This window comes from Gigantopelta aegis, chromosome 6 (genome assembly GCF_016097555.1).
Source record: "Gigantopelta aegis isolate Gae_Host chromosome 6, Gae_host_genome, whole genome shotgun sequence".
In the NCBI taxonomy this organism is placed as follows: Eukaryota; Metazoa; Mollusca; class Gastropoda; order Neomphalida; family Peltospiridae; genus Gigantopelta; species Gigantopelta aegis.
Window position 1 is genome coordinate 92,957,752 of NC_054704.1, and position 282,897 is coordinate 93,240,648.

Here is a 282,897-nt window from a genome sequence, read left to right on the forward strand (position 1 = left end):
ATATTTGGCAGCGGTAAACTCGTTAACTAGGTCTAGCGCTGAAACATACACAGAAACGTCACAAAATAAAGTCTTGTGATTAAAATTTGACCAGTCAAGATTTTATATATACACACACACACAGACACACACACACACACACACACACACACACACACACACACACACACACACACACACACACACATATATATATATATATATATATATATATATACACACACACACACACACACACACACACACACACACATATACATACATTTTTATGTGACCTAAATTAGTGAGTACAGTTAAAGTCGAGGAATGGCGCGCAACATTAAGAAATTTAATATTCTATTCTAAGCATTAAATATATATTTTTAAATGTACCCTTGCATCTTTAAAATAATAATACCCTTCCGTAAATACATCTACCTGCACAATTCTACAAAACAAAAAACGAGACGGCCACTTTAAATATTAAGCCATGTTCGAAGTTTTACGTTACCGGGTAACTTTAAGACACACGAATACGTATATGTGGACGAACACACGACATTAATATAACAAGAAAATCGTTCGACAAACACAAAGCGAACCATTTATCGGCAACAACATTATGTTATCGTACAACAGAAGAATGCTGTTCTTAATCTTGGAAAGCATATATTTGGTGTTAATGCTATCCGATACAGACCGGCCTGGGCTATCTATTTGTGTTTGCGTCTTTTCATCTGAGTGTAGAGGAATGCTTTTTAAACACACCCACCCACCCATACACCGAACATTGTTTAGTGTGCAGCTACAGAAAATAGCACACGAGTGGTCGTTATATACCATTCAGTTCAAAACGAATCTAATGAGCGAAAACGAGTTGGATATGTCTTCAAACAGCGAGATCGGAATGTAACACATCTGAATATAGTACCGTATTACATATATAGCTATGAAATATATAGATCTATAGAAACCATAAAAGTTATATTCTGTGAAAACCCATATTTTCACTGTAAAAAAAAGTCATATTTTCACAGAATTTAACTTTCGCAATTCCCGAAAATATGTCTTTTCGCACATCATTCGTTGATATAAAAATTGCATTTGAAAAAATAAACAAATATGAAATAGCCAGTATCATATAGTATATAATATAATCCCAACAACTACTTTTAAAACAAATATTAAGACATCTGATCAAAATAAAATACATGTATTTACGGTTTTTGATTGAACAATTAACTTATGCGCATCATCATAGCAATCAGTATCATTTATGTTAATTTCAGCTTGCTCTTAATGTGCGCGTAAAACCCTATGACCTGACGTGACCTGTTTCATTACATAGGCTACTTCTGACAACAGGTATTTTAACGCAGCTTCCTGCCCCCTCCCCCCCCCCCCTTCCCCATTCTTCGCTAGTTACAACCCTGACGATCTAGTCTGTCTGTCCGTCTGTCTGTCGTCTTTATTCAGTACTAATATGGGAGATACCTAACAACCAGTGATAAAACAATGACTAGGGTGTCGTTAAACATTCCGTTTTCCCCATCCCAACCAGTGTCTCACGGCTGGTATGTCAAAGGCTGTGTTATGTGCTATCCTGTCTGTGGTCATTCTGACGCGTCTTCAAAGGAAACCAGCTTCTTTTTCTTATTTTGTTTTTCATTAATAGCAAGTGATCTTTCGCATATGTATTTTCCACCAACTGTTTGGCATCCAATAGCCGATGATTAATTAATCAATGTTCTCTAGTGGTGTCGTACAACAAAACACATTTTAACTGTCTAAACATTCCTTTCCTTTTATTTATTCTTCCGTAAAGTTATGTTTAGTACTAATCATGTGTTTACAGATGTTTACAGTTAAACTTAAAGTAACATGCTTCAGCACTGAATGCAATAAATACCTTGATGCCTAAAGTCGATGTTGCATATTACTGAACGTCGGTACCACCCAAAGACTTGCATTGCGTTCGCCTTACAGACGGGGATAGACAAACAAGACGTGTGCACTAATTGCTAGGAATGTGGTTCGCTGGCATGTGTGGCGGGGGAAACGCACAGAATACGCCCATGTCGTCATTGCATGAAAACTAAACGTGTAAACGTCATAATCCTGTGTCGTCCAGTGTCGATGATAGCGCTGATATGTATCTCGGTGGTTGAGTGTTACGCCTGAGATGTGAAGAGTCGTAGGATCGATTCCTCAAAACAGAACATTCCCGTTATCAGAGTTTCGTGTCTTTTCATACCAACATACATGTATATAGCACCTGCATGTCCTGTTTTGTCTGTGGGATTCGGAAGGTGTATAACATACACACCGAAACATAACCAGGGAGGCAGCTTTCGACTCTCATGTCCAGTTCGCTTTTAAAACTGTCTAAGACTCCATAGTAAGCTCCATTTCTCCATCTCCAAAAGAAAGAGTTAATTTGTTTTGTTATTTGAAATAATAGAAGACGGTAGTGGCGGCGGAAACCAGTAAATATTTGGGATGACTTCTGTGGGCAACGCCGGCAGGGCTGGAAAAAGTAGCGTTGTATACAGCAGGTCCGTAGCATGGTGGACATTATTGGGGGGGGGGGGGGGGTGCAATTGAACGAGCGCCGAAGGCGCGCGTTATTATTAATTGTTTGTTGTTTTTTTTTTGGGGGGGGGGGGGGGGGGGGGTCGTGTCCGGGGACAAGATTCAAAGGCTATTTGCCTGTTGCTGTAACTCTCGCCGTTAATCTCGATCCGTTAGTCTCGCTACAACTTTTACATTCAGTTGAGATGTAAAGGTTATAAAAAAAAAAAAAAACCAGCCAAACTTATTTGGGGGCGAGTCCACCTGCCCTCCCCCCCCCCTGCTACGGACCTGTACAGCAGTACGTCCCCATCTCCACCCCCTAAACAATTGTAGATGAGATAACGTGAAATTCCATTGCGTGCATTCTTTAAAAGTAAGGGGGCGAGACGTAGCCTAGTGGTAAAGCGCTCGCTTGGTGCGCGGTCGGTTTGGGATCGATCCCCGTTAATGGGTCCATTGGGCTATTTCTCGCTCCAGCCAGTGCACCACGACTGGTATATCAAAGGCCGTGGTGTGTGTTATCCTGTCTATGGGATGGTGCATATAAAAGATCCCTTGCTGCTAGTCGAAAAAGAGTAGCCCATGAAGTGGCGGCTGCGGGTTTCCTCTCTCAATATCTGTGTGGTCCTTAACCATATGTCCGACGCCATATAACCGTAAATAAAATGTGCTGAGTGCGTCATTAAATAAAACATTTCCTTCCTTCTTTAAGTAAAATTCGTCATGTAACTAAAATATGTAAATATAATACTTTTTAAATGCATCTTTCACCAAATATAATTTTTGTATTCGTCTACTGACTGTGTGTGTCTCTTCTTTTTCACTTTAGCATTCAATTACGTATTACCGGCCTCGGTGGCGTCGTGATTAGGCCATCGGTTTACAGGCTGGTAGGTACTGGGTTCAGATCCCAGTCGAGGCATGGGATTTTTAATCCAGATACCGACTCCAAACCCTGAGTGAGTGCTCCGCAAGGCTCAGTGGGTAGATGTAAACCACTTGCACCGACCAGTGATCCATAACTGGTTCAACAAAGGCCATGGTTTGTGCTATCCTGCCTGTGTTAATGTGAAAATGATCCGAAATTGTGTCGTTTTAAGCACAGAAAAAAAAAAACCCACCAACGTAATTAGACAAAATAGTTCCGCAGTGCGGAGTCTCATTTTATTCAATTACAGCGAACAAGGAGGTCGACTTGTAAAATGGCTATCTCGTTTCACTCTCGTTAAATCTCGTTAGACGATGATCTCAAATGATTGAGTAGTCTACGTGCAGAACACGCAACGTTACATCGCTTCCTACTTTATTCGCCGTGATCGCAAATAATGGCGGAAGAAGACAAAAGTGAATGGTACCACTTTTTGAATCTGGCGGACGTGTCGTTTGTTTTCAGTCTGCACAGAATAAATTTGAACTGGATTTATTTTTTATAAAGAAGAAAAAAAAACCCCGATGACGATCACTGCAACAAGTTTATTCATAATTCTAGAAAGTTTAATATGCGACATAATTAATTAATTTATTTATTTAATAAACGTTTTGTTTGTTTGTTTTTGTTGGTTTTGTTTCTTTAAATAGTTTTTGGGTTGGGGATTTTTACAAATTAAATAACCTGGTCTTCATTTTAGAATGAGATTATTCTACAAGAATTTTACCTATTCGGAAATTAACAAACCAAAAATATTAAAGATTTTTTTTTTTTTAATATTTAATTTGTTTTCTGTAACATATCTTCTTTAACATAACCATAAAAAGTACCTATAAAAACCCCATCTAGTATACATAATTGATTAGTATTAGTAACCCATAAAAGAGTATGGACAGTACATCCTGGGCGAGCTGTTAAGACACTTGTTAAACACCCAATATTAAATCATTGATACAACATGACAAAATAAATAAATAAATATATATATATATATATATATATATATATATATATATATATATATATATACCTCGAGTTGCTCTCTCTCTCTCTCTCTCTCTCTCTCTCTCTCTCTCGTCTCTCTCTCTCTCTCTCTCTCTCTCGATCTCTCGCTCTCTCTCTCTCTCTCTCTTCCTCTCCCTCTGGTCTCTCTCTCTCTCTCTCCTCCTCTCCTCCCTCCCTCCCCCCTCTCCCTCCTCTCTCTCTCTCTCTCTCTCTCTCTCTCTCTCTCTCTCTCTCTCTCTCTCTCTCTCTCTCTCTCTCTCTGCTGAGGTTGTGTTAAAAACGTATTCCTTTCTTATCTATTATGATGTATCTATATAGTTGATAACTGTAGTGGCCAAAATCAATACTCGTAACCTAAATTTCGACTTAAGGAAGCGGTTTGTGGTAATTACTGCAGTCTACGATCTTAACAGACAAAACCCTGACATACAGGCATTACCAAAATCCAACTGTCACGTCCAGATTAGAAATTAGGAGACTTTTCAAGCACATAATGAAAACATTAAATTGTAATTTAAAAACTACTTCATGTTAATACCTCATCGCCAACATCGAGTTCATCGCCAAAGTGTGTTTCATATTTTGACATACATTTTTTGTTGTAAGTGTAACAATGTAAATTAAAGATTGACCCGACAATCCTTTGTAGTCTAATCTCGTCTCATCACACTACAACATATTTTACTAAAATGCAAAATACAAGCACACTGACAGTTTTAATAAACTCTTGTGTTGTTGCTGTCAACTTTTTTGTCAGTGGTGTTCATACAAAGAATTGAACAGAAACTTTATTCAGCTATAACACGTTCAGTGTTACGTGCGATGTGGTTAATAAACAATGTGGAAGCAAATATACTGTTAATGAGTAGACGTATAATACCATCAAACATACAAATAAATAAATAAATTTACGACAGATAAATGTTTTTAAACATATCATTAATCAACTTGATAAATGTTCACAGTGATCTGATAATATACTTATACCATAATCGAACATACAAGTAAGTAATTTTACGACAGATAAATGCATTTTGTACTATTACAAACGTTAGGATAACGAGAAGTACGCTGGATATGTATGGATATAGGAATCGAGGTAAATGATATCATCGCCACCCTAGTATTGATGTTGTCTTCTTTTATTACACCTTTTTGTAATAGTTTTGTCGAAAAACAATCAACAAAATGTAAAAGGTTACGTGCACATAATATTTATATTTTTATTCCATAAAATATTATTTCTTTAAGTGCCAAACCTTTCATACTGACAGGTATTGCTTGACGAGTGAGAGGATGATATGAGTTTTTCATGTAGGTAAAGCCTTTCTGTACATATATACACACAGAGACAGACAGACATACTTTATTACTTTAAAAGGATTTTGTCTTACATCGACAGAGCACATGGGATTTATATAAAACAGACAAAATACTCGCAACATATAAACAAATAGATGCAAATAGTTGAAAATACATAAATAAATGTAGTTTTGATTAATTAAATAATAATATAATTTAAGGACAGTTACACTATATCACAGGATATGTTTTAAGAAGGAAGGAAGGGAATGTTTTATTTAACGACACACTCAGCACATTTTATTTACGGTTATATGGCGTCAGACATATGGTTAAGGATCACACTAAGAAGAAAGGAAGTTAATCACTAAAAAGCAGTAACAATAGTTGAAACACTATACGTTATTGTTTCTTTAAAATACTGGTAATGAAAGGTAAACATTATTTAAGAAACCCGTTGGTTCTTACTTTGGGAACATTAAATCTCCAACCAGAAGCTATATCAATATATTCCTTTTTTTAAAAACGTGATGGGTCATTTAAAATTTTCCTTGCATATTTTAAGACTCGGTTTTTTGCTGTGTGTTGTTGTTGTTGTTTTTTTGTTTGTTTTTTGTAGAGTGGTAAAACTTCCAAGAGGGCATCGTGCAGTTTTTTTGACAGGGATCCGAACTATCATTAGATGGAAAAGGTTAAAGTGTTTTGAATACAACTTTGATGAAACAGTAATAAGATGGTGAAGTCAACGTTAAAAAATTTTTACACTTAAAATAGATACTTTGTTGGCATTTGCTGCATATGGTATTACTTTTGGCAGAATAGCTTAACTTAGAGTCAATAATAGAGCCGAGATATTTATACTCTTTTACGACTTCAAAGGCTTCATCGGTGATATATACAGGCAGTAATTCCGTATTTGATTCGGAAATCAATAATCATTTCTTTTGTTTTTGTGGTGCTCAATAACTGATAGTTTTCGGTGCACCAATTAGTGTAGAGGCCAATATCAGATCTTTACGAATCTTTTGGTTTGGTAGACAAGCAGAGTACAGCATCATCGGCGATCTTGACAGTTAAAGAGTTACAGCAATCAACGCATGGCAGGACAACTTATTTTTAGTACAAGGAAGGAAATGTTTTATTTAACGACGCACTCAACACGTTATATGGCGTCGGACATATGGTTAAGGACACACATATATTGAGAGATGAAACCCGCTGTCGCTACTTCATGGGTTACTCTTTTCGAGTAGCAGCAAGGGATCTTTTATATGCACCATCCAGCAGACAGGATAACACATACCACGTAGAACACAATGTTTTACCGAATGCGAGTGCGAGTGCGAATAATTTTTACATGCTCATATACCACTAGAGTTTCGAGCATGACCGTCCCGGGGCCTGTCTCTGAATAGCCAGTGACTTGCTCCGGGACAGAACAAAATTAAGGGGATAATTTTGAAATTTACATCCAAAAATTAAATAGTGGGCCTTTAAAATTTTGATGCGCATATCCAATTAATATAATTAATAAAGACAATTCTACTCATTAAATTTGGTCGCTAGATTAGATCGGGCGGTCAAAAAGAAATTAGATAGATAGATAGATAACACGCCTGATTTGGGATGGGGGCAGGGGGGGTGAAAATGGACAGAATTTTGAAAATAGCTATTAGTAAAAGAAATTAGTAGGATTAAAATTAGAAAGAAAAAAGTTACAAGCCAAAAATAATTGAATTGACTGCTCGGCCGAATATTTATATAATTTGGAGCATTTTAGAAGGACAGTCCAAAAATAAATAAGAGAAAGAAGAGAGGATCGGACTATATAATATATATATATTTTTTTTTTTAAAGAAGTAATTTCGACATAAAATTTTGAACGAAGGTCTAAAAGTTTATTAAAGTCTGATCTATATGGTCCAGGCCAGGGGGGGGGGGGGGGGGGGGGGGGGGGGGGTAAGGGGGGGGGGGTAAGTTTTAGGTGGACGGAATTTGGAAAACAAATTTAGTAGTTAGGTCAAAGACCGAAGACCAAAATGTGCTACGAAAATTTAAGTCCAAACAATTAAATTAGAGTGCTCGACCGAAAAGGTTTTAAGGTGATTTGAGTACCGTCTATAGACAAACCTCAGTGCCACTGAACAGGGTTCAATTTTTTTTTCTAATGCGCAATTTTGTAAGCCTAGTTTTGCACGTAAATGCAAATCTACGATTAAACTACAATTCTTATTACTATTAACAGTACAACAAACTATTTTACAATACACATATATTTAATTTTCCTTTGTCCTTAAAATGCTTCTTCTTCCGTTATGATGTAAGTTTCTGCATGAAATAGATGTCAAACACTCGTAAACGTATGACAGGTATAAATGCTAGTGGCAGACGTAAACTTACGATGTTTTGTGAAACTGGCTCCAGAACAGATCAGAAAAGTTTAGTTACATTTCGGCCGTTCAACAACGGCATATGAGAAAAATACAAAAATTAATAATACACAATGTTTTACCGAATGCTCATATACCACTAGAGTTTCGAGCATGTCCGTTCCGGGGCCTGTCTCTGGATAGCCAGTGACTTGCTCCGGGACAGAACAAAATTAAGGGGATAATTTTGAAATTGACATCCAAAAATTAAATAGTGGGCCTTTAAAATTTTGATGTGCATCTGTAATTAATATAATTAATAAAGACAATTCTACTCATTAAATTTGGTCGCTAGATTAGATCGGGCGGTCAAAAAGAAATTAGATAGATAGAAAGATAACACGCCTGATTTGGGATGGGGGGAGGGGGGTTGAAAATGGACATAATTTTGAAAATAGCAATTAGTAAAAGAAATTAGTAGGATTAAAATTTCTGCATGAAATAGATGTCAAACACTCGTAAACGTATGACAGGTATAAATGCTAGTGGCAGACGTAAACTTACGATGTTTTGTGAAACTGGCTCCAGAACAGATCAGAAAAGTTTAGTTACACTTCGGCCGTTCAACAACGGCATATGAGAACAATACAAAAATTAATAATACACATGTACCAAGATGATTTAGATAAAAGTTATCTATATATTAAAATCATATCAAAGTATAACAATATACTATATTCATGGTATAAGCTGGACAACAAAACCGACCAGTCTGGTAACAAATGTGGTAAGAAAATCTTGACCCAAGTGCCAGTTTTATTTAACAAATGTGCAGACAAAATAAACCGACCTATAAACATCCGATTTTCGAATTAGCTTGAAACATATTCGTTGAGGGAACTTTAATTTGCATTTTGGCCAACCTGGGGTTAATACTGAATATAAATAAAGTTTGACATTATAAAACATTTTGTAGACATTGGTCAAATATTAGAATAAATATATTTATTGAATACTTGTAGTATTTTGCTCTAAGAATGTATTTATAACCACAGGCGTTTAAAAACATTAACAATAATATTTATATAAGATTTTTTTTTGTTTAATTTACTTATGCGAATAAATAATGGAATTGGTCTCCAATTTAATTGATATCACATTAAGAACATAATTTATCTTTCCAGGGGATATAATTCCCGCGCAGTTTCAATCTGCAAATATTGGCATGATTTTCTACACTTCATAACGGTAGTCCATAACCTGATTTGGGATAACGCAATCATTACATTTTTTTTCTAATTAATTATTTGGAAAATTCATACATTTTGTCTCTTGAGGACAGCAATATGCCATTGCACCAGGTTTGTACATATTGATCTTGTTGTCTACATTTAATTTATGTGTTTTGTGTGACGCCAATTTAGTGAAATAAACGTCCGTGATGTACAAACATCAGTCATGCCTAAGCCATACACCCCCGCACAGAATCGCAATCGGAGACAGAAATACTCGACGGTAAAATTCCGTTTGTGGAGCACTATAACGAAGGTCGTCCCATAATACTAATAATTCCCAGCCCACGCAGAAAGTAATTATACCAGAAGCGTGGGAGGAAACTGCTTTGATAAGCCTATGGTGTTAGCAGCGACACGTCAAACAGTTGAAGACTCCGAGGAATTCTTGCACAATGGATCTTTGAACGTTTCGTTATAAAGGAATTTTAATTTTCATATATATACCGCATGACAGTTCGCGTCTAAGTTAATTTTTTCTCCAAAATGACAATTAATATGATTTGTTTTAACAGTGTTTTTAATTTGGTAATATTATTTTAATGTAAATTCATTTAAATAAACAAATGGAAGAAGATATATTATTTGTGGTGACAAACCAGGCGGCTGTGATTCGGAAATCGTTGGAATATATACACGTCTGTGCTGGATGTTGACAAACATTTTTTTTATTCATTCCTGGACAAAACAAAAGGATGAAGTGGAAAATTCTGTACTATTATTCTCTGCCAGATCTATGCATGTTTTAAAATAGTGCTTGTTTAAACAGATGGAATTTTACCTGATGTTTGACAGTTAATTGAAGCCAAGTAAATCCAATAGCTGGACTAAATAGTATCAATAACGTGGCTGGACTATATAATATGATAATAACATCGCCGGACTGTATAATATGAATAATAACATCGCCGGACTGTATAATATGAATAATAACATCGCTGGACAGTATAATATGAATAATAACATCGCTGGACAGTATAATATGAATAATAACATCGCTGGACAGTATAATATGAATAATAACATCGCCGGACAGTATAATATGAATAATAACATCGCTGGACAGTATAATATGAATAATAACATCGCCGGACTGTATAATATGAATAATAACATCGCTGGACAGTATAATATGAATAATAACATCGCTGGACTATAAAACATGAATGATAACAAATACAGAATATATATATAATAATAATAAATGGCAGTTTGTACTGAAATGTTTATTTAATTATATCACTGCAGAATAATATGGAGATACCTGGGATGAATTGACATTAAATGTGTGTGAATTGACGCTAAATACATGCATATTGACACTGAATGTGTGTATACTCTAAATAACAGCTTACGAAAAGTTGTTTTCGAAGGAAAGTATGTAGATAATCACTCTCGGGAATACTTTTAATAATTGCACCAAAACTCACCTAGTTTCTTCCGACATCACAAGAGCAAGGACAAGGGAATAATTTAACGACTCGGATTATAGTTCGTGTTTCTGTGTCCACGTGTTTAAGGGACATACCCTAGTTTTTAAACACTACGGCATATTTTTGACTATTATAGCCGTTTTTGATAACAGAAATCATACTTTACTTAGATTTTATGGTTTAGATGATAGTTTCCGTACATTCGAAATATTTTTGGTCATCCTGGTGTTTTAAATATCACAAAATGCATTTCTCGTATTTTTAAAAACGCACGTGCGTCTGACAAGTAACAGTTATGGAGTCGAGTTTTAGTCTATTTTCAGAGGGTATTTCACCATTTCAAAGTCACAGACTCATGTCTCACTCAGTGGTAACTTTATCCAAATGTGTTACAGGTTTATAGATTAACTCAACTTAGTGTTCATTTTCACGGGTTTGAACTAGGGTCTGTCCCTTTAATATCATAGAATATGTTAGTCCGATCAATCCGCCGTCAAACTGAATTTGAAATTTGAAATTCAATTTAACGGCAGGTGTTTGGGACAAAGAACATTTCAGAAATTAAAATGTGCAATTATCCCCTCCCCTTTTCGTCTGTTCAGGGAAGAACAGTAAAAACATACGTTTCTGGCGCACAGACATTCCGAAGGAAGATATTCCACGGGTTTCTTTTCTCACCGTGGCGTTGCTTAATACGTTTCTTTTCTTTCCTTAACACTGATTTTTGTTTTACTTTTCATAACTACATTTTAACATTTATTTACGCCATGTTGGCTCTATCTTTGTACGTGAATTTTAAAGCTATATTTGAGAGTACTATCGGTTAAAAGGAAAGGTTGAAGAGTCAAATTAGCCAAATGCTAATTTTCATACAACGTGGCTAAAAAATTACCGTGGTATTTGGCTTATAAAATTTTATTTGAATTAGCCATCTTTAAATTATTTTCACGGAAATACAAGATCATTTGTGAAAATCGGCTAAACCAAAATTATTTCCAGTATGATCCCCGCACACCACTGTATAATATTACTTTCTTACACACCCGTTGGTGAGAACACCATGCGTTATTTTTGATAACGCATAGTTGTTTACACACGTACGTGTGTTAACAATTTCAAGACATACGACTGGCTGCTCCAGTTCACCAATGACATGCGTCCAATAAATAAAACAGCACGGTGAAAATCGATTACACTGTGACGTATAGTTAACCTGATAATCATGGGTCTGTGAGGCGTACGTCAGCTAAAAGTACAACGGCTGTAAATAACTTTTAGTCGAAAAAGATGTTATAATTGGCTTAAAACCAGGGGGAGGGGATGAGGACATGTAAGAAATAGAATAATACATTCGTGTCCGTTAGATACCATTTATCTCACAACTTGTTGTTTTAAAACGTATCAAACTCGTTTTCGCTCGTTAGATACATTTTAAAACAACTCGTTGGTGAGATAAATGGTATCTAACAGCCACTCGTGTATTATTCTCTATATATAGATGTTCCAGATCTATTGCAAACGTTCATTTTGTTTTATAAATTCGTGCAGTAAAACTTTGAACTTAATTATACGAAACTGCTAAAAACAAAAAAACAACACTGTACCAGAAAACAAAACAAACATGAAATTAATCTAATGTAGTTCGTGTCATGGGCATCAGCAAGCCACGTGGCCAGGTAACTTAATCAACGTCGTCACATGCTAAGAATTAGCGCTGTTCGAGGGAATGGTATGAAAACATCAACATCCATTACTGTTGTTTATTTTGTCTAGCGCACGGACAAACAGGTAGAGGTACCGCAGCGTAAGTGGAAACCGTCGATTGTCTTTCCCACCACGGCGTGGTGATAATTGACTGGTCTTAGGTGGATGCATAACGACCCACGTCTCACATGCAGGGAACCGGTTATGGGATCGACTAGACTGGTAATGAGGGGTCTTTTCACATGCAGTGTGAACAGCATGCATGCTGATTTTGTATAAACTGGTTGTGTAAGGTTGCAGTGAACACGTTTAAAAGGCTTTTACCTCTACGTAATACCTCGTTTCGTGGTATCTAAATACTGTGTGCATGGGGCACTTTAATAATGTTTTAATACAGTTCGGTCGTGACAAAGGGAATAGTCAGGCGGCCCGTTTTCTTTTAATGATTAGGTGGGCAAACATTAATGATGTCAGTGCATTTTAATTCCAAGATCCGTGTCATGATACATTTAGTTACATTATGTTAGGAAATTAAATTACTAACTTTCACTGACCATTTCACCGACTTACGCAGGCGCGGATCCAGGATAGTTTAACAGAGGGGGCCCAACACCTGTTGTTGTTTTTCAAAATAGAATTTAAAGGTCCTTGGCAGGTGGACGGGATACGTTTCCTTTTTTTGTGTATTCTGTAAATAGGGGATGGGCCCCTTGGGCCCCCGCCTGAATCTGCGCCTGTTACGTTTTGTAAAACTGCAATTAAAAATCCTTAATAATAAACTCTGCGTCTCGACATAATTAAAGTGTTTTCGGTAACTTGATACACTGGTAAAATGAGATTATAACTTTAAATAGTCCATATCTTTTATAAGGAAAAACATTTCTTCTTTTTTAAATCCCAAAATTTGAATTAGCGTTCAGATGAGGAGTGATTAAATAATGGAACATCTTTCTGCATGTCTTCATTGGACAAATGGAAGTATGTTGACTGACAGAAATTACATCTGACAGGATGCGAACGGAAACCATCGCCGAACCAGAGGCGGCGAACGTAGACAAATGGACCAAGAAATTGGCGTAACGAAGAACGTGCTAAAAAGATATATTAAAATCACGCTGAGAGCTAAGTGACAAGTCGTTGACGGATAGCAGGCTATTGTAATAGATGCAATCATTAATATCCGGCCCAGGAATGCAGGACAAACTCTCGGCCAGAACATTAAGTATAGGAGACGCCTTAACCAGACGATAATGTACGCGAAGCCAGACGTTTTACCGAAATTCTTCCGAAAGACGTGACCAGCAGGGCAGATGAGTAGTTTGCAAATCGGTACACAGCGATTCGTTTTCGGTGGCATTGTTGTTAATAATAAAATATTAAAAGAGTATTATTACCAATATCGATAACTGAAAATAGCAAGACATTGATTTTGTTAATAAGTCGATGTACTATTACGGTAAGTAGCGAACAACACACTAATTCGAGCGCTACACGGAAATTGCCGAAGTCATATTTACCAATAAATCGGATGAACGGAAATTACCGACGTCTGTTGGACAGCATTTTTTTTTTTTTTTTTTAGATCTTTGCCGACTTTAATGTAAATGTTATTTGACAACTTTTAGCAATGTGCACACTCTTTACGCTTTTGTGCGCATCTGATAATCTGACTTATAACTGGTCAAATCTTTGGTGTGCACATTAGAAGGAAAGAAGATTTCAATAATAGTTATATGACATCGGACATATATCACACAGATAATGTGCTACTATTTTCAATTAGCAGTAATGGATCTGTTAAATGTACCATCTCACAGAAAAGACCGTACATACTACGGTTTATGTTAAACCATTCGTGGAGTACTGTTTGGAACGAGAAATAGCCTAATGCGACCACTGACGGAGGTCTATCCTAGACCGACTGCGAATCAAACGAGTACTTCCCCACTAGGTTACGTCCCGCCTTGTTATGGATATTAGAAGTCATACATGGAGCATGATTTGTCTGAATCCGTTCAGACACCTTGAGAAACAAAACACGACTGCAAAAATACCCTCATTTCATTTCATGAACTAAACTGCGACATGCTTGTGTGGAGTCTGACAGTGAAGGAAGACAGGCAGACAGACAGACAGACAGACATACAGACAGACAGACAGAGAGAGACAGAGAAACAGAGACAGCAGGCGAAAAAAACCTTGCTAATTTTTTTACTGAGGTTGGGATCACCAACAGACAGAGAGAGAGAGAGAGAGAGAGAGAGAGAGAGAGAGAGAGAGAGAGAGAGAGAGAGAGAGAGAGAGAGATGGGCTTCAAAAGAAAGAAAGAACTGCTGTATAAGAAAAGAAAATAGACCCCCCATCCCCAAATATCCCCAATTTATAACGGAATTATGTGTAGTTGTAGTTAACATGTAGTTAACGTTGGGAATTTTGTTTTAAAACATATCAGTTTACGTAAAAAAAATCATAAAACATGTATTAAAGTGTTTTATCAGTTTTAACGATTTTATTTCTTATCTCTATATGATATTTATGCTATATTGTCTGATAGATGATGACTAAGCAATGAATATAGAGGATTCGTCACGAGTATTTTTTAATATGGAAAATATCAACCGAGTTTATGTTAAAAAGAACAAATAACTAGACGAGGTTGATATTTTACATATTAAAACACACGAGTAGCGAATTCTATTTATCCTATAACACTTCTAAAATAACATTTTAATTAAATTTTTAGTAATTCACAGAATCAAAGTCGCCTTCATCGGTAATATGACGTCATCACAATTAGCACAAATTAGTCACGCATTTTAACTAAAGCTTTGAAAACGTTACGCTTAGGTACACAGGACTTGTTGGCTTGTAAGCAAATGACCCATCCACAGCAACACATTACCTAGAGACCTTGCACATTTGCATACCATTATTAACCGGGTTAATACACTAAAATTGTCACATGAGTTTATGACATGGATATCATGGGTAAGTTATAGGATAAATGATTCTACTATTGTTACAGTTTCATATGGAGTTTATGTTCTCCTGGACAGAAGAAAATGATTTGATTGAGGACATGGGGAACTCCTTTAATATTGAATAAGTATGAAATGGATAATGGGCTTTGACCCACATTATAATAGATGTACATCATAACAGTAATGGTACATGTATTAAATATTATAGAACTTGAATGTATGCCATGGTTGTATATATGCAAAATCGATGTACCGCATTGAAGCTAAATAAATACTTTTGTAGTTGTAGTTGTATTGTTGATGAAATTGTGAACCCCATACAATAAAGTCTTAACTAGAAAAAAAATCTTATTTCCTCCGTGTGAAAATGTCATAATGCTAGAATAAGACTATCAACTGTCACAACGAAGTTGGCCATCTCTATGATTGTGTTGTAATTTTCCCAACTCCCAACTTACGATGGGTGCGCTCAGATTAACAAGTAATCGGTCGTAGTAGTTGAATACGACGACAATCGAGTTGTAAGCGCTCAGATTTACAAGTAATCGGTCGTAGTAGTTGAATACGACGAGAATCGAGTTGTAAGCGCTCAGATTAACAAGTAATCGATCGTAGTAGTTGAATACGACGAGAATCGAGTTGTAAGCGCTCAGATTTACAAGTAATCGATCGTAGTAGTTGAATACGACGAGAATCGAGTTGTAAGCGCTCAGGGCCCAATTCCACAAACCATCTCGTAAACCTAGTTTTGCACGTAAATGTAAATTTACGACTAAAAAACAATTCTTATTACTATCATAGTACAACAAATATAGTTTTAAGTACACATATTTCGTTTTCTTTTTGTCATTAAAATTCTCAATTTTCCGTAATTATGTTACAAATGCCAGGTATGACTGCTAGTCGCAGACGTAAACTTACGATGTTTAGTGAAATTGGGCCCTGACTAGCAACTGGACAGTCGTAGAAGTGGAGAGATCGGCGAGTTGGCCAACTTCGTCGTGACAGTTGGTAGTCTAACACTAGCATAACATGCTATGTTATTAAGCGTTGTAGCGCATCCTGGACAATAACCTTATTGGTATTAAAGCTCGTGACAATTAAAACTATTTCACTGGGGACATATACCTTATAGTAAACGGTAACTCGGTCACTATCCTCTACATGCGACTATGATAGATGGTCCTGGCGTGGGGGTAGACTTATTTGATACAAATCTCTGTGTATAAGACCAGTGAATGATAACCGAATGGAGTCAGACATCCCTCTTTGAAGTGTATTTTTAACGTATTGCTAATGGTGTAAGTTGTTAGATTAGGTGTAGCGCGTGGCGGAGGTGTGCTGCTGGGGTGGGTACTGGCCAGATATCAGTGCATTAGTAGTACTGTTGGTACATGTTCCAGGACATGTGGCTCCTGGATCTCCAGATAATCTGCAGATTCGCGCGCACTCGGAGCATCTGGCAGACGAGTTTCAGTAGTCTTTATCTTCCCAACCGTTTTGATATATGCCGCCATTTTTTTATTTATGTTTTATTCAGGAGGAAGAAGAAGTATGGCATATTCCAGTGCAAGTTTATTATTCTTTTTTTTTAAACCACAAAAAAACTAAACATTTTTCAAGTCCATTCCATAACCTGGCAGACGATTTTCAGTATTCCCGAAAAGTATTAATATTATTAATTTTATCGATTGCTTATCACACCTCTCATAAAAAAGAAAAAAAAGAACATAGTATTTTATTGTATGGCAAGTGAATTTGATTTTGATAATTTTTATCTTCTTGATACATGAATAGTATTGATTCTTAATTTAAAAAAGAAAGAAAATCGTGTCGCTATCCAAAAAGTTTTAAATTAGAACATCTTTCAATCAAAATGAATAATGTTAACAGTTAACATTTTCATATCTTATCATAATCTTTATAATATTAATGCTACATTGTCTAAACGACGATTATTGAGCATTACATAGGATACTAAACACGATACAATTTTGTATAGACATTTATGTCAGTCGGGAGTGGCAGTCCTCTTATAGAATGAAGCATCTGTGGCCTATTTATCAAAACACCGTGTATTTACGTTCACGGTTAACCGTGTAACACATGTGGTACGTTTACGTTTTGGAATCTATTTCAAGGAGAAAATTATGACATTTCAAAAGACAGATCACGGAAAGTACGAAAGAAAATGATTTATGTGTATTTCGAAGTACTGTTCGTACTAATAGTCCGGGAGCCCAGAGAGGTTTAATTAGCACTGCGAGTACAAAAGGTCCGAGGCCTGGAATATGTAGGTGTGGGCTGTGGGACCCCCAAACGGCCATTCTTAAGTGTCATCTCCTGTACCAATCCGAGGGGCCGCCCCTCAAAATACCCCAAATTTTAAGTTTAATTAGCATGGTTGAGTACACCAATCACACCTACACCAAAATGTTCTCTGTTGATGTACTAATTAAGATCCACCATTCTTAAGTGTTGGCTCCTGTACTTAGTCCACTTAAGAACGCCCCTAATTAGCACTAATTAGAAGTTTAATTAGCATGGTTGAGTACATCAACGAAACTGATGCCAAAATATTCTTTAGGGTACCCTGACTAGGATCAGTGATTCTTAAGTGTCAAAACCTGTACCGAATCCACTTAAGAACGGGTCAAAGGTCACAATCCACCCAATTTCAGGTTTAATTAGCACGATCGAGTACATCAACGAAACTAACGTTAAAATTTTCTCTGTTGATGTACAAATTAAGATCCTCCACCATTCTTAAGTGTCAACTCCTGTACTTAATCCACTTAAGACTGCTACTAATTAGCGCTAATTAGAAGATTAATTAGCATGACTGAGTACATCAACGAAACTGATGCCAAAATATTCCTTAGGGTACCCCCACTAAGGATCAATGATTTTTAAATATCAACCCCTGTACTGAATTCACTTAAGGTCAAAGGTAACAATTTGCCCAATATTAGGTTTATCAAAACTAGGCTAGCGATGTTTTGTAAAGCGTGGTGTGTTACGACTTTATCAAAACTAGGCTAGCGATTTTTTGTGAAGCGTGGTGTGTTACGACTTTATGAAAACTAGGCTAGCGATGTTTTGTGAAGCGTGGTGTGTTACGACTTTATCACAACTTCCCTTGGACTCTGTCTTTTTGTGCAGAAATACGAGTTTGATTAAGCTAATAGTTTTGTTGTTAACATCGATCGAATTTCTATATTTAAAAACAATTGTTTATTTACTGATTTCCAAATATGACTTACTCTGTAGAGAGTTCATGATTTTCTTTCCGCTTTATAATAAACAAACAGAAACGAATTTTAATGCATTTAAAAAAAAAAAAAAACATAAGAAGAAAAAAACTGATTTATCATAGGTTTTTAAGTTTTTACTTTGCTAGGCTCTATTCATAACACATATATTATCCGCGGTAAGTTCTGAACAATACATTTATATTTTACAATCCAAAATTAGAAAAGAATTGAATATTCTAGAATGAAAAAAAAAAGATATAACAAAATTTAAATTTTTATTACAGTTGATAACAAATTCCACAATAAAGTTCTACTAGCCTGGCAAAGGCCGCAGTATTTTATAAATATGAATGCTTAGAGAAAATAAAAAAGAGATGAGAAAGATAAAACAAACCACAAACAAGCAAACAACATTTTCAACAAGTGACGTATTTATCGACTACTCGGGCCTGTCTTTTAACGTCTCCTGCTATCGGGCTATCTATTGAATGCTCTTGTTTGTAAAAGCTGCACCCGGCGTGTGATTAGATAAAACACACACACACCTATTGGGTATACGACTTAATGACCGTCAAAAACACTCGATTCGTTGTCCAACTGGGTAATAAAAGGAGCAACATGGAGGGTTTCACACACTCGGGGTGATATAGTAGCCATTGTCGTATGACTGCGCTTGTTGCTCTTCTATGCAAATGTCACCGCATGTTGTAACCTTGTTGTATATTGGCTATTATAAACGGTGGCGGGCACTGGCTGTTTGTAAACAAACCGTATCACCAATGCTCGTAACTGAAGCCTGTTCAGGAGGGCGAGCGAGAGATAGCGGACGTTCGCTAGATTGCTTTTGGCTCCTAACAATAGATGATAAATATAATGTGATAAAAGACTATGGTACCAGTCAAATTGTTCGCGAACGCTCGGCCTCCTGAACACATATCTGATTTGGGGAAGGCATAGCCCATTGGTATAGCGCTCGCTTGATGCTCCACAATTGGAGTAACAATGTAGTGTAGTGCATATAAAAGATCCCACACTGCGAATCGAAAAGAACAGACCCTAGCGTGGCGACAATGTGTACTCTCTCATTATCTGTATGGTCCTTAACTAAGCAAAGTATTCTCGACGCCAAATAATGGTAATGTGTTGAGAGTGTCTTTAAACGAAACATACCATCTTTCCTTCGCCATTAGCCTGATGCATGTTGAGAAGGGCGACCTAGACTAGTCTCTGGCCCGAGATAGCGGGTTCAGTAAGATGTAGTGTTGTCCAGATCTGAGACACACCATCTTCGATATCGTTAACTTTAAATGGGGGACCTATCTGTGGGTGTCCAGTGGAATCTACATCAGTCGGTAGAGCGCTCTTCTGAGGTGCTTGGAGTCCTGAGATCGAATCACATCAGTTGACTCATTCTTTCACTGGGCTTTTGCCTCTGTTCCAAACAGTGACCCACGACTGATATATCAAAGCCGTGGTATGTGCTGTTCTGTCTGTGGGATGGTGCATATAAAGGATCCCTTGAGATTATGGAAAAAAATTGCTAAGTACCAACTATTATCAAATGTTTGACATTCAATAGCCGATGATTAATTAATCAGTGTGCTCTAGTGGTGTAAAACAAAACACATTTTAACTTTGTTTCCAACGGAAATGCACAAAACCAAATTATATAATGTTATTTTAAGGCTGGTGGGTGTAAAAAAAAACCCACCTCATCCCCATATAAAAAGCTCTACTTCTACATAATCATGATGAATACTCTGCGACATCTTTCATGTCATAAACATACGTTTTATTCACCCAGTAAACTTGCTTAACGTCCAAAACACAACCTTTTTAAAACACGTTATGGAAATTTCCCTAAGGTGCGAAGACGCGTGTTCAAGCAAGGCAGTAAACAGTCAAACAGGACATTTACTCGAGAAACTGTAACCGGAAGTGAATAGCGGAACATCGTAGCTCTCTGTTGATTGTCGAGAAAGGCGGGTCGCGACGTTGTTAACGTAGACTGTCACGATATATTAGACGGCGAATGTTGTTTGTTGGTGGTAATTATGAGACGTATGACATGCTTGGCAACAACGTACACGTATATATCTACACTCCGATGTGCCGGCTGCCTACTGTACACAGTTACATTACTATTTGTTGGCACAGCTCAAGAAATAAAAGAGCATCGCAAGACGATGCAGAAATAATATACCTATAGATGTCAGTTCTGGGTCAGAGAGATAAACAGACACGCACATGGGCTGATAGATGAACGGACGGACAGACGTAGAATGATAGGCGATAATGATGACGATGACGATTATACCAACGACAACGATGACGTCGGCGATGGTGTTGGTTCTGATGAATGTGATGGTGATGATAATGACAACGATGGTGATGGGATGGTGGTTGAAGTTGGTGAATGTGATGATAATGATGATGACGACGAAGATGATGGTTGTTGTGGTGATGATGATCATGTGATAATACTAGTAATAGTTTTGATGATGGTGATGATGACGATGACGATGATGGTGATGATGATGACGGTGATAATAATGCTGATGATGACGACGGCGATGATGGTTGTTGTGGTGGTGGTGGTGATGATGATGGTGATGATAATGGTTTTGATGATGGTGATTATGACGATAGTGATGATAGTGATGACGGTGGTGATGATGATGATGATGATGATGATGATAACGGTATTTATACTATTTCCGTGCTTACATCCAACTGTGTTTCAAGCCAAATGTAGTGGACATGCGACTAGACTGTATTTCTACTCAGAACTGAAGTTAAAGGTTATTTTATAGGTCATCGGTAAGGGATACTTTAAAACACACTTTAATGTACTATTATAACATGGCAGCACATACCACGACCTTTATCATCGATAGAGCACTAGTTTGTGTCTATGGCTTGCATTTCCCGGATTTTTTTTTTATTATTTTTTTTGGTGTTGCTGTTGTTGAACTAATCGATGTGCAATATGGAATGATGTCATACGTAAGTTGGATACGAACCCATTACCTGCGAGACTTCAACCGGATCACGTGTCACCTGAGGACCGTGGACTAGAGTTCGTTGGGTGTTAATTATGTACGCTGGTTCGAGGACTGACAGTTCGCGTTGAGTTCAAACGTCCCAGACCTTTGAAAGGAGGTGTCACAGCGCAACAGATGGCGCGTCAGAGGTATCAATACGCTAATCATAGAGCACAACGCCTCGCAGACGGCTGAGATTTGACAAATGGCTGTTTGATCAACAGGCCGGGCTTAACACTGACGAAGTGATATTTAAATCGGTCTAATATTTGCATTAATTCAGTGAACGCAGAATAGGTATATTATTATGTTCGAGAGATAGTCACCGGAGTGCCTTTCAGAGTGCTTCCGGTCGACGATTAATTAATCAAAGCGTTGGTTTCTGAGTAGGTTTTACGTCTGCACAGAACTGGATATATGTATTAGTTTTTGGTATATAGCTGGCAGGCTTGTGTTACACATCTGCGGTCAACAGTAGCGGATATAACGACTTGTATGGATAAAGTATTATTACGATGCATGCGTGTGTGTGTTTACTGATAGAGGTGTGAATATCGATATATTGTATGAATGTCGAGTTTGTCTAGTACATACAGATGTAAACGCACTGGGTTGTATCTCATACTGTTGTTGGGTCTTGAACCTATGGTACGGATTTGTCCACAGTTCTTAGACCACCAAGATAACTATTAAGCCACCGAGACATTCTTAATTATAACGAATACACCCATTAGATATACTCCACGACATTAATTTAAAAAAGGGTGGGCCGTACCCAGTGGTAAAGCGCTCGCTTGATGCACGGTCGGTTTAGGATAGATCCCCGTCGGTGGGCCCATTGGGCTATTTATACCAGTGCACCACGACTGGTATATCAAAGACCGTGGTAAGTGTTATCCTGTCTGGGATGGTGCATATAAAAGATTTCTTTCTGCTAATGGAAAAATGTAGCGGGTTTCCTCTAAGACTATATGTAAAAATTACCAAATGTCTGACATCCAATAGTCGATGATTAATAAATCAATGTGCTCCAGTGGTGTCGTTAAACAAAAACATTTTACTTTAATTTTAAAATGTGCGTTATGACACTCCTTACTATATGTACCTTTCTCCCGTCAAAGACGAACTGTTCTGAGAAAACCTTTGTTTAATCTAGGCTAGGCGTTTGCTTTAAATGTCATTTAATAATTTCGATGTCTTAAAGGGACAATCCAGAGTTTGCAGCAATTTTTAAGATGTTATCGACTGAGACTTTTTAACGATCGTAATTACATATCAAATATATTTTTCTGCATAATATATTTGTGGCTACATATTAAACATGTTTCTGATCGTTCTAATATTTGTACTAGGTTAAATGTAATTTTATTTCCTAATATATATATATATATATATATATATATATATATATATTTGTACATACGAAATTATTTGAAGACAAAATCCAGTTTTGGCTTCTTACACATATTAAGACGACCAGAAATACATTGAATATACAGACACTGATATTCTAAACAAGAAAATATATTTAATATGTAAGTTTAATCGTAGAAAATTTTTATTAGTTGGAAACATCTTACAATGCAGCAAACTCAGGATGTCCCTTTTAAAAAAAAAATGCTACAACTGACTTTAAAATTGTAATTTGAGGGCAGTGGTATATTTACATTGTCTCCGGGAACACATGATGCTGTCACAATGTGAATTGAGACTCGCTTAGCAGAGAGGTACAGTGTGAATAGGTGTGAAAATATTAACAGTTAGACGTATAATAGTGTCATAATGCCGATCTATTTAGATATTATCTACATTGATCGGCAAAAAAGCAAGTAGGAAGAAGAAGGAAATGTTTTATTTAACGATGCACGCAACACATTTTATTTTACGGTTATATGGAAGAAGAAGGAAATGATTTATTTAACGACGCACTCAACACATTTTATTTTACGGTTATATGGCGTCAGACATATGGTTAAGGACCACACATATATTGAGAGAGGAAACCCGTTGTCGCCACTTCATGGGCTAATCTTTTCGATTAGCAGCAAGGGATCTTTATTTGCACCATCCCACAGACAGGGTAGTACATACCACAACCTTTGATATACCAGTCATGGTGCACTGGCTGGAACGAGACATAGCCCAATGGGCCCACCGACGGGGATCGATCCCAGACCGACCGCGCATCGAGCTAGTAAAGTCCTGGTCATCAGGTTGATCATTGGTCTTCCATTATTTCGACTGGATGTCGCAGTCAATGTACGTTTACACGAAAATGCACGAAGATTGATTTCCCGTATAAATATCGATCCGGGCAATGTTTTGACGGCATATTCTATTATATTTTCATTGGACATGAAGGGAAGGGGTATGTAGGAAATTAATTTTTGTCGTCTGTTTAAGTCAACATCTACAAAAAATATGTTTTTGATGAAATGTAAAGCGGCTTTAATGCCGTATCTAATCTAAACTAAATGAGTGAAGTGACAGTAAAGAAAAAGACAACGAGAACTCAGTGACCTCAACAAAAAGGGAATTTCTAAATTAAATGATCACTTTAGTTCGTATTTCCCATCTTACCCCTTTCCACTGGTCACTAAACTGGGCTGGTATATAAATATCTTTACTGTGCCTTCCTGTGGGCGCCCATGAACATATTATTGAGTTCTGCACTTGTTAGTCTCACATAGTCGTCGGGTACAGGGTAGAGGGGTTGGGGAGGCATAGTCACTGGCCCAAAGTTTGAAGATATTCCATTTCCTCAGTGGAAAATAAAATTAATACAGCTCTCCCCAACCCTGCCCCTAGTTGCTGAGAGAGACAGAGAGAGAGAGAGAGAGAGAGAGAGAGAGAGAGAGAGAGAGAGAGAGAGAGAGAGAGAGAGAGAGAGAGAGAGAGAGAGAGAGAGAGAGAGAGAGAGAGAGAGAGAGAGAGAGAGAGAGAGAGAGAGAGAGAGAGAGAGAGGGGGAGAGGGAGGGGGGGGGAGGGGGAGACGAAAGCAAACAAAAACCCCACAAAACAAAACAAAAAACCCACAGAAGTGTGTGTTTCACACCTACTAAGGTTTTGATAACCCGTTGAAATGTTATATTCGCTATCTAGTACTACTACCTCTACTACTACCTACCTCAAAGCGAAGATTTCCGACAGGTGCCTGAGCGTAGGGAATTCCGAGATATTTCTCAACCTCTTCTTTGTTGTATACTCGCTCCACAAATCCCCGCACTCGGCCGTATTTCGTCTTTCTGTCAACGGAATATCCCCTGGAATGGTGATGGCGCACACACGTGGAATTCGTAATAACCACACACAGGACGCACACGTGCAGTAAAGTCCTCGCGGGCAGATCCATCGTTTCGTTGTTTGGTTCGCTGACAGAAAAAACCCCGACTAACTCTCCGAAATGAGATAAAGTATGGCAAATAGCGGACGAAAAGAAAAACTTGTTACCTTAATGAAAAGACGCAGTATGAGGGTATTTGGAGCATTATTTTTGGATCGACCCCAAAACACCAGTCTTACATCTTATATCATATGTGTCCGATATTTCCTAACAACAATTTCGTGCCACTTGAATTAACAGTAACATCCTAGAAAGTTTGTTTTCTTTTTGTTTTGTCTTGTTATTTGAATCAAAAGCTTATCGCATCCTTTTTATTTTAATTTTAGTTTCTTAAAAAAAAATTCTTACAGAAATAAAAAGTCTATACGATTTCAGTTGACCACGATAACATAGATACTAATAGTAAAACGGTTTGCCGGTAAGTATGTATAAAAACAATACCGTCTTGGAGGTATTATCCGATAGTATCCATAACCCCGAGGGCGGAGTCAGAGGTACAGTGGGCGGGGCGTATATCACATGGCGCGACGAACGCAGATTCGAACCTCCATGAATGAAGAGCGAAACAAGTTTGCGTTCCGAGTGAGTAAACTTTGATCCGCACGGTGAGTGGTTCCGCGCTGGGGTCGCTGTCGGCGGTCACGTGAATCGGAGTTGACGGCGTCTGGCGGCTAATGATATATCGTGTAGCGGCAACCTATTGCAAACACACCTGGACTCACAACCACGGTTATAGTGTCGAAATCTGTTACACGTGCTCACAGATATTATTATACAAAATAAATGTTAAAATCTGCTATTAATGACACCTGTAAACCGTTATTTTGAGGTCTGTATAAACACAACCGTTCTTATTATCAACTAGAATGTCACTGACAGTTTATCTGTTCAAACTAGAGAATTATTACGTCGTAAATCAATTTGTTTTCATCACATCTCTTTTAATTCCTTTTTATTATGAACTATATTTCATTATCCAGTCAGTCAGTCAGTCAGTCAATCTATCAGTCAGTCAATCTGTCAGTCAGTCAGTCTGTATGTCTGTCTGTCTGCCTGTCTGCTTGTCTGTCTACCTGCCTGCATGCCTGCCTGTCTGCATGCCTGTCTGTCTGTCACTCACTCACTCACTCACTCACTCACTCACTCACTCACAGACTCACTCACAAATACATATCTTTGTAAATCATGATTTTACGTAGCATTCTTTTCTTGTATCTCTTCTAATCCTTACAATTAAAAACAAGTTTCATGCATTCATTCATTCAGTCATTCATTCATTCATTCATTCATTCATTTTTATTCATTCTCATTCATTCATTCATTTATTCATATTAAACCGAACGACCACTTCGGTAACCAGTCGAAATAGTTTGCAAATGTTTAGTGAAAAACGTCTGGCTGAACGTAGGTCCGATTCCTATTTACCACCACCACCACCCACCCCCACCCCACCCCCACCCCCCTCCGCAACTAATTAGTTTACTTTTGGTACGACCCTGAAATAAATTACATCATAAAGAATTTATGTCATTTTCTTTTTACATGTTCAGTGGCAAATCTTAACGGAGATTATTTCAATCTAATCAGGTCGTTAAATGTATTAACACTTTCAAGTTTACACAAAGAAATTTATACGACCCGAACCCCCGATGGGATGTGCCATAGGGCGTACTTAATAAAATCCAGGATTTACAAAGTACTCTCCCTTTAATAGTGTACCGCGAATCTCTATGATAAGTTAGTCTGTTAGTTGTAACTAAATTAAAATGAATGGATACCCAAGGCCAACTGTTTTCAGCAGCTATAACAACAACGACAACAAAAATAATCGGTACTTGAAACACAAAACAAAAAATAAGAGGCAAAATAGCGAAAGGATTTTTAAAACAGACACAAAGAATGAAAAGCAGCCCAAGGCAAAATGATACTTCTTTAGTGTCCTTATCTTTTCTCGGTGTTTAATCATGTAATCCCCATAGAGCTTAGTCACTTTCATCTGTTTAATTAGTTATAACACATACATGTAGGTTTTATTTATTATGATCTGGAACCAACGTCAATATAGCACGTAAGGAAAATGAGTGTTTGATTAATGATACTTGTCCTCACTACATAGACGCATGAGATAGGGAGTGGGATTTCAAGGCGGTTATCCTCTTCACGAAAGTTAAAAAGTTAAAGTTTGTTTTGCTTAACGATACCACTAGATAACATTTGATAATTTTGACATACTGTCGTAGAGAGAAAACCCGCTACATTTGTTCCATTAGTAGCAAGGGATCTTTTATATGCACTATTCCAGACAGGATAGCACATACCATGGCCTCTGTTATACCAGTCGTGGTGCACTGGCTGGAATGAGAAATAGTCCAATGTGCCTACCGACGGGAATCAATCCCAAACCGACCGTACATCAGGCGAGCGCTTTACCACTGGGCTACGCCCCCCCCCCCCCCCCCCCCACACACACACAAGATTAACAGTGATAAAAGTTTTCGGAATTTAATAGGAATTCTCGAGTTTTAATTGCCGTACAGAGCTTCTGGTTTTTCTGCTATTTGTTTGTGTTATGTGTCCGAAACTTACGATATGATTTCGGTGATACTTTGTATGCATTTTGAATGGAAAAAAAAAGACAGAAATGTTTTATTTAACGACGCACTTAACACATTTTATTTACGGTTATATGGCGTCAGACATATGGTTAAGGACCACACAGAGTTTGAGAGGAAACCCGCTGTCGCCACTACATGGGCTGCTCTTTCCGACTAGCAGTAAGGGATCTTTTATTTGCGCTTCCCACAGGCAGGATAGCACAAGCCATGGCCTTTGTTGAACAAGTTATGAATCACAGGTCGGTGCAAGTGGTTTACACCTACCCATTGAGCCTTGCGGAGCACTCACTCAGGGTTTGGAGTCGGTATCTAGATTAAAAATCCCATGCCTCGACTGGGATCCGAACCCAGTACCTACCAGCCTGTAGACCGATGGCCTAACCATGACGCCACCGAGGCCGGTTGCATTCTGAATGAATGGATGCCGTCCTTTAGACCATTGTGCAACCCTACCCCTAGGGCCAATATCTATCCAACCACCAATATTAAAATGTCTGAGTTTTGTGGTCTCTTCAACTGGATAGGCGAATACGCATATACCACACCAATCCTGGCAATTAACCACGGCAATTGGCCATGCCTTGGAGATTGCCGCGGTGGTTTCAATTTTCAACGGCATTTATTTTGTCGTAAAACGTTTAATTTTCTATATCACTTTTTGTCATCGGTTATTTGGTGGGTTTTTTTTTTTTTTAAATACTGACAAATAAAGATGCTCAGAAATGAGTTTTCAGGGCAATTTAGTGTTGTGTATTGTGGATGATGAACGTAAAAAAGAGGTTACTTCAGACGGGTGGGGGTGAGGGTGATTGCGTGACCTCTGTGTTACCCTTTGGTCAAGTGCCGGGCAGAAGGCCTCAGATTACAGTTATCTTCCCATTTGGTTGTCCGGAAAATCCGGAAATTTGTCGGCGCAAATAGTCTACTGTTTGACTGTGATTATTTCATGGCAGACAGCTATGAAGTGGCAACTATTTGACTGAAGTGACAGGGGAGAGCATGTTGTTTGTAAACATGTGTAACTTGTTGACATTGAAGACTTGTTTGTGGTAATTCCGGCCCATGCAAAAGTAGTGCTTTTTGTGTAAAATGGGTGTACTCCGGCCTGGTTTAGAGGATGTGTTTGTTTAAACTAATATGCTGGGAGAAAGAGCTGGACAACAGGGGTTGTCCTTTTCAGGGTATGTGTCCGCCAAGCAGGCAAAGGTACATACAAAAATCCACGGGCCTGCTGATATTAATAAAAATGTTATAGCCTCTAAGGCTATATAGAAACATATAGCGAAATAAATTGTGGCAGAATAATCCATAATGCATATTCAGTGGTCATTACTACAAACATCCTTCCAATCAAGAAATACTACACAGGTCTCCAAGACACTGGCACATGATTACACTTGTTAACAGCTCTCACTGGAAACTGAAAAATATGGTGCAAGTACCTCTTGGTAGGATTTATATTGGCATTTTGTGCCAAAATCTTCATTTTCAAAGTTGTCGTTAAAAAAAACATATTATGGTGTATATCTAAGTAACATATGTAGGGCATATTCATATTAATATGTATTTATAGGGGCTGTTTTGCCTTTTACCAAGTGGCTACATGTCTAATACAGTAAATGAAGTAAATTCAGTAATTATAGCAGGTCAAAATTTCTAATTTCATGTCTAATTTCCCCTCAAATTAGTGTATAAAAATTTGCTGCAAATGGCCCCAATTTTGTGACTTTAACCATCCCTCTGACACATTTCTAATAAGTCACCATATCTTTAATAAGCCTCCAATTATTATATCTAAAATGCAAAATTTTACAGATACAGATTTAAGTTTAATATTTCATTAAACATGAAGTAAATCTAATGAATGATTTTGTTTTCTTTAAATATTTCAAAATCTTTTCAAGACATCACTGTGTAGAAAAAATAGCTGTTTATTGTATGAAAAAAATCAAACATTTGATAAAGTTATTACATTTTGAAGATGGTGTCCCTCAAGTTTCCATTGCTAAAATTGGCCATGACAAGGCACTGTGGTAGGTGTTTTAACACAGCCTCTATATACTCTAATTTTAAAGGTGACATCTCGATACTTACTGAGCATTGCTTTAATATGTATATCATTGGAATGCATTACTGTGGGCCCGTTTTTAGGGGAAAAATGGACTGATAGGCCTCAGATTACAGTTATCTTCCCAATTTATACGCGCAAGTAGTCTGCTGTTTGACTGTGATTATTTCATGGCAGACAGCTATGAAGTGGCAACTATTTGACTGAAGTGACACGGGAGAGCATGTAGTTTGCAAACATGTGTAACTTGTTGACATTGAAGACTTGTTTGTGGTAATTCCGGCCCATGCAAAAGTAGTGCTTTTTGTGTAAAATGGGTGTACTCCGGCCTGTTTTAGAGGGTGTGTTTGTTTAAACCAATATGCTGGGAGAAACAGCTGGACAACAGGGGTTATCCTTTTCAGGGTATGTGTCCACCAGGCAGGCAAAAGTATATACAAAAATCCACGGGCCTGCTGATATTAATAAAAATGTTATAGCCACTAAGGCTATATAGAAACATATAGCGAAATTAATTGTGGTCTGAGGCTAGAAGTCGTATGAGTTACTCAAGGGTAAGTAACTCTATTAAACTATTCCAATCTCCCAACAGCCAATCGTCAATAATTATTACAAACAAGATGACACCGTAAACGCCCAGAGAAGCGCTTTTGTAGCGTTCAAGCAATAGCGACTGGACAGATTAATGTCTGGATGATTGAGTTAAGATGATGCCAAGTGTACTCTGCCAGGATGTTGCAAAGCAAGGCCTGTTTATTGTGGCAACAGTGGACTTACGCAGACGAGAGATAAAGTCGTCAGCTATAAAGATGGATGGACCATGAAATGGTCGTCTGTTAATGACTGGTTGATTATGTTGGCGATATATAAATACAGTACTGTTACAACCACTTACCCCCCCCCCCCCCCCCCCGTCATGGACATAACTCTCTGACGAAGTCAGAGGTTGTGCCCGCGACAGACGTGTTTGAACAGTTCTCTGATGGAAGCATGCCAAAAATTACCCACACCCACAACCACTTGCCGATTACCGATCTAGCTGGAGTAGACGTATGTAGGTTAGTACATAGTAGGTTCGATCCCACTCGGAGCGAGTTTCAACGGCTCGGTGGATAGATGAAGTCTTCTCTCTCACTAACCACTAGCAACTAACAATTAGCCCACTGACCCGAACAGACAGCACAGATAGCTGAGAGTGTGTGCTCCAAGGCCTTAACTACATACGCAAGTAATTTAAATAGCACCCTCACCCATGGTGGGGGGTTGTCCAAAGGCATCCCGTGGACCTACACACACTGCCCTTTTTAATGACTTGCCAGTGCTCTACAACTGGTGTAACAAAGGCCGTGGTATGTATTATCCTGTCTGTTGGATGGTGCATATAAAAGCTCCCTTACTGCTAATCGAAAAGAGTAGCCCATGAAGTGACGACAGCGGGTTTCCTCTATATATATAGACGCCATATAACCGTAAATAAAATGTGTTGCGTGCGTCGTTAAATAAAACATTTCCTTTCCTTCCTTTTTAATGACTTTGTTGTTTTTGTTTTTTACGTTCATCTTTCACAACATACAACACTATTAATTGCCCTAGAAACGTGACCCTGAGTATCTTTATTTCAAAATTTTAGGGGATCACTTAAACATCTCGTTCCCTTTGGGAGCTCGACACATTTGCCTTGGGCAAAATCAACCTTGTCCTTTTTAGAAATGTGTGACCTCCCCCCCTCCTACACACACCCACCCATCCCCACCCCAACACACACACACACACACACACACACACACACCACCACCACCACCACCACCACCACCACCATCTACCCCGTTTACAAAATCCTGGATCTGCCATTGAGGAGCTTCCAGCATCAAAATTAATGATTGAAACAAACAAAAAGTTAAAGTTTGTTTTGTTTAACAGCACCACTAGAGCACATTGATTTATTAATCATCGGATGTCAAACATTTGGTAATTTTAACATATAGTCTTAGAGAGGAAACCCGCTACATTGTTTTCATTAGTAGCAAGGGATCCTTTATATGCACCATTCCACAGACAGGATAGCACATACCACGGCCTTTGATATACCAGTCATGGTGCACTAGTTGGAACGAGAGATAGCCCAGTGGGCCCGCCGACGGGGATCGATCCGAGACCGACCGTGTATCAAGCGAGGCTTTAATACTGGGCTACGTCCCGCCCCCTGATTGTCATTTTGAGTTATTACAAATACCAGGATGAATAATGCGTGACTGAATGATGAACATATTATACACTGCTTCGAAACTTTAATTTAAAATAATCAACAGAAGTCGCATCGCGTCAACAGACCTATAGTTGTAACGGCATCATACGTGTGGGGTTGATGTGCACTTTAAATGTAGTGTTTGGGTCATGTGGTTCCAGATAATTGATGCATCAATATATCTGTAACATAAAAACACTACAACTGTGATGAAATATCGACTTGTTCCGGTATATCTTGACATCTATGGATTTTTATAAAGACGGAACCAGAGATCTTGCCAAAACATATACTTGACCTGAATTAAATTAGACTAGAAAGATTTTTACAGCTGGGTACATGTCAATAGAGGTAGATAAGTATTATTGTACTTGAATATGAGGGTAACAGTAGAAAAAAGTTTATGTTTGTTTTGTTTAACGACACCACTAGAGCACATTGATCATCGACTATTGGATGTCAAACATTTCGTAATTCTGACACGTAGTCATCAGAGGAAACCCGCTACATTTGTCCCTTAGCAGCAAGGGATCTTTTATATGCACCATCCCACAGACAGGATAGCACCGCCGACGGCCTTTGACCAGTTTTGGTGTACTGGTTGGGAAAACCCCTAATCAGTTGCCCCTGCACGTGCTGTAACCTCACCGTGGTGCAGGGGTGTAACATTTTCTTTGAGAATGGCCAATACAGCTCAAAATTGAAGTTTTGAGTAAAATTCAGTATCCGTAAAATTCTGTGATATTTGTGTTTTTGCACAGTTCTTTACACTGTTCTTTACACTGTTTTTGTTTAAACCTTGAATTTTTATATTGATGTTGCTCATCACTTTATTTATTTGCATTACCATAGTTTGACACCCAATAGCCGATGTATTTTTCGTGCTGGGGTGTCGTTAAACATTCATTCATTCATTCATTCATTCATTCATTCATTCCCTAATCAGTTGAATAGATCCACCGAGGTGGTTCGATCCTGCGACGCACCAACTGAACCGATTGAGCTAAATCCCGCCCCGTAACTGTAGAAATACCAGTAGTAACCGTAATAACATTACATGTGGCAGTGGTGATGTAGTAATTGGTTGTTGTGGTATTAAATGTAGTAAAAGTAAAGGTAGTAGTAATCGTTATAAAAGTAACGGTGGTAATCGTGTCAAAAACAAATAATGAATGGATTACTGTTTATTGACATCCCAGCATCAGCTATTGTTTGTTTATTTCAAAGGTATCTATAGGGAAATCAAAGTAGTAACAATAAAATAGTATTAATAGTAACAAAAGTAATAGTAGTAAAGTAGCAAAAGCAGTAGTGATAGTAGTAGTAGTAGTAGTAGCAGCAGCACCAGTAGTAGTAATAGTAGTAGTAGTAGCACCAGTAGTAGTAATAGTAGTAGTAGTAGCACCAGTAGTAGTAGTAGTACTAGTAGTAGTAATAGTAGCACCAGTAGTAGTAGTAGTAGTAGTAGTAGCACCAGTAGTAGTAGTAGTACTAGTAGTAGTAATAGTAGTAGTAGTAGCACCAGTAGTAGTAATAGTAGTAGTAGTAGCACCAGTAGTAGTAATAGTAGTAGTAGTAGCACCAGTAGTAGTAGTAGTAGTACTAGTAGTAGTAATAGTAGCACCAGTAGTAGTAGTAGTAGTAGTAGCACTAGTAGTAGTAATAGTAGTAGTAGCACCAGTAGTAGTAGTAATAGTAGTAGTAGCAGCAGCAGCAGCAGTAGTAGTAGTAATAGTAGTAGTAGTAGTAGCACCAGTAGTAGTAGTAGTAGTAGTAGCACCAGTAGTAGTAGTAGTAGTAGTAGTAGTAGTAGTAGCACCAGTAGTAGTAGTAGTAGTAGCACCAGTAGTAGTAGTAATAGTAGTAGTAGTAGTAGTAGTAGTAGTAGTAGTAGTAACACCAGTAGTAGTAGTAATAGTAGTAGTAGCACCAGTAGTAGTAGTAATAGTAGTAGTAGAACCAGTAGTAGTAGTAGTAGTAGTAGTAGTAGCAGCAGCAGCAGCAGCAGCAGTAGTAGTAGTAGTAGCACCAGTAGTAGTAGTAATAATAATAGTAGTAGTAGCACCAGTAGTAGTAGTAATAGTAGTAGTAGCACCAGTAGTAGTAGTAGTAGTAGTAGTAGCAGCAGCAGCAGCAGTAGTAGTAGTAGCAGCAGTAGTAGTGGTAGTAGCAGTAGTAATAGTAGTAGCAGTAGTAATAGTAGTAGTAGCAGCAGTAGTAGTAGTAGTAGTAGCAGCAGCAGCAGCAGTAGTAGTAGTAGCAGCAGTAGTAGTAGTAGTAGCAGTAGTAATAGTAGTAGTAGCAGCAGTAGTAGTAGCAGCAGTAGTAGTAATAGCAGTAGCAGCAGCAGCAGCAGTAGTAGTAGTAGCAGCAGTAGTAATAGTAGCAGCAGTAGTAGTAGTAGCAGCAGTCGTAGTAACAGTAGTAATAGTAGTAGTAGTAGTAGTAGTAGTAACAGTAGTAGTAGTAGTAGCAGCAGCAGCGGCAGCAGTAGTAGTAGTAGTAGTAGCAGTAGCAGTAGCCGTAGTAGCAGTAGTAGTAGTAGTAGTAGCAACAGCAGCAGTAGTAGTAGTAGCAGTAGTAGTAGCAACAGTAGTAGTAGTAGTAGTAGTAGTAGTAGTAGTAGCAACAGTAGTAGTAGTAGTAGTAGCACCAGCAGTAGTAGTAATAGTAGTAGTAGAACCAGTAGTAGTAGTAGTAGTAGTAGTAGCAGCAGCAGCAGCAGCAGTAGTAGTAGTAGTAGTAGTAGTAGTAGCAGTAGCAGTAGCCGTAGTAGCAGTAGTAGTAGTAGTAGTAGCACCAGCAGTAGTAGTAATAGTAGTAGTAGAACCAGTAGTAGTAGTAGTAGTAGTAGTAGTAGCAGCAGCAGCAGCAGCAGCGGCAGCAGTAGTAGTAGTAGTAGTAGTAGCAGTAGCAGTAGCCGTAGTAGCAGTAGTAGTAGTAGTAGTAGCAACAGCAGCAGTAGTAGTAGTAGCAGTAGTAGTAGTAGTAGTAGCAACAGTAGTAGTAGTAGTAGTAGCACCAGCAGTAGTAGTAATAGTAGTAGTAGTAGTAGTAGTAGTAGCAGCAGCAGCAGCAGCACCAGTAGTAGTAGTAGTAGTAGCACCAGTAGTAGTAGTAATAATAATAGTAGTAGTAGCACCAGTAGTAGTAGTAGTAATAGTAGTAGTAGCACCAGTAGTAGTAGTAGTAATAGTAGTAGTAGTAGTAGTAATAGTAGTAGTAGCACCAGTAGTAGTAGTAGTAGAACCAGTAGTAGTAGTAATAGTAGTAGCAGCAGCAGCAGCAGCACCAGTAGCAGTAGTAGTAGTAGCACCAGTAGTAGTAGTAATAATAATAGTAGTAGTAGCACCAGTAGTAGTAGTAGTAATAGTAGTAGTAGCACCAGTAGTAGTAGTAGTAATAGTAGTAGTAGTAGTAGTAATAGTAGTAGTAGTAGTAGTAATAGTAGTAGTAGTAGTAGTAATAGTAGTAGTAGTAATAGTAGTAGTAGCACCAGTAGTAGTAGTAGTAATAGTAGTAGTAGTAGTAGTAATAGTAGTAGTAGTAGTAGTAATAGTAGTAGTAGTAATAGTAGTAGTAGCACCAGTAGTAGTAGTAGTAATAGTAGTAGTAGTAGTAGTAATAGTAGTAGTAGTAGTAGTAATAGTAGTAGTAGCACCAGTAGTAGTAGTAGTAATAGTAGTAGTAGTAGTAGTAATAGTAGTAGTAGTAGTAGTAATAGTAGTAGTAGTAGTAGTAATAGTAGTAGTAGTAATAGTAGTAGTAGCACCAGTAGTAGTAGTAGTAATAGTAGTAGTAGTAGTAGTAATAGTAGTAGTAGTAGTAGTAATAGTAGTAGTAGTAATAGTAGTAGTAGCACCAGTAGTAGTAGTAGTAATAGTAGTAGTAGTAGTAGTAATAGTAGTAGTAATAGTAGTAGTAGCACCAGTAGTAGTAGTAGTAGTAGCACCAGTAGTAGTAGTAGTAATAGTAGTAGTAGTAGCACCAGTAGTAGTAGTAGTAGTAGCAGTAGTAGTAGTAGTAATAGTAGTAGTAGCACCAGTAGTAATAGTAGTAGTAGCAGCAGTAGTAGTAATAGCAGTAGCAGCAGCAGCAGCAGTAGTAGTAGTAGCAGCAGTAGTAGTAGTAGCAGCAGTCGTAGTAACAGTAGTAATAGTAGTAGTAGTAGTAGTAGCAGCAGTAGTAGTAGTAGTAACAGTAGTAGTAGTAGTAGTAGTAGCAGCAGCAGCGGCAGCAGTAGTAGTAGTAGTAGTAGTATCAGTAGCAGTAGCCGTAGTAGCAGTAGTAGTAGTAGTAGCAACAGCAGCAGTAGTAGTAGTAGCAGTAGTAGTAGTAGTAGTAGCAGCAGTAGTAGTAGTAGTAGTAGTAGTAGTGGTGGTGGTGGTGGTGGTGGATGTGGTGGCTTCGGTGGTGTAGTGGTTATGCCATTTGACTTCATGCTGGTAGATACTGGGTTCGTATCCCACCTGAGGCAATGGGGGATTTTTCATGCCAGTACTGGCTCCAACCCAGAGTGAGTGCATCGCTAGGTTCAATGGGTAGGTGTAAGATCACATACACAAAGTTTCACCCACTTCACGGGTGCGATTATGGGTGTGTCTCTCGAGTGTATGACCCCACATGGCTGATGATTATCCGGCATGCACTGCAGGTTCCGTGTACCCCGGGCTCGGGTGATACCGAGATAGCTCAACTGACAGCAAGCGTGGAGAACGGCCTTGTCAAGTAGTCCCATACCGAAATGGAAATACTGCAACTATTCATCTCATCATCATCCAAAAAAAGAAGTCTTTGTCTCTGTGTTAAATGTTTGTGGCGTTTTAAAAACACACACCTACTACTACTACTACTACTACTACTACTACTACTACACTACTACTACTACTACTACTACACTACTACTACTACTACTACTACTACTACTACTACTACTACTACTACACTACTACTACTACTACTACTACTACTACTACTACACTACTCCTACTACTACTACTACTACTACTACTACTACTACTACTACTACCATAACTACTACTACTACTACTATTACTGTTACTACTACTATCACTACTACTATTACTACTACTACTACTACTACTACTACTACTCCTACTCCTAATACTCCTATTATTATTATTATTATTATTATCCCCATCGTAGCTATTGATATAGTTTTTCTAAAAATAAGAAATTAGAGATGAAACACAGAATCCAAATTGTACTGAATCCTTATAATATATGCACTCGGTGTTTTGGACAAAGACCTACTTACCTAGTGCTGGATGCCAGCCTCTTTAGATCCTGGGGGTAGTGAGGTGAGCTTCTTTAGATCCTGGGGATAGTGAGGTGAGCTTCTTTAGATCCTGGGGGTAGCGATGTGAGCCTCTTTAGATCCTGGGGGTAGCGATGTACGTGCTTCTGAACCTAATTATCTGCGGGCTGTATGTTAATTAACCACATTAATTTAGACATGACTCACGTACGACAATTAACCTACACTGGGAGCACGAAAGGTTCAAGAAAGAGTTTTCCTTATTAATTACTGGGTGTACTAGTTATTGTGGCAATGGGTCAATTATGGCAAACACAAGACTGAAGGTAACTGTTGAAAGGTGAAAGATTAATATTTCTAGGTGGTTTGAAATAACGAGAGATCCTAGAATACGGTATTATAGGTAAATTTCAGTCCTGTTACAAACTGGCTGATTTTAGACATTGACTGTAACATATTTTGTATATATTTTAAATATTCGTGTCCTTACCTGAATTTGGTTTGTCCAATGGTTGAGAAGCATTTTATTTGGTTAAATCTTGATGCTTCATAACTCATCGGGTAGCTCTACAGCACCTGGACGTAGAAGTCATAGCAAAACGTGTTGCCATAGCGATGAGGCCATTTACAAAGTCCTTCCAGGCTTCTGAACGTTGTAGCTGTACACGAAACCTGTGGTTCATGGAAGAACAGGCAATAAATGAAGCTATATATATGTATATATATTTACATATACTTTGTTCTGAATGTCTATATTCTTAATACTTTAATATATTTGCAGTCGCCGAAATTGTAATAATGTAACTAGGAGAGTTGTATAATTTGTGCCCAATCCTTTATATGTATACATGTATATGCTAAATATACATATATATATAATCAAATAACCGAGGCCCACGGCAACTGGAATTCGGAGCGATAACGGAGAGTACATAATTTACAATTGCTTCGAAAGAAGAAGCTATAATCTAGAGTCTGGTTCTCATTAAATATGTAGGTCACCGCGGATCATCACAGATCGATGCCAGTTTTAATGACATCATAGACATATAGCCTGTGATGGATCGAAAACGTTGACATGTATAAGTGCAGATTTTATGGGAACGAGACTCAAAAACACTCAAAAACATAGACGCCATTCTCCAATACATATGCACAGTCACGTCCAAAGATCAAGGGTGTCTTAAGGAATTTTTTAAAGCATCAAAACTGAATGCATTTGCGCTGCACTCGCCGCAACTACTACGATATCTGAAGGAAAAACAAATCGTAGTAACATCATAGTATTTCTGCAAACAGATTGATCTGCGACTATTTATAGAAGACCGGTGAACTTTAAACGGGCTGGCTGAAGACGCAGACGTGTTCGAATGTTACCAAATTGATCGTCTGCGTAGCTTGAACGTCTCAATCGGCGGGTTTCTCATTGTCGGGAGACGCTGACCTTTGCTTGGCGGCCCGACACACCCCGGGGGACTTGCTGTTGCGTGCAGCCACTGATTTGAGGAGACGATATTTCGGAATCACCCCTTTAACACCACATGCTCGTCTTCCCTCTTTGGGGAAAACACAAGCCGGTAGTTGGTTTGCTGGAAGAAATATTCATCTCAGAGATAAATGCTTGAAATACGAAAGGTTCCAGGATCGACCCCCTTATGATAAACCAATGAGTTTCAAAAGGAATTTACAATGATTGTCGTATATGCTATCCTATTGAAAATTCTTAACTTTCTTCCATTCCAACCAATAGGATCATGAAAGATTATAGTATGTACTATCCTGTCTTGGGAAATGGCATACATGTATATCTTTATCGTAGCTTCGGCGCGTTTCTTACAGTTGACTCATACTCTAAAGATTGTTACCCGTCTAGACCAGTGCCCCACAACTGGTACATCAAAGGCCATGGTATGTGTTGCCCTCTCTGTGGGAAAGTACATAAATTATAAAAGATCTCTTGCTTTTAATGGGGGAAAGTGTAGCGGGTTTTCTGTAATACAGTCTAGTAGATTAGGTAAAAATCGTTTAAAATGTGAAAAAAAGTGATTTTTTATTATTGGTACAATTTGTAATACTCTTTCATATAAATACAGGACATACGCTATCCAACCATAAATTGCGGTCACCATCTTGGTTTTCAAAATGGCCACCATCGGAAAACTAATTTTCCAGTTTCTTTGCTCCCAGGAAACATAAATACTTGGTTTTAGTTGCTAATTCCATGTTTTTTCAACAGAACTGACTAAAATACCCTACTTTTACTTGTATGTCAAACTTAAACATGACTTTAATGAAAGAGAATTAAAAACTGTACCAGTATGTAAATTTTCACACTTTTTTCACATTTTGAGATAAGTTACTAGACTAATATGCTAGAATTAACAAATAAATTGGTGTGCTCTAATGGAGTCGTTAAACAAACAGAAAACAAATAAAATATGCGTTACATACTAGTTTATTAAGTCAGGTTTCCATATTTGTAACACTTTGGCACCTGGAGACGGGTCTATCCAACGCAGGTCGTCTACGACTGTGTTACTAAAATGATAGGGCGAGACGTAGCCCAGTGGTAAAGCGTCCGCTTGATGCGCGGTCGGTATAGGATCGATCCCCGTCGGTGGACCCATTGGGCTATTTCTCGTTCCAGCCAGTGCTCCACAACTGGTGTAACAATGACTGTGGTATGTACTATCCTGTCTGTGGGATGGTGCATATAAAAGATCCTTTGCTGCTAATCGAAAAGAGTAGCCCATGAAGTGGCGACAGCGGGTTTCCTCTCACAATACCTGTGTGGTCCTTAACCATATGTCTGACGTCATACAACCGTAAATAAAATGTATTGAGTGCGTGGTTAAATAAAACATTTCCTTTCTTCCTTCCTTCTAAAATGATCTTTGATCTATGTTATTCTGCGTCGGTCGGCGACGTGTTACAGGCTGAATGGAAACCAGGATTTATGTTTGCCACTCTACTGATGGAATATAGTCTATGTGACTGTACGGACATACTCTTTTGTCATACTCTCGATCAGGTGTCACAATTACCACACCATGGCTGGACTATATTTGTCTGTAATTGCCAGGGTGATACGTCACATAATCCGCGACCGAGATGCACCGGGCAAGAGTCCATCTCGAGTCATGATAATTATTTTACATGAGTCTTCAAGGTGCCTAGTGCGGGTTTCTTCTTTTTTCTTCTTCTTCTTTTTTTTTTTTTTGACATCCAATACCCAGTGATTAATAAATCAATGTGCTATAGTGGTGTCGTTAAACAAAACAAACTCTTCTTCTTCTTTTTCTTCCTCATTTCTTCTTCTTCTTCTTCTTCTTCTTCTGCGTTCAAGCTATACAGTTGATCATGATTTTGTTTGGAGTCTTGCGTTGAAAAATACTTCTTTGGTGTCCCAAAGCTTGTTAACCAGACTGTGTTACTACATTCGATTAGTGCCGTCTGTTTGTTTAAAATATGAAATGCAAATTTCATGTATATATGATTTTTAAAAAGCGGAGCGGGATATTAAAGGAGGCATCGCGTTATGTGTTGGCTGGAATATAATATTATTATACACCTGGAGACAATTTCACAAAACATCTTAAGTTTACGTAGATGCGACTAGCAGCCATACCGGTCATACGTTTACACGTGTTTGGCATATATTTCATGCAGAAACTTCCATCATTACTTTGGATGAAGCATTTTATTGACAAATGAAATTTAAATATGTATACTTCAAACTATATTTATTTAAGAATTGACCGCAATTATTTTTTGGTTCATGCAAGTATGAACCGAAAAAACTATTTGCACACTGTATGATCCCGCGTAGGGGGTCATACAAAAGTGTGCACATCGTTTTTTCGGTTCGTACTTGCATGAACCAAAAAATAATTGCGGTCAAATCTTATAATTAAATTTATATGCATACTTTAACAATACATAACTGAATTTATTTTGTTTAGCTTTAAATATGCCTGTAGTATTGTTTGCGTAAACTTCATTGATACTTATGTCGCGTAAGAATGCGAACGTTCATTCACTATTATTTGAATCAGGTGATTTTTTTTGTAAATTACGTCATTTCCTCTAGCTGCTGTGCATTTTTACGGATCATTTAGTTAGGCATATATTGGAAGGAATTGTCCTATTCGTGTTTAGTTTATATTTTGTGAAAGTGAATGAAGGGAACGTGTCTAACATTTATGCTGTCGGTGGAACCGTTTAATTTTCGCCAACAGCTGTTGAACATCGCTTACAAGTAAGTTACAGGCGTGAAGTTTCCTACATGATTTCTTTGGCCAACGACTGGGTCTCATGTCATGATTAGCGAAGAGGTGGGGTTTTTTTTTTTTTTTTTTTTTTTTAATCATTGCGTTTAGATCCATATGTCTACTCTGGTATAACATTTTCCATTAATTTATAGTATACATTTTTTGTAGCTTTCACGTGTGTTTTCTTTAAAATATCTAAATATGATTGCCAGAATAATCCGGCTTGTTGCACTAAAGTAGTGCGAGTCGGGGGGGGGGGGGGGGGGGGGGTAGTAGGTGTGGCTTAATTTCTTGGGGTTCATCGAGATATGAACGAAAAAAAAGCACCTTTGGACCAATCAGATTGCCGTAAAGTGTATAGACGCAAAGAAAATTTAATTACACATGTATTGCACTTTTAACAATAATAAGAACTGTGTTAGTCGTAGATTTACGTTTATGTGCAAAACAAGGCTTATAATGTTTTGTGAAACTGGGCCCTGAGTAAGAAATTCTGTTGTTAGGGCACAGTTGGTCGCCAAAAGTAGGGCCAGGACGTAGTCGCCCGTCTCGAAATCAGACCCTGTTTATATCATTTACTCGTCGATGTTGTGTCCAGTATCAAGTGTAGGTTTACAAATTGCTTCATTAGGTACCAGACGATATGACATCGATACACTTGCACGTCTACTTACATATCGACTAAACAGCATTGATTACTGCTAATATACGCGGAGAATCGCCAGATCATGATGTCCAAAATACAGGCCGTACTTAATGTATTATTAGGCCTATATTCCGGTGATGCTGCCATTGTGTTTTGCGAAAGGTATACACAAATAATTTGGATCATCACATCGTATTCGGAACACTTCGACTAATAACGGACTCTCCGTCATTTACCTTTGTGTGTATGAAGCCTAATCTATAATATAACAGGGGCGAGACGTAGCCCAGTGGTAAAGCGCTCGCCCATTTGGGCTATTTCTCACTCCAGCCGTGGTATGTGCCATCCGGTCTATGGGATGATGCATATAAAAGATCCGTTGCTACTAATGATTTTTTTTTTAGCGGGTTTCCTCTCTAAGATTATATGTTAAAATTACCAAATGTTTAACATCCAATAGCCGATGATTAATAAATCAATGTGCTTTAATGGTGTCGTTAAACGAAACAAACTTTACTATAATATAATATGAAAGCCCCTTTTAACTGTTTCCTATCATTCTGATCGCTTCTCGCCTTTGATCTGCACTGTCGACTGCCTTATTTGTACTTATTTGATGCCCATTCGCAAGGATCTATTTGCGCTTAAGTCCAGTCGACTAGCATACACATATTGAGCTAAATATACAAAGATGAATAACATAAATACAACCGTGATGGATGCCGCCATCTTTGTTACGTTACACGAACGTGGCAGTATATACGGCGGCCATGCATTTAGCCTTGACAATGAAGGAAATGTTTTATTTAACGACGCACTCAACACATTTTATTTACGGTTATGTGGCACCGGACCTCGATAATGAGGTCGGCAATCATATTTTTGGGAAAGCTCAGTGTGAAGTCATCACACCCCATCTAAAGTTCCTCGTACATAGCACGGTTGACATCTAGTAATATATATTAGTTCTGTATATTAGTTTTGTTAGCCAGACGTTTGCGTTACACATAGTATATACGTATCGCCATGAAAATGAGATTTACATATCACAGATTGTTTTTTTACGAAGAGGGTCAGTGGGACATAGATGTCGAAAACAGGTGGGGCTAGACTAGATCGAATACAGGTGGGGCTAGACTAGATCGAATACAGGTGGGGCTAGACTAGATCGAAAACAGGTGGGGCTAGACTAGATCGAAAACAGGTAGGGCTAGACTAGATCGAATACTTCTATCGTTATATGTTTAGTTTTTCAATAGGGCCCGAACCACTGCCTCCAACTCTGAAGATAATGCATTGCCCCGTTGAAGATCAAATTCATATATAGCATCCCACCTCCAAGCCTTGTCATCCACGGTGCACTGGATGAGGATACGCCCTTGGATACCCGTTGGATCGGCAGAAGATATAAAACGTGTTTATCAAAAGTTGGATTTCGTACTTTAGCGAAAAACGTGACCGTTGGTTCGAAGTGGTCAATCTGCGTTGCAGAATCCGTATCATTATTATCAATTAACCTTGTGGAATCTTGAAAACAACATCACACATAGAACATAATGTCGATAACCTGACCGACGTGTCTGTGTTTACTGTCAAACACGACGCTGTCTGTTCGTCTACACGCGTCTACACACCGTCTGGGTTCATCACGGCGGTAAATTACGTCTGTGACGTAATCCATTGAAAGAGAGGTGAAAAAAAAAAAATTCCAACAAGTTATATTCCAGCGGTTTAAAGTGTCGAGTAAATCTCGTTTTTTCTAACACCAGGTGTCTCACCCCGCTCTTTGATGTGTGCCATTGATATTAACCGAGTCTGCTAGAATTACACAACGACAACCATATGTGTTTTCAAAAATTAGAAACTCTAATCGCTCTCGATATCTAATCCATTAATCAATTCAAACATAAAACATAAAAATGAAATGTTCTGCAACAGGTCACACAAATGGGGTTACGCATTTATTTAATATACCTGTGTATTATTACTATCTTGTTATAAACGAATTAGGTTATAGTCAAAAAAATATCTATGGGCAAGGAAATCGTTGAGTTATACAAAATATATTTTATAACCAGAGGTTATACTCATCAACCAACGCACACGAACACGGGATGTAGCCAAGTGGTAAAGCGCTTGTCGAAGCGCGGTAAGTCTAAGATCGATCCCCGTCGGTGGGCCCATTGAACTATTTCTCGTTTCAGCCAGTGCACCACAACCGGTTTATCAAAGGCCGTGATATGTGTTATTCTGTTTGTGGGATGGCGCCTATAAAAGATCCCTTGCTACTAATGGCGGGTAGAGGTCTAAAATTAACGATTCACTAATATCAAAACCTATATTAGCTCGGCCATTTACCTTTCGACCGACCGTTCAAAATGGCGCCAAATTCCCTCAATCAAAATTGCGCACCCTTTTTTCTTTGGCATTTAACTCAATCTAATTTAAATTAGCTCCACAATTACATGTGGATCTAACACCAGCCAGTTGGAGCTCAAGTCCACCAATCAAAACCTTACTTGCAGAATCCTGCCAGTGATTTAAAACTAACAACACTGCGTAGTCCCCAATGTCCAAGTAACATTTTCTCTGTAAATAATAATTTAAATATTGACCAATCACACTTCGCCTTTTATAACGTTATTTGGGAGCATACAAATTCTAAAAATATTGGGCGAGTCTATTTTAGTGGCTGCAGTACAGCGAACCATACCAATACGTACGGGGTGGGTTATCAGTCTTCAATTTTACATTAAAAATTATTTATTTATTTATAAAAACTCCCAACTAAATCAGTCTTCAGTTTTACATTACAAATTATTTATTTTATAAAATAAAACATGTTTTAAGGCATTCGTAATTCACACGAAACATGTCGTATACCCTCAGGATAATTCGGAATGTTTTCAAATTATTTTTAAATCACTGGCAGGATTCTGCAAGTAAGGTTTTGATTGGTGGACATGAGCTCCAACTGGCTGGTATTAGATCCACATGTAATTGTGGAGCTAATTTTAATTAGATTGGCATTTAACTGCTCCATTCAAATTCCATAGCACCACCACCACCCCCATCCGCCTGCTACCGACTTGATCGGGCTGCTGGTACTCCCTTGCACCTGCCAGTGCAGGCGGTCCCTCCTCTCCCCTCCCCCAACCTTTCCTGTCATGGACGGAGGAGCCGGCCAAGGTCGGCTCTTGTGCCCACGACAGGCGTGCGCTACAACGGCTTGTTCTGAATGTGCACGTAAAACCCTATGACATGACAATGGCGGGTTTCCTGTCTATTACTATATGTCAAGATTACCAAGTGCTTGACATCCAATAGCCGATGATTAATAAATCAATGTGCTCTAGTGGTGTCTTAACAAAACAATGTTTAACATTACACATACATATTGACAAAAACACAGAGGAACACATAAACATAAACGTAAACACACGCACGCACGCACACACATTGACACATATACATGTATATAAACATACACACGTATACAAATACAAAACTGCGCACATATTGAAACATACACACATACATACATATACATAAACACACTGACACACACCTACACACCCCTACATGTATACATATACAAATGCACACATAATAATGCATATATACACATACACATGATAAACGTACACAAATACACATATACATAATAATGTATTATATATATATATATATATATATATACTCTTAAAAAAAAGAAACGCAAAAGGGTACAAATGGGTTATAACTCCGATTTTATGTTTCCTACCGGTTCATGCTTTGTGAATATAAGGTCATTGCATGTCCCAAACACATTCCCACGGTTACATTCGATAAAACGCAGCTACTGTACAATAAAGTTCCAAAATGTGAATATTCGCAAAAACGCAACCACGTGCAAACCATGTCACCACTGCACGTGCGTTGTCTGCACGTGCAACATGAACACCGACAGTATAAAAGTGCAGGGTGTTCGCTTGCCTGGCCTCTGTATCTGGCCGACAGTTGACAATCCAGGACATGCCACGTCTCAGTGAACCGCAGAGAAACAATGCCATCGGCCGACTAGACGCAGGCGAATCCAGAACGGCCGTTGCCAGGGCATTCCATGTGTCCCAAAGCACCATCTCCAGACTGTGGGACCGTTACCAGCAACATGGATCAACACGTGACCTCCCTAGATCCGGTCGACCACGGGTCACTACCCCCGGGCAGGACCGCTACATCCGGGTACGCCACCTTCGGGAACGATTGACTACTGCCACCTCCACAGCCGCAGCAATACCAGGTTTGCGCAGGATATCCGACCAGACCGTACGGAACCGCCTACGTGAGGTAGGAATTCGTGCCAGACGTCCAGTTCGAGGTGTCATCTTAACACCACAACACCATCGACTCCGACTGCAGTGGTGCCAGATTCATCGACAATGGCCTCAACTGCGATGGAGACAGGTGTGGTTCAGTGACGAGGCCCGATTTCTGCTCCGACGTCATGATAGAAGATGTCGCGTGTATAGGCGTCGTGGTGAACGTTATGCGGCAAACTGCGTGCAGGAAGTGGACAGATTCGGCGGGGGTAGTGTCATGGTGTGGGCAGCCATCTCACACACTGGCAGAACTGACCTGGTCCACGTGCAGGGCAACCTGAATGCACAGGGCTACATTGACCAGATCCTCCGGCCACACATCGTTCCAGTTATGGCCAACGCCAACGCAGTGTTCCAACATGACAACGCCAGGCCTCACACAGCACGTCTCACAACGGCTTTCCTACAGAACAACAACATTAATGTCCTTCCTTGGCCATCGATATTACCGGATTTGAACCCAATTGAGAATCTATGGGACGAGTTGGACCGACGCCTCCGACAGCGACAACCACAGCCCCAGACCCTGCCCGAGCTGGCAGCAGCCGTGCAGGCCGAGTGGGCCACCATCCCCCGGGACGTCATCCGTACTCTGGTTGCTTCAATGGGCAGGCGGTGCCAGGCAGTTGTCAACACACGCGGAGGCCACACCCGGTATTGACTCCAGATGACCTTGACCTTGGTGGTGTGTCCTATCACTTACTCACAATGGACTAGAGTGAATTGTGAACAATCCTGCAACATTTGGTAATTATCGGACTCACCATTCAATAATTAAATCAATTCTCCAAATGTTACGACAATGTGGTTTTGCGTTTCTTCACTCGCTCATTCAGTTGAAGGGATCGTAAAAACTGGGACAAATCCAAACTACTTACGAACTTAGTGATAGTCAATAATCTTACCTATCTATTAGAATCGTTTAAGTTGTGACTTGCGATCATGATAGTAATAAAAGAGTTGTCTCCCATTATATCAGTCATTTCGCCACAAGTTATTTTGATAAAACGTGACGTGACTGAACCTTTTTTGGATGTAAGCACGTTAATAAAGTCAAAAGAAAAGAAAGGTAAATCGTGGTGTACTTCGTAATTCTGTGATGATTTGCTTTCCGTAATAAAAACGAATTAGGTCTGATATACCAAAATACCGTAATTTGTGCTAGACTGTCTATGAAAAAACGGCGTATAAAATATGTCTTGGAGCCAATACAAAAAAGGTGTCCATGTGATGTCAGAGGTTGTTTGGGTTTTTTACCCAACAGGCAATAGAAATTATTTATTTATTAAGTGTGATGATTACATATGACCAGCCAATGCACTGCAATATTTTAATATATTGGCCGAAATTGTACCTCTGAAAAAGAAAGCGCAAGAGATATTTTCAAGTTATTCCAAAATAAAAAAGCATCATAGAAACTGTGTTTTAGTGATTCATGAGTGCATGCAATGACTTTGTCAACACGTCCCTTCGACTCTGTATTGTGTAACGATACGGCCTTGACCACGATAACTGTTTTGTCGTTCACATTTATTGACTTCTAAGATGGAAAATAGACAAATAAATTAGGTGGATTTATTTTTACTACACCGCTCTTCTTGGATCTCCTGGATCCGTCACCAAATAAAACATATTCAAAAACATATCTCATAACTCTTTATTACTAATAGACAAATTATGAAATTAAAATACAAATTCTTTATTTTCTAGTCAAAATGCCTTCAAATATTCATTTGTAACACATATACTACAATAAAAACGGTAACATGTGACAAACACTAGGACAGTTATGAATGTACAATAATTATAAATGTATACATGTAGCACATTTGCGTTTCATAGCATTATGATATATTTTATGCTTATTAATATTTTTATAGGCGTCGGAAGATGTCGGCAACTGTTTGGGGGTGGAGAAAAACGTGAGTAGGCAGTTATTAAATGTGAGGTCAAGTACACACACTCACACACACGCACGCACGCACGCGCGCACACATACAAACACACACACACACACATACATACACATAATTGTTATAGTACAATTTAGAGTGTTATAATCAACTCTAATCATAATAAAATAATTTATCATGAAACCATGCTTCCTATTGACCTGATAACCCCTACCTGATAATTCAAAGTGTTATAATGTCATTAGGAAGTGTTATCATGCAACCATGCTTCCTATTGACCTGATAACCCCTACCTGATCATTCGAAGTGTTATAATGTCATTAGGAAGTGTTATCATGAAACCATGCTTCCTATTGACCTGATAACCCCTACCTGATCATTCAAAGTGTTATAATGTCACTAGGAACTGTTATCGTGTCACTAAGGAATGAACTGTGTGCATGACAAATGTTTGCTCAATTTCCAGGTAGATCGTTTTCTCATTTTTCAAACATCCATTTACAGCAATAATTGTTGAAATAAATATAACATTTACACTTCCTGTAACATCAAATTACCTCTTCTTTTTCAATTCTCCATTCGGAACTAGCCAGCGTTTTTAATTAAACATTTTGAAACAAAAACGCAAGTAGCTTCCTGCAAAGAATGCTTACATTGGGACCAGCGTCTGACGTCACAGTCACTAGCAGCCAGTGATATAGATATTCAGGTCACACATAAACTTGAGTTTATTTTCACAGAAAAAGGTACAGAAATTGTAATGTAACACAACAGACTTTGAAATATAGTCAAAGTATCTTATTTAAAATTTGAAAACACATAACTTTTAGGCTGGCTATGTCATCCCATGATGCTTTTGGGCACCTGCTATTGTCCCATTTTCGGAAGTAGTTTCTACACGATAAAACTAATAGTTTCTATACCACTTTTGACTGAAACGTATTACAAAAATATAACTTGAAAGTGGTTGCATGACAAAACAAATATCAGATTGCTACGTTATAACCTGATATTCTATATTTCTACAAACATAGATAATTATGAGACCTATATACTTGTGAACTGTAATAGTTAAAAATAATATTCATTCAAATCCATATTTCGATTGCCTTTCAACTGGGACGAGTGGGGGAGGGGGAGGCTGCCTTTAGAGTTCCACCCCAACCACCCGTCTCCGACGCCTATGATGTTCACAAGTTACTCCGAATATCGGAAATCACTAGATACGCATGTTGTGGGATTTATTAATGATGGATGATTTTTAAAGTCACAGTGTCTCATCTCCATCTTATAACACTTTTTAATATACAAAATACTGTGTTCATAAAAAATAGCACAGTAAAGACCTATTTATGGTAATATGTCGTAAATATTATTGTCGTAAACATGGATAACCGTGTGACTTCCGCTTTTAGATACAACGCCATGTTTTGTAATACATTCTTACATAAACCATAGTGGGGCAGACAACAGCAGTGTTGTGGTGAAATCGTGCAAATGGTCAAACAAGCATCGAAGTTAACACAGTGATTACCATTGGCATGCTTAACAGTAGACAAAATGCACATAATAAAGTGCATGACATGGCAGAAACAAGATGTGATCCCACGAGTTGAAAATCAGCCGGTACTTTGGACGAATCACCCCTTCTGTATGAGACGACGATGCTGAACACAGTATTCCATAAGGCACATATGATTTTAGTACTATCGCAATTCAAGGTCATAAGACGTCACAACTTTTTTTCTTATAGTGAACGACACAGCCTATTAAAGCAATGACTAAGACGAAAAGAAACCCGGTGAGGGCTATAAACACCCAAGCTATAGTCCCGACCATTGGCTCATCGGAACTCTGGCCGATTCGTATCCTTGGTAACAGAGAGTTCCAAAAATGCACCTGTTTAGCCCGTGGTCTGGAACCAATGGCCACTGTGGCGCTTCCGTTGTACCCAGATATTTTCACATAAAGTTGATCTTCCCCGGAAAATCGAGGAATGGGCTCTGCAGGGATTGACGAAAATGAAGGTTTGCTGTAAAAGAGAGAATATAGTATGAGTTTGGAAATACACCCACAGTGTTGTGGATTCAGTACTCTAATATCCACATAAGTATGGGAATGAGACGGGGGGTGGGGGGTGGGGGGGGGGGGTTAAGGGAGTGAAGTTAATTTCATAATCTCGTGAAATTCAATTTAAAAAAAAAAACATTACCAGGATTCGACCCTACTGCATTTATTTATATTTGACAGCCCACGACCGTACGTAACCACCCGGCCAAACAGGTCTTCAACAAAAATGGAAACCCAATTAACCGTAGTTAAGAAAGCCCGCTGGCAGACACTTGGTTCGAAAAAAAGTTTGTTTTATTTAACGATACCACTAGAGCACATTGATTAATTAACCATTGGCTACTGGATATCAAACATTTGGTAATTCTGACTCATAGTCAACAGAGGAAACCCGCTACATTTTCCCAATGCAGAAAGGGATCTTTTATATGCATTTTCCTTGGTTCGAAACTAATGTAACAATTTGTATTAATATAAGAAATATTTTAATTGCAAGATAGTCTTCAGACGCTCAATGCAACCTCACCTCTAGTGCTGATAAATATCGACCTCAGTACCGTATAGTATCATATAACAGTGTGCAATACATTTATTATATTATGTGGACTTTGGACGTCCGTGGAAAGAGTATGCAACCATTAGTATTTAATAATAATAAAAATGTCCAAGTTGCTAGCAAACTAGTTAACTCAAAAATCGACATCGAGACCGTAAAATCGGGGATGGATAACTGATAAAAACTATCGATATGCATAAAGAACTTTTTAAGCGTGACAGAATTGTCTCCCTTTAGTTAAATGATCCAGTTCAGAGATATTTAGTAAAGGGAGGAAACTCTGTATCGCTTGTTTACTGGTGGTTACTGTGAAGTTTATGGTGGGGTGGGGTGGAGCTTGGGTAATTATAACAATTAATAACTAACAACCAACATACATTTAGTGAAACTGTTATGGTAACAAATGACGGTTTCATCATAACCAGTTTTTCAGTTCAGTTTCCAGATTAAATATTTTTTGCGGTTTTCTTTTTCTCATGTTTACCCAGTTTTAACAAAGTTGCTCCACATTTCGATGAACACACGGCTCACTTCCCGATCTTCGTTCGAGTAGTTGTACAGAGGGTGTCCGGAAAACGGACAGCCAAACAGGTAAAACTGATCACGACCGTGTGGCACACCTGAAATAGTTAATAGGTACTAAATAAGTTACCTGTAATTACTTTAAAATATGTAATGCCATTGATTTTTGTTCTTTTGAAAAACTAACCATGCTGGGGGTTTTGAAATATGTCATAGATAAATAACGATGGAGTGATTATTATTTTAAATAATACACTTCAGAGAGAGTTTTTCCATTAACAGCAAGGAATTCTTTTTAAGAAGTTTATAATAATTGTGTGTTTAAAATAATATGTAAGATAGTATTTCTGTTTCTAACACTAACAACGAAAACCCAGCCCTCCCCCCCCCCACCCCCACCCCCAACAAAATAACAAAAACAAATAAAGAAACAAACAGACATATAAAGCAACAATAAAGGAACATAACCACTACCCCCCCCCCCCCCCAAAAAAAAAAAAAAAAAAAAGAAAGAAAAGAAACACAACAACAAACAACAACCTCCAAACAACAAAACATTACGTTAAAAACACACACCGCATGGAAACATTGTGTTCAACTACAACTGATTTCAAAGCGATAATATATTAAGATTAGAATAAGACGTATGACGACGTCCGCACACTAACCTAGCCATTTGGGCGGCGGTGACAAGGGCGAGTGGTACTCGAAACTGTAGAAGTAGATGTCTCTGTTCCGGCGAGCTAACCGACTGGCCACGTCCACAGCCGGGCCCACGAACGTCGAGTCGCCCACAATCTGAAACAGAACAGTTAGAAATGGGTCATTCTTAATCTTACGCGGGCAGATACTGAAAACAAGAGGCGCACGAACGTCGAGTCACCCACAATCTGAAACAGAACAGTTAGAAATGGGTCATTCTTAATCTTACGCGGGCAGATACTGAAAACAAGAGGCGCACGAACGTCGAGTCACCCATAATCTGAAACAGAACAGTTAGAAATAGGTCATTCTTAATCTTACGCGGGCGGATACTGAAAACAAGAGGCCCACGAACGTCGAGTCACCCACAATCTGAAACAGAACAGTTCTTAATCTTACGCGGGCGGATACTGAAAACAAGAGGCCCACGAACGTCGAGTCACCCACAGTCTGAAACAGAACAGTTAGAAATAGGTCATTCTTAATCTTACGCGAGCGGATACTGAAAACAAGAGGCCCACGAACGTCGAGTCACCCACAATCTGAAACAGAACAGTTAGAAATAGGTCATTCTTAATCTTACGCGGGCAGATACTGAAAACAAGAGGCCCACGAACGTCGAGTCACCCACAATCTGAAACAGAACAGTTAGAAATAGGTCATTCTTAATCTTACGCGGGCAGATACTGAAAACAAGAGGCCCACGAACGTCGAGTCAACCACAATCTGAAACAGAACAGTTAGAAATAGGTCATTCTTAATCTTACGCGGGCAGATACTGAAAACAAGAGGCCCACGAACGTCGAGTCACCCACAATCTGAAACAGAACAGTTAGAAATAGGTCATTCTTAATCTTACGCGAGCGGATACTGAAAACAAGAGGCCCACGAACGTCGAGTCACCCACAATCTGAAACAGAACAGTTAGAAATAGGTCATTCTTAATCTTATGTGGGCGGATACTGAAAACAAGAGGCCCATTGAAAGTGAACCATACCAATGATGCTTTATCGCAGATGGTCATTTTGGTGACCGTTAATTTGACATTCACATAGCAAAAGAACAAGAAGTTTGTTTTGTTTAACGACACCACTAGAGCACACTGATTTATTAATCATCGGCTATTGGATGTCAAACATATGGTCATTTTGACACAGTCATAAAAATGAAATCCGCTACATTTTTCCATTAGTAGCAAGGGATCTTTTATATGCACCATCCCACAGACATGATAGAACATACCACGGCCTTTGGTATACCAGTCGTGGTGCACTGGCTAGAGCGAGAAATAGCCCAATAGGCTCACCGACGTGGATCGACCCTAGACCGACCGCGCATTAAGCGAGCGTTTTCCCCATGGGCTACGTCCCGCCCTCCAAACGAACAAATGAAGATGTGCTTACGTATGTATTGTAACCCAAACCAAGAAATCGTCAACTTTTAACAGCATATCTCTCTTGATATTTTGTGAATTCTAAAATCACCTGTGACATAATGAGGGAATCAATGATAATGTAAACTGGTGATGGTCAATCATCAGAGGATCATTTGTAACAGTGGTTGCAATCTACACGGTGGAACTTGAGAATAATTTCAAAATCTCTCAGCTAATCACAGGCCAGGTCAGCCCTATCAGTAAATCGGAAGACTGGGCAGCCCTATCAGTAAATCAGAGGACTGGGCAGCCCTATCAGTAAATCAGAGGACTGGGTAGCCCTGTCAGTAAATCAGAGGACTGGGCAGCCTTATCAGTAAATTAGAGGCCTGGGCAACCCTATCAGTAAATCAGAGGCCTGGGCGGCTATCGTGGATTTCGAATCAGTCCGAAGAGTTACAAAACTTGGTCGGAGACATGCGAGGATCATTTGGACCACGTTTGGTTGGAACCTGCATGGTGGAACTTAAAAGAATTCGAAAATATGTCAGTCAATCAGAGGCTAAGGTTCCCCATCTTGGATTTCAAAATGGCCCCCAAAATAACAACATTTTGTCCGAGCCACGAAAGTATTACTTGAAGAACTTGAGAAGTGGAAACTGTCTTGGATTTCGAAAATGTAAAAAGTTGACGGATGACGGACGCCGCGCCATAGCATAAGTGTCTATAGTCCTTCGGGTCAGGTGAGCTAAAAATGCAGAATGTACGCACCCCTATTTGAACAGACATTTTATACCAGTGTCTTCTGATGATGTATGCGTAAAAAATGTATGGTCATAAGACTAGAGGTCGTGTGGTTTGCCTATTAAATACATAATGCTTAAGCGCACTAAGCATTTTGCACCCCTTTAATGTTCGAATTTCTGTATTCGAAGCTGACATAACAAAATAACTGGGACAAGAAATAGGATGATACGGTTTAGAACAACCGGGAAGGATGGTCACGTGGAGCTTTACACTACTAGAGCTGTCCTCAAACGCATGCGCCCCTCACCCCCACCCTCAATCCCGACCACTCTTATCTGGTTGTGAGAAATGACAGAGACGTCGTCTATACTCACCTCCGACAGCCCGATGATGTTGGCCGTTATGTTAGTAGGATCTGACCAAGGACTGTATTCGTGCACGACTAATTCTGAAATTGTAAACAGAACTTAAAATCAAAGTAATGGTTCTTCAACGACTCTTCGACATGTTGTCAGGACCGTTGAAGAAGGGGGGCTGGATCACGCATCCTAGCACCGCGTATACCTTATTTGACTTATACTAGGACCAGACTATCAACTGCCACGACGGAGTTGGCCAATTTGACAGTTGTGTTGTAATTTCCTCCACGGGTGCGCTCAGGTTAACAACTAATCGGTCGAAGGATTTGTATACAACGAGAATCGAGCAGTAAGAGCGATCAGACTAGCAACTGGACAGTCGTAGAAGTCGAGAGATCGGCGAGTTGGCCAACTCAGTCGTGACATTTGGTAGTCTGAGAATATCATTACACAATCACAGAAAACCTGATGCGAAGAAGAGGGCTAGGTCACACACCTCAATATTTTCTCTCACTCCTAAACCTTATTTGACTTATACAGTGATAGAAAGGCTAACGTAAAATGTTACCACAATGAACCTAAGGACATTTACCCTGTGCGGTGTTTTTGACGCGGCGCGGGCGCGATGCGTTCTCGCTTACCAAAAACCGCGCCGCACATATGGAAACACTGTTATCGTTAACAGCAGAATCGATTTTTGACGCGTCCGTTTTCCACTTTCTAAGCCCGCCCTTCGCCAAATAAGGAAAACGACTCTATGAATATTAATCAGGACTAAAAAACATTACGACGGAAACAGTTTGTGTTAAATAGATTGCATGTCGCTAGCTGATTCACCGGTAAAGTATATATATATTTTACAGAGACTTAAACGTTTACCGCTATCATCACCGAAAACAACACACATGTACGGCTGTTGATCTATCGGAACTATCGGATGCAGAGGCGGATCTAGGGGAAGGGGGGGGGGGCAGGGGCCGACCCCTCCCCTAAATTTTGCGATAGTTATAATCTTATTATATATTAATTTTCTTCTTTTTTTTACGATCCACCTCCAAACCTCCCCCAAAGTTCCCTTAGCATTTCACCTCATGTCACTGCCCCCACCCCCTAAATGGATTTTCTGGATCCGCCACTGGGATGTCTACCAAAACATCAAAAGTGGGCAATACCAATGAATATTACTCGTAAGTTTATGCTGTAACTGTAACTAACAAACAAAGTTAAAGTTTGTTTTATTTAACGACTCTACTAGGCAACATTCATTTATTAATTAATCATCGGCTATCGGATGTCAAACATTTGTAATTTTGACATAGTATAATACTAGAGAGAAAACCCGCTACATTTTTGCTAAGTAGCAAGGGATCTTTTATATGCACTATCCCACAGACAGGATAGCACATATCACGGCCTTTGGTATACTAGGCGTGGTGCACTGTCTGGAACAAGAAATGGCCCGTTGGGGCCATCGATGGGGATCGATCCTAGACCGACAGCGCATCAAGCGAGCGCTTTACCACTGGCTTCAGCTATCAAAACAAAAAGTGCGGTCTATTGTGTATCTCCTAGTACTAAACCTATTGCTGATATTGCACCTTTAATGACCGTGGTGATGCCTGGCCCTACGGTGGCCACGCGACTAATTGCATGACTGGCGGCTTTCAACACGCATTTCCGTTTACACATCAAAGTGAATGAATTCTAGCTACAAGTGAATAATGAATAACGAGCTGCTTGTTTTCATTAATGTGTATTATCTACGACGTGAGCAAAGAGCCGAGGTGGACAACCAGAGAGACAGACAGACAGATAGAGACAGAGTGAGACGGGGGGGGGGGGGGAGATACAGACAGACAGACAGAGAGAGAGACAGAGTGAAACAGAGAGAGAGAGAGAGAGAGAGAGAGAGAGAGAGAGAGAGAGAGAGAGAGAGAGAGGCCGACACAGAGATGGTTCGGTTAAAGAGCATTCTTTTCTTTTTTTAAGAATGACTCGATAGCCGAGGGCGTATTGCGGCATTTCTGCTGCAAGGTGCGGGCGATTCAGTGCCACTGGTTTAGTCCCAGCAATGACACGAGACCGTTTGTGAGGTCAGAAAGGATTTAACAATCTCCTGCGCCAATACGTTAATATCTACGTATTTAATTGTCAAACCCGAATATAGATATTCATACATCCATATATACATAATATACAAGCATTGATGCATTCATACATTTATCTATACATACATACACATACATTCATACATGAATGCATGCATGCCTACATACTAGCACTAAATTAGAGGCAGCCCACTGCCGCCACGCAATGGGCCACCCTTCTCGATTAATTAGCAGCAAAGGATATTCCATGTGCTGCATCCTACAAACAGGACAGTGCATACCACGGCCTTTGTTACACCAGCTGTGAAGCACTGGTTGTAACGAGAAATAGCCCAATGGGTCCACCGACGGGGATCGATCCTGGGCCTACCGCGCAACAGGCGAACGCGTTACCACTGGGTTAGGTCACGTCCCTTGTGAAAACAAAACACATACCACTGAGCTCTCGACTGTTTTTCGCTTCAGATGCTGGCGGAGTAAACGATCTTGCAAACATCGAAGTTAACTTAAAGTAGTTCATTTTGTTAACCACCAGCTCGGCTGAAAAACAAAATCAATGCGTGAACAAGCGGCTACAAAACAACCATAGTACTGCATGACCCACTGCGAAATGATGCTTACTTCACTGTTCCCACACTGACTCACCTCCGCTAGTTATTTCAGACTAGTACGTCCCTAAATGTAAAGGCGACGCCACACGATACGAGTACATTGTACGAGAGTAGCCGACTGTGAGCACGGGCGTTTGGGTCCTGGTTGGAGTTTATAATTTGAAGGAACTGTTTTATATAACGACACACTTAAAACTTTTTATTTACGGCTATATGATGTCGACATATAATTAAGGACCACACATATATTGATAGAGGAAACCCGCTGTCGCCACTTCATGGGCTACTCTTATCGATTAGCAGCAAGGGGTCTTTTATGTGCACCATCCCACATACAGGATAGTACATACTACGGTTTTTGTTACATCAGCTGTGGAGTACTGGCTGGAACGAGAAATAGCTCAGTGGGTCCACCGACGAGGATCGATCCTAGACCGACCGCGCATCAAGCGAACGCTTTATTACTAGGTTACATCCCGCCCCACGCTGAATTGTGTGCTGTCGCTATACGTGAAGTATTAGATGGTCAGAAAGGATGTGACAAGACAAACATAACAATTTCATTGAGTGTTATGTAATCGGTTATTTTCCTTCCAGGCACTCGTATTGTGTGGCGCCGGCTTAAATATTCTAGTGTGTCGTTAAAGAAACATTATTTTAAGATGGCTTTCTTGGAAGACGCTGATTAAAAATATGCTGACGTCTGCGAACGTTAGCGTTGCTCGATGTCACTGAACGCAGAACAGGTGTCGCTATGTAATTGACCTAAAAGAAAAATCACGTTCGTTGTGCCAGCAGGCAGCGAAATTACCAGTTACACTTTTTACGAAACCGGGAAGTAATGACTTGAAATAATACGAGTTGGTGTTCAATTGGATGGCAATATTGATCCGGGCCATCGTTAATTTGAGACTGTCTCGGACCGGAGATGAATAATAACGAGTACTAGGCATGACCTGCTTCCAAAACCACCGCTGGTTAGTGCAAACCGAAAGAGAGAGTACTTTTTAACATGGCTCTATACCACTAGGGTTTCAGGCATTGCAAACCGAAAGAGAGAGTACTTTTTAACATGGCTCTATACCACTAGGGTTTCAGGCATTGTAAACCGAAAGAGAGAGTACTTTTTAACATGGCTCTATACCACTAGGGTTTCAGGCATTGCAAACCGAAAGAGAGAGTACTTTTTAACATGGCTCTATACCACTAGGGTTTCAGGCATTGTAAACCGAAAGAGAGAGTACTTTTTAACATGGCTCTATACCACTAGGGTTTCAGGCATTGCAAACCGAAAGAGAGAGTACTTTTTAACATGGCTCTATACCACTAGGGTTTCAGGCATTGCAAACCGAAAGAGAGAGTACTTTTTAACATGGCTCTATACCACTAGGGTTTCAGGCATTGTAAACCGAAACACGACAAACTGAACAATGTAGTCGAGTATAGGAATCGAAAGGAATGTTTATTTTAATATTTAACGACACTTCAGCACATTGTAAACTACGGTTGTTACATTTTGGCTATTTTAGAAAACGTATGGACATAAATTCGGGTAAAAACGATAGAGATATTCGGACAACATGAGATAGCCTGAAACGTTTTCACCATGTATTCCCATGATAATTCTACTCACAATATTAGTTGTAATTTTTGTAATAATGCGCAGTGGTTCGTAATGCAATCCTACATACCACGGTCTTTGACCAGACGTGGTACATTGGTTGGAACGAAAAAAATACCCCAATCATTTGAACGGATCCACTGAAGCGGTTCGATCCTGCGACGAAAGCACCTCAAACGAGCGCTCAACCAACTGAGCTAAATCCCGCCCTAACTACAATGAATTCAAGCGTATGAGTCTGCCTTTTTTTTTTTTTTGCCTATTATAAAATAAATTTAAATTTATCTATTTACTTCGTCTTCAACAGAATGCGTGGCAATGTGCATTGTCAGTGAAAGTAAAGTTTGTTTTATTTAACGACGCCACTAGAGCACATTGATTTTTTATCTTATTATCGGCTATTGGACGTCAAACATATGGTCATTCTGACACTGTTTTTTTAGAGGAAACCCGCTGTTGCCACATAGGCTACTCTTTTACGACAGGCAGCAAGGGATCTTTTATTTGCGCTTCCCACAGGCAGGATCACTGGTCGGTGCAAGTGGTTTACATCTACCCACTGAGCCCACTCAGGGTTTGGAGTCGGTATCTGGATTAAAAATCCCATGCCTCGACTGGGATCCGAACCGTAGACCGATGGCCTAACCACGACGCCATCGAGACCGGTGCATTTCCAGTGAAGCACAAACTCCATTACAATTTGTGTGCAGCATGTACAACATACAGGAATTGATTTGCATTTTGCATTTGAAGAATTTATAAATATTACATATTATGACAATACAAAACATATATAAGATTACTAAATTTTAATAATACTATGTACTCACTGAACAAACAGTAGAATACGGTTAAATATCACAACAAGGATTTAATTGTAAAAAACGAAATCCGTTATATTAGATCTAAACCTAAATCATCTATAAGATTAGAAATTTTTTCATGTACACAATGAAAACCCAGTAGGAAAAATATCACACATAACGAGATCACGAATGAGTGATATTTTCTTAGTGGAAAAAAATATGAAAACATATTTTCACCTATGAAACTGTTTGTACAGATGCCCAAAGGCGATAATTTAATGCACTTTTCTAAGAACTGTAAAGCAGTGTACATAATTTTGTTAGAAACATGTCACATTTGGAAATATAAATTAGATCAGGCTGCTTATAAAACTTTTAGAGTCTAGACTCGAGACTCTAATAGAGTCTGAGACACTAATGTCATGACAAGACCACAAAAATTGTATGCGTGTGACGTCATAAAACATTGAGTGGACTCTAAACGTTTTATAAGCACGGGCCCAGGTATCTTAACAATTATAACGAACGATCTTAAATACCTGCTCATTGAAATATATATAGTTTGCAAAATATCTTTAAAAATATATATATATATTTTTTTTTAATCGATTACAGGTAGTTAGAATTTCATAACAGGTGCATTATTATAGTTACAAATGATTTCTCCCGCTATTTTCCGGTCTATTCTTACCCGTTAGTGACCCTTCATCTCTAGTGAGGCCTGTCATGTATGATTCTCCGTTCAGATCGGACTCTTGTATCAAGTTTTCCGGGGTGTCGCTTAGAAATACGTTGTCGATCACCGGCGCATGATTGAACATACCAGCAGCAAACTGAAAACCAACAATTAAAACATTTTAAATGTTGGCTTCTGATTTTAAAAGAAGGGAAACACCGTCGGAGTCATGGTCATGGTGGGTATTAGGGATTGTGTGGGCAGGTTTCTTGGAGAAGGAGAGAGAGAGAGAGAGAGAGAGAGAGAGAGAGAGAGAGAGAGAGAGAGAGAGAGAGAGAGAGAGAGGGAGAGAGAGAAAATAGAGAGGGAGAGAGAGAGAAAAAATAGAAAGAATGAGAGAGACAGAGGGAGAGAGAAAAAATAGAAAGAATGAGAGAGAGAGAAAGAGAGAGAGAGGGAGAGAGAGAGAAGGTGGATAGAAAGAGAGACACAGGGCGACACACACACATACACACACAGATAATGAGAGAGACTGTTTTGTTTAATGACACCACTGGAGCACATTGATATATTAATCATCGGCTGTTGGATGTCAAGTATTTGTTAATTCTGACAGCACATACTACAGCAGCGTTTGATTACCAATTGTGGGATACTGGTTGGAATGGGGGAAAAACACAATCAAAGAATGGGTCCACCGATGGGATTTGATCCTTCGACCCTAGCACCACAGGTGAGCGGTCTACCGACTGACCTAGATTCCGCCCCTCACTAAAGTTTATGACATATATAGGGAAAACAACAAATAAAGGTGCTATCTCAAAAAGTTAAAGTTTGTTTTGTTTAACGATATCACTAGAGCACATTGATTAATAAGGCATCGGCTATTGGATGTCAAACATTTGGTCATTATGACTCATAGTCATCAGAGAAAACCCGCCACATTTTTCCATTAGCAGAAAAGGATCTTTTATATGAACTTTCCCACAGACAGCGAAGCACATATCACGGCCTTTGACCAGACAGGATAGCACATACCACGGCCTTTGATATACCAGTTGTGGTGCACTAATTTTTTTAGTTGGAACTAGTAAAACCCAATCACTTGAATGGATCTTGCAACGCAAGCACCTCGGGCGAGAGCTCAACCGACTGAGCTAAATCCCGCCCTATGCCGTCATAAAGTTGCATAATGGAAAGTTTGTTTTGTTTAACGAATCCACTAGAGCACTATTAATCACTGGCTGTTGGATGTCAAACATTTGGTAATTTTGACATACAGTCTTAGAAAGGAAACCAGCTATATTTTTCCATTAGTAGCAAGGGATCTTGTTTAATCACCACTTTAAACTATTTACAACAGCACTATCCTTGGTGTGACCAGCGTTTATTCAGCAGCTAATTAACAATACATACATTAGTCGTTAATTAACACATGTTAATTAACGTTCACCATTTTTACAAACTGCTACAATACCTTTATTAACCTCGCTCTAAAAACCCAGAGATAAACCTCAGCAAAATCTGGGCCAAAGACTGGAAAAAGCGATAGGTTTGTATTAAGTTTGTTTGCACCTGACCATTAAACAACCTGTGTACCTAACTGTTTAATAATCCCTATTGCTTCTCATCACCTTAAGTATTATGTTACAAGCAATACAATTTGGTTAGCCGAGTTGCTGTGCTGAACGCTTTTCTTAGAATGATCACATCCCAGATGTCCCAGCACTATAACTGCCAGCTCTCCCTTTGTCTGCAGTTATCTCTCATCACCTGCCCCGGAATTGGTCACTGGCGAAGTCAGAGGCTAAATCCGAGGTGGGCGTGCCTGAACCTCTGTGGATATGGGCACGTAAATAGAGGTCCCATCCCATATCTCTCATCACCCACCGATACCGTTACAGTGAAGTGTAAACATTTAGTTCTAGCTTCACTAAGTGCCGCCAGAATTATCATTTATATGCACCATCCCACAGGCAGGATAGCACATACCATGGCCTTTGATATACTAGTCGTGGTGCACTGGCTGGAACGAGAAATAGCCCAATGGTCTCACCGACGGGGATCGATCCCAAACCGACCGCGCATCGAGCGAATGCTTTACCACAGGGCTACGTCCTGCCCCATGCATAGTGAAGACTGTAGGTTATGCATGCTTCATATTAACCAGAATTATGCCCTCGGCCGAGTCGAGTACCAAGCACAGCTTTTTGGAAGTTTCACTTCACAGAAGGGTAAAATACTGCCACGATTGTGACGATAAGACGGATTGTCGTCTAATTCCACGCTGATCCCATAGCTGTCTGGATGATAACAGGAAAAACCGCGAACATGGCCAGACGATTCACTTCGATCAGCGAAAGTTAAACGATTGCTTAGATTTGATTTATTAAATGTGATGTCGCATACCTTTAGCAGACACTTGTGCAAAGAGTGCATGTTGAGGGTCGACCCCCCCCCCCCCCCCCCCTACACACACACACATACATACACACATACACACGCACACATACCCTCCAAGAAAAAATCCTTTTGGGAGCTCGGTTCATTTGCCTTAGGTAAAATCAATCTTGACTTTTTGAGAATTTTGTGATGCCCCCTTTTACAAAATCCTAGATCCGCCCTTGAGTGTTCTGCATGCAGTACTCTAACAATGTACAATTTGCTGCACATGCACCTGGCTGCAAGTGATGCAATCTTGACAACATTATCCTTCCGTCCGTCCATCCATCTGTCCGTCCGTTTGTCTTAAAATATTAAAAACACACACACAACAAAAAAACATAACCGAGCTGTATGTATGAGTGTACCTCACCTGATACTGTTCTAAGGCGATGTTCTCCCAGTAAATGGTTTTCAGACACTGCTTGACCCGCCCCATGTCCGTGGTGTGAGGACAGTCGAGCTGGGAGGAGAAACGCGCGGTGGGTGACGCCAGGGTCCGGGGAGGGCGGACGAGCGCCCAGAACGCAGTGGGGGAACCACTTTGCATAATGGCGTAACGAAATGTACCTGCAATTAAAGACATTTTAAAATTAAGGTAATAATTATTTAAAAAACGAACAAACAAACAAAAAACACTCAGTGATAAATGGTTGGAACGAAAATGCTTGCTTGTTAGATGTTTACCCTGGTTCTATAAGAGGTCAAATATATGGTAATGATCACTCTGGATATGCTAGGAATAGATTTTTAAATTATCAGCCATATTTATTGTTGCCAGTAGAGCACATTGATTTCTTAATCAGCTATTGGATGTAAAATATTTGGTCATTCTGATATATTGTCTTAAAGAAAACCCGTTACATTTTTCTATTAAAGTAAGAGATTTGTTTTTAATTTACATACCACGGCTTTTGATATCAAAGTCGTGGGAAACTGGTTGGAAGTGGACAACTCTATCAGAGAATGCGGCCGTCTTAGGGATTCGATCCTTCGACCCAAGCATCCCAGGTAAGCGGTCTACAAACTGAGCCAGATCTCACCCTTATTATTTAGATCTCACCCTTATTATTTGCGTTCTGTATGGTACGGAGAGAACCATTCAAGGGTGCTAGTGACAAAATATATGTATCAGTAGTCCTAATGAAACAGTTTACAACTAATCAATTGTGTTAGAACCCACCCACTTCCAAATACCACATACACTAGAGTACTAAAACCCTGCCCATTTTCTAGTACCACATACACTACAGTATTATAACCAACCCCTTTTTAGTAGCACATATACGACGGTATTATAAACCTGCCTCTTTTTAGTAGCACATACACTACAGTACTATAAACCCGCTTCTTTTAGTAGCACATTTTCGACAGTACTATAAACCCGCCTCTTTTTTGTAGCACATACACTACAGTACTATAAACCCGCCTCTTTTAGTAGCACATACACTAGAGTACTATAATCCCGCCCCTTCCTAGTAGCACATACACTACAGTACTATAAACCCGCCCTCTTCTTAGTAGCGCATACACTACAGTACTATAAACCCGCCCTCTTCCTAGTAGCGCATACACTACAGTACTATAAACCCGCCCCTTCTTAGTAGCGCATACACTACATTACTATAAACCCGCCCTCTTCCTAGTAGCGCATACACCACAGTACTATAAACCCGCCCTCTTCCTAGTAGCGCATACACCACAGTACTATAAACCCGCCCCCTTCTTAGTAGCTCATACACTACAGTACTATAAACCCGCCCTCTTCCTAGTAGCGCATACACTACAGTACTATAAACCCGCCCCCTTCTTAGTAGCGCATACACTACAGTACTATAAACCCGCCCTCTTCCTAGTAGCGCATACACTACAGTACTATAAACCCGCCCCCTTCTTAGTAGCGCATACACTACAGTACTATAAACCCGCCCCCTTCTTAGTAGCGCATACACTACAGTACTATAAACCCGCCCTCTTCCTAGTAGCGCATACACTACAGTACTATAAACCCGCCCTCTTCCTAGTAGCGCATACACTACAGTACTATAAACCCGCCCCCTTCCTAGTAGCGCATACACTACAGTACTATAAACCCGCCCCCTTCCTAGTAGCGCATACACTACATTACTATAAACCCGCCCCCTTCTTAGTAGCGCATACACTACAGTACTATAAACCCGCCCTCTTCCTAGTAGCGCATACACTACAGTACTATAAACCCGCCCCCTTCTTAGTAGCGCATACACTACAGTACTATAAACCCGCCCTCTTCCTAGTAGCGCATACACTACAGTACTATAAACCCGCCCTCTTCCTAGTAGCGCATACACTACAGTACTATAAACCCGCCCCCTTCTTAGTAGCGCATACACTACAGTACTATAAACCCGCCCCTTCTTAGTAGCGCATACACCACAGTACTATAAACCCGCCCTCTTCTTAGTAGCGCATACACTACAGTACTATAAACCCGTCACAGGTGTGTGCAGGAATTTTAGTCAGTGATTCTAGACTATAGCGAATGAAGATTATAGGGAGGTCTATTCATGCTGGGAAATGTATTGAAAAACAAGAAGAATATTTGCTTGAAACCTCAGAACTTCCCCTCCCCGCCCCCGGGCATAAGCACCTGCGTGCCCTTGTTAGTACAACATACTCTACAGTATTTACCTTTTGATTTAGGTGATATTATGTGAAAGCCGACGTCACCACCACCAGCACTGTGACCTTCAACTGTGACCTTGGAAGGATCACCGCCAAAGAAATGAATGTTCTTCTGCACCCAGTGTAAAGCAAAACTTTGATCAAAGAGACCATAGTTTCCCGGAAAATCAGAATTTCCTCCGTTTAGAAACCCTGAACAAAGAAAACTGGATTAATAAAAGCAAACAGAAATTATTGAATAAAGAAACCCCAGCACGTTGTTTAACCGGTGACATTTATTTTAAACCAAGATATTGCCAACCTTTGTGTACTCCGATTATTGATTTACACAAAATGTTAAAGGTTGTTCGACACCCAATAACCGATACCGTTTGTGCTGGGATGTCGTTAAACAGTCATTTAGTCATCTATTCATCCAAACGGTTAAAGTTAATGTTTTTGTGTTTGTTTAATGACACCACTAGAGAACGTTGATTTATTAATCACCAGCTATTGGATGTCAAAGATTTGGTAATTCTTAGTCTTAGAGACAACCCGCTACATGTGTTCCATTAATAGCAAGGGGCCATTTATATGCACTTTCCCAGTCAGGACAGCACATACCACGACATTTGATATACCAGTCGTGGGGCATTGGTTCGGACAGGAAAAATCCTGTCAGAGAATGGATCAAATGAGGTGGTTCGATCCTGTGAAACACGGACCTCAGACAAATGCTCTACCAACTAAGCTAGGAACTTGAAGTAGTTTTGGCTTTCAAACTGGCATCCTATACTGGCTCTCACCCAGAGCAACTATTCGAAAAGCAAGGACTATACCGTTGATCTTTCTCTCACTAACCACTAACAACTAACCGTTAACTCATTAACCGGTACAGACAGCCCAAATAGCTGAGGTGTGTACCTATGACAACGTGCTTAATTGGATATAAGCGCAAAAAATCAATTTAGAGAATAAACTAAAATCGAAAACCTTTCAAATACCCTTAATTGACTAATTTTGTTAGTCCGAAGCACGGCAAGCAAATTAAAATGAACTGATACCTCTGATATCTGTTGTAATATTATAAATCCCGGAACCAAATTAATGTTAATTTTTCATGCCTACTTCGGTATGGAATTGAACAGAACTCATAAAACAGCTATTGCATGACTCACCAAACGGGCCGAGTCTGTAGTTGAACGTAACCACGATGATGTTGCCCATCACAGCTAGGACGTCTCCGTGAAACATCGCCGCCATCCCCACCTCGTTAGATCCCCCGTGCACGTGCACCAGCACCGCCATGTCGCTGACGTTGTCGCCGCCTGTCTTGAACGATAAAAAAACCCACATATTTGTTATAGCCGTTAATTCGAGGCTGATATAGTAAATTCGGGCCTAATATAGCCGTTAATTTGGGGCTGATATAACATTTAATTCGGGGCTGATACAACCGTTAATTCGGGCATAATATAGCCGTTAAATCGAGGCTGATATGGCCGTTAATTCGGGGCTGATCTAGCAGTTAATTCCGGCCTAATATAGCCGATAATTCGGGGCCGATATCGCCGTTAATTTGGTGATAATATAGCCGTTAATTCGGTGCTGATATAGTCGTTTATTCGGGGATGATATAGCCGTTAATTCGGGGCTGATATAGCAGTTAATTCGGGCCTAAAAGAGCCGTTAATTCGGGGCTAATATAGCCAGGTCAGGTCAGGTCATAGGGTTTTACGTGCACATTCAGAACAAGCTGTTGTAGCGCACGCCTGTCGTGGGCACAAGAGCCAGCCTTGGCCGGCTCATCCGTCCATGACAGGAAAGGTGGGGGAGGGGAGAGGAGGGACCGCCTGCACTGGCAGGTGCAAGGGAGCACCAGCAGCCCGATCGAATCGGTAGCAGGCGGGTTGGGGTGGTGGTGGTGCTAAGGAATTTTGAATGGAGCATTTAATGCCAAAGAGAAAGGGGTGCGCAATTTTGATTGAGGAAATTTGGCGCAATTTTTAACGGTCGGTCGAAAGGTAAATGGCCGAGCTAATATAGGTTTTGATATTAGTGAATCGAGAGTAGCTCGTTAGAATATAGCCGTTAATTCAGGGCTGATATAGCCGTTGATATAGCCGTTTATTCGGGGCTGATATAGCCATTTATTCGAGGCTGATATAACCGTTAAATCGGGGATGATATAGCCGTTTATTTTAGGCTGATATAGCCGTTTATTCGGGGCTGATATAGCCGTTAATTCGGGGCTGGTATAGCCGTTAATTCAGGGCTGTTGGGCAAAGGGCAAGGGTGGGAGGTCGATTTTTTCTTCCGCGTTTTAAAAATGAGAGAAAAAATCGATAAAGAGTGATAATGTCCCAGAATGAAGAAGAAATATTGAATTTCTGAAATGAATTAGTTGTCCTTCACGTTTTAATGTTGGTAGGAGGCCCCTGCATTTGTGTGTGTGTGTGTGTGTGTGTGTGTGTGTGTGGTTATCCTGTCCGGTGTTGTCTTGTCCTGTCCTGTCCTGTCCTGTCCTGTCTTGTCTTGTCCTGTCCTGTCCGTCCTGTCTTGTCGTGTCCTGTCCGTCCTGTCTGTCCTGTCCTGTCCTGTCCTGTCCTGTCCTGTCCTGTCCGTCCTGTCTTGTCTTGTCTTGTCTTGTCTTGTCCTGTCCTGTCCTGTCCTGTTTTGTCCTGTCCTGTCCTGTCCTGTCCTGTCCTGTCCTGTCCTGTCTTGTCTTGTCTTGTCCTGTCCTGTCCTGTCCTGTCCTGTCCGTCCTGTCTTGTCGTGTCTTGTCGTGTCCTGTCCTGTCCGTCCTGTCCTGTCCTGTCCTGTCCGTCCTGTCCTGTCCTGTCCTGTCCTGTCCTGTAATGTCTTGTCCTGTCCTGTCCGTCCTGTCTTGTCTTGTCCTGTCCTGCCCGTCCTGTCCTGTCCTGTCCTGTCTTGCTTGTGTTTTGTTTTGGGGGATTGTGGATTTTGTAGTTGTTTTTGTTGTTTTTTTGTTTTTGTTGTTATTTGTGTTGTTTCAGTAGTGTATTATACACAATATTCTGTAATAAAAGTATATTTTGCTTGGCACAACATAACGTAATCATGTTTAATAACAAACTTGTCTAACCAAATATCCCTGATGCCAAAGTAACAATAATTATATCTTTTAAAAGAGACCAGCTTTAATGGTTCCATTGTCTGTAACCGCAGAGTCCACTAAAACCCAATTACTGGGCTTTCTCGTATACGCACTAGTTGAAACGTCGTCTGCCGCCGTAAATCTCGTCTGCTGTTAATTTGGCCAGACGAACACAGCAATTATTCCAGTGATGTACTAGGGGAGCACGCGAGCAGACGACGAATTGCTATTAGCGCAGTTACTTTTTATCAGGAAGTATATCCGTCATTCTTCTTTTTACCCACAATGCGTTATTTTAAGCACTACTGTCGTTCTAATTAAGGGGGGAAATGGTTATTACTCGTCTAAGTCAATGTAGCACTGAGTGAGTACTAACAGTAAGGGTTGAGAACTGCGCATACAGATTTGATTTCTATGAGGGTTTTCTTCTTAGACTTTTTAAAGATACAATCTCGCCTCTTCATTATAAATTTACTATTGTAAAATACAAACACATAACACCTACTGACTACAGTTTTAATAAACTGGTGCGTTATTGTTGTCAACGCTGTTTACATCTCCTCATACATATCGTCAACTGTCTTGACATAAACCACAAACATCTGTCGCCATCTTTTTTATTACTTCTTCAGCTACGTTGACATATGCGCATACACCGATACGAATCTGGATACGCACACGGCAAAAATCGCCAATTACCTATTTTAATCGAGGTGTTACATACATATATGTCCGGATACGGATATGGCATCCGGATACAGGCTCGATTTATTTTGATAGCTCCATGTAGTGACTGAAATTGTATCCGCACGCCAAATAATACACCGGAAGTTGACCAAAATAGCTTCCCATGCTACATGCTAATTTCGTTAGGAAAGACCACAGAGCTGAGTTCAGCCAGACTGAGCAGAACGTTGTCCGCTAGACTGGTTTGTGCGCTTCTGGCCACAGACCACAATTAATTACGCTATATGTTTCTATATAGCGTTAGTGGCTATAACATTTTTTATTAATATCAGCAGGCCCATGGATTTTTTTATGTACCTTTGCCTGCATGAGGAAACATACCCTGAAAAGGACAACCCCTGTTGTCCAGCTCTTTCTCCCAGGATATTGGTTTAAACAAACACACCCACTAAACCTGGTCGGAGTACACCCATTTTACACCAAAAAAACCCCACTACTTTTTCATGGGCCAGAATTACCACAAACAAATCTTCAATGTCAACAAATTACACGTTTACAAACTACATGCTCTCCCCTGTCAACTTCAGTCAAATAGTTGCCACTTCAAAGCTGTCTGTCTGAATCACAGTCAAACATCAGACTACTTGCGCGGATAAATTTCCGAATAACTGTGATCTGAGGCCACGTTATAACGAATGACCTCTTCTAGTACCAGTCAAATTAGTTCGCAAACGTTAGCGAAAAACATCGAAGCCTAGATTTGCACGTAATCGTAAATCTACGACTAAACCACAATTCTTCTTACTATTATAGTACAATAAATATAGTTAGCAATATACATATTTCATTTTCTTTTGTCTTTGTGCTTCATCTTCCGTAATGTTGTAATTTTGTACGTGAAATAGACGCCAAATACGTGTAAAATCACGACCGGTATAACTGCTAGTAGCAGACGTAAACTTACGATGTTTAGTGAAATGGACCCCTGGGGCCTAATTCACAAAAGTCTCGCAACTTTGCGATCTCGCAGTGCAATACTAAAAGACTTGCAAAGAGGATGCTTTGTTGTCTAGCTGAGCCTAAGAGACTTTTGTGAATAAGGCCCCTGATCCCTATACTATCCGTTTTTAGGGGAACCTAGATTTCCGCTTCTCGGTATTAAAATGGAGAGTTCACAACTGAGTTTTTCGTGTGACGTAGATAGTGATTATTATCCAAAACGATGTCGAAGAACTGCGTCGGACTGTAACTAAGATTGTTTATCTTAAATAGTTAAATAATGTGCTTAAAAAGGTTTCTGAACAAATGTACTGTTACGATTCGTTCAGCTGTTATTGAATGCCATTGTTGCTGTTGCTGGTTCTGCTGCTGTTGCTGCTGTTGCTGCCGCTGTTGCTGTTGTTGCTGTTGTTGATGTTACTGTTGCTGTTGTTGCTGCTGTTGCTGCTGCTGCTGCTATGTATTTTGTTTTTACTTATTTTGTGTTTATGTCTAACATAGGTTCGCGCACGCTGTTCTAGGCACACCCTTTAGCTGCCTAAACATCCGCCAAGGACATTTGCTATTGATAATGGGTTATAGTCTGAGCTCCAGATTCTGTAGGAGGTAAACAAAAAACCTTTAACCTACATCATTTGGCCCCCTTAATTTCTGGGTATTTTATGATGCGTATACCATTGCCCTTTGGAAATCAGGACGCTGCACTAAAATTTAACCCTACGAAGGTTTTCATTTCCGGTCAAATCCAAGATGGCTGCTAAAATGATCAAATTCTATAAATATTATACTTTTTTGTCTCACGCCACTACTAATTGTAATAAAAATAGCCTTAAACGATTATTTTTAACATATTCCCCAAATAATAAAAGATGAAGAACATGATGGAAATTTATTTTATATAAATTAATAATAGACAACACCAGAAACCTATGCATTTTTCTTCATATTTTCTTTGTCAATATTAAATAAAAATTTACATTAGAAAAATAATTATTGTTCCTCATACAATAATGACATTGTTTTACTATTACATAGCTTTTAGGATTTCCTGGTCAAAATCTAGGTTGGCATTGTCAGATTAAAGAATTAATGTAATGTTGCTAACATCACTAATTCTGAACCGATTTCATCACAAATAGTCTTAAACTGTTTGCTGTAGATGATTTATTTAAAATATGGGTTTGTTTTCAATTTATTTTCAATACCAAATAAACATCAAAAAGGCAAATAACTGTATTGCCGTATACTATCACTTTTAAAGCTGAAAATAATATTTAAAAAGTGACAAACAAAAAAGCTAAACAAAAATCCCAGTATACACACACACACACACACACTAATAATGTATTCATTAAAAACAACCAGAATCAATCACATAAACATATCACTGCATGAAAAACTGTAACTCGGTAATAAACAAATGCCACAGCAATTTATAGATGATCCTGTCTCAAACCACACTTATTCAAAAGAATTATCATCTTCATAGATTGTTTTGTTTTTTTGTGCCCGTGTACATGTATGCAGCTCACATTTACAACAACAAATAATGTCACATGGAATATTTGTCTTCTCACATGAACAGTTTCTTATGCATTGGCGTTTACAGTTACAGAACAAATTGCTCATCAGATTGGAAGGCATCGGACTTTGCAACACCACCAGTGGTCGGACTCCAGATGATACCGATATCGATCCAAATTTAAAGGGATCTGGGATTGTAGGTTTGGGCTGCATGGCTTTTACCCAGATGTATGTTTGCAAGGTAACTCGAATGATGTGCTGACGACAGGCGTCGTCTGTTGACGGTAGAAGTTTGATGTCTGTTTTTTCTGGCATAAGGATGTCTTTTTGAAGTAAACCTCTGTCATTATGTGTTTTATAAATGCGACAGTGTTTTACTGATCATTGATCAAAATTTGTGTTCACTGTCATTTACTTTTGGTTGATGCCCAACAGTCGATGTGTTTTGCGTTTCGCAGTGCCGTTAAGCATTCATTCGCTGTCATTGCCAATGTCAGCAAATGTTAGGTAATCGAGATTGCAGCTTTAATAATCTATAAATATGGATATGAAGAGTGTAGATAATAGCAGCTGAATACCCAGCAGACGATACTTAGTGCTGACACGTTTTCCTGTATTAACATCATCGCTTATCGAGGCTCTTGAACACCAGGTCGATAATAATATCGATAACACTGGAGCCAGAAGCATTGTAGCTTAAACAACGCGATAATTAATATCAAAGAACTTGGAAACGACACCTGTTTACACCATGACGGGAGATTTCTAAATAGCATAAAATAATACGTGATTATTTCGATACTTGATATAAAACGAAAAACTCACACAGTATCATCTACAGTGAGTGTGTAAGAAATTCATTTTATACTTCCTTTAGTGAGAATCTCGTGCTCTATTTATGATATTACTGACTTAAAGACACACTATTGTCTGCTCCTAGATGAGAGCAACCCGGTCGTCACAGCCATACAAATGATACATCCATTGAAATAAAAAATAATGTGACGTATAAGTTAATACTGAAACAATCTGATTAAAATTAGCTCTACTGGTCTACCAGTAGATCTAACAGCATTGCGTGGACTCCCATGTCCAGGTGACATTTCATCTATAAATAACAATTTAAATATCGATCAATTACACTTCGCCTTTTATAGCGTTATTCGGGAGCATACAAATTCTAAAAATATCGGGCGAGACTATTTATGCAATAGGCGAACTTGAAAGTGCAGTAATAAACTCTGGATTGTATATTAGTATAAACAGATTTTATGGCTATACCATCACGTGGTTTATTATTTTTTTAAACCAATTTTATATAAAATTTTATATTGAAATTAGTTTCCGGCATACTTCGTAATTCACCCGAATCATTTCGTATACCCTCGGCATAGGCTTAATCCCGAATGTTTTCAAATTCTTTTCAAATCACTGACATGATTTTGCAAGTAAGGTTTTGACTGGTCGAATGAAAGGTCAATAGGACATGAACTTCAACGGGGTGCTGTTAGATCCACCTGTAATGTAATTAACCAGTGGAGCTAATTTTAATTTGATTAATACTAAAACTGATTGGTCTGTGACACATAAAAAAAAAAAATTCAAGCGCAAACGCCTTAAATAAGTTTTAGTTGGAAAAGAAGTTTAAATACACCTTATTTAGATACCATTTATCGTGCAACTCGTTGTTTAAGAACGTATAATTAAATTTCCTTTAGATTCGTTACAATATAACGTCATCCCATTGGTCCAGATGTAGCAATGGGAGTTTGTTCTTTTCTTGATGAATGTAATAGTTACGTCATCAGGGAACGTCATATCTGATGACGTCATTTTATATGGCCAAGTTGTCTTATTGAGTGTTATTGTTTATGGACCCAAAATAATTCAAAATAAATTATGAACTTTTAGTGTTATTATTAGCAAATTTGATTCAAATGTAATTATAAGTATTGTCTGTTATTTCTTTTACGTTCATCTGGGTATGAACAATAAAAATGATACGCAAAGTTATGTGAGAACGGCTTCGCCGATTTATACACTTTGCGGATGATTTTTGTTTGTTTTGTTCATACCCCGATGAACGTAAAAGAAAAACCAGACAATTCTTAAATGCAACTCCCTGCAGTGCGTTAGATACAGTTTAAAGCAGCCTGTTGGAATATTAGAGGTATCTAACGTCCACTTACATAATATTCTCTATAGTGTAACATGTCCGCATAACTACAACAATATGGATGAAAGTTAAGTTAGTTTTGTTTAATGACCTCACTAGGGCACACTGATGTATTAATCATCATGTCAAACAATTGGTAATTCTAACACGTACTCTTCAGAGGAAACCCGCTAATATACTGTTTTCATTAGTAGCGAGGGATCTTTTATACGCACTTTCATACATACAGGGCAGCACATACCACATACCTTTGATATACCAGTCGTGATGTATTGCTTATTTCTCGTTCCAGCCAGTGCACCACGACTGGTGTATCAAAAACCGTGGTATGTGCTATTCTGTCTGTGGTATGGTGTATATAGAAGATCCCTTGCTACTAACTGAAAAATGTAGCGGGTTTCCTCTCTAAGACTATATGTCGGAATGTTTGACATCCAACTACTGGTTTGTGCTGGGGTATCATTAAACATCTAATCTAGATGCTAACACTCACTATTTGACTGAATTGTACACTTTTGGTTAAAATTATGAAACTTGGTACATAGATTCCTTGACCCATTACTAACAATCTTAGATATGGCCCGTGGAGGCCAGGGAGGATCTACAATTAATGCCCCAACTCCTTTTAGTGGAGAGGCTAACAAAAACGTCTGCACTTTTGGTTAAAATCATGAAACTTGACACACATATACCTTGACCCATTTGTTCTGTGAAAAGTAAATTGTTCCATAGAAACTGCATTCACGAGCAGTGGTAAATGAAATCAGCAAAGCATCTCGTATGATATTATCCCACTACATATTACAATTCTTAATTTAGGTTAATCTACGCTGTGACTACACTATCCTATATTCCAAGGAAACTTTGCAGTAACTAGAACATAATGATAACAAAGCAAAAAGCTTGTAAGACTCAATAAATGTTTCAGCTTTTTCCCTTAATATCTTGTCTCCATATCCTGTCAATTTTATAAATATTCATCTAGTGATATTTTGAATGATGTAATTGCTACATTCCTTGCCTCTAAAAAAGGTGCACCTATATTGGTACTAACATAGGTCTTTGCTCTGTAATATGGCCACTTTGATGTACCTTGAAAGGTGGTGCCTATTAAAAATGGAAAAATACATCAATGGGTAACAGGTTTAAAAAATAGTATGGTGCCTTTGTCCAAAATGTCCACATTATTATCACATCTGGACCTAAGCTGCCTGCTTATTATCCTTAATTATCCTCAGAAACGGATAAAAGGATCCATGTTGGGATAACTTATTTTTGATGCAAAAAAATAAATAATAATTAACACAGTCTCCACACAACTAATGTCCCCTACCCTAAAATCTGCTCTTGCATCCACAGTTATATAGATTTGATGTAGCATTAATATTATTAATACTCACTGAAAAAGATTTGAACAAGTAATAGGCCTATATGTAAGCTATTATATTTAGTAACAAGAACGTCCTCCATGGGGGGAGGGGTCATTTTTGTTATCCTCCCCCAGTCACCAGTGGGTACTGTTGATTGTAATGCGTCATGGTATCTACAGCATGGGTCAAGTCGCATGATTTTTGTTATCCTCCCCCAGTCACCAGTGGGTACTGTTGATTGTAATGCATCATGGTATCTACAGTATGGGTCAAGTCGCATGATTTTGGTTATCCTCCCACAGTCACCAGTGGGTACTGTTGATTGTAATGCGTCATGGTATCTACAGTATGGGTCAAGTCGCATGATTTTGGTTATCCTCCCCCAGTCACCAGTGGGTACTGTTGATTGTAATGCGTCATGGTATCTACAGTATGGGTCAAGTCGCATGATTTTGGTTATCCTCCCACAGTCACCAGTGGGTACTGTTGATTGTAATGCGTCATGGTATCTACAGTATGGGTCAAGTCGCATGATTTTTGTTATCCTCCCCCAGTCACCAGTGGGTACTGTTGATTGTAATGCGTCATGGTATCTACAGTATGGGTCAAGTCGCATGATTTTTGTTATCCTCCCACAGTCACCAGTGGGTACTGTTGATTGTAATGCGTCATGGTATCTACAGTATGGGTCAAGTCGCATGATTTTTGTTATCCTCCCACAGTCACCAGTGGGTACTGTTGATTGTAATGCGTCATGGTATCTACAGTATGGGTCAAGTCGCATGATTTTTGTTATCCTCCCACAGTCACCAGTGGGTACTGTTGATTGTAATGCGTCATGGTATCTACAGTATGGGTCAAGTCGCATGATTTTTGTTATCCTCCCACAGTCACCAGTGGGTACTGTTGATTGTAATGCGTCATGGTATCTACAGCATGGGTCAAGTCGCATGATCTATATTTGGTGTGCATGTTACATATTACTACTCCATGACACAGAAATACAAATCGATCCACACCAAAATATTGCTCAAAATATTGCAACCCCCATCCACAATCTGAACCTTCATTCATCTCATCTAGTGGCGGGACGTAGCCCAGTGGTAAAGCGTTCGCCGGTGGACCCATTGGGCTATTTCTCGCTTCAGCTAGTGCACCACGACTGGTATATTAAAGGCCGTGGTATGTGCTATCCTGTCTGCGGGATGGTGCATATAAAAGATCGCTTGCTGCTAATCGAAAAGAGTAGCCCATTAAGTGGCGATAAATAAAACATTTCCTTCCTTCATCTTATCTATTCACAATTACATTTAAAATTGATATTGCATTAACATTGGGTGAGAACTATGCATTTCAATGTGGATAATGGTAACTTATTAAGAATTCCCTACATGGAAAGGGGTGGGGACATTTGTAGATCCTCCCTGGCCACCATGGCGCATTGTTGACTTGGGTCCATATCTGAAAATGCTTGTAATGGGTCAAATTATATGTGTGCAAAGTTTCATGCTTTTAACCAAAACTGGGGGCATTTGTAGATCCTCCCTGACCACCAGGGGGCACTGCTGACTTGGGTCCATATCTGAAAATGCTTGTAATGGGTCAAAGTGCATGTGTACCAAGTTTCATGCTTTTAACCAAAAGTGCACAATTTTTTATTTGTTAGCCGCCCCACTAAACAGCCCATGATTAATAAATCAATGTGCTATATAGTGGAGTCATTAAACAAAAGAAACTTTTAACTTTTGATGTACTGGGTGTGACGAGAAAACAAAATCAGAGAATGGGTCCACCGAGGGGGTTCGATCCTGCGACAGTGCGACTGAGGCTAAGACAGTTATCAGACCCACCTTAGGTACGTAGATGTTCATGTAGAGGCAGTCCTCGTCGTTGTGGTCGAAACCCGGCACGTGCATGCGGATGTACGACCACTGGGCGCCGGACTGTGGACACGCAGGGGGCAGCACCGTCGTGTTCAGAACGCCCATCCATGGCGACGGGTCACGGGGGTTCTGAAATTAATCAATCAATCAATCAATGCATGATGGATGGATGGATGGATGGATGGTTGGTTGGATAGATAGATGGTTGGTTGAATAGATGGATGGAAGGATGAATCAATCAGTGAATGTATGTATAAATGAATGTATGAATGAATGAATGAATGAATGAATGAATGAATAAATGAATTAATTAATGTTTGGGTTTTGTGTGGTTTTGGATGGATGAACGAACGGACACCACCCAGCAGGTAAATGAATTAATGGATAATACGCGTTTAACTATTACTCCGCTACCGTCTACCTCCACCAGTCCAACCGGGGGAGACTATATTTTCATCTCCGTCCTTCTGTCTGTATGTCTGTCCACCTCCACCAGTCCAACCGGGGGAGACTATATTTTCATCTCCGTCCTTCTGTCTGTATGTCTGTCCACCTCCACCAGTCCAACCGGGGGAGACTATATTTTCATCTCCGTCCTTCTGTCTGTATGTCTGTCCACCTCCACCAGTCCAACCGGGGGAGACTATATTTTCATCTCCGTCCTTCTGTCTGTATGTCTGTCCACCTCCACCAGTCCAACCGGGGAGACTATATTTTCATCTCCGTCCTTCTGTCTGTATGTCTGTCCACCTCCACCAGTCCAACCGGGGGAGACTATATTTTCATCTCCGTCCTTCTGTCTGTATGTCTGTCCACCTCCACCAGTCCAACCGGGGGAGACTATATTTTCATCTCCGTCCTTCTGTCTGTATGTCTGTCCACCTCCACCAGTCCAACCGGGGGAGACTATATTTTCATCTCCGTCCTTCTGTCTGTATGTCTGTCCACCTCCACCAGTCCAACCGGGGGAGACTATATTTTCATCTCCGTCCTTCTGTCTGTATGTCTGTCCACCTCCACCAGTCCAACCGGGGGAGACTATATTTTCATCTCCGTCCTTCTGTCTGTATGTCTGTCCGTCTGTTCAACATATAATATTCCGGATGGTTTTTTTTCACAATTCCTCGATAGATTCAGCTGAAATGTTTTGAGTGATCAAGTTTGACTTTCATGGCAATTTATCCATTTTTCACAGAGTTGTGGCCCTGGAACTTTGGAGATATGAAAATTTGTGTTTTGTTTGTTTGCAATACCTGAAGACACTGAGATGAAATGTTGTATATAGCTTTATCATGTACTGTCACAGCTCAAATTTAACTTTCATTGCAATTTACCAATTTTTTTACAGAGTTATGGCTCTTGAATTTAGGAGATACAAAAATTTATTGGGCCCTGTAGGGAACATGTATTGCTTTAACAGTACTCTCAAAAAGCTTGTTAACTTATTAAACATAATACTGTTCAAGTGTATGTGCACAAACTACGTTGTTATCGGAAATGTTTTAGTGAGGCGTGAAATTGATAATGACGTTACGGTGTGACGGTATCGCGTGTTTCATTGCACGTGCAGTTTGTGCATGACCTGTAAACAGTACCTAATAAACTGATATACATAGGGTCAAACAAGGTTAAACTGATAACATGTTTTTCTAAATTAACCATGTTTTGTTCATTAATAATGTTCGATATGGGTTATCCGGTATGGGTGGTTTTTTCTCGGCTCAATCTCACAATCATTATCTACGCATCATTTACTCTGAACGAGGGGCGGGATTTAGCTTAGTCGGATGAGTGCTTGCGACGCAGGATTGATGGTGCATATAAAACATTCCTTAAAGGGACATTCCTCAGTTTGCTGCACATTTTAAGATGTTATCGACTAACAGAGACTTTTTAACGATTGTAATTACATATCAAATATAATTTTCTGCATAAAATATTAGTGGCTGTATATCAAACGTGTTTCTGATCGTTCTAATATTTGTACTAGGTTAAATTTAATTTTATTTCCTAACATGTGTTTTTTTTCGTACGTACGAAATTATTTAAAGAGGAAATCCAGTTTGGGCTTTTTACAAATATTAAGACAACCAGAAACACATTGAATAAACAAACACTGATATTCTAAACAAGAAAATATATTTAATATGTAAGTTTAATCGTAGAAATATTTTATTAGTCGGAAACATCTTACAATGCAGAAAACTCAGGAATGTCCCTTTAAGTCTAATGGGAAAATGGAGAGAGAGAGAGAGAGAGAGAGAGAGAGAGAGAGAGAGAGAGAGAGAGAGAGAGAGAGAGAGAGAGAGAGAGAGAGGTCAAGGCATTTACAATATAGGTAATGATCAATTCCAGTTTCTTTTGTCTATTGTTTCACAGAGCCAAGATGAGTCATTTGAGACATGCTTAAAATGTCTCTAAATGTTTTTAGTTTCTAATCTTCTCATCAGTGTCTTTCATATTTGGTATGTTCAGCAAATGTCTTATAGCACCACCATTACTATCATGACCACTACATATAGTCTTAGAGACGAAACCAGCTACATTTTTCCATTAGTAGCAAGGGATCTTTTATATGCATCATCCCACAGGAAGGATAGCACATACCACAGCCTTTGATACACCAGTCGTGGTGCACTGGCTGGAACGAGAAATAGCCCAATGGACCCACCAACAGGGATCGATCCCAGACCGACCGCGCATCAAGCGAGCGCTGTACCACTGGGCTACATCCCGCCATGAAGTAGGATCAAAGTCTTGACTATAATGTTTCCTGAAACATTCATCTCTTTTCTACAAGAGGCAGGATATAGCTCAGTCGATTGAGTGCTCGCTGTAGGTGCTTGCGTCGCATGATCGATCCACCTCGGTGGATCCATTCCACTGATTGGGTTATTTATCGTTCCAACCAGTGCAACACAACTGGTCTAATGCCGTGGTATGTGTTTTCCTGTCTGTGGGAAAGTGCATATAAAAGATGCCGTGCTACTAATGGAAAAAAAAATCGCAACGCAACCATGTCCGACAGTATGACCTAAGTAGGTCACTGAAGCTTTCACGAATTCACATTTACCCAGGTTCACAGTCACGTTAGCTTTCTGTAGGCGACTGAATATTTGTTGTAAACCGGTTAAATGTTCATCCCAAGTGTCGGTGGCTAACACCACATCGTCCAGATACACACTGACGTTTTCTAAGTCTGATAACACCTGGTTCATCATCCTTTGAAAGGCAGCAGGGGCAGTCTTCAAACCAAACGGCATCATTCGAAATTTGAAGAGGCCGTCAGGTGTGATTATCGCCAGAATGTCCTTAGCTTTCTCCGTTAACGGAATGGCATAAAATCCCTTCAATAGGTCCAATTTGGTGATGTATTGAGCGTGTCCAACTCGGTCGATGCAATCGTCAAGGCGGGGTAGAGGGTAGGCATCTGCCTTGATGAGTTGATTCACACGGCGTAGGTCAGCACACACCCGAAAACTGTTATCTCCCTTTTGAATTACTATAACAGGTGATGCCCACTGACTGTTTGATGGTTCCAGAATGTCGTGTTTCAACATGTAATCTATCTCCTTTTTCAGTGCCGCACGTTTTACAGGGTTTATCCGATAGGCATGCTGTCGAATCGGTGTAGCGTTGGGTTCCAAGCGCACATCCTGGATTAAGGTATTGGTAACCGTTGGAAAGTCCTGACAAATGGAAACATTGTTTTGTATCAACGTAGTCAGCTTTGCTCGCTGGGGGCTGTCAAGGTGCTGTAGATAAGAACTCAAGTCTGCTAGAATCTGGCTGTTGGTTAATTTGATCTCTGCAGTCTTGACGTCATCACAGGAAATTGAGTGACTCTCAGTCTGGACAGGTAACACTGGAACTATCGGCAGTCTGTCAAAATAACCTTTTAGCAAATTGATGTGACAATACCTAACCCTATAAGGAGTGTTTATCACATACCCTGTCTCATTAACCCGTTTGTGCACAACATAGGGACCGAAATACCTGTTCTGCAATGAACCCCGTTTAATGGGAAGATACCGCAGCACCTTATCCCCTGGTTTAAATTCCCGACTCTTAGCCTTCCTATCAAACACTGATTTTATTTTGCTCTGGGCATAGCTCAGATGTTTCCTAGCTAGTTCGGTCGCCTGCCACAACCTATCTCTAACTCTTCCTACATAAATCAGCAGGTTTTCGGCATTATCCTTGTCTAACCAAATATCTTTTACCAATTTGAGAGGGCCTCGGGCTGAATGCCCATAGACCAACTCAAATGGGGTGAATCCTAAAGATTCTTGCTTTGCATCCCGTGCTGCGAACAACACAAAAGGGATTAACTGGTCCCAGTCAGTACCATTGTCGAAACAATGGCAGCGGAACATACTTTTCATGCTCTTGTGGAAACGTTCTATTGCGCCCTGGCTCTCAGGGTGGAATGCAGCAGAACGAATCTGTCGTATATCTAAAATAGACAGTACTTGCTGGATCAACTTGCTCATGAAGTTTGTACCCTGGTCGCTTTGAATTTCACCTGGTAAACCCGTATACGTGAAGTATTTAAGCAGTGCACTAGCTAAAACAGATGCAGTAATCTTCCTTAAGGGAATCGCCTCTGGGAAAACGCGTAGTTAAGCACATAATTGTTAATAAGAATTGGTTGCCTGAACGCGTTTTCGGTAATGGCCCCACGACATCTATCAATACTTTTGAAAAGGCTTCCCCAACTATGGGAACCTTCTGCAGGGGATAGGGAGGAATTAGCTGATTTGGTTTCCCCACAATCTGACACACATGACATGACATACAATGCTTACTGACATCTGCAAACATTCCCTTTCAATAAAACTCTGAGGCAAGTTTACTATGAGTCTTATTCCGCCCTAAGTGGCCAGCAAACACGTCCTCATGTGCTAACAATAACAGTGACGGACGGTACTTAGAGGGCACCACAATTCTACATCTTGTCACACATTCCTCACTATCAGGCACAACCTTCTCCACACTCTTATTCATTAATACTCCCTTGTCCATATAATAACCTGACATCTGATCCTCCATCTCACCCTCAGTTAACAATGTAGTGCGAGCTGCCAACAAATTTGGATCAGCCCCCTGCTCTAGGATTAACTCTTGTCTATTACAAGGTAAGTCCCCTCTATCAAACACAAATGGTTCATTTCCCCTCTGCGGGAGGTCAACAGGTTCCACCACATTTAGTTCCTCAGTTGACTTATCTACCATTTTACCGATAACCTCATCCACTCCAATTTCATGGCTCACACACGTATCAGACAAATCACAATTGTCTCGTGCTACCCTTCCGGCCATAGCCCTAGTCATTACACACGCAGGATAACTAATCTCATCAACCTCACACTCTTCTATGGGTAAAGGGCTGTCTTCAATTAACAACTGGTCACCTTGCGGCTGGCAACACTGACTAGACAAATCGTTACCCAACAAAACTCCTATGTTTTCAAAAGGCAAGTCCTTCACAACACCCATAACGACTGGTCCCGTCACAAACTTCGAACACAAGAAAACGTTATGTAACCAAGTCTGTATCTGAATTTTCAATACCAGCTAAACAATCTGACGTTATAAGAGACTGGCTACACTCTGTATCCCGATAGATTGATATTGCCTTAGGACTCAACTCTTGTTTCACATCACAAACCATACCAGTGGACACATACGGGTTTACTTTCTCTGCCATGGGACTAACCATTAACTCTCTCGCTAACGTAGCTGACCTCACTAAACCGACCACTTGCGCATTATCGCGTTTCCTTTTAAAACAGTCCCCGTCAAGATGGTTATCCTTTTTACAGTAACTGCAATGTGGACGGAAAGTTCGTGAATTGGCTGATAATGCAGGTTTATCCTTACTTTGCCCACCAGGTGCATTCCTTGCCTGACTAGCTGACCAACTAGATGACTCTCCCCGATAGTTACTTTCCCGGGAAAAACCTGGCTGAAATTTCTTCTTATCACCCTGTTGTATAGAGCTACCCTGTCCTGCCTGAGCTTTGTGTATTAACACGTAATCATCTGCCGCTATGCCTGCCTCCTCTATTTTTTTGATATCACGATCCTCTAAATGAATACGTAAGCTAACTGGTAATCCATTTTTAATGTCCTGTAAGATCAACAATTCCCGTAACTTGGTATATGACCCTACCTGATGAGAAACCACCCATTTATCAAACATCCCTGCTTTCTTAGCCACAAACTCACTATAAGACTGACCCTGCGTTTTTCTCAACTCGCTATACCGTAAACGATAATCCTCAGGTCGTAACCCATAAGCCCTCAACACTGCAGACTTAACTAGGTCGTACTGACTTGCTCGCTCATCACTCATTGAATTATAAGCTACGCTAGCCTTCCCCTTAAACTTAGACACGGCTAACAATGTCCACTTAGAATGCGGCCAACTTAGCTGCTTAGCGGCCCGTTCAAAAAGTTGGAAGAACATATCTACCTCCTGGTCGTCAAATACAGGCACTGATCTATAAGCCTCCGACATGTTAAACCCATTTCCTGCCTCCCGTCTAACTTCTTCAGTATTCAACTTTAACTCATGTTCCACTTTTAATTTTGCTAACTGGAATTCTCTATCCCTATCTCTCTCTTCTCTCTCTCTCTATCTTCTTTCTCTCTCTCTCTCTCTCTCTCTCTCTCTCTCTCTCTCTCTCTCTCTCTCTCTCTCTCTCTCTCTCTCTCTCTCTCTCTCTCTCTCTCTCTCTCTTCCTCTCTTCTCTATCTCTATCTTCTTTTTCTCTATCCCTCTCTTCCCTTTCTCTCTCTCTATATTTTTCTCTCTCCCTCTCTCTCTCTCCCTCTCTCTCTCTCTCTCTCTCTCTCTCTCTCTCTCTCTCTCTCTCTCTCTCTCTCTCTCTCTCTCTCTCTCTCTCTCTCTCTCTCTATCTATCTAATGCACGTTCTTCTCTTTCGTACTCAAGCTTTTTAAAAGCTAACTGTTGTTCCATACTCAACTCATTTATTTCTATCTCTGGAACAGTCTCACTTTCTTCCATAACAGGACTATCACCAAAAACTTCCTGGATAATAATTGTCCTTATATCTCCTAATGTTTTAGCTGATGTTAAATCAATTTCTCGCTCACTCGCGATTTCAACTAATTCGGCCTTACGCGCTCGCTTAATCTCCACTACACTGAGCGTAGGCCTATCCAGCAAATTCTTATCCATGTTTACGTATGACACACTTATTATTTTATTTTTTCTAGTGAACAACGTTGCTACTTCTAGTTAATTTGTAAAAATAATTTATAAAGCCCCCATTTACAAACAATACTTTTTAAATATGCATGTCCCGTTTCAGATCCAGGACGAACAACCCAATTTTTACTCCTGTCACGGGGATCCTATAATACCCGTAACTGAATAAAATACGATTATCCAAATATCTCTCCTAACTGTATATCTATTAGATCCCTTTGTATCGGGCAGTCCAATACCCGAGTGGCTCGGCTCTAGGTAAGAGATAAGATCTTATATAAATATGTATAAGATATAGCACGTTTAGTTCACTAGAAAACACAACAAAACACAATACACTTTGGAATCTGTATTAACTTTAACGCTGACAAATGTACTTACCGCAGTAGTTAATTAGCAACAACAATATAATAACAACCCAGAGCTAAACACTTAATTAGTTCATCTCTAGGTGTCTAGTTTACACAATATTCGAATCACTTCACCGTGACACAACACCCACACGTGTTATAATTGAGAAACGCTGCAAGGGAAACTTAATTAATAAAGGAATTACAACTCTATTCCTAACTGGTTAATTTTTAATTAACCTTTAACTACTCATTCAGTAACCTTGTAATACAGAATTAATACCGGTACATATCACCATAAAGACAATAACCTACAGTGTACCTAGGTCCTCTAGGATGACCGGCTAGCTTTAATATTTTAGAACAGTGAAGCCTACAATTTACTTCGTCAGATTACCGGAAACACTGTCTAAATAATATTGGTATAATACAGTATTAAAATATTTAAAGTCACATCAATCACATCAAGGTTATACAACAGAGCAGAAATATATATTTACCAAGTCCGGACTGAACTTATATAGTTCGTTCAGTGGACGACGTCCGTTCCCCTGCAGCCTTCCAATGTTTCTCCCCGATATATTTAAAATCCTATCTATTTATTCAAAAATCTCAGAGACAGCGAATATCGCCTGGGGGCACAACGCGGTACCTCACCTATCATGTGATAGTTCCACAACTCCCAGGGACGGTATTTCTTCTTAGATGGCCAGACTTACTGTCGCCTAGTTCGCCAGAAATACCCCGGTCGTAAACCGCACTACCGGAGTTATTACGTAACTACTGGCCACGTGGCCTCCACCCCTGGTCTAAGTGTGTATTAGGGGGTACGGTCGCGCGGAGGTATTACGTAACCAAGCTGCACACGGCCCTCTAAAACAATTAACAACGCCTTAGGCGAAAAGATAAGAGCATGTTCCGTCACAGTGGGTTGCAGGATCGACTCTTTGAACTCGAGGGAGGGGGGGGGGGGTGTCTCATCCCAACCAGTACCCGACAACTGGTATATCAAATGTCGTGATATACCTGCATTTTGGGAAGGGATAGCTTGCGTTGCAGGAGAGGGTTTCTCTTTGACAGTCTTAGAGAGGAAACCCGCAATATTGTTTTCCATTAGTAGCAAGGGATCTTTTATATGCACTTTCCCACAGACAGGAAAGCACATACCACGGCCTTTCACCAGTTGTGGTGCATTGGTTAGAACGAACAAAAATCCAATCAGTTGAATGGATCCAGCGACGTGGTTTGATCCTGCGACGCAAGGACCAACCCCTCTCTCTCCCTGTCTCTCTGTCTTTCTCTCTGCCTCTGTCTGTCTGTCTCTGTCTCTCTGTCTCTCTCTCTCTCTCTCTCTCTCTCTCTCTCTCTCTCTCTCTCTCTCTCTCTCTCTCTCTCTCTCTCTCTTCTCTGTGTCTCTATGTCTGTCTGTCTCTGTCTGTCTGTCTCTGTCTGTCTGTCTGCGTGTGTCTCTCTATCATTCTCTCTCTCTCTCTCTCTCTCTCTCTCTCTGTCTGCCTCTCTCTGTGTCTCTGTCTGTCTATCTGTCTCTCTTTCTCTCTCTTTCTCTGTGTCTCTATGTATGTCTTTCTCTGTCTGTCTGTCTGTCTGTCTGTCTCTCTCTCTCTCTCTCTCTCTCTCTCTCTCTCTCTCTCTCTCTCTCTCTCTCTCTCTCTCTCTCTCTCTCTCTCTCTCTCTCTCTCTTTCTGTGTGTGTGTGTATGTGTGTCCCAGCCATGTATAGAATGAGTCATATGTTAATTACTCAACAATCGTAATTACTCAACAGTCCTAAAGTATCGTTAAAAAAAAACAGTATTTTCTTTCAGTGGAGTATTGATTAATACTCAAACACAAAACAAGTTTAGCTATTTGGCAAATGTGCTCTAATAAAAACACACAGACACAGGATATAACTGATGCATCATCTGTCATTATGAGTAACAGGATATAACTGATGCATCATCTGTCATTATGAGTAACAGGATTTGTTCAGTACCTAATAAAATGTGTAATTGTCACATAATTGGATGTAGCTTAAAGTACAGTGCAGTGGTCCCAAATTGCTAAACCCTTGTTGTCTTTGTATTTTAATATGATTTAAGTGCAAATGTAATTTTATTTTAGATTGACTGGGTCCGCACATTATTATAGGTTTCAACCCAGACTGAGTGTTAATGGCGTATATGCTATGTCATTTCTCAAACGTTTCTCTCAGTGATCAATATCCTCTGTAACGGACTAAGTGAAAACCCAAATAGTTGATATATATCTCAGGCACGGCGGAGAAGAGGGTGGGTGGGGTTCTAGCCCCCTCAATAATTCTGAATCAAAAATATTAATGGTAGTAAATCTTAAGGCAGAGATGAATTTTACTTGTAGAATGCACGAAATTGCATTTCAGAATATCTATTTTTCCAAATGTTACGGGGAAGCATACCCCCAAAACTGTCAGATACTTTGCTTTGCGCCCTCGATCTCAGTCAGCCCCCTCCCTCCCTCCCCCTAATGTGTACTTTCGTCTGCCGTGCCTGTGCCCAGGAGAGTACAAATATGGACTTTTAATTGAATATAAGCATGGAAATACATGCACAAACAAAACACCAATGTTAACATTGTTTATTAATACTGTTAGTAGCAATTATTATTAATCAAGAGCATATATTTTCATTCTTTTATTAAAATTAATCTACGAATATATAGAGAATAATACATCCGTGTCTAACGAGCGAAAGCGAGTTTGATACATTTTTAAACAACGAGTTGTGAGATAAACGGTATCTAACGGACACCAATGTATTATTCTATTTCTTACATATCCTCAAAAACCAGGTTTTAAGCAAATTTTAAAACATCTTTTTCGACTGAAAGTTATTTTCAACCGTTGCACTAGTAGCTGGCTTACGCGTCACCGACTCACGAATGTCAGGTTAACTATACGTCACAGTCAAATCAATTTCCATCGTGTAGGTTTTTCATTGGTTGACATTCAAGTGTCTGTGACGCGCGTCAGCTACAAGTATAACGGCTGTAAATACCTTTTAGTCGAAAAAGATGTTAAACTTTGTTTAAAACCTTGTTTTTGAGGATATGTAAGAAATAGAATAATACATTGGTGTCCGTTAGATAACATTTATCTCACAACTCGTTGTTTCAAACTCTCTTTCGCTCGTTAGATACATTTTAAAACAACTCGTGAGATAAATGGTATCTAACGGCCACTCATGTATTATTCTCTGTTTAATGTCATAATGTAATAAATGATGATGGTTACAAGAATATAAATATTATAAGATTGGACATAATGAAGTTAAAGTTGTTAATCTATACTTATACACTTTTATGATCAACAAATGCAAAGCGATCTGTCTACCTACACTTTTCATTTGCCTAACTGAAACAAAATATATACCCAGATTTCTCTACAAATGCACATAACAAAATTGAATGAAAATCGGATAAACGAAAGAGAATCTTAAAGGGACATTCCTGAGTTTGCTGCAATTTTTAAGATGTTATCGACTAACAGAGACTTTTTAACGATTGTAATTACATATCAAATATATTTCCCTGCATAAAATATTAGTGGCTGTATATTAAACGTGTTTCTGATCGTTCTAATATTTGTACTAGGTTAAATTTCATTTTATTTCCTAAAATGTATTTTTTTCGTACGTACGAAATTATTTGAAGACAAAATTCAGTTTGGTCTTCTTACAAATATTAAGACAACCAGAAACACATTGAATGTACAGACATTGATATTCTAAAGAACAAAATATATTTAATATTTAAGTTTATTCGTAGAAATATTTTATCAGTCGGAAACATCTTACAATGCAGCAAACTCGGGAATGTCCCTTTAAACAATTTAAAACAATTTCTTTCTACTTTTTACATTTGCATTCCAAGCAACTTATATATCGTCTATTGTAGTAAGAATTCCAATTATATGTTATTGTCGAGACTGGTCGGGTCAGCATTTTAAGCCCTACTTGTCTGTCTATGATAATCACAACAGTCCATCAAGTAGCTGGGTACTTGTATAATCATGATTTCAGAATGTTATCAATGTAGAACATTACTACTAATATTTTTTTGTTTGTTAAAGTTTAGTTTTGTTATCAATAGATGATTTAAGACTAATTATGTTTGCTTAAGTATTACTTTCCATGTGGATCAATCTGCTTTAAAATATTTTAAAGTTTCGTTGTTTTGGGGGGTTTTTTTGTTATCAGTTGATGATGTAAGGCTAATTATTTTTACTTAAAGGGAAAGTCCCAATGGTATTACTTCCCATGTAGATCATCAAAAACAAGACAAGCAACAACATCTTAAAGGGACATTCCTGAGTTTGCTGCACTTTTTAAGATGTTATAGACTAACAGAGACTTTTTAACGATTGTAATTACATATCAAATATATTTTTCTGCATAAAATGTTAGTGGCTGTATATTAAACGTGTTTCTGATCGTTCTAATATTTGTACTAGGTTAAATTTCATTTTATTTCCAATATCTAGTTCGGGCTTCTTACACATATTAAGATTACCAGAAACGCATTGAATATACAGACAATGATATTCTAAACAAGAAAATATATTTAATATGTAAGTTTAATCGTAGAAATAGTTTATTAGTCGGAAACATCTTACAATGCAGCAAACTCAGGAATGTTCCTTTAATGTCATTCAATCAATGGCAATTCTCACCTCGAACCTGAGATGGCCGGTCGGGGCAGCCGCGTAGGGGATTCCCAGAAAGCGCTCGACTGTCGAGTTGTTCTCCAGAACGCTGTGCACGTATCCTCTGATCTTTCCGAACACCGTCTCACGAACTGTGAATTCCTGGGGATCACACGTCACAATGGTTCCTGTCAGTGCCACACAGACAGTCCAGCTGACAACAGAATGTGGAAGCATTTCCCTGTCGGACGTGGCTTCAATTTGGCAACTGCTTGCGACTTGCCATTATTATCATCTGCTAGCCGCGCGAAGATGGAACTGTCTCGTGCGGTGACCGCCCGCCCGCCTTTAGCAGACGACCGTTCAGTTCGGAGGCAAGGATGAAACGATAGATTAATTCCATCAGATAGTAGGCGAGAATTGTGACCCAGTTGGGACTAATGGATTTTGGTTGAGGGTATTTTATTGTTTATGTTTGAAAGGACATCGGTGATAACGAGATAGTGGGGCTATTTGATTACAATGTTTTCAAAGCATAGAGTAATTAATTTAGTTAAAGGCACGTTATGACGCTTTTTCCCCACATTTTGTTTCTGGGGATAGAAAGGAGTCCAGAACCAGGCATCGATATTAACATGACATCTTGGTGGTTGTAATACCCCGAAATATAATTTCAATTACAATACGTGCGTAGGGCCTACATCTGAGAAGTAAAGGTTGTTGAGCTAAGATTTTAGTCTATTTTAGAGGGTATTTCCCCCTTACAACGCCACAGACTCTCGTTTCTCGCCATTTCAACTTTATCCAGATGTGTTACAGGTTTGTAGATTAACCAAACTTAGTGTCCATTTTCAAATGGAGGTTCCTAGATACTGGGTTCGCACCCCAGAATGTTTCAACGACTCAATGTGGGAGTTTGAGGTCACTTTACGGACGTCTCTTTCACTAGCCATTGTAAGCATTAAACCACATTTCTGAACAGATAGTCAAGATAGCCGATATTTGTGCCCAGTGAATAATGCTTAAACCTTAATTGGATATATAAGTACGAAAATTAAATTAAAATGGACATGAAATGAAAACCTTTAAAATAGCGGGAAATATCTTAAACATTTCTATGTTGTTCTTTAGATACCAGGAAATTGTGTTTGAGGCTACTCGAAAACTGGGTGTAACCCCCCCCCCCCCCCCCCCCCCCCCCCCCCCCCGAGAGAGAGAGAGAGAGAGAGAGAGAGAGAGATCGTTCCGACCGGCTTGATAAACTTGAGCTTCCACAAATTCATGTTTTCATTATTATCAGTTTATATCGTTATATCGGCTGTCAGTGCTCTTTAAAACAACTCACCATTCTTCATAATTCAAGCTTCCTTTTTTTTTTTTTACATAAAAATAATAGAGAACTTGAAGTTGTCCATTTCTTCTTTAAAATACAATATATACTCAATGACAGAATCATTGTTTGAAAATATTATAATATATATAATTATATATTTATAAATATTTTCCCGCAGATTTTAATGTCTAAATCGATGTCTCTGTTAAGGGGACTCTATTTATAGACAAGGGCCGGGACGTAGCCCAGTGGTACAGCGTTCGCTCGATGCGCGGTCGGTGTGGGATCGATCCCCGTCGGTGGACCCATTGGGCTATTTCTCGTCCCAGCCAGTGTACCACGACTGGTATATAAAGGCCGTGGTATGTACTACCCTGTCTGTGGGATGGTGCATATAAAAGATCCCTTGCTGTTAATCGGAAAGAGTAGTCCATGAAGTGGCGACAGCGGGTTTCCTCTCCCTTTGTGGTCATTAACCTTATGTCTGACGCCATATAACCGTAAATAAAATGTGTTGAGTGCGTCGTTAAATAAAACATGTCTTTTTTTTTCTTCTATTTATAGACCAATTCGAGCAATTGCATATAACCTACCGCTGACACAGTCTACAAATGTAGGAGTCAAACTATTTTCTAATTCCAGGTGTGTATGCAGGAATTATAGCAGGCAGTGTAATGTAGACTGTGACGACCGAACTTTATAGGAGCGTCGAGTGATGCTCTCCTGGAAAATACATTGAGAAAAAAGAACATTTGTTTGAGAAGGCATGGATTTCAACCCCAAAAACACTCCTCTGCACACGCGCCCAATTTTGAAATGAAAAAAAAAAACGCAAACGTAAATTGATGGCTGTTTGTTGTCGGGGTTATTTATGTGAATGGTTGAGATCACTTTGAGTTATTGATAGCTACTCTCGACGTGTTTCAATTCCGTGGGTCCTGCTCTTGTTTAAAAAGTAAGTATTTTTCCTTGTTCGTGTACTTAACTTATCTCACGATCGCACGTGGTTAATTTGACTTCAAAATTGCTCCATGAAGGAGATGCAGTTAAAACAAATACAGCCAATTGTTTCAAGGGGCTGTCGTGTTCTCCAAAGCCATTCAATAATTCACGAATTACCTGTTTCCTCAGTGAAACAATTCAATAATATAGAGTGGTTAAGCCATCGGACTACAGGCTGGTAGGTACTGGGTTCGGATCCCAGTATAGGCATGAAATTTTTAATCCAGATACCGACTCCAAACCCTGAGTGAGTGCTCCGCAAGGCTTAATGGGTAGGTGTAAACCACCAACCAGTGATCCATAACTGGTTCAACAAAGGCCATGGTTTGTGCTGTCCTGCCTGTGGGAAGCGCAAATAAAAGATTCCTTGCTGCCTGTCGAAAAAAGAGTAGCCTATGTGGCGACAGCGGGTTTCCTCTTAAAACCAGTGTCAAAATGACCATATGTTTGACGTGCAATAGCCGATGATAAGATAAAAAAATCAATGTGCTATAGTGGCGTCGTTAAATAAAACAAACTTTACTTTTCATTATTTGTTCACATTTTGTTAGTCAGTTTTGAAGATTAGCCTTAGCATGGAATGCACATTGATTGCAGCCTTTGAAATATTCACATTACAAACATTCAACTATATTATCTCTATACGTACCTACATAGGATAAAACTATACATTTTCTGTTTTATTAGCTAGTCAGTTTCATCTTTACTTGTGACACGATAATCCATGGTTACCTAGGATACTGCAAATGCACAATACTGTAAATGGCAAGATATATATTACAGAAACATTTATTAATGTGTTTGTCACAGCACCCACACAAGTTGAGCAACTGCCTGTGGTGCACGTAGATAAGAGCCTTTTAAACCATATTTTTCCATCTGTCGTTTTCTATGGTATGTGCTATTGTGACTGTTTTTACCCTTTACCAATAGGAGACTGGATCTCCGAGTGTGTGGCTTCACGGTCCAATAATTAATGGCAAATTTTCAGCTTCAGTGTTCCTAGATTAAAATGGCCCTAGTTCAGTTCATTAACTGTGCTGCATACGACACCAGTAGAGCACATTGATTATTTAATCATCGGCTATTGGATGTCAAACATTTGGTAATTCTGACACGTAGTCATCAGAGGAAACCCACTACATTTTTCCATTAGCAGCAAGGAATATTTTATATGCACTTTCCCATAGACAGAAAAGGACATACCATGACCTTTGACCAGTTGTGGTGCACTGGATGGAACGAGAAAAAAAAAATCAATTTAACGTGCTCGTTCATAGCAAACTATTGTAGCGCACGCCTGTTTTGGGCGCCAGGTCTGGTGTTGGCCAGTTATGGCAGGAGGAGAATGAGCAGTGGGTAGCCAGGATTGTATATTGGGGGTTATTACACTGGGGGGATGGGGGTGGGGGTGGAGGAGGGGTTTGCTGTGTTATGGGTCGACAGGCAAATATAAAAGGTGGTGCGGGGGGAAAAAGAGGTGTCCTTGGGTGCATTGCACTCTCCCATGCCACCTTCCAGACTACGCAAATGGCAATGAGAACAAACTATCATTCTGCTGTAAGAATGTGGGTCAAATATAGCTTTCCCAAGTGCTAAGACGTCAGACTTTGTTTTATGCGAGACAGCAATGTTTAGAGTGACACTAATCTGGTATTATCAATAGTCTTTGATGTCCGATTTGACTTGGTCATTACTGACAAACCTTTTACTACGCGTCTGAGCTTTCAACATTGTATCACGCGACATATATTGTGAGCCGAACATATTCGTTCAAGTAAGTGCACTACGACTGGTATATTAAAGACCGTAGTATGTGCTATCCTGTCTGTGGAATAGTGCATATAAAAGATCCCTTGCTACTAATGGAACAATGTCGCTTAAGACTGATTGTCTGGTTGTGTCGTTAAATAAAACAAATATCTTTTGTTCTGTTTCTTGGTCGAAAATACAGAACCATTGTTTTAGCAATATGTTGTCGATGAATATTGCAATTGCAGGATAACCAGCTACGACGAATATATCGCGAATGCCCTTTAAGTTTGTAGTTATCCCAAGGGCATAGAATGAGGGAGGTCGGGAGATCGTACGAACCTTACCGCTGAGGCTAAAAGTGATTTACCGGTGCAATATTAGTCTTTTCATATCGGTGTCCAGGTAAAATGTGGACAAAGGGGCCCGCTAGGTTCTTATCTCTCTCCCCCCCCCCCCCCCCCCCCCCCCCCCCACTACACTAAGGTTCAGACCGTGCGGTTGTTAAGCAAGGTGTCGTTAACAGCAGGTTCCACTGTAGTCCATTAGTATTCCGAGTGATTAGTCGTCTCTGTCGGAGGAAACAATCTCTTACTGCTAATGGGAAACTGTAGAAAGCGTCCTCAGAAGACTGTCTCAGAATTACGAAATGTTCGACATCCATTAGCCAGCGATCTAATGGTGTCGTTAGACACAACGAGCTATAGGATCAGTGTTTGTTTTGTTTAACGACACCACTAGAAAATCATCTGCTATTGGATGTCAAACAGTTGGTAATTCTGACTCGTAGTCATCAGAGGAAACCCGCTACATTTTTTCATTAGCAGCAAGGGATCTTTTATATGCACTTTCCCACAGAGAGGAAAGCACATGCCATGGGCTTTGACCAGTTGTAGGGGTGGGACGTAACCCAGTGATACAGCGCCAGCTCGATGCGCGGTCGGTGTGGGATCAATCCCCGTCAGTGGGACCATTGGGCTATTTCTCGTTCCAGCCAGTGTACAACGACCGGTATATGAAAGGCCGTGGTATGTACTACCCTGTCTGTGGGATGGTGCATGTTGCCCATGAAGTGGTGACAACGGGTTTCCTCTCTCAATATCTGTGTGGTTCTTAACCATATGTCTGACGCCATGTAACGTCGTTAAATAAAAATAAACATTCTTTGACCAGTTGTGGTACAGTGGTTGAAACGAGAGAAAAACCCCAATCAGTTCAATGGGTCCACCGAGGTGCTTTGGTGCGTCACATCAGGCGAGAACTCAACCGATTGAGCTAAATCTCCCTTCCCCCCCCCCCCCCCCCTCCCATTTCACCTACTAGGTCAAGGTTTGTGGAGTGTACTTGAAAGGGGTGGGAGTGGGGATTACTATCAGTGCGATGGCACGAGGAATGGTAACTTGAGGACCCAAAGGGCTTAAACTTGGTACGGTGTGTTCTGGGGGCATGCTCCCTCGAGAAAAAGTTTTAATTTTAGGTGTTCAAATAAAAGATTTTTTAGTTTTCTGAGCACAACAACAGGGTAAAATGTGGTGGGCATGGCATCCACCCCCACCAGATCCGCGGCTCTTGTGGGTAAAGAAAAAGGAAAGAAAAAGAATATCTGTTTAAACCACGGCTATCAGATGTCTAACATAATGGATATTGCTATACTTAATCTAGAAGGGCGGGACGTAACTCAATGGTAAAGCGCTTGCCTGGTGTACGATCGGTCTAGGATCGATCCCTGTCGGTGAGCCCATTGGGCTATTTCTCGTTCCAGCCAGTGCACCACGACTGGTATATCAAAGGCTATCCTGTCTGTGGGATGGTGCATATAAAAAGACCCCTCGCTACTAATGAAAACATGTAGCGCGTTTCCTCTCAGACTATATGTCAGAATGATCAAATGTTTGAAATCTAATAGCTGATTAGTAATAAATCAATGTGCTCTATTGGTGTCGTTAAACAAAACAAACTTTATACTTGGATCTAGAAGGTACTCACACTGTCCATAAGTAATGTTATGGGAAGATAGGCAAATATAGAAGGTGGTGGTGGGGGGAGAGGTATGATTTGGGGGAGGGCTATATCCCCCCGCCTCCCGGGTATACCAGTGACTAGAAATGTTGTTTAGGGAATATCCTTATGATACATGTACATTCAAATCTGTATCGTTTTCTTTTGCCTTATGGGGTTTTGTGGCGGAATTTTTTTTTTTTTTTTTTTTATCTTCAGTTATTGTCCCCAGATATGACTAAGTGTGAAGCTGTGTTTTGGGTGGATTAATTGCTTGCTACAGTTCATATGGCTGATTAATTTGATAAGTGGGCTGGTGAGAGGTACGGTAACAGGACACGTGGTGATTGGTTTCTATATAAAAAAATATATATATATATACTCAACGAAATTAATTTAGAGCCAGTAGATATTTTCTTCCGTTGTAAGGTGTCGATGTTGTGACATGTTCTTTATGATCGAAACGACAATTTAGAGCGAGCAAAACAGCAAGTACCATTATGAACCAACGTGCGACGAATTCTAGCCGAATGCGCATTTTGATAGTTTTCATAGCGTGCAAGATTTGTTTTGCCTGTATCATAGGTTCACATTTTATGGAAATAATATTTACAAGTCATCTGTGATGAAAACTTGATCAAATAATAAAACACTTGCAAAGAAATACCAAACGTTTACTGGCCCTTAATTAACTTTGCTAAATGTAATAATGTTGTTCATTCTTTTGTGGAATACGGAATATCGTCAGTTTTGCTGGCAAAGTCCTAGAGTAAAGCAGGGGTCGACAAACTCACTGCCCTTCAGTCCCACTAGCCTCGATGGTGTCGTTGTTAAGCCATCGGACATACAACTGGTAGGTACAGGGTTCGCAGCCCGGTACCGGTTCCCATCCAGATCGAGTTTTAACGACTCAGTGGATAGGTGTAAGACCACTACACCCTCTTCTCTCTCACTAACCACAAACAACTAACCCACTGTCCTGGACACAGCCGAGATAGCTGAGCTTTGTGCCCAGGACAACGTGTTTGAACCTTAATTGGATATAAGCACGAAAATATGTTGAAATTGGATTTTTGGTTTGGGTTAGTGGAAATTATCAACTGTATTACATTAATACATTAGCACTAGTGAAAGCTTTGGTAATGGCTAGTGAATTTTTCAAACATTAATTTTGTCACACACTCGGTAAAGTTTGACGTCATCCAACAAGTCTGTGCTTTGATATGCTAGCCACTGTTTGAAAGGAGTAAAACATTAATTGGGTCTACTTCGTTGTTGTTTTTTACCATATATGTAAGGTATCCAGCACAGTGTGTGTGTGTGTGTGTGTGTGTGTGTGTGTGTGTGTGTGTGCCTGTGTGTGTGTGCCTGTGTATGGGTCTGTGTGTGTGTGTGTGTCTGTGTGTGCGCGTGTGTGTCTGTCTATGTGTGTGTGTCTGTGTGTGTATGTGTGTATGTGTATGTGTGTGTATGTGTGTGTGTGTCTGTGTGTGTGTGTCTGTGTGTGTGTGTGTGTGTGTGCATGTGTGTGTGTATATATATATATATATAGACACACACACACACACATACACACATACATACATACATACATACATACATATATACATACATATATACATATATATATATAAACACCTAAAAAAACAAAAACAAAAACCAACAATAACACCAAACCCAACCATATCAGACATAACACATTATTTCAAATTGTGTATTTCATGAAAACGAAGCCACATATAAATACGATTATTTTCAACAGTAACCAGAAATCATTGCGAGAACTACTTAAGAGCTCTCCCTCACAAGTACAGTACCTCTGTGTAGACGTGTTTGGTATATACTTTTTATATAGGAATACGAATATGTTTATTTGGGTTGCCGATATTCCACACATAAATGTATTATAATGCGTATACATTAATACATCTCTAGTTAATTAACGTCAAAGTTGAAGATGAATATAAAATTGAAATGACATATGTCAAATTAAGTATGTATACTATTTTGTATATTTGAGTCTATATACAAACAGGAGGTCACTTCCAACAGAGTCTGAACATTAATGATAAACCTAAAAGAGTCTGAACACTAATGATAAACCTAAAAGAGTCTGAACATTAATGATAAACCTAAAAGAGTCTGAACATTAATGATAAACCTAAAAGAGTCTGAACACTAATGATAAACCTAAAAGAGTCTGAACATTAATGATAAACCTAAAAGAGTCTGAACATTAATGATAAACCTAAAAGAGGCTGAACATTAATGATAAACCTATTTGTTAAAGGCAACCAACTGACCACCAGTATAATTTGATAGTTACAACATGAAATATGACTTATACATTCTTGTCAACTTTACAGATAATTAGTAAAATCCACTTTATAATGTATTCGTGTTTGCCTGTACACACAGACTTCCATTAACATCAGGTTTAATGGAGTAGCTGTAATACCTTGGAAAACGTGCGACCAATCTATTTGCTTTTAATCGCAATAAATGTAAACAATAGCAGGTTTTACTGTACATTGTCACAGTACTGAGAGCGAGAAACTCCTGTCATTAACTATACTCAAAACAACAACAATAAACTGCGCCACTTATATACTTGTAAGTGTTGTGAGCACCAACAAATTAATCTATTAAGGCACAAAGTTTCGACCAACCTAACCGCGCCACTTACCACTGAAAAAATCTTAAGTTTTGCCAGCACCAAGAACGTTCAACCCACCTAACCACGCCACTTAAAAACTCGTATGTGTTGCGAGCACCAACTAAGTAATATATTAAGGCACTCCGTTTGTACCCACCTAAATTCGCCATTTACAAACTCGTAAGTGTTGTAAGCACCAACACAGTAAGCATGAATCAACCCACCTAACCTCTTAAAGTGACAGGTCCTATTTTTTAAAACTCTACGGCGGTTTTTTTTTTTTTTTCAAAATTAGAGCCGGTTGTGATCATTGTAATTAGACATCACTGAGACTTTATTGTTTATATTATCAATTTTCGCACACCGGAAGTGTTTCTGGTCACCCTGATGTTTCCAATACCACGAAATGCTTCTTTCATATTTTGAAAAACGTCCGTACCTCTGAGAAGTAAAGGTTGTGAAAACGAGCTCTAGTCTATTCTGTATGGGTATTTCCCCGTTGCAACGTCACTCTAAATTGTAATTGTATCCAAATGTTACAGGTCTGTAGATTAGTTAATTATATTTAGATTAATTAATTATATTTAGTGTCCATTTTCACGGGTTGAAATTAGGATCAGCGACTTTAATCAAGATACCGGAAACACTGTTCACAAATCCCTGTATTTAGCAGCGGTGCGTTCAGAGACCGAGCGCTCGCGAACAGTTTGACTCATTTCAGTCTTCTATCATACCACGTTCATTTAAAATTCGGTGACTAGCGAACGACCGCGATCGCTTGCCTTCTTGAACGCGCTTCACTAAATTCACTAGGGTTGCGTTCAACGACAGTAGGTGATACTAACGTTAAAAAAAACAATTTGACTGATACCCCACTGTGATACCAAAACAAGAATTGTGTTTCTCCTGCTCGGTTTGGCATTAACGTAGCCCACGTTTTCATATTTAGCAGTACAATATTTCCAGTCATCACTTGTGTTACACACACTTCACAAAATCCTATATTCCTTAGCGTACGAGACAGGGGATCGGGGGGGGGGGGGGGGAGAGAGAGCAGGGGGCACATCTCCAGCCTTGATGCAAATTCTTCGCATTCGGGTAAAAACTATGACGAATAGTTGACCTGAAACATGTTCAACAAGTCTTTCCGATATTCTACTCACAACATTAGTAGTAATGCAAATATGAATAAACACATCGGCAGGGGCGGGTTATGGGGGGGGGGGGTTCCCAGTTACACGGACCCCCCACCCCCACCCCCACCCGGCTAAAAAAAAACACCCCACCACGTAGATCTAAATTGATGTCTACGTAAAATTTATAATTTCAAATTATAAACATTTTCATATTGTTTCAGACCCCCACCCCTTACCTAAAGTATAATCCGCCCCTTGTCGGGCATTTTCCTTTAATTTTGATCAGCCTGTCACCCTACCAAACTGTGAGCCCGTACGCCTGTGCGTAATGTACACAAGACACCCTATCAAGGCAATGATCACCACGAAGAGAAAGCCGGTGGTAGCGATAAACACCCAGGCTACAGCACCAGGCCCAGTCTGGTATGTGGAACTGCCACTGTTTCGTAACTCCGACCACAGAGAGTTCCAAAAATGAACCTGCCTGGCCCATGGTCTGGAAGCCACGACCACGGACGCGTTTCCTTGGTAACCAGATAGTTTCATATAATGCTGAGAGTCACTGGAGAATCGAGGAATTGCATCAGCAACATGGGATGATAATGAAAGCGACGAAGGCTTGCTGTAAAAAAAATAAAAATAAAAAATAAAGAAAATACACCAGTGCCCGTGCTAATAAAACGTACTCAAATATCTCTTGACGTCACACGCGTACAATTTAAATGGTGTTGCTATGGTATTTAAGTCTCTGACTATTATAATAGAGCTGAGTCTGTAAACTAAACATTTCATAAAGCACAGGGCTGGGACTGGTTAGTGCGAGTCGGGATTTCACTGAACCCTATACAACTTCAAGAACAAGTCTCAACGTTGCAACGTTGCAACGTACCAACCTCGGTGGCGCAGTGGTTAAGCCATCGGACTACAACCTGGCAGGTACAGGATTCGCAACCCGGTACAGACTCCAACCCAGAGCGAGTTCTTAAAGGTAGGGTCAACTTAAACAAGAGCCTTATGTGTTGGAAAGATGCATACCCGGACCACCAACACATACTGACACTTTAGCAAATGAAAAACGCGTAATTGTAGAGTTAATAAAAAAACACATGATTATTCCTGCTAACTGGGGGCAGCCATTTTGTTTCGTTTTTGTGACGTCCGGTGGGATAGCTTGGGGCGAAGTGACGTCAGCTCCTGACCATCTCCTGTATGTACAGTGTAAACAAAAGCAGTAATTTTCGACAAAGCGCTTCTCTTTGATCAACATGACTTGTAAAACAGCACAAATTACGTAATAATATAATAAACTATTTAACTAAATATATTTCAAGTTGCATAAACGGAACAAAATGGGGTTATAGTATTTTTCTCTGTTAAATAATCCAAAGGAAAAATGTACACTATTAGGCCTATTGATATGCTACGTTGGAGCAAAAACGACAACCCACGATACCCAAGTGATACTTTTCTTTTCTATGGGACTACGTAATTGGTCAGTTCTGTGGTTTTAGATGGAAAAGTCTACTTAATCAATAGTTTTACAGAACTATTTACAGTAATAAACCATGTCCATTACAATTTTAGGGGCGACAGGTAATATTCCACAATACCGGTATGTATTTTTGTGTCTAGACAGCGTCAATTAATTGGCTCGTCTGGTTACCAATCAATACACACCTGCCAATCGGGAATCACAGGTAGAAGCAACTAACAGCTTAGACCAATTAACTAAGAAAACACTCCGTGTATCATTTCAGTACGTAGGTTAATGCATGGGCAAAACATTGTTAATTGTTTCGACTTGTTGTGTAGCCACTTTGACAATGGTATTTTATTTTGTATTGAAAAATAATATATATAGTGCTGGATATACTATTGCTGGCTTACTGGGATGTGGTATTACAGAACATTGCAATGTATGACTATTTATCATCCTGCAAAAACCAGGTAGATTGTATTAGTTCTAAACGTAATATAGTATAACCACCAGTGGGCGTACTGAGATGGTACACTTAATGGCTGGCCCGTATATATAATAGCCGAACATGTATTATTACAGAACGATTGCAATGTATGACAATATTGCATTATATATCCTGCATACCAGGCCAAATACCAGGTAGATTGTCCCTTCTCTAGTTCTAAGGCTCATTCCTGACGTTACGCGTTAAGTAGTACATATGACCAGCTCGTCAGAGGGTAAAAAGGCAACTGAGATGGTACAAAAGGAAGCGCCCGTTAAAATATAATAGCCGTCACATTTAAACGTTTTGTTAATTAACTATACGATTATACTTGTTGATATTAAGCAATAATGTGCATTATATATCGTTGAATATGCATACCAGGCCAAATACCTTAATTGTCCCTTCCTTTAAGAGCTCAATGGGTAGGTGTAAGGCCACTACACTATCTTCTCACTCACTAACCACTAACCAACTAACAATTAACCCACTGTCCTGGACAGACAGCCCAGATAACTGAGGTGTGTGCTCAGGACAGCGTGCTTGAACCTTAATTGGATATAAACACGAAAATAAGTTAAAATGAAATGTAATCAAAGTTGCATAATGACCAAACATGTTTAACCATTTTTCTTGTGAAATGTTAATTTCCTACCCTGAATAAAAATACATCCACATAATTTCATTTATTAATTACATATTAAATTACACATTATCAATTACATATTAAAATAAAATCTAACACAGGTGATCGACTAGCCAGAGTACTCCGACGGTAAGAGAGCTAGACGGACATTTGGACAGTTATCACGCTCTCTTACCGTCAGAAAATAATGTATATTATATAACATTTAGTGAAATATCGGTGACAGTAACACATTTTAGAGTGAACATTTCACCAATTCACTCTAAAATGTGTTATCGTCACTGTAGAAAGTGTTATCTTCACTGTAAGAAAGCCGGAACTATTTTGCTGCTGGCATTTTAAATGTGTTTTTTGTGGGGTTAGCAAACGTTTGCAAACTTCACTCTATGAGATATAAATAATATTTGACAAAAACATGAAATATCCTCTATTTATTTGACGGTAATGAGCATATAACTGTCCAAATGTCCGTCTAACTCTCTTACCGCCAGAGTACTTGAGTTAGTGACAGACAGAAAAAAATTGTTTCGTTTAACGACACCACTAGAGCACACTGATTTATTCATCATCGGCTATTGGATGTCAAACATATGGTAATTTTGACAGTCGTCAAGAGAAAACCCGCTACATTTTTTCATCAGTAGCAAGGGATCTTTTATATGCACCATCCTACAGACAGGATAGCACATACCACGGCATTTGGTGTACCAGTCGTGGTGCACTGGTTGAAACGAGAAATAGCCCAATGGGCTCACCAACGGGGAAGTAACCGATAGTTCAGTTTTCTCTCTTTTATTGTTTCTCGATGAAACCTCGGATCCGCCGTCGAATTTTCACGCCTAGCACTCGCTGGTTAAACATTCCGCTCCATTCTACACAAACATCAATCTAGTATGTCGTTCCAGGTGACCGAATGAATAATTTTACCCATTTTTAACAAAGTTGCTCCACAGTTCGATAAACACGCGGCTCACTTCCCGATCTTCGTTCGAGTAGTTGAACCGAGGGTGTCCGGAAAACGGACAGCCAAACAGGTAAAACAGATCAAGACCGTGTGGCACACCTGGGTGAAAGAAATTAAAGTTACAACGCGTTTAAAAGTTAAAAGGTGTTTTTTTCTTCAAGTAACAGACCCTAGTTTTTAAACACTTCGACGTATTTTTCACCATTAAAGCCGTTTTTGACAATTTAAATTAGAAGTACTTACATTTTTATTATTTAAAATGTTCATTTTCGTACACATGAAGTGCAATCTAATTAAAATTAGCTCCACTATTACATGTGGATCTAACAGCAGCCAGTTGGAGCTCATGTCCACCAATCAAAACCTTACTTGCGTGTGAATTACGAATGCCTTAAAACATGTTTTATTTTATACAATAAATAATTTGTAATGTAAAACTGAAGACTGATTTAGGTTGGGGTTTTTTATAAATAAATAAATAATTTTTAATGTAAAATTGAAGACTGATAACCCATCCCGTACGTATTGGTACGGTTCGCTGTACTGCGGCCACTAAAATAGACTCGCCTGATATTTTTAGAAGTTGTATGCTCCCAAATAACGTTAACGTTATAAAAGGCGAAGTGTGATTGGTCAATATTTAAATTATTATTTACAGACGAAATGTTACCTGGACATTGGAGACTACGCAGTGTTGTTAGTAATCTGATTAAAATTAGTTCTACTGGTCTAAATAAGGCATTCGTAATTCACATGAAACATATCGTATACCATCAGGATAATTCGGAATATTTTCAAATTATTTTCAAATCACTGGCATGATTCTGCAAGTAAGGTTTTGATTGGTGGACATGAGCTCCAACTGGCTGCTGTTAGATCCACATGTAATAGTGGAGCTAATTTTAATTATATTGACCGGAAGTGGTTCTGGTCATCCAGGTTTTTGTAATGCCACGAAATGCAGTTTTTATTATTGTAAAAACGCACGTTCGTCTTGAAAAATAATGGATATCGAGACAAGCTGTAGTTATTTTTAGACGGTATTTCCCCATTTAAACGTCACATACTTTAGCAATCTAATTAAAATTAGCTCCACAATTACATGTGGATCTAACACCAGCCAGTTGGAGCTCATGTCCACCAATCAAAACCTTACTTGCAGAATCCTGCCAGTGATTTAAAAATAATTTGAAAACATTCCGAATTATTCCGAGGGTATACGACATGTTTCGTGTGAATTACGAATGCCTTAAAACATGTTTTATTTTATAAAATAAATAATTTGTAATGTAAAACTGAAGACTGATTTAGTTTTTTTTATTTTATAAATAAATAAATAATTTTTAATGTAAAATTGAAGACTGATAACCCACCCCGTACGTATTGGTATGGTTCGCTGTACTGCGGCCACTAAAATAGACTCGCCCGATATTTTTAGAATTCGTATGCTTCAACACGGGAGTTCGGGTTGTAGTTGGAGTTTCTAGATGTTTGCTTAGTACCAGTGGATGGAACACTCATGCCCGTTACGCTATATATATATAGAATACAGACAATACAATATAGTAGTGTGTATGGGGACTGGTATTAATCAAACAAAGGCGTACTGGCTCACATTTTGGATTTTTTTTTTAGGGGGGTGGGGTGGAAGAGGCTGATTTTTGCCCGAATTAAACGAAAATGCCCATATCTGGATAACAACATTTAATCATATTAGCATTATTGCCGAACAGCTGTATGGTGAAACATTGTGAAAAGGTTTTAGTCCAGCTCATTTTGCCAGAATTTGAGGATTTGTTCCAACACTGGGAGGGGGGAGGGGCAGTTGCGACTCGATGTGTAGGGGTAAGGCCACTATCGACTTCTCTCTCAAAAACAACTAACCACTAATCCACTGTCCCAGATAGCCCAGGTGTGTGCCCAGAACAGCGTGCTTCAACCTTAATTGAATATATGCATGAAAATACATTGAACTAACTGAACTGAACTGTTTTAGTAGACCCATTTCTCATTCCCAAATGCGCATGTGCGCGAGACACGGCATCGGAAGATTCCAGTGATTGAGAGGGGGGTTCTATTATTTATTAATTCGCCTTTCAAATGGGAGATGTATAATCTTCAAGAAGGACAGTGCCTCTTGGACCTCGCCCCAGCTTCTTCCGACACCTATGACACATGGAATGAGTTAGTTCCCAAAGTGCTTGCATTTAAGTAACACAAAATTCAGATATTAATTAATTAACCTGCCAAGGACGACAGAGGTGACTGGTACTCGAAGCTGTAGAAATACATAACTTTGTTCCGCTTTGCTATTCGACTGGCGACGTCAACGACTGGTGCCACTATCGCTAGGTCGCCTACAATCTAAAACATAATACAAAGAAAACCTTAAAGTACCGGTCTCGGTGGTGTGACATAAGCCTGGTAGGTACTGAAAGAAAGAAAGAAATGTTTTATTTAACGACGCACTCAACACATTTTATTTACGGGTATATGGCGTCAGACATATGGTTAAGGACCACACAGACTTTGAGAAGAAACCCGCTGTCGCCACTACATGCGGTACTCTTTCCGATTAGCAGCAAAGGATATTTTATTTGCGCTTCCCACAGGCAGGATAGCACAAACCATGGCCTTTGTTGAACCAGTTATGGATCACTGGTCGGTGCAAGTGGTTTACACCTACCCATTGAGCCTTGCGGAGCACTCACTCAGGGTTTGGAGTCAGTATCTGGATTTAAAATTCCATGCCTCGACTGGGATCCAAACCCAGTACCTACCAGCCTGTAGACCGATGGCCTAACCACTACGCCACCGAGGTCGGTGGTAGGTACTGAGTTCGCAGCCTGGTACGTATGTATGTGTATGTATGTAGGTATTATATATATATATATATATATATATATATATATATATACACACACACACACACATACACACATACACACACGCGCATACACACACACAAACACATACATACGTGACGACCATATTTTATAACCGTGCATTTACACTACATTTTAATAGCCAACATTAACTAGTGAAAAGAAACAAATATAAAGCACTCTACCACTAAAGCCTACATCCCTCCCCCTACTATGAAACCCTCCCCCCGTCCACACGTGTCATGATTACCACGTTAGTGTTCTTTGAGGTTACACACCACCATTAATTATTCCATGCAGTTCAATGCTATTTCTGTCAGAATATATTATATTTTTTGAAAAATACAACACTATTAAGAGTCATGTGACTACTAATTTTAGGGAGTATTCTCAACTGACAAGTACTGTGTAAAAAAATCCACATATGTCGACCACGAAATTTTTCAGTTAACAGCCGCCATGCCTTAGCATCACCTCGTGTTGCTGTGGTACAGTGATAGCCAACACTATCACATTTATTTGACTCGATTGTTTGGTTTACCGTTACCATGAATGACGTCACTTACATTAGCCAGACTAATAATGTTGGCAGTGCTGTTATCAGGGTCCGACCAAGGTGAGTATTCATGATGAATTAAATCTGAAAATAGACATTCAGGGAAAACAGAATTATAACAAATCTAGCAGGCATTTTGTAAGACAGAGATCATAGCACAAGACCATAGTACTTTAAAGGCATATTGTTACAGACCACTGACCTATTTAATGGTCTAACAAAGTATTACTTGAACAAAAATAATTTGATTTGTCCCTAAATGTACTTTATTTAACTATCTTCATAACCACCATATTCCATTTATTAATGACATTTTGTAAAAATAATTGAATTATGGCAATGGTCCATAATTCAAAAACTAAAATTGCTGAGAGGGATGACATGGATTTCACTCCATAATGGTTCAGTTAAGGTGATCTGATAGCTAGATTTGGTTTCCAACAATTAATGTAATTTTTATTTATTATCCATTTATCGAGAAATAAGGTTCTTAAATCTGTGACAGTATGCCTTTAATATTAGAAGTTTTTGTTGTTTTGTTTTTGTTTTTTTTTTTTTTTTAACAACACCACTAGAGCACATTGATTAATCAATCATCGGCTAGTGGATGTCAATCATTTGGTAATTTAGAGAGGAAACCCGCAATATTTTTTCCATTAGTAGCAAGGGATCTCGTATATGCACTTTCTCACAGACAGAAAAGCACATACCACGGCCTTTCACCAATTGTGGTGCACTGGTTGGAATGAGCAAAAACCCAATCAGTTGAATGGACCCAAAGACGTGGTTCGATACTGCAACGCAAGGACCCCCCCCCACACACACACACACACACACACTCTCTCTCTCTCTCTCTCTCTCTCTCTCTCTCTCTCTCTCTCTCTCTCTCTCTCTCTCTCTCTAAACTTTAACTTTAACTTTTTCTGAATTATATATATATATATAAATGAAATTATATATAAACATACCAATAAATTGTGGAAAGTTTTCCGGTTTCACCTGGTCTGGAATTCGCCCCTTAATAGACGCTGGAGTTAATCTATAGTGGTCGGGTTTTCTAACTGAAACAATAAAACATGGTTTTATAAGGTACATGCCATCCACACTATGACAGCAATGAAGCGTCAATAATACCCTCACAAATGCACAACGCGTGGCAAAGAAAAAAGAAAAGAAAAAAAGGAAGGGCAGATTTCGACTTGTAATGTTACAAGTTCACATAATGTTTTTGTTTAACAATCAAATCCGTGAACAGTGACCAGTCTCTCTTCGTTCATGTGGCTGGAAGTAGCCCAGTGGTAAAGCGTTCGTTTGATGCGCGTCGGTCTGGAATCGATCCCCGTCGATGGGCCCAGTGGGCTATTTCTCGCTCCAGCCAGTGCACCAAGACTGGTATATCAAAGGCCGTGGTATGTAATATCCTGTCTGTGGGATGGTGCATATAAAAGAACCCTTGCTGCTAATCGGAAAGAGTAACCCATGAAGTGGCGACAGCGGGTTTCCTCTCTCAATATCTGTGTGTGGTCCTTAACCATATGTCCGACGCCATATAACCGTAAATAAAATATGTTGAGTGCGTCGTTAAATAAAACATTTTCTTCCTTTCCTCTTCGTTCAAACATTGCGGCATTTTTCCATGTGCACGGTTTATGATTCGGCGTGGGCTGTGTAGACGTTGTGTTGATTCGGCGTGGTCTTGGTACGGTGTAGGCGCGGCATATACGCGGTGTGGGCGCGGTTTGGCGTGATCTTGGTACGGTGTAGGCGCTGTCTTGGTACGGTGTAGGCGCGTCATAAACGCGGTGTGGGAGCGGTTTGGCGTGGTATAGCCGTGGTCTTAATATACGGTGTAGGTGCGGCGTAGACGCGGTATATAATATACTAAAAGGCAAAAGTTATTATGACACACAAAAGACAAAGATAAGTTTTTACTGCCGTGTATGAAACGTTATAACATGGAAAGAGAAATGTCCGAAGGTATGGAAACGAACAATAGTACATGAAAAGGGCGCACCTGCCATGTGTAAATGAGTCCCATCACTAGAGGAGGTCCAGAGCGAAGTTCACACAATCAGTAGCGAGTGTGTCCACCTTGAGCATTGATACAGGCTTGACACCGTCGTCTCATTGAGGCCATTAAACGCTGGAGAACGTTCATGGGAATGCCATGCCAGATCTGAGGGAAGGATCAACCAGAGTTCCTGCAGTGTTGTCTTGGCGAGGGGTTTTCACGGGTAGTCGGCCGCTACGGGGTCGGTCCCTGGCCTGGTTGTTTTGTTGATATCGTTGCCATAAATGCCATATGATGTTTCTGTGGACGTTGAATTGACGTGCGACGTCACGCTCTGAGGTCCCAGATTTAAGCATTCCTATGACTCGCCATCTGTCATTTTCACTGAGGCGTGGCATGACGAAATTGCATCAAACAGTTCATTAATGGTGTTTTTCTGACTTCTGGACTTCTGAAAGTTGCACAGAGTGGCAGTGATTTGCGACTGAATGTCTGGCCTTTTATGATGGACACTGGACAGGATTTCTCCAGAATATTCCATGTTTCTTGCACAAAGCATGCAATCGCTGCAACAACTGCTTGGTTGCATTTCTTCGAGCTGTTTCATGCACATTTTCTCTGGTTTACAACCATAAATCCATTCACAAATTTATTACTCCAAACAATCCATGTCACAACAACGTTTGCCTTTTAGTATAGACGCGGTTTGGGTGTGGTGTACGTGCGGCGTCTTTTTTCAGCGATCTACGCAAAGCTCGCTAACATGAAAAACGTTTCTTATTTTTTAACAGAACATAAACACTCAACCGAAACGAATAAAGGTGATCAACGCGAGTTTATTCTCGACAAAATAACACTAGGTGCCTGCGACTAAATACCTTTACGTTTTACTTAAAGTATTAGGCCTACATAGGTAATAAATAATAAAGTTACTGAGGGTTATCATAAATATAACATATTTTAATTTGGGCCCAAATATATCGTCATTGGTGTCACAACTGAGACTTTTCTTGCAAACAAACGGAATCGTTTTTCCAAAGACTTACCCATGCGTATTCCTTCATTCCGAGCGATGCCCATCATGTAAGCTACCCCGTTGATCGGCGAATCTTCTATCAGGTTTTCCGGTGTGTTGTTTAAAAACACGTTATCGACGACAGGAAGGTAATGACTTACTAACCTAAAACTCTTTGAAACAAATGTATTGAAAATCTAATACCTCATTTAATTTGTATACTCATGGCAATTGGTTTTTATTACTAACGATTTTGTATACAGTATTTATTAACAAAGAATGAAAAGAAAAAGTGAAAACGCAAAACCCTATTATTATTATGATGTTGTTTTTGTTGTTTGTTGTTTTTGTTTTCCTCTTTGTGTGTGTGTGTGTGTGTGTGTGGCGGGGGGGGGATTCAGGGGGGGCTGTTGTTTTGTTTTGTTTTGGGGTTGTTTTTGCTATTGCTGTTTTTGGGGAGCATTGGTGGGGTGTTACTTTTGTTGTGGGTTTTTTTGTAGTTTTTTTTCTTTTTTTTTTTTTTTTTTTTGTTTTTTGGTTGGGGTTTTTTGGTGTATTTGTTTTGTTTGGTTGGGTTTTTTTTCGGTGAGGGAGGGAGAGTTTCAAACATGTCAAATAAAATTAACTTGTCAGCAATGGTTTGAAAAATAAAATGACACCTCAGACACATCCAGCATGTTTTCCCAGGGGACGTTTTTCAGACACTGCTTGGTGCGGGTCGTGTCATGGGAAGAACAGTCATGCTCCGATGCCACTTCCCTCAAGACGAAGGCGGGGTCGTGTGGGGGGCGGGAGAACGCCCAGTAGGCGGTCGCTACCCCACTTAGCATAACGGCGTGACGGAACAAACCTGCAGGTAAGAGAAACACAACAAAATATAAAGTTTGTTTTGTTTAGCGACACCACTAGAGCACAGTGATTTATTAATCATCGACTATTGGATGTCAAACATTTGGTAATTTTTTCACATATAGTCTTAAAGAGTGGTACACTGGCTGGAACGAGAAATAGGCCAGTGGGCCGGCCCACCGATGGCGATCGATCCCAAACCGACAACGCATCAGAAGAGCGCTTTAGCACTGGGCCCCCAGAACAAAATGTATACGTCCGCACCTAGCCTCGGGGTTGAGTCTAATTACAAGAGACAGACAGTCCAGATAGCTACGGTGTGTGTGTGTGTGTGTGTGTGTGTGTGTGTGTGTGTGTGTGTGCATGTCCGCACCTAGCCTCGGGGTTGAGTCTAATAACGAGAGACAGACAATCCAGATAGCTACGGGGTGTGTGTGTGTATGCATGTCCGCACCTAGCCTAGGGGTTGAGTCTAATAACGAGAGACAGGCAATCCAGATAGCTACGGGGTGTGTGTGTGTGTGTGTGTGCATGTCCGCACCTAGCCTAGGGGTTGAGTCTAATAACGAGAGACAGACAATCCAGATAGCTACGGTGTGTGTGTGTGTGTGTGTGTATGCATGTCCGCACCTAGCCTCGGGGTTGAGTCTAATAACGAGAGACAGACAGTCCAGATAGCTACGGTGTGTGTGTGTGTGTGTGTATGCATGTCCGCACCTAGCCTCGGGGTTGAGTCTAATAACGAGAGACAGACAGTCCAGATAGCTACGGTGTGTTTGTGTGTATGCATGTCCGCACCTAGCCTCGGGGTTGAGTCTAATAACGAGAGACAGACAGTCCAGATAGCTACGGTGTGTGTGTGTGTGTATGTATGTCCGCACCTAGCCTCGGGGTTGAGTCTAATAACGAGAGACAGACAATCCAGATAGCTACGGTGTGTGTGTGTGTGTGTGTGTGTGTATGTGTGTGTGTGTGTGCCCGAGGCATCGTGCTTGAATCTTAATTGGATATAATCACGAAAATGAGTATAAATGAAAGAGAAAAGTGGGTACTTTTAAACTATAAAAGGACTTTTACACATTTTTGAACCTCCCCTCACCTAGTTACGGCCTAGTGCGTGCGTTTGTTAGTGCGTGCGCTCGTGCGTGTAAGCGTGTATAGGGCCGTAGCTAGGATTTTTTTCGGGTTGTGGGAGCGAGGGAGCAGATGGATTCTTGGAACGAACGAGCATGGAAGGCGAAGACACTAGGGGTTTCGGGGACATGCCAACCAGGAAATTTTGAAATCTAAAGGCTTTGAAATACCATTTTTCAGCCATTTAAGGGAGGTTACATATTTAAAACGTCAATATCAATAATCAGTATAAAAAAACAAAAGGGGCCCCTTCCCCCCTCTCGCTAGCTACGGCCCTGGTGTATCATTAAATATCCCTGGGCTGGAAACCTCTTTTGACTGGTTCCCGAAGTGGTCATTCGGTTTAATATGTAGTGTAAAAAACCCGCCTAAGCCTAGCAAACGTTAGCGACAAACGGTTGAACTTACCTCTAGCATGTATACAACAGTCTGTGGTATGTCTTATTCTGTCTGTGGGAAAGTGCTTCCAAGAACCCATTTTTGCTAATAGTAAGAGTAACTAATATGGCAAAAGCAGGTTTCTTCTAATTATCCTTTAGTGTGTTTGAATGTCTTGTTGGTTCAGTGGCGTAGCGGGGTGGGTGGGCACGGGGGCCACGTCCCCTACAATCAAACTTTTTTTTCTAAAACTATTAAATTTTATAACATCATACATACATAGTGTGGGTTGCGACACACACACACACACACACACACACACACACACACACACACACACACACACTATATCAAATCGTGAGATTGAATGTGTGGGTTTTAATGTCTTGTGGGTTTGAATGTTTTGTCGGTCTCATTCAGTCTCGTGAACTTGTGAAGAGCTTAGATCTATACACTCGTATTTTATAAATTAATTGTAATCTTCACACTACAATCCACAGTCTATGTCTGCGCTGCATCCGCACCGAGTTAGCTACAAATAGCCTGTCTATTTTTGTGTGTGTTCTTCACTGGTTGTTAGTTTTCTTCTGTGCTTTTTTTTTCTGTGGGTTTTTTTCTCTCTTTTTTGGGGTGCTTTTCTTCTGTTTTGTTTTCTTTTTGTTTTATGTTGTGTTCCTTCACATTATTTTAGGTGAGGTTTATGTCAGCACAATTTTCATTGGTGGAAGAAAGGTAACCTGGACACGTGATATTGTTGGCGTTGTTAGCTCACCTTTACAAATATATTAATTGGTAATTCAATCACCCCCTCTCGCCAAAAAAAAGAAGATTTTTTAAAAGAACACTCTAAACAATACCAACAAGAACACGTTAAAACCAATATGAATAAATAGACTTTCCCCGTAGTCAACGCTAGACCTGCCGCAGTCCTCGTTATCATTACTTACCCTTTGATTCTGACGAAAATAGATGAAGTACGACATCACTACTGCCAGCACTGTGACCTTGTAAAGTGACCTTGGATGGATCACCACCAAAGAAATGGATGTTCTCTTGTACCCAGTGCAGAGCGAAACTTTGATCAAGAAGACCGTAATTTCCGGGAAAATCAGCATTTCCTCCACTCAAAAACCCTGAAGACAGAAATCACTTCATAAATCTACTTGTATTTTATTTTTAAAGTTGGTGCAATATTTAATTGCCAAATTAAATAACAACTACCTCCACTGAGAAACCCTGGATACAGAAACTGCATGTTAAAATTCATAAATCTACCTTTATTTATTTATTTTTAAGTTAGTGCAATACTTAATTGCTAAATTAAATAACTTACTCCACTCAGAAATCCTGACGATAAAAACTGCATGTTATTTGTGGGTTTTCCTAATTCTACCTGCATTTTAGTTTTAAAGTTGGTGCAATATGTAAATGCCAAATTAAATAACAACTTCATCCACTCAAAAATCCTGAAGACAGAAACTGCGTTTTTAAAGTTGATGCAATCTGTAAGTTCCAAATTAAATAACTGGGGCGTAGCGTGGTCTGAATCTAGGGTGGGTGCTTCCAATATGAATCTAGCGGGCCCTTTTATCTATTTACATGTTCTCTGGACATCTGTATGTATAGCCTAGGCTATTCAAATAATGCTCAGTAAAAATTGTTTTAGCCTTATTCATTCAACTTATTTTCGTGCTTATGTGCAATTAAGGTTCAAGCACGCTGTCCTGGACACACCTCAGCTATCTGGGCTGTTTGTCCAGGACAGTGGGTTAGTTGTTAGTTGGTTAGTGAGAGAGAAGTCCATTGAGCCCTTAAGAACTCGCTCTGGGTTGGAGCCGGTACCGGGCTGCGAACCCTGTACCTACCAGCCTGTAGTCCGATGGCTTAACCACGACGCCACCTATGCCGGTTTTTAGCCTCAGCCTACGCCCCTGAATAATATAAAATAAATGATAAAACATACAAACACACACATGCACGCACAAGCACGCACACTGACGTACGGACGAAACCGGTTTTGTTAATTAATATTACAGTGTAATACATCTGTAAACACTAATATTTACTACTGAAGTTGAAATAGTGTTACTTAAATTCATTGAATTGATAGAAAATATACTTATTTATTGGAATCCAATCAGACTGAGCCGTGGTATGTACTGCCCTGTCTTGGAAAGTGCTTATAAAAGATCCCTTACTGTTTTGTGGTCAGGAGCAGCCTATGTGGCGACAACGGGTTCTCTCTTTCATTTTCTCTTAGACCATGTGTCAAAATAATCATGTTAGACACCAAGTAGCTGTAACTTACAAACATGCTGGTGCAAAACCTCAAATTTGGGCTAAAATTATAGAGATATTCGGGGAAAATGTGCTAACCTGAGACCTTTTTACCATATGTTTCCATCAATCTACCTTCAAAATTAGCTGTAATCCATGTAACAATGAGTAGTGATTTTATTTCCACCCTATCTAGCTGTTTGGTAGTATTGCTAATATGAATCTATGTTGTTATACAGATTCGGGCATTTTCGCGTAATTTGGGCAAAAGCAAGGCCGTAGCTAGCGGGGGAGGGGGGTAGGGCAGGGGGGCAACTGCCGGAAAAGATCATAGAAACTTAAAGAAAATTCTCTTCTTAACCGTTTAAGGAGTTTTAGACTATTAACTACTCAGTTGCCCCTCCCCAAAAATCCTAGCTATGGCCGTGAAAAGTCAGTCTATCCTCCCCTCCCCCCCCCCCCCACACCATCCCCCTACAGAAATGGGAGTCCGTACGCCTATATGAGTGGCGAATAAGATATCATTTAATTTTAGATTACTTTTAATGATTCCTAGAATAAAATCACAGTAAAATAATTGCTATATCTGACACTAAGCACAACACATATCTCACCAAACGGGCCGAGTCTGTAGTTGAACGTAACCACGATGATGTTGCCCATCACAGCTAGGACGTCTCCGTGAAACATCGCCGCCATTCCAATCAAGTTGGACCCCCCGTGGACGTGGACCAGCACCGCCATACCACCAGCGTTGTTAACTCCTGTCTTGAATAGACAAATACATGCATACTGAGCAACAAAAGAAACGCGATTATATATAATGTTAAAAATAAGTAAGGGATATTCCATTTCAAATATCAATAATTATAGAATGAAATGAGATATAAAATTCAAAATAAGTGCAAAATGTGCGTTAATGTTTCCACTTAAAGAGCATGAAAAAACGCACCAAATGGTTTGATCGCGAAGCACGTGAAATGACATTGCACGTGCGAAGGGTGTGATTTGAAGTTGAACACTTAGTTTGTGTGTACGTTGTGTGCACACTGTGGCAATATTCTTTCGTGTTTCTTACTGAAGCACTAAATCATAACCTTGCTGTCACATTCTCAGTGTGTAACTTTTCAATAATGCGACGTCTCCAACGTCAGGAACGTATCAGGGTTGTAGGTGTGCTCCAGGTTGGCATCACCCAGCGAATTGCAGCCCGTAGACTTAATATGTTACAATCAGTCATTAGCCGATTGTGGGCCCGATATCGACAAACCAGAAATTTGGATGATTGTCCCCGTTCAGGACGGCCAAGGGCCACAACTCCGGTTCAGAGGTGCTTCATTAGAACTTACACGTTGAGGAATCGAGGTCAGTCAGCCAATCAAATCGCAAAAGGACTCGAGTTACAACTGGCGTTACAGTGTCTGGTCAGACTAAACAGACTGCATAGAAGCAACATCCACGCATGTCGACCCTACGTTACCCCACATTTGACTGCGAGACACATTCCTGCCAGACGTCAATGGTGTAGACATTGGACCAACAGACGTTGAGCTCGGATAACCTTTTCAGACGAGTCCAGATTAACACTAGACTTCCGTGATGGACGACAGCTCTCCATTGTTCCCAGAACGCTAACCAACGTCAACGTAAGTACTGAACAAATTTGGAGGACACTGTTATGTTGTGGTCCTGGCAATTTCCATATTTTATCTCTTGGTGAACCATGTATTGTTTATGACATGTAAAGAAGTTTTAGGATGATACCAGCTCATGATATTGCAGCCAACCTAGGAGAACAAAATGCAAAGGCACTTCGAATTTTTCCTTGCGGTTGGTGGGTATGACACATCATTGTCGTTCAGTAGTATTGTGGAAAAACAGCTCAGGACACTTATACATTTTGTCCTGATACAACAGGAAACTTTCTGTGTCTGTCCCAAAGGTCTGCCTGCATCACAGATAAGAGCATGTATCAGCTTCAAAGCTTCGTCATACTTCTTTATGACAGGACAAACGAAAGCACCCAAATAAACGAAGAAAAGAAAACCCAAAGTAAGGCAGCTAGATCGTATACCTCGCACTAAAGGTGCCCTCACCAAACATACTAAATCCCGAGGCAGCCAACTGATGTATGGAACCGATAAAATGTGGATGGAAGAAGGCATGGAGACCTACTTGAACGTTTTAACAGCATTGGTTCCCTGTACTGAACGATGTACTTGTCCAGAAATGTGTTGTCCTACAGACTGACTATAAATGGGATAATGTGCAGCTAATTTAGGATTTCACAATGTTTTCTGTCTAATGGGTCCTATATTTGGTATTCAAGTTTATAAAATATAAATATACATTATTGTTATCATGTTTATTGTAGTGAATGGGTGCGAAAACATGAAATTAGCAACTTAAATCAAGTATGTATGTGTATTAGGAAACAAAATATTGGCAAATTTGTTGGTTTGATGGCGGCCATTTTGAAAATCAAGATGGCGGCTGGAATTATGAGCAGATCGCGTGTGTCCTGCTCTTATATGAACAAGAATTATGTATAATATTTTAGGTATAGAATTCTAATTGTAATTGTGACCAATACATTTTTAAATTAAAGGTGCTTGATGAAAGTTGCTTCCGACGAAAGATCTTAATATATGTTCCAAAATGTAACGATATAGTTTGAACTGCATGGGCAAATATTACAACCAAATAATTGTATTTACTCTTCCAATGCAGAACCAATGGATACATAACGTATATTTGTTCCCGTTTAATTTATACGTTTACCAAAGGTTTTGGGAAAACCACTGTTTGAATGTTCTCAATAGAATTAGGCAAAGATTATGTAGGCGGTCAATTAATGTTTAGTTAGAAGAAATAAATATAACAATAGCGAAATATGGCAGATATGAAGTAATTTATAGATTAGTATTGCTTTTGTCTTACCCGTTTTCTCGCAGATGTCAGTGGCACCAACGTCTTTGCAAGTGAAATCCCACACACGATCTTCATACCAGTTGCTGTGCCGGCTGACAATTCTGCTGATAACTTGACCTCGCGGACACTCAAAGTTGAAATACCCATCATATTTGTTTACCCATCCCTTTGTAGAGCTGGTCAGCAAAACCACTAATACAAAGGTAAGAAGATGCTACAAATAGAAATATACGGTTAAATCTATTTGTGTAGGAAGTTCAGACACTGACCGTGACCTCGTGTCGGACTTGATACTGACTATCAGATAGTGTCATGACGCTGAACTACATAGAGACTGTAGTAGGTATAGGGCCGCAACTTCCGCGGAGGGGGGGGGGGGGGGGGGGCACGGGGTCAACTTTAAATATATTATTTATGGCTAGCTTGGGAAGACTCTCTTTCAAAGTACCCTTGGATTGATACAGCCTTGTTGTACGAAACTTTGACCATACCTTAATATAAGCGGCTGCCCAGTTCAAAACTGGATTCCCACCACAATCACCACCACCAGTGAGCTGAAGGTACACACACACACACACACACACACACACACACACACAGAGACAGACAGACAGACATACACACACACACACACACACACACAAACACACACACACACACACACACACACACACACACACACAGAGACAGACACACACACATAGATACACACAGAGAGACATACACAGACACAAACACAAACATCACACACAAACACACACATTACACACACATACACACACACACACACATATATACATACATTGGACACACACACATACACACACACATACAGGCACATACACACAAATACACACACGCACACACATAGACACAAACACAGACACATACACACATAGACACGCACAGACACATACACATACACACAGATACACACATTAAATACACACACATTACATACACACATATAGACACACAAACACACATAGAGAATACAAACACAGAGACACATACACACAGACACATATACACACAGAGACACATACAAACAAACACACACACACACACACAAACACGCACACACACAGACACACACAGACAAACACACACACAGACACACACACACAAACACGCTCACACAAACACGCACATATACACACAAACACACACACACACACACACACATACACAGACACACACACACACACACACACAAACACACACACACACTCACACTTAAACACACACACACACACAGACACATACACAGACACACATACATACACATATACACACATGCAGACACATATACACACACACAGACACAAACACATACACACACAAAAACACACAAACACAGATACACACATATACACACACAGACACATACACACACAAACACACCGACATATACACACACAAATACACACACGCACACACAGACACAGACACGTAGACACGTACAGACACATACACACACATTAGATACACACATTAAACACACACACATTACACACACACACACATACACACACACAGACACACACACATATACACACAAACACAGACACACACAGACACACACACATACACACAGACAAACAAACACACACACACACACACAAATAAACACACACAGACACACCCACATACACACACACACACAGACACATAACCACAAACACAGACACACACACACATAGACACGCACAGAATACACACACATTACATACATACATTAAACACACACATATTACACACACATACACACACAAACAGACACAAACACACACACAGAATACACACACAGAGACACGTAGAGACACACAGACACATATACACACACACAGACAGATACACACAAACACACACACACGCACACACACACACACAGAGACACACACACACAGACACACAAACACGTACACACAAACACACACACACACATACACAGACAGACACACACACACACAAACGCGCACACACATACACACACACTCATACACACAGAAACACACACACACACACACAGACACATACACACACATATACATACACACGCAGATACACACAGACACATATACACACACATGAAGACACATATACACACACAAACACACATACACAAACACACATTACACATACACACACACACACACACAAACAGAGACACACACACAGACACACACATACACACAGAAACATACAAAAACAGACACACACAGACACACACATATATACACACACAAAGACGCACAACACACATACACACACACACGCACACACATATACATACACTCACATGCATGCATACACTCACTTTCTCTCTCTCTCTCTCTCTCTCTCTCTCTCTCTCTCTCTCTCTCTCTCTCTCTATCTCTCTCTCATACACACACACTCACATACACTCAGACACACACACACACTCGGACACACGTACACACACACTCGCTCACAGTCACAGTCACATAATCACACATATAGACACACACGCATGCATACACACACACAGAGACGCACACACATACACGCATACATACACACAGACACACATACACACACACGTCGGCGAACGTTGGTTAAGTATCTGCTTGAAAGGCTGTGTGGTTTCAGAGATTGCTGGCTTTACTGCACACGGAACACCTCCTTGTAGAAGTGACGTAAAGCTTCATTTTCTTTCACTAATCAACGTCTGCGCAATCTAATTTCAGAAACAAATTCCAAGTTTAATAAGTGTAAATAATCGGGCAGAAGTTCATGGTTATTACTTTTGAAAACCATTATATCATAGTAAAGGTAGCACAGCCTTAAAAGGCAAAGGCCATCAGATGAGTTGCGACCTTTTCGTGTTTCTTTGATGTTCCTGCATTGTGTATTGCAGTTTTTACAAGTAACTATCGTTTGGGCTGAAATCTGAAGTTGCTTCTTTGCAATCGTGCATCTAATTCGGTGTGGTCACCTAATTACCATATAATGTTCAATAGCTGGCAAGCAGGCTTATGAGGAGGATTAAAGTGGAGAGGTCTGGCTGAATGTATGATTAAAAGTCTACTATGTTTACATCATTAGGTCATGGATCATTGCATGGTGTATATTCATTAAAATACTCTTTGTTAGGCAGAAACCATTTAAATACCCTGTGAATATATGGCTACTACATGCATTTAGTTATGGTCATCATTTCTAGGTATAGTTGAAACATACTAGTATACAAGTAATTGGAATGTCCCTTTTATGAGAGCAAGCTTGACACTGTGAACTACTTGGTCCATGTCATGTATTTTTTTTAAACCCACAAAGATTGATACATCTTTAAAACTTGGCAGCTGGTTTCAAAACCATTGTTTCAGATGATGACAAACATATAACAATGTCATTTATTTTTTCTTTCAAGCAATGATAAACATCTGTGTTAGTGATTGTGGGGACTGAATTCCTTGCACAATGAAGCTTTGTATTTGAAATGTAAATTATTTATTGTTTGGGGTAAAATAGAATGTCAGATCTGACCAAGTTCTGACTTGAGGCGGCCATTTTCATGGCCATTATGGGTTTAAATGATGATGCAATATCTCAATTAGTTGATGTAAAATGGGATGCATTGTACTTTCCTTGTTCTGTCTGTGATACTGCCGGCCATCTTGGAGTTAAATGATGTTGCAATACCTTAATCAACTTGGGGTAGTTCAAAATGAATTTCCCGACCCCTAAAACACCGTCATAGACATCAACAGTTTAGACAAAGGTGATACAATACTCTAAATATTGCCAGTTGTGTATTTTGGCAGCCATTTTGGACGCCATGTTGAATATTTCAAAATGCTCAAGGGTGCAAAGTTCGCACCCCTCGAATCCTCACTCCTAAAGAACAATATCAAAACAAAATTTTGTAAATATTTTTTTCAAGGACGCCTAGCTCAAACCTTACATGTATGCTGAATCTATGCTGGCATTCAGCATGTTATTTCATCATGTAATGTAGGCCCATACGAACAGCTGTGTAAACCATTTATAGGTCAGATAAAAACTGTTTTACAAATCTAGGTAACACATTTATTTATTTTTCTTTCTTTCTTTCTTTCTTTCTTTTCTTTTCTTTCTTTCTTTCTTTCTTTTTTCTTTCCGTCTTTTTTTTTGTTGTAACCTGTCATGACCTTGTAATTGATGTCCCACATTTAAAGGCGCATACCCTAGTTTCAGCTCGTGAAAATGGACACACTAGCAACACACTTGGATAAGGCTATAACAAAGATAAGCTAAAGTCTGGTGTTTAAACAGGGAAATACTGTCAAAAAAATAAAATAAACAGACCTTGTCTAGCCATTACTTCTCAGACGAACGTGCCTTTTTAATTTAAATGATCAAAAATTGTTTTAATAGTGAAAAATACGGCGTAGTGTTTGCAAAATAGGGTCAGTGACTTTAATAGTCACTAAGTGAAAAATACGTCGTAGTGTTTGAAAACTAGGGTTAACCACTTTAATGTGCTGACGGAAGTAAAGGTTAGGCAAAGCTATATTTAGATTCGCAATTTTCAGATGACAAATGCATAGCATACACGCATTTCATATACATGTAATACTTGCAACGACTGTAATATATAGAGGATATTTCATGTTTTTTGTCAAATATGATTTATATCTCATCGAGTTGCAATCATATCTCACGAGTCGCGCTTGTGCGACGAGTGTTATATGATTGCAAACTTCACGAGATGAGATATCAATCATATTTGACAAAAATACATGAAATTTTCTATTTATTATATAACTTTTGGCAATTTACCTTTATTTTTAAAATGCCAACAGCAAAATAGTCCAGCTTTCTTACAGTGAAAATAACACTTTCTATAGTGACGATAAAACATTTTAGAGTGAAATAGTGAATATCGTCACTGATATTTTAAGATATTTCACTAAATGTTATATAATAATAAAATATATATATTAGCTAATAGTCTATTAGACATTAAAGAAAATCAATGGTGGTTTATAAACATCTGAAACAAATAACTGGCGACATCGACGATGTTCAGACCAACCTTAGGGACATAGATGTTCATATAGAGACAATCCTCGCTGTGGGAATCAAAATCTGGTACGTGCCATCTAAGGTACCCCCAGTGGCTTTGAGGGCACGCAGGGGACAGCACCGTCGTATTCAAGATGTCTGTCCATGTTGGAGGTTCTCGAGGATTCTGCAAGGAAAATGCTTTAGTTTTCATATAATAGAGATATATCAATTTAAAGAAAAGGAATGTTTGTTAAAAGACACCTTAGCACATTATAAACTACGGCTAAGTATTATTAAACAATAGTTTTCCCGTCGTAAATTTGTGCTTATGTGCAAAACTAGGCTACTAAACCCAGTATTAAAAAGCAATGAGTTCGAAACAAATAGTTTTTAGAATCTCAAATTCGTCCAAAAACGATAAAGATAGCCTGAAACCTTTTCACTGTGTATTTCCATCATTCTACACAAAATATTAGTTGGAATCCGTGTAAAAATGCGCAGTGATTCGTTTGTAACCTTGTATAACTGTTTAACAGTAATACAAATATGAATAAATATTTTCATCCAGATTCGGGCATTTTCGTATAATCGGGCAAAAATCAGCGTCGTCCCCACCCCCCCCCCCCCACCCACCCACGCACCCCGTACAAAAATGGAAGACCGTACGCCTATATCGAAGCCCGTACCCAAAACCAATAGAACTATTACGAAAATAAAACAGAACACATAATTCTAAAATATATTTTAAAACTATTTTTACAAAAATTTGGAAAACGCTGCTAGAAAACTTTAAAATTTAAAACATTTAACAGTTTTAAAAGTGACGTCAGCCGGTTTCTTTTGCGTGAGATAGCCTAAATGGTATCTAACGGTCACTCGTGTATTATTATCTATTTATACTATAATTATATTGGGGGAGGGTACCTGTACCTTAAATGCAGTGACATGAGTCACATGTTGACTGCATGGTGACACCCCCACCTCAAGTGGTTAATACAAAACTCTTTGAAAACGAGTTTTGGGGGACTGTTCACCCAAGGTAGGCCCTACATCATAATGGACTGTTATACCCTGATACTACCAAATTTGTTTATTTAAAAAATTAAATTAAATTAAATTAAATTAAATTAAATTAAATAATAATAATAATAATTAGAAAATAATGGACTGTTATTCTTCCTGTAGTGTGTGTATTAGAGATTACTATCTGAAACATTTGCTGTCACGGAACTCGAAAATTATCGATGTAATAGTATTTAATGTCAAAAATAGAATTGTTGTATTAGAGCGGGAATCTTTGACTACCGTTTTATTGTCACAGTTTGCGCAAAATTGATATGCATTGTTCTCTGGCAGTAATGAGCGTATAACTGTCCAGACGTCCGTCTAGCTCTCTTACCGTCAGGAATACATGTCCGCTAGACTGGTTTATGTGCTTCACGGTAAACAGAATGGCCAGGTTGGGAACTAATCAAATATTTGTAGTTCGTGAAAGTTAACGACACGTTAGCTGGCTGAACTTACAATCTAATTAAAATTAGCTCCACTATTACATGTGGATCTAACACCAGCCAGTTGGAGCTCATGTCCACCAATCAAAACCTTACTTGCAGAATCCTGCCAGTGATTTAAAACTAACAACACAATAGCTGCGTAGTCCCCAATGTCCAGGTAACATTTCGTCTGTAAATAATAATTTAAATATCGACCAATCACACTTCGCCTTTTATTCCTGACGTTATTTGGGAGCATACAAATTCTAAAACTATCGGGCGAGTCTATTTTAGTGGCCGCAGTACAGCGAACCATACCAATACGTACGGGTTAAGTGATACAAAAAAATCTTCAATTTTACATTAAAAATTATTTATTTTATAAAATAAAACATGTTTTAAGGCATTCGTAATTCACACGAAACATGCCGTATACCCTCAGGATAATTCGGAATTTTTTCAAATTATTTTTAAATCACTGGCAGGATTCTGCAAGTAAGGTTTTGATTGGTGGACATGAGCTCCAACTGGCTGGTGTTAGATCCACATGTAATAGTGGAGCTAATTTTAATTAGATTGGCTGAACTTAGTGACGGTCTGTTTTAGAGAACTACCAGGATGGTGGTGGGGGGAGGGGGGGGGGGAGAAGTGGGTCCGATCGAACCATTTTAAGGTCTAAAGCGCGTACACTCTCGCGTTAAACACAGCCCAAATAGATTGTGAAATAAACGCTAGTGTTAATTGCATTTTGTATCATTAATATTAGCTTACTTAGGTCAAATTTATTAGTGGGGAAGGGGAGAGACAATCTCGATAGAGTTGTTTAGGCCATCAAATAACGTACTGCTGTGACGGGATGTAACCCAGTGGTAAAGCGTTCACCTGATATGCGGTCAGTCTAGGATCGATCCCCGTCGGTGGGCCTATCGGGCTATTTCTTGTTCCAGTCAGTGCACCACTACTGGAATATAAAAGGCCGTGGTATGTGCTATCCTACTGGAATATAAAAGGCCGTGGTATGGTGATGCCTCGACCAGAAGCGGTCAGGCCCTTTATAAGGGCCCTATGGGCAACCTAGGGAGACACCACAGCATCGTAAAGGTCTAAAATTAACGAGCTACTCTCGATTCACTAATATCAAAACCTATATTAGCTCGGCCATTTACCTTTCGACCGACCGTTCAAAATTGCGCAAAATTCCCTCAATCAAAATTGCGCACCCTTTTCTCTTTGGCATTTAACTGCTCCATTCAAATTCCATAGCACCACCACCACCCCCACCCGCCTGCTACCGATTTGATTGGGCTGCTGGTGCTCCTTTGCACCTGCCAGTGCAGGCGGTCCCTCCTCTCCCCTCTCCCCTCCCCCCACCTTTCCTGTCATGGACGGAGGAGCCGGCCAAGGCCGGCTCTTGTGCCCACGACAGGCGTGCGCTACAACAGCTTGTTCTGAATGTGCACGTAAAACCCTGTGACATGACATGACATGCTATCCTGTCTGTCGGGCGGTGCATATAAAAGATCCCTTGTTACTATTGAAAAAATGTAGCGGGGATTCCTATTTGAGACTATACATGTATGTTAGAATTACCAAATGTTTGACATCCAATACCCGATGATTAATAAATCAATGTGCTGTATCGGTGTCGTTAAACAAAACAAGGGCGGGACGTAGCCCAGTGGTAAAGCGTTCTTCACCTGATGCACGGTCGGTCTAAGATCGATCCCCGTCGATGGACTCATTGGGTTATTTCTCGTTCCAACCAATGTTCCACAGCTGGTGTAACAAAGGCTGTGGTTTGTAATATCCTGTTTGTGGGATGGTGCAAATAAAGGATCCCTAGCTTGTACTAATGGAAAAGTGTAGCGGGTTTCCTCTCCGATAATATACATGTATGTCAGAATTACCAAATATTAGACACCCAATAGTTACTGATTAATAAATCAATGTGCTCTACTAGTGGAGTCGTTAAACAAAGCAAACTTAGTGCTGTAACTGTTAAATTCTCACCTCGAACCTGAGATGGCCGGTCGGGGGAGCCGCGTAGGGGATTCCCAGGAAGCGCTCAACTGTCGAGTTCTCCAGAACGCTGTGCACGTATCCTCGGATCTTTCCGTACACCGTCTCACGAACTGTGAATTCCTGGGGATCACACGTCACAATGGTTCCTGTCAGTGCCACACAGACTACAAGACTGACCACAGAGCATGGAATCATTTTCCTATCAGACGTGGCTTTCATATTCCATTTGCCAATACGTGTTTCGCTGTTTAGAAAGCTCGTGTGAAGGCTCAAGCCTCTTCCCTTGGCATAAAACGATAGCTAGTAGACGCCGCGGTGCTCTTGGAGAAAGAATGCAGACAATTTACAAGTTGTATTTAAAGAAAGAAGAACTGTTTTATTTAAAGGAGCTGTCAGTAATATACTGCCATTGTTAAAATGCTGCAGCCCAACAGATAGTTGTAAGTCTAAAATAAGCTTTGTAAATTCGGTCAGCTCGTTTTAAATATATATTAAATATATTTTGCTGTCTGCATCTGCATTTTATTTATTACATAAAACATTTAAGATGTTGCCGCCAAACAATTAGGGCCGAATTTACGAAGTGTCTTTAAATGCAGGTCTTTAAGCATTGAAAATGTTTATAGTTACTCGCATGTAAGTATAAAATAGGCTTTGTATTAATTCGGCCAAATCTTTTGAACGACTATAATAACATATTAAACATATATTTTGCTGTCTGCACCTGTATATTTTATTTTTATTTCATAAAACACACGTGTGTGTGTGTGTGTGTGTGTGTGTGTGTGTTTGTTTTTTGGTAGTGTGTTAGTGATTTGTCTGTGTTAGTTTTATTGGTGTGTGTGTGGTTTTTTTTAGTTGGGTTTTGGGACTAAATCCAAAATGCACTTCGATCAAGAAGTTTATTATATAATAAAATATGACAGTAAATGCTAATTGTGATATTTGCATAAAATATTATGACATGTGGAGGGGCGGGCAAAGCGCTCGCCCGATGAGCGGTTGGTTTAGGATCGATCTCCGTCGGTGGGCCCATTGGGCTATTTCTCGTTCCAGTCAGTGCACCACGATTGGCATATCGAAGGCCGTGGTATGTGCTATCCTGTCTGTCGGTTTCCTTTCTAAGACGACATGTCAAAATTACCAAATGTTTGACATCCAACAATAGCCGATTAATAAATCAATGTGCTCTAGTGGTGTGGAAATGTCGAATGTGTATGCACTCTCTCTCTGTATGCGTGTGTGCGTGTGCGTGTGTGTCCGATACTAACCTTTAAAATTACCACATTGATTGATTGTCCGTCCGTCACCCACCAAAATAAAAAAAAACAAAAAAAACAAGAGCGACCAATTTAAATAATTCTGTTTATTTCCATTGGAAAAGCTGGGTTGAACTCTCCAAAAATACTTAAATGGTTAGTGAATGAGAAAGAAACAAGATACATGAACACATTAAAACATTCAAGTCACACGAAAACACACCATTATTATCTGTACCTACTATTCAACAAACAGTAATTTGTGGTCTAATTTCAAGCCCTGACGGTTTAGTTCTCGGTCCGTAAAACGCACAGAATGGTCGAACATGGAAACAGCAACTAAGAAGAATCGAGCCGTAGTGAAGGTTTCAGTACAATCTCACTTAAATCGGATCAAGTATGCTAGCTCCATTTTGTTGGAGCGATTAGTAGGGGTGTCGCGATACACCGATGCATCACGATACTACTGCTGGCGATACAATACACAATATTTTTGTGTGTCGATTCACATCTTAATTGATTATCGATCTACCAGCACCAGTTTGTACTGAGATCAGTGAGATGTACTTATTGATACTGAGGTAGGGCTGAGACGTAGCCCAGTCGTAAAGCGCTCGCTTGAAGGGCGGTCAGTTTTGGATCGATCCCTGTCAGTGGGCCCATTTAGCCATTTCTCGGTTCAGCCAGTGCACCACGACTGGTATATCAAAGGCCGTGATATGTGCTATCCTGTCTATGGGATGGTGCATAAAAAAAGATCCCTTGCTGGTAATCGAAACGAGTAGCCCATGAAGTGACGACAGCGGGTTTCCTCCCTCAATATCTGTGTGGTCCTTAACCATAACCGTAAATAAAATGTGTTGAGTGCATCGTTAAATAAAACATTTCCTTCCTGTGGAGGTAAGACAGTGACTGTACAGTTGATTTTTTTAAATTTGCTTTATTTGAAAAAAGTAAAAACACACAATAATAGAAATTAATTCTCCATTAGTCGCTGAAATGATAAAAAGGTGACAATGCAATTTTGTTTATAAACCTCAATGCTATATATTAAAAAACCAAAAACAACAAAAAAAATTTTTGGCTAAATTTGAATCTGGCTAAATTTGAATCTAAAATACTAAATAAACGTAGGGCATTTAGTTCTAAACTGATTATCATGCAGTACGCACACACAGACGCACAAAAATAATGTCATAAGATTTCTCACTAATGTACATGGGTTTTTTTTTAAAGCATACTGTCTATACCAGTGCTACAACAAAGCAATTTTTGTATAGCCAAAATAAACCGTGAATGTATAGAACATGAAAATTTAAATGACAAAATACTGTAACCGATTATAACACAGTTTAGAAAAAAATATATAAAAAATAAGATTTTATACTTTAAAGTGAGAAATAAAACCATATTATGTATATATACCTATATATATATTAGAAGAAATATACAACCGTTGACATTTTATAAACCTAGTACACTGGATCATTACAAACCTGAATAATTGAATAAATATTCATATTTTAATAAGCTTAGTTAGTTAGTTAGTTAGTGTTCTTTCTTTTTCTATTTTCCTTACAGACATTTAAGACGAAACTCTTAGATATGTTATACCTGTGATATTCAGTGAAAAAGTAGAAACGGAGTTCTGTAATTGTAGTCAGTCATTTTACATGCTAATTAACAACTGCAACTAAAAGATATTAAAAAATGTCATTTCATGGGGGGAAAAACAATGTGGATGATCCATTTTAAATGGATATAGATTTTGTTTAAAGACTTTAGCTTTAAGACCGAGTTTGTATCAAGGTACTGTGTAGTGAGACCATATCGAAGAATGGCGTGTCACAGGAGGGAAAATAATGTACGGATCTTTTCTAAATGATTAAATACAAAGATTTTTAAGATTGTTGCTTTAACACAGAGTTTGTTTCAAGGTACTGTGAAGTGACACCATATCAAAGGATGACGTGTCATAGAAAGAACATATGTAGACGATCTATTCTGAACGATTAAATAATAAAAATATACCTGAGATATAGCTTTAATGAAATATTGACTTACAAAATCACAAAATAATTTTGTACATCAGGTTCAATTAATATACAGGAAATATAAAATTACATTTTAATATACAGTGGGATTTTAATTTTTGTATATATGTATGCCAAGGCAACCAACCAAACATTTCTTTCTCTTCCGACTAGGTATTTAAGATACTGCAGTAAACCATTAGACCTGTGTTAAGTGTAATGCAAATTTAAATACACTGAATTTTAGTTTAATTACCTTTAATACAGTAACTACTTTCTGAATGTTAAAGGGACAGTCAACTCAAACAAGAGCCTTATTTGTTGGAAAGATGCATACCCAGATCACCAACACATACTGACACTTTAACAAATAAAAAACGCGTAATTTTAGAGTTGATAAAAAAACATGATTATTCCTGTTAACTGGGGACAGCCATTTTGTTTCGTTTTTGTGACGTCCGGTGGTATAGCTTGGGGCAAAGTGACGTCAGCTCCATCCAACTCTTCTATGCACAGTGTAAACAAACGCTCTAATTTACGACAAGGCGCTTCACTTTCATCAACCTGACTTGTAAAACAACATAAATGATTTGATAGTATAATAAACTATTTAACTAAATATATTTCTATTTGCATCAATAGAATGAAATGAAGTTATAGTATTTTTCTCTTTTAAAAAATCCAAAGAAAAAATGCATATTATTAGGCCTATTGACAGGGTACATTCGGGCAAAAACGACCACTCATGATACCCAAGTGATAATTTTCTTTTCGGGGGGACTACGTAATTGGTCAGTTTTGTGATTTTAGATGGGAAAGTCTACTTAATCAAGGTTTTTACAGAATTATTTACAGTAATAAAGCAGGACAGCTGATAATGCCCATTACGATTTGAGGGGTGTCCGTACGATTATCACACAATACCGTATGATCTTAATAAAAGAAGCATGTCTTTTTAGTGTGTCTAGACACAGTGTCTGGGGACCGTCTAAATATACACCTGCCAATCAGGAACCACAGGTACAGGCCACAGAAAGAAAAGACCAATTAACCAAGAAAATAATCCCGATTATTATTTCAGTACGTGGGTTAATTTATGAACACTACATAATAGTTACTTCAACACTATGACAATGGTGGTCTAATTTGTATTTAAAAATAATATATACTTGTTGCTGGCTTACTGGGATGGATATTATTACAGAACATTGCGATGCATCCACAAAAATCAGGTATGTTTTGTTTCTTCAGTTCGAAGACTAATTCCTGACGTGACACAATAGGTATTATGTAACCACCAGCTCGCCAGAGGGTGTATTCACTGGGATGGTACAAAATGGCTGCTCCCGTTATATATAATAGCCGTCACATTTAACCATTTTATTAATTAACTATACGATTATATTTGTTGATATTAAGCAATAATGTGCATTATATATCGTTGACTATGCATACCAGGCCAAATACCTTAATTGTCCCTTTCTTTAATAGTAGTAAAAAGGAACTATTTATAGTTGCTTGTTCAACACATATGATGAAAAAGGCACCAGTGTAAAAAGGCAACAAAGAACAGAACAAGAGGAAGAAGTAAAATAAAACAAGAATCTGTAAACTTTGTGTGTCCCCAGCAGACTCGCCTAACAACCTGGTATCTGATTGTTTTAACTCTATAAGAATAATATTGTAGTAGAACCCCAATAATCCAGTCTTTGGTTATCTCGAGCCTCATCTCACTGTCAGTAACAGGATAAAACAACAGTCACTTTGTACATGTATTCTGTAGTCCAGATATTCAGATTTCAGATCCATGTAATCTCAAACAATATCTTAACATTATAACAAGAAAGGCAATTTGTGTCATCTAACTCATAGCAAAAATAATTTGTCAGTTAAAGAGACAGTCCTGAGTTTCTAGTCATTGTAATAAAGCAGTTATAACAACTAAAATTACATTATTAAACACATTTTCTTGTTTAAAATGTCAATGTCTGTATCTAGTATACAGTGTGTTTCTTGTTATCATAATGTTTGTAATAGCCCAAACTGTATTTCACCTCTAATTTCATACATACAAAAACTTACATTAAGAAAAAAATCAAATTCACGCTACTACAGGCATTAGGACAACCTGAAGCACTTTCAATATACTGAAGCCGATATGTCTAAAAATACCGTACATGTCAAAAATGTCAATTTTATAAAGTAGCAGTATACAGTTAGCTCCCTTGTGTACCCAGTCACGAAAAGAGTTCGCTTGTTGGTTTTGCACAGATGTATGTTTGAAGGCTAATTATTTGAAATAGAAAGTAAATTCATAAGCTTAATAGCCAAGAAGATATTTTTAAACATGAAAATTGGTTTTTCGCCAGCAGCGCAAATATGTTTAGCTGTAATGAGGCTTGGTATTCATGCACCGGGTTTTCCTTGTGACAAAAGTGGGGTACACTCAAATTGGGTAATTTTAGAACAAACCGATTTTGTGAATAATTGAATAGTTAAATTGAGACTAAAAGTACCTATATCTTTCTTTATTTGTTAAACCATAGGTGGTTATTTTGAATGCCTGAGGCTGGCATGCATAAATTTCAGCTGATGATTCACAAATAACTGTATCTTCTACCTAAGGCATATATTTTTTTATTATTCAATAAAACAAAATATGCTGGCATTAAACCCCTCATCCATACAATTTGTCCTCTTGTGAGAAAATTAATAATTGTGAAAACTGCCACTTCCTGACTAGCCTTTACTACAAAATATGTTTCAAGATGTACCTAAACTTAAAGCTGTTACTGACTAAAAATATATATAATTAATTATTTCTAAAATAGAAGAAAACAAAAACCTTGTTCACAGAGGCATTATACAATTCTGTTTTTTTAAAGTATAGTAAATTTCCATTCTTGTGTAATGAACATATTATATGCATCAAATTGACTTGAACACAACACATGCAACAAACAGTAATGTACACTATAACATTCAGTAACACATTTATAACTTCAGGATTCAGAATCTCAATAAATTAAAATACAGTTGAAGGTTATTATCCGGAGACAAATAAAACAGAATTCCATAATAAAACAATAAATCTCAACCTCTTTTATTTACTGCTTTTTTATGATCATGACAATCTTACTGCAATGTTTTAGTTAGGTTTCAATTCAATGTTCAATAATGCCATGACATTTTGTCCAAAACTCAGTAGTAACACTGTTGCTGGGAAAGGATCCAGTAAATAAATTTAACTTGACTACTCCAAAAGGAGTATGAAAATTGTTCTTTCTCTCTTATTTAATCTTGGACATCAGCAATTTTAATATTTGTTGTCAGGATAATAAACAATCAAATAAAATACAAAACATTCTTTGGAGATCATACAACACACATTGGTATCACTAATTAGTAACAAGCTTGAGAAATTCAACTCATGGGTACAATGTTTCAAACTTCAGTGCTTAATTGTTACTCCATTACTCTTGCATATTTTCTGTTCGTGAGTGTAACTTTATATGAATTTTGTATAAAGTACTCTTGAATCCACATTTCCAATATTATTCGCTACTTTTTAGATGTATCAGTTCCATGCATCTTATGTTTAAAACCAACAGGTTCCACTAAAGTTTTTGAAATATTTTCTGCATACTACTTTTTCTTTAAGCATGTACAGAAGTGATATTATAATAAACTATTTTCTGTAATTAAGTATTGTACATTTCAGTGGTGTACAAAATAACTTTAAATTCTGGTCAAATGTATCACTCTTTCTTGAATTCAGAGTACTGTAAGCTTAATAACTGTGCATATATATATCCAGTTCACAACCCACAAGAACAGATGTAGCACCAAAACAATCAAGCATTCCTGAAGGAAAAATCTTCTTTCTGTAGCTTGTAAATAAAAGACAATACTATCTGTTAGGCCCCGATCCGATTTATATGGAGTTTTAAGCATCTGTACCCACTTCCGCATACATTGTCAGATGTCCATCAAATTGTATTGAAATCGGACATTTACATTTGTCCACAATGCAATGAAATTTAGCAGATGTCAGATAACTTATATTAAAGCAGGTGTGGATAAAAAAAAACCCTGATAAATCTGACCGTGGCTGTAACCATACATGTAGCTCTCCTAGTGAAAGCTAACATCACAACTTTGACAAGTCTGCTAACCAATCAAACACATACATGCACCACGTAAACTTGTGTCGGAATTGACAAATACATTGGATTTGTGTACAAAACTAGCCACCAATCATCATGCTTGTTACAAAATTGAAGTGCCTACTTGTTAGACAGCAATTATAAACTTTAAGGGTCAAATTTACGAAGCCTGTTTTTTTTAAATGTAGGTGTTTAAGCATTGTAAAGGTATGTAGTTACATGCATGGAAGACAAAAACAGGCTTTGTAAATTCTTTCCTAATTGTTGTTTTTTTAAAAGGAGAAGGGATGGTATACTATTCTGTTTACATCTGAAGCAGTCATACTATTTATTGTAACAAGCTAAGCCTGTAACATTGTTAGTGGTAATATCACTTAAGGAACATAGTTCACATTCTAAATTCATTTCAACAGAGAACATCAGTTCCTAAATCAATGGGCAGAATTCATAAAGCCTGTTTAAATATCTGTGTTTAAGAAAAACAGGCTTCGTAACTTCGTCCCATTGTGTAGGAAGAAGCTGGTGTTTAACGACACTCTAACATGAACAAAAACTTTGGCTATTGGGTAACTGACACATAATTTACAAATAACACAATAAATTCTCCAATTAAGTATTTAAAACCTTTTTTTTTAATTAAGTGGATGTGGCAACCTATGTTAGCATGTGTAAGGGGAAGCAACCCTGCAAAGCTGACATTAACACCAAAATCACATATCCATTTTTTGATTACCCTCTCTATAATAATAATAATTATTATTATTATGACATAACATTTTATCCACACAAAAGCAGGGGTCACCAATGTCCCATGAATACATTCCAGTTTTGGGTGTTTTTTTGGTTTTTCTCTCTTCTAGTTCAAACTACATGATTATAGAAATTTTAAAAAGAAAGTTCAACCTGTCTAAATTAAGCTCTACTTAACAGAATATTAGAAAGTGGTCTCATCCTTGGCACACTCCTCCGCTGGTCATAGAGAGTAGTGGTGGTTAGGACATTACAATGTACGGCACTGGTATTAATAAGTATCACTTGAATAATGCAGGAACATGTTATTTCTTGAAGCTAGTAATACATATACAATAGTATATGACTAACACTATTTACAAAATATACTTCATTAAATTCAAAATTACATGTGCGTTTTAGAGTTTTAATGTTCAAAAGAACTGCACCAAAATCTGTATACAATTTGTTTAGTTTCTTCTTCTTTTTTAAAATGTTTCCTGGATATCACTTTTTAATTAGTTCCTGTCATAAATATCAGACATCTAAGCACTGACAAATTTGAAAACAACCCATATATTAAAAATGGGTAATCAGCTGCCATTTCTTCAATCATCACCTTAGAATTCACAAACTAATGACCGTGCATGTTATATACAGTGTGAAGTGGTAGAATTTATCTTTACAGAAGAAAGCAAAATCCTATATAACACCGGTACACATTATTTATAATTAAATTATGGCTGTGTAACTGGTGTTATAATGTAAGATATGCATATTATAGCCATGTAAGATGGAATTTTTTTTTATTCCAATAATGTTAGTCCCATCATATTTTGATTAAACCGAACAAACAAAATCAATTTAAAAATGTAGTAACTTGGTTTATTTGTACTTTTCTAAACTATTGTGTTTGAGATGACACTCATTGAATACAAACTGAAGTACAATTTGGCAAACATTTTCCAAAGAGATAATTCAGGGATTAATGTGTCATTTTTCTTTTTTATTTCGACTGGCCAAAAATATAAACTGAATTTGACAGTGGTAATTTTCAAACAAAATAAGACAAAGTACTAACCAAATTTTTTGATCAGTTTAAATTGAAAAAATTATTTTTATTTTTCATTACTAAATGGACTTTAAAATGAATTTGTTAGTCCTATCACAACAGTTGTTGTTTTTTCATTTATAACTTAGTTATTTGTCATATTATAATTGTGTTTTTGTAGAAAAAAAATAGTTTTTCTAAAAACTCTGTTAGCTATTTCACTACAATACTGACTTCATGAAAGTGTCTTACGACAACATACTTAACCAACCGTAACACAGGATCATTCTTACTTAATTTAAGTAATTTTCTTTTCTCGTACATTTGTTCAGTCTTTCTTTTTCTCTTCCTTCGTTTTAAGTAAGTCATTCCTAAGGTCCTTGCTTTCGTCGTCCTTCTTGGGCTCCTTGGAGACGGCTCGTCTCATGGCGTCCCACATTCCGCCCATGAAGATGGCGCAGAAGAGGTTCTCGAAGGGCGAGAACGGGTCGCGGATTCCCAGGATGATGGACGACAGTTTGAAGTAGATGAAGAAGATCACCACGCTGAAGTAGATGAGCGGGTGCGGCACGCTGATGTAGTTGAGACGCTCAAGAAGAAACACAAGGGAGGCCACCAGAGATGCCTTAGCTGTGCTGAAAGTGTGAGAAGAAAGAAAGAAAGAAATGTTTTATTTAACGATGCACTCAACACATTTTATTTACGGTTATATGGTGTCGGACATATAGTGTCGGATCATACAGATACTGAGATAGGAAACCTGCTGTCGCCACTTCATGGGCTACTCTTTTCGATTAGCAGCAAGGGATCTTTTATATGCACCATCCCACAGACAGGGTAATACATACCACGGCCTTTGTTACACCAGTCGTGGTGCACTGGCTGGAACGAGAAATAAGACCAATGGGCCCATCAACGGGGTTCGATCCCATACCAACCGCACATCAAGCGAGCACTTTACCACTGGGCTACGTCCCGATCCATGAAAGTGTCGGAAGAGACCCCAAAAATTAATTCAGTGTTACGAACATTCCCTCTTTTGGTTAATATCAAAATTTCCCAATTTTAGTCATTTCTGTTCCAGATCAGGCCCCTGGCCATGCGAGTGACCGGAGCCGGGATGGACATGCCTGAAACCCTAGTGGTATATGGGCATGTTAACAGTTCAAGCTCAAGTTCAAAACAGAATGTCATTTGTCAAAAGTTCAATATTCCTATAAAAATTTTTTTACAAATAAAAATAACATTAATAATGTAATGAACAAGACTATGTTACAAAATGAACCTTTAATAAGAAAGGAATATTTGCACATATAGTTAGCAAAAATCCTATAAAGAACTGTGTCAATGGTCCGTTTAATAAAAAAATAGTTCTGATATTGGGTTTTTTACAAACATGATTACATTTTATTTTGTGGAGATTATTCTACACGAATCTGATTATTCAGAATTGATTTAAATGCCTCCAACAGTAACATATTGAATAAAGCTACAATTCATGCATGCAGCCCATTAGTTAAGAAACAATAGGCTTGGTCAGTGACTCAGGTGACCAACTTGCTAATGACGTGCTGTACACTTTTCTCAGTGTGCGACAAATGCTGTCGCATTTTGATTACATGAAGTAAATATTGCAACTTTGCTAATGTTACTTAAACATTCAAAATACATGTAGTAATAAAAATAAATATGCTTCCCATCTATTATTACTTACAAAGATGGCTGGAGGAATTCATTAGACCCAGGAAGCCACAATCCACGAATCATCCGCTCAAAGTTCTTCATTATGGCACTACCACATCCTACAGAAAAGACAATTTAATTACATGTAACACGGTGAAAAAAAAACGTACATGTAATATAATATATAACAAGCACAAGCTTGGCATTGGATGGTATGGCATGACAAACAAAGACTGAAATGTGGAGTTGGACAATGGAAATTCATCGAAAGAAGGAAGGAAATGTTTTGTTTAATGACGCACTCAACACATTTTATTTATGGTTATATGGCATCAACAATATCGTTAAGGACCACACAGATATGGAGAGAGGAAACCCGCTGTCACCACTTCATGGACTACTCTTTTCGATTAGCAGCAAAGGATCTTTAATATGCACCATCCCACAGACAGGATAACACATACCACGACCTTTGATATACCAGTCGTGGTGCACTGGCTGGAGCGAGAAATTGCCCAATGGGCCCACCGACGGGGATCTATCCCAGACCGACCACACATCAAGCGAACACTTTACCATTGGGCTACATCCCGCCCCTTCATCGAAAGAAGAAGTGAGGAATACATAAAACTAAAGGTAAGAATAAAAAGACAACAGCTACAGAGAATGAGGGCTCACCCTGCCCATAACCAAATTAGACAACTGTTAATTATTATACAAAGTGGTTACATCATTTAGCATTTGGCTAATACATTTTTTGTTTAAATTGGGCATCTTGTACTATTTTGCAAAACAATACTCTACATAACTGAAAATGTGCTGAAGCAAAGTGACTCCCAGTGTAACCCTGCATTATGTGACAAACAATCAAACAAACTCCGCCTACTGCCCAATACCCAATGTATTGTTTTGTGTTGGGGTGTCTTTAAAGATTCATTCTGCCTACTGCCCAATACCCGATATATTGTTTTTGTGCTGGGGTGTCTTTAAAGATTCATTCTGCCTACTGCCCAATACCCGATATATTGTTTTTGTGTTGGGGTGTCTTTAAAGATTCATTCTGCCTACTGCCCAATACCCGATATATTGTTTTTGTGCTGGGGTGTCTTTAAAGGTTCATTCTGCCTACTGCCCAATACCCGATGTATTGTTTTTGTGCTGGGGTGTCTTTAAAGATTCATTCTGCCTACTGCCCATGTCATAACCATGGCCCAAACTCAGCCTCCACAAACTGCATGGACATTGGTTATGTAGTTTTATCAGATATAACCAGTTCAGGTTACTGAATGATCAATCTAGAAATGTCTCTTTTATTTTGATTTTCATTATTACCCAAAAAAAAAGATATTTTTTTTTTGGTGTAACTCTTTTTGAGTACATGTACATGCGCGATTACCCTTGAGTGTGCCGATCGTAACGATGATGAAGTAGGAGCTGGGGTAGATCTTGGCTGTCTGTAGGACGCCGTGGTACACCTTGTGTGCTCTCTGCACCTCTTTCAGCACCGATAGCGTTGCTTTGAATGGAAGCTTTTTCGCCAACTTGTAGACAATGTCAAATGGAGAGTAAAATACCAAATACCTGCAACAAAAGCAAACTTTGCCAGACACTGAATTTGGGGATTTTTTTAAAAGCATCCTGTTAGAAATATTCTAGGATTATGTCTCATAATCGTATGCTTATGCAGAATCCTGCTATAAAATTACATGACTTTCATAGTGATGGTTTGTAAGAGGTAGATGCTCACACTAGCCATGATGATGGTTTGTAAGAGGTAGATGCTCACACAATTAACAACTTATTAAGTCAGGGCTAGTTCTGGCACTCGCCTAATTAGCCAATTGCGAATTTTAAAAACAGCTGATATATTTGATTTTAATTGGTGAAATAATTTCATGTAATATAATAATTGATATTTTGTTAGAAATAACAGAGTTTCTGCATTCTTTTGCTGATTATAACTAGTGTAAAAGAAGTTCCATCCCCCCCAAAAAAATGTACATAGAAATTGATCGTATTCATCGTATCTTGACAATACATATATAGACTGCAGGATACAACAATTTCCAACTCTTGAATCATGCTAAGCATGTGTTCCAGGGCTTCTAGAATTTTAAAAAAATCCACTAGCCATGGGATCAGTGATTTTAAAAATATACTAGCCATGATTAAAAATCCACTAGCCACGGGATCAGTGATTTTAAAAATATACTAGCCATGATTAAAAATCCACTAGCCACGGGATCAGTGATTTTAAAAATATACTAGCCATGATTAAAAATCCACTAGCCATGGGATCAGTGATTTTAAAAATATACTAGCCATGATTAAAAATCCACTAGCCATGGGATCAGTGATTTTAAAAATATACTAGCCATGATTAAAAATCCACTAGCCATGGGATCAGTGATTTTAAAAATATACTAGCCATGATTAAAAATCCACTAGCCATGGGATCAGTGATTTTAAAAATGTACTAGCCATGATTAAAAATCCACTAGCCATGGGATCAGTGATTTTAAAAATGTACTAGCCATGATTAAAAATCCACTAGCCATGGGATCAGTGATTTTAAAAATATACTAGCCATGATTAAAAATCCACTAGCCACGGGATCAGTGATTTTAAAAATGTACTAGCCATGATTAAAAATCCACTAGCCACGGGATCAGTGATTTTAAAAATGTACTAGCCATGATTAAAAATCCACTAGCCACGGGATCAGTGATTTTAAAAATATACTAGCTATGATTAAAAATTCACTAGCCACGGGATCAGTGATTTTAAAAATGTACTAGCCACGGGATCAGTGATTTAAAAAATGTCCTAGCCGTGGGATCAGTGATTTTAAAAATGTACTAGCCATGGGATCAGTGATTTTAAAAATATACTAGCCATCATTAAAAATTCACTAGCCCTACTTTAAACAAATACAATTTTACTGATACATGTAGTAATATTCAGATATATCACCAAAAGACGGAGATAGAGCTTAAAAACAATTATAACGGGGGTGGGAAGAGGGGCAGGATATTCATATTTACAAAATAAGACTTAAATGCAGCATTTGACAAGGTATTTTTTCACTAGCCATCGAGCTAGTTATAATAGTTATTTACTAGCCCAACACTAAATATCACTAGCCATGGGAGTGGGGCTACCATAATCTAGAAGCCCTGTGTTCAGTGGCTCAAAATGCTATTCTCTATCTAAGATGTAAAAGAGCTGTTGCTGCTATTAGTAACAGCAACAGTGTATTTAAATGAATAAGAATAAATCATATACCAGACAATAGAAGCGACCATGAGGTTCTTGTGGTCCTTGAAGGGAGCAATTGCAGGCTCCCCTAACAGGACGTTGGCGATGATTCCACCAGCAAAACATGTCAGCATGCATGACACCCACGTCGACAGCGGGTGTTTCCGGTAGAATGGCTGCGCAGACTGCTGATGGCCTTGAACTAAAAAGAAGACAAACCACACGTGTAATGTCACAGTTTGTTTTGTTTAACAACACTACTAGAGCACATTGATTTATTAATTATCATCGATTACAGGATGTCAAACATTTGGTAATTCTTCCATTAGTAGCAATGGATCATTTATATGGACCATCCCACAGACAGGCTAGCACATACCACGGCCTTTGATATACCAGTTAGTTAATTGGTATCTTCAATGACTTGGCTAGACATGTGGCTACCGTTTGACATGTGTATTCAGTCTCCGTTTAGGACTGGAGATCACAAAAATATGTCAACTACATTAACTACTGCTACCAGTGGCAGTCAACCTCATTTTAATTACCTATGAGTGAAGGATTTAGTTTGGAACCAGATTTCAAACACGATTATTTATATATATTCCAAATAATTGTTATTTATATACATGTAAAACAAAATTAAATAAATAAAAATAAAACTCCAGGTCTTTCTAGAAGGGTAATTAATTTTTCCAGGAGTTTTAAGCACTTTCCAGGGTGAAATGTTTTAAAAGCTCTTTCCAGGATGCATGTGATCCCTGTATACCAGTCATGGTGCACTGGCTGGAATGTGAAATGGCCCAATAAGCTCACCAACAGCAATCAATCCTACATCGACCGCGTATCATGCGAGCTTTACCACCAGGTTACATATAAGTCTAGTTATGAATGATGGCTAGGGAAAAATAAACTCAAAATGTTGATTAGCGACATTTCGTGTCAACTAAAAATTGAATAGCAAGTACTGTTTAATGTTTTAAAATTGTGTGGCGATCTCTGAATAATTAAATAAATAATTGTGCAATATGAAGAAAGGAATGAATGTATCCTTTAACAAGTAAATCATTGCTTGTTTCCTTCATGTTGCAGTATTATTTAGTGTTCTCACTGGGCAAAAATTAAAGAAGGGTGGCTGCGCCCCCCCACCAAAAACCAAAAGCATATAGTTGTGTGTTGGTCGACTTTGTGGAAAGAGCTACCCCTTATTTTGTCTCTCAGTATCTGGTACAAAAAGTTGAACCAGAGATATTGTCGATCGGCTTAAATGGAGCAGCGAGAACACGGATTTATATATGCATACATACATGTGTATTATTTTTGTATTCATACATCTGTACATGTACAACTAATTGTCATGGTACAGTAAACACATACAAATACCACATGTGAGCACTTTAAGCAGTCTTTCTGCCAGAAAATAATTCAAGGGTATGTAATAAAAACAGAACAGACAAAAGAGCCTACTAGGTGGTTATGGGTTTAAAATGTTTTCAAACTGAACACTGCATTCCATGTGTTTTGACAAATTTTAAGCAGCAGTTCTTTTATTATGATCTATCTAAAAAATATATAAATATGTCCTTTAATTTCCAAATGTTTATGGTGCGTAATTTAACCCTGGCACAAACCCCGACAAATCAAATTAGGTTGGTCTAGGCTGGTGTTTGAGCACTGTGCCTGGATGTGACATGTAGTTCAAGGATCCTGTGTTAAATTACTTACATTAAAGGCAAATGTATTAAAAAAAGAGTAAAGTTTGTTTTATTTAACAATGCCAATAGAGCACATTGATTTTTTATTTACCATCGGCTATTGGATGTCAAACATATAGTCATTCTGACACTGTTTTTTAGAGGAAACCCGCTGTCGCCACATTGGCTACTCTTTTATGACAGGCAGCAAGAGATCTTTTATTTGCACTTCCCACAGGCAGGACAGCACAAACCATGGCCTTTGTTGAACCAGTTATGGGTCACTGGTCGGTGCAAGTGGTTTACACCTACCCACTGAGCCTTGTGGAGCACTCACTCAGGGTTTGGAGTCAGTATCTGGATTAAAAATCACATGGCTCTACTGGGATCCGAACCCAGTACCTGCCAGCATGTAGCAAATGTATAAAGTTTCTTCAACTACTAGGAGTTTATCTTAATGTTCACGCTTTAAAAAAAAATAGTCACATGTTGTCTAGTGACAAGGGCCAAGGTGGCTAGGATATAAATCTACAGCCAGACCTGCTCAACTCACCACCTTTGTTAAACAATCACCTGTCTTAAAAGGACATCATACTGTTCTTTAGAATTACTTGTGACCTTTATTAAGCAACCACCTGTGCTAAAGGACATTAAAAAATCCTCCAATAACACCTAATTATATAAACTGATCTGTATTAAGCAGCCACCTGATTTAAAAGGACATCTTATTGTTGTCTAAAATCACTTAATAGAACAAACTGACCTGTAGTAAGTAGCCATCTGTCTTAAAAGGACATTCTACTTTCCACCTAAATCACATAATTATATTAATAGAACAAACTGACCTGTATTAAGTAGTCATCGGTCTTAAAAGGACAGCTTACTGTTCTAAATCACCTAATATTAATAATTCAAATTGACCTGCATTAAACAGGCCATCAATAAGGGCTCACTAGCTGTTATTCTACTGAGTGGCTGCTATAACATGTTTAATTGAGGAGTACTTACATAGTAGTAGCAACTGACCTAAATGCATAAGCTTGCCTTTAAAACAGTGCAAAGGGTTCATAAATATATGTACAAATAAAGGTACATGTTTACACTGCTACATTTTTTTTTTACATGTATATAGCATAGCTGCAGAATGAGGCCTGCTGTGTGTTTTACGCTCATCAGAGTATTAAAAAAAAAGGTGCATGACCTAAACACCTACAGGTGATTGAGACTCGTGAGAATCAGACAATACAATTTTATACTTACCTGTACATCAATATGTGTAATTGCATAAGATGTCTCCAGACCATATTTTGTTACAATTGTGGACAACAGGTGGGACATAGCCCAGTGGTAAAACGCTCACTTAAAGCACAGTCTTATCTCAGATCAATCCCTGTTGATGGACCTATTAATTGGACTATTTCTCATTCCAGCCAGTGCACCACAACTTGTATATTAAAGGTCATCGTATATGCTATCTGTCTGTGGGATGGTGCATATAAAAGATCCCTTGCTACTAATGGAAAAATGTAGCAGGTTTCCTTTCTAAGAGGATATGTCAAAATTACTAAATGTTTGACATTCAATAGCCGATGATTAACAAATCAATGTGCTCTAGTGGTGTTGTTAAAGAAAACAAACTTTACAATTGTGTACAAGTGTATATATATACACGTACTACATACACATATATAACTACAGCTTACATACAAGTACATAAGAAGCAATATTTAACACCGTAACACTTAAATTATAATCAGTGGCTTTCAGTGTTAAGCAAAAATATACATGTATGTATGGCAATTGTGGAAAAGAAACATGTTGCCACCACCCAGGCTACTCCAAGATATATTTTACATACACCACCCTGCTATCCCCCCTTCCCATCCCCACCAGACAGGTCATAACAAATCATGGATCTTGGTCAAAGCTAAAAACTCTTCCCATGTGAAAACAAGCAAGTATTCTTAAGTCGACAATTTATTTCACATCAGGGCTCAAACTTAACAACAGCACCGATGGCAATTGCCATCGTTGAGATATAAATTGCCGTAGGTAGCGAGCATCACTGATGGCACTTTTGTGCCGTCGATAAAGCTCCTCAACAATGGCAAAATGCATACACCTAGTGTATCTGCCAATATTTAACATTTGCACATTTAAAAGATGTCTACATATAACAAGATAGCCTTTCAGTCAGGTTTATTTGCTACAAATGTCACTTTTAAAAAATTGTCATAGGCAGGCTCAAAATTGCTGTCAGTGGACTGTTTCACCCATTGCAATTGTTTTAAAAATTGCTGTGGGAGACAAATTCTTAAGTTCAAGTCCTGCACATTAATCAGAAAAAAAGGAGCGGGACGTAACCCAGTGGTAAAGTGCTTGCTTGATGCGCGGTCGGTTTAGGATCGATCCCCGTCGGTAGCCCCATTGGGCTATTTCTCGTTCCAGCCAGTGCTCCACAAATGGTGTAACAAAGGCTGTGGTATGTACTATCCTGTCTGTGGGATGGTACATATAAAAGATCCCTTGCTGCTAATCGAAAAGAGTAGCGCATGAAGTGGCAACAGTGGGTTGACTCTTTCTATATCTGTGTGGTCCTTAACCATGTCTGATGCCATATAACCGTAAATAAAATGTGTTGTTAAATAAAACATTTCCTTTCTTAATTAGAAAAACTAAACACCCCCACCTACCCCCCCCCCAAAAAAAAACCCACTAAATTAACATATATTAATCAGAGTGACCTATTAGTATTACTACATTGTGTATGTATGTAGATGGTCAGGTCAGATTATGTATTTTAGCACCAATGGGCTAGAGTTGAACTGGATAAACCCAGTGCATGGTTCACATACTGCTGCACCTGTATATATATGTTTAACTAAAGAAATAAAGTAACAAATGGCCAATTTAAGATTTTTCTTATATGTGCACCGTGGTAATTTATTAGTTAACAACTTTGTCAATCATTGCTCACTAACGGCAGTAGACCAAGTAGTGCTACACCATCTGCCATTGGACCGGCCTCGGTGGCGCAGTGGTTAAGCCATCGGACTACAGGCTGGTAGGTACAAGGTTCACAGCCTGGTATCGGCTCCGACCCAGAGCGAGTTCTTAAGGGCTCAATGGGTAGGTGTAAGGCCACTACACCCTCTTCTCTCTCACTAACCACTAACAAACAACAAACAACTAACCCACTGTCCTGGACAGGCAGCCCAGATAGCTGATGTGTGTGCCCAGGACAGCGTGCTTGAACCTTAATTGGATATAAGCACGAAAATAAGTTGAAATCAATCAATCAATCAATCTGCCACTGGTAGTAAAACAAATTATGCAATTTCACTATTAAAACGTTGTAGGAGGTAGTTTACTTGACAGTATATAATAACATAATTTCTGACAAGAATAATTCAATTTTGTACTCGGTAAATGCTGTAATGTCAATAACAGAACTGACTCAGTGCATTAATATCTTAGTCCCACATAGGGCCCCTCACCTTGCGGCATATCATCCCGAACAGCCATACACATCAAAGCGTAGTGCGCTATGTCGAAATATGGAAACATTTTTAGCTTTGTAATAACAACAGCAATGTCCATAAAAGTCTTCGGATCCATGCTGAATAGATCTGCCCCTACAGCTCTCGAAATACGTATGCACAGAGACGAAAAAAGTAAGAAATTCTCGGCAAAGCGTCAAGGTGCCGGCGATAGTTGACTGGTATTACATTCGTCTTTTAGTGTTGTTATTCTCTAATAGCGTAACGGGAAATGTACAATCAGTGGACTCTATAATAAAATCCATCTTCTGTCAGTCTTGGTTTATGATGATCATCATGCTGTTTTACATAAACGATTTTTCTTAACGCAAGAGATGAACTAATCATAAAGTAATCGAATGTCCAACTATATGATCATGGAGAACTCTCATGAATTTCAAATGACAAAAATCAATATCGTTCTTTGTTATTCATTTCTTGGTACATTACACACATTCTCATTGCAGCTTCTAATAAGCAGCCACCAGTCTTTTAAAAGTCCCCTCTTCCAACTTATATTATACAAACGGAACAGCAAATTGTCTTAAAGTATCAGACTCTATATATTTTTATTTTTTTTATATTATTATTATTTTTTTTTTTTTTTGACAACTAAAATCAGACATTACTTGCGTTTTATTGTTTAGATTATTCATCTCCGTACATTCGAATGTTTCTGGTCATCCTGGTATTTTAAAACCGCGAATTGTATTCATAATTCTAAAAACGCACGTACCCAGAGCTAGGGTACCTCTGACAAGTAATGGTTAAGGAGACGCTCTAGTCATTTTTTTAAATAGTGTTTCTCCCCCTGAAATCGCTTTTTTTATAATTTAATATATCTGACATTGATATCCGACATTATTATATTTACTCAACATAGAAATATATGCCCAATATTTCTGCAATCTATTTTGGAACCCCCATTTTCAAAACTCAACATAGAAATATATGCCCAATATCTCTGCAATCTATTTTGGAACCCCCCTTTTCAAAATCCTATGTACGCCCATGAGACAGAATCTTGAAACGCTTTATTATAACTTTATACACTGATATGTTACATGTTTTTAAATTAACCAAACTTAATTTCCATTGTTACAGGCTGAAATTAGGCCGGGTATGTCACTTTAAAGGCATCTATTGTATTTTTACAACATTGTAGAAGGTAGTTTACTTAACAGTATATAATAGCTCTAGTCCATTGCCATTGGTGCTTTATTATATAAAAGTCTTGCCACACGCATCACCATTACCAATCAATTTTTTTTTCTTCTTTTTTTTTTTTTTTTTATGTATTTGTTATTATTATTATTATTATTATTATTATTTAATTATTTAATTTTAAAAATGTTTAAAGGAAAATTGTTCTGGAAATGACAAAAATGTTCTGTTTTATGTGCAGTTTGTAAACTTTCGTCATTATATAAAGAAGCATTCTGAGAGTACTGCTCGTATCGGGCCCAACAAATTTCTGTCTCTTCTAGTGCTATAAATGTGTGTGAAATATGGGTTGGACCGGTAGGGAACTAATACAAAGATCGAAGAATCTCGTCTGCTCAAAGGATACAAATTGGATCAGATGTATTGTCTTAGTTTTTTAGAACCGGGCAGTGGTGTGCAGCTGATGAACAATAATGGTGGCTGGTTGAAATCGGTTTTGGAGGGTTGTAGTTCGGATATATATACCAATCCTGTGCCGCCGGTGTAACTCGTGGCATGCCTACCACTAGTGAGGGTGGTCTTTTGTGGACTAGTGAGGATGGTCTTTTGTGGATTAGTGACGATGGTCTTTTGTGGGCTAGTGAGGATGGTCTTTTGTGGACTAGTGAGAATGGTCTTTTGTGGGCTAGTGAGGATGGTATTTTGTGGACTAGTGCGGATGGTCTTTTGTGGGCTAGTGAGGATGGTCTTTTGTGGATTAGTGACGATGGTCTTTTGTGGACTAGTGAGGATGGTCTTGTGTGGACTAGTGAGGATGGTCTTTTGTGGGCTAGTGAGGATGGTCTTTTGTGGATTAGTGACGATGGTCTTTTGTGGACTAGTGAGGATGGTCTTTTGTGGGCTAGTGAGGATGGTCTTTTGTGGATTAGTGACGATGGTCTTTTGTGGACTAGTGACGATGGTATTTTGTGGACTAGTGACGGTGGTCTTTTGTGAACTAGTGACGATGTTTTTTTGTGGATCCAATGACTATTAGTCGATTAAGTCTGTGTACAGTCGATCTTGTTACACTAAAACGTCTGGCAAAGTCACCGATACTGATGCCTGCTGGAAGCATTCCAACAGCTCTTTCGCGATCTTTCGCGGGGTTAAGTGTGGCATGGTTAAAAGAAATGTTATGGACTTTAAACGTTGTTTTAACACAGCGTGAGTGTTCTAAAAAAAAAATTGGACTCACGTACGCAGAAACACGTTTGTAGGCCTACTTATTTTGTGGAAATCATACATTTTCCCACAGAATGCACATGCAAAATGTGATATAGAGGGAAATATATGCTGTTAGATGTCTTTTATAGCCTTGAGAAATACTTTTTTTTTTTTTTTTTTTGTTAAGTATAATATATATTGTACAGGAACAATAAACCCGTTATATTCCAGTTCGAAGTGATTTATTTGTCCGACCTATCGCAGTTAACCTTTTAAACATTCTCGCCCGGTGTGCATAAATGGCACGCGGACACGCGCACACACAATTACTGGCTTAAAAGTAGGGTGAAGCTACTAAATCGGCAAAGCATTCCATTATACCTACGTACTAAATAGGGAAAAACCTTTGTTTGGTTTGTTTAACAGATCTTTTTTACTTCCGAGTAAAAAAACTTTGGATTCATTTTGTATGTCACATACAAGTTCACACACAAATATCTAAATAGTTAATGTAATCAACTGCATAACGAGTCGTTCTTTGCCATGTCTTGGTGGTGTTTACAAGAAATTTACTTGAGTAGGGCATTGACATTATAATTTAAATTTATACCATGCCACTTGAAATTAATGACGTAACTTAATTTTAAAAAAGACAAAAACAAAAATAATAATAGGCCTAATAATAAAAAAATAAAGAAGCTAAATGGATACAAATATTCTTAAAATAAATACCGTATTGCTTCTAAATATATAATTTTGTTACATGTGTTCATTTAGGGCGCTAAACTAATTTTCTGGTTATCATCTAAGAAAGACAAATAAAACTCCAAAAGTGCATCTTTTATCCGATATCGTATCCAAAACGTCCGCTGTGGTTTCTTTTTTTTTTCTAGTGTTAAATAAAACTACTGCAGTCATGTAACAATGGAACATATGAAGACTGGGTTGTAGTTAGTGTTCAGACTAATGGTGATCAAATTCATTTCTTGAATTGGGTAAAAGTACCGTCGTAGGACTTGCACACGACTACAGTCGAGTTTTAAAGAGTGCTCAGACTTTCAACTACAAAGCCGTGAACGTATCTCTTCAATTGGTTAAGCCATCGGGCTGGTAGGTACTGGGTTCGCAGCCCGGCATCAGTTCCCACCCAGAGCGAATTTTAACGAATCAATGGGGGAGGTGTAAGATCAATCCATGCATCAACTTGTCTCTTGACTAACAACTAACCAATAATCCACTATCCTTGACAGACAGCCCAGATAGGTGAGGTGTGTCAACGAAAATATACTAAAAGGCAAAAGTTATTGTGACACACAAAAGACAAAGATAATTGATAATAAGTTTTTACTGCCGTGTATGAAAGTATGAAACGTTATAACATGGAAAGAGAAATATCCGAAGGTATGGAAACGAGCAATAGTCCATGAAAAGGGCGCACCTGCCATATGCAAATGAGCCACATCACTAGAGGGGGTCCAGAGCGAAGTTCACACAGTCAGTAGCGAGTGTGTCCACCTTGAGCATTGATACAGCCTTGCACTGTCGTCTCATTGAGGCCACTAAACGCTGGGGAAAGTTCCTGGGAATGCCATTCCAGATCTGAGGAAGGATCAGCCGGAGTTCCTGCAGTGTTGTTGGGAGGATTTGGAAGACGTCGCAAGTGTCGCTCCATTTCATCCCAGACATGTTTTGTTGATATCGTTGCCATACGTGCCATATGGGTTTTCTGTGGACGTTGAATGGACGTGCGACGTCACACTGCGAGGAGTCAGATTCAAACATCCCTATGACTCGCCATCTGGCACTTTCACAGAAACGTGGCATGACGAAATTGCATCAAACAGTTCACTAATGGTGTTTTTCTAACTTCTGAAGGCTGCACAGAGTGGCATTGATTTGCGACTGAATGCCTTTTATGTTGAACATTGGACAGGATTTCTCCCGAATATTCCATGTTTTTTGCACAAAACATGCAATCGCTGCAACAACTGCTTGGTCGCATTTCTTTGAGCTGTTTCATGCACATTTTCTCTGGTTTACATCCATAAATCCATGCACAAATTTATTACTCCAAACAATCCATGCCACAATAACTTTTGCCTTTTAGTTTTAAGTTGAAATGAATGAAAAATCTACGATTCTGTCGGGTGTTGGTGCTGATAAGCCGGTAAGCGTCGGGTGAGTTCTGTTTCCGACGAAAGTGCTCGGATCTCTGCGCGCAAATCTGTTTTCCCATCAACGGCCTTCTCGCCACAATTAAAAGGCTACAGTTATTTTTCTAGATTAAAATCGTTGTAGGCCCAGGCCCGTAGCATTGGGGGGGGGGGGGGGGGGGGGGGGGTTGGCAGCCCTCCCCCCAATAATGTAGCGAGACTAACGGATAGAGATTAACAGTAATGGGCAAATAACCTTTGAATCATGCCCCCCGGACCCCCTAAATAACTCGCGACTTCGGCGTTCAGTCAATCCCCCCACCCCACCCCACCCCCCAATGCTACGGGCCCGAGGTTTGAAAATATCGGTCAGCCATTGTCGTTCCCGGTATCATATCTCCACGACTCCGATTCCATCGTACGAAAGCCCGATCTCCGACAAAAATCGGATCGTAACGTATATAACATAGTTGCGACATTGGCTATTTTAATCCGATTTTATGGTACGACGGTTTTAAGTATTCGGTCGTCTCTCGGTATGATACACTGATGGTAACCCGACTATTCTACCGTTTGATAGCTAGACAGACATTTGCAGAGAGCGATCATAACCGAAAACCGTCCAAGTGTCCGTCTGGCTCTCGAACGGTTGAGTACTCGGGCATCACTGATGGCTAAGAACAAAATAACACAAACGCGTGAATATTACTCAATAGTTTTGATTTTATTTACGATCACATGTAGAGCAGGAAGAGGTGGATAAATTTACATCGATTAACAGCGTGGTAAAACTACGATTTCTCACACATATATAATAAAACATCATCGCCATCATCATCACGTAATCACCCAAACCAATGAAATCTTTTCAAGGTCCTTAACCATATTCACAGCTGACATATACATTTAGCGATTTTCCCTATTTGTGATTTAAAAAACAAAGAAGCAGCACATGATTCGTTATTACAATGCCGTCAAGGTTTCAGACTCCGCCCTTTGTGGCTTTTCACACGCTATTTCAGTGCCAAAGATCACAGCATCTTTTGGGCAGTTTTGTGGTCAATAACGTTACACCGAGTCAATTTTTAATTTGAAATACACGTACCTGTACTATGCCATAGTCTATGGTCACTGCTGTATCCAAGCATTTACTTCTATTATGTTTATAACATATGACCGTAAACTATACTGAACAACAAAATAAATCAAAATATAAAAAATTGGCCTTAAATGTAACACGCGTCAGCCTCATTAAAATGCCCATTACGCAAATGTTGGTGTTCTGAATGACCATCTATTTCACATACAGCTTAAACCAGTTACATAGTCCATGCATCCACACATGCACAAAAATGTACACATTTTTAAGTCATAATGGTCCACGTTGGCTGTTTATCCACAATGTAATGTCCATGTAACATGATGGCAGCTACAGACATTCACAAATACATTCGACAGCAAAATGTAAATATTCAACAAAAAAGTATGTTCCTTAAAAATGATTCCCTACCTTATTTTCCTAATCACACATATAACAAGCATACTAAAGCAAAATGTGTCCCCTACCGTGTCCCACAAATTTTTATATCTCCAAAGTTCAATGGCCATAACTGTCAGAAATGGAAAAATTCTATTTTTAACAGTCATGGCCCTTGAATAAATTTTCATACAAGTCAAACTTGATATGACTATAACTCTGTCTTAAATGGTTTAATCCTCAAGAAAGTCAAACTTGATATGACTATAACTCTGTCTTAAATGGTTTAATCCTCAAGAAAGTCAAACTTGATATGACTATAACTCTGTCTTAAATGGGTTAATCCTCAAGAAAGTCTAACTTTTAACTCTACATGATAAAGTCATCCACAAAATTTCAGCTCAGTATTTTTGAGGCATTGTGGAAAAAAGTCAGAAAAAAACTATATGCAGGACAGATGGACAGACAGACAGACAGAGACAAAACCTATAGTCCCCTCTGGTTGGACCAGTTGGGGACTAATTAACCAACTAGACTTCAAGTAACAAAGATGTAACAACCAGAATATTAGTACATACATGAACAGTGCTGTTTCCATATCCACTAGATCTAAAGCACAAGGAATACATTTTCAAGTATTTTTTCCATGAAATTTTCACAATATCACCAGTGCTATTGTTTTTACCAATTTTAAAAACTACAAACCTAATGCTGAATTACCAGTCTTGTGATGTCAACACTGCACATTTATAAGTTCAGTCCTTTTTGATAAAAAGAATGAATTGATGTGTGTGGATGTGGAGTTTCTGTTCAAGTTCCTCTATGATCAAATTTACAATGATGTCTTTAAAAACTTGAAACTGGACAATGTGAGTTACTCTACTCAAATAATTGTAATATAGCTTGGTAACATATCAAAGAAACAATTGGGTCAAAATGGTAAATGTGTAGCTTTGAATGTATTACTATTACTGAAATTATCTGTAATTGAAAATGTCTTAAAGCATTCACACATCGAACTTCAAGGGAATATACTGACATGGATAAGATGTCCCTATATAAGGATAATTCTGACAACTGCCATTGACAACAAAAACCAGGTCAGAGAGTGTGGCTCTATTTCTTCAACTACAGCAATCAGAAATTGAAAATGTCTTGCAGGATCCACACATCAAACGTCAAGGGAATATACGGACACAAATACGTTGTCTCTATACAAGGATAATTCTGACAATGGCCATTGACAAAACAGTAACATTAACATTACAAGGAATAAGGCATGCATGGTCATACAATACTGTACATTAATAAAAACAAATGGTCAATGGACCCATTATTCTTGGTACATCAACTATAAAACAGACAACAAACCTCAACCAACAAAACACACAAGTCTTTGTGACTTTACCATCTTCAAAATGTAGGCTACCACAAAATATATGCAATCCTTGTGTCTTAGTTTAAGCCAAAATATTCCTTATCATAAGTCAGCAAACTACCATATACCAATCCCAGCAAAAATAAAAAGATAAAAGGCTTCATATTTAATACATTTGCTGTAGATTTTGTTTATTGTATAGGATGTGTATTTATATTTTAAAAAGTATAACGTTTTTTTTTTTTTTTTTTTTTTTTTTTTTTTTTTTTTTTAAACCTATGAATATTAAACTAGTATTTTATACATGTAGTCACATGGTGAATTATATGAACTGAAATATGTAGCACATGATTTAAGCATACTTTTTCATTTACAAATAATGTATTAAAGTCTCACTTTAATATAAGTCAGCATAAGTAAATAAGAGTACATCTAGTTTAAAATACAGCATCTGAGCATGAAATGGCACAACTAATTCAAAATACAGTGGTACATTTCTAAAAGTCAAAAATAATCTGCAGTAAGAAGATTTACCCTTAAAAAACAAAAAAAAAAACAACACTATATAAAAAAAAAAGTTTACAATACATACAGAGTTCATAAAATTAGAATAATGTAAATAATAGCTGTCATTGTCAATGCAAAAAACCTTAACACTCACCTAAAATGAATACATGTGTCCGTGCAAATTTGCGTGTAAAATGTACCTAAAATATGGGAACAGACCAACATCGTTAGTGCCAAGAAGTCAACGTGTTACTGACACTGAATACATCATTACTGACCCTCAGTCCCATACCACTTCTCTGTATTTTGTACAGAAATTATAATGCTAGTAGTGGTCTGCAAAACCAAGTGTTCCTTTATTTTTTTTATTTTTTTTTGATACATGCAGACAAGAAATTGAAATACTACAAGTTATTTCATTACTGTACTAGTGTTTAATTCATATGTGCCAACATTAGTGGTTTCATACAGTAAGTCTTCAAAAAAATTCCTGGACCTTTTTTAAAAGTAATTTTCCATAATATGTACAAAAAAAACAGGATTTTCAAGGATTCTTCTATGATCATCAACATAGTACGTGTACTACAATGTTTTGATGTGGACTGTGTCATTTTAAATAAAATTGGGAATTTTGTTTAACCAATTTTAATATTCCATGACGCAATTCACTATTTAATGACCCATACGAACCCTGCATTAGACCAAAATGTATTAGTATGATTTAAACATTAAATATAACCAGTTATTGTATTCCCACCACGCCCACCCCCACCCCACTCCACCCTCAGATTAAACATTGGAAAATACCACATCACATTAAATAGAAATGAATGACCCAGATAGTGAATATTGAACATTTTATCATGGTAATAAAAAAAAACCCCAAGAACTTGCTAGAAGAAAAAGAAAACAAAAAGTTTGTTTTATTTAACGATGGCACTAGAGCACATTTATTTTTTATCTTATCATCGGCTATTGGACGTCAAACATATGATCATTCTAACACTGTTTTTTACAGGAAACCCACTGTCGCCACATAGGCTACTCTTTTAAGACCTGCAGCAAGGGATCTTTTATTTGCGATTCCCACAGGCAGGATAGCACAAACCATGGCCTTTGTTGAACCAGTTATGTATCGCTGGTCGGTGCAAGTGGTTTACACCTACCCATTGAGCCTTGCGGAGCACTCACTCAGGGTTTGGATTCGGTATCTGGATTAAAAATCCTATGCCTCGACTGGGATCCAAACCCAGTACCTACCAGCCTGTAGACTAATGGCCTAACCACGATGCCACCGAGGCCGATAGAAAAAGAGAAGTTGTTGATTCTAAACATAAATGTCTGGAAATCTGTTTTCTAAGATTACTATCTTTAAAGAACTATATGCACCAAGCAGTATACTAGACACTAAAATGTTACAATCATTTCCCATCACAAACATAAATAAGCTTAAAGCTTGTTGATACAAGTAGCATCATCTGCCTCACTGCTAATCTTAATTCAGTCATTGTTGGTCATTAACCCTTTCACCACTGCAGATTACAGACTGACTAGAACATACAGTACAGAAAACCAGAGTGAAAACAAAAGAAGAAGATGAAATATATGAAGCCCATGACAAAATGAACATGAGAGGTAGCATGCAAAAATCTGGTCCACCATGCAAAAATCTGGTCCACCATGCTATAAACTGTTTTCCATACCGATAATCATTTTTATTTAAAAAATAAATGAAACTTTGGCACCCCCTTTTTTTTTTTTTTTTAAATGACAACCTTCTTTAAAAATCCTGACTACATACTAGACAAAAACCCAGTGTCTGAATTCAAACTAACTGCAGACTAAAATTTAAATCAGTCATCAACAAAAGGCACTTGCTAAGAATATGCTATCCACTGGACTAAGTACAACTAGATAACCTCGCTATCCACTGGAGTCAGTACAGCTAGATAACATCACTATCCACTGGAGTCAGTACAGCTAGATAACATCACTATCCATTGGAGTCAGTACAGCTAGATAACATCACTATCCACTGGAGTCAGTACAGCTAGATAACATCGCTATCCACTGGACTAAGTACAACTAGATAACCTCGCTATCCACTGGACTAAGTACAACTAGATAACATCACTATCCACTGGAGTCAGTACAACTAGATAACATCGCTATCCACTGGAGTCAGTACAGCTAGATAACCTCGCTATCCATTGGAGTCAGTACAGCTAGATAACATCGCTATCCACTGGAGTCAGTACAACTGGATAACCTCGCTATCCACTGGAGTCCGTACAGCTAGATAACATCACTATCCACTGAGTCAGTACAGCTAGATAACATCACTATCCACTGGAGACAGTACAGCTAGATAACCTCGCTATCCACTGGAGTCAGTACAACTAGATAACCTCACTATCCACTGGAGTCAGTACAACTAGATAACCTCGCTATCCACTGGAGTCAGTACAGCTAGATAACCTCACTATCTACTGGAGTCGGCACAACTAGATAACCTCCAAAAAGGCAACATACAAACATATATGCTAGATTATAAGTAGTCAAAAACAAATTTCAAACTATACTTCAAACATTTTATTATTCTAAACAATAATTTAATAGAAAAAGACCAAGAGTAGCATCTGCTTTAATTTGCATCCTTCAAAGAGACAGACCCTAGTTTTTAAACACTGTGATATTTTTCAATTATTTTAACAACTGAAATCAAGACATTGCTTAGATTATCCATTTCCGTACATCCAAAGTGTTTCAGGTCATTCTGGTATTTTTAATACCGCAAAATGCTTTTTTTTATATTTTTCAAAATGTACATACCCTTGAAAAGTAATGGTTATGGAGACAAGCTATGGTCTATTTTTAAGGTTATTTTCCCATCTGAACATCACAGATTCTTGTTTCATTCTACTGTAACTTATCCAAATGCATTACAGGTTTGGTAGATTATCCAAACATAGTGTCCATTTTCTCAAGTTGAAACTAGGGTCTGTAGCTTTAATCGAATTCAGCGTTTGGAAAACAAGAACGTCACAAAGATGGATCAAGCACGCATTATTAAGTAAATATTCATTTTCATCTGGTACACTCTGCTTGTTTCTTTTGATGTGATGTAATCTACTCAAATTCACTTTTGACACACATACAAACTTTCTAACCCCATCTAAAACAAAACATACTTCCATTACAAAAGCCCACCTCTGGTACTTCTCGTGTAATACATATAAGAATAGGCATAGCCTCTAAAACTGACATACAATATTTGACATATCAGGAAACAGTGTTTAAAATATATTTAAATTACTTCTATCCACAGCATTCCATATTGCAACATTAAGAAATATGTTCGACGGTCATGATTTGTTAAAATCTGTATGCCATGTGGTAGTCATTACAGAAAAGACAGGACAGAAAGACAATGGATTGAAAGACAGACGGACGAAGAAGCCCAACTGAATATCCTCTTTCCTTTAAATTCCTTTATTACCTAAATTTCCAATAAATGCATTGGTAGTACTAGTATTATATGAAAAAAAAACCCTGTAAATTTATTACTTATTTATTAAACTGAATTTCATTTAATGTGTTTTATTGTATAGGAATTTTTCATTTGTTTCATGCTTAGTTAGTTTTCATAATCTTCTACATATGCATCATCAAACCATAAGATAAATTACTTTATTACCCATATGGTTACAAATATCTTGGTACATATCAAAGTGATACATCCCACTAGAATGCCAAGTGGGACATAACACTTTTGACGTCATCAATTAGCGCACTACCTTACAAAAATGTCAACGAAACAAGATGAGTGATATGAACTAAGATCGATTATGGGTAATAAATAGGATATTAAACTCGCTACCATTTCGTATCATGTTTATGTCCCTCGTGAAATACTGTTCGATCACCTGCACAGGAAAACAAATCTCCTGGGAAATCATTTATTAATGTTTTGCCGAGAATAGTTTGAGCAGCAGAACAAAGGAAGAGGTTGGATGGCTTCAGTCTCCATTGCTAATTTTAACTCCCACTCCTCAATGTATTGGTATGAAATTTGAATTGAATGAAGGTAATGATAAGCCCAATGCTGACTTATGAAGTAAGGATGTTTGCCCCACCCCACCCTCTCCACAGCTGTCTAACTTATTCCAAATACAATCAATGAAAGACTAAAACAATTAATAATAATAAAAAGAAAAAAGAAAACCTTTAACTTTGTTTTAGTACTCTTTCTGCAAATAAATTATTAAATATAAACCATTGCCCTGTTTTATGAAGCGATCTTGGTGATAAGATCACCATAAATGCATACGGTAGTCATGTACTTAAGGTGATCTTAGTGCTAAGATCTCTTCGTAAAATGGGGACCAGGAATATATCCAATATTTTGTATTAGTTAGATAAATAATAAATTACACAATATCATTGTGGAGAGGTAATCAACCTGTAACAAATGTACAAGGAATATACATATGTAAACACGCACACACACATGCACGTGCACAAACACACACACAGTCACACCTAAATAATTGATTGTTTAACAATTACCACCAGATATGAAATCTAGCACTATGGAATACTTGTACACAAAAAAACACAAATATTTACACCCTGCCAATCTTGAAACTTTGCTTTGAAAAAGTGATATTTAATATAAAAATGCAAGTCTGTATTTTCTGTGTAAGTTTTGCTGTAGACTGTTTCTGCTGATGTGCACTAAATGCCAATGAAGAACAAATATTCAAAAGGTTAAAATATGTTCACATAATGTTGTTAAAGAAAGTGGCCAATTTATTTTGAGTATATGTGATCTATTTCAAACTCACTCGAGTCTCTCTAGAATATTTAATTACCTTTGTAGGTTATAATAAAATTCAGGTTTTAACATTTAACATTTGACATACATTTACTATTTCTCAACAACTTAATACATTTTAAAAACTCAAAAATCTATTTTTTATAATTAATAATTCAGTGATATGACAACTTGGTAATTTTTAGCTTTAAAGCTGCAATCTCTTGCTATATTTCATTAATGCAAAATACAAACACAATCACACTTTTATTACACACATTTTTAACACTAAAGAGGCTTCCATTTGTAATATTATAATTATAAGCTTTCTGCAGTTATACATTTTACTATATTGTGATTACAGGGTATTGCTAAAAACACTTAATATTATCCTTCAATAAAGTTCAGAAAATGACAGCATCACACAAAATTGAACTCCACTACACAGGTCAGGCAAACGACATTAAAAGCTAGTATATCTGTGTCTTTTTAACCAAATACGTTGTGTTGTTTGTAATTATAAGAATTATTTTGTTATTTTTTTGTTAATTTATCAATGTATAATAGACAAATGTAGTATAAAATCACTTCGCTATGCTATGCAATCTTATACAATGTGTGACTGTTAAACATCAATAAATTCACACAAAAATTACAAACAATTCTTATATAACTGTTGTTATAGACATTAACTATTATAATAATAAACATATTTCCCAGAATAGTTAAATAACACAACCGAAAAGAATAATGTTAAAAAATATCTGTTTAATCTTTTCTGCAAGTACATGATTCATTTGGCAGCTTGGCTTGAGCAAATGTAGGCTTATAAATTGGGGCATTGTCAATTTCACTGAAGAGTGCTGTTATGCGACACAGATTGCTTATAGGTTTCTAAGGAAACTGAGGAATGTTGCATTACAGAAAGAAAACAAACAGTCCTGATCTATTCTAAACACTGAAATAATTTAGACTAAACTCAAGATTGCAGCTTTAAACTGAGAAAAAAACACCTATCTCTTATTCCTTTCTTATTCTATGATAAGACCAGGTACGTTTGTGCCAACAAACTTGCATTTATCACTGGTCACTGGTTCTATCTAAGTTACCAAAAAATAAGTCTCACACAAGGACACTTTCAAAATTTTTTTTTAAAACCAATAACAATGTACTGGCAGTTATTTTCATATAAAATAAAAAGTTTATGTCTGAAAAATATACTTTGAAATTTTAAAACTAAACTTTTAATAAAAACTATTTTTGAAATGGAATACTTAACCAATAAACGTTCCATGAGCAGTGTTAAAGTAAACACTCGTTACTGACATGATATCAATGGACACATTTTTAAATATCTATCAGTAATGCATGTACATGATAATTCAGTAATTCTATACAACAGATAAGAAACAATTCCACAATCTGCTACAATGTATCTTCTTCATCATCCATCAGAGGATCGTTTTCAAATGATTTGGCATCTGAAAAAGTAAACAAACTAATAGATACCAGGCACTGAATTTTAAGGACTTCCCCGGAATCATAAAATGATGTAAGGTAGATATTTAATTTTATATGAGTCCATCTCATAATGTTATGCTTTCAACCCAAAATCTGGGATTTGCCGAAGCACAGATTTATGCTGAATTCACAGCCTGGATATAGGAAAATATTTAACTAGTAAAAGTCCTGCAGATATGTATACATGTTCTATGCTATGTAATTATGATGTTATGTGGCACAATAAGGATAAGGGTTAACATGTGAATCAGTGATAAGGATAAGGGTTAACATGTGAATCAGTGCTACCCGTTTTTTAAGCATGCATGTCATAAGTTCAAGTTGTGAAAGGGGACAGTTCGTGTATTCAAAATGGGAGAAGAAAGAGCTTCTAAGGCAAGACCTTTTGCAGAATGCTGCCTCCCCACCCTCACTCATCTTGCCCCCATCAAGTCTCAAGAAACTTAATCATTGGAGAGATCTTAGCTGAGACAAGAAAAAACTACTTTTTATGAAGAAGTCCTGGAAGTATTTACAAGTATATGCATTGTTTAATAGCAAATACAAGAGAGCTTTTCATGGTTAGAAGTACATGGCATAAATATACTACACAAACTGAGTCTAGCTATACAGTTTAGATCATATACAGTAAAACCTACTCTATTACACAGCTTGACAGCAGATGGTGAGCTGTTAATTTAATTGTGAATGTGACAGCAGGCAGCATGTTACTGTTAGTCTGACATCACGGAAAGGCCCAGTCCAGCAGAGATAAGAAAAGGTTAAAAGGTCACCTTAATATGTTACCAAACTGTCTAATATAATACAGTGAGTTGTATAAAGCAGGTAGTGTTTTGACTAAGTAGTATTTTGAATGATATATATATAGTACCCAAAACCAATTAACTAAAGAATGAATGAATGAATAATTAATTATATAAATATATATATTTATAATGACAAAGACTGGTAGACTTACTCAGGGAACTATGTGGATTCGGCGGTATAAACACAGCCACAAGCAAAGCCAGTATAACCAACACAGCACCAAAGGCAAAAGGTGGTCCGGGAACAATATCCTGAAATTTTTTTATTAAAGAATTGAAGTTAAAAAAAAGTATATATAAACATCATATCTGAATCTGAAAAACTTTCACTTAAAATATAAAATACATCAAAGTAAGAACAAAATTAAACTTCTGTAAAATAGTTTATTGTGAATAATTAAGAAATAAAGGAGTGTCTTTGATAAGAGAAATACAATGCATCACAAGGAAAAAGGTTTTGACAGATGCTCATTCAAGCATACAATATGTTTAACTAAATTATGCTTTGCTTGTTCAACCTTGTGTCAAATTTAATTAATATAAAGGTTGTTGAACGCCTTGTGTAAAATCTACTGTAGTCATATTACAAATTCTGCACCCTCAGTAGAAAGTCATCCCAAGCATCTAACGGATTTCTTTTTCTTTTTTCTTTCTCGTTTCATTATTACAAAGTAATACAAATTGTATAAAATCCAGAATGATCAGCCCCATATTCAAAACAAAGCAACTAAGGTTTTTTTCATAAATCATCTGTATGTCAACTACTGTAATAATATCAATAATATACTTAACTCCAAAAGAAACGCGAATACGTAGATTGGAGGTTTTGAGTGCACTCATTGAAATACGTCCCAAAGTTCTTAAAATAATCGTTTCTATGAAAAACTTAAACAATTCGTAAAGATGAGATTTCATGTTATTGACATGTTAAAAATCGAGGTCGCATTGTCATTTGAAATGTCAAGGCCATGGCGCTTCTTCAATGGCGTCACATGCCCCTCAAACATGTCCACTAATAGCGGGTGTGTCCGCCATTGCTGGCCATGACCGCCGCACACCTCCTACCCATGGAGAGGAAGAGGTTCCTGATGAAGGCCCTGGGCACGTTGTTGTAGGTGTCCACGACGGCCTGGCGGAGCTGCTGCTGTGTCACCACGGGAGCAGGGCGTTGGTTCATCATGCGCTGAACCTCGTCCCACAAGTGCTCGATGGGGTTCAGATCCGGGCTTAAAGCTGGCCAGTCCATTGTGATGATGTTGTGCTGTGCCAGGAATGCCTGGGTGGCCCGTGCCGTGTGTGGCCTGGCGTTGTCGTGCTGGTAAACCATCTGACGGTGATCTGCGAAAAAAGGCACCACCACAGGCGTGAGCACTTCGTCGATGTAGCGCTGTGCTGTGACGCCCCTGCCGCGTCCTCGGCCGTTGTTGTCGAAGATGACAGGTTGTACACGACGTCCCCAGGATATGGCACCCCACAGCATGACGGAAGGCCCTCCCCAACGGTCCCTCTCCATAACACACGCATCTGTGAAGCGCTCACCTCGACGCCTCCACACCCTCATACGACCGTCGGCCCTATCTAAGCAGTAGCGGCTTTCGTCGGAGAAGACGATGTTCTGCCACTGTCGGTTCCGCCACTGTCGATGCAGAACAGCCCAGTTGTGTCGTGCAAGGCGGTGTCGCTGTGTGAGACGTTGTCCAATGTACGGTCGACGACAGTTCAGATGGATGGCGATCAGACGACGTCGTACCGTGGTGTAGGAAACGGGGCGGTTGTGGGTTCCCACTGTCTGCCGGGCTGTTGTGGTGGCTGGTACGAACCGATCACGCATGTGAGTTCGGACGATGTAACGGTCCTGGTGCTGTGACGTCACTCTGGGACGGCCGCTACGTGGACGGTCGACGACGTTGTTGTTCTGTAGAAATTGGTCTATGAGACGGTAGATTGTCGAGACATGGACACCGAAAGCACGTGCAACCTGCCTGGCATCCATTCCGGCCTCCAAATTCCCCAAAGCTCTATGTCTGGAATCAGCGTTAAGTCGTGGCATCGTTGTATCGCTACTCGTAAAATGAGTTGAACATTGCAGTCTGGCGTTTCTTTTATACCCAGGCCTGGTAGTGTTTCACGTGCAATTCGCATCTTTCATGATCCACCCGTTTTGCATTCCAGATCGATTTTGGTCGTTTTTTTCATGCGTTATGTGGAACTGGATACGCTGACAAGATGGCTATTGGTCAACTTAATCGATTTGTACATAGTTTATTCAAATGTGGGTTTTTTAATATTTTAAAATTTTCGCGTTTCTTTTGGAGTTAAGTATATATCATACACACATGCCTGTGCCATAAAAACACTACAAAATGTCGGTACTATAAATTAAACTAGAAGAGATAGCTATCTCATCGCTTTTGCAATTTAAAATACATCATGTCAATTGCTAAATTTCCTTACCATTTATGACAGCCAATAGCCTATATTATAAGTTGTAGAAGCATCACGATGGGTATATGGCTTTTTATGTACCCTCTGTGTGTTCTTTTACCCACAGCCGAAGGCGAGGGGGTAAAAGAGCACACAGAGGGTACATAAAAAGCCATATACCCCGAGAGATGCTTCTACAACGAATTTATCTTGCCGACATGTTAAACCATATAGCCAAATAATCAAAATAATGCCAGACAATAATTGTTAACAATTTATTAACGGAGCCGTACCACGCGGACGCGAACGAAACCACTTGCCAGTGACGAAAAAATGTTTGTAATACGAAATTGTCTGAAACAGATATTAATTAAAAAACACACCCAAAAAACCCTTCTTTTTTTATCAGCAATGTATGTAATAAAAAAATAAAAATATTTTTAAAAACCTGAAACAAACACAACTGTTGCTAATCGCGCATTAATACAATAACACCACGACCGTAATTAGGTGGCCGAGTTCAACATTGCAGCTTTTAAAAGTATTGAAATAGTGTATTTTATAGTAAAAATAAAATTAATTATGTATACTTGATTGATTATCAATGTTATTTATAATCTAATTATTGCTTTAGCATTAACTGGGGTGGCTGGAAACTGTTGGAAATTACAGACGGGGTATAAGATAATTTGGCTCCGCCCACAGGGGTATACGGGATTTGTCCAACGGCAAACAACCAATGAGATTAAAGAATTTTACATGAAGGCGAGATAAGTATTTTTGTGCTGGGGTGTCGTTAAACATTCATTCATTCATTCACTGCTAAATTTGATATTTGAGCGGGGAGTGTATATTATTACTTCACCCTAATAAAATCATAATTAACATATTAACATGTTATTTCCACCAATTTTAACTTTTTATGCAAAAGCCCCCAAAATAACAGGTCATGTTGCAGGAAACAACAAAAGTAAAAAGTAATAGCTTGTAAATAAAGAGTCCTTTGCATTGTTTTGGATACTGACATTGAATGAATGAATGTTTAATGACACCCCAACACAAAAATACACATTGGCTGTTAAAAACGTTAAGTACATAGAAATATGATACTGACTTTGAAGTTCCTCGGTATCTCGCGCTGTGAAGCGTTGGCAGCACTGCTCTTTGAGTTCTGGCTGTCGAGCAGGTCGCTGGTGTTGATGTCCACATGGAACAGGTAAAAGATGAATCCAAACAGAGCCGGCCCCAGCCCATTACAGAGTCCTCGGATACCAGTCACCACGCCTTGAGCAACACCTGTAGTTTACACAAACAGAAACAAATATAAACTTTGTGTTGTTTAATTGAAGATGGTGATTTGAGGTCAACAAACGTTTTAGATTTAGACTTTTAAAAATATAAAACACACATTATAAATGTTGTCTTGTTAATCTGTAATGTTAAATTTAATAGTTTATTTACCGAATGAAGGAGATAAATATAATCCATCATATACAATCACGTGGGATAGAAAAAGTACACACTTATTGGTGAACTGTAAAAAAAAAAGGAAATCTAGATGGGTCCTGGAAATTCTTGAAATCCTAGGTTAAAATCTGTGCCATCTGACACATTTTAGAGAAAAGGACAATTAAAATGTGAGGAAACGCAATGTTCCATGAGAGGGAAACAGCTGATCCGAGGAGAATTCCAACCCCTGATTGGTAAAAATGTTAACCCTGAGGCTGGGCAAACTTCATGAAAGGTTAACATTTCTTTTCTTTATTCCGTTTATGGCCTTATATGATGGATTTTTGTATTTGTTTAGTTTTTATAAACTGTAGCAGTAATTATTCTCTTTTAATTTTAATTTTAATTTTGTTTTAATGAGTATAAAATGTCAGATTAAAGATACCCTGTTGATCCGGCTGTGCGTGAGCTGACACGAAGGCGCTGATAGCCGGGTATGTGATACTAGATATAGACGCTAGGCAACCGGCCACCCACATCACCCTGCAAACAACACACAAACAAAACAGTTGTAACATTATCACTGTATTTACAAAACAATACAATAATTTTAGATCTCAAAGAAGGCGCTGATAGCCGGGTATGTGATACTAGATATAGATGCTAGGCAACCGGCCACCCACATCACCCTGCAAACAACACACAAACAAAACAGTTTGTATTTACAAAACAATACAGTAATTTTAGATCTCAAAGAAGGCGCTGATAGCCGGGTATGTGATACTAGATATAGATGCCAGGCAACTGGCCACCCACATCACCCTGCAAACAACACACAAACAAAATAGTTGTAACCTTATCACTGTATTTACAAAACAATACAATAATTTTAGATCTCAACGAAGGCGCTGATAGCCGAGTATGTGATACTAGATATAGACACTAGACAACCGGCCACCAACATCACACTGCAAACAACACACAAACAAGATTGGTAATGCAATTAACACTGTGTAAACAAAATAATACAGTAATTTAAGAATTCATCTCTCAAAATATGAAACAGTAAATTATGTCATGACACATTTTGTTTACAACATAAGTGAAGAAACTTAGTGCTACCACAGATGCTACTCTTTTTTTTTACTAGCAAGATAGATAAGTCCGATATGAATATTTTTAGTCAGGACAGTACATTCCAAAGATGTTGATAAACCAGAAAAACATCTTTTGCCTTTTATAGGTAATCCCTGCAAATAGCAACAAGAGATACTACACTCCACACAAACTGGGTTTTTTTTAGCAAGTTACATGTATGATCAAGATAAAATAGTTGTTTTAATTGCAATTGCAATGTCATAAATGTCTGGTCTTGTTCAGTTTATGATACAGATATCTTGGCACAGGCAAGAGGCAAGTGTGTATAATACCTTACTGATATTATTAAAATATGTTGACATACATTTGGAAAGATGACTTATGAATAAACATTAAGTTACTTAATTGTTTTGTGGAGAACATACTTTCACACAGACTAAACATCACATACCCTGCCCGATACCAATTGTGGGGCACTGCTTGGGATGGGTTAAAAAAACTTGACATGTCCACCAAGGGTTGTCAATATAATGACCAATGACATCTTGCCCTCTAACCCAGACGAGACGTCTAACAGTGGTCATGTTAAATAAGATGGAATGCAAATAAAAGTACAAATAAATAAACAACAAGTACTGGGTGTATTATTATTATTATAATATTTAGATCATCTGCAATCATGAGAATATTTTTGTGTGTAACAACATCACTGCACACCACTTAATTAACAGCTATGAGGATTTATGGTACAACTGTTAGAGAAAACAAGAGTAAATATGTGAACATGTCTTACCAGTGTTTTGAGCCAAATCCATAGCAGGTGAGCTGCATGATCTCGAACACCAGACCGACCAGAATGGCCTGCTTGTGGCCGAAGTACTTCATCAATAATGCTAGAATTAATGTCTGAAAACACAGAACAAAACATAAAAAAAAACACAAAACAAAAAACATTTTGAAATATGAAAGAAAAAAGGAGACGACTATTTAGTATTTTTAGTTCTTTTGCTGTTACTATCTAAATATTGCATGAATGAAGTTTCAACAACATCCCAGCATAAACAATATACCACATACTGGGTGTTAAACAATGGTAAATACATAATAATTCAATACTTTTTAAAATTATTCCCCCCACCCCCCCCCCCCCCCCCACACACACACACCCAATTCAATAATCATTAATAAAAAAACCCAGTATAGGTAGCTGTTAAAAGTACAAATATAACAGTAAGTAATTTATAAAGTTTTTGATTAAAACCAATTTTTTTTTAAAAAATTTTATACTCATATTGGAATCAAAAAATATACCATGAAAAGGTTTATTCTATTCTACACCAGCTTATGTATAATTGATAAAGATTACCGATTTTTATTGTTGCCGTTGTCACCAAACATGTCTTTAACATGAAACTATGATTAAGTATACATTTGAGACAATCAAGGTAGGTAAAATGGAGATGTGAGATGTACCTGAGCAAGGACAGAGAGCACTCCTATTAAAGCTATGAAAGAAGCTATCTGATCTGCACTGAACTTTACAATCTGAAAACAAGAGTTAAAAGCCATGTTAAGTTATATCATATTTTTAAAAGCTTTAACAAAAAAAGAATACAACAGAATAATTTTAACTGCTGCCTATAATTCTCAATGTTTGTCAATATAATTAAAAACAAAATTCTAGTCAATAGTTAGCAATCTAATTTGATACAAAATTTAAAAACAATCCAACAAAGTTTGAAAACTGATTTATCCAGCTAATTATTTTTTTGTTATGAAAATCTTTGTTTTTAATGTGATATAAACTGGTGATCATTTAGTCTCAGTTAACTTATACACTACAAAGCAATCAATTTCAAATATACTTATATCTTTAGATTGTATGGCTGTTGCTCTAGGAGCAGCCAATCGTATGTCTTTAAATTGATAACACACAGTTTGGTGTAATTGGTGTGTGAGATCAATGCATGGGGTATAAAGCCTAGATCAAGTTATACGTTGTGTAGTGTGTATTAAAAAACCAGTCTGTGACTGATTATTAGTCGGTCCAACAGCATTTGAAACATGCGACTGAATTTGTTCCGTCGCAAACGACGGCCATTGTATAGTGTGAATAGGTCATGGCTCATGACACGAGGCGATCGTCCAGTTGCGTCACATCGTCTAATGCCATCTAGGCTTAAAAATGAATGTAATGCACATAGCCACATGTAATCTTACCAGTTTAAGATACACGAAAAAGCTTGAGTATTCGCCTGCTTCAGGCAGGTATGATAAAAACACTGTCACACACAGAAGCAGAATTAAATGGTCCTGGCCAATCTTTTTCAAGGCCTGAAACAAAAATAATACAAGATATTTAACAAGGTACCATAAAACATTGAGTGTTGTTCACAACATTATTCACATAAAAACACAATTGAGTCAGTCTAAAAAAATAACAGAAAGTAATATTTTCTAAGTACCAGTTTATTCTGACTAATTGTAAGAATTGACAAAGCTTACAATAAAGAACAAATAATAAACATTGCTGTAATGCAACCCAAACAAAAAACATTAACTACTATATTTCATATCGAGATCTACTAGTTACAAGTTTCAGTTTTTAAATTCAGTTTATTATAAAAAAATAATTTAACTAATAATTTAATAACTATTAAACTACTGAATTAAGAAATAGGAACAATAAAAAAGGAATATCTTTTGACTTTCATGAAAATTGTTTAACCACTTCCCATTAAATTATATGAGTAACGGATATCCATGCCAAACCAAATCTCACTAAATAAGGGTTCAGTCTACACCATTACACAAAAGAATTCTTGAATTACATTTGTTTCACTAATTTTTAATGGAAATATTTGCTTCATATTTGAACAGGTAACAGCTCAAAATTTCAATCTTTAAAACCGATCATTCACTTAGTTTGTTTGCCATGTCAAGTTATTGTTCAATACAATTGCTTATGTCAGTCATAAAATATAGAGTATATGTCATTCAGTAGGACTCCTCCATTGTTAAAATGGCATAATATATTTCTTCAAAATGGGTCAAACTTGTAAACTACATTAAAATGGTTCACAGTAGTTGCTAAAAAAAAATTAAATGAACAAAACTTGGCCTTTGAGATATTCAGGTTGTCCATACAACTAGTGAGAACATGCCATAGGTCAAGCTATGTATGAAAAGAAAACTATTTCTGTTTGAATTTTGCGCTGGTAAACAGTATAACGTGGAAAGGTGAGAGAGCAGCTTTAAACCACAAGTTATCCTACCCCGAAGGGATCTGCTTTATCCCATGAGATCTGTGAGCCCCAGCTGGCTGGTCGAAGTTTCTCCGGCAAGGACTCGGGAACGGCAACCATGATAAACAAAATATCGAGCAGGGCAATGGATGACGCGAGCCAGATGACGAGATTTTCACTGTAGTAGTTCTGGAGGTAGGCACCAATAGCAGGACTGGTTACAAGACTAGCAGCAAATGTGGCAGACACCTGTCAAGAGAATAAGATGGAAATCAAAGTAGGTCAATTCATTCTTTTTAATTTTTAATCCAATAAAAAATTATATAATAATAGCATCACTCCCTCCCACCACCAACCCCATGAATAAAAGAAGAAAAGGGCAACTCAATAACAAATATAAATTATGCCTGCACATCCTGGTTTATATTTAAAAAAGCAGTATTTTATGATACAGATGACCCAATTCTTTGAATGATGTACATGCAATGCATGTAATCCGATATTCAATGGGCACAAAGACAAAAACGATGGTGTCACATTTTCCTGTCATCAATATTAGAACAAGATATGGTGGCTGTGTGTTTGGTCAACTTATAAAGCCGAGGAATTCATATATTTGCAATGGTCTTGTTTTCCTGAGAAGGCTTTGTACAAAAAGTTCCTGGCCTCCATCTTAGAGACAGATAAACCCTTTACATATGTTAACAATGTTGTTTTTCATTACTCTCTAGCAATGACTTATTACGAAATCCATAAATGACTGTCACTGAAAATGTTAACCATAATTATTCCTACAGTTTATTTTAAGAGATGTAAAATCAGCTGGCTTTTGGGATTGTTTTCATGAGAATGCAAACAAAAAACATATTATATATTCCAGGTATTAAAGCTAAACTGAGCCAAATGTGTAGGGTCTATTTTGCTGAACATGAGAGTAGGTGCCTAATCCTAATAAATAAAATCTTCACTATCTTCATAAATATTGTAACAAACTGTATAGTTGAAAATTTATCAACTAAAATTCCAACCAATTCCCAGCACACTATTGGACACTCACTAAGCCATAAGCAGCACTACGATCTTCTTCTGATGTGATATCAGCCACATACGCAAAGACCACGCTGAACGTCACAGCAAACACACCGGAGATGGATATCATGGCAAAATACCACCTGGAAGTCACAAGGCAAAATTAATGACAAAAGATACATGATTTTATTTTGTGCATTTAATATTTCTACAATAATGTTAATAATTATGGAGACATAATATTTCAGGAATGATTGTTCTCTTCATATTTTTAAATATTATAGTTATATACAGGCCTAATAAGCAACACAAATATATTTAAATCGTAATAGACCTTCCTAAAGAAACAAGAAGATTTTCTTTTTAAAATATTTAATACAATTATTGGATTGTCAAACAGACTGTAGGCCTATAAAAATGGATCTACCATATTCCATTCTGACATCTCTTACATCTCAGGTGAACAGTTCATTCATTCATTCATTCATACTTGATTTTTTATCTTACATTTAATTAAGGTTCAAAAATTAACTTGATTTTTCTGCCTATGTCCAATTAAGGTTCAATGTCCAACTTGATTTTTGTGTCTGTCCAATTATGATTCAACATGTTGAACTTGATTTTTTTGCCTATGTCTAATTAAGGTTCAACACTCAACTTGACTTTTATGCCTACATGTGTACATGTATGTCCAGCTAAGGTTTAACAATGAACTTGATTTTTGTGCCTATATCCAATTAACTTCAGTTTCGAGCCTACATACAATTAAGGTTGACCAGGATTAATGGTGACTTGTTTGTTGTTTGAGAGAGAAAAAAGAAAACCATATGTCTGACGCCATATAACCGTAAATAAAATGTGTTGAGTGCGTCATTAAATAAAACATTTCTAAGGACCACACAGATTTTGACAGGAAACCCGCTGTCGCCACTTCATGGGCTACTCTTTCCGATTAGCAGCAAGGGATCTTTTATTTGCGCTTCCCACAGGCAGGATAGCACAAACCATAGCCTTTGTTGAACCAGTTATGGATCACTGGTCGGTGCAAGTGATTTACACCTACCCATTGAGCCTTGCAGAGCACTCACTCAGGGTTTGGGGTCGGTATCTGGATTAAAAATCCCATGCCTTGACTGGGATCCGAACACAGTACCTACCAGCCTGTTGACCGATGGCCTAACCACGATGCCACCAAGGCCGGTTTGTTTGAGAGAGAGACAGTGTAATGGTCTTACAACACTGCAGTGAGACATTAAAAGCTATTCTGGGTGGGAGCCGGTACTGGGATGCGAACTCAGTACCTACCAATCTTAATAGGAATGGTTAATCTCAAGCTAAGAAATAGTTAAAACTAGCATGTTACTAACCATGGACTGAGCCTCATCAGAGGAAGAGGAGCACACGTGAAGGTGACCGTCAACACCAGGAATGGTTTGCGTCCCCACACATCGGACAGAGCCCCTATCAGAGGGGCGGCAAGGAATGACAGCATTCCCTGAAACACACACACACAAACACGTTTAATACACCACACATATTAGTACTCATGATAACATCATCTGTTTGTGTTTATATCCAATTAGGATCAGACATAACAAGAGCGGACCCAGGAAACATTTTAGGGAGGGGACCTAGCGAAAAAGGGCACATAGAAGAACTCCCTGAAAAGGGTACTTCAATGAAATTGTAAATAAATTGTTCAAAATGGGGCACATTAATTTTTTACCGGAATGAACAGATTCCCCTGGTCGCCTCCCTTGGATCCACCCTTGCATCACCCCAAAATATGACATGGACTTTTGATGATGTAATTATTTATTTTCAGGGCTCACCCTGTCCATTGCCAAATTAGCCAACTGCTCCTTTTTATTCAAAATGGCTAGACAATTTAGTCTTTGCCTAATAAAATTTTCCTCAAATGAATCATATTTTAACAAATTTCGGAAAAATGTTTTACATTTCTTAAAATTTGTTCCAGTGTAGGCCCTCATTTTCCTGATTATCTAATTATGAATTTAAGATTCAAGCACACTGTCCTGGACATGTAGCTAGCTGCATTTGCACTCAATCAAGGGTTGCTTGTGGAATTTTAAATATTTGCAAAACTAAGTTGTTTACTGATGAAAAATATGTCTTGGGCAAAAATCCTAAATTGGTTGAAATGCCAAGTGATAATTTTTAGTGTAAGAGCAAAGAGTTAACGAACAAATCAATACGAAGCAAGGGCAACTCTCATAACAGTTAATAACTGTCTTAACTTTGTTATCAACAGGATCTGATTGGTGTAACACAAATAACAGACAAGCTCTGGGAAATGTGGTAATCACATACACAGTGAAACTCGTCTAAATAGGACCCTGAACATATCGGAATCCTGTCAAAACGGGCCAAGTTTCATAGTCCGAAATGTTTTTAAATTCTAAACAGTGGATGCTGTCTAAATGAGATAAATATTAGGTCTCTGTTTTGACAGGTTTCACTGTACATCAAGTCCAATAATGAAGGAAAACTAAAATAATAATAACTACCTTCACTCCCTGGATGAGTCCATTCATGAGAAAAGTATGATGTGGAAATGTGTCATTTAATACCTGTGAATATAACCAATGCATTATTAACTTATTACAATATTACAAATCTATGCAAGTTGCAGTTTATTACAGAACTTAAAATATTACACAGTACAACATTAAATTTAAATTTAATTAAGTATATTTGAACACAAGTTAATTATTAAAATTATATATATATATATATTTTTTTTTTTAAAGAGATAAAGATAAAAAGGTTTCATTTATCGAGTGTAAACTGTATAGACAAAATGTGAAAAAAAAACCTCCACCCAAAACCATTACTCATAAAAGCAAATTAAATAATCATTGTTAGAGAAATAATTATGGGCATACATGTACAAAAATAACTGGGTCATTTAATTACATGTATTTAACCTGCATATAATATACAGGACAAGGCATAACTCAAACTGAATGTCAATATGCAGTGAAATTGTGACAAGATGACATTTGTAAGGGTTAACTGAACATGGCTGTAACATTATACAACATATATTAGTGTTTTCCCTAGAAATTTGGCAAGGCATGGGAGACACAACACTTTGGGGGCATTTTCACCATTTTCAGGGCACTTTTTTTTGCATTAAAGACAACAATTTTTTTTTAAATAAACGTAAATGTAATTAATGTTCTTGTTTTAATAAATGAATGGCAAAATATATAACAAAGATATTTTTATGAATTAATTAATAAAAAATTGTAGTGTTTCATCAAGGCAATTTTAGAATTAATTATTGAAAAAGGCTGGTTTAATCTCAGGGCAGCATGGCGCTGATTACGGCAAGATGGTGGTTGACTATTGAGGTGCTGCATGCTAAAACAAGCTAGGGAAAACACTATATATGAACAACATGCCTCAACATGAATCTAACATACAAGTTTAGTAATGAGAATCCATTGTTATGTCATACTTCAATGTATTTAACCCACATACTAGAAAAATATCCTTGAAAAAGGACAGGGATACAGGAATGTCAAATTTTTTTTATGTCTTCTATCAAGTCGTGGCATGTTCTTAATGAGATATTGTTAGTTTCAAAACCTTTAAATTAATTATTTGTAAAAGTGACTTTGGGTGCATGTTTTAAAATACGAAGTGCCTGTGGGTGAATTAAGAACAATCTACCATGAATATGCAGTTACACACGCAGAAAAGGAATACACAAGCCCAAGGCTATACATGTATGCCATCAAATGACCGTAAATAAGAATTTTTAACCAAAGGGATGAACACATGGATAATTACACCAGAGAGTCCAGCCTTTTGAAAGACAAATTTAACTATACAAGAATTCTGTGGAACTAAACGTCTTGCCTGCCATAAAATGTTTTGCGGCGCTGTGATAAACATCCATAGGTGCAGTAAACAAAGTTTCACTGACCTAGGATTTATACTTCAAGAGAAACCGATCTTAATGCAAAAGTTGGCCATGTCACTGCCACTGCCATCCGAAAACTAATATATATATCGCACCTGTTTACTTTGTACAGGCAAAAAGAAGAAGGAAATATTTTATTTAACCTTCTGACTACTGCAGGCCAGATATCTCGCCCGACGTCACGTCAGTCGATATACTGTACACTGTATACAGTGCATTCCCCAATTCATATTTTCCGCCGTTTTGCACACGACACTCACCGGAAACGGAAATATAATTAAAGAAATTTTTCGGCAAGTATATTCGCTTGACAACAATGGCGGCACGTCGCGGTAATTTTCAGGGATCAATAGCTGATTGTAACAGCTAATTTGATAATAAATTTGATCGTTTTACCAACAACGAAAATTAGCAAATATTGCAATATGAATCGTAGTTCGGGTTTAAAAAAATATTCTGGTCAGAAAACCACAGTTATCGGGAATAATGGACATAAATACTGGACAGCTGGCCACAAATGCCCGTAAGTAAACGCAACTTTTTCTATTTTTTGCCTAATTTTAATCACCATTAGCCGATCTAAAATAATAAAAATTACAAAAAAAAGACACGAAAATAATACTTACCTATTCATATATGAACTTTATTTCATGTATTTATAAAACATTTAAGTGAATATATGTGAGTAAAAATTATAAACTTGTACCCACTCAAAGTGGTTTTTGTTAAAAATTAATCCAGTAGTCTAAAGGTTATCAAACACACTCAACACATTTTGTTTTATGGTTATATGGTGTTGGACATATGGTTACGGACCACACAGATATCAAGAAAGGAAACCCTCTGTCGCCACTTCATGGGCTACACTTTTCGATTAGCAGCTAGGGATCTTTTATACGCACCATCCCACAGACAGAATACCATGGCCTTTGATATACCAGTCATGGTGCACTGGCTGGAGTGAGAAATAGCCCAATGGGCCCACCAGTAGGGATCGATCCCACATCGACTGCGCATTAAGTGAGCGCATTACCAATGGGCTACCTTCTGCCCAAAGGCAAAAAAGACAGCATACTTTTTAAAAGTATAGGTCACTGGTTAATTAATCAGATGAGAGTCAAACAGATAAAACTGCATTTAACACACCAATGAAGAATAAACACGCATGGGACTAAGACCAATCTGAAAAACAAGATCAATGAAACAAATAAATAATCTTTTCTTCTTAACTTTCAGTCAATACATGCTGATTAACAAATACAAAAATGACAAAACATCGAAATAGTTCTCATATGAACTTACCGAAATAATTGGCTGAGTGACTAAACCCCAGGCGAAAAACTCGAGGAAAATAACAATAAGAGCATGGTAGAGGCTTGGCTTGGTAACTACGGAGGACTGAAAAGATAAAACATGATATATTACATGCAATTACTTGAGACACAAATTTTTATCATTTAAATATAGAATTAAAAGAAGCTAAATGTGTAGGCATACTATAGGAATTACATACATGTACAAACATTTTACATACTAAAGTAACAAATTCAATAACTCAGAGCTTATAGTTAAAATCTTAAAAGTATGACAGCTTAAAATAAAATTTGCAGACACTCAAATGGGATTTAAGTTGTCCACACCAAAACGTTTATGTTTCAAGTATGGTTTGAAAATCTATTAGGACCCACTGGACTATTTTTCATTCCAGCCACTACCAGAGCACCACGACTGGTATATCAAAGGCCTTGGTATGTGCTATCCTGTCTGTAGAATGGTCCATATAAAAGATCCTTTGCTACTAATAGAAAAATGTAGCCGATTTCCTCTTTAAAACAATATGTCAAAATTATGTACCAAATGTTTGACATCTAATAGCCAATGATTAATAAATCAATGTGCTCCAGTGGAGTTGGTAACAAATATATATATATATTAAAAGAAAGAAAAAGTGGCACTTCCTAGAAACATGGTCAATCAACAATCTTCTTTTTTTTTCCTTTAGACTTAGACTTAGAGTATTTTTACATTGTTTTTCTTTAAGACAAGTAAACTGAAATTTGATTATACATGTGCAGTGAACACTGTCCAAACAATCATCTGTGTAATCCATACTACTATTTCTGTTGCACTACATGTACATGACTGTGTATGTAGGAATAATGTCTCTTCTTATAGTTATACATACTACATGTATTATAGATGCATAATGGCTCGCAAAACTGCAAGTAATGTACATTAACATTCTAATTTTGTTCATGATTAGAGTACCAAAAATTTATATAAATGCTACATATTACATAATACATTTGATATGCAATATTTAGTTTATTACCTACATATACATAGTTCAAACTTAAAATAGTTCATTTGCACCCATACTCAAAAAAAAAAAAAAGAAGAAGAAAAAAGTGTGTGTGAATATAATACCAAAGAATGAATGAATGAAAAATACATCAGCTAGGGTGTCAAACAATGGTAAATGTGTAAATAAGTGATGATCAACATCAGTGTAAAAATCTAAGAGTTGAATTAAAAACAGTGTAAAGAATTGGGCAAAAAATACAAATTTATATCACAGATAAGTAAAATTAAAATTTAGAATAATATTCATTATCATATAATATCTTACATATTCAGTGCAATCAAAGTGTGTGATATTTTTCGGATCACATACTTAAAGAATTTGATAACTTTGCAAATCAGACACTAGGTTTATTGACATTTAAGCAAACATGCTAGGGTGACACTCCATAATTGATGTATGCATTCATAGTCATCAAATAAAAGCATTTCAGTAGCAATTTTACATTGAAAGCTGTTTACTGTTCAGAAAACAAAATAAAGCGTTATGCACTAGTTTATTTCGATGTAAGGACATCCAAAATGACGTCATTTGAGTTTGACGTCATTTCCATTCAAAAAGACACCGCGCCACAAATTCTTATGTTATTTGAATATTTAGTAATGACAGACTGGAGCTAAAGTTGCGTGTACAATTTACAAAAATGTGTTGTATTAAGCTTGAGATTATATCATAACAAGATTATTACCCTCGTGTTTTTCGGTATCGTCAATATCATATATTAGGAATAAAAATAATGTATTATGCTTGCCAGAGCTTCTATTCCTAATATATCATATTGATGATACCAAAAAACTTTCTGGTAATAACCGCTATGTATTATGAACAAAGAATATAATAGCAAGTAAATACACATATACATAAAGTATAGGGTGTTCTAGTAGCTACCATTATCAATGTACCAGAATAGCTGTATATATTCACAAAGGTTGAAAGACTCCTCAGTCATGAAAAAGGTTTTATTTACCAGATGTTTGACAACAAATGTACCCTATAAACATACATTTATATGTGTTTTGCTCCCCCCCCCCCCCCCCCCCCACCCAATACACATTAAGGTATTTGTGTATATCATAGACAGAGGCCATCAGTTACATAGAAAGTTGCAACTGCCTCACATAAAGATAGAAATAATTATCAGCCAGCAATAATCACGATGTAAGTTCTATTCATGTAGAAATACCAGCTGTTGTCGGGCAAATCAAAATATAATAACAGTGTATTTTAGTACTGAGCTACAGGTAAAATCGACAGCTGGTGCGGCACTGCCATCTGATACAATTATTACTGTTTACAGGTACAGGGACATCACACATCACTGCAATTACGCATCAGCTGCATGCATCTAGTTTGTCTTATAACAGGATGTAGTGAGTGTTATAGTGATGTAGTACAACATTTGGCATATTCTAGGGTCAAAATTGTTATCCCTACATTATTTTTTTACTTTTTTATTAAGGGCATAATGAAATAAATACTAGATTTTCATCTCTGCACGCACTCCAAGGATAAAGAACAACACCTGTTTTTTTATTGGTCCAAAAAAAAAATGTTTGTCCTTTATGTTCAAAAAATATCAAATAAAAAATATTTTTTTTAAAAAACAAGTCACCTTTTTATTTTGGTCGAGTCAGATATCAAGATTAATATGTTAAAAGATATATTTTAAAACTATAAGTTTCACTTTAAAATAAGTTACTGTGTCTTGCATGAGTGATTGTGTCAGGCGTAACCCAACATCACTATATATTGAATTTTTTTTTTTTTTAAACACATGTTAAAATTTAACCTATTATGTCTCTCATAAGTGTAATGTGTGGTGGGATTAATGCCCGTCAGTGGTAGACATATTTAGATGGTTCCCCATTACAACTAGTGCTTTAGCCTCTCAGTGAAATTACATAATAAAAAGTCCTTGCTCACTGTTATTAAATTCTACTAAAACATGTACATTGTATGTGGTACCAGTTGGTGACATATGGTTAGTCTCTAGACCAAGTGTCACAATTACCATGATGATATTAATATGACAGATGTCTAACAGACACAGCCTAGAATGTTATAGGGTGTTATTAAATAAACATTCCTTTCCTTTTCAGAGGGGTAGGCATGACCAGACAGGCCTATATGTATGCATGTCAGCCCAATAACGAAACAATCTATACTACTCAAAAGAATTTAAGGGTAAAAAATTTATAACCAAATAAGTTTCAGAGTGTATTAGATTGATGATGTAAACTACACCAATTTTTTTATTTATTGTTCCATATTTACAAAAAACCACAAATAAACGTCACTGTATACAAGAAACTCACATGACATGCTGTCAAAGTTGAAGGTTGTCAAACATGGATTTTACACATTAGAACATTCGTTTAATAGTGTGTGAATCCACCCCTGGCGCGAATACACTCGACACATCGTTGCCTCATGCTGTTGATCAGACGTCTGAAGAACTCTTGGGGAATGGCCTGCCACTCTACCATAAGAAGTTGACCCAGATCATGAAGGTTGGCCGGAGGGGCATGGTTATCCCGAACTCTCCTGCCTAATTCGTCCCAGGCGTCTCTATTGGGGCCAAGTCAAGCGAATATGCTGGCCAATCCATCCTGGCGATACCTTGTTGTCTGAGAAAGTCCGTTACCACCCTGGCGCGGTGGGGTCTGGCATTGTCATCCTGCAGAACTGCCCCGCCGCCAATCTGCTGAAGGCCTGGGAGAACCAACGGCCGGATAATCTCATTCAGATAGCGGATTCCATTCAGATTGCCATCCACCACATAGAGGGGAGTCCTGTGGTGGATAGAGATGCCGCCCCACACCATGACGCTGCCACCACCGAACCGGTGACGTTGTCTAACGTTAACGTCAGCGAAGCTCTCCCCAGGACGTCTGTAGACATGAACCCGACCGTCGTTGAACTGGAGACTAAACCTGGACTCATCAGTGAACATCACTCGACCCCACTGAACACGTTGCCACCGCAGATGAAGCGTGCACCAGTGATGTCTGGCCGTTCTGTGACGTGGTAGGAGTGGTGGTCGAACAGCCTGGCGACGGCAGCGTAGATTATTGGCTCTCAGACGATTGTGTATGGTTTGATCAGACACTCGAGTTCCAGTCGCAGTCCGCAGATTGTCACATAATCGGCGTGCAGTGGTTGTGCGTTGACGTAGAGCCATATTGGTGATGTAGCGGTCCTCTCTATTTGTAGTGCTTCGGGGTCTTCCCGAACGTGGACAATTTCGAACAGAATTCGTTGCTTGGTACCGTTGCCACAGTCGGCCAACGACACTCTGACTGACACCAAGTCTCAGAGCAACATTTCTTTGCGTATTGCCATCCTGAAGCCAAGCAATAGCCCTTCCTCGATCTTCGATAGTCAGTTGAAGTCCAACCATTGTCGAATTTGGAGTGTGCACCGTACATGAATGCAAGCTCCAATTATACGGAAATTCAGCATTGGGAACATGGAATACACGTGCAAAGCGTGCAAATGAAGCGCTTTGTGAAAAAGCAAGTTATGGGCACTTAGCAGACCTTTCGCTTTCGCCATAATTTACGTGCAAATGTAAGCATGTTTTCACCATTAGAACTAGTCGACAGTGTCAAGGACAGTGGATTTTAATTCATTTATGGGTTGCTTAGACCCACTTTCGTCAAAATGGAACAATACCATGCGTGACATTATGGTCTAGCTAATATAATTGACATTCAGAAAATAATGTCGAAAATATCGTCTGACCCTTAAATTCTTTTGAGTAGTATACATGAGCATAAAGGATTCATCATGAGTGTTTTTTAATATGAAAAATATCAACGGAGTCTATATTAATCGGTATTTGGCGAGGCCAAACAAGGTTGATATTTCACATAGTAAAAAAAATGTGTAGCAAATATTTATCCAATAACACTTCTAAAATAACACCAGTAATATGATGTCATCATAAATGGCACAAATGTAGTTTGGCATCATGTACTTTTAACTTATGCTCTGGTAAACAAGTCTTGTAGGCTTGTAAACAAATGACCCATTCACAGCAAAATAAATATTAACTGGATTTACACGAAATATCAAATGGATTTATGACATGGATATTATGGGTAAGTTATAGTATAAATGCCTGTTATATATATATATTTGTGTACATGAAGACCATTTCAATCTACACCCCCCTCCCCAACCCCCCAAATCCCAGCTCTTCAAAAAAATAGTCACTGTACCATGATTTTTCAAAAATAAAAATCTGTATAAAATGTCTTATGTTCTTATTTCCAATACTGGCACGATAACTAATCAAGACTTTCCTGTCAGTGTTGACATGATCGTGCAGGGGTCAGGGTTTCCTGTTGTGCCTATGTTCAGTAGTACTTGTACGACAAATTATTGATCCTCTCATCAAAAGCCGAGCAGGCAGATCTTAATGCCATTAGTCGAGACACGCGAGTGCAAATCCAGCAGCACACATGAAAAATGATGTGTTTGTAATACAACGGTAATGTCTTTATAATGAGGGAATAATGGGATTATTATACACCAGCTACTGATGGCATTTATTCCGTGTTGGGAATCCTACACATTCCAACTAATCCACATCTCAAAAGCTTAACATGTGAATCTAGGACCTGAATATCTGATTCAACTTGTTGGGAGTGATAGATCATGTTGGCTACATGTGTACATGCAGTAAAACGATAAATCAGACTCCAGTGGATTTAACAAATGTGCTGATTTAGACAGCTATAAATTATTGGAGGTTTTAGTGCTATAAACTTTAACTTTAAAGCTATTAATTGCCTACCTGTACCTGTATAGCAATACACATCGCTCAGTGGTCACACTAAAGCTACATGTATTTAGTGATTTGTACCTCAGCAGGTAGCTATATACAGTGAAACCTCTCAAAACCGGACACTCTGTAAACAGGAATTCCCTCAAAATGTTTCTTGCGGGCCCCTTTTAAATATCAGTACAGTAGAGAACCATATAAAAGATCCCTTGCTGCTAATCGAAAAAAATAGCTCATGACGTGGCAACAGTGGGTTTCCTCTCTCAATATTTGTGTGGTCTTTAACCATATGTCTGACGCCATATAACCCGTAAATAAAATGTGTTGAGTGCATTGGTAAATAAAACATTTCTTTCCATCCTTCATACATTTTCTAAAGATGCCAACAATATTATTACAATTTGGGAAAAAATATAAGAAAATGGAAATTCATAATTATTAAAATTAACAAATAGCTAATTATGCAGCCAGGATGATTAAACATGATACTTGAAAGTTTTATACATGTATTAAAAAGCAATATCATATGTTAATGATTCTGATGTGAAATAATGAATTGCCAACAGCTGTGATATTTTTTTCTTATCTCATACAGATACTGTATGTCGAGATGCCTTGACCACATACACATATGTGCGTAATATTTGACAGTAGCTCATTTGTATTACAGAGTGCCGGTTATGTGACATATCACATCTCGCATACTCAATTCCTTGCAATTCTAGCTGTTAACATGCACACACAACTTTTGTTTTTAATATAAAAAAATCAATTATGTAATTCTAAGCAGAAAACAACTCGGTCCGTTTAATGTACGTAGGCCTACAGTACACAAGACTAGCAATAAACAAAGTTGAAAATTAATTTTGTGGAGTTGGAAGCAGTCTATAACTTCTTAATTTTAATATGGAAGCACATGTTACAAACAGTGACTGTGAAGCAGATCTATAGACTCCTTGTTAGACATCTGGTGTTATGTTTTTCTTAACAAAAATGTGGAAAATTTGACACAAGCATAAAAACTCCTATCACTCCTGAAAATTTAGACTTCTAAATTATATATGGAATACTGTCAAAATTATGATGGAAAGCAAATGCTCCTTGTGAAAGCTTATTTTACTTTACACACTGGCAATAACAGGCTGAACACTTTACACTGGGTAGTGCCCCCTCCCCCCCCCCCCCCCCCCCCAACATGTGGTTAGAATCTGTGTATGATTAGTGATGAGTTGTGGGGTTTTTACTTTTATGTTGTTGTCGTTATTGTAAGTGTTTCACAGCTACAGGTATACTTCCCCATTAAAACATACATACATACATGTACTCTAAATGATTTGATTTTCAGTATATCTATACATACAATCATGTAGTTAGGACTGACATGTATTTCTTCTTTTTTAAATGCCCTGAATTATTCAAACTAGACAGTATGCCTGACACATGAACACACTGATAATTTGAATATATAAATCTACCAACTTCAAATGTATAGCTGATTGATGTGTTATATAAACTGAGAAAGGTTCACCTCTAACCTTTATGCCTTACAAACACAATTTGCAATTTTCTAAAATTGGCCATGGGAGTCTACATGTAGATAGAAACCTTGATTTATATTTTATGCATATGTTCTTTACAGTACTTACACGTAACAGCAACTATTAGAAATACTTTTTTTTTTTATTTAAACAATAAAACACTGAAATGCCAATTAAAGAAACCATTTTAAATGAACATGTCTTAATACAATGGTCTGACTACCTACAAAGAGATTCAATTTGAAGGAAGGAAGGAAATGTTTTATTTAACGAGGCACTCAACACATTGTATCGATTCAATTTGAATGCATATTTACATACACCAGACAGCGATGATTTCAAATTAAAAAACCTAACACCAGGAGTAATTAAAGTCTACACTCAAGGCTTCAGTAAAGTCTCTAATGTACAAGTAGTCAAAAGTCTGCAAACTTTGCCCAAGTCTTGAGTTTGGACTATAAGGTTTTATAACGTATAAAGCATGGGTCCAGGTTAAACAAATGAAAATATGGGTAAACTGAAAAAGTCCACTAACTAATGATGATGATGATGACCCTGATTTACACTTACGGTTTCTTCAGAGGACTCCTGCAAACAGATACATGTAAACAGCTGAGAACACCAATATTACTTTCGAATAGTTCAAATATTAAGTTCTACTTTCAAACAGTTCAAATATTAAGTTCTATTTTTGACCAGTTTAAATACCAAGTTTTACTTTCGAGCAGTTCAAATATCAAGTTCTATATCTGAGCAGTTTAAATATCAAGCTCTTTCAAGCAGTTCAAAATTACTTCTATGTTTGAGCAGTTCAAATATCATGTTCTACTTTCGAGCAATAAAAGTATCATGTTCTACTTTTGAGCAGTTCAAATATCAAATTCTGTCTTTCAGCAGTTCAGATATCAAGTTCTATTTCTGAGCAGTTCAAATAACATATTATACTTTAAAGCAATTCAAGTATCAAGTTCTATTTTTGAGCAGTTCAAATATCAAATCTGCTTTCAAGCAGTTCAGATATCAAGTTCTATTTTTGAGCAGTGTAAGTGTCCAGTTTTACTTTCGAGCAGTTCAGATATCAAGTTTGTTGGTAACTATATATAGGATATTCTCCCACTTGCCCGTTTGACCCAGGTGTGTAGAAATTGCTGAGGGCATGTACAATTTAAATGTTGCTATATAGTCCCCCAGGCCAGTTTGATCAAATTAAAGTTAGTTTTTTCAAGATAGTCCCATACAATGCACATCTGTTAGTCACATTGTTCTATCAAAATTTAATTTAATAATGGAAACACTAGTGACATTCTAAAAACTGTTCTAGGTTTCTAGTCCCTCAAGTCAGTGAACAAATTGTACACCTAAAACAAGAACTATATGATTGTTTAAATCTGAAGTAAAATGTTGTTTCATGATGAGTCTACATATGAAATTTCCTGTACAGTGTAAGGATGGATGACCATGCCGATCACCATACACTCATCCCTACCAACCCCAACTTTTAGTTGTTAGCCATCCTGGAATTTTGTACTCAAGTCAATTAAAAAAAAAAAAAAAACCACACACACAAAAACTGCAGGCACCTAACGTTTGGCTACTTTGGTTTTATGGTTGCGGCTACAAGACATTCATGAGCAGTTGAAATGTTTGTGGTAACAACTAGTGTTCCTTTAAACTTGTACACAGTAACACCAGCATGTACATGTAATCATACTGTTGAAATGTTTGTGGTAGCAACTAGTGTTCCTTTAAACTTGTACACAGTAACACCAGCATGTACATGTAATCATACTGTTGAAATGTTTGTGGTAGCAACTAGTGTTCCTTTAAACTTGTACACAGTAACACCAGCATGTACATGGAATCATACTGCTGAAATGTTTGTGGTAGCAACTAGTGTTCCTTTAAACTTGTACACAGTAACACCAGCATGTACATGGAATCATACTGTTGAAATGTTTGTGGTAGCAACTAGTGTTCCTTTAAACTTGTACACAGTAACACCAGCATGTACATGGAATCATACTGTCGAAATGTTTGTGGTAACAACTAGTGTTCCTTTAAACTTGTACACAGTAACACCAGCATGTACATGGAATCATACTGTTGAAATGTTTGTGGTAGCAACTAGTGTTCCTTTAAACTTGTACACAGTAACACCATCATGTACATGTAATCATACTGTTGAAATGTTTGTGGTAGCAACTAGTGTTCCTTTAAACTTGTACACAGTAACACCAGCATGTACATGGAATCATACTGTTGAAATGTTTGTGGTAACAACTAGTGTTCCTTTAAACTTGTACACAGTAACACCAGCATGTACATGGAATCATACTGTTGAAATGTTTGTGGTAACAACTAGTGTTCCTTTAAACTTGTACACAGTAACACCAGCATGTACATGGAATCATACTGTTGAAATGTTTGTGGTAACAACTAGTGTTCCTTTAAACTTGTACACAGTAACACCAGCATGTACATGGAATCATACTGTTGAAATGTTTGTGGTAGCAACTAGTGTTCCTTTAAACTTGTACACAGTAACACCAGCATGTACATGGAATCATACTGTTGAAATGTTTGTGGTAGCAACTAGTGTTCCTTTAAACTTGTACACAGTAACACCAGCATGTACATGGAATCATACTGTTGAAATGTTTGTGGTAGCAACTAGTGTTCCTTTAAACTTGTACACATTAACACCAGCATGTACATGGAATCATACTGTTGAAATGTTTGTGGTAGCAACTAGTGTTCCTTTAAACTTGTACACAGTAACACCAGCATGTACATGGAATCATACTGCTGAAATGTTTGTGGTAGCAACTAGTGTTCCTTTAAACTTGTACACAGTAACACCAGCATGTACATGGAATCATACTGTTGAAATGTTTGTGGTAACAACTAGTGTTCCTTTAAACTTGTACACAGTAACACCAGCATGTACATGGAATCATACTGTTGAAATGTTTGTGGTAACAACTAGTGTTCCTTTAAACTTGTACACAGTAACACCAGCATGTACATGTAATCATACTGTTGAAATGTTTGTGGTAACAACTAGTGTTCCTTTAAACTTGTACACAGTAACACCAGCATGTACATGTAATCATACTGCTAATATCATAATTGCAATGTCCCGAGCTATGAACATTCTGTCATTGCTTGACCTGCAAGTACATTAGGACACTAGACAACTCGGCAGTCAAATCTTACGGTCATCCACGATGACCAAATATTTGGTCTGGTAACCTCAATACATTAGTATTACTTGAGTTGTCTATTGGATATAACAGAAATCACAGCCTGCAGGTCTCAAAATGAGCATAGTGTCTGATAACCCATATATAGGTTAGTACCACAAAACACATATTTAGGAACGTAAATGCTTGTATTAGTGTATAAATTATAACATGTTTATTAAGTTCACCATTATTTTTACTCTTAAAGTCCTTAAATTCACACAAACACTAGTATTTTAGTTTTCATTGATGTTACTGTCTTCAGTTTACGTCTATCTATATTTAAACAATGTTCTGAAAGTACTGCTAAAGCAATACGTGTCCCCTACATGGCCCAACAAATTTTCGAATTGCCTAAGTTCAAGGGCCATAACTCCGTAAAACAGGTAAATCACCATAAAAATCACTCTTGATCTGTAACAGTACATGATAAAGCCATACACAAATTTACAGCTCAATATCTCGAGGCATTACTGGGAAAAGAATCCGGAAAACAAAGTTCAATGGCTATAACTGTCAAAAATGGGTAAATAGCTATGAACGTCAAACTTGATTTGAAACAGTACATGATAAGGCTATACACAAAGGTTCAGCTCAATATGTTGAGGCATTGCAAAAAAAAAGTTTGAAAAATTGTATGTGGAACAGATGGACAGACAGACAGATGCTGACTAAACTTATAGTCCCATCCACTTGGACCAGCAGGGGGACTAATAAAACATAACTAATCACAGTGTATGTTGTTGTTATTATGTATATGTACAGTGAAACCCCTCTAAACCAGACACCATTGGGACCAATATAAATGTCCGGTATTAAGAGGAATCCGGTTTAGAGAGGTTAAGTTCTGTACTGGTTCTTAAAAAGGGACTCTGTAGAACGTCCAGTTTTGAAGGAATTCTGGTTTACAGAGTGTCCAGTCTTGAGAGGTGTCACTGTCAGGGCCATAGCTAGGATTTTTTGTTTGGGGGGTCAAGTGATTAGTTAATAGTCTAAAACTCCTTAAACAGTTAAGAAGAGAATTTTCTTTAAGTTTCTATAATGCTTTCCAGATTTTTTTTAGGGGGGCAGCTACGGCCCTGACTGTATATGTTATACACCTTTTTCTTTGGTATGTGAAACATCAATTCATCAAGCCCAAAATTTATTAATTGTATTTTTCCAGGATAGCCAAGTCTAAATACAAACACGCCAGTAAACATTTTGTTTTCCAAAATTCAAAATTACTATTTATTGTCATAGAACTGAGTAGCAATTTCCGAATCCTGTATGGCATTTTGCACCTCATTATGACACAACATATTCCCCGTACACAATATACATATACTTATAAAATACCAAATACATGTAGTCGACTTGTAGTGAATATTTCCCACCTTAATTGTCATTTGGCATTTTTCATGGCCATGTTATTATCATTACATGTACTATTGTATTCAACAGATTTCCCAGCTGAGCATTCACAAGCCTGAATCCTGTCACAGCAAGTGGCCTGGGGACACTGTGTGCATGCAGAACAGCTGTCTGTGTACAATGTAGCTAGCCGCAATACCAGTCCATACACTTAACACTCATCAGTTATCACATTCGTGCTCCAGAGAGTTCAGTGCTAATTCATGGACAAAGCAATTTAAATAATGAAGTACTATTAGCTAGCAACAACACTACTGGTACAGCGGTAGTAATCTGATGCAATTAACCATTACGCTACATGCCGATTCTTAACAAGCTCTGTGCATGCACGGTATATGTGCTGTACAAAGGAAGCTCTTGAACTTTGCAACGGAAATCAGCAGTGCTATCATAAAAACCTGATGAAAAATTGACATGCAACTGCATTTTTAGATTTACTTTAGTACTAAATTGCCATCACATGATGATCTGATTTCGAGAGCTGCAAAGATACATACACAATGGTACCGGTATACATTATTTTGTACCCTTTCACCACTGAATACAAGTAGTGATCAATTCTGGAACAGACCTTTCACAGTATTAAAAAAAATAAAAATTGTTTTGTTTAACAACACCACTAGAGCACACTGATTTATCAATTATCGGCTAGTGGATATCAAACATTTGGTAATTTTGACATACTTATAATTTAAGACAAGAAACATGTTACATTTTTCCATTAGTAGCAAGGGATCTTTTATATGCATCATTCCACAGACAGGACAGTACATACCAGAGCCTTTGATATACCAAACCAGCCTCGGTGGCGTCGTGGCAGGCCATCGGTCTACAGGCTGGTAGGTACTGGGTTCGGATCCCAGTCGAGGCATGGGATTTTTAATCCAGATACCGACTCCAAACCCTGAGTGAGTGCTCCGCAAGGCTCAATGGGTAGGTGTAAACCACTTGCACCAACCAGCGATCCATAACTGGTTCAACAAAGGCCATGGTTTGTGCTATCCTGCCTGTGGGAAGCGCAAATAAAAGATCCCTTGCTGCCTGTCGAAAAAAGAGTAGCATGTGGCGACAGCAGGTTTCCTCTTCAAAACAGTGTCAAAATGACCATATGTTTGACGTCCAATAGCCGATGATAAGATAAAAAAATCAATGTGCTCTAGTGGCGTCGTTAAATAAAACAAACTTTGATATACCAATCGTGGTGCCCTGGATGGAACAAGAAATAGCCTAATGGGCCTACTGACGGGAATCGATCCCATACCGACTGTGCATCAAGCAAGCACTTTACCACTGGGCTATGTCTCGCCTCATTATTAAAGATAAATACATGTAGCCAGTATGTAAAGTAGGTCACTGGTAGACAACCCTTCTGAGCTATAATGTATTGCAGATCTCCTCTCATGACTACGAGTCAGAAATACCAAAAGTTTAACATCCAATAGTCGATGATTAATTAATCAATGTACTCTGGTGTTGTCGTTACACAAAACAAAAACAAAAAATAAATAATTTTAATTTATTATTATTTTATCATTGTTTAATGAATATCACAGACATTATGCCTCCAGTCATCTATATGCCACACATTCTATATATTCTAAAAGCCGAGAGCATTATGCTGTGGGCTTTAAGTCTGACCACTTCATGATTTTTGGAGGTCGCTGAATACATAAAAAGAATTTAATTGTAACATTTTGCGATCCCCTACAACCAATGATCATTAATTAGTGCTGTGTGGAAGGCTGGCTTCAATAATTAGTGCTGTGAGGAAAGCTGGCTTCATTAACCGAGCAGTGAGGAAGTCTGGTGGAAGGAGGCCAAGACAATTGTGTGATACCTGTAGATCTCTGTAGAATAATCAGGAAGGAAGGAAATGTTTTATTTGACGATGCATTCAACACATTTTATTTACGGTTATATGGCGTCAGACAAGGTTAAGGACCACACAGATATTGACAGAGGAAACCCGCTGTCACCACTTCATGGGCTACTCTTTTCGATTAGCAGTAAGGGATCTTTTATATGCACCATCTCACAGACAGGGTAGTACATACCACAGTCTTTGATATGCCAGTCGTTGTGCACTGGCTGGAACGAGAAACAGCCCAATGGGCCCACCGATGAGGATCGATCCCAGACCGATCGCGCGAATGCTTTACCACTGGGCTACATCCCGCCCCCTGTAGATTAATCAGAGACAACAGACATCATCAAAATGAAAATATAGTGATACCCGTATAAACCGCGCACACATGGGACCCAGTAATGTCTTGTTTTAAGGGGCATCTGGCTTAGAGAGGTTCTGTGCTGTATTAATAATGAAAAAGAGACTAAAAAACATCTTATTTTGAGCGAATTCCAGTTTACTGAGGGTCTACTTTTGAGAGGTTTCACTGTATACATGTATGTAGAACCATGTATCATGATTAAAGAAGAGAAAAAAAAGAGGAATTTTAAATCACAAGCATTCTTCTAAGAGTACTGCTAAAGGAATGGCCCATATCAGTTCCAACAAATTTTCATATCTCCTAAGTTCATGGGACATAACTCTGTAAAAAAAATAAAAAAGAGGATAAATCACCATAAAAGTCAAACTCGATCTGATAAAGCTATACACAAAATATCATGTCATTATATTTAAGCATTGTAACAGTATAAAAGTTCAGCTCAACAACTCGAAGCATTGCCAAAAACACATCTGGAAAACGATATGTCGGATAGACGGATGGAGACAAAACCTTCAGTCCCGTCCTGTTGGAACAGTAGGGGACTAATACTATTTACATGACAATGACAATTCAAGTGTACGTAGATGGTGAATAGAAAGGAATTGCTTATTAACATCTCAGCACACTGTATAAGAATAAACAGCTACATACTTCCAAAACAATGTTCATATGACCATCTATGATATCACATTGCAAATGTACAGGCCAAGTATTTTGTTCTGGATTTAATGATAAATGAAACTTAATCCCATTTCTACCATTATCAATTACATGTAGTGATTAAGAATACAAACATGTTTTTAATCTTTTAGATTATTCGTAGGCCTTATAATTACAATGTACATCTACATAAAGATACGGTTTTGTATTTTTTAAATTTAATTTTCAGAAATGAACTATTTCTGTGTTAATTACTTAAAATGACACGTTATTATGCAAGAATTCTTCTTGGTGACCGTGGCCTCGTTTTCCCTCATACACTATTAGATATTATAATTTTGACATTTGGTCTAAGCAAGCTTTCAGGCTTTCTGCCAGAAAGTAATTTGAGGGTACAAAACAGACCATTTACATACCACTTCTAGGTGGTTAAAGGTTTGAAATGTTTTGAAATTGGAAACTGTATTTCATGTACTTTGAAAAAAATTTAACAGCTGTTTTCTTACCGGCAATTATCTAAAAATTATAAAAATGTATCCATTAATTTCAATGGCTTTGCAAAAGAATTCCACTTTGCAAAAGAATTCCATTTCCACAGGTACAGGTACAACAGAATATATCGATCATATACATGTAGATGTGTTTTTATCCTCCAACAGACGTCTCCATCATATGTGGTCATAATAGAAAAAGTACTCTTGGTGGTGGACATTTTTATACTTGAAGTTGTACTTTTTCTATCCCACTTGACTGCATATCATGGAGTATTTTTCTCTGTACATTCTGCATGTATATAAACATCCACTACACCTCAAAAAACAAAACTCATTGTCCCTTTACTAATATTTCTAGAAGATCTGTTGTAAAAAGCAGTGTTTTAAAAAATGTCTCTCTTTTTTTTTATTATATATAGTACTACCATAGTTACGTCAGTAGAATCTTGTTGTGTCAAACTCGGAAGGGTTGTATACACTGCAACGCTCGAACCGAAAACAAAGTCCCAAGTTACACTCACACGATGTTAACTGAATGGTTGGATCGAACTACCTGATGGGTCAAACACTTTCTCGAACACCAACGGGGTTCTAGCCAACGTGATTCAACTGTATACCTGTGTATATCACAACAGGGCTTGAAATAGGAAGTATAATAGTATTTTTGATTAATACGCCATGCTGGTTTGTTGAGGTTGGGGGGCAGGTTAAGCAGTCCACCAGAAATATGATCTGTTGGAAATAGAAGAGCACAGGTTGAGTGGAGGGCTTAAGATAGTGTTTGGAAAATTAGGATCATTGAGATATATGCTAGAGCATTAACAAAATTAAAATATAACAGAATAACAAGCTTTGCCTCAGCTAACTAGAAGATGAGATGATTGTACATACATCTGTCACTTGAAAAATGACCTGCAATTTTGGGGGTAATTTCAGCAGGTGAATTTTGGTATTACTTGCTAGGCCTAAAAAATGGGACTACTTTTCGCAGGCCACTATTTTGAGCCCTGTACAAGATTTACAAAATGGGTTAACTTTATTATACTTATATCTAGAGGTAAATCAAGCTTGGCATGGCTGACCTTCCAGTGACCAAACGACATATCCACAGTATACCTGAAGGAATAGAGACCGTGTAATATAGAGCAGGTGTTGTTTGTCTACAGGATGAACTTTCCTCAGTGAATAAACCTATTTTTTTACCCACAACTGGCATATTAATTTAAAGGTAACTACTGTAATTTACTGGATACATACAGTATATCCTCTAAACATGAGTAGAGCCAATGGTGTTATTTTTTATTTCAACTTATTTTAGTGCTTATATTTAATTAAGGTTCAAGCATGACGGCTATCTGGGCTGTCTGTCCAAGACAGTGAGTTAGTTTTTAGTGAGAGAGAAGAGGGTGTAGTGGTCTTACACCTACCCATTGAGTCGTTAAACCTCACTCTGGGTGGGAGCCGGTACCAGGATGCGAACCCTGAACCTACCAGCCTTATGTCAAATGGCTTAACCACAACACCACTGAGGCCGGTTAATGGTGTTAATTGTTCTCCTAAGTATTCTAAACTGCAGGAGGAGATTGAGCAAGATGATTCTCAAAAAAAATGTTTTACTGTAAATCATGAAATTAATGTGAGCAGCAAGGCTAGGGCTGGGTGAGAAGAAAATTTCATCAAATCATCTATTTAAACTTTAAAAATTGCAAACACCCAGTTATTTTATAATAAAATAACTATTAATCTATTACATGAAATTTATTCACCAAATTAAAATAAAATATGCCAATTGTATTTTGGATTGAAACAAGTCGACAACAGTTGTTCAGTTTATTACCAGATGATCACCTCATAATAATAGTCAAGACTCATATCAAAAAATTTGAAAACATAAGAACAATTGTGTTAATAAATAACAAAGTATTAATTAGTGAAGGTATTTTGTAACAATAATATTAATGGAAATATGCGTGGTACCCTAGATATTTTGTGGTAACATGGGTTATCATCAGACACATTGATTATTTAAATGCCTGTATTAATGTAAAACATGCAACCGATTATCAACGTAATAATTACTTGATGCATGTCACCACGAAAATGAAAATGAAAATTAAAAAAAAGACCATAAAACAAAAAAAACGCCAACACAAGTGTGCATCTGTTAGAATGACAGTACCATTTATATAATTAGAAAGTAATCATTTAATGGACAAGAAAACTAAAAATTGTTGTGGTTGTTTTCAGTATGTATATTTACTAAGTTACCTCTACACCATATTATTTTTGTGGTGCTTTGCATACTATAAGCGATGGAGGAAATTATTACAAACACAAATGGCTAGCCTCCACCACTCTGACTGCTAAGTTGTTTAATTGATACTAATTCAGTGAAAATAACTCAGCATTTCTTGTTTGCAGCGTTATTTTTAAAAGTTGCATTTGCCAGAAGCTGTAATGAAAATACACATTTTAGTGCACGTAGATGTACCACTGTCATAACACATTATTTTCCTGATTTTCAGTATTTGTCTCTGATAGGGGTTATCATTTAGTAACAACTAAAAATTATTTATCATTTAGTAACAACTAAAAATTATTAAGTTGCATAGATTTCAGGACATCCAGTGCTTAAGTTTAATGGTACTCCAAATATGAGAAAGAGTTCCATATATTTTTCCTACCTTATGGTATTGAATTAGCATTGTCAACTGAATAGTGCATTATTATTAAGCATGACAAACGATGTAGTGCTTAGGTCTGGATTCGAACTCCAAACCATCCGATCGGGACTGAAGCCAGTTGATCATGCCGTGGATCAACAAAAAATCCTGCATTGTAATACTTATAAAGCTTATAGAGGTGTGTTGTGACAGAATGAACCAAACATCTGCATGTAAGGATTAAATCAAATGTTTTTCCATAATTCCATATACTGTCTTCTGTGCTAAGTTTTATCCAAAAGCACCAATTTAAGAACACTTGTAATGGAAATTTTACAAAGAATATCCAAAACATACAAAACAAAATTTGTTAATAGGAAAAATGTAGGGATACTGGATTACGAAATATAAACATTATTTTGGTTGTATAGAACAAAATGTTTTAAAAGGTATTATATATAACTATCCTTAACACTACCCTAACCATAACAAATAGTTTTTAAATCGGTTAGATGTGAAAAATAAGGAACTCTTTTCGGGTGGGACAATAAAAGCCCTCCCACCCCAATCACCAATGTTCCCTTGCCAGAAGCTGTCCTTGTTGTTGGATTTTGATTCTATGTTTAATGGTAATTCATATTTTGTTGTCAGTGACAAGGTAACATATGGCCATGATATCTTTACAATAACGATAACCTAATAGGCCTATCTACTGTTGTAAAACATGGCAACGTTGACGATTCAATTGATTGACGGTCACAAGTCGAATGACACAATCATGGCAATGACAGTTGATGGCGAAACACGGACACATTTACAAATATTATAAACTCCATACCGATAATTCTTTGTGATGACTCTTCTTTGACCATAGTATACTACCAACAATTCGTTTTCGCTTCTTTCCGAGCATTATCTGGGCGTATATTGTTCTTTTAAGTCATTATCTCCAATCACTGTACATTCGTCAATCGCACCTGGTTTCAGCCTTGACCTTCGTGGTGGGAGTAGCCACGCAGCAAAAAAATATATTTTGGGGTGGGGAATTTTAAAATAATTTATCTCGCTAAACAAAATAAATGCATTGACATGTTACATATTATCTATGTGCTAATCTATATATATATATATATATATTTTTGTTTTGTTTGTTTGTAACAGAATAATTAATTCAGTTGATTAGTTTGTGTAGTGTAAATTCTACCATTGCGGATCTCACTTAGCAAGGCTTCCAAGACAAAAATACAAAGCATGCTAAAGCCTGCGCCCGACTAGCCAAATCCACCTAACTTTCCTTCTAGTGTTACTCAGCTGTTGAAGAGCCCAATGCACCGGCCATTGACCAATGGCTCATGAGTGATACGATGTACATATCAATTAAAATGCCATGGTATATGCTATCCTATCTGTGGTAGTGCATTAAAAGCAAAGAAATAAATTATCATTATTATTGCAACCCTGGCAATGGATCATGGCTCTCGGCAATGTTGTGGAGATTGCTGCAGTGTTTTGAATTTTCAGCGGCATTTTGTTTTCTGTACAAGTTTCAATTTGGGGTCACTTATCTTAATGAATTATATATATATATTGTAATACTGACAAATTAAACTTCCATGTTTCATATTAACTGCAAAGCTACAGGGATAAATATTGTGGAGACTGTGGTTTTAGCATCTAGGTCATCAGATATATTTAATCTCAGTGTTCTTTCCATTTGCATTAAGAAACATACCTCCTCAGTCTGCGATTGTCAATATATACCAGTCATGGCATGGACATAGCTGGGAGGGGGGTTGTCATGAACCAGTATGGGTGTTCCCACCCTTACCCCAGTATTAAATCCTGAGGTACTATTAAAATATGGAGCAGTACAATGGGTCCTAAAGAAAGATATTGGTCTTATTTCTGGGGAACACTCTTACCATGAGCAACTGGTATATCATACTGTACTTTGCAAAAGGCAAACAAATACTGTGTACATATAGTCTGTTTGCGTGAAAAGGGAACCAATGAACTGGCATAGAACTCTATAATGAATAAAAAAAGTTTCTTAACAAATACTGTGTACATATAGTCTGTTTGCATGAAAGAGAACCAATGAATTGGCATATAATGAATAAAGTTAAATGAAAAGGTTTAACAAATTGCCATCAAATTATATAGATTAATCTCATTTTTAATACAGGAGTGAAGACAAAATGCTAGAATAGCCTTAGCTGCATTGCTATTGAAGTAATCAATAATGCAATACACCGAGACTAAATGTATATAGAATCATGTTCCCTTTTCACGCAAACAGACTATAAGCTGGACTGATACAGTGATAGGTGAACAGAAAAATAGATGAAGAGTCACCGTCCGTTTTGCTGATATTTTTACCCCACAGGCACTCATACTGGGAAAATGATATTTCTCACAGATAAATGATTGTGCATTGGCGTAATGTACAATATAACTGGACAATTTGGAAGTTACAAACCAATGACCTTGTCAGTACTAAATATGACCCATCACAATTTGGTAAACACACAACATGGCATTACACAGTTTAAAAAGTTTGCATTTATGCCTGTTGTTATTTTTAAATTCTGTACAAAAATATAGCCGTTGTACTAAATAGAAATGGAGAAAACTTGAGGTTAATGTTCGAACCAGACTACTATCCTTTGGGGAATATGCATTTGTTGAGGACAGGTGATGTTGAAAAGAAATAACAAAACCAAGTACCAGTTATTATTAAATATATGTCCTTTACGAGATAATTTTCATTTCTCAATCACTACAGTTCATGGCAAGTGAAAATTATTTCACAAACTGGTAACTTATTTATTATCCTAATATATATATATATTAACTCACTGAAGTATAATAAAATTAACTAAAAGGAAAAAGGACAAATGAACTAAAACCACTCTTTATTATCAACATTATACAATATTATTCCCAACAAGAACATTTGCACAAAACGGTATGTCAAATTACAGATTAGTTATTTTGTAGACTATCATTATTCATAGTTTACTGAATGAGTAAATAATACATTTAAGAAGTATTAAGACAACAACTGTTTTAGAAACAGGTAGTCATATAAATAAATAAATAAATAAATAAACAAATTGTTTATGTTCCACAATCTCTAGTTATTGCGTCAGTCAGTTTTGGCCTTTGCTGGTTGGGAGCACAAAGTCTTGAAGAAAAGAGATCAAATCATCATTTTTAATGTCAAGTTGTAGAAACCGATCAACTATCATTTTACATCTGCAAAAAGAAAACACACCTCCAGTATATTATTTACATATAATAATAATGACACTAATAACAACTGATTAAATTCAAAAATATTCATAGGTGTCATAGCCATTTTGATAAAAAGAAAATCACTTAATTTTACACATAGTTTGTACAGGGTTCCCAAAAATACACCTACCGTTTGTACTGGGTGTCTGAAATACACCTACCATTTGTACTGGGTGTCTGAAATACACCTATCGTTTGTACTGGGTGTCTGAAATACACCCACCGTTTGTACTGGGTGTCTGAAATACACCTACCGTTTGTACTGGGTGTCTGAAATACATTTACAGTTTGTACTGGGTGTCTGAAATACACTTGCTGTTTGTACTGGGTGTCTGAAAATACACTTACCGTTTGTACTGGGTGTCTGAAATACACTTACCGTTTGTACTGCGTGTCTGAAATACACTTACCGTTTGTACTGGGTGTCTGAAATACACTTATCGTTTGTACTGTGTGTGTGTGTGAAATACACTTACTGTTTGTACTGCATGTGTGAAATACACTTACCGTTTGTACTGGATGTCTGAAATACACTTACCGTTTGTACTGGGTGTCTGAAATACACCTACTGTTTGTACTGGGTGTCATAAATACACCTACCGTTTGTACTGGGTGTCTGAAATACACGTACCGTTTGTACTGGGTGTCTGAAATGCACTTACCGTTTGTACTGGGTGTCTGAAATGCACTTACCATTTGTACTGGGTGTCTGAAATCCATTTACCGTTTGTACTGGGTGTCTGAAATCCACTTACTGTTTGTACTGAGTGTCTGAAATACACCTACCGTTTGTACTGGATGTCAGAAATACATTTACCGTTTGTACTGGGTGTCTGAAATACACCTACCGTTTGTACTGGGTGTCTGAAATACACCTACCGTTTGTACTGGGTGTTTGAAATCCACTTACCGTTTGTACTGGGTGTCTGAAATCCACTTACTGTTTGTACTGGGTGTCTGAAATCCACTTACCGTTTGTACTGGGTGTCTGAAATACACCTACCGTTTCTACTGGATATCAGAAATACACCTACTGTTTGTACTGGGTGTCTGAAATACACTTACCTTTTGTACTGGGTGTCTGAAATACATTTACCGTTTGTAGTAGGTGTCTGAAATACACTTAACCTTTGTAGTGAGTGTCTGAAATACACTTACCATTTGTACTGGGCATCTGAAATACAATAACTGTTTGTACTGGATGTCTGAAATACATTTACCGTTTGTACTGGGTGTCTGAAATACACCTACCATTTGTACTGGGTGTCTGAAATACACCTACCGTTTGTACTGGGTGTCTGAAATACACCTACCGTTTGTACTGGGTGTTTGAAATCCACTTACCGTTTGTACTGGGTGTCTGAAATCCACTTACTGTTTGTACTGGGTGTCTGAAATCCACTTACCGTTTGTACTGGGTGTCTGAAATACACCTACCGTTTCTACTGGATATCAGAAATACACCTACTGTTTGTACTGGGTGTCTGAAATACACTTACCTTTTGTACTGGGTGTCTGAAATACATTTACCGTTTGTAGTAGGTGTCTGAAATACACTTAACCTTTGTAGTGAGTGTCTGAAATACACTTACCATTTGTACTGGGCATCTGAAATACAATAACTGTTTGTACTGGATGTCTGAAATACATTTACCGTTTGTACTGGGTGTCTGAAATACACCTACCATTTGTACTGGGTGTCTGAAATACACCTACCGTTTGTACTGGGTGTCTGAAATGCACTTACCGTTTGTACTGGGTGTCTGAAATCCACTTACCGTTTGTACTGGGTGTCTGAAATCCACTTACCGTTTGTACTGAGTGTCTGAAATACACCTACCGTTTGTACTGGATATCAGAAATACACCTACCGTTTGTACTGGGTGTCTGAAATACACCTACCGTTTGTACTGGGTGTCTGAAATCCACTTACCGTTTGTACTGGGTGTCTGAAATCCACTTACCGTTTGTACTGGGTGTCTGAAATACACCTACCGTTTGTACTGGATATCAGAAATACACCTACCGTTTGTACTGGGTGTCTGAAATACACTTACCTTTTGTACTGGGTGTCTGAAATACATTTACCGTTTGTAGTAGGTGTCTGAAATACACTTAACCTTTGTAGTGAGTGTCTGAAATACACTTACCATTTGTACTGGGCATCTGAAATACAATAACTGTTTGTACTGGATGTCTGAAATACATTTACCGTTTGTACTGGGTGTCTGAAATACACCTACCATTTGTACTGGGTGTCTGAAATACACCTACCGTTTGTACTGGGTGTCTGAAATGCACTTACCGTTTGTACTGGGTGTCTGAAATCCACTTACCGTTTGTACTGGGTGTCTGAAATCCACTTACCGTTTGTACTGGGTGTCTGAAATCCACTTACCGTTTGTACTGGGTGTCTGAAATACACCTACCGTTTGTACTGGATATCAGAAATACACCTACCGTTTGTACTGGGTGTCTGAAATACACTTACCTTTTGTACTGGGTGTCTGAAATACATTTACCGTTTGTAGTAGGTGTCTGAAATACACTTAACCTTTGTAGTGAGTGTCTGAAATACACTTACCATTTGTACTGGGCATCTGAAATACAATAACTGTTTGTACTGGATGTCTGAAATACATTTACCGTTTGTACTGGGTGTCTGAAATACACCTACCATTTGTACTGGGTGTCTGAAATACACCTACCGTTTGTACTGGGTGTTTGAAATGCACTTACCGTTTGTACTGGATATCAGAAATACACCTACCGTTTGTACTGGGTGTCTGAAATACACTTACCTTTTGTACTGGGTGTCTGAAATACATTTACCGTTTGTAGTAGGTGTTTGAAATACACTTAACCTTTGTAGTGATTGTCTGAAATACACTTACCATTTGTACTGGGCATCTGAAATACAATAACTGTTTGTACTGGGTGTCTGAAATACACTTACCGTTTGTACTGGGTGTCTGAAATACACTTACCGTTTGTACTGCATGTGTGAAATACACCCACCGTTTGTACTGGGTGTCTGAAATACACTTACCGTTTGTACTGGGTGTCTGAAATACACTTACCGTTTGTACTGGGTGTCTGAAATGCACTTACCGCTTGTACTGGGTGTCTGAAATGCACTTACCATTTGTACTGGGTGTCTGAAATCCACTTAACGTTTGTACTGGGTGTCTGAAATGCACTTACCGCTTGTACTGGGTGTCTGAAATGCACTTACCATTTGTACTGGGTGTCTGAAATCCACTTAACGTTTGTACTGGGTGTCTGAAATCCACTTACTGTTTGTACTGAGTGTCTGAAATACACCTACCGTTTGTACTGTATATCAGAAATACACCTACCGTTTGTACTGGGTGTCTGAAATGCACTTACCGTTTGTACTGGGTGTCTGAAATCCACTTACCGTTTGTACTGGGTGTCTGAAATCCACTTACCGTTTGTACTGGGTGTCTGAAATCCACTTACCGTTTGTACTGGGTGTCTGAAATACACCTACCGTTTGTACTGGATATCAGAAATACACCTACCGTTTGTACTGGGTGTCTGAAATACACTTACCTTTTGTACTGGGTGTCTGAAATACATTTACCGTTTGTAGTAGGTGTCTGAAATACACTTAACCTTTGTAGTGAGTGTCTGAAATACACTTACCATTTGTACTGGGCATCTGAAATACAATAACTGTTTGTACTGGATGTCTGAAATACATTTACCGTTTGTACTGGGTGTCTGAAATACACCTACCATTTGTACTGGGTGTCTGAAATACACCTACCGTTTGTACTGGGTGTTTGAAATGCACTTACCGTTTGTACTGGATATCAGAAATACACCTACCGTTTGTACTGGGTGTCTGAAATACACTTACCTTTTGTACTGGGTGTCTGAAATACATTTACCGTTTGTAGTAGGTGTTTGAAATACACTTAACCTTTGTAGTGATTGTCTGAAATACACTTACCATTTGTACTGGGCATCTGAAATACAATAACTGTTTGTACTGGGTGTCTGAAATACACTTACCGTTTGTACTGGGTGTCTGAAATACACTTACCGTTTGTACTGCATGTGTGAAATACACCCACCGTTTGTACTGGGTGTCTGAAATACACTTACCGTTTGTACTGGGTGTCTGAAATACACTTACCGTTTGTACTGGGTGTCTGAAATGCACTTACCGCTTGTACTGGGTGTCTGAAATGCACTTACCATTTGTACTGGGTGTCTGAAATCCACTTAACGTTTGTACTGGGTGTCTGAAATGCACTTACCGCTTGTACTGGGTGTCTGAAATGCACTTACCATTTGTACTGGGTGTCTGAAATCCACTTAACGTTTGTACTGGGTGTCTGAAATCCACTTACTGTTTGTACTGAGTGTCTGAAATACACCTACCGTTTGTACTGTATATCAGAAATACACCTACCGTTTGTACTGGGTGTCTGAAATACAATAACTGTTTGTACTGGGTGTCTGAAATACACTTACCGTTTGTACTGGGTGTCTGAAACACTTACCATTTGTACTGGGCATCTGAAATACACTTACCGTTTGTAGTGGTTGTCTGAAATACACTTACTGTTTGGACTGGGTGTCTGAAATACACTTACCGTTTGTACTGGATGTCTGAAATACACTTACCGTTTATATTGGGTGTCTGAAATACACTTACTGTTTGGACTGGGTGTCTGAAATACACTTACCATTTGTACTGGGTGTCTGAAATACACTTACCATTTGTATTGGGTGTCTGAAATACACTTACTGTTTGGACTGGGTGTCTGAAATACACTTACCGTTTGTACTGGGTGTCTTAAATACACTTACTGTTTGTACTGGGTGTCTGAAATACACTTTTCATTTGTACTGGGTGTCTGAAGTACACTTACCGTTTGTACTGGGTGTCTAATAGTACACTTTTCATTTGTACTGGGTGTCTGAAATACACTTACCGTTTGTATTGGGTGTCTGAAATACACTTACCGTTTGTACTGGGTGTCTGCACTAGCTGAATCTACTCTGTGAACTGGTTTACTGTGCTGTAACAGCTCAGACACCTGCAGGCAAAACAGATTAATGAGACAATTGCTGTAACAAAATCACAGGACATTCTAATTCAACACATGTGAACGCAACAAGTCTGATTAGATCTCTACTACAATTTCAGGGTAGTGTTATTGGCAATCCGTTAGCAGAGCCAATAAAACTGGAAGTTTGTGCCAGTAAAACCACGTCCACAAATCGAAAAACACAATAGGGCTATTTAAACTTTTTAAATTTTCTTTTTCTGAAAATATAAGTGTAAACAAGCATGAACATTTTAAGGTTTTAATGAGCAAACTTCCCCTCTGAACAAATAAATGGAATTAATATGCCAGGATTATATTTTTGGATATAACTAAATTATTGATGGTACATGTATATATTTTTTAAGTTTCTTACATTGCTACTAAAGTTATATAGCTGGCAGGTTTGTAAATACAATGAAAAGCACAGACCTCACTGCTTCGCTGAATAATGGTCTGAGGAAGACCGGCTTGTGTGGCGACATGTAAGGCGTAGCTGGACGCAGTGTGACCTTCGACCAGCTGGTACAGGAAAACCAGCTCCTCACCATTGTGCATGCAGTCCATCGTCTGTTAAAAACAAATATACACTGTCAGTACGATCATGTTAGGAGAAATAGAGATTACCACTATAGTCCGTCCCACATGGAACATCTTTTTTTATACTATGGAATTTACTATAAGTTATTTATTTTGAACCGATTGATTTCTAAATCACCCACAAAAATAGTATTTTTTTTATTACTTCCAAAATACTTTACTTTTCTTCTTACGTCAAACCAAACTGAAATTATTTACAAAAAAACAAACATTTTTGTAGGAGGATAGGACAGACTATAAGTATTTAATATTGTGTTAATTTACAATACAAATAAATACTACTTGATAAACACCATTAAATCAGATGATTAATACATTAAAAGATACAGAAAAATAGCATTGAAAACAAGGCTTTAAAGTGCAAGCATGGGTTGAAATATAATATTCCTTCCAATAATTTTAAAACTTGGCCAATAGTTAATGTAAGTTATCTCCCCTTAGACCATAATTCCAACATTTAACTTCAACAACATAGAACATATATGATGTAAATTGTGAAATTATTGAAGCCATCACTAAACAATTTAGGGTGAAAGATCCATATATGGTTAGTAAATTTACAATTCCAGGTATTATAATTTCAAACAATTATTGTTAATCATTAAACAATAGCAATATTAAATTTTTGTGACAGATCAATTATTAGCATTACTATTTTGGAAAATTCCAAATTTACTCAAATCAGCTTTTATCTATTTATCAATATAAAATGCCACATTATCTTTTTGTACAGCCTTGCCAAATTCAAAAAATTTTAAGTGCTTACTACTACATTTGTATTTCTTGGTTTACCATAAATGATAGTCTGTATCTCTGTTTAATGTTTGACCCACCAGATATTTGAGCTGGTTTGCATCTGGGAGCAGTCTGTGGTGAATGATGCTGTGGAAATGTGTACAAATCAGCACGTGAGGACACTCGTCTCCCAGCGCCAGCCAGTGCTTGAGACACGCAGTCAACAGAGACAGGCCGTCAGTCTGGATTACAAATACACGGTCATCATAATATAATGCATCGCTCAGCAAATACGAATTGAATTTGATTTTACCAAATATGAATAATTTTAATTTAGCAAATGTAATTTATATTTATCAAATAATAACAATATAAACTTCATGTCAACAGGGTTCATAGTCTTTCACTCACAACAATCAGTGTATTCAGCAAATTCCATAAAATTTTATTCAAACTGTTTTTGTACTCATACACACACAACATACATGTTATTGTGCATTCATTTTGATGGGGAAAAACCCCAAGGTGATTGATCCACTGACCAAGCATACTTCAGGCAAACCTCTGAGCTACATACTATACCCTACTACACATATACATAATTATGTACAAATTTATAAAATTGTTATAAATATAAAATTGACTAGAATGCATGTTATGGTTTATGCCTGCATTTTATTAGTTAAAAATGCATTTAACTGAAAATTCATTGCTTAAATTAATTTCAAAGGCACTTGATAATAAGAATGTGTGTATTTCCTCAATTTTATTTTATTTATGCACCATGTCTCCCAAGAAAAGTAGAAGCTTCACTAATACTAACCGTCTCAGTTCCCTTCCCAAATTCATCTACCACCACCAATGACTGGCTTGTAGCACTGCGCAATGCTTCTGACATCTGTTCAAACAAATATAATGAACTCGGTAAAAAAATAAAATAAAGAAAAATAATATCGCAAATTCCTCAACTTGAACTACTGAGGAAAGGAACTTTAGTATCATCATGTGGACCACAAAACTAAGAATTTCTGATTGATAGTCTAGCCATGTTTCATGGTTCCAATTCAGTCTGACAGAGAATCAGCTGAACTTTAATGATTAACTTTTGATCTCTGCCCAAAATCTGTCTGAGCTGAATAATTTTGCATGTGAAATCATCTCTGTCATAATAGACGATCCAGGGCAGAACGTAGCCCAGTGGTAAATTGCTCACCTGATGCACAGTCGGGCTAGGATCGATCCTTGTCAGTGAGCCCAATGGGAAATTTCTCATTCCAGCCAATTCACCACGACTGGTATATCACAAGCTATGGTATGTGTTATCCTGTCTATGGGATGGTGCATATAAAATATACTTTGCTACTAAGGTCGACAACAGTCACTTTTTGCACCCTTGTTTTGGGTTCATACACAATAAATATAGCATATCTTACCATAATTTCACTTGAAATCCATATTTCGTAAAAGGTACATTTTATTAATCACAAGATTTTCTTCAAACACATTCAGATGCATTAATAATGTTCAAACAAAAAAATTTCAATAGCAAGTTTGCAATGGAATTTTTCCAGCATTCTTAAAACGGAAATGTCATGTACCCAGTGTATGATTATTGTAAGGCGATTCAAAGTGACGTCATTGGAATACTGACGTCATTCAAATTTAAAATTGCCGTAGCTATATTATTATAATGCTTCACCACATTAAAATAAAAACTAGTCTACTAACCTTGACCCCTGTAAAATATCTATAACAAGCAGACAACGTTGTTTACAGGTTGGTATTTTGTTATTTTTCATAATTCTGGACAAAATATTAATTTTAAGTTTCAAAAGATGAAAGAAATAAAAAGTACCGTTTGTCAAATATTTACTGTGTACGAAGTCAAAACAAGGGTGCGAAAAGTGACTGTCATTGACCTTAATGTAGTGGGTTTTCTCTCTAAGACTACATGTCAAAATTACTAAATGTTTGACATCCAATAGCTGATGATAAATAAATCAATGTGCTCTAGTGGTGGCATTAAACTAAACAAAACAAAATTTAACATTTTACTGATAGTTCATTGCAAACATAGTAGGTTTAAGCATCTCATATTTGAACCACTGACAATGAATTGAACTAAACATTTGTTCTGCTAGTAAACATAAAGGTTTTTTAAAGAAATGACAGATATTTTCATGACAAAGATAATCAAAGATAGGGTTGGGTACCGCGAAAAAAACTGTACCGCGGTATACCGTGTTTTTTTGTAATGTACCATGGTATACCACAGTAATGCCATCATACTAATCACTGCGATTCAGTGATACAATAATTGCACAACATACAATATCATTTATGTGCCTTTGAACTTAGGGGTCAAACATTACATATATGACATACTACAATGAAATACATGTACCTACCAGTAAAGATTTTGACTGATTCAGTTTACACTCTATTTCCTCTAAAGTTGAGTAAGCATTAAGCAGGACTAAAAATCTCATTTAGAGAATAGCCAATACTTATAGGTAGAACATAGTTGTAGAGGCTTGTTGTATTTTAACTTTTATATAGCTACTTTTATTTCAGGTGATGACCCAGGCAAACAGGTCCCTTTATGTTTTCAATTTGCTACAATGTATTATTGGGTTTTTTTAAATACGTAACTTCCCTCCTCCTAACTGATATGTATGTCTTACACGGAATACTGTTTATAATTTTTGTGGTATCCAACTCAAGATTATAGCCAGTCACCCAAAACAAAGACAAAGAAAACGTCATTATATGTTATTGTTCTCAAAACACTGGCGTGTGACTGTCTTTCAGATTTTCACAACTGGAAAAAGGCTCTTTCAGTTTCATAAATTCATTGCAATGTGATCCGAGACTTTTGTATCTTTCTCTGCCAGAGGCGGAGGGATGTATCATGCCGATGCTAATATTATATCAGTAGACATAGCATCAATAAATTATAATTCCCCTACTGAATATGTTTAAAATTAAATCTGTAAACTGTAAAGTTTTAAATGATAATGATTGTATATATGTGAGAAAAAATATGTAATCCTCATGAACACACCTACTTCAGTAAAATGAACTCAACCATGTGACCTAGATTTTACAACATTATCTGATACGACAAACCGCTAGAAACATGACAAATAAAAAAGTAAACCTTGTTGTAGCTAGTAATAATACATTTAGTATCAACAATGCAATATGTTTTGAACAGTATTTCATATTATTTGATCCACTTTTGTAGCTTTACGAGAAGCAGTTCACTATTGAATAGTAGACTGGTCCCCCAGACATGCAAATGATGCTTATTCATACCGCGAGGCATATCTGTTGAACACAATTGGTTGAAATAATGTTTGGTGACTAAAAATCGACAATAAAAAACTTTCTCAATTTTTTTCGCCAAATCAAAAATTCTTTTGCCAATTTTTATTATTGTTCGCAGTTGCAACTTTGAGGAACAACAGGGCGAGACCTGCAAATGTCCAATATTGCACGTGTGTTGCGAACAACAAACTCGTCATCTATGACCTACCATGTTTTTGTTAGTGGCAACGTTTTGAGATTCTAGATACTTTGGGAAATTCCATTATTTTTTTTAAAGATTTGTTAATGGAACACAAACAATCATTAACATTGGACGCTTTTTAAATAATTTCTCGAAATTATGTATTTTGCTTCATGACACTGATAATTTATTTCTTGGAAATTTCCATAAAGTTATCGTCCACGGAAAGTCCCGAAGTATACTGGTACAGTATAAAACGTACCGGTACGTACCATGACAGAAAAAAATACTGGTATACCGGTAATACAGCACACCTCTAATCAAAGACCACATTATACATGGCATAGTATATAAAAGTTTACAGCAAATTCTAACCACACCTGGTTTATATCCAGCATGAATGTTGACAAGCCGACCGATACACTATCGAGGGACTTGATTCGCGTAAAGATTCGATCCACAGGACCAACAGTCGCTTTCTCAGCAGGAACAAAACTGCCAATGTGTGCCATGTAGACAATTAGACCCACCTGTTAATATAAAGAGTTCCTATTTATTGTTAAAACATTATTTCATTCAGCACATGGTAAATTAGAATCATAAATGTATAGATTATCAAACAGATGAGCAGATACATGTTTAAGAATGTTTTACAAACCTATTTGCAAGGGAAAAACCCATTCTGTTATACTTTATTCTTGACATCAAAGTTATTGTAATCTATCAAACTTTATTGTAATAAAAAATAATAATCAGTATTACATATACGTATCAATTTAAATGGAGACGTGCAAACAAACTCTCTCTCACACACTGAGATAGAGACAGACAGAGACAGAGAGAGAGAGAGAGAGAGAGAGAGAGAGAGAGAGAGACAGAGAGAGAGAGAGAGAGACACAGACAGACAGACATTGATGGGAGCAGGTGGAAAGAGACAGAAATACTGAGGACTTGCCAGAAACTACAATAAGAACCTGTTAATAACTATTCATTAAAACATGTTCCACTGATTACCTGCTTCAAGTAACAACTCTTGCCACAAGCATTTGGACCAGTCATCACTTTGATTTTGCCATGATCATCACCTGACTGGATGTCATTGGGCACATACGGGCTGCAACACAACTCCTGAAGAGGATGTCTTCAATGTCAAAATTAAAAATGTTCCACTTTTTAATTTACGTTTTAATGAAATTAGATTTGTGAAAAATGAAGGACAGAACAAGATAAGAAAGAACAGGATAGATTATGAAAGGAAATAAAAGTTGACTGCAAAGGAAAAGAATGTTCACTTATTCTGAATGAATGGATGAATGTTTAACAACACCCCAGCACCACTTTTTCACATACAAGACAATACATACAACAGCCTTTATCGTTTAAATTTTGGGGCACTGGTTTGGGTTGGGGAAAAACCCAAGTTTATAGAAGGTGGTCGATCCTGCAACCTATTACACTTCAGGTGAGCACTCTACCAATGAGCTAATTAGTTACAATCAGTTACATAAATCAGTGTAATTGTAGGATGCAAAGAAAAGCTTTGTGAATACCTCATTCTAAAAACACGTAAAAAGGGACATACCCTAGTTTTTAAACATTGAGACATATTTTTGACTATTATAGCCATTTTTGATAACTGAAATCATACTTTACTTAGATTTTATGGTTTAGATTATCAGTTTCCATACATTCAAAGCGTTTTTGGTCATCCTGGTGGTTTTAATATCACAAAATGCATTTCTCATATTTTTTAAAAACACATGCATCTGAGAAGTAACAGTTATGGAGTCAAGTTTTAGTCTATTTTTAGAGGGTATTTCATTGTTTCAAAGTCACAGAACACATCTTTCACTCAGTTGTAACTTTATCCAAATGTGTTACAGGTTTGTAGATTAACTAAACTTAGTGTTAATTTTCACGGGTTGAAACTAGGGTATGTCCCTTTAAAAGAACTTGCCGACCAGCTTGAATGTCTATCACAAAATCTTTCACCAGCTCCGGGCGGACATAACTGAATTCCCGTGCACAGGTAGTCAAAGATATCAGACTGCAAGATTTAAAGATAAAAAATAATAATAAAAACAAAACAGATAAAATTAGTCAAGGAGTAAAAGGAATATTACTAATACAATGTTATTAATTAGGATTGCAATAATTAAACGTAACATTTATGGTTACGTTAATGTTTGTTTTGTTTAACAACACCACTAGAGTACATTAATTTATTAATCATCGACTACTGGATGTCAAACATTTGGTAATTTTGATGTTTAGTCTTAGAGAGGACACCCGTTACATTTTTTCATTAATAGCAAGGGATCTTTTATATGAACTATCCCACAAACAGGATAGCACATACCACAGCTTTTGATATACCAGTCGTGGTGCACTGGCTGGAATGAGAAATAGCCCAATGGGCTCACTGACCGGGATCGATCATAGATTGACTACGATTTATCACTAGGCTACGTCCCGCCCCAACCATGATGATATGCATGTATACTAAAAGGCAAAAGTTATTGTCACACACAAAAGACAAAGATAATTGATGATAAGTTTTTACTGCCATGTAAGAAATGTTATAACATGGAAAGAGAAACGTCCGAAGGTATGGCAACGAGCAATAGTCCATGAAAAGGGCGCACCTGCCATATGCAAATGAGCCATATCACTAGAGGGGGTCCAGAGCGAAGTTCACACAGTCATTAGCAAGTGTGTCCACCTTTAGCATTGATACAGGCCTGGCACCATCATCTTATTGAGGCCACTAAACGCTGGAGAAAGGAATGTTACAGACTGTGAGCCTTTACCCATACTCGTGCCATTACAGCTATACACTGTTGTAAACACTGTTATTTATAACATTTATGGTACCTTACTGCTGTCCAAAACACTAGTTGTATTAGCATAAAAATCAATTCTAAGTCAGATAATAGATAAAATCAGTAATACAAGATAATATACAAAATATTTTTAAATGCTTAATGTTTCTCTCACCAATCCAGTTCTGCAACATGTTCCATGACATCAAGGATGACCTTGGAATGTTCCAGAATTATGTTTTGTAGCCGATGCATAATACTGGTTTCCATGTCTAGAAAAACAGAGATGAAAAAGGCATTAGTCAAATAATCCAAACACTGTGTCATGTTTTAAAAAGATGGGGGTTGCTGTGAGCTGTTTATCAAAGAACATGGGCAGGAAGTCTTCAGTAGCACTAAAATCTGGAATTCCAGAAAAAAATCAGGAAGTTTTCATCACTGATAATATTTATAATATACTGAACAAATGGAATGCAAAAATTAATTTAGCTTTTTATTATATAGTTAATATTATTCAGCTTGAATGCCATTACTAAAATGATCAATATCGTGTGAACATTTTAGGCACATTTTGACTATTTACAGAGTTCTAGATTAAATTAGTAAGAAACACAATGTCGTCCTCTTTCAATCACGTTAAAGACTAAGCAAGTTACTTGGTTTTATCCAACAGCAAAAAACATTTGAGTTTTACATTATGTGGTATTGTGCATTAAATGACAAAGAGTTATTTCCCTTTCCATTTAATACTAGTCTTCATGATCAGTATTAATTGTAAAGTTTTTAAAACACTTTGACTTCTATACAAAGTTTTAAAATGTACTTACCTAGATTTTATGTATTATATTATACTTTTCACCCACAGCTCCTTACACTGTGGTTTTACATAAATATACATAAATAATATTTTCATATACTTACTATTTGTGACGCCCAATAGCCGATGTGTATTTGTGTGCTGGGGTGCCATTAAACATTCATTCATTCATGATCAGTATATAACAAACACCTAAATTATAGTGGCACTGAATTTATTTTCTCAATCAAGCCTCGCAACATGGTAATAGCTCTAGGTGAAAATGTGCTGAAGCATAATCAAACAAGAAACATTTCCTTATTCACAAAATTTATTTGAGATAATAAATTGTACAATATCGATAATCTATTTGTTAAAATATCTAGGTAAAAGTTAAAAGTGTGTTTTGTTTAACGACACCACTGGAGAAATATTTAGGTAAGACACCAGAGAAACTGATTTTGAGAGATATTACTTAGCATAGAATACTAAATGAAAACAAACTGTATATCACTGTGTATTAAGTGACTGAAATACAACCTGGGAAGAGGGGTTGACCAGTACATAAAATCAATAAAAAATACAGTACCTGTAATATCACATAGTGTGTCACCAAAAAGATTGTCAAGTTCTGAAAAAAAGAAGAAGAAGAAGAGTAATGTATTACAGGATCAGAAAATCATATTCTAAATTCTAATTAAGTAAAAAACAAAAAAAGATTGGCAGTTGTCTCAGTATCTAGACAGTGTAATGGTTGATAGAATTGGTTTGTAGATACCTATATTAGATGTATTCTGTTGACAGAGACTGAATCAAGAAGATTATGAAGTCATATCAGTTGAAATAGATAAGACAGAAAGAACTATTCAAGGGTTTTTGACACTAAATATGACAGCTAAGCCTGCAAGTCTCAATTAGAAAAACAAATACTTATTTTGGGGGTTAAAACAGCCATTATACAGTCAAAATGTAATTGTTTACTCAGAATAAAATGTAAAACAAAGAAAATGAACAGACACAAATTTAAAAGTGAAGTAAAACAATTCACCTGTGAATGGACACAACAGTTTTACAACCAACCATATAAAATTTTAAATAATTAAACCAACCCAAATTAACAAAATATTTCAATACAAAACCAAACAATTCCAAAATTATTTGACCAAACAATGTGGAAACGAAAACTCTTCTTAATTTTTAAGACCATAGTTGTCTAATTTACCCTTATTCCCTTTAAAAAAATCTTTAACAACCTGCAAAGTTATAGGTACCAATTTTGATTCTGCCATTACAAAAATATGCCACATAAAAGAAGCAAAACATTTTCAACTGATCAACAAGCAACCAATACCTCTTGTCCTTGCATTTCTATAGTGCAACATTCCATTCGAACAAAACTTTTAAATAAAGAAATAGAAAAAACATTTAGAAAGGGTTCAACAAAATTCCTCATACACTATTAAGTTAAGTGAAATTCAATTGAAGCATAAAGTTTAAAATAAAAATAATGCATTCACAATCTAGAGTAATTTTATCAATATATATTGACAACACATGTTAAACTGAGAGCTTTCCTATGACAGTACCATAATGACTTGGTTTATTTAGAAAGTGTTAAGTCAACATTTAAAAACTTATATTTACATAATTAAAAGCTGATATTATGATGTCACTCGGGAAAGAGTTTAACTCAGTGTGTGGTTGGGGGAGGAGGGTTCTTATGAACAAAATATCTCTTATTTTTCTATTAAATCAATAGCTTTAACATCTTACTTGAGGAATACAAATTTTAGAAACACACCTTGAACTCCATCCCAGGAATATCAAAGTCCTCTTCAGTTTTGTCACTTCCAGGAATTGCCAAAAGGTACCCAATCTGAAATGCAAAATAAATCCAATAAAATGCCCAATAAAACAATTGTTCATTTGACCACCAGACCTCCTCCCCCAAAAAAACCCCCAAACCCACTCCCCACCCCCCATTCTTATCATACAATCTCACCAATGATTGATAACTCTCGAGTCTCACCAATCTAAAGAAAGGATTATATTTATATTATTCTCATCACGATAAAATATTAAAATCTATCACCAGTTTCATTGTTGCATACTTTGAGTTATAAAGAATAGACACCGACTGTAAATTTGTGTGGTGTTCTACAGGTATTAATAGTATAAATAACTCACCTGTGGCAGGTAAATGACATTACATTCAGTGATGTCGTCACTCAACTTGTTCAATTCTTCCCGTGCCACTTTAGACATAAAATCAGGTAAGCCATTGTAGAATCGTTTTTCTGCAAAAAATTATTCCATGCATGTTTTCAAATGCTATTTTAAATGGAGAAAATAACAGAGTGAAAAGATTTCTATTGAAGTTTCACTTTTAACTCTAGTTGGTGCCACCAAAGAGTAACTCAGTATTTCTCAAATATTCTTTTTATGCATATATTTTATATATAATTTTCAGGGGTGGGAATTGGGGAACCGTAAAAAAAGAGGAAATCTAGAGGGGTCCCAAAAATTCTTGAAATCCTAGTTTAAAATCTGTGCCATCTGACACATTTTGGAGGAAAGGACGATTAAAATGCGAGGAGAGGAAAAGGGCTGATCCCACCCCTGAATTTTAAAAAGAAAATTAAATATACCATATGTATGCATGAGTAATTTATGATTTGCTGATTATAGTAGTATAATTAGAAAGCCAAGAATGTCTGTGCCACACTTTGACACATTTATAAAAATCTAGTAAATATATTTTTCAATTTCAAAAATAAATGATATACTTCAGGTTGAATGTTATTTTCAAAATTTGTATTAGCAATAGTTGTAATCACTGTGAAAACATTATTTAACATTTTACAATGGTGTAGCGATATTTCAAACTTTTATATCGAATGGTGATGCCATAGTAAATACAAAATACAATGTTCCTTGCATTACACACAATGTGAAGTCCTAACTCAAATCGCTAATATAAAGCAATAACTATTAAAACGTTAAAGTATATTTGAGCGAAAAATTTACATAAAACTAAGCACTGACTTTTATCCAAGTCTGCATCAACATTTGGCTTCACCACAAATCTATTCTGAGAGGCAGATTCATCGAAGTCAACCTGAAAACCCAACATTTGATCAATATTCATTATTATAATAAAAGTAACATACTTGACAAAATTTAATCAACAGACCTAAGGTAGGTTAATGAAAAAAAATCAATAAACATTATGAAAATACATTCCTTGAAAGAAGATGCCGGTACTCAATTTCCAAAATTAAAAATGTGAAATAATGACTATTACTAACTTTAATTATTTTATAAAATTAAATTCCTAGTCCTACTGTAAATAAAATAATAAATATAATCAGAAAGTAATTAGTAAACTGATAAAAGTAGACTAATTACAAAAGCTTGTTGCATAAAACACTTACAATTTTAGTGATTAGGGTCACAATGCGATGCAGATCAACACTAAAACTTTGGCTAATCTACAATAAAACAAAAACTGATAAAGAAGACCAAGGTTTATACAAGAATAGGTTAATGCCTGTGTTTTAGTGTGTGTTTGTGTGTGTGCATGTGTCATCCTTTTATTAGTCAAATAAAATATAATTCAAGAAAAAACATTTTTGTGAAGAAACCGGTTTTATTAACAGCTCATTCCTTTTAGCTTCTTTCAAATTAAGAAATGTCATGTTGAAACATGTTATAAGGTTTTACACAAAGGAAATGAATATACATCATTCTAATAACACATTAACACACTGTTTAATTAGTGGCTATACTCTATATCATATGTTAATTGCAACTTCTTCTTTAACCAATGAGAAGAAATTTGCTGCTAATTGGCTAATCTTATTAATGATTTGCAGAAGCAGATATTTTAAATACATTTCGACCAGGACAACACATATCATAGACTATGATACACCTACTTTAAGCATTGGTAGAAAAATGTCATAACAAAAAATGGCTTCTTGAAACTGCTGTGATATGTACCTTCCTGAAGATGTCTATGCCTTGGGGTTGGGCTCTGCATGTGTCTCCAATGCAAATTGCATGGTATACCGTCTGGAAAACATGAGGCAAAATAAGTTTAGAAATAAAAGTACAATACAATGAAGATTACCCGGTACTAAAAATAGAGGCATAGATGGAGATTAGAACCAATTTTTTTACATTGCAATATTAGGCTATTCATATAGGTGTCCTGGGAAAACATAGACAAAATGATCCACTAGGTTCATATTCGAACTCCCCAAAGTCCAGACCATGCTATGTGCCTGAAAAAAAAAAACAGTATATGAAAAAACCCTAAAAGAACCCAGTATATTCTGAACAAATGCATGGATGCTGTCTAATAGCAAGGTCAAAAAAAGGTTAACATTGCCAGTAAATTCAGCATTAATGAATTAAACTAAAATTTTAATATGTTATGCAGAACAGTTCTAAAAAACCCAACCTTCAATCTCCAAAATATATACACTTCTGGGAAAATATTACCATTTCATGATATATCAAATTAAGGTTCAAACATACTGTCCTGGGCTCACACCTCAGCTATCCTGGCTGTCAAGGTCAAAGTATGACTTTAATGAACTAATCACAGCAAGCTAATATGAAACATGCTCAACTTGTTGAAATGTTCTGAGCTTTCTCAGCTATGATAAAAGGTAGGGTGATGAGAGTTAGACTTTTGCTATGCATTGACAAAGCTCAAGGGAATACTGGGCAGTCCAAAAATAAAAAAATAAAAAAGGAGGGGTGGTTGTGGCAACATTTTGCAAACAATTTGCAATTCAAACTATTGATCAAAAAATTATATGCACTTAACCTTTCATCTTATACATTTACAAAGCCAAATCTATTGTAAAAGGCACCTTAAATAACCAGCTCCTAGATGTATGTACACAAATGTTTCTACTTGTATATTAAGATCACCTGCACAATGAGATCAGATAATATGGGCTTTAGCAGCTTTAGAAACGGTGGGTCGAATTTACAAAATCTTGGTTTGGGTTGGGGTTTTTTTTACATGCAGCTATTGAACCATTGTAAATATATTTAGTTACATTTATGGCAGGCAAGAATAGTCTTTATAGTGGCTATATATTTTGAAAAAGTAATTGTAACTGACCTTGTAAAGTGTTTGCCAATCACCAGTACTGGCCTGAGATTGAGACATTCGAGACAAGATTCTCTGAAAAACAGAGGACAAAACAAATGATTGTTTAATGACACCCAATGACTACTGGATATCCAACATGATAAGTTTTCTCAAAAAGAAAGCAAATTCATCTTATTATTCATAGCTACTTTTGCTGTGCTATAGAAATGAATCTGTTTAATTCCATAGTTTAATGCTGCCAGAGAATATAATATTGATTGATAAAAAACCCCATAAAACAACAAATAAACACAATAATTACAAACTTCCAAAGAAGAGAACTACAGTTGTAAAATATGTAATTTAGACCATTAATTTTCATAACAGAAATTAAGATAAACTGACAGTGGCTCTTCATCCATGGAATTCAAGTCGGAAATGTTTTCAGTGCACTCATCAATGAAGCATAAAACAAAAATCTTACCGGTACATTTTTTATATATCTGACACAATCAGACAATGTAGTTAGTACTTCTATGTTGTTGGCATTCGTGAAGAAGCTGATGGCATCATGGCGCTGTTTCAATATCGTCTGATTCTTCAGCGGTCGAAGGAACCACAATCTATCAACAAAAATTATTTCTTTAACGACACACTTAACACATTTTAATTTATTATTAAAGGCATCATTTTCTTGGTTCAGAATTAACGACAACACATCTAGCAGATTTGGATGTAGTTTAGATAAACACAACATTAAACAAGATAAACAGTCCAGGTATGTGGACCAAGCTGTCATTCAAGCACAATTGACATTCCCCCTCTTTAATCAAAAAACTAAAAGTTTGAAGTTTGCTTTCTCTTCAATCAAAGCATTCTGACTTCAAGCGAATTGAACAAAAATTATGTAATGTGCCATGGACTTAATATCCTACCCAGTATATCCCTGTCCCGAGTCAGACCCCCAATCCTATCGGAGGCCAGACTCAGGATAGGCGTGTTTGAAACCCTAGTGGTATATGGACACATTAAACAAGTTACTAAGCTAAGCTAAGCTACCCAGTATAGATGTGCAATCTGTGATTCTCCCTTCAGCTGTTATAATCTCCTTAATACTATCACCAGTGATCAGAACACAAGTTGATAATAGAACAGCAATTAACCTGACGATACTTCTGTACAGTATAACACAAATATCATCATCAGATTTGCTGAAGTTAATAGACAAATAAATGTTACCTGGATGTTGTTTATTGTAAATTATTAAAAATATGTCATTGCATTGGGTTAGCAACTTGATTATAAAATATGTTTGGCACTTGACCCCAAGCTACCTTTCACTATAATGCCTATTTGACAAAATATCTCTTGTAACTTAGTGTGGTTCAACTGAGGTTATACTATACTTAAATTACCTGAGCATTCTGCTTCCAAGCTGTGATTTACAACGATTAAGAATTCCTGTGAATAAAAAGAAACTATCAGATTTCACATCATGACCAAAAGCACATGTCTGTAATTTTTTTCTAAGTGTAGTAAAACAATTTTTTTTTAATGAACAAGAGATAAATTATGTATACCAATTATTTTTTTTAGGAATATGTACATTTTTGCATTTTGCCCAAGAAGCCACCTGCATTAAGGACCCAGTTTATTATTCTCCAAAATCATAAAAAATAGTACAAATGTGACCTTTGTTAGCAGTCATCTGGCTTGGGACACTTTCGATACTACCTTAGATGGTTGTATAGCCAATAAATTCCTTATGGGCTGTGTAGGGCAGGGCTATTTAATAAGGCGCAGAGGTATCTTTTTTTTTATTAACTGCAGACTTTAATAAAGACTTTTAATAAAGTTCCTCTGACTTGTTGTATTTGTTCACTTAATAGTAAGCTATATTCCACTTTAAACAGGCTGTTAATCATATGCAAATGGTACAGCTGTGAAAGCTAAGTTGATACATAGTGTATTTACAACAGTAGTGCAATGATTTTTTTATCAAATGGGGTTCTCGGACAGGAAATCCAAGTAGCCAAGTTTTTGCTTGAATCTGAAATGGTCATAGACACGACTCACACAGGGACAAATTTTGGTTTAGCCAATTTTCAAATATGTAGAGTATTTTCTTGATAATTTTTAAATACGGTTAATTTAACGAAAATGTTATTATCCAAAGACAAAATGTTCTAGCCACTTTGTATAAAAAATAGCAATTGGCTAATTTGGCAATGGACAGGGCGAGTCCTGAAGAAAAGAAAATGATCAAGACAGATTTTTACCAAACAGACTGAGTCCCTCCTTGGCACTGTTAGAACAACCAGCCTTGTACACAGAGGGATGAGCCTCTCGGTGAAATATCTGCAGGGCACTGTAAAAAAAAGAAGTAATAATTCAAATAAAAAAAAAAAAAATCCGCAAAATATTTGCTGAAAAATATTTTCTAAGTTAACATCAATATCTTTTAAAAAAAATAATAGGAAAAACAATGAAAATAGATATGCTTTATTTAATGACACTCAACACATTTTTAATACTGTCATGTGGTGTTGGACATAAGATTAAGGACCAAACAGATGAGAGGAAACCTGCTGCCACACAATGGCATAGATGCCACCCTTTACTGATCAACACCTGTAAGACTGAGGACAAAAATCCATAAGAAATCCATAAGCGAGCTGCAAAAGGACAGGGAACTGATGATTTTAAATTCAAGGCAACATGAAACTGAAAATCGAGACTATTAGTGCACATCTCGTCCAAAATAAATACGACAAAATGGCAGTTTCCCGATTCACGAAAGGACAACAAAAATCACGAAGGATCACGAAGGATGGCTTACTTAGATGACAACGAGTCATGTAAAAATAATAATAATGAAAAAAAATAAAAACCTGAAAATGCGTGTTACCCGTAAGGAATTTGTCCTATGCCCGTAAGACTGTCAAATGCTAAAAAATCCGTAAGTCTTACGGGTGATCCGTAAGAGTTGACATATATGCACAATGGGCAACTTTTTTCGATTAACAGCAAGGGATCTTTCATATGCACCATCCCACAAACAGAATAGTACATAACAGTGTTTTTAACACCAGTTATGAAGCACTGGTTGGAATTAAAAACAGCCCAATGGGCCCACCAACAGGGATCGACCCTAAACTACATCCCACATTGCTTTTAGAAAGGTTTTGTTTTTGTCATAACCAAACTCATGACAATTAATTTACATTTCAAATTCCATGGTTTTCAATCAGCTATTTAGACAGTAATATGTATTTGAACTAAGGATGAAAAATTATGCAGAGTAAACCGAGCAAATTACCTGTATGCTGTATCATCCAGAATCATTTGATCATCTCTATAAACAAACAGGTAAGATAATTATAGTTATATGTATATATTTCAGCATTCTTCTACAAGCCAGTTGTAGTTAATACAAAACAAATAACATTCTCAAATCTCATAGTTGATGCTATCATTTTGAAGATTTCTATTATGAAAAGACAGAATCAGAGAGACAGAGAGAGAGAGAGAGAGACAGATAGAGATAGAGAGAGAGAGAGAGAGAGAGAGAGAGAGAGAGAGAGAGAGAGAGAGAGAGAGAGAGAGAGAGAGAGAGAGAGAGAGAGAGAGAGAGAGAGAGAGAGAGAGAGAGGGGAGGAGGGAGGGGGAGAGAGAGGGAGAGAGAGAGAGACAGAAGCAGAGATCCATGGTCATTAGGTGTCTATCATATGATAATTGAGATAGATAGTGAGATGAGAAACCAGGTGCTACATTAACAAAATTATCTGAACTACCTCAACTATTATTTAAAATGGTTACTTATTACAATAGCAGGTCTAAGTACCAATATACCCAGAAAATACTTGCTGTGATACTTGTGATTACAAAGAGTAATAGGAACTCACAAAGAAAAGATCTGCAGTCCCAAAACAGGAACTCTTGTTTCTGAATCTTCCAACTCAATACCAACTCTCATCTTCTCCAGGTACTTGATTAACCCTCCTGCTGCTCTCACCTTCAACAAAACAATGTTTACAGGGCTGAGAAAAAACTGATATGATAAAGGTAAAATGCAGGTGGAACACCAGAAGTTTATCTTCCAATATCTCATGGAATATATTCTTGTGCACAATAAACTAATATACGTGTAATCGATAGTGTATCCAAAAAATAACATCATGTGATACTTTTCAGATCACATACTTTCAGAATTTGTTACGTCTGCAAATTAGATGTAAATTAATCAGGTCATGGGACTATGTTTACCGACAAGTAACTGTAAGTAAACATACTAATAAACAAACATGGTTGTATCATTTTGTATTGGAAACACTTCATAATTGACAAAGGCATCAATGCTATCATAGTTATTAAAAAAAAAAACATTTCAAAAGCAATTTTAGACTGATATGTACCATCCTGCATTTAAAAGATCCCTTGCTGTTAATTGGAAACAGTAGCCCATTGCGTGATGGCAGTGGGTTTCCTCTCTCATTATCTGTGTGCTCTGACACTATAAAGCCATAATTAAAATGTGTTGAGTGAATCATAAAAAAAAAAATCTTTTCTTTGCTATCATATATTAGGCATAAAAGCAATGTAGTACAGGGGCGTAGGCTGGGGGGGTTCGGGGGGTTCAGATACCCCCCTCCCCCCCGTTGAAGCAAATAGTCCACTATTAGAACTAAAACATACGGGTTTATACATATGGAGTTTCTGGTAGTGCAAAAGCAAAATAGAAAAAAGGTCCATTTGGTTCATATTCAACACCCCCACAGTCCAGATCATGCTATGCCACTGTAGTAATAAATTCTTTGGCTTGTACATTTACAAAATGATATATAAATAATTTTTATTTGTACTTAAGCAGGGTTTTCTCATATATGGTCACATATAAAGACAGGAGTCTTACCATAGCTGAACATTCAAATGGCACCAGTGATGACATGTACAGAGTTCTCTCTGAGTCATTGTAGTGGTCAGGTATAGACGGAAAACTCAGAGATAAGATACGTCGTTTAGAAATTTCAAGAGCTGTAAAAACATTTATAAATAAATTTTTAAAAATAATAATAAAAAGCATACTGAGAGTACTGCCAAAGCAATATACATCCCCTACCAGGCCCAACAAATTTCCATATCTCCTAAGTTCAAAGGCCATAAGACTAAAAAAAGTTAAACTTAATCTGTAACTATATACAAAATTTTATCTTAACATCTTTAGGCATACCAAACACAAAGTCCAGAATTTTTGTTGTTCATATCTCCTAAGTTGAAAGACAGTACATACCATAGCCTTTGTTACACCAGTTGAACAAAAAATAGCCCATGGGCCCCAACAATGGGTTTTACTAAATCAAAAATCAGAAAATACTGGGATATGAATCTAGTTCGTTTTCCAAACAAATTGTGGTCAGTAAAACACAGTGAATATGAATAATGGCTATAAATACTGGATATATGGTCACAAATTGTGAGTAATTAAAGAGAGGTTATTTCATGGGGTTTTCGAATACGATTTTTATGTCAACTTGTGATGTGTGAAAACCATATTTTCAACTCATGATGTGTGAAAACCATATTTTCATAAATTGCGAAGGAATGAGTGAAAATATGGTTTTCACACATCACAAGTTGACATAAAAATCGTATTTGAAAAAACACCATGAAATGATCTATTTAGTATCTACATCTTTCCTAATTTTTAACAATATCTTTTGCTTTTTGTTAATATCTTTCGCTTATCCTATCGAAAACACTTAACATCATGATATATTTCTTCCAATGGAACTTTTCCAGAACATTTACTTGACCAAAGACTTTTTAAAAGAAATTTGAATAAAAATTATCTTTATTTAATTATTAAATTAACATTTATTTAATAATACTGCTGTGCAAACATATCTGACAAAGCTTCGTATTCAATTCATTTTAGATATTTTATTGTTATTGCACTTCATATTCCCTTTTTATAGGTAGTTGTTTAAATTTAAAAAAATTATTTTTCAAATACAATCAGATGCATTGGTAATCATCAAACTTAAATACGAAGAAACAAGACAAAGGGAGATAATTTAATCATGAACTTTTACAAAAAAGTAAACATGATTTCTAAATTTTCACTATAGCTAAAATACAGTAAAAATATGACTTTTCACTGGATATCACTTTTATGGTTTCTGTAGATCTATATATCTATTCAGTGTTCGAGATTAAAAATTTGGGGCAGTATCCCAGTTGGATACTAACATTTCAAAATCTGGTATTCCACCTGATAATTTAGTATCCCACTTAAATGAACTTCATAAATAACATCGTAACAAACTTGGACGACACTGTTACTTAACTTCACCAGTAAATGACGACTTTCATTGTTTCAGTGCAAAATAAAAATGCAGGATTTAAAAAAAAAAAAAAAAAACCACCTGAAAGTATGTAAAATTTATAAACTTGTATTCCCTTAACATTTTTCTTGTCAAAAATTTATCCAGTAGTTAGAAGGTTAATAAAATAATGTTTAAGTTACTGTAGTTAAAGCAAAATCACTTACAGAACTGAACACTGGGAAGAAACTGTAACACTTCTGATTGTTTACCACCATCAGAGGGGTCTTCAAATAGTGCTGAAACTGATTTAACACAGTGAATGTAAATCACCATATTCAAATACTAATACAAAACAGATATTGCAGACGACATCTTTAATTTAATTAAACATGTATATGCATATCATTTAAAGGGGACGGGACTTAGCCCAATGGTAAAGCGCTCAGTTGATGTATGGTCAGTCTAGGATCGATTCCTGTCAGTGGGCCCATTGGGCTATTTCTCGCTCCAGCCAGTGCACCACAACTGGTATATCAAAGGCTGTGGTATGTTCTATCCTGTCTGTGGGTAGTGCATATAAAAGGTCCCTTGCTATTAATGGAACAATGTAAAAGGTTTCCTCTCAAAGACTATATGTCGGAATTACCAAATGTTTGACATCCAATAGCCGATGGTTAATAAATCAATGTGCTCTAGTGGTGTCGTTAAACAAAACAAACAAACCTTTTTAGCATATCATTTAAAGACAACTTTGTCAAACTTCAATAATAAGTATCTACTATAGTTAAAAAAATTATGCGATTGGATTAATTACATGAAGTTTCAAAATGCAAAGCAGAACAGGCCATAATAAAATATTTCTTTTCAGTTCCATTCAGTGTTTAAATTGGACAAAATTGGGACCAAAAATATGTATAGCCAAATTAACTAAAATAATGGCTGACAAATCACTTCAAACTTACTTTTTGGTTTTCATTTTTATAAAATATATCTGCCCAATTCAAGTTCATATTTGGTGATATGGTAAATGACGGTTTAAATCTTTCCATCATTAAAAATAAAATTCAGTGTTTATATTCTGTGTTAAATTGTTAATTCTACAAACTTTACCTGCTTCTTTTAGAGTCTTTACAAGTCGTTCGTCTTGTTTGGAACTTGTGATAATATTCTCCGGTTGGAGTTGTCGAAGAGCTAGATCAAAATGCAATGAGAATCTACAGTACTGTTACCACACTACTAATTTTAAATATCTACATAAACATTATTTTGTTTATGATGAAACTTAACCATCCCTAAAAAATCACTGATAAGCAATTTGTATTTCATTTATCAAAACTTTAGTCTTATTTCATCACTCAATGATAATTAGTTTTAGAACTTTATTTTACTAGTATTTCAGAACCTAGTGCCTGTTAGTTTCAGAAGTTTAGTCATATTTCAGGGTTTGGTGCATGTTAGTTTCTGAAGTTTAGTCATATTTCAGGATTTGGTGCCTGTTAGTTTCTGAAGTTTAGTCATATTTTATCACTCAATGATAATTAGTTTTAGAACTTTAGTCTATTTCAGAACCTAGTGCCTGTTAGTTCTGGAATTTAGTCATATTCCAGGACCTAATGACAATCATTTTCACAACTTTAGTCTATTTCAGAACCTAGTGCCTGTTAGTTCTGGAATTTAGTCATATTCCAGGACCTAATGACAATCATTTTCACAACTTTAGTCTATTTCAGAACCTAGTGCCTGTTAGTTGTGGAATTTAGTCATATTCCAGGACCTAATGACAATCATTTTCACAACTTTAGTCTATTTCAGAACCTAGTGCCTGTTAGTTGTGGAATTTAGTCATATTCCAGGACCTAATGACAATCATTTTCACAACTTTAGTCTATTTCAGAACCTAGTGCCTGTTAGTTCTGGAATTTAGTCATATTCCAGGACCTAATGACAATCATTTTCACAACTTTAGTCTATTTCAAAACCTAGTGCCTGTTAGTTCTGGAATTTAGTCATATTCCAGGACCTAATGACAATCATTTTCACAACTTTAGTCTATTTCAGAACCTAGTGCCTGTTAGTTCTGGAATTTAGTCATATTCCAGGACCTAATGACAATCATTTTCACAACTTTAGTTAGATGTCATAACCTAATGACCATAGGACTAATAATAAACCAGTGAAAACTTATATAACATTTTAAACTGGACATCAAATGCTATATATCAAAAGTTGAACATGCCCGTTTGTACCCAAAGTATTCTGTTTAAAACAAAACATGTATTCTACATACACATATACCTCTCTTTAGCAGACTAAAGTCATCTGTTTCCATGGTGTCCATCATCAAATAGATCTGTAGATTATCAAGGTCATAGTACGCCATGCCAAGCTGTCCTGCCTGCCACACTACACTTAAATAAATCTGTTAAAACACACAGAGCATATAGAGGATAATATATGAGTATAATAAACATGTATCAAATTTAACTCAAACATGAAATAATTTTCACTTGTCAGGAGCTTTAGTAAGTGACAAATAAAAATTATTTCACTTGGAACATAAATCTGATAGTAACTGGTTTCTCATTCTATTTATCACAACTATTTTTTTTTTTTCCCCACAAAACCCCCCCACGAAAAAGCAAATAAATAAAAACCAAACCAAACAAACCTTAAAATTTCATGTTGATATACATGTGTAGAAACAAAGCAAACCACTCAAAAGATAATTATCAATATTGCTGCAACATTTGTTTTATTCATTTTCACAGACAACTATTAAAGGGACATACCCTAGTTTCAGCAAGTGAATATTAAACCTGAAACACATTTGGATAAAGTTACAATTGAGTTACACCGAGTCTGTGACTTTGAAATGGTGAAATACCCTCTACAAACAGACTAAAACTAAACTCCATAACGGTTTCTTCTCAGATGCACATGCGTTTTTAAAAATATGAGAAATGTAATTTGTGATATTAAAACCACCAGGTTAAAATAAACTGACAAAAAATTGTTTTGAAATAACATTCCATTAAAAATTTAACAATGGAAATAGAAATACTTAAATATAAACTTTTCCCAAATTGTGATGTCGTGTTTCTATACATTCTAGTAATAAGATCATTGGTTAACGAGTCCTAAATCATTCAATAATATATGGTACATTTGATACTCCAATGACATATTTTTTTAGTGGGAATTTTTTTTTTTAATAATAATTAAAAATTCCCAATTAGGACTGCTGGTTTGTTTTCTTACACACCTGTTGGTGAGAACACCATGCATTATTTTTGATATAACACATATTTGTTTACACAGGTACATGTGTTAACAATTTCAAGACATATGACTGGCTGCTCCTAGGTGATGACCAGGTTACCAATGCCATACATCCAATAAAAAACAGCACAGTGGAAATCGATTACATTGTAACATATAGTTAACCTGGCAATCATACATTTGTGATGCGTACCAGTAAGTCAGCTACAAATGCAACGGCTGTAAATAACTTTTAGTAAAAAAAGATGTTAAAATTTTCTTAAAACTTGTTTTTTTATATATATATGTAAGAAATAAAATAATACATTTGTGTCCGTTAGATACTTTTTATCTCATAACTCGTTTAAAAACATATCAAACTCACTTTCGCTCATTAGATACATTTTGAAACAACTTGTGAGATAAATGGTATCTAACAGCCACTCATGTATTATTCTCTATATAGCCCATTTCACTCAGACAAATGTTCCATATCTTTCTTATTTTCAGCCACAATGTTGTTTTTTTAATTTCTTTTTAAATACACATGTATAATATTAATGCATTTTGGATGATCTTTTTTTTAATATATAAACCCAATCACCCATCACTGAAATCAGGTAGGATTACAGCAAACTAAATGTTCTTTTCTACTTTTAATGATACCCTTTATCTTTGTTAACATATTTGTGTAAAGACAATTACCTAAGCAGCACTAAACTGGGGTTAATCTATCATGGAACAGTTCCTGTTCCATTTCCATATTTCTTTCAATTGAAAATTCCCCTAAAACAAGGATGGATTTCTTTTTCCTTCTTTTTTTAACATCAAATGAACATGACAAAATAGTGATCCCGATTTTCACAGCCAAACTAATTATATCCAAGTTACTGCGAAAGTTTCTTCAACATGTGGCCTCTTCTTATCAAAGGAGAGCAGGAAGTGTGTGTTTGACGGTGATAGTAAGATGTGGAGGCTAGAAAACAAAATCAGGAAATGTCTGTTTCCTTGTGATCTGTGCAGTCGTCCAAGCAGTTAACAGTCATTCAGTGTGGCTGACAGGTACTTGCATGTAACTGTATGGAATTCCTTCCTTAAATATATTTACAGCAACTATTGTTCATTTTAAAACATTATGGTACATATATTTGGGGGGGGGGGGGGGGGTTTTACTTGGAATATTCATTTATGCACCTTTTGTGAATTTTGCTCTAATGTTAGTATGAGCCCAATAGATGTTATTTTGTTTGTTTTATTGTTTTTGACAAGGCTATAATGGTATATACTATTTTTACATAGATTAATCAATATTTTCACAATAAAGGTATGTTTGAAATGCTAGTGTAATGTTTTTCCATATCAGGCAAATTGTGCTATAGCTTATTTTTATGATAAAATTAAAGAAATTATTGGTTGGTTAGTTGGTTGGTTGGTTGGTTGGTTGGTTGGTTGGTTAGTTGCTTGCTTGCTTGATTGATTGTTGAATTAATGAATGAATGCATGGTTACTTGGTTGGTCGATTGGTTGATAGGTTGGTTGCTTGAACGAACGAACGAACGAACTAATGGGTTGGTTGGTTGGTTGGTTTGTTGGATGAATGAATGAATGAAAGAATGAAAGAAAGAATGAATGAATGAATGAATGAATGAATGAATGAAAGAATGAATGAATGAATGAATGAATGAATGAATGAATGAATGAATGAATGAATGAATGAATGAATGAATGAATGAATGAATGGTTGATTGATTGATTGATTGATTGATTGATTGATTGATTGATTGAAAGAATGAATGAATGAATGTTTAACAATACCCCAACACAAACATACACATCAGCTATTAAGTGTCAAAAGTGTAAAAAAATTATATTTAACATCTCTCCAGCACATTACTTAATCAGAGGTTACTAAGTACCTGACCAGAAAGCTATATGTGGCACAGACAGACAAACATGAACAGATGGACAGACATACCTTACATGCATAGACCCCTCCAGTTGGACGGAAGGGGACTAATAACAATGAATTGATATCCCAGGGCTTCTAGAATTTTTACCGGCCTTGGTGGTGTCGTGGTTAGGCCATCGGTCTACAGGCTGGTAGGTATTGGGTTCAGATCCCAGTCGAGGCATGGGATTTTTAATCCAGATACCGACTCCAAACCCTTATTGAGTGCTCCACAAGGCTCAATGGGTAGGTGTAAACCACTTGCACCGACCAGTGATCCATAACTGGTTCAACAAAGGCCATGGTTTGTGCTATCCTGTCTGTGGGAAGCGCAAATAAAAGATCCCTTGCTGCTAATCGGAAAGAGTAGCCCATGTAAGTAGCGACAGCGGGTTTCCTCTCAAACTCTGTATGGTCCTTAACCATATGTCTGACACCATATAACCGTAAATAAAAAATGTGTTGAGTGTGTCGTTAAATAAAACATTTCTTTCTTTCTTTTTATAAAATCCACTAGCCATGGGATCAGTGATTTAAAAAATTTACTAGCCACGATTAAAAATTCACTAGTCCTACTTTACTAAGTTAATACAATTTTACTAAATAATAGTAATAATCAGATATGTCACCTAATGGAAGAAATAGAGCTTAAAAACACTAACATTGGGGGCTTGGGTTGGGGGCAGGATATTCATATTTACAAAATTGACTTAGCTGCAACATTTGACTCTTTTTTTTTCACTAGCTGTCGGGCATGGCAATAGTAGTTATTTACTAGCCCAACATTAAATATCACTAGCCATGGGAGTGGGGCTACCATAATCTAGAAGTCCTGGATATCCTGCTACTTTCAAATGGAGATAGTCAGGATACACTGACAATTCATTGGGGTTTTTAGTTTTTACCTGCGACTCAATGTCTGTTGAATCCATGGCAAAGTCCCTCACTGTTTGAACATCACTGACTTCCATATCGTCCACATTGGTGGAGCCAGGTCTGTTGGTAGATCTCGTAGCTGATGATGCTGACCCAGTTCGTCTTGCTGCTGCTGACATCAGTGATGATGTAGGCAATGGTGTAGTCTGAGATGATGGGTATCGTGTTGCAGATGACATCAGTGGTTTGGATCGACTGGGATTATGGGGAGTCCAGGCAGGGTAACCAGATGCCATTTCTAATTAATAAGGTATTAAGGGTAGCTAAACTGAAATATAATAAATTCAGTTATGAACAACTAATTCCACACAGGTTTATAAGTACAGCTAGCATATATCAAAATGTTATCAAAGTTGACAATTTGCTTATTTCAGCTTAACTTAGCCAAACATTTTTAACATATCCATGATATATACAGAAAATAAAAATCACTTCAATTGATCTTTTAGCTCTCTTTTTGTGGTTTCTATAGTACTAATTTAAAACAGTACAAAAAACTGTAAGTGTAAAGAATGATTTTTGATAATAACCATTAAAAAATTTGAAGTGTGCTTATTTTGTCTACAAATTATATGTATTTCATATTGAGATTTTGTTGTTGTTTTCAAAATGTACATGTTTGTAGCATGGGTCCCTGCTGTACATATCAAAGTACTTAATATTTTATTTCTAAAGTCGATTCAGGTGATTTCGTACACCTCTGGCTTGTCAACACTGTACGTGCAGCTCTTCATTAATGCACTCAAGTTCACAGGTTGCAGGTTTCATATTTCACAACACTAGTTACTGTAGTTTATACTGAAGTTGGCTAATGTCATATACTCATTGGGTAATATACATCATATCAGCCAATTTTGTACAGTCACATTTAAAGTAATCAAACTCCAATAATATTATAGATATATTATACTTGAAATAAGTTTTATATTTATTTTTCGGGAGGGAAGGATATAGCCAGATTGTTTTCTAGCCATACCTTGTCTAGCCATACCTTGTTTATCTGTGAGATGATAATTGAGTTCATTCATAACAAACTTAAATCCCAGTTTACGTTTTCTTACATTCCTCATGTTCCATCTTTACATTCATGAACAAATACAACATGAAATAACTAAATATTTATTTAGTTAAAATCTGTATCAAAAAAATGTATCATCTATGTCTAGATACATTTTAAAATCAATATTATATCATTGTGTACTGTACAAAATTTGCAAAGCAGTTATGATACTGGTATGTAATTATTAAACAAGGGACGCTAATTTTGTACACTTAGTCTATTATAATATTAAATTTGTTTGGTTTGTGAAAGAAATAAAATATACACATATTTAATTAAATGGCATATTATTTAAATTTGGAATCAACTGTATATGAACATTTTAGTTTGTGAAAGGGGGATGGTGCTGAACATGGTAAGAATGAATGAATGAATGAATGTTTAACGACACCCCAGCACGAAAAATACATCGGCTATTGGGTGTCAAACTATGGTAATGCAAATAAATAAAGTGATGATCAACATCAATATAAAAATTCAAGGTTTAAACAAAAACAGTGTAAAGAACAGTGTAAAGAACTGTGCAAAAACACAAATATTACAGAATTTTACGGATACTGAATTTTACTCAAAACTTCAATTTTGTGCTGTATTGGCCATTCTCAAAGAAAATGTTACACCCCTGCACCACGGTGAGGTTAGAACATGGTAAGAAGTTTTTGAACAGGTGTTTATTTTTATTTTTTAACATTGGCAGGGTGGAAAAATGATGGCCGAGTATCTCTCAGCACCTCTCCCTGGATCTTACTTGTAAAAATGTATTGTAACTTAATGCAATGATGGAAGGATGGAAGAACTGTTAACCAATCAGAATGAAATGCTTTAATTACAAATAAATGCAAACAAAAACAGCCAGAAATTCAGTGAATACCTTTATCACTGGATTGTGTGTGAAAAATACAAAACTTATTTGTTAATTTCGTGTCCATGGTTGGAGCTGGTCTACATTATAAACTCACCCAAATTAATAATATAATTATACAATCAAAAATAAAAATAGCAAAATAGGGCACTTGCATGTTTGCAATTGTAGCTTTGACGTTCGGCTACAACTTTTAAATAAGTTCATTTTAATCAATCAGTGTGTTAAAATGTTTTATGTTAGTTTTTAAATTATTACTTTAAATAAAACTTCCTTTTTTATTGTACTTAATTAACAGTCGTAATCGATGCAGTTGGTTATGTGGTGTACAGAATATTTTATCAAGGGAGACAACTCTTTACAGCTTATGGAGTCTGAAGTCGTCTTGCTGCACTTTGCCATGTTTTCTTTTTTTTATCCCTACATTTCCAAACCTTTGTTAGCAAAAACAGTGCCAAAGAAAGTACGAGTCTTCATTTATGTGTGTGCTGGCAATCAAGAAAGATTTCCCGCCAAATATAATGAAGGGGTTTAATCAGTACAAGTTCAAGCTTGACATTTCGTAAGAGAGAATCCCTTTCCATATTTGGAAAGAAAACTATTGGTCGCATGTAAAACGCCAGACGATTTAATGTATCCCATAATCCATTGGGGTGGTCTATTTTTGTTGCGACCAATGGCAATATTTGTATCCCCGAAACATCACGTGGTACATGATCTCATCAACAGCCAATGGTATTTTACAGACATGATGTCATTTTATTTTTAGCGCAGTGACTCATCTATTAAACAGGCGCAAGTCGATTTTTGTTCAGATTTAACCACGTTGTGCAAATGATAACACGGTATCCCTACTGTCATTTAAAAGTGTAGGAACGTCAACGTAGTTGTCAAAAGTGACTCACCCGTCGTAAAGATACGTTCGTGGTGCGAGGAAATTTGTGAATGAATTTAGATCCGTGTTTCAACATGGAAATGTCTTTCTATGAAAGTCGTCCCATTAAAGAAGAACAACAACGGGATTTACGCGCAAGTTTGAAACGAAAAATGGATTCCCCGTTTGAAATTGGACCAAACGGAGAACGAGACGCCGTTGACAGACTGAAGAGAAATATGAAACTGGACTTCAATTCCGCTGGAAATAAGAAGACGAAACTGAGTCTCCTTCAGTCGCCAGATCTGAACCTTTTGAAATTGGCCTCGCCTGAACTCGAAAAGATGATCATCCAAGCCAACGGAATGGTGACCACCACCCCGACCCCGACACAGTTTATCTTCCCTAAACATGTGACGGACGAACAAGAGGCGTACGCCAGGGGGTTCGTGGATGCATTGGCGGAACTGCACGACAGTACCATTCCCCAGCCACAAGAACAAGAACAACAACAGTCAACGGTCAAACAAATTAAAGTTACTTCCAGCGCCGTTTCACAGGGTGTGACCAAATTCATCACATCCATTTCGAACGGAAATATGACCTACGCCACCGTGCCCACCGTCTCGCAGGGTCTGACAACCACCACGTCCCTCCCTGGAGGTCTCCACACTGTCGACCTCACCGGCAGTGTGCCCAAAACTGTTGAACATTTGAACTCTTTTAATATGCCAAAATTTCAAGTGAAGGAAGAACCACAGTGTGTTCCCAGCTTAGACTGCACCCCGCCCCTGTCTCCAATTAACATGGACAATCAAGAAGTTATCAAGTTGGAGAGGAAGAGGGCGAGAAACAGGGTGGCAGCAAGGAAGTGCAGAACGAGAAAACTTGAAAGAATCTCAAGGCTCGAAGACAAAGTTGCTGATTTGAAAGGACAAAATACAGACCTGTCGACAACAGCTACCAATCTCAGGGATCAAGTGTGTAAATTGAAAAAACAAATTATTGATCATGTGAACAGTGGATGTCAGATAATGATGTCGCCAAATTTTTCATTTTGAAAAAAAAAGAGTGAAAACAGTATTTCAAAACAGTGCTATAAAGAGATCTTTGTTCAAGTTAATTTTCTTGTCTTTCAGATCTACAATATACATGTACTGTGTGCATGTACATACCAAAATTAAGACATTTCGGAACATTTGATGTACCTTTTACAAAACATCTCCGAACTTAAGAATTAAGTTTCTTTTCTACTTCCGTCTGACATTTATAAGGAGAAAAATTTACACTTGGGAACAGTGTCTGTGATGATGCAATGTAGCTGTTGATCAGCTTTTTGTAATATGCAGGAATTTTTTTCAACCTGACTCCATTTCTGAGATTTATTTTTGTACATACGGAATTGAATGTTAATTTTTTGGTGCTTTTTTTGTAAGTTCTGTTCCATGTACATGCATTTACAGTCATGATATCATGAATCATTGTTACTATGTTGATACAAGTGCTTGTATATATATATATTGGAAACCACATTCATCCATTAAATTAAGAGTTTATTACAAAGTATATGTTTTGTTTTAGTTTCTTTTACTTGATTATTACTGTATACTTATTTATTTTATAGAACTTAAAGGTATTCAGCGCTCGCTGGAATGAATTTTGGTTTAGCTAATTTTCAGATTTATAGAGCATTTCCTTAATATTTTTTAAAATATGGTTAATTTAAGGAATATTTTAGTAGCCCTTGAATGTTCTAGCCACTTTGTATAAAAATTAGCAATTGGTTAATTTGGCAATGGACAGGGTCCGTTCTGGGTGCCTTTCCACGAAGCGATCTTAGCACTAAGATCACCTTGGTGTATATGGTAGATATGCACTTACAGTGATCTAAGGGTTAAGATGGCTTTGTGGAACGGGGCCCTGGTATCAAACACTTTGATGGCCAACAACTCCAGTGGATAATATCTCAATCTGCTTGGAGGTGTCAAACCTATTGTATTGATAATTACTCAACAAAAGGTATTCACAATACATAGTTCATTTACATATCTAATCAGTACACAAACGGATAATACAGTCAACTACATGTAGAGAGCCAGGAAGGTTGCTACATATGTAGCTGGTATCACAGATTCAACATTGCCTGTTACAATGATGGGATCAGTTAGAAAATGTACAGGTTGGACAAACTGAAAGTCCTAGAATTTGCTGGATAATTAATGACAGTGATTCTTACTGCTAATTGAATTTATTGGTGTCTGTACTGTATTGCTACACAGTAGGTGACTGTTGTAAAAACTAATTTTTATAAAGAGTACATTTAATTAACAAATTTAAAGTGACTAACAGAAAACAAATCTAGTCTTTTAATTCATTTCTTAAATTAAGCATATATACATGTATTTAATGAGAAAGGTTGCCAGAGTATTCTTCCCTTAAATAGCTATAGACAGAACTTTGAATCGGATTATAATGCAACTCACCAACGTCTGTCTAGCTCTTTAATGGCAGAGTACTGTTGAACAGAATGAATTGGTAAACTGATATGGAACTGAATCGGTCGTCACTGTAATTAAAACGGATGTAATGGCTCAAATGCAGACTTGCTGATGTGCATTTAAGCCTTCTGATGATCCACATAATAATATTAATATGAATACCATATCCAATATCACTATGCAATTCTAAAATGTTAAACATTTACTATTTTCTAATTGAAGGCAAGAGTCGAAGATTTTGAAAAACAAAATTCCATTGTATTGACCAACAATACACGTATGGGTGGTATGGTACCTCGTGGCTGTCAGTTGAACTTTTCCAAATTCAAAATCAACTTCGGTTAACCCCCTAATAAATTGAAAGGAAAAGCAACTGCAACTAGTCTTCTTTTAAGGTGACCAATGGTTATACATAATATTACATTGTTCTAATGTTTTGTATACTGTTTCAACAATGTACAAAGTTTTGTAGCAAAATTAACTATGGGGTAAAATGTGGGATACTACACAGGTTTTCATTAGTTATCATTTTTATAAATAATTGAACTTTCCCAATAGAAAAATGTATTATATAATAGTACAGTTAAAAGTTTATTGTGTTTAACACTACTAGAGACCATTGATGAATTTATTATCAGCTGTAGAAGGTCAAAGATTTGGAAATTCAAAAATGGGAATGTATTTTTTTCCATTGGGTCCGGTCATAGGGTTTTAAGTGCACGTTCAGAGAAAGCTGTCGTAACACATGCCTGTCATATCGGCTCCTTGCATATCTAGTGATGTTAATAGCCACATTTCATTTTTCACACACTTTTTGTGTGACATTTCAGTCTCATGTACTACACTGGTATAGTGAGAGTACACTACGTGTAAAACGTTAAAGATTAGTTTCAGTCTGATGTACTACACTGGTATAGTGAGAGTACACTACGTGTAAAACGTTAGATTAGTTTCAGTCTGATGTACTACACTGGTATAGTGAGAGTACACTACGTGTAAAACGTTAGATTAGTTTCAGTCTGATGTACTACACTGGTATAGTGAGAGTACACTATGTGTAAAACGTTAGATTAGTTTCAGTCTGATGTACTACACTGGTATAGTGAGAGTACACTACGTGTAAAACGTTAGATTAGTTTCAGTCTGATGTACTACACTGGTATAGTGAGAGTACACAACGTGTAAAACGTTAAAGATTAGTTTCTTTAACGACACCACTTAAACTAGAGCACATTGATTAATAATTTGGTATTTTTACCCGTAGTCTTCAGAGGAAATCCACTATTTTGTTTGTCGATTAGCAGGAAGGAATCATGTATTTTATCACACAGGACAGCACATACCAGCTGTGGGGCACTGGCTGGTGTGGAAAATAAACCCAATCAGAGAATGGGTCCACGGAAGGTTCAATCCTTACAATCAAACCACCTCAACCTTACTTGTATGTCCAAAAGTTAAAAGTTATTGGATGTCAAACATTTGGTAATTCTGACACTAGTCATCAGAGGGAACCCGCTACATTTTTCCAATAGCAGCAAGTGATCTTTTATATGCACCATCCCACAGACAGAAAAACACATACATGTACCACAGCCTTTGACCAGTTGTGGTGCACCGGTTGGAATGGGAATTTTGTTATCAATCAGCTGCATGGATCCACCGATGTGATTCGATCCGGCGATGCAAGCACCTCATAACACAGATGTGGGGAGATAACAGTTTCTGAAAGTGCATTGTAATGTCTCATTTCATGTTGGGGGCGAGACGTAGCCCAGTGGTACAGCGCTCGCTCGATGTGCGGTCGGTGTGGGATCGATCCCCGTCGGTGGGCCCATTGGGCTATTTCTCATTCCAGCCAGTGCACCACGACTGGTATATCAAAGGCCGTGGTATGTACTACCCTGTCTGTGGGATAGTGCATATAAAAGATCCCTTGCTGCTAATCGAAAAGAGTAGCCCATGAAGTGGCGACAGCGGGTTTCCTCTCTCAATATGTGTGGTCCTTAACCATATGTCTGACGCCATATAACCGTAAATTAAATGTGTTGAGTGTGTTGTTAAATAAAAAAACATTTCATTTCATGTTTAAAAACCAAATGAGGGCACTGGCTGCTAACACATGTTGTTCCTTCTGAAAAGCACCAACGGCTCTTATATGTATCTTTCTAAAGACAGGACAGTACATACCACAATCTTTGATTTACAAATTGTGGAGCACTGTTTAGGTTGGGGATATCTGAAGCTACACCCTATCACTACCTGGTAACCATGTTATACACCTACATGTATACTGATTTGGAAAAAAAAAATTGTCTCATTTAACGTCACCACTATAGAACATTAGTTAATCATTTGCTATTGGATGTCAAACATTTGGTCATTCTGACATAATTAACAGCAAGGATTCATATACATCCTATCTTTGGAAAAGTGTGTGTATGTATACACTTTTACAAAGATAACATAGGAACATACCGCAGCCTTTGGTGTGCTAGTCATGGTACACTGGTTGGAATGGGAAAAACTGTATGGTGATGATAATTTTACAGATATTCTCAGATGCATTCCCGTAACTGGTCGCCCACATCAGACTGTTTTATCTCATTTAATCAATAGACTCGAGCTATGAGAGACCCTTGATGTACATGCTTGACATCCAAGTTCTGTTCTGCAAATCACATGACTCGGATGGCAACTTAATACGAAATTAATACAGTATTCGTATTGGACCTTGAATAGGTGGGGTGTGGGGAACTTTAAAATGTGGATATTGGTTTAACCTCTGTCTTAATCATTTTCACATTAGAGAGATATAATTTTGGGGGAAATGCTTTCTTAATTTTAAAACTTGTTTTTGAAAATGTTTTAATTTTGGACATAGTTTTGGTTGTCAGCCCTCAAAAATCAACTCTGTATGCTTACGACAAGGGTCAGACCAAGCTTAAATCAAGTAAAATTGTTATAGTATTGGTTTTTAATGTACAAAAGCATACAAACTGGCGTAGCCGGTAGGGGCAGGATGGGGCCTCTTTTTTTCCCCACCACCACCTCTTATATTTTCTCCCCATAACACGTCTAGTAGACAATGTGGGTGCCCCCCAATACAAAGTCTTGGCTGCGCCAATGACACATGACAACTTAAAAGTGAAGAAAAGTACACCTGTAGACCCTATACTCGTCGAAATGTGCCAGAAAGTGGAGGGCCAATTCATGTTAATTCCATTAAACTGTTTGTGTCGTGGGTGGGAGGTGATGTGTGTGCAGTGCCCTCTGCGCCCATCGCTTCCAATATCTGCAATATATATATAAAGACTTCATATAGTATTTTAAAATAATCACAATTATTAACAATGTTATGAGCTTAAAGAAAAAAGTACACTGTGATCGGGGTAATATTAGTGAAAGTGTATTCTTTTCAAAAGAACAAAACCTGTTTTATCTTCATGCACTTTATTTTCATATATTTATTCTACTTCAAAAGTTTTATTGTTTATTAGTATTTCTCAAGAATAAATAAATAAACGTGGATTTGTGTCGGCATTACATTGATCTTAATTATTAAAGCTGACTTTAGACACATATCACTCCTACCCCGCCTGTAAATTGTCCAAATCCCATTTAATTCATGAGAGAAAATAAACATAATTTAAAAGTATAAATCCGTGTTTGTTGGCCGTTAAGGCATTTTCCCCATGACTGTAGCCAGCTCGTCTCACGTAGGGGAGGGTCCGGGGAATTAAGTTTAGAAGGGGACACAACAGAAAATTCTAAGGAGGTTCCTATTCACACACACACACACACACACACACACACACACGACACACCTATCCCCTCTTCTAACCGCTTGTATTATCCTCTCTCCCATCCCACACCCCACCTCTATTGGCTGCTGGCCTGTAATCTACCCTCTCCCAACCCACCCTCGTCAAACTCTAGACTATTTTTAAAATTATTAATTCAGTCTGGCGGTGGAGTGAAAAATTAATAACGATATCATATATCACGCAACGTAAATACAGTACAAACAATAACACACGTGATGTAGCGTGGATTTTCTTCCTGTTCCCGTCACATGCTGGAAGCTAGATTAGCATCATTATGAATAGTGACTGGGAAGTCCCAATTTAAAATAAAACAGGAACTTTAAACTTGTTTTATTTTTTATTTTTGTCTTACACGTGGCATGGTACATGGATATACACGTGGGCTTATAACATAATTTTGTTTAATTGAAAATGGTATACAGAAGCCAGGCAAACTTAATCAAAAGATTGTAAACGCATCCTTTCACAAGTTGGCACTTTTTCTACATATTTTCCCATATATTTTCTACCGGTTGTTAAATCTGTCTTTAGAAGCACGCATCTTGAAACAACATATGAAAGTAGTATGAAGAACGCTGATGTGGGTTGGTTTTGTTTTGTTTTGTTGGGTTTGTTTGTTTTGTTTTTTGGGTGTGTGGGTTTTTTTTTGGGGGGGGGGGTTGTGGTTTGTTTTGGGGGAGGGGTGTGTGTGTACAAACACATTTTTATTTGAAAGTGCCTTTTAGTCTAGCTGGATAAAACAAAACCCTATATATTACTGTGCCAAGGCTACATACAAATTCACTTAAGGAACGTGACAAACCGGTTGAAAAAATCGAGAAACCTTTAAATAATTGGAAAATCTATTTTGTTACAAAACATACCGAATCAGACAAATGAGCAACTAATTGTCATTTAGTTTTGTTAAAAGGTATGTATTAATCATATTTAATTATGTATTTACCAAAAGTAAAGATATTTATATGAAATATTAAACAACTTTGAATCTCACCCTTTTGGACGAAAATAATTATTTTAACTACATTAAAAACATTTGGTTATAAATACTAAGCTCACAACGTAATAACGAACTGGGGGGGGGGGGGGGGGGGGGGACCCACACATAATTTTATACACACCTAGTTACAACTGAAAAAAATACAGACTTTTATATTTATTTTTAAAATTGGTATATTAAATAATTGTTATAGGCATTGTCATAATGATATAGGCCTACCATATTTAAAAACTGATATTATTATAATTTATATTATATAATTTATAATTTATAATTATTATTATGAAATGGAATTTTATTAATTTTATAATAGACTACGGTTTTGATTATATTATACTCAAAACGACATGTAAATAACTTTTCTTTTGTTTGGTAAAAAAAACGATTTGCTTTTTTCTCTCCCTGTTCAGTCGATCCTTGAAGTTAAATATAGCACAAATCTGCTGACATGACGTCAGCATCAACAAACGCAGAAATCTCCTGACCATGAGTCACCCAACTATTTTTAGTTGAATTGGGAAATCCTGGTCACATGTCATAATAGGTGTGCTGGCATTTGGCTGTCTGCCAATGCAGCAGACGGGTAACCTTGGATATGCGCCAGGACCTCGAAAACATAATTTTAAGTGAATCTTGTGTATTTTTTATTTATATACAAAATGTATTTGAAATTATTCACACTACACAATTAGTTGTTTTTTGATAAATCTATCTTGTTCTTTTCTTTTCTTTCTTTCTTCTCTGCTCTGTTCTGTTCTCCTTTTTTTTTTTTTTCTTTCCTTTTTTTTCTTTTTTTTTCTCCTTTCTTTTCTTGTTTTCTTTTTCTTTCCTTTTTGTTTTCTTTCTGCTTTGAAAAACAATTTAAAAAAAAGAAAACAAAACAAAAACAAATAAAATCAAACAAACAAGAAATAAAGAATTTAAAGTGACAAACGGCCCATAACAAATGTAGGATATAGGCCTACCTTATCCTACTTAATTAAAAATAATGTAGATAGGCCTACCATATTTATTTTTATCTATTTATTTATTTTATTATTTGTTTTTTGGTTGGAGGTGGGGTCTTTATTATTTTATTTTTTTATTTAATGAAAAATTTGTATGAAATTAAAATTTTGTATTTTATTTAGACAAATATATTTTCCCCTAAAATCTCAAAATGTATAGGCTTATTTATTAACAAATAGAAATATTTGGGCAATTATACAAAAAAAAATCCAACAACATGGTATATGGAAACCGGTTAACATAAATAGTTATGTCATATAATGCCAACTTTAGAAAATGGAACCATAAGCTTCAGAAACAGTCTGGTCATTAAACAAAACAAAGTTTCACTCTATACAACGAATCCATCCCTCCACTTCCCTCCACCAAGGGTCTGTTAGTAAGGTCTTGCTGTCTGTCCATATGTGTGTCACTACGTGTATCCATCCATCCACCCATCCATTTGTACATCCATTCATATTCATCTGTATATATATATGTTCATCCATCCATCCATCTATCCATCCATCCATCCATCCATTTGTTCATCCACCCATCCATTTGTATATCCATCCATATTACAGGTCTGTAGATATCTAACATGCATTAATCCATCCATTCATCTGTCTATATATGTCCATCCATCCACCTATCTGTCCGTATGTCTGTCCATCTGTCCATCCATCCATCCATCCGTTTGTATGTATGTCCGTCCACCTGTCCACCTGTCCACCCGTCCGTCCGTCCGTCCGTCCGTCCGTCCGTCCGTCCGTCCGTCCGTCCGTCCATCCATCCATCCATCCATCCATCCATCCATCCATCCATCCATCCATCCATCCATATTACCTAGCATGCATTAACTGCAACACGGGACAAGATTTAGCTCAGTCAGTAGAGTGGTCACCTGAGGTTCTAGGGTCAAAGGATCGAACCCCCTCAGTAGACCTAGTCTCTGATTGTGGTTTCATTCATCCCAACCAGTGCCATACAGCTGGTATATCAAAGGCCATGGAAAGTGCTGTTCTGTCTATGGAAAGTGCATACAACAGCATCCTTGCTTCCAATGAAAAAAAATGTAGTGGGTGGCCTATGAAAACTATGTGTCAGAATTACGCAACCAGCCTCAATGGCACAGTGGTTAAGCCACTGGACAGCAGGCTGGTAGGTACAGGGTTCACAGCCCGGTATCAGCTCCAACTCAGAGCGAGTTCTTACGGGCTCAGTGGGTAGACGTAAGGCCACTACACCCTCTTCTCTCTCACTAACCATTAACCAACTAACAACTAACCCACTGTCCTGAACAGACAGCCCAGATAACTGAGGTGTGTGCCCAGGACAGAGTGCTTGAACCTTAATTGGATATAAGCACAAAAATAAGTTGAAATGAAATGAAAGTTTGACATCATATCCGATATCCAGTGATTAATTAATCAGTGTGGTATAGAGATGTTGTTACGAAAAAAAAAAACCAACAAATAAATAAATTGATACACCTTATCTAGAAAACGTGAGATCACACTTGTTTTTTAACAAAACATTTTCCTTTGATGGTTCAGTGGCTGGAAAGAAAAGAAATCTTTATTTACTGGATAATGATATCTCAGCACATTGTCAGCTAGCGCTGCTTGATGTCTAACAAAAGGTTTTGTTACTCCTATCAAAAAGCAGCAAGGATTCTTTTATAGGCACTCTTTGATAAACAACACTGTATATTATACATGTATATTATGGCCTTTGATGTAGCAAGACATTATGTAGTCCAGTGGTAAAATGCTCGCTTGATGTGCTGTCGTTCTAGGATCGATCCCCATCAGTGGGCCCATTGAGCTATTTATCATTCTAGCCAGTGCACCATGGCTGGTATGTATATCAAGTGCGGTGGTATGTGCTATCCTGTCTGTGGGATGGTGCATATAAAAGATTCCTTGCTGCTAATGCAAAAATATAGTTGGTTTTCTTTTTATGACTATATGTCGGAATTACCAAATGTTTGACATCCAATAGCCAATGATAAATCAATCAATGTGCTTCAGTGGTGTCGTTAAACAAAACAAACTTTAACTTTGATATCGCAGTAAGGCCATTATAAAGGAACTCCTAGATTGTCATCCTGGCTCATCCCCAGGATAAAGGCCTTCTACTGGTATTGTTATTACCTCCCCAATTTTAGTATTTTTATGTTATTTTCAAAACACTTTTACTTTTCTTCTTACGTCAAATCAAACTCAGATTATTTACAAAAAACATTGTTCATGGAGGATGGGATGGACTATAAATGCTGGCTTTTATTTTTGATTCTACATTGTTACTATTTGTTTTATTGACGTTACAGGGATCAAACTGGATACACTTGATTTTAGTTTTTAAACAGGAACGCGATATTATGGGAATCCAGTTGGTATAGTTTAAAATGTGCTGGGGTGTCATTAAACAAACATTCCTTTCTTTTCTTTCCACTCAGCTTGTAAATCAAGTCAAGTGATACCTGGCAGTGACCGTGTAATTGTATGAAGATGTAAAATATGTATTTCTACTTGACTGCCTGACTGCCCGGTCCATAAAGACATATAGGAGCTCTCCTAGGTCACTGTACTTCCACAAAACAGGGAGTGTTGTTGCAATGGAAATGTGGTTAGCTTTCCCAGAAACAAAATGGAGAGCCATTTATATCCGGGTAGTATATAAGTGTGGCTCGGTGGTAGGATGATTGCCTGAGGATAAATGAGTGTTAAAATCAATTGTCCTTGATGGCTTAATTTTCTTATTTCGCAGCCAGTTCTCCATGACTGATATTTCCATTGTATGTACTGTCCTGTCTATGGCAAAGTGTAAAACTGGTGTAAAATAAACTCTTGCTGTTTTTTGGTAGCAGTCCCAGTCAACACATATCTATAGGTTTCATCATCCCATCTGTATCTCTCACTGTTTCTTTCACTCCACACTCACTCTGTGTGTCTCCCACTGTCTCACTGTTTCTTTCTTTCACTCCTCCACACTCATTCTGTCTCTCTTTCACTCTTTCTCACTGTTTCTTTCTTTCACTCTACACTCACTGTGTTTCTCTCTCACTCTGTCTCACTGTTTCTTTCTTTCACTCTACACCCACTCTGTGTTTATCTCTCTCTCTCTGTCTGTTTCTTTCTTTAGTTCCTTCACACTCACTGTGTGTTTCTTACTTTCTCTCTCTCACTGTTTCTTTCTTTCGTTTCTTCACACTCACTCTGTGTCTTACTTTCTCTCTCTCTTACTGTCTCACCATTTGTTTCTTTCTTTCACTCCTCCAAACTTACTGTGTTTCTCTGTAAGTCTTTTTCTCATTATCTGTGTCTCTTACCATGTTTTTCATCATTCTGTCTCTTTCTTTCAATCTCTTTCATGTTCTCTTTTTGTCTTTCTCTCTCTTTGACTTGGTCTCTTACCCCTCTCTTTTTCTTTCTCTGTCTGTCTGTCTGTCTCCTCCCTGTGTATATCTCTGCCTCTGTCCCTCTATCTGTCTTGTCTGTCTGTCTGTCTCTCTCTATTCCCATTCCATTCCATATGTTTTAGACACCAAACAACCATGGTTAAACTGTAAAGAGTTGATGTTAAATATTTCTTCCCTTTCTCCCTCTCCTTTCTCTGTCTCTCTCTCTGTCTCTCTCTCTGTCTCTGTTTCTCTCTCTCTCTCTCTCTCTCTCTCTCTCTCTCTCTCTCTCTCTCTCTCTGTCTCACTCACTCACTCACTCTCTCTCTCACTCACTCACTCACTCACTCTTTCTCTCTCTCTGTCTCACTCACTCACTCTCTCGCTCTGTCTCACTCACTCACTCACTCTCTCTCTGTGTCTCACTCACTCACTCTCTCTCTCTCTGTCTCTGTCTCACTCACTCACTCACTCTCTCTCTCTCTCTCTCTCTCTCTCTGTCTCACTCACTCACTCTCTCTCTCTGTCTCACTCACTCACTCACTCTTTCTCTCTCTGTCTCACTCACTCTCTCTCTCTGTCTCACTCACTCACTCTCTCTCTCTGTCTCACTCACTCACTCACTCACTCACTCACTCACTCACTCTCTCTCTCTGTCTCACTCACTCTCTCTCTCTCTCTCTCTCTCTCTCTCTCTATCTGTCTCTCACACTCTCTCTCTCTCTCTCTCTCTCTCTCTCTCTCTCTCTCTCTCTCTCTCTCTCTCTCTCTCTCTCTCTCTGTCTCACTGTAGTTTAAAAAACATTCCTTTCCTTTTTTCCTGGAAGTACTTGGTATACAGTAATGTAGTGTGATCACTGTGCAGTTGTACACGTGTGATTAATTTATTGGTCAGTTCGGCTGGGTGGGCCATTTGTTGAAAGATGAACACACTCCCACTCAAATAGGATGTGGCTTAGTGCCAAATTGTCTTCCTGAGGTGTGCCTGATAACAGGATCAATCCCTCTCAGTGGATCAACATACTGGGTTATTTTCAAATCAAACCGATTAGTACATCAAAGTCTTTTATATGAGCTAATCCTGTTTGCATGCAAGTGCATATAAAAACACTTGGCTGATAATCAAAGGGCCACTGGCATCGAGGGTGTAGTGGTTAAGCCATTGGATGTAAGGTTGGTAGATGCTGGGTTCATGTCCCAGTACCAGCTCCTGCCCAGTGTGAGTTTAACGACTCAATGGGTAGGTTTAAGGCCACTACATCGACTTCTCTCTCACTAACAGTCACTAACAACTATCTACTAATCACCAACCCACTGTCCTGGACAGCTGTGTACCCAGGACAGAATGCTTGAACCTTAAGCATGAAAATAACTATGAATGAATGAATGAATGAATGAATGAATGAATGAATGAATGAATGAATGAATGAATGAGATGGTTGATGTAGTGGTTAAGCTAACAGAGAAGCAGGATCTAGCTCGGTTGGTAGAGCACCCACCTGAGGTGTTGGGTCATAGGATCGAATCTCCTTGGTGGACCAATTCTCTGATTGGATTTTTCCCCCATTCCAATCAGTGTCCGACAAATAGTATATCATAGGTCATGCTATGTGCTGTCCTGTCTGTGGGAAAGTGCACGTAAAAGATTCCTTGTTGCTAATGAACATATTTAGCAGATTTCCACAAAGACTATATGTTAGAACTACCCAATGTTAGACTGACATAACATACATATTGTGATATGATTTTAGTTTTTCCATTTAAACTGTTTTTATACTCCTGGTTTAAAATGCCGCACTTTTATGTTTTATGTTTAGTTTTTTCATGAAAATATCAACATTTGATGGACAAAATAATGTTGAGAAATTTACCAAGTGGTATTAAAGAGAGACTTGATGCATAATAATAAGGTTTCAGGAGGAACAGGCTCCATTTATATTATTGATTTATCTGACACAATTTTCTTAGTGTACCAATATGTCTGAAGTTAAACCACTGTTTTAAATTCAGGATATTTGGTCAAACAGTATACATGTATATACTAGTATTCAGTCACACTAATTTTTCATTCTTAGACATCTCCATTACACAATTTTCCATTAGAGTTTTAACTTATACACACCTGGAAATGAATTAAGCACCATCTGAATTGTAATGCAGTCAAAAAGGCTCCTACAAGTAATTGCCTGTGCCACTGGCATTTAAACATGATATTGTGATATCGAGAGCTTTTACATATTCTCTTTTTTTAATAGTTTATTAACCCCAGAAACATATATGGTAGTGTCAGGGTTTGTGGGCCCTGATATCACTACCTTACAGTCGTGCTAATATAAACAAAACATGAATACATATGGTACATTTTATGTTTTTTATGTTTTTTTATCTTTAATCCTCTTCGTGTGTGATCACACATAAGGCCGAATATGGTACATTACAACAATATATTTAAACATGGATACATAAAGTAATTATGTAATATATGGGGTTAACAGTGAACTTAGAATAAATAGAGAAAAAAGGTTTAGAGAGAAAAAAGAACGAAGAAAGGAAAAATAATGAATGTTAAGATAACATTTTGAAATATAAAATATTAAATTTTGTATTGTAATAAATACCTCTAGAACAATATATTGCTATGTCTTGTTTCCAGGAATATTAACCAAGGTGCCCAATATTTTTTATATTTTTTAAACTGACACTACACACGTTGACTGGCTATCACAGTTGGCTTACCACACAAAGTAAGCACAAACAAAACAGATTAACTGGTGATTTATTTCAGCTTTTTTGCCAAATTTTGATAGACTTGTGACATTAATTTAGCATTAAATAAATCTTAGTTATTTTCATGTGCAATTAACCAATATTTAGTCTGTAGTCTGTGCAATTAACCGGATGTTTTGTAGTGTTAAAAGGGCAAATGGTTCCATGTTGGGTGAAAATAGTCAATTAACCGAAATATGCTATAAACCGATATGCCAATAAGTGGAGTTGACTGTATATATTTTTCAATTTGTATTCTATCTTTTATAATGTTTGAAAGAACATAATATGTCAGGTTTCTGTTTCTGCATTTTACTTCACACTAACCCGAAAACTAACCTTAGCCCTAAAACTAAATGTAACCCTAACCCTAACCCTAATCCTAACCCTAAAACTAACCCTAACCCTAAACCTAACCCCAAAACTAACCCTAAAAATAACCATAACCCAAACCCCAAAACTAATGCTAACCCTAACCCTAACCCCAAAACTAATCCTAACCCTAAAACTAATCCTAACCCTAACCCCAAAACTAACCCTAACCCCAAAACTAACCCTAACCCCAAAACTAATGCTAACCCTAACCCTAACCCTAACCCCAAAACTAATCCTAACCCTAAAACTAATCCTAACCCTAACCCCAAAACTAACCCTAACCCAAAACTAATGCTAACCCATACCCTAACCCTAACCCTAAACCTAACCCTAACCCCAAAACTAATCCTAACCCTAAAACTAATCCTAACCCTAACCCCAAAACTAACCCTAACCCCAAAACTAACCCTAACCCTAATCCTAACCCTAACCCCAAAACTAACCCTAAGCCTAAAACTAACCCTAACCCTAACCCTAACCCCAAAACTAACCCTAACCCCAAAACTAACCCTAACCCCAAAACTAACCCTAACCCTAACCCCAAAACTAATGCTACCCCTACCCCTACTCCTACCCCTACCCCAACCCCAACCCCAACCCTAACCCTAACCCCAAAACTAATCCTAACCCTAAAACTAATCCTAACTCTAACCCCAAAACTAACCCTAACCCCAAAACTAACCCTAACCCAAAACTAATGCTAACCCTAACCCTAACCCTAACCCTAACCCTTACTTGCAAAGTATGAAAATATTTCTAACTGTTACCCCCAACTCCCATTATATTGATACATGTATAAAGAGGGAACCTCACACTAACCCCAAAACTAACCTTAGCCCTAAAACTAAATGTAACCCTAACCCTAATCCTAACCCTAAAACTAACCCTAACCCTAACCCCCAAACTAACCCTAAAACTAACCATAACCCAAACCCCAAAACTAATGCTAACCCTAACCCCAAAACTAATCCTAACCCTAAAACTAATCCTAACCCTAACCCCAAAACTAACCCTAACCCAAAACTAACCCTAACCCCAAAACTAATGCTAACCCTAACCCTTACCCTACCCTAACCCTAACCCTAACCCTAACCTTAACCCCAAAACTAATCCTAACCCTAAAACTAATCCTAACCCTAACCCCAAAACTAACCCTAACCCCAAAACTAACCCTAACCCAAAACTAATGCTAACCCTAACCCTAACCGTAACCCCAAAACTAATCCTAACCCTAAAACTAATCCTAACCCTAACCCCAAAACTAACCCTAACCCCAAAACTAACCCTAACCATAATCCTAACCCTAACCCCAAAACTAACCTAAGCCTAAACTAACCCTAACCCTAATCCTAACCCTAACCCCAAAACTAACCCTAACCCCAAAACTAACCTTAACCCCAAAACTAACCCTAACCCTAACCCCAAAACTAATGCTACCCCTACCCCTACCCCAACCCCAACCCAACCCCAACCCCAACCCCAACCCTAACCCCAAAACTAATCCTAACCCTAAAACTAATCCTAACTCTAACCCCAAAACTAACCCTAACCCCAAAACTAACCCTAACCCAAAACTAATGCTAACCCTAACAATAACCCTAACCCTACCCCTACCCTAACCCTAACCCTAACCCCAAAACTAATCCTAACCCTAAAACTAATCCTAACCCTAACCCCAAAACTAACCCTAAGCCTAAAACTAACCCTAACCCCAAAACTAACCCTAACCCCAAAACTAATCCTAACCCTAACCCCAAAACTAACCCTAACATCAAAACTAACCCTAACCCCAAAACTAATCCTAACCCTAAAACTAATCCTAACCCTAACCCCAAAACTAATCTTAACCCTAAAACTAATCCTAACCCTAACCCCAAAACTAACCCTAACATCAAAACTAACCCTAACCCCAAAACTAATCCTAACCCTAAAACTAATCCTAACCGTAACCCCAAAACTAATCTTAACCCTAAAACTAACCCTAACCCTAAAACTAATCCTAACCCTAACACTAACCGTAACCCTAAAACTAATCCTAACCCTAACCCTAAAATTAACCCTAACCCTAAAACTAACCCTAACCCTAAAACTAACCCTAACCCTAAAACTAACCCTAACCCAAAAACTAACCCTAAATCTAACTCTAACCCTAACAATAATGGTTGGATATTTTACCCCAAGGATACCCCACATGGTCAAAACTGGGTGGTGCTAAATTAATTTCCAGGTGTATATTGACTGCATTAATCCATGCTGCTCTGTTTAATTAACATCAGTGATAAACAATTGTATTTACGTAGAGTAAGAATGTGACCTGGGTTCGTGTAACAATGATGTTACTGTCACATGGTTTACAACATTGACCAACAAAACAACCAATAAATTAAATCAGTGCATTTCCTATTGTTTCACTGGTGATTGAACATTTTAACTTCGCAGGTTTCCTGTCACCTACAATGTGTTAGTACTGTTTTACTGTTTATAATATTTATCATAAATGAAATATACACCCAATATACAGTGAAACCCTTCTAAGCCAGACACCCACAGGGCTAAGAAAAAAGTCTGGTTATAAAGGGTGTCTGCTTTAGAGAGGTTATGTTTTGTACTGATATTTAAAAATTGATTGTAAAACAAAAACAACAATCTGGTTTTGAGAATATTGTTTTACAGTGTCCAATTTTGAGTGGTTCCACTGTATACACATAAGTTATATACCTATGTGAATTGATGAAATGGAATATCAGTTGACAAGCCTTATATAAAATTGTTTACACATTTTCTAATACAAAGCAGACAATAGGTGGTAATGATAATTTAGCACAGCTGGTGATTTTGTTCTGTCTGCTGACCACTGTGTATATCAATGATACAGCGAAGCCTATTATTTTAAATTGGCAGCCTCATTTAAGCAGAACTCTAAATGATAACATTACTATAAAATCCCAAATTATTCAGTGTAATATTATGCAGCCACCATGTTATGTGATTTAAGAGGCCATCTTACTGTGCTTCGAGTTATATTTTATATGGTTCTTGTAAGATGATTGTTGTTGGGGGGGGGGGGGTTGGGGTGTGATTTTTGTGGTGGTGTTTTTTTTTTTGGGGGGGGGGGGGTGTCCTGCTGAGTAAAAGATGATGGCCGGCTATAAATTTTATTCTCTTAAAAATAAAAAGATTAGTGGGTTATCTCATATACTCATTAATCCACTATACTGAACAGACAGTCCAGACTGTTGAGATGTGTGCCCATGACAGTGAACTTGAACTTTAAAGTGGATACAAACATGAAAATCAAGTTAAAATGAGATATTAGAAATTCACTTTTCAGGGCCGTACCCTGATCAAAATCCTAGGAGGGGGGGGGGGGGGGGAAAGACTTTTTATAAACAAGTGAAACACTATAAAATTAAACCCTGAGATGTGTATGCTATTTTCTGGAGTAAAAAACAAAAGTGAGATTCTCAGGGAGGCAACTGCCCCTCCTGCTCCCCCCCCCCCGAGGGTATGGCCCTGATTTTTGTATCCACTTAAGTTATACACATATAACTGCATAACGGAGATTTGATATGGTAAGAGTAGCAGCTTTTGTTTATTTTTACACGTTCTATTCAGTATTCTCTGTGTACTTTTATAATTAGGCATGTTTACACATACTAGACAACAAAAAGCCATTTTACTGTTTATAAGACCAACAAATATCTTTTCTTGTCCAGCAAACAGAACGAGCACTCGCAGCTACAATTAGACTTCAGACGTATATATGCAGCAGCAACAGCACTCGTTTTACTCTTTTAAAACAATTAAACACTGACGGTTAGAGCTTTTCGTCCAATGTTTCTTTAGAAATCGCACAGAATCTTTTGAAGTTGAACATTCAATGCCAGAATTCAATGACAGACTGGGTCTTTGTTTTCCCAGCCAATGTAAATTTATTATGTGTAGACAAACATTCTGGGCAGGAGGAGTTGCAGAAGGGCACGGAGTGCAGAGTCCAGCAGTCTGGCTGTACTTGTATCTAAAGTACAATCAATGCACTCGTCTCAACAGCACCATCACTGTTGGATAGATAAAGTTAAAGATTGTTTTGTTGGGGGGGGGGGGGGGGGGGGGGGGGGTGTTTGGAGGTTGCTTTTTTTTTTCTTTTTTTGGTTTGTTTTTGTTTTGCTAATCAAGATGCAAAGTGGTTGTTTGTGTATAAATAAAATTTAAAAAAACTTGTAGGTATGTTGTTGATTCAGTCAGTCATTATATTCTAAAGGCGGGATCGATCCCCATTGGTGGGCCTATTGGGCTATTTCTCGTTCTAGCCAGTGCACCACAACTAGCCGTGGTATGTACTATCCTATCAGTGGGGTGGTGCATATAAAAGATCCCTTGCCACTAATGGGAAAATGTAGCAGGTTTCCTCTCTATGACTGTGTCAAAATGGCCATATGTTTAACATCCAATAGCCGATGATTAATTAATCAATACCACTGATATATGACCTCCTTCCTCCCTCCTCCCCCCCCCCCCCCCCCCCCCCTCGGTAGGATGGATCTTCAAATAGGGGTTTTGTGATTTTACCAAGCATTTTTTTGTTTTGATGATGACCTTTCTACATAGGTCATCTTTATGCATGTAGAACTGTGGATCCTGTCCTAGGCCTGGCAACTGGAACTGGAAGTCAGACCTAGGGTAGGCATGCCTGAACCTTCAGTGGATATGGACATGTCAAAGAGTCCTGTCCTGGATTATGGGTTATTTTGTATTTCGGTGCAGTTTGATGGAGGAGGGTGCACACTTTAGACCTTAAAAAGGGACAAATGTACATGATTCTAATAATTTTAGGGGGTTCATACAACACCTCCCCCCAAACCAGACCCCACCCATGAGCACAGAGATTAAACTATATAGATTAAAACTGAGTGGGAGGAGGAGGGCAAGATCTAGCTCAGTTGTTAGAACACTATCCTGGGGGGCTTTGATTGCAGGATCGAACCCCACGACTGGTATATCAAAGTCCATGGTATGTGCTGTCCTGTCTGTGAGAAAGTGCATATAATAGATCCCTTGCTGTTAATGGACAAATGTAGTGGGTGTCCTGTAAGAATGATCAAATGTTTGACATCCGAAAGCCAGTGATTAATAAATCAATGTGCTCTAGTGGTGTCGTTAAACAAAACCAAGTTTAACTTTTGCACATCTCAGAACTAAATGAGAGCAACTGTCTTGGAGAGATGGAATGTAACTCTATAGTAGAATGCTTTCCTGGTTATAGGATGGGTGTGGAGGGGGGTGGAGGGGGGTGTAGGAGTCACAGCAAGTGCTCCCCAAATTTTGTGTAATAACAATAAACACACACACACACACACACACGCACACACACACACACGCATGCACACACACACACACACACATACACACACACACAGACACACACACACACAAAATCTGCCAAAACAGAGATTATGTGTCAAAACCAGAATGGGATAATAGCTGATTAAAAATCAAATATTAATTCAGTTTTTTATTAACTTAAAACTTTTACAAGTCATCATTTTCATAATTATAAAAAAATATACTCATAGATAATTAATAAAAGCAAATAATTGGGTATGGTAACATTTTATTTTTCCCCAGTTCAATCCTTTGAATTATATGCATATTAACAAATGTGTTTTATTCAGTGCTATTAGGTAATTCTGTCTTGGTAATTATTTTTATGAAAATGATCACGATGTAACAATATTAACTTCAATAGCACTATCAAAAAGCATGGGAGAAGGTACATTAAATGAACAGTTTTGTAAATGAAATAATGTGATTTTTAAAGTTTTAAGAATGGGTTGTGATCAAAATTATTTACATATTCATAACTATAACCCCATCAGTGGACCCATTGGACTATTTCTCATTCTAGCCAGTGTTCCACAACTGGTGTAACAAAGGCTGTGGTATGTACTATCTTGTCTGTAGGATGGTGCATATAAAAGATCCCTCGTTGCTAATTGAAAAGAATAGCCCATGAGGTGGTGACAGCAGGTTTCCTCTCTCAATATCTGTGTGGTCCTTAACCATATGTCTGACCGTAAATAAAATGTGTTGAGTGCGTTGTTAAATAAAACATTTCCTTCCTTCATAACATATAAAAATGTGTTCTGTCTGAAAGGACCCAGGGCTCATGCTTATAAAACAGTTTGTTTAGGCCGACTTCTAAAAGTAAACTTGACACATTTTGAACATTTTCATTTGAAATATTACCTCAGCGATCATATCTGGTTTTTCAAAGATGTTATTACACTTAGTCCTGCCTATGACACAATGTTCATATAAATAGTTTATATAAGGTACAGAGTTACCTGTAATTAGAGACTGGGCTGAAACAGCTTCGTCATCTCTCTCACTAACCACCCACGGTGTGAGCCCATGATAGCTGGATTGAAATTTAATTAGAAATAAGACCTTTTCAAGAAGAAGAAATTTGTTTCATTTAACAACACCACTAGAGCACATTTATTTATTAATCATTGGCTATTCCACCATTTGGTAATTTTGACATATAATCTTAGAGATGAAACCCACTACATTTTTCCATTAATAGCAAGGTATCTTTTATATGCATCATCAGACAGACAGGACAGCACATACCAAGACCTTTAATATATCAGTAGTGGTGCACTGGCTGGAATGAGAAATAGCCCAATGGATACACTTATTGGAATTGATCCCAAATCAACCGCATGTAATGTACTTTATCACTGGGTTATGTCCCGCCCCCATAAGGTTTTGTTTATTTCATATTATACCTTCCACTAGATGGAAGTCGTTTTGTTTATTTCATATTATACATTCCACTAGATGGAAATCGTTTTGTTTATATCATATTATACATTCCACTAGATGGAAGTCGTTTTGTTTATATCATATTATACATTCCACTAGATGGAAATCGTTTTGTTTATATCATATTACCGTATACCTTCCACTAGATGGAAATCGTTTTGTTTATATCATATTATACCTTCCACTAGATGGAAATCGTTTTGTTTATTTCATATTATACCGTCCACTAGATGGAAATCGTTTTGTTTATATCATATTATACCTTCCACTAGATGGAAATCGTTTTGTTTATATCATATTATACCTTCCACTAGATGGAAATCGTTTTGTTTATATCATATTATACCTTCCACTAGATGGAAATCGTTTTGTTTATATCATATTATACCTTCCACTAGATGGAAATCGTTTTGTTTATATCATATTATACCTTCCACTAGATGGAAATCGTTTTGTTTATATCATATTATACCTTCCACTAGATGGAAATCGTTTTGTTTATATCATATTATACATTCCACTAGATGGAAATCGTTTTGTTTATATCATATTATACATTCCACTAGATGGAAATCGTTTTGTTTATTTCATATTATACATTCCACTAGATGGAAATCGTTTTGTTTATATCATATTATACATTCCACTAGATGGAAATCATTTTGAAAAGATCATCATTACTTTCAGAAAAACTAGGTAGACACAACATGTAAAATTAGGGTAATATACCTTTTTTTCAACACTACATTATAGCTAGTTAAGAACTCCACAAAATTAAATTTCTTACTTACTATGAAACATGATAAGCTTATGTAACAAAAATATCTACTTTTGTTTTCTTTAAATTTAGAATATAAAATTAATAATTAAATCTAATTTTATTTTTGACAATCTAAAACAAAATTCCTGAAAACAGAAAAAACTCACCATTATTTAAAAAATTAATTAAATGACATTTAATTCATTTAAGAAAAGAAGAATATCTACATCTTCAGTTTGTGTTAAATGGAGCTAAATACGCACTATTTGAAAAGTAACACAGGTCTATATCTGCACGCACCACCCCCACATAAAAAAAAAAAAAGAACGACAAAAAGAAAAAAAAAGAAAAGAAAAATACATGCTGTTAATACATATTTTTAAACTCACACTAATTAAACATCCCAATGTCAGAGTTACCAAAATCTTTTTCGTTAAAAGCAAAACTCGACCTTTTCTTATTGATCTTCACTGACCCATAAAAGACAAATATAAGCCATGAATGAATGGGAAAGAACTTCTGATTCAAGTTCAACTTTTATTTGTATAAACCCAATGACCACAAACCAAAACAAGTTATTTTCTAAGAATAGGAATTTTCCGAGTGTGTTTGTCTGAAAGCGATGTTGTCCTGATCATGGCAGGAGACACTGGCAACATATTTACAAACAAATTCTCGGCTCTGAGTTTACTTGTGGATAAACAAGGGAGATAAGTAAATACATTAGTGCATTAGCACACTTTATCCAAGTGATAGAAGCCATTTTGTGTTAAAAACATAATACTACACAATTTATCAATACATTCTACTTTTGGAATTAGGAAAAAAAAAGTCCAAACCTTGGATTTAAAAAAATGGTGTTAGCACATGTGGCCTTTGAGGCTGATATTTCAGTGTATATTTACATAACAATTCAGTGTTTCCCCCAGGATTTTTGTTCAGAGGGTTGGCAAAATAGTTTGACATTAACTGAGCCCCCAAAGGGTGCGAAAGTGCTAAGGGAGTTCGGGGGCATACTCACCATTAATGTTTTTTAAAATTTCCAGCTAAGACTAAGCACAAACAGATAATACATATTACTGAATTACTGGTTGTAATATGTATTATCTGTTATCTATCTATTTATTTAAAAATACAACCCAGGTCTTCTAGAATTAAAAAAAAATCCACTAACCATGAGATTGGTGATTTGAAAAATTAATTATCCATGATTGAATATTCATTAGCCCTACTTCTGTATGTATGTCAGGGGTTCTAGAATTTAAAAAAAAATGACTTCCCATACTGACCAGTGGATAAAATATTTACTGGTCATGATAAAAAATTCACCTGCTAAATTGTAATCACTCGGTGACTGATAAAACAAATAAGAGAAAGTAAATATATTTTTTTTTTATATATGTAGGTACATTTTAAAATTTGTGTTAATTCATCATATAATGCACTTAAAAATAATTTCTTTCAAGTCTTGCAAATTTAATTATGTAATGTTTAAATATAATTAAAAAAAACAACAACACAAAAACAAAAATAGACCAAAAAACAAACAAAAAACATTTGGAAGTTCGTAAAACAATATGGTTATGTGCAACAATTAAAAAATTTGAATTATACAGGAGGCTTAAGTGAAATGAAAAGGAAAGAATGTACAACAGCACCTCAGCACATTGTTTAATAGCCATCTTACTGGTAGGTATCAGATATATGGTACTGGTGACATTTGGTCTAGAGAGGTAGAGAAAACACTCACTACCTATGCAAAATAATCACATTGAACATGAGGAAAAATATCGTAATATATTTTTTTTATGTTTACATTATGTGTTTGGATTGGCAACAAAACTCATAGCAAATTAATGTCAATAAAATTGAATAAAACCACACTAAAAAAATGGTATAACCATGTCTGATTTTGCAAAACCTCCACAACTTTTCTCTGAACTTCGAATAGATATATTTTACCAATAAAATATATATTTTTTTTTTTATTATTTCTTAATGGGGTGTTTTAGTAGAAAACATTAAAACTTTTACCTCCCAAAACAGCCAGATTGACGTTGTTTTAGTTTGGCAGTTGGAAGAGAAAAAGAGGAGATATATAGATACTATTTTGACATCCTATACAACAGAATCATGTTTGTTGTTTTATTTTCAAATACTCCATGACAATTTAAGGGTTTTTTAAATTTAATTTTTTTTTTTTTTTTTTTTTACAAAACTGCTCTAACCACTAGACTACTGAATACATTATGAAAATGAGATACCCTGTCCGATAAAAACTACCAGGGTGACTCACTGCTGCGGAATGCCTCCCACACGATCCGGAAAACACCCGTACAGTACAATAGCTGTAATGTGAACATTACCTATGATTGTTGTGGTTGGTGAGGGACAACAATAAAGACATACTGCTTGCCAATAAACTAGTCATAATAAATACCACTGAAGTGGCTTAAGCGTGACGGGTAGAATAATGTCAAGGCCAAAGGTCAACCACAAAAGAAGCTCAAGTTGTTACGGTGCATGGATGTTAATTGCTGGGAAAGTGTTTCTTTCTTTTTACAAACGGATGAAGTGAACTGCGATAATAACAGTCTTGTCTGAATTAACTGACACATGTCATGTGAAAAAGGAGGAGAATATTTGTTTAATAACATCTCAGCATGTTTGTCTGATTTATTTGATGTCTGATAAAGATATTTAATTTATTTGATGTCCACTTGAGATACATGTATTTGTAGGGTGTATGTCGTGGGTTAAATTGAAGATCAGGGGGTTGGGGTGGACAAGGTAGTTGTTGGGGTGGACAAGGTAGTTGTTGGGGTGGAAAAGGTAGTTGTTGGGGTGGAGGTCATGGTTTGGGGTAGACAATGTACTTGTTAAGGTTGGGGTGGACATGGTAGTTGTTGAGTTAGGGTGGAGGTCATGGTTTGGAGTAGGTAGGTAGTTGTTAAGGTTGGGGTGGACATGGTAGTTGTTGAGTTAGGGTGGAGGTCATGGTTTGGGGTAGACAGGTAGTTACGGTTGGGGGGGGGGGGACATGGTAGTTGTTGAGTTAGAGTGGAGGTCATGGTTTGGAGTAGATAGGTAGTTACGGTTGGGGGGGGGGGGACATGGTAGTAGTTGAGTTAGAGTGGAGGTCATGGTTTGGAGTAGATAGGTAGTTGTTAAGGTTGGGGTGGACATGGTAGTTGTTGGGTTAGGGTGGAGGTCATGGTTTGGAGTAGATAGGTAGTTGTTAAGGTTGGGGTGGACATGGTAGTTGTTGAGTTAGAGTGGAGGTCATGGTTTGGAGTAGATAGGTAGTTGTTAAGGTTGGGGTGGACATGGTAGTTGTTGGGTTAGGGTGGAGGTCATGGTTTGGAGTAGATAGGTAGTTGTTAAGGTTGGGGTTGACATGGTAGTTGTTGGGTTAGAGTGGAGGTCATGGTTTGGAGTAGATAGGTAGTTGTTAAGGTTGGGGTTGACATGGTAGTTGTTGGGTTAGAGTGGAGGTCATGGTTTGGAGTAGATAGGTAGTTGTTAAGGTTGGGGTGGACATGGTAGTTGTTGGGTTAGAGTGGAGGTCATGGTTTGGAGTAGATAGGTAGTTGTTACGGTTGGGGTGGACATGGTAGTTGTTGGGTTAGGGTGGAGGTCATGGTTTGGAGGTAGTTTGTTAAGGTTGGGGTTGACATGGTAGTTGTTGGGTTAGAGTGGAGGTCATGGTTTGGAGTAGATAGGTAGTTGTTAAGGTTGGGGTTGACATGGTAGTTGTTGGGTTAGAGTGGAGGTCATGGTTTGGAGTAGATAGGTAGTTGTTAAGGTTGGGGTGGACATGGTAGTTGTTGAGTTAGAGTGGAGGTCATGGTTTGGAGTAGATAGGTAGTTACGGTTGGGGCGGACATGGTAGTTTTTTTAGTTAGGGTGGAGGTCATGGTTTGGAGTAGATAGGTAGTTGTTAAGGTTGGGGTGGACATGGTAGTTGTTGAGTTAGAGTGGAGGTCATGGTTTGGGGTAGACAGGTAGTTACGGTTGGGGTGGACATGGTAGTAGTTGAGTTAGGGTGGAGGTCATGGTTTGGAGTAGATAGGTAGTTGTTAAGGTTGGGGTGGAAATGGTAGTAGTTGAGTTAGAGTGGAGGTCATGGTTTGGAGTAGATAGGTAGTTACGGTTGGGGTGGACATGGTAGTAGTTGGGTTAGGGTGGAGGTCATGGTTTGGAGTATATAGGTAGTTGTTAAGGTTGGGGTGGACATGGTAGTTGTTGGGTTAGAGTGGAGGTCATGGTTTGGGGTAGACAGGTAGTTACGGTTGGGGTGGACATGGTAGTAGTTGAGTTAGGGTGGAGGTCATGGTTTGGAGTAGATAGGTAGTTGTTAAGGTTGGGGTGGAAATGGTAGTAGTTGAGTTAGAGTGGAGGTCATGGTTTGGAGTAGATAGGTAGTTACGGTTGGGGTGGACATGGTAGTGGTTGGGTTAGAGTGGAGGTCATGGTTTGGAGTAGATAGGTAGTTGTTAAGGTTGGGGTGGACATGGTAGTTGTTGGGTTAGGGTGGAGGTCATGGTTTGGAGTAGATAGGTAGTTATGGCTGGAGTGGACATGGTAGTTGTTGAGTTAGAGTGGAGGTCATGGTTTGGAGTAGATAGGTAGTTGTTAAGGTTGGGGTGGACATGGTAGTTGTTGAGTTAGAGTGGAGGTCATGGTTTGGAGTAGATAGGTAGTTACGGTTGGGGTGGACATGGTAGTTTTTTAGTTAGGGTGGAGGTCATGGTTTGGAGTAGATAGGTAGTTGTTAAGGTTGGGGTGGACATGGTAGTTGTTGAGTTAGAGTGGAGGTCATGGTTTGGGGTAGACAGGTAGTTACGGTTGGGGTGGACATGGTAGTAGTTGAGTTAGGGTGGAGGTCATGGTTTGGAGTAGATAGGTAGTTGTTAAGGTTGGGGTGGAAATGGTAGTAGTTGAGTTAGAGTGGAGGTCATGGTTTGGAGTAGATAGGTAGTTACGGTTGGGGTGGACATGGTAGTAGTTGGGTTAGGGTGGAGGTCATGGTTTGGAGTATATAGGTAGTTGTTAAGGTTGGGGTGGACATGGTAGTTGTTGGGTTAGGGTGGAGGTCATGGTTTGGAGTAGATAGGTAGTTGTTAAGGTTGGGGTGGACGTGGTAGTTGTTGAGTTAGGGTGGAGGTCATGGTTTGGAGTAGAGAAGGTAGTTGTTGGGGTGGAGGTCATGGTTTGGGGTAGACAAGGTAGTTGTTGGGGTGGAGGTCATGGTTTGGGGTAGACAAGGTAGTTGTTGGGGTGGAGGTCATGGTTTTGGGTAGATAGGGTAGTTGTTAAGGTTGGGGTGGACATGGTAGTTGTTGAGTTAGGGTGTAGGTCATGGTTTGGGGTAGACAAGGTAGTTGTTAGGGTGGAGGTCATGGTTTCAGGTAGATAGGGTAGTTGTTAAGGTTGAGGTGGACATGGTAGTTGTTGAGTTAAGAGTGGAGGTAATGGTTTGTGGTAGATAAGGTAGTTGTTAACGTTGGGGTGGCAATCAGGGGTTAATGTGGACATGGTAGTAGTTGGGGTTAAAATTAGGGATTGGAGTGGACAAGGTTGTTATTGGAGTTGGAGTGCAGGTCAGGGTTGTGATGGACAAGGTAGTTGTTAGGGTTGTGATGGACAAGGTGATTGTTGGGATTAGGTTGGAGATGGGGTTTGGGGTGGACAAGGTGGGTGTGTGTGTGTGTGTGTGTGTGTGTGTGTGTGTGTGTGTGTGTGTGCATATGTGTGTCTATATCTACATAGCAAAATATTTGACCAAGCAAATGTTTGTAAAGTTTAGAAAGGTTGGCCTGTACTATGAAAGAGACATCACTGAGGTATTAAAAAACATGTGTATTTATTTCCATCAGTATGTGCATTGTAACAAAACTTGACAGATTTTGTTTCCACTTGAAGAAGATATCCTCAAACAGAATCGGTAAATCTTAAGTTAGTTAACCGGGTGTCACATACACGTGTGACATATGTAAACAAGAAGCACTTGAGTCATGGAACTATTTTTACAGGTCTAATGACTTCATAACGGCCTGAATAAACACGGAATGAAAAATGTCTGAATAGGTTACTGGGTTAATACTTACTTTCAATGGGATTCACTCAGACATGAGATTGGTCCCAACCACCAACTGTCCATCTCACATTTGAATAACAAAAGATGAGTCATTATTTACTATTATAAATTGTCCATTAAAAACATATTTTAACATGATAGTATCTTTGAATGTCAAATGTACTCCAAAACGTTCCTGCCATAAGGGTATGCAAGGATGAATTTACAAGGGGAATAAAATGACTCACCACTCTATTTGTCAGCCAATCTGATTAAAATCAACTTAACTGGTCTATATAATCAGTGCTTACAAACCAGTTGTGCTGATTTTAATCAAATTATTTGTCGGTTGAAAATTTACTGACCCCTTTTTTATATTATAAATTTAAAATACATGCATCTTATACACACACACATACACACATACACACACACATACACACACACACACACACACACACACACACAATACATACACACACACATGCACTGAATGGAACGAGAAATAGCCCAATGAGTCCACTGATGGGGATCGATCCCAGACCAACCGTGCATCGAGCGAGCGCTTTACCACTGGCTAAATCCCACCACGACAGTTGTAGAAGTCATGAGAGCAGAAAGTTGACTAACTTTGTCATGGCAGTTGGTATTCTGATACTAGCATTATTTTCCCCCATCTGATTATCTACTGTTGGTAATTTGGTGGACCGACATCTTCCCTTTCTTGTGAGTATAGTTAGTTTGTTTTGTTAATGACAGTGTCACACCACTAGAGGACATTGGTTGTTTTGTTAATGACAGTGTCACACCACTAGAGCACATTGGTTGTTTTGTTAATGACAGTGTCACACCACTAGAGCACATTGGTTGTTTTGTTAATGACAGTGTCACACCACTAGAGCACATTGGTTACTGATAATTAATATCAGGCTATTGGATGATAAAGGGTTTTGTTTTTGATGTTAAACATTTGGCAATTCCAGGGGTATATCCAGGAAATATTTTGCGAGGGAGGAGACTAACAGGAAAAGGGCACATGGAAGTGTGTGTGTGTGTGTGGAGAATGTATCTGCCTTGTTGGGGAAATGTATCTGCCTTTGAATTCTGACAGTTTTCATTAGTAGCAAGAGATCTTAAATATGTATTTTCCCAGACAGCACAGTACATACCATGGCCTTTGATGGTGACATTTTCAATGCCAGGTGTTCTTTTTGTAATTATCCCAAGTGTGCTAGCACAAGGATCTATCTGTTGTCAATAGAAACACATGGAATATATGCAATAACGATGTATATCGTAAGTAAGTTTGTGTGTTAAATGACGTGTACGATGCCCCCAAGTGACAGGGGCGAGATGTAGCCCAGTGGTAAAGCGATCGCTTGATGTGCAGTTGGTTTGGGATCGATCCCCATTGGTGGGCCCATTGGGCTATTTCTTGCTCCAGACAGTGCATCATGACTGGTACATCAAAGGCTGTGTTATGTACTATCCTGTCTATGGGATGGTGCATATAAAAGTTGCCTTGCTGCTAATCGAAGAGTAGCCCATGAGGTGGCGACAGCGGGTTTTCTCCCTCAATATCTGTGTGGTCCTTAACCATATGTCCGACGCCATATAACCATAAATAAAATGTGTTGAGTGCGTTGTTAAATAAAACATTTCCTTTCTTCCTTCCTAAGTGACGTTGCATGGCACAATAAGGACTTTTGGCTCAGTGAGAGGTGGGATTTAAAAAGAGAGGGTGTTTATAGAGATTTACTGCACCATTTTGTCAATGGGAAAATAACCGAAGCATAGTATTGTCTAACATAGGGCTATTTCCATACTCGGTTGAGGGAGATGAGAGACAGAGACAGACAGACAGACAGACACACAGACACAGAGAGAGAGAGAGAGAGAGAGAGAGAGAGAGAGAGAGAGAGAGAGAGAGAGAGAGAGAGAGAGAGAGAGAGAGAGAGAGAGAGAGAGAGAGAGAATGGCATCTTCTCCACCCTTAAGAGTAACAATGTATTAAAAACACTTGTTTTACATTTAAAAATATATATACTCTTCAAAAAAAGTAGGGGAACTCTAATAAGAATTTACAATTGCCAAAATTGTAAGGTATATTAGCTGTGGGGAATGGTTATATGATAATAGTGAATTAATTGGGCAAACATTACAACCGGTAGTTCAGTATTACAGTAGGTTTTATGACCACAAAAGATCTTGAAGGACGATTGGGGTCAGAAGTCAAATTTGAAAGTTTACGTTTTTTTATCAGTAAATCGCAAATTTAAACAATAAAAATTACTAAAAACAAAAAAATAACAACTGTATGATCAACAGAATGAAAAAGATTGACAGAAATAATGTTCCACAGTGATTAATGAACCTTCCTGGAAATTGTCAAAATCGAGAATGATACCCCATGCATGTGTACGGGGCAACTGCGTTATGCATGTGCAAACTATGGAATGTGTTTCAGTGTGTTGATAAACATACTTGAACGTTCTTTACTAGGATGTCTGTGATCAAAACGTATGTTCAGTCTAATAGTTGATATTAACATTAATATTTTAGGTTTCCCTACTTTTTTTGAAGAGCGTATAAAAGTAGCAGTTCGCCATAATACTCAAAATGTATGGCATCTTCTCCACTGTTAAGAGTGACAATGTATTAAAAACAAACCTGTTTGACATTTAACAATATATATATATACACATAATAACTAACAATAATATGCAAATTTATTAAAACTATAGTTGCGTTAAACTTTGGGTTTCATTTAGAAAATGTTGTCAATAGACATGGACACTGGCCTCGGTAGTGTCTTGGTTACGCCATTGGACATAAGGCTGGTAGGTACTGAGTATATAGCCCGGTACCAGCTCCCATCCAGATTGAGTTTTAACGACTCAGTGGGTAGGTGTAAGACCACTACACCCCCTACTCTCACTAACCACTAACCCACTGTCCTGGACAGAGCCCAGATAGCCGAGATGTGTGCCCACGACAGCGTGCTTGAACCTTAATTGGATATAAGCATGGAAATAAGTTGAAATGAATGAATGACCGACTATATATGGATGAGAAATGGCAGCTTTATGTTACCCGACAGCTCCATTTACCTTACTTTGACGCATGACAGTACGATTTCATTGGGTTATTTAAAAAAACTTTTACGGGAGCCATTTAATGTGACAGACCTGTTTTTAAACACTGCATATTTTTCACTATTAGAGCCACTTGTAGTAATTAAAATCAGACAATACTTCCTTCCCACCCTCCACGAACACTGTTTTTTGTAAAAAAAATCAGTTTACTTTGCCGAAAGAAGAAACGTAAGTGTTTTGGAAATAACAAAAGCCCCAATATTTTTGTGTGCAATTTAGAAACCAATCGGCTCAGAAATAAATAAGTTGTTGTACATACCACAGGTCAAAAAAAGACATTTCCTGATGGGAAGGACTGTAGATTTTATTGTTCAGATTATCCATTGACGTACATCTGAAGTATTTCTGGTCATCCTAGTGTTTTTAATACCACAAAACGCATTTTTCATATTTTAAAGTGAAATACCCTAGTTTTTAAAAACACATGTTCGTCTAAGAAATAATGATTAATGAGACAGTATTTCCTTGTTTAAACATCACATACTTTTGCTTCTCTCTGTTATAACCATATCCAAATGTGTGTTGCAGGTTTGTAAATTAACTAAACTTGGCATTCATTTTTACCGGCTGAAACTAGGGTCTGCACCTTTAAAAATGCATCAACCTCTGAGCAGTATTTGAATGGTTACGAAGATGAGCGCTAGATAGTCTATTTTTAGAGAGTATATCTCTATTTTAACTTCACACACTCTTGTAGGTTTGTAGATTAACCTAACCTGGTGTCAATTTTCATGGGTTAAAACTAGGGTCTACACCTTTAAATCAGTCTATGTGTTGGTCTCAACTGCACACCTATATCAACTAGTTATGTCTTACACATTTCACTCTCAACTGCTTCATCTGTTGTTTACATGCTTGTGAACTTTGCAATTATAGCACAAATGAAGTTACAATAACCCATAAAAAAACCTGGTTCCACAGCCTGAATGGAACATAACTACCGGTATTTACACTTATTACAAACAAACACCTGTTTAGATATTTATATGTGAAATATATTTATTGAAAAATATACACGTTCAAAAACAGCATTATGTTAAAATCCCTGAGATCAATGATTGCTGTAAAGCTGTGATTTGGCCTCATTATAGTGACCCCAAACATCTCATGGTGGACACATTCCTTATCCAATCCTTTCACTCTCTGTTCTGTTGTTTCTGTTAAAGATCATTTCATAACACTGGTAATTATTACACAACTGTACACTGAAGATGTATAATGGTGCAATCATTCTGCAAAAGATATTATCTTACAGAGTTTCATCGTGTTTATTTTTAAATAATTAAAGATATTTAACGGTGCAGTTGGTCTGTAAAAGATCTTTCTCACACAATTTCATTATTTTGATTTTTAAATAATTAAAGATTACATTATTGTTTTTCACATCACTGCTACGTAGTCATCAAAGTGGTGTTGAATGCCAATGTAGGTTGCGTTGATATCGCAGGCAAACCGTCCGAATTTCACCTTAAGGGAATCCCACTCAAATGCAGACAGAACGCCAACATTGTTTCCGCTGATGTCAAGTTCTTGCAGGGCTGGAACTGGATTGGGATCGGTCTCCAGGAGGCGATCCACAAAGTGTTTAAGATCCTCCCCTCGAAGGTAATTGTAACTGGAAACACAAGTTGTTTAAAAAAATAATTAATGTATATTTATTAAGCACATCTTTCTCTTGTCATGTATGGTATTTCAGATGAATGAAAGAGTAAATAAAGAATTCAATATTTATTATTATTATTACATTATTACTGCTAAAGCAATATATGTCTCCTACTGACCCCAAACAATTTTCATATCTGATAAGTTCAAAGGCCAAAAATGGGTAAATTGGCAGGAAAGTTGACTTGTAACAGAACATGATAGAGTTATACACAAAATTTCAGGTCAATATATTGAGGCATTGTAAAAAAAAAAAAAGGTAAGGAAAACCAATATTTGTGTCTCCTAAGTTCAAGGGCCATAACTCATTAGTGACTTTCATGCAACAGTTTAAGTGACACAACATAACACATGTACTATCTTTCTATGTCAGTATCTGCTAAATGATCGGTGAATATTATAGAAATGGTGTATAGATGTAATTGATCCAGTTTCTTTATATTCTTTTCTCCACTCTCCTTCCTCCTTCTCTAACTCTTTTAGTATTTATAATATACAGTTAGAAGTTGGTTGTTCAAATAGTATTGTAATACATGTGTATATTGTACTGTTACATCTGTTTGCAGATCTTGAAATAGTCTTCAACTGCTGACAAATTTAGAATCATTTGTCTCTAGTAACAATAAATATTGTGAGGGCTTCTAGATTATGGTAGCCCCACTCCCATGGCTAGTGATATTCGATGGTGGGCTAGTAAATAACTACTATTGCCATGCCCCATGGCGAGTGAAAAATGTTTTGTCAATGTTGCAATTAAGTCTATATTTTGTAAATATGAATATCCTGCCCCCACCCCAATCCCCCTATCTCTTATCTCCCTCTTTAGGTGACATATCTGATTATAGTAGGGCTAGTGAATTTTTAATTGTGGCTAGTAAATTTTTTAAATCATTGTACTATGTATTTAAATTCCAATATAATTTTCAAATCTTTCACATTTTAATATTAATATAAACATCCATGCACCACTGCTTTCCAAAGTCAGACAGGAAACTTTAGCTAGAAAAACATTCAAGTAAAATGATACTTTTCAGAAGATGTCAAGCAGTTACCATGGCTTTGCTGAATGCAATAAAATTATTTGTACATCAAGCCTTAAAGGGACATAACTTTAAAAGCAGATTACATGCAGATAATAATAATTAAAAAAAAGAGTGAGTTAAAGTTTGTTTGTTTAACGACACCACTAGAGCACATTGATTTATTAATCATTGGTTATTAGATGTCAAATATTTGACAAATAGTCTAAGAGAGGAAAACTGCTACATTTTTCCATTAGCAGCAAGAGATCTTTTACATGCACAGACAACAGCCTTTGATATACCAATTGTGGTGTACTGGCTGGAACGAGAAATAGTCCAATGGGCCTACCGACTGGGATCAATCCTTACAGATTAGTAATTTAAACATTACTGAATGTTTAATTTTTAATAAGAAGTCTAGACGAACTATGTCAAATACATACCCTATATGGAGCTTTTTAATGGTGGACTGAGACAACAGAATTTTCTCCAGAAAAGGCAGCAATGAAAGACCTGAAACAAGACACAAATATAATTTCACAGTCAAAATGTTGGTTAATACTCAACAGGGTTGTTTCGGCACTGTCAAAAAACCAGCCACCGAAATGAACAAATATTTTAACACATGGTTTCAAAACAGTCCCTGAATTAAACACAATGTTGCTGTACTGTATAAAGAAGGAAGGAAATGTTTATTTAACCATGCACTCAACACATTTTATTTACGGTTATATGGCATCAGACATAAGGCTAAGGACCACACAAATATTGAGAGAAGAAACCTGCTGTCACCACTTCATGGGCTACTCTTTTTGATTAGCAGCAAGGAATCTTTTATATGCACCATCCCACAGACAGGATAGCACATACCACAGCCTTTGATATACCTGTCGTAGTGCACTGACTGGAACAAGAAATAGCCAATGGGCCCACCAATGGAGATCGATCCCACCCTCCTGAACTGTATAAATACAAAGTTTATTCACAAAGTATCCTGGTCTGCAACAAGCTTTACCTAACAGTGAAAAGATTTCAGTTGGTGGGAAACACAAGGGTCAGTTTAAAAATGGTTACATGAGGCCATAATAAACTAAATGCTAGATTCTCATTGTCATTGTCACTCTCACTCACTCTCTCTCACTCACTCACTCACTCACTCACTCACTCACTCACTCACTCACTCACTCACTCACTCACTCACTCTCTCATTCTCTCTCTCTCTCTCTCTCTCTCATTTAATATTTTCAAGTTATTTTGAAAAAAAAAGCATATTGAGCAAAAACTAATTTTTGGGGGACCAATATAAAGTGGGAATGAAAGTTTATGATTTATTTTATCATGGCCTGAAGGGAAATATAAAGAGTATGGACAGGAGAATTGTGAAGCAAAGAAAGAAATGTTTTATTTAACGACGCACTCAACACATTGTATTTACGGTTATATGGCGTCAGACATATTGTTAAGGACCACACAGATTTTGAGAGGAAACCCGCTGACTCCACTACATGGGCTACTCTTTCCGATTAGCAGCAAGGGATCTTTTATTTGCGCTTCCCACAGGCAGGATAGCACAAACCATGGGCCTTTGTTGAACCAGTTTACACCTACCCATTGAGCTTTGCAGAGCACTCACTCAGGGTTTGGAGTCGGTATCTGGATTAAAAATCCCACGCCTCGACTGGGATCAGAACCCAGTACCTACCAGCCTGTAGACCGATGGCCTAACCACGATGCCACCGAGGTGTGAAGCAAAGAAGGTTTCTCCTAATCACTTACCAAATCTATTGTTGCCCAAGATAACGGTGTGCAGTGACGGATGACTGATGACAGCCGAGGTGAAGGAAGAACCGTCCACTGAAAACAAAGCAAACTACATGAGATACACAACTATACTCTTATAATATAATATAATAAAATTAAATTTTCATATTCATTACAATTTAACACCATCCTATTGGTCCAGCCATAGCAATGCAAGTTTGTTCATTCCTCGATGAACGTAACAAATAACATTGTCAGGGAACATCATATTTGATGACGTCACTTTATATTGGAGCTGGTTCTTATTGAACGTTATTGATTAGAACCAAAATAATAATTCAAAATAAAATAAGAACTTTTAGTGTTATTATCAGTATGTTTTAAAGTTAATTATAAGGATTGTCTGTAATTTCTTTTATGTTGGCTTTGCCAATTCATATAGTTTGCGGATGATTTTTTTTTCATACCTTGATGAACGTAAAAGAAATAACTGACAATCCTTAAACACATAGACACTAGCAGGACAAGACACCTACCACATCCACAGTTCACACAGACGTGTAAGACTGTATGACATATAAGCCATCATTTACCAGTACCAGGGTTTTATTTCTAAAATTTCAAAAACATTTTATTAAGCCAAGTTAGAATTAAAAAAGTAATGCTATATACATGTACTTGTGTTAATTCAAATAAATATATCTATTGAGCATTACAAAATGTTATTGGTCAGGGAAGGTTTGTCAAGTGAATGAGATTTACATTCAGATTGGGAATTTTTTACTCCAAAATTGGGAATAAAAAACGACATAGCCTTTGTAGAATGGTTGGGAATGGTGCCCATTATCGGAGTCTAGAAATATAGGTGATAAAACACTGAGCAATTCCCAAATGACTATCCTGTTGTTAAAATAGAACGTACAAAAGGAATGGCGTGTGAAATCTACTTCGTAAGTTGTCTTTTCTATTCCATAGATATCAGAAGATGCTAACACCTGGGGGGGGGGGGGGGGAAGGGGGCAATTATTAATTTGCCTTTCAACAAAGGAAAGTGGGGGGGGGGGGGGGGAGAATAAAGCATATTCTGACCACCTCGACTTCAGAGTTGAGGGATGCCACTTCTGATGGCCATGTATTCTAAAGCAATATCTTTAACATAGCTACCAACATGTAGCTACCTACCTACCTACTATGTTGGGATAAAATAAAAGTTAAAAGTTTGTGTGTGTGTGTAAGTGTGTGTATATGTATGTCTCCCACCACTAGAGCACATTAATTTATTAATCATCAGTTATTGGATGTCAAACCTTTGGTAATTCTAACATATAGACTTAGAGAGAAAACCGGCCATATTTTTCCATTGGTAGCAAGGGATCTTTTATATGCACCATCCCACAGACAGGATAGCACATACCATGGCCTTTGATATGCCAGTCGTGGTGCACTGGCTGGATCGAGAAATAGCTCAATGGGCCCACCGATGAGGATCGATCCACGTGTTTGGAGAAACTAAGTCTGATTCAATGTCCAAGTGTTCAGCTTGAGTACCATTTCATTTTCTTTCAGTTCTAGAAACCAGACTTTGTAATTCATTCCAGCTAATGGAACAATCTGCTTGTGACAATAGAGACCAGGACCATACTTGTGTTAACATTTCTTTCTTCTCCTTTTGGGGAGGGATAAATAAACGTAAGTTACACAAACCATAATTTTAAATTATTAAATGGAGTATACGAACACAGTGATCCCGGCAGAGAACACCTCGACAGCGACAGGACTTTTAGAGATTTGATGGAAGACACGAGCTGACTGACGGCTTCATCGATGTTGCACACCACGCCATCACGATTGTTGTCGTCCAGGTAGAGCTCGTCCAGACTCTCACTGCCTGCAACACATGTGTAAAAAAAAACAGAATTAAAGTTTGTTTGGTTTAACAACACCACTAAAGCACAGTGATTTATTAATAATTGGCTATTAAATGTCAAACATTTGATAATTCTGACATACTGTTAAAGGAAAGCAGACAGAACAGCACATACCACAGCCTTTGATATACCGGTTGTGGGTCATTGGTTGCTGTCATTAGGTATTAATGTAGTAGCAAAAGTCTGATTTGTTTAACGACACTACTAGAGCACAATGATTTATAAATCATCAGCTATTGGATATCAAACATTTGGTAATTTTGACATATAGTCTTAGAGAGGAAACCTGCTACATTTTTTCCATTAGTAGCAAGGGATCCCACAGACAGGATAGCAAATACCACGGCTGTTAATATACTAATCGTGGTCCACTGGCTGGATGAGAAATAGCCCAAAGGGCCCACTGACGGGGTAATGTAATAGCAGTTTTTTTAATTTAGAGCACTGTTAAAGTTGAGACTGTTCATTGTCTAACATTGGTAGCGAGTCTATAAAGAAACAGAAAAAAGGACTGCCTCCCTTTATGGTGTAGTCATTAAATCAGATTTAAGGCTGGAAGGTATTGGGTTCGCCTCCCAGTACCCAGAGTGAGTTTAATACTCGATGGGTAGGTATAAGGCCACTACACAGAGATCTCTCTCACTAACAACAAACCATTAACTCACTGTCCTGGACAGACAGCCCAGATAGCTGAGGTGTGTGACCCCAAGACAGCGTGCTTGAGCCTTAATTGGATAGAAGCATGAAAGTAAGTATAACTGAAATGAAATGAAGGACTGCTGTTTAACAATATCTTGGAAATTTCTGGTCTGCAAGGGAAAAAGGAATTAAGTGGTGAATTAATTATTCTTGATTCTGATAAAATAATTTTTGTGTGTCTTCTATCCATTTGGTAATGACTTTATTAAGCAGTTGAATTATTTCTCAATATTAGTGTTTCAGGAAAATATTGTTTTGGTAACTAGCTATATTACTGTAAATCAATGGGAAAAATGTGTGTGAATTAATTTCATGCCATTTGTGGTGAACCTCAAGTCATGAAATTTAGACATATGCATTATTTTTCGGGTTAGAGTGTCAAAATTCGTGAAATTTCATGTCGCAAACAGGTACTAAGGTGTGTATTTGGAAAAACCCAAACATGTCACAATATTAATCTGATTTACAGTATCTTGATGCTCATTTTCATAAAAATACAACTAATATATTAACTCATACTTTCATTAACAAACAAGAAATAATTGCAATCAATTCTTAATTAATCTTAACAACAAAAATACTTTTGAGAAAAAAGGAAAGGAATATTTGTATAAAGATACCTCAGTGTCCTTAGCACTTTTTAAGCTATCGCTTATGGTGTCATATATCAAAGGTCATGGTATGTGTGTGGGAAAGTGCAAATAAAAGATACCTTGCTACTAATGGAATAATGTAGCAGGTTTTCTCTTAGACTACATGTCAGAATTATCAAAAGTTTGACCTCCAGTAGCCGATAAAAAGATTTTATTTATACTTTTCCTGCTTGTCACTAACCTCTTTTTATCAAAGTATGTAGTAAATCAATAAGCTGACGCCCAGTCAGTCCGCAGTAAGCAAAATTCACCACTCGCAGAGCTGTGTCTTTGCTGATGAAGAGGAGGACCGAGTCAAAAGCTTGCTGACTAAACGTGTTGGAACCCAAATCAAGGGACACAACTGCACAAATGTTAGCTGAAAAAGACAAAGTTGTGACAATAAAATATTTAGCAAGATAAAAAGAATATAGCAATTTTCAAAACTACTTACAAATAAAAAACAACAAAGAAGAATAGTTTTTTAACCCTTAAATATTTAGTATAAGTATCCCTGATTAACTCTGTTGCAGACTCCACAAGCAGATTTTAAATTAAATTTACAGAATACTACTGAACTCATAATTATCATAAGAATAGCTTTCATATTTAAATTTTGTATTAAACCGATATCCCCTAGTTTTCAAACACTAAGTCATATGTTTCACTATTATAGGCATTTTTTAAAACTGAAATCAGTCATTACTAAGATTTTATTGTTTAGATTATCAATTTCTGTACATCCGAAGTGTTTCTGACCAACCACAGGGCTTTCAATATCACAAAATGTATTTTTCATATTTTAAAAAATGCACATGTGTCCGAGAAGATACAGTTATGGAGTGGAGTTCTAGTCTGTTTTAAGGGTATTTCACCATGTCAAAGCCACATACTCTTGTTTCACTCTGTTGTAACTTTATCCAGATGTGTTACAGATTTAACTAAACTTAGTATTAATTTTTAAAGGTTGAAACTAGGGTCTGCAACTTTAAAATAAAATAAAAAGATAGTGTTTCCATTGGATAGCTATGTTTCTACACTTCCATCAAGACATAATGCTAATTTTTTTATATTTATTAATTTAAAGGTATCCCATTGGTTCAGCTGTATTAACTTGAGTTTGTTCAATTTTCAATCAATGTAAAACATAACGTCATCAAGGTACATCACACATCTGATGATGTCACTTTATATTGGTACTCTGCATTACAAAGCATTATTGTTTATGAACCAAAAAATAATTCAAAATAAAATATGATCTAATTCGTGTTTTTATTAATAAATATGTTTCAAATTTAATTATAAGGATTATCTATTATTTCAGCTCATCGGATTATGAACAAAAATAAAGCATGGCAAACTTTTATGTGAATAGCTATGTCAATTCACACATTTTTGTTTTTTTAAAAACTGATAGAAATAACAGACAATCCTTAAATGAATATGGCGATGCCTAATTGCTGTCTTTATAAAAGTGATATAAAAACAAAGATTGTTTGAATATTTGATTGTTTGAGCTCTGGCAGAACAAGAGGTTGTGCTCACGGTGGACGTGCCTGAAACTTCATTGAATATAGGCACATTAATAAAGTTACGTGGAATATTTGAAGCTTACTTGAAATGGACAGAGAGACTTCCTCTATGGGGCGTGTCATGTTCATCAGAAGTTGCTGCAGCGGTTCCACCTCGGGAGATTCTGCAGATGTTGACCCACAATTCCTGAGATAGTAAAAACAGAAAAGTAAACTTGGTGATTCTGAGCTGATTTCACAGTTTGCAAATAGGAATAATTGAAGCAACTATTTCTATTTGTGCCTCACTATCATAATAAATATAAGATGGGAGTTAGACATTCTAAAACTGTCTGGTTTTTCAGACAAAGCTAAACAAGCAAGCTTTTTGCAGCATGGCAAATAAAATTAATGATTTCATTCTTGTAATATGTTACATTTGTCACATAGTCACATGGTTTTTAAATTCATAGATTCCTTTATAAATATGCAATTTTAAAAAATATTTACCACAACCCAAAAGTTTATTTCAACTGAAGTTAATGATGTAAAGAATATCTAGTGAAGACAATTATGTCAAGTCAGAAAGGTCGTGCAGAAGTGTATTGAATGTTTTTAACTGTTCACTATATGATCAGTCAATACTGTAGTAGTTAGTTTTACCTGATGGAATAGGCCAAAGCAAGGACCTGAAGCAGTCTTGAAAATCCATCAATACCGATGTCCGCCATGTCTAGCACAAGGTGAGTTAGCTGATGTCGAGTTATTAACTCCAGAATACACTCAAATGCTTTCGACCAGACATCTGAAACAACCAACATTAAAAAAGCACTGAGTACATGACTTAATGTCTATTTCACATACACCAGACAGCTGACTGAACCACATACACATATGTGATTACAAGCAGACGTGAACAAAATGAATTTGAATGCAGTATTTTTACAGAATTAGTTTGGAATTTCTTTCCTTTTTAAAAAATAATTTAGAATATAACAATTCTTAAATCAGTTTCATAAATTACATTTGGCGATTGTGTGAGTGTAATTATTTATTATTCACAAACTGTAATTTATTACAAACATCAAGTATGATTGTATTGCTAAACAATCTATGTTAATTTAATACATTCACAGTGATCAGATACTAGTTTACTGAATACCACCCGAACATTACGCACATAGTATAGAGTTGTTATCTATTATAAGAATGGAATACACAAATCCCGCTGCTACTTATTATTTTTACATTTTTATTTTTCTATTATTGAATTTGCAGTCCTTGAAGGTTAATTAAAAAACCAAACAATTAAAACCACACACACCAAAAAAAAGAAGGTTTTCACCAGTTGTAATCAAATATCAAGTACAATACCAGTACATTATATAATTTTTTTTATTGAACATCCTGCATTAAAATTGTTTTTAAATTTTGGCTAAAACTAGAAAAAAAAGACCATCAGTTCACTCCCTTGAATAGTGACACAATTTATGATATTCCTGTCTGCAGTTGTGTAGCGTACACACTGAAAATTATCTAGAATGTTTCCACATATGAATAATGATGTCATCCTTGTTTTGTTTTTTTATAAAGTTTGGAAGGTTTTAGTTACCTGTAGATTAATACTTAGGAGATCACTTGTTTCCATTTTTTATTTGAGAGGTGATATCATCAATTAGAAGAACAAAGAATGGAAACTGGTGATCTCCATTGTAAAATACCTTTTACCTTCTTTTATTCGAGAGGTGATATCATCATTTAGAAGAACAAAGAATGGAAACTGGTGATCTCCAGAAGAACAAAGAGAGGTGATATCATCATTTAGAAACTGGTGATCTCCATTGTAAAATACCTTTTACCTTCTTTTATTTGAGAGGTGATATCATCATTTAGAAGAACAAAGAATGGAAACTGGTGATCTCCATTGTAAAATACCTTTTACCTTCTTTTATTTGAGAGGTGATATCATCATTTAGAAGAACAAAGAATGGAAACTGGTGATCTCCATTGTAAAATATCTTTTACCTTCTTTTATTTGAGAGGTGATATCATCAATTAGAAGAACAAAGAATGGAAAGTGGTGATCTCCATTGTAAAATACCTTTTACCTTCTTTTATTTGAGAGGTGATATCATCATTTAGAAGAACAAAGAATGGAAACTGGTGATCTCCATTGTAAAATACCTTTTACCTTCTTTTATTTGAGAGGTGATATCATCATTTAGAAGAACAAAGAATGGAAACTGGTGATCTCCATTGTAAAATACCTTTTACCTTCTTTTATTTGAGAGGTGATATCATCAATTAGAAGAACAAAGAATGGAAACTGGTGATCTCCATTGTAAAATATCTTTTACCTTCTTTTATTTTATTTTCTGTAAATTATATATATTTTATTTTTAATGTAATATAAATAGTGAACTATTTTCATTCACGAAATTCTCCGAAGTTACTCGTCCAAATTTTGTCAAACGTGTCTGTAACTGAATGACGTCAATCAATAGGAAGAGTCCATCATGGGGGTAACGAAATTGGAAGTAAATGTTCAAAACTAGTTATATGGAAAATACTTTTGTGTATTTGAACCAATTTTTATTTATATAGACACAAAAACAACAACAACAAAATAATGCTTTAAACTGAAAGCAATACCAATAAACCACTTTTAAGATGGAAGAACATAACAAAATTTCAAATACACTGCAATATGAAATGGTCTGAAATGTAAACTTGTAAAAGTGTTTGTCGATCAAACAGATTTGGATATATTTGTTTTTATTTACTGTGCTACGTTGCTGATTCATATTTGTTGAGTGATAATGGTTGTGAATTTCAACTCTACAGCCTATCATGTTAAAGGTAGGTGTCATTTGAGTAATTCTGTGTTGTTATATTCATGTTTTGCAAGTTTGTTTGAAAACATTGAGAGGCCATATGTTCGGGTAAACGGGGTCACTTGTCTTGTTTTTAATTTGGGGTTGACACGATGACTTTTCACTGCTAGGTGCACTTAAGGGATCAATATTTTCATCAATTTGTTGTAGAACTTTTGAATATTTGTGTTTTTGTTTGTCAGTTGAATCATGGTTGTACAAAGCATCTATATTTACAAACGGTGACACTTTACCGCGTATGAATACACGTAAACAACGTTACAGTAGGTACATTGACTTTCGGTGGTGGTATATCGTAGAATGAACCACTTATAATCAGCCAATCAAAATGCTTGATTTCTTACAGGTATTTTACAATAACCCATCACAGACATAAGAGCTAATTTCCCCAGTGTCCTATAGATTAATACTAAACCATCATAAACACAAGAGATAATTTCCCCAGTGTCCTATAGACTAATACCAACCCATCACGGACATGAGAGCTAATTTCCCCAATGACCTATAGATTAATACTAACCCATCACAAACACAAGAGATAATTTCCCCAGTGTCCTATAGATTAATACTAACCCATCAGACACAAGATAGAATTTCCCCAGTGTCCTATAGATTAATACTAACCCATCAGACACAAGAGAGAATTTCCCCAATGACCTATAGATTAATACTAACCCATCACAGACTAGTTACCTGTAGATTAATACTAACCCATCACAAACACAAGAGATAATTTCCCCAATGACCTATTGATTAATACTAACCCATCACAGAACAGTGACCTGTAGATTAATACTAACCCATCACAAACACAAGAGATAATTTCCCCAATGACCTATTGATTAATACTAACCCATCACAGAACAGTGACCTGTAGATTAATACTAACCCATCACAAACACAAGAGATAATTTCCCCAATGACCTATAGATTATACTAACCCAACACAGACCAGTGACCTGTAGATTAATACTAACCCATCATACACGAGAGAATTTCCCCAATGACCTATAGATTAATACTAACCCATCACAGACCAGTGACCTGTAGATTAATACTAACCCATCACAGACACGAGAGCTAATTTCCTCAGTGACCTCCAGCCAGGTAGGACTTGAGCCAACATGTGACCAACATCGAGACGATGCGTAGCATTCAGGACAAATGCTTCTAACTCTGTGTCACACGCCATTCTATGAACTACAAACAGAGGTCTCAATATGAACGAATGAATGAATGAATTTTTAACCACACCCAAGTAAATAAATACCATTCCTCAAAGTCTACGTTGTTTTTTATTCCTAATTTTGGAGTATAAAATTCCTATCATTTTATTATTAATAATCTTATATAAAGATATATATTTTGAAAACGATACGTAACTCTTGACAAACACTCCTAGAAGGTTTCATAATGCAAAATAGATATGTATAGTATTACTCTTTTAAATTCTAACTTAGCTTAATGACATGCTTTTGAAATAAAACTGAAAACTGTCAATGTTTTGTAAAATGACCCTAAAATTCTAAATATTTAAAGGTCAAGTCAAATACATGGGTGTCAAGTCAAATTTGAGAAATAAAATCCTGGACCCACAGTTTTAAAGCTATCTAAGTGCTGTGTAATTGTAAAACCATCGTAGACTATGAAATTATTACATCACACACCATAGTGATGTCAAAGTTTATTATGGTTTTACGATTATGTAGTGCTAAGATAGCTTTGAAAATATGGGCCCTAGAATATAGACATAGAAATAAATATACAGAAGTGAAGTAACAAAATGGCATACGTACTACAAGTTACTCTCTGAAACAAACTGCACTGACACTGAAGGGTGGCATCGCTCTGGTTGAAGACGCCTCTGTTCGGCACTTCAGGATAAACACACGGAGCTGACGACATCAACGATGAATTCACAGGTCTCCTCTGCATGAGGACAGCCTCGTCAAAGAGATCAAAATCACCCGTTTCAACACGCAAGCGTTCCGACTCACAGCCCTGCAGGCGGACAAACTTTGAATTCGAATGCCCTGTTTGCCTGCGTCTTAGACTTGACTGGATCGTTTCCCCGCGTGTCACGTCTTGGCCACTGAGTGACCCCCCACCTTGGTTTGATGCTGGAGCAGAGTCAGTAGATACTGCGGAACATGGCTGAATTTCATGAACTTCTGCAGATGATTGAACTTCGTGAGTCTCTGTAGATGAAAGCTGAATTTCGTCATCTATAGATGAATGCTGACTTTCGTCATCTATAGAAGATGGGTGAATTTCATGATCTGTGGAAGATGGCCAAAGTTCACAAACTTCTGTAGACAGTGGCTCAGTTTCATTGACTACTCCTGTAGAAGATGACTGAATTTCCTCACAATCTGTAGAAAATAGTTGATTTTCCTGAACAACATCTAGAGACTTTCTACGCTTGCCTCTGTCCGAGTTACCAAGCTTATCTTTATTATCTGAATTACTACCTTGAGCTTGAGAGAAATCAGTATTAGACTTTACGTGATCACATCTGCTGCCATTGACCGAAGATGACGTGTCTTTTGTTTCTTCTGAAGTCTTGTACGAGTCTATGAGTGACAAATCTACGTTACACCCGGCAGAGTTATGCGGCCTCCCGACCGCTCCGCAGACCAGACACACCAGCTCCGTCAAGCTCTCCTCAGAGACGAGAATGTTCTTTAAGGCCACCTGCTGCAGCCGTCCCCTCCGAATGATTACCTGCAGGAAAAGGGAAAGAATGTTTAAGAACACCTCAGCACATGTTTTAAAACTATGGCTGTTTGAAGTTTCCCAACTGGTTGAGAGAAAAAGAAAGTTAAAAGTTAAAAGTTTGCTTTGTTTAATGATACCACTGGACCACAGTGATTAATCAGTCATCAGCTATTGGATGTCAAACATTTGGTAATTCTGACACACAGCCTTCAAAAGAACTATGCCACAGGACAGCACATACCATGGCCTTTGAAATCTAGCTGCCGTCACAAAGGCTACTTCTATCAATAAAGCAGCAGGGCGTCTTTCATATGCACTTTTGAATAGACAGAACAGTATATATCATAGCCTTTGATGTACCAGTCTGTGATTACCTACAGGAAGGTACAGATGTTTGGGGTGGGGGTGGGGGTCTACGAGGTTGTGATTACCTGCAGGAAGGTACAGATGTTTGGGGTAGGGGTGGGGGTCTACGAGCCTGTGTTTACCTGCAGGAAGGTACAGATGTGTGGGGTGGTGGTGTTTCTACGAGCCAGTGATTACCTGCAGGAAGGTACAGATGTGTCGTGTGGTGGTGGGGGTGGGGGTCTACGAGCCTGTGTTTACCTGCAGGAAGGTACAGATGCCGAGCCAGTGATTACCTGCAGGAAGGTACAGATGTGTCGTGTGGTGGTGGGGGTGGGGGGTCTACGAGCCTGTGTTTACCTGCAGGAAGGTACAGATGTGTGGGGTGGTGGTGGGGGTGGGGGTCTACGAGCCTGTGTTTACCTGCAGGAAGGTACAGATGTGTGGTGTGGTGGTGGGGGTGGGAAGTCTACGAGTCTGTGATTACCTGCAGGAAGGTACAGATGTGTGGGAAGCTGGCGAGACTGATGGTCTGTATGGTCAGGTGTTTGAGATGTGTTATGAACAGCTCGATGAGCTTGTCGTTGGTGTTGATGTACTCCAGCTCACTGCCCTGCAGCGTGATTGTTGTGCAGTATGCAGCTGTCGTGTACAGGTCGGCGGCCAGCTCTGTCGGGCTCTCGCCGGTCACGAAGCGACCCGCCGCAATGTTCCGCAGAATCCACTGCTCCTGCTGGGAGTGGAATGCCAACACGTCCAGATGATCGGGCGGGATGTGACGCACGGACCCATCTGAAGAAGAAATCCACATTAGAGGAGGAGGATTATGAAAGATAAGCAGGGTTAGCTCTGGCTGTATACATTTCTCCAACTTATCCGATGAACTTCAAAAATGGCAGAAACCCACCATTATTTTCAATAAAATATCAATCATTACATGCAATTCTTTTGCCAAATTAAAATAAAATGCACCAATTGTGTTTAAATTCGCAATTGGCGAATGGCAGAGCTAGCCAAGGTAGGCATTCTTTGTTGGAAAGATGCCTATTCAAAGTTGCTATATCAATAGACACATTTAAAAACAGAAAAATAGCATTACCAGAATCAATAAAAATCCTGATTATTTCCAATTTATGAAGATGGCGATCTTTACACATATAAAAAAAAAAAATTATTACCAGAATAAGACAAAAATTCCAATTATTTCTACTTTATGGAGATGGCCATTGTAATGGTCAAATTGTGGAAAAAGTAATTTTGTTTTATTTTAATTACTGGTAATGGTATGTACCCGGTAACCATTTAAGTTGACATTAAAAGGAGATAATTGTAACTCTTTATTAGCGGTCGAGAAGAGACCTTGTGTTTGGTGAATTGTGTTTGTTTTATTTTTTGAGTCTATAAACGCCAATCCTTTTGTGATTGACAGAACAATGAACAGTGATTGTCAGATTATTTTTGGTTATCTTGGTGATAGTCAAAACAATGCATTGTCGATATAGCCATCTTTACAAAAACCCTTTACAGCAAGATCATAAATAATAAACTTACACTTGAAATTTCTGACGCATGCACTCAGATTAAGAAGAAACTGGCGACTGTAGTAAAAGGTTTTGAAGTCTGGGTAAATTCTGTGCTGGAACACATCAAGTGAATTTGGCTGCATTGTCCCAAGCATGTTGTTCCACCGCAGCGAGCACAATCTTTTCCAGGCCAAATCAACATCAATACCTATAACAAAATATTGTTTAAAACTGCAGTCTCAAGTATATATACTAACAACAAAATACAACATAAAACTGTATTCTTGATAACAAGTATATTTACAATAAAATATAGCTTAGAAGATAGACTTAAAAAAAAAATTATAATTAAATTTCTAATTAAATGTAAAAAATTTAATAAAGATTCTAAAAAATCTAAATTTCTCAAATATCTACGTAGTTTGTGGAGACTGCCCCAGAGAATCATAGTTCCAAGTTAAAACTATTTGATAAAACTCTGGAAGATACTTTAAAAGTTTCAATTTCAAATTTTAAAATAATAAAACTTCAAAATTTTAAAGAAATCTCTGAGGATCAGTGTCATATCAGAATAATGCAATCAAAACTCTGTAAGATGTATTTCAAAGGAAAAGTTGATGGACAGACGCCAGACAAATCTGTATTAGAATAGATCTACTGACCATAGGGGAGTTAAAAAACATTTCATAATAAATGTATAGCAAAAAGATAATTTAACAATTAACACACTTATCAGTCTGTTTTGACACACTAAATTGTTGAGATTCATAGTATAATCTACAAACCCTGCAATTAAGAAAATGTCCATGGCTAAAAAACACATTAAAGTGCTGTGCCAGACCATACACTAAAATTTCAAATTCCATAATTAAATGCTTTCTTAATTCATTGCAATAATATTTTACACCGATATGTAAATCAATAATTACGAAAATGCCCCATAAAAGTATTAAAACATCACTCCCGTAGAACACTGCCGGAAACGACCGAGTAAAATTCTCGGTAAAAACATTTGCCTGTAAATAGCCGTGACGTCACGAAGGGAACGCGCTTCACTGAAACCTACCACGAGATGACTTCCAGCGCAAGCGAAAGTGTGACCGACAGCGACTGCCAAGCTCATTGATCATGCGATTCTTCTGTCGATGATGAATAGTGTAGTAATGACGACTGGACTAATATTTGTGCAACACAACAAATAATGCCTTATCAGTTTGAACCTGGAACATCTTCCGACGAACCACCGGCCTGACAGATGACGATGAAAATGGTCGTGGAGACAGCTTACCACTAATTTACAACTTTTATTCTTGTTTTGTTCTTTAGCTTTTCGTGCGAATTATTTTGTTACACTGTATATTCTAATACTTGTGATGTAGTAGAAAAGACGATAAATAACTCTTGAATTCTACGAGTCAAGTGGACCCGATATCGGTAATTTTAAGAAATAAACAAAAACGACTTTTAGTCCGTCCCATCCCTCTATGAAGATGGGTTTTTTTGTGAATAATTTCAGTTGTTTGACGTAAAAAAAAAAAGTAAAAGTGTTTTGGAAATAACAAAACAATACTATTTTTTGTGTGCAGTTGTGAAAACAGTCTGCTCAGAAATAAATAACTTATTTTAATTTAAAAAAATAAACAAAAACGACTTTTAGTCCGTCCCATCCATCTATGAAGATGTTTTTTTGTGTGAATAATTTCAGTTTAGTTTGACGTAAAAAAAAAAAAGTAAGTGTTTTGGAAATAACAAAACAATACTATTTTTTGTGTGCAGTTGTGAAAACAGTCTGCTCAGAAATAAATAACGTATAGCACATTCCACAGTATGAAAAAAGGTTTTCTCTGTGGGAAGGTATAGTAAAATTAATTTAATGTATTTTCTTCTTTTTTTACACAAAAAACCCTACATTTTTGTAGGATGGGACGGACTAGGCTATAGATACTTACTTGTCTGTACTTTATTGTTTTAATGTTCTCGAACTGTAAAGAAAAATCTCACAAATGAACGAGATGCAAACAACAACAAATCGGATCTCGATGATTGCACGAACCGTGCATGAGAAAACAAACTGACCGGAGTTGAAAGCATAACGCAATTTGGGACATTGACGATATACACCCCAAGGTCGTTTCGGTGTGGATGGCGTCGGCTTGTTGTCATTTGTTTTGTGTCGCAGAAAAATTGTTGGTACAGCATCTTTTTTTAAAAGCCATAACACATGATATTCCCATATCTCGCTTAAGCGGACAAGCCAGTTCGGATGAATCGAAACTAAAGTGTGTGCTGTTGCAACGGTCTCCGGCATTTTCTTCCTGTCCAGTATTTCCACGTTGTTTTAATCAAATTCACACACAGCTTTCTTACAGCAACATTACTAGGAAATGCGTGAAGACTAAATTTATCGGCTTTTGTATTGCTACAGCCGCCACCAACACGCCGTTTAACCATAATAAACACAAAAGAAGCAATTAACAATGGCGCTGACTATCGAAAGGAGTTCCCTTCATGACGTCACGGATCAAATCTTACGGAAATTCCCGAAACGAATTCAGCTGGTTCTGTTTTTCAGGGGAATATTTTTAAATGGAAAATATACCGGTATATAATTTTTTTACATTTTTAAAAATAATTTTCCAATCATATTAAATAATATCTTGATTGATATAGATCAATACATCATACATCTGGAACAGCACTTTAAAAAATCACACCAAAAAACATGTTGTTGAAGATGGTCCAAGGCCAAAAAAGTGTCTTTGAGAATGAAAAACTCCACAGTAATCTCCAAGACACTGCTGAACGCTGTGGGCAACTGCAGGCTTTGGTCTATCACACTAAAATGGAATGTTTTCTGTTTGAATGTGACTTAAAATGTAAGTACATACAGGTACATTATGGACAAAAACTCATTATGTTTTAAATGGGGTGGGGATCAAAATCGATAGCTTACCATGTTGGAGTAAAATGGTTTCCAGTGGGGGTGGGGATCAAAACCGATAGATTACCATGTCAGAGTAAAATTGGTTCCAGTGGGGGTAGGGATCAAAACCGATAGCTTACCATGTCGGAGTAAAATGGGTTCCAGCCGGTTGAGATCATCTGCCTGAAGATATTTAACTAACTGATGAAGAACGGGAAACGTTTGCTCTGAAAAACAAGCAAGAAGTTATTAGCTCCAATGACAATTCTTAAAAATCATTTGTGTTACCTTTGAACACCATTTTAATAGTGTAGGCATTTTACATATTTTGTAGCTCAGAAGCTTATTCCATGAAATGATCTTAGCATTAATTACGTTTTAAATACCTACATATATTTATTATCACAACCTTTTTCTACAATTGCCAGTCCATTCTGCAGCATAACATTTGTTATTATCATTATTTTATATTACTGGATAAATAAGGGAAAAAACAACAGAGAAAATTAAATTTTTATTTTCTTCCTCTTTTGGGATTGAACAAGTTAGCTACATGTACCTTACAACAAACAGTATTTTTGATGGATCGACTGAAAAGAATCAATTCAACAAGTAAAAATGGGGCAAGTGAAGTTTTAAATTCAAGTGAATTTGTGTTTTTCAATTCTAGAACCTCTCAAAATAAACATATATGTGTATAAATAATGTGATAGTGGATCAGTTACTAGTGATAAGGAAGGAAATGGTTTATTTAACGACGCACTCAACACATTTTATTTACAGTTATATGGTGTCGGACATATGGTTAAGGACCACACAGATATTGAGGAAGGAAACCCACTGTCACCACTTCATGGGCTACTCTTTTCGATTACCAGCAAGGGATTTTTTATATGCACCATCCCATAGACAGGATAGCACATACCACAGCCTTTGATGTACCAGTCATGGTGCACTGGCTGGAGCGAGAAATAGCCCAATGGGCCCACCGACGGGGACTGATCCCAAACTGACTGCGCATCCAGCGAGCGCTTTACCACTGGGCAACGTGTCGCCCTTTACTAGTGATAAATTCATAAAGAAAACAATTACCTTCAAACACGTCATCAGGATACAGGTTTGCATATTCACCGATATATTCGGCACACAGTGCCTCCAGCGACTTCATGTCCAACTCCTGGAACAATGAAATCAAAATATTATATATCTGTTAATGTTTGTTTTGTTCGACGACACCACTTGAGCACATTGATTTATTAATCATTGGTTATTGGATGTCAAACATTTGATAATTTTGACATGCCGTCTTAGAGACAAAACCCGCTACATTTTCCCATTAGTAGCAAGGGATCTTTTATATGCACCAACCAACAGCGATATTATTAATTTATGAAAAAATTAGGAAATGTAGAGACTGATGTTGGCAAAATGAATCAATAAACCAATAATATTAATTATGTTTTCTTCTAATTTTATGTC

General features: G+C 37.5%; 9 protein-coding genes across 11 annotated transcripts in view; 2 read left to right on the forward strand and 7 right to left on the reverse strand.

The window, feature by feature from the left end:
* LOC121375602 (cholinesterase-like) overlaps positions 1-25,740 on the reverse strand; it is a 102,389-nt gene extending 76,649 nt beyond the window's left edge. For both annotated transcript variants that reach the window (XM_041503144.1, XM_041503142.1), the window contains exon 1: positions 24,993-25,740. In XM_041503144.1, the coding sequence (XP_041359078.1) occupies positions 24,993-25,217 (225 nt within the window). In that variant the 5' untranslated portion in view covers positions 25,218-25,740. The remainder of the gene's footprint in view (positions 1-24,992) is intronic.
* Positions 25,741-35,234: 9,494 nt separating this feature from the next.
* Positions 35,235-36,362, forward strand: LOC121375573 (uncharacterized protein DDB_G0271670-like; the record flags this gene model as incomplete). Its single annotated transcript, XM_041503089.1, has 1 exon — positions 35,235-36,362. A coding segment is annotated over one exon (1,128 nt), but the record flags the coding sequence as incomplete, so codon positions are not given.
* A 12,952-nt stretch (positions 36,363-49,314) lies between these two features.
* On the reverse strand, positions 49,315-90,202 carry LOC121376368 (acetylcholinesterase-like). Its single transcript, XM_041504215.1, has 11 exons — positions 89,896-90,202; positions 77,568-77,729; positions 67,022-67,175; positions 65,871-66,056; positions 63,574-63,770; positions 60,774-60,915; positions 57,480-57,584; positions 54,952-55,025; positions 52,422-52,551; positions 51,716-51,851; positions 49,315-50,637 (listed from the first exon to the last, which is right to left on the reverse strand). The coding sequence occupies exons 1-11, from the start codon at positions 90,103-90,105 to the stop codon at positions 50,328-50,330; spliced, it is 1,806 nt and encodes a 601-aa protein (XP_041360149.1). The 5' UTR covers positions 90,106-90,202; the 3' UTR covers positions 49,315-50,327.
* Positions 90,203-97,653: 7,451 nt separating this feature from the next.
* Positions 97,654-126,295, reverse strand: LOC121376367 (neuroligin-4, X-linked-like). The gene is made up of 11 exons (XM_041504214.1): positions 125,872-126,295; positions 122,397-122,552; positions 115,039-115,192; positions 113,095-113,280; positions 110,446-110,636; positions 109,818-109,959; positions 107,729-107,821; positions 106,771-106,844; positions 105,563-105,683; positions 103,283-103,418; positions 97,654-100,367 (listed from the first exon to the last, which is right to left on the reverse strand). The coding sequence occupies exons 1-11, from the start codon at positions 126,100-126,102 to the stop codon at positions 100,028-100,030; spliced, it is 1,824 nt and encodes a 607-aa protein (XP_041360148.1). The 5' UTR covers positions 126,103-126,295; the 3' UTR covers positions 97,654-100,027.
* Positions 126,296-131,796: 5,501 nt separating this feature from the next.
* Positions 131,797-145,469, reverse strand: LOC121375286 (trimeric intracellular cation channel type 1B.1-like). Its single transcript, XM_041502662.1, has 5 exons — positions 145,254-145,469; positions 140,090-140,264; positions 138,201-138,385; positions 136,836-136,923; positions 131,797-135,756 (listed from the first exon to the last, which is right to left on the reverse strand). The coding sequence occupies exons 1-5, from the start codon at positions 145,372-145,374 to the stop codon at positions 135,450-135,452; spliced, it is 876 nt and encodes a 291-aa protein (XP_041358596.1). The 5' UTR covers positions 145,375-145,469; the 3' UTR covers positions 131,797-135,449.
* A 10,288-nt stretch (positions 145,470-155,757) lies between these two features.
* On the reverse strand, positions 155,758-193,895 carry LOC121374944 (hippocampus abundant transcript 1 protein-like). Its single transcript, XM_041502089.1, has 13 exons — positions 193,748-193,895; positions 174,823-174,918; positions 172,097-172,159; positions 170,936-171,063; positions 169,597-169,711; positions 168,570-168,788; positions 167,515-167,628; positions 166,768-166,839; positions 166,088-166,200; positions 164,642-164,739; positions 163,862-164,043; positions 160,476-160,575; positions 155,758-159,477 (listed from the first exon to the last, which is right to left on the reverse strand). Exons 1-13 carry the CDS (start codon positions 193,820-193,822, stop codon positions 159,422-159,424), a joined length of 1,431 nt encoding a protein of 476 aa, XP_041358023.1. The 5' UTR covers positions 193,823-193,895; the 3' UTR covers positions 155,758-159,421.
* Positions 193,896-195,811: 1,916 nt separating this feature from the next.
* LOC121376292 (mutS protein homolog 5-like) lies at positions 195,812-229,882 on the reverse strand. Of its 2 annotated transcripts, none has more exons than XM_041504127.1 (28): positions 229,689-229,882; positions 227,302-227,600; positions 223,486-223,609; positions 222,301-222,381; positions 221,415-221,492; positions 219,777-219,898; positions 218,770-218,879; positions 218,184-218,219; positions 217,144-217,232; positions 216,280-216,325; positions 215,349-215,487; positions 214,895-214,957; positions 213,757-213,828; positions 213,189-213,245; positions 212,800-212,872; positions 211,942-212,051; positions 211,556-211,630; positions 211,106-211,151; positions 210,344-210,385; positions 209,134-209,230; positions 208,094-208,183; positions 207,151-207,277; positions 206,517-206,666; positions 203,449-203,523; positions 202,724-202,867; positions 201,723-201,860; positions 201,208-201,281; positions 195,812-196,167 (listed from the first exon to the last, which is right to left on the reverse strand). In XM_041504127.1, the coding sequence occupies exons 2-28, from the start codon at positions 227,566-227,568 to the stop codon at positions 196,062-196,064; spliced, it is 2,631 nt and encodes an 876-aa protein (XP_041360061.1). In that variant the 5' UTR covers positions 227,569-227,600; positions 229,689-229,882; the 3' UTR covers positions 195,812-196,061. The 2 variants fall into 2 exon arrangements, with proteins under 2 accessions (XP_041360061.1, XP_041360062.1); XM_041504128.1 differs by having other exon boundaries at positions 229,513-229,882.
* A 182-nt stretch (positions 229,883-230,064) lies between these two features.
* Positions 230,065-231,692, forward strand: LOC121376293 (transcription factor AP-1-like). Its single transcript, XM_041504129.1, has one exon. The coding sequence runs from the start codon at positions 230,200-230,202 to the stop codon at positions 231,187-231,189; it is 990 nt and encodes a 329-aa protein (XP_041360063.1). The 5' UTR covers positions 230,065-230,199; the 3' UTR covers positions 231,190-231,692.
* Positions 231,693-262,773: 31,081 nt separating this feature from the next.
* Positions 262,774-282,592, reverse strand: LOC121375526. Its single transcript, XM_041503021.1, has 13 exons — positions 282,511-282,592; positions 281,559-281,645; positions 278,524-278,703; positions 277,460-277,764; positions 275,706-276,633; positions 274,972-275,109; positions 271,679-271,820; positions 271,120-271,223; positions 269,707-269,883; positions 267,984-268,133; positions 266,261-266,338; positions 264,928-264,997; positions 262,774-263,415 (listed from the first exon to the last, which is right to left on the reverse strand). Exons 1-13 carry the CDS (start codon positions 282,584-282,586, stop codon positions 263,181-263,183), a joined length of 2,670 nt encoding a protein of 889 aa, XP_041358955.1. The 5' UTR covers positions 282,587-282,592; the 3' UTR covers positions 262,774-263,180.
* Between the last annotated feature and the right edge of the window lie 305 nt (positions 282,593-282,897).

Coding starts and splice junctions, on each gene's coding strand:
- LOC121376368 (XM_041504215.1), bottom strand. CDS start 90,105: ATGCTTCCACATTCTGTTGTCAGCTGGACTGTCTGTGTGGCACTGACA. Junction 77,730..89,895: donor CCGGCCATCTCAGGTTCGAG/GTGAGAATTGCC, acceptor GATTAATTTCAG/AACCCCCGTGACCCGTCGCC. Junction 67,176..77,567: donor TGAACATCTACGTACCTAAG/GTGGGTCTGATA, acceptor TTATCGTTCAAG/ACAGGCGGCGACAACGTCAG.
- LOC121376367 (XM_041504214.1), bottom strand. CDS start 126,102: ATGAAAGCCACGTCTGATAGGAAAATGATTCCATGCTCTGTGGTCAGT. Junction 103,419..105,562: donor ACCTCTGTCGTCCTTGGCAG/GTTAATTAATTA, acceptor TCTTTCACCCAG/GTGTGCCACACGGTCTTGAT. Junction 100,368..103,282: donor AGCAACTTTGTTAAAAATGG/GTAAAATTATTC, acceptor TTTTTTTTACAG/CAAGCCTTCGTCGCTTTCAT.
- LOC121375286 (XM_041502662.1), bottom strand. CDS start 145,374: ATGGATCCGAAGACTTTTATGGACATTGCTGTTGTTATTACAAAGCTA. Junction 140,265..145,253: donor TCGGGATGATATGCCGCAAG/GTGAGGGGCCCT, acceptor TCTTCTTTTTAG/TTCAAGGCCATCAGCAGTCT. Junction 135,757..136,835: donor GAATTCCTCCAGCCATCTTT/GTAAGTAATAAT, acceptor TCACACTTTCAG/CACAGCTAAGGCATCTCTGG.
- LOC121374944 (XM_041502089.1), bottom strand. CDS start 193,822: ATGCTCGGAAAGAAGCGAAAACGAATTGTTGGTAGTATACTATGGTCA. Junction 164,740..166,087: donor GGATTTGGCTCAAAACACTG/GTAAGACATGTT, acceptor TGTTGTTTGCAG/GGTGATGTGGGTGGCCGGTT. Junction 164,044..164,641: donor CGCACAGCCGGATCAACAGG/GTATCTTTAATC, acceptor TGTAAACTACAG/GTGTTGCTCAAGGCGTGGTG.
- LOC121376292 (XM_041504127.1), bottom strand. CDS start 227,568: ATGGCATCTGGTTACCCTGCCTGGACTCCCCATAATCCCAGTCGATCC. Junction 223,610..227,301: donor CAACAGACATTGAGTCGCAG/GTAAAAACTAAA, acceptor GTGTTTTAACAG/ATTTATTTAAGTGTAGTGTG. Junction 218,880..219,776: donor CATTTGAATGTTCAGCTATG/GTAAGACTCCTG, acceptor GTTTTGTTGAAG/GTGAGAGCAGCAGGAGGGTT.
- LOC121376293 (XM_041504129.1), top strand. CDS start 230,200: ATGAATTTAGATCCGTGTTTCAACATGGAAATGTCTTTCTATGAAAGT.
- LOC121375526 (XM_041503021.1), bottom strand. CDS start 282,586: ATGAAGTCGCTGGAGGCACTGTGTGCCGAATATATCGGTGAATATGCA. Junction 271,224..271,678: donor GCTTTGGCCTATTCCATCAG/GTAAAACTAACT, acceptor TTACTATCTCAG/GAATTGTGGGTCAACATCTG. Junction 266,339..267,983: donor TTCTCTGCCGGGATCACTGT/GTTCGTATACTC, acceptor CTTTGTTTTCAG/TGGACGGTTCTTCCTTCACC.